A 231,383-nucleotide genomic window follows, 5' to 3' on the forward strand; every position below is an offset into this window, starting at 1 on the left:
CATTACAATGTGAAGGTTTCTACGTCTAGTAGTAATAGCTGTGATATGCATGATCACATCTTTAGTTATATTGCCTTTTATAGTGGAAACAATCATCTGTGACATGCCTATGTTATTTAGCTTTTTCCAAGAGACATAAACACATCTACAGAGACTCCACTTTTCATGTCCCACCACCAGTCTGGTCTCATTTCCAGCTGTATCTCTGGCAGTCAGAATCCATATTTCATTTGAGATATTTTTTTTAAGCTGATTGATACATATATGAAATCTTTTCCTGGATTTTGTGCTACTGTTATTGTCAAATGCTCTACCAAGTGCTTTTGCAATAGCCAGATCTCTCCCAGTTTTCCATTCAAACAGTGAATCATAATCTTCAGAGAAAATGAAATCTCTTGAGTCTTGGATAACATTCGTGAAGCTCATTCTGGTCATCATGCCTGAACGTATATACTATCACTCTCCACTGACATTGGACTCTCAGAAATAAAGTTCTGAAACCTTTTATATGTAAGGACTAAGCATCTTTGCCTATGTAAGCATACTGACTTCCAGTTTTTACTGATACTGTGTCTGTAACTCTCCAGATACGACCTGACAGAGGGTATGAGCACAGCACCAGCATGCTCTTTGGAAGCACCTGTGAATAAGACAGACTTTAGCTCAGACTGGGACCTCAATAATTATCTCAGTTTTGCAAAACACTTCTTAAGGTTTGCCTTCATGCCTCTGATATCCTTGACCAAAAAATCTTTGTTTAAAAAAAAAACAAACTGTAAGTTTTCAGTTTGTATTAGTCACCTTTGCTGCCTGTGCTTTCCTTCCCATATTCACATCACAGTTTCTAGCACTGCGGACACATGTTTCCGTCCTGTTATTACTGAATGATCCGAGATCAGCTTGACAAGGTGGGCAGCACAGCCCTGGGGCAGCTTACTGAAAGACACTGGTGAATCTCCATCCTTGCAGATTTTCAAGACTGGAGTAGACAAAGCCATGGCAGACCTGATCTGGTGCTGGTGAAAGTCCTGCTTTGAGCAGAAGGCTGGACTAGGGTGTCTCCTCCCAGCCAGCATTTCTGTACCTCTAGAATAAGTTAATGGTCCATTCATCCTGCACCATGACACTAGCGAATGCTTTGCAGAGGATTTTCTGTGAGCTAATAGTGCTGTTGTCATGCCATTGTCATTCTGTCTACGTGGAGCACTATGCAAACCCTTCGAAATATTTTTGAAGCTGTATAATCCATTGTAATGACTCCTTTTTTAAATGCTGGTCACTGTCTTGACTTGCATACTTTGCCATGGTGTATTCAGCTCAGTGCTAGTTTTTATTGATTCCAGCTTTGATCCTGGTGACTCTTTCTGGCACTTGTCTATTTTCATGCTGTTTCGGATCACCCAGCACTCACAGCGTACGTCACTCTCTGCTTTTCTCTCAGCTTCAGGTGGAAGCAGCCGACTACATTGGTCTGGCAAATTCTGACTGTCTTGCAAAAGTTATTTCTGGGGTCCTCTGTTCCCCAGAGTGTCTGGCACAAGGACCTCATCCCTAATCAGGGGTACAGTTAACCCCTCCAGCCCGACAGTGGAGGATTGCCCCCTCAGAGTGGTTGAACATTCAAAAGACTTCTGTTTCCTCCTTTTCTTCCTCTTGTCTCTATTTAAAAAACATATAAACCATATGCTGAAGACTCTTATGAAAGCAAATAAATTTATACAGAATGCAGGATTCCTTGAATTTAAGTATGACAGTTTCATAGTTAGCCCTCTCTGCATAAGTTAACTGAAAACTATTAAAAACATCTGAGAAACACTGATTACCAGAAGTAAAGCTGCTTTCTGATGATCTGCCCCCTCGTTGGTGGTTACAGCTCACAGACACAGGGGAAAGTCCTGTTTAAACCATCTCCAGTTGTCCTTGCCACATCCAGCAATTTCATGATGTAGTTTTTAACTGATGCCCTCTGACACTCAGGAATTTTTCTGAGGTTTGTTGTATAGGGAGTGGCAGGTATTGTTCAGCTACTGGCCAGACTCAAGGCATCTGCAGACTTCTGCTTCATTTGGCCCAGTGCATGATGCAGGAGCTGGTCCCACAAGTGCATTTCAGAGCCCCTTGGAGGTACTGCTTCCCATGGGGAAATACCACGGCCAGTCAGACGGTAGCTGCGCTTGCCCTTTCGGCAACCCCGCAATGGCTTTTCTTAAGTAAAGGAGGCTATGAACAAGTTGACTACTGGCAAGGTCCCCTGACAGCCATGTTCCTGAGGCAAGAAGGAAACCTCCAGGGATGAGACTTGCACATGCCCTATGCTTCAGAAGGTCCCCTTACGAAACCTGGCTTCAACTACCTCTGCCTTTGCCCTTATGCTTAGTGACTCATCTGAGTACCTTCCTTATTATGGCTGCAGAAATACAGTGTAAAGTCATGTTTTATGTTTGAGGTGATTTAAACTTACTTTTTTGCTGCTGTCAGGGTTTTCAGGTTTTTTTTCCATTTATATGTTGGATAATATTGTCAAATTAGGGTCTGAAAATAATCTCATGACCTTATTTGGCTTTTCTGGTAGAAATGCCTCTTCATAATAAAGTTTTAATTGCTTTATGTTATCCTTAGTTCAGTCAAGTATTTTTGAAATCCTTTTGCCCCTGGAATTTACTCTACAGGTCTGATCTTGGTGCATCTCAGTTTCCTAGATTTTTCCTTGTTCAAATCACCATCTTTGCTTTTTCCTGGTCAAACAACTGCAAGATATTTCTTCTGATTCATTACTCAGCTGAATGCTAGGAGTGTCCCTAGCATACAGTGCATGTTAATAAGACAGTGTACACTAATGGTGTCATACACTGTCTTGCAGCCTCTGATGACAGCTAGATTTCATGAAAACTGCATTATCACTTAGTGAAATGTGTCACCAAGAAAAGGAAATGGGCCCACAAGCAGTGAGACCACAAAGTCCATAGTTCCTTGGCTCATTTTTGTTTTACACAAGACAAAAATTTATTTTGCCTAGTGGGTATACTTACATCCAGATCAATCTGCTACAGTGTAGAGCAAGCACACTTTCATCACTCTGTCATCCATTTTTCTTCCAAAGATATTTTTTTAAAACCTTGAAAGCATAAAGTATCAAACGGTTGAGATTCTATCAAACGAAAAAACACATGGGCCTGTCACATAAGTGATCTATGGAATTACATCAGAGATCATCTTGGATCCTTATGTCATTACGGTGATTACATACTACTTTTACCAGAACTAAAATAAAATTGGAAGCCTAAACTATGTTTTTATAAAACATAACTGCTTTACCCATTTTTATTAGATGTGTCCTCTAGCTTGCAGTATACTATAGAGTAGTCATTTTACAGATAAGCAAGATGGTCTTCTGCCTACACTTGGGTACATGTGAAGTTAACATTCTTTTCTCAATATTTGCTAACATATTTGCAGCTGTATCTAAGGTTCTTCATTAGAATAGGAAAAGGTCCTATATAAATCAATGAATAAAATAACTACTTCAAGCTTTATTTTATTTTATTTTTGAAGATATATTTTAAATAGCAATGTGATAACAAGCACATATGCGAAAGCATATTGAGACAGTACTTTACCATGAATATTTTAAGGAATGCAAGAAGTACTGGAATAGCCAAAATGGCATATATGCATAATATGCATAATATGCATACATCATAGTGTCTATATATGTATAAATAACTTGAATTAATTATTTTTTAAAATTGCAGAAATCATCTCGCTTTATGATAGCATTGATTGATTGGTTATTTTACTTGATAGTCATTTAAAAATGAATAATGCCACAAAATAATTACATTTTAAAATAATATATCTGATTGTGGAAGAAGTATTCCAAAATAATTTTCTTTTTCAGTTGGTAAGGATTAAATAACAAAGTCTGTATTCTTTATTGCTGATTTCTACTATTAAACCAACTACATATAAGCAGTGCTGATTGCAATATAAAGAATTATTCTCCTGGGTCCTACTTGTATTCATTCTCATTCTACACTTTAAAAACCCATTCATCAATTACTCTGCAGTGGCACCAGAGCTTAGCATGTGCATATTATTTTTCGCTCGTATTCCAGTGCAGTCCGCTGGAGAGGAAGAGAGAGACTGCGAGTGTGCGTAGCATGTGTCACTCCCTTGCCATACACACACGCACACATAGATCTGTGTATACATTCACAGCGCATCGCAAGTAATTGCTGAGAAGCCCTTCACAGGGGGTGGATATAATAGTCTTCATTCCCCACTCCCCAGAATCTCTTGTAATGTTTGGAGTCTTAAACCAAACCGATCTTGTAAACAGCTAGGTGAGCATCAGCACCAGGAGTTTTTTGATATGCAGCATAAGTGAAATGCTGCATAATATAAAATGATGGCGCTATTAATCCTATAGCACTGGTGATTCCCAGCCCCCTCTGCTATTGATACCAACACCATTGTCTCTGGCTTTAAACTTCATCAGTATGCAAACGGAGTGTCACTATGATGGGTGGTAACTTGGTTGGATGCACTTTCTACATTTCTGGCAAATGAGTATAATTATTTTCAGAGCTGCGGGCAACTCATGCATGTTTTATCCTCCATCTGGACCTGCATGGTACACAATAGTGATAAAAGATGATTTCCCCCCTTGGATGTTCATAGGCCATCATCGACACCGTCCTGATGAAATGGTCATGTATCCCCTAGCACTTCTATATCTGCCACAGCTTGACAACAAAATTATTTCCCTATAGTACTAAAACACTTCAAATAATCAAGCCCTCTGTGCATATATTTGTGTTTTGAAGCATTCAGCGTTAACGTAATGTGGTAATTTATAAACTGACAAATTAACTATGCAGAAATCTGAGCAGGGCCTTATGAGGTCTGCAAAGCAGCAGAAAAGAAATCAAAAGCTCTTTGCACTCTATAATAATAATCTTATCAAGTGTCAGAGGCAGGTTTTAGTCTCCCATTGTTAATGCTTTTCAATCCTGGGCTTAGTTACTGTATGCTGAAGCTGAGACGCTTTGAATCAAACTATTGTCATGACTGCAGCTCACGACAAACTGTACCATCATTGCTTGAGCAAAAAGGAGAAATATGAACTTCCATCGCCAACCATTCAAAAGGGAAAAAGATGAAGGCAAAAAGGCTAAAATAGAATTTACCAAAACTAAGCATTCATGTCCATGATTGATAGAAAATAAATAAAGTCCATCCTGAGCAAGAAGAATCAGTATCTGCAAAGCTGAGATTGCTCGCAAGAAGAAAAGAAAGATCAGTTTCCTTTGTTTCTTTGCTATAAAATCATTTTAATGATTAAAATCCATCACTGTGATCGCCCTTCTTAGTAAGCATAGGCTGTCCTTACAGGCTTGCCATCGATCCCTAAACAGCCAGACATGGGGATTCACACTGCCTGCACCCACTGAGGCAAAGGACGCTCTTCTCGCTCCCACTGCGGGCGCCTGATTCCCCCCCAGATAAATTAAGGACTAATTCTGCCGGACCCTGGGAGAGGATGTAGTGTCTTCTGCTGCCCCGTCCGCCTGGCGCGGCCAGGTCCGACGGGCGTCCTCGACGGGCACTGGCGAGTCGGGGGACGCAGGCCCTGCGCCCCTTGGGGCCTCGCTGGGTCCGGCTGTGCCGCTGCCCCGTGCGGGGCTGCCGGCATCCACGCTCCTCGTCGCGGCTGTGCCAGGGTCGCCATGGCAACAGTGTAATAGATTTGCCCTTATTCAATCCCAGAGGCCACATCGAAGCGTGAGGCAAAATTTGCTGGAGCCTGAATTCCTTTCAAGTCATGGCTCATGTGTCAGGAAACAAGTCAATGCGCAGACGGCAGTAAACACAGGGACGGAAAGAAACCTTTGCTCTCCTGCGCCACGTGCTCATGGTGACATTCAAATGCCAAGACCCCTCTGGACCCCATTTCTGTCTCGTTTCCTGGTTATTAATTCACTCTTCAGATGGAGGCGGCAGTGGGACATGGGCAGCCATGGTGGGCAGAGGGCAACCTGGCAGCCTTGAGGTGACCTTGCTCCGACCCAGGCCCCCAAAACCGCTGCCTCCCTGAGGAAAGCAGCCCCGTCCCTGGCGCACAGAGCATCCCCTGAGGGGCCAGGGCTGTCTCAGCAGCACCCTCCATGACATGCAACATGGGCAAGAGCAGCTTGTAAGTGAAAGCATCCCCTCTGCAAAGTTTGTCTTAGTCGTTAGGTAAAGCACAGTGAGTTTGTTAACAGCTTGCTTGGCTGTGGAAACCACAACGAAACATCCTGTGGTCCTGACATCCGCAAGCCCTGGCGGGGCATGGGGCTTCTGCACATCACCAGTACAGCTGCACTCCCTGTCACACCAGGGATATTTTTTTTATTTCAAAGTCTCATGCTAATACAGTTGGTAACACTTCTGCAGGCTTACTGCTTATTTTTTCCCCCCACGGTGGCTCCAGAGTCAGGGAAGCCATCTCCATGTCGATGGAGGCCAGCCAGCCCTGACCTAGAGCTGCAGAGAGAAGGAGGCATACCAGGACAAGAGCAGGGCAGGTGCTGTTATTGCCAAGGCCCAAGCATATGTGTAAGAAACTTTCCAGTCCTACAACTAGAGCTCACTTACTCATCTTACCAGACAGGGGCCCCAGGTGCCTTCCGCACCAGCCCCTCCTCACTCATGGGACACACCCTGACAGAAACCTGCCCAGGAGGAAAGCTGAAGGCTAGCATGGTGGCAGAGCATCCCATGCTGGTACATTATACTGCGTCCTCTGTAAACCAACAAGTGCCCTGAACACAGTCTCACAGCCCTTCTTAGATGGTTTCTGTTGGAACTGGACTGCTTGAGGCATTCACTGGCAAATTTGCAACCAGGCTTTCTGCAGTGACACAGCAGAGCCAGCAAGGGACAACCAGCACCTTCCCTGGACTTCTTTCATAACTAATTGCTTTTTTCTCATTTTGGTCAGCTCCTGGCATGCATGGCTATTCTGGGAGCTACACCATTTGCAGGGTGAAGATGCTCTGGTGAAGGACTTGCAGTGTCCTCACTTGCTCATGGGCTGTGGCTGCTCTGCTGGCTGCCATACTTTTGCCATGCACCCCTCCAATGGGGCACGTTGGCCACCCCGCAGCAGCCCACCCTGGCCCTCCTCATTCCTCTCTGCCAAGGACCAGTGCCCCGAAGTGCAGCAGACTGGTCCTCACCAATGGCTTCCCAGAGGGGCTCGCACGGAGCATGGAGAAACAGCAAGAGCTTCTGCAATGCAGATTATTCATTTTAAATGTGTTTTTATTTCTTTGGCTGGTAAGATGGTTTCTTTTCTGTTTTATTTGTCACTTGTCTTCCCTAGCTTGTATGCTGAAATTGGCACTTCATTTTCACTTCAATCCCAGCCTAATATTAATGCAGGCAGCGATGTAAGAATGTGAAAAAAGAAATCCAATCCTTACGCTCTGTGAACCCACTGGTGATGGATTAAATACAACATTTTTCCTTATATATTATGGAAATACTTCTTGCATGTCTGAAGACACACAGTATTATCTAAAGCACCCTATTCAGACATGCAAGCTAAGTTGCCTCTGCTATACTCTGAGCAAACAGGATTGGGCTAATGGTGTTTTGTGTAAATGAGGCACATGTTAGATGATTGAGTGCATTCAGGTTCTGTTTATCTAGTTACAATTTTTCTTTGCAAGAGCATTTCAGTCTCCAGTTTCCTTGTACAAATGTCCCTTGCACCTGGTATCTGGGGGATGGGGGAAGGTCTAAAGAAGTTCAAGATTTTACAGCTGAATTGAATACTGAGGAAAATGGATACCAAGGTCAGGCTAAGAATAAAGAAATTGATTCCAAGGGCAGCAGCACAATGGAAAAGGCCTAGGCTCCAGCAAAACATTTTCCTTCTGGTTGTTCTGCTATATAAAAAAAAAGCCAGTTGTAATAGAAAGTGACGACAGAGGGAAAATGTTATGGAAACTGAACATAGCAAAATTTTGCCAGTGATTTATTGTATATGTATTTTGATTGCTCCTATCCCACTGTTCAGCTTCTCTGCACAAAATTGTGGCGTGGCAGACCCTGGTAATGGATTCCTTCCAGCAGAACCCTGCCAGTTCTGGTCATTGATCCAGACGTATATGCTGGCTCAGGAGCAAGAGGCTGCATCTACATCCTGCCATGAATATTTTCAGGAGTAAGCTATTTTACACTTTAGTGTTATTACAGTTTTGAATATGTGTATAATGCAGTACTGTATATCAAACAAACCCCTACATAATACTGCAGATGTGACCCATTCTGTTTCATCTGTGGTACCGAGGAATGGGTGGATAACAGCACAGAATTAAGAGGTTTTCTATTGTGGCTCCCCACTAATTATTACAATATTTTCAAGACACTACCACCAAGTGCCACATGGAATGTATTTATATTCAGATAGATTCTATATTGTGTTAAAAATAGGCAGCTTCACTTAAATCACAGGGATATCTACTATATGCTCAAAAAAGCCTCTCTGTGCAGCAGTGCAGAAGAAATGATGTAATTTTTTCTTTTTTTTTTTTCTTCTTTTTTTTTTGTCATAGCAAGAGGCTATGGAGTTTTTCTAATCCATAAGGAAAAACTGAAATGGTTAAGCAGTGGTTTGGGGCATCTGTAGGCCAGAAAGCGGAGTCTAAATTTGCACAAGGCATACACAGTCATTTGCAGAACAGCTGATTTCACCTAAACAAACATGGGAACACTTTCAACTAGCTAAAAAGATATTAATGAAGCAGAAGGGGTTTTTTTAGAAAGAGATAGAGCTGCCCAGGCATTAGATCAAAGGTGAATCTAAAAGCAACTTCACCAAACCGGGCAAGGATCTTCCCAGCTGCCCATGTGTATTATTTTGCCACAGCTCCTTTCAACTTGGCTTTGAGTTGGTTGGTTCAGTTGCACTAAACCACTGTGGTTTTGGTGGTTGTTTCAAGCCATGCAAAAGTTTTTTTAAAAGACACACTTGAAGAGAAAAGCAATAAGATGTGCTTAACAGGGGTGGAACCACAGAGCTTGTCTAGAAGTCACCCCCAAAAGCTAGAGGATGAGGTTTCATGGTGCAGACCTGAGGCAGCAGGAGGGAGGGCAGCCTCACACCCTGCCAGGCATGGGCTGGGCTGGAGCATCACCTCTTCTCCCACCCCAGAGTCACCCAGGGAGGCCCACATCTCTGAGGGCTGCCACCCCCTCCTGATGCCCGCAGCCATGCTCGAATGCAGTTCCCTCATGCTTCTGCAGGGAAAATGTCATCGGCAAACCCCCCAAGGCTTTAGGAGCCCTTCCTGCTATCATGTGAGAGATCTACAGCCTGGACGAGGAGCTTGCCTGCAGGACCTGTGAATGGGTTAAACCCTCTCTACAGAGTGTTTGTATCAGTCAAACCGGTTTCAGAAACTATTGATCTTTATTCTTACGTGTACAGAAAACACTTACTGTGCTAAAAATTACCCCCAAAACTTTATTATATAATTTAAAGTCTGTTTGCAGAATTCGTCAGATGGTATTGTTCTCTCAAGGGCATTCCCTAAATTGATTTAACAGTTATACATGGGTATAATATTCTCTATGAACTAGGTGTTTCCGATCATTTCCAGAATTCCACAAAGTCTAAAGGCTTTCAGGACTATATAAAAAACCAAACCTCTGTCTTAAAGATAATTGCCTTAATTTTTCTGTCCAACCCCCATTACAGAAAGGCTATACCCAAACGCAAGACCATTTACGGCTACAGAGCACTGCTGAAAACTGCTTACCACTTTACCACCAGATGTTCCTGCACTCTACCTCTGCTCCTAATTCTGCTCTGAATTCTGCTAAATCTGGTTCAGTTCTGCATAGTGGCAACAAGTTCTGTAATCTGGTTTACATGCTGTGTGAAAAAGCAATTATTTCATTTTTAACATGACACCTTTAAATTAATTAAATATGGCTTTATTAATCCTTCATGCACCTTTTCTGTACCATTTGTTATCTGACATACTTTCATTGTGTCCCTTTCTCTTTGGTGGTTTGCCTGCAGGATCAGCCTGTGCTGGGAAGCTCCAGTGACACCGTTTCCCAGGGCTGGAGCCACACACATTCTTTGCATGGGCTCACGTTCACACATACCTCAACACTGGTGCTCACTCAGGGGACAGAGCTCCGCATCCTATCGACCTTTGGATACTCCTTGCAGAGCAAAACATGTACATGCGTGCTGCTGGTCTTTTCCACACCACACAGCAAGAGAGCTTTTCCAGCCCTCTAAACATTTCTTGTCTTTGAAGTTGCCCCTGAGTTTTTACCGTTTCTGTCGCATCTGTGGGACGGAGCGGTGAGAACTGAATACAGCCCTCCAGGTGAGAGCATACGCTTGATTTATATAATTGCATTGTGGTCTCTCATGTGTTATTCTTGAAGCTACTCATGATGGATCCTTACGCCCTGGTAGGGTTGCTGACTGTTGATGTTGCTGAGCTAAGGTCTTCATCCATTTGTCCACAGTGATGACTCCCAGGTGACTTTTACATGCTTTGGAAAATTATACTCTGGGTCTATTTTCTGAATACCTGCACTTAATTACTGGTATCTCCACACAGCACTATCCGTGAGCACAATGAATGAGCTCTGTTGGGTACTGAATCACTAAATTCATTGCGGATGTGCCCTGTAGACATGCCCTTAGCATCTGAAAAATAATGTATGCGTAGGACAGACCGTTCCACCCTTACAGCTCAGATAGCAACACTGAGCCTCACCTGCCAAACTGCTGCCCTGTGTTCAGCTTGCTTGTCTCAGCCTGGGAATTTCCTCTAAATCTTTTCAGTGTCTGATTAACATTAATGTGAGGGTTATTGCAAGAGCTCTACTCAACTTCCTAGCTTTGTTTTTTTGATTTTAACAAATATGTTATGGAATGCTAATTCTAGAGTGGGATTTGGTCCATCTTTTTTATTATTAAATGAAAAAAAGCACCTTCCTAAAGAAGATGTCAGTAGTTTGAAAGCTTTCTTCCTTTTTTTTTTAAATTCTTGTCCAAAAAAATCATTTCAATTTCATGCAGAACAAAAGTTCTGGAGGAAAAAATGATTGAAGGCAATTGAGTTATTTTTTCCTCTGTAGTTATGTTTAATTTCAACTCTGCTCAAATATTTTTGCTTTAGCATTTTGACTTATAGTAAATATAAGTAAAATAGTAACCTTAAATGTTCATATCATGAAATGAAATTCTAGTTATGATGAAATGTTGCAACATAATTAAAACTGTAAAGTTCAGATGACTCATTTTGACCTTTTCCATAGCAAATTTCATTGAAATTAACACATTCCTATGAGACAATGTGATTTAAATAAATTTCCTTTTTTTTTTTTAAGCAGAAATCTGTTCTTTTAAAATGCATTCAAAAGTTCCCGCTGTTAACCTTTGCCATTTCAGCAATTTACAACCTATTCTTCTTCTTTTGTGTCCCTTAGCCAGTTTCTGAAGCAGGAGAGTTTTTCCTCTGTGTACTTGGCCACTTTGTTTCTTTTGTAGCTTCTCTTGGTGGACTGTACTAAAAGCTATTGAAAGTCCAAATAATTTTTATCCCTATTAATTTATTAGTGCATTCTAGAAGATTAGAGAGTCACCATTTTCCTTTGAAGAAAGTCTGCTAATTAGACTCCATTGTGATCTTTAGTGCTTTTTTATTGTTTTGATTGTAATTCCAACAATTAAAAAAACCCTAGCATGCCAGATTTTCCAGGTCATTCACTTTTGAAGGTAAATAGAGCATTTTCCATGCATAAATTTTCAGATAAATTTGCCAGTTTCAATGAAGTTTTATTTGCTTCAGCTCAGCCGTTTCATCTTTAAGCCTTCTGGTGCTGCTGGGTGCCTTCCACTGAACCAGGTGGCTTACTCCTTTACAATTTATCACTTTGCTTCAGTATCAAGTTTTCTGGGACACCTCTACCTCCAACAGCACCTCATTCTTAAAATAAAATATGTTTTCTCAGCAAGAAAACCATGATTTTTTTAAAAATTATTTTTGTGGAAGCTGGAATAAAGAAAATTTGGTAGAACAATTTTACCTATCCAGATTTCAGATACCATCAACTTTCATACATACAAAGACTGAGCTCTGCTGTCATCTTCTCCAGTACTGTTTTTCAGCAGGGTAGGAACACTCACAGCAAATCAGCAGCCTGAGCATTGCTGGGCTTTTATAGACACTATGGAAAAGGGGAGGTAAAAGTGAGATATGAGGATAATGATAGTGTTTTGCAGAGGTTTACAGGGAGGTTCCTCAAAGTGTCATGGGAAACCTGGCAGTAAAAAAAGAAAATATTAACCAGCAAATAGGATGAATAACACAGAATTATAATTAGTTAAGATGAGAAATCATCTAGTCCAGTAACTTCCAAAACTAGTGCAGTAACCTGACAGCGTCTTACTTTGCACCTGTGTAAGCGCCTGGGCAATGACACAGGGATCACACAGGGAGGAGGCAGAAGCAATTGCATGTACACTACAGATGTCACTCTTTACTAATTTCTTTATTTTATAGCTTGAAAAATATGTGTATTCCTACCTATTTGTTATCATTTCTTTGAGAGCAGAACTGAGCTTCATGGGAAGAAGTGTCCGTTGATGAGAAGCAGAGGCCCATCAGGTTAGCTCAAGGAGGGAGCTGACAGCAGATAGGAACACCTGGATGAAGGCAACACCTCAATGAAGAGGTAGCATCACCTCGCTACCCATTATATCCCAGGAACAAATTCAGCACTGGGCACTGGGTATAAAGACACTGCAGACCACTTGCACCTGTCCCAATATGACATGGGGTTGGGTCAGGGTCCGGGTCCATCTATGTTTGCATGTTTGGTTTGGAGTAGCAGCGTGCTTGAGAGGTGAGTAACACCCAGCCTGTCCCCAGTTCAAAGCAAAACTGCTGAAATGCCTGTTGTGCAGATTTTGGGCACCGACTGCTTTGATCTGTTGGTCTTTTTGACTTTTTGTAATGTAGGCAGAATCAAAGGTGGCTTGAATCAACTTTATTTCAAGGACTGATCCTGTTTTATAATCCCATAGTGCATGCAGCCTGGAAAACAAGAAAGCCTCACACAAAATTCAGGACTCCCTGCACACCGAGCCTTCTTCTGAATCACTCAGTGTTTAAAATAAGGGACATGCCCTCAAGTCCCAGGTTTTGCAGGGCTGCATGAGTCAACCATCTCTCCCTTCAGCAGCAACTGGGTTAAAAAGAATTTGCATAAATTGAACATTTGCAGCAAAACATGGCAGACAAAGCTGTGATGCAGTGAGAGGGAAGGACTTAAAATCTGAAAGCAGGTATCTCAGAGAAAAGTATGTAGGTAAGAAGGAAAAAGCATCCCATTGAAATGTCTAATACCCATATTACTGCAACCCTCATAAGAGCTTCAGAGATAAGATGAACCACCAGTTAAGATGCCAATGTGAGGTGGAAACCAATTACACAGCTTTTACAGTAAATAAGACAGTACATAACAAGGGCAGGCACAGACCCGTGTTACTTGCCACCCCATCCAGGTGCATATGAGGAATGTTGGATTGAGTTTTGGCGATCTCCTACCAACGAAGCCTGCCATTGGCTGATGAGGAGCAGAAGATTGGAGAGCAGTTCTGTCCTCCACGGGAGCAGAGAAATGGCATCCACTGTCACTCTGACTTATCACTCCTTTGCCTTCTTCCACAAAAGCCTTTTCACCCTTGTCCTGTTCTCCATCTATGCTGCTTTGTTGGGGGTCACAAATAATGAAACTAAGGAATTAAAGGAAAGACGTACCTGGGTCTCATTCATTTTTGTATAGGTCTTTCAGTATTTCTGGCAGGGAGGTTCTTCTGGGCACTGGCCTTGTCATGGGGTAATTGTGTTTGTGGAAGAATAGATACAATATCAAGGAGGCTGGGAGAGTTTGTGGTCTGCACACTTGAGGATTTGTTTCTGCCCACCCATCCAATCCACAGACTGAGAGGACCCTGAGAGGAGGAGAAGAGTGACTGCAGATTTTACATCCCTCATATCGTGACAATTGCTTCATAAACAAACAATATAAACAAGCTTAGCAGTGAAGGCTGTAAATGGCAACACTTGACAATATTAAAGGAATGTGTACAAATTACATATATCTGAGGTTATAGCCGCCCACTGTGCAGACCAAATCCTCTGGCTCTTACGCAGCCCCTGGTGAAACCATCCCTTTTCAGTGGGATCATCGCCAACCTTGGTAAGGCATTTGACATGCACCTGATGAGGTTTTTGAGCATATGACAAGGTGTTTTTCACCAGGCCAAGCCCCTTGCACTCTGCATACCACAAGAAAGAAACAGGCAGAAAAATGAAGAAGAAACTAAAAGGTAGTTTTCTATTTGTCAAAATCCTAATTCAGGACATCAGGCCTTTTTCTCTTGTATTCACATGGAATGTTTAGAATATATTTCAGCATAACAAGAATTACTGAAGCACCCTTTATCTAGAGAATAACTCGCCCAACTTAAAAGCATTCTGGGTGCTGATTACTGTTAGAGAAAATCTAAAATGGAAAAATTAAGGAATGTACATTCAAACCAACAACGGACAGTTTTCAGTTATATAGCTTTTATTTATGTGAGAGACCATGAGAACAATTTCCAGTCTTTTTTCCATGTTAGCAGCGAGCAATCCCTTCAGATGTGACTCAACAGCTACCCAGTCACATACATTTATATGTTCATACACATTTATCATCAGCTAATATCTGCCATTTCCTTGGTGTGCTAATCCTTATACATGAAAAAAAAATATTTTTAGAATGCTATTTTATCAGCAAGTCTTGATGTTAGGGTGATTTTTTCTTTTTAATTTATTTTCCTCGTGTTCTTACATCGTGTTGTTAGTCATAATTTACAATATAAGGTAAAAGAAAAATATCTCAAGTTCAGAAATTTGAGAGTGGGAAGAGAAACAGTAGGGAGGAAGAGAAATATTTTTTCTTTTTTTTCCCCTTTTTTTCTTTTTTCTTTTTACTTTCAGCTATGCATTTGCCTAATAAGCCCCAAGACAATTAGGATCTGATGCTCTGAGGTGTTTTTGCAGGGCCCACCACAAAGCCTGCCAAAGCTGGCAGAGTCCAATTCCCTCAGCTTCCACATAGCTACGTGCAGGGCTGGGGAGGTATCACACAGGGAAACCGTTGCTCCTCTCCTCTGTGCTCCCACCTTTCCTGTGCTTTGCCAGTCAATGCAAGCAGCTGGGAGGAAACTTTTGTTGTCCTGGGGAAAGACAAAGATGGCTACAGTCAGCCCCTCTGTACTATAGGACGAATATGGACACAGGTACGTTTTTACCACAAATTCCATGCGTTTTCTTTTTAATAAATGGAGAGCTACTGCAGTAAGATGACAGCTCTTTCTTATCTCCCTTTCTCCCCCCTCCACCTTTCCCTCCTCCCAACAAAACAAGAGACAAAAGAAAGCCTCCCTCTCTGCCCTTTCGTTACCAGCTTGCTCCTGCAACTGCCTAATAAACTGATTAGGGCAGTGTTCTTTGTGAGATGTGCTGCAACACTCCACCACAAAAGAGTGATTTTATTATATGGGGGGAAATATTAATTTTCTTGCTTTGTGTGTTTAATGGTGATAATGATTATGACCTTACACTTCCATGGTGTCTCTCCTCCCAAAGGACCTCAGCTTGCTTTATAAACCCACACCAACACACCGACTCTATGCAGGGATGGTTTTCTCTCCTATTAAAGCGCGGTCATCTTTGCGACGAATGCAGCAGTGATGCAAAGCATTACAAGCCAGCCCTCTAGGACATCACACCTGGTTCAGCTAGAAACAACAGCTGGGGAGCAGGGGATGGGGAAGGTGGGTGTGGAGGAGACTACATCTTGCTGCCAAGCGACCCCAGGTTCAGTCTCACATGAACCAGCATTACTCTGCAAATAAATATGGTGTAACTCACCTCTGGAAGGGGACAGGGCATCTGCCTCTACAACTTAACGACTTGTCCCTGTGCCTCCCACCACGGGATGCTGAGTTTGTCTGGGGTACATCGCTAGCAATGACAGGACTCCCTTTGAGTTTCTAGAGCAAAGGGAAAGAAGGGAAAGGGAAAGGGAAAGGGAAAGGGAAAGGGAAAGGGAAAGGGAAAGGGAAAGGGAAAGGGAAAGGGAAAGGGAAAGGGAAAGGGAAAGGGAAAGGGAAAGGGAAAGGGAAAGGGAAAGGGAAAGGGAGCTGCCTGACAGAGGTAATACCAGCCCAGCTGTCACTGCACTGCCTGAACATCAGTTGAGGGAGCACAAGGAAGTAATGCTGGTAACCAAATTTAGCAGAACCTGTCTCCCAGCCAGAGTACTTTTTGGGGAGGGAGTTATAGTCACAGGGATCCTTCAGTTCACAAGGAAGCCCTTGGACCCTGGGGGACAGTAAGGTGGTTAAGGGCTGGAAGGAAATGTGTACAGTAGTAACCTTATTTTGGACATGTATTTTCTTTGGTTTTGCCCTAGATTTTTCTCTAGAGGCAAGCATGGTGTGCTGTAGCTATACCAGGTGCTGGGCCTGTTGTGTGGATCAGGCACATCCAAGCTAGCTCCCAGCAAGCCCAGCCAGGTACTGGGAGAGTCAAGAGGGGACAGGACAAAGTTCAGTGCGGGATGCCAAACTGGTCCAGACAGCAAGCTAAATATCTGGGCAGTTAGCAGGCACTGTGCTTCATGCTGCTGTGATTAGACTGCTGTTATGGCCTGCGTTAACCCCAGACAGACAGCTGGGGTACAGCAATACTGGGTTGTCATGTCGGTGCCACATAGCAGCAAGTTGGTGCTGACACACTCCTGCTGACAGCAAACAGGGATGTAATAAAAGGGAAAGAGGGACTTGGAAATGAGAATTTTGCCCTTCCAACTACTTCACATCATCCCCCTTTCTCCTCTGCAGATAGTCCTGAGCTCCTGCATTGTTTCTTGCATATCCACAGTCACCCCTCTTCTCTCTGCGCAACATCCTGCTCAGGCAGCTTACTGGGAGCAGGCAAATAACAGCAAGTAAAACAATATACCTGATTTTGCTTTCACCTGCTTGCACTTTTAGTAATATTAAATAAAATTACTTCAATCTTCTTTCCCCCAGTTTTTTGCTAACTGTTTTGCGCCCTGTATGCAAGGATATGGTTTCTTTTCTGTTTGTATTAGCCCCTAAGTAAGAATTATTTCACCAAAGACCACAAGCTTGGCTGCTGCTATTTAGAGTCAATCAACAGTGGGATATAACACTCAGGGAAGTGTAATTCTAAAGTGCAGTTGAGGATAAGACTATACAGCCCTGCAAATAGCCTGTTGTCATTTCCCTTCCTACAGAGCTGTGCAGCTGGGCTGGCAAGGATTGGTGCAGCCACAGAAAGAGCCAAAAAAGCTAAATGCACAAGGTCTTGTAGTGCCCTGGAGTCTACACCCCACATAACTCCAGTGTCCTGCACCCTGTTTAACGCCAGGGTCCTTCTACACTCTCAGGATGGAACCAGCAGAGCTTACGCCTACTGTGAAGCAGCCCAGCTGCACTGCACAAGCTGTAAGGAGCAAGAAAGTAACCAGTGAAATCATTCAAACCCCACTCCGCAGCTCCCCCAGCCGATCTTGGCGACATCATCTCCCCCACGCAGTGTGGAGCCGTGCAACACCAAGTCCTGGGTCCCTGGGGTCTCTGCCACCACCCACCCTTTGCCTCCCTGGGGACCAGATGAAGACCCCACCTGGGAAGCAGGAGGAGAGATGCCCAGAGCATTTGCAGTGAAAGCACAATTTCTGTGGAAAAGGAAATACTGATCTGCTTCTGTAGTGTCAGAAATGAGGTAATCCCTCCCCCTCTCCTGGTGGGGAGGAATGAGGCGATCCCACTGAGGAGGGGAAAAATCGCTCTTTGCGCTTTGGAAGCGGTCCCCTGGAGACAACCCACAGTCACAGGCTTTGCCAGGTTTGAAATTTAGGGGTCAAGACTATTGCAAAGACCTGGCTGGAAAAAGGCAGCATCTTCAAAGATTGTTCTTCACCTGCCAGCAACTGAGCACATGAAGGTGGCATCCCACAAAGCCATTCTTCACCTCTCTGTGTTAGATCAGGAGGATAGTATTTACCTGAAGTATCACCCTCCCAGTTACATATGAAACAGCTCTCCAAAAAACAAAGACTGTGAGGGGAAAAGTTTGGACTGGAGCTCACTTAATGCTTTCAGCATGCAGCAGATCAGCCTCTGGTCTTACAATTTAACTACATCCTAGTGGTCGTCTGTGAAGACCACAAAAGACACCTGCCTAGTTGCTAGATGACTCCTTTGCCAATTTTCAGACTACTAGAGGCCATCAAAGATACAAAATAGAGAAAACCCAGGACTGTTAACGAAACTGCCTCTTGTTTACTAGCCTCATTCTCAGAGCTCACTGAATACTTTTTGCTGAAAGTTCAAAAATACTTATTTTATTGCTGGTGGAGGAAGCACAGAAATGCCAGACCAAGCCGTGAGAGGCTGAAAACTGGTACCTTTTCTAGGAAGCATTAGGCACCCTCAGCTGTGCCAGTGCTTCAGCTCTCAGGGTGATACTAGGCTGAGGCACAGCCTCTGCTGTAAACATTTTTCTAGTGTTTTTGCTCAGAAAACTCTGAAAACTGGCTGTTGTTTGTGAGATCCAGAGCTGAAAAGCAAGGCAGCAAGTTGCTTCATTGATAGGTTTATGTTTGGAGCTTCATCTACTTTCAGATAAAGCAAGCAGTGTATATGACAGCGAGTCCTGCCAAGTAGCAAAGAAATCTTAAGCCCAGAACAAAAAAAGCACATACTCTCTGTGTTATTTTTCTCCCCTTCAAAGTCCTGTATTGATTTTATTAAGCTCTCTCAAGACAGAAAATTGCAGCAAGGACAGAGGGTGCACTCATACACAGGTATTTTACAGGAATGTATCTGCCATGTTCTTTTCTTTTCTTTCTGCCCCTCGCTTCCCTGCCCTGTGTAGTCTCACATTTAACAGGTTTTGATGTTGCTGTTTTGCTTGGCACTGGCCGATGGTAGGGAAAGGTGTGCTCGGTGAGATGGGTCACTCCAAAACTGCCACAGCTGATTGAACTGTGAAACTGGGCAGACAGGAAAATAGGTGCTTCCTAATGCAAACAGAGAAGGCACTCATATTTTAAAATGAGTTGAGCACTGATATTGGGAAGAAATTTTTTATTACATGAGATTGCCACAGGTTTTGCAAATGACTAGGGACTTTGACAACTGGCTATCTTGCATCTAATACATTTTAAATTAAAAATCCAATGTGAAAATGTGCCCTGAAATTAATGACCATTGTATGCCTGGCAGTTTCTCTTACCATTTGTAATGCAATAAAAGAGGATCAGATAAACACAGACATAACCTCTGCCACAATTGATAATGTAAAACATCCCTTGTATCATTTGTCTTTCCTTTAGGCAGTATACAAAAGACATAAAAATGAACAATTCATGCCTAAACAAAGAGGAGCTTGAAAGCAGTGCATGTCAGATGTTTACTCTAGGTCATTATTAGGGGGTTGAGTGGACTTGCCTATAAACACAGGTTAGTTTGTGGGTAGGGAAATGTGAGAGATAAAGTGTTTTCAGACACAAGACATCTCTTTTAAAGGCACAATGTTGCTTTTTCTAGCATGCACAGTAAGTTACAGATAATGGTTTTTTATGGGATATGAAATGCTGTCTCATGAGCAGTGTAAAACATAATGTGCTGTAGAAACAATGCTTTTTCTCTCCACTTTGTGCAAATGCCATTTTTCATTACACAGTGAATCTGAGCTTGCCTGGGATTGAAATGAGATCAGAAGAGCACCCTATGACAGATGGATATGCAAACCTCTGATGTGCTGAAGAAAGATCTACTTGAGACCACTGGGAGGTGTTCCTTTGGTAGCTTTCACTTGAATCTAAGTTTGAAACATGGGATCTTTCAAGCATGTCACATCTTTTTATGTTATCCATTTTAACCATTCTTATTCATTGCTGAGTTTACACCCAGTCCAACCAGAGGCAGCAGAAGAAAAAGCACCTAAACAAACAGAAAGAGCCTTGGGGATTCAGTAATGGGTACAGAGCGTGCGTGCCGTAATCATTCTTTTGATTTGTGTTCAGATGTGTTTTCTACTTGCCTTGCAAAGAATGCATGCTTTCCCTCTGGATTGCAAATAATCTGAATCTGGATAAAACCATTACAAAGTGCCCTTCAAAACACTGAGCCTGCATTTGAAATGAACGTGTGACAGAAAAGCTCAACATGAGGATTAAAAAACTTTGGTTAAATGCAGAGGAGCCGGAGCATAGCAAACATCCTGCTGTGGATTTTCTTTATTCTGTCCCTTTCCTGACTTCTCAGCTCTTCCTTTAAAAAGTGAGTCACCACCGTCTATGAGCACGAAGATGTGGTATCTGTCTAATTAACCAAACAAAGCCAACACACACCAACATAACCCCTCCAGAGAGGAAACCTACTTCCTGGCAGTCCCTGCCGCCCTCTCCCCGGGGTCACAGCATGCTGTCCTTCCCACGCTGCAGCGCATCCTAGGTCTTCCCAGGAGGCTTTTACATTCTCCCCATGGCTCGTGTGACTTTCTGCATGAATACCAAGCCAGGCACATTGTGCAGTCACGTTGCTGTAAGTATACAAGCAGACTGAAATGAGGTGATTAACATGGTTGCTTGGCAAATATTCATTACTTCTTGACAGGTATTCTTGCTTAGTGTTGTTAGAGTGAATGCAAGAGTCCCAGTTAAAGGCACAGGAGGTTGAAAGCAGAAACAGCACGGGTGGATTCAACACCCCCAAGTGTTGCAGTAAATGCAGGTTAGGTACATCTCCAGATTGCATGGGCAAACCTTTAACCACAGGACTTGGCAGTGGCATATAACTAGCACTAGACAGCAAACCATTTTTTCCTTGTTAAATTTATTCATTGTGTCTATAAACCAGCATTACAACCCTGCTTGCCATGCTCATGCCTGAGGGAAGAGAGGGGCTAGGCACCATGCTTGGAAGAGTCACCTCAGTGTCACATGGGAGGGTACCTCTGGAAACCCCCTCTCTGTTCAGCTTCCCAGTGCAAGCAGCACTGCCCAAGCCACGTTAGCCATCGTGGGGGCCCAGTGGATTGGCTGCTCTGCACAGGTAGTCCCTGGGCATAGTACAATGGGCCTTCATCCCAAGAGTACCCCCAGCCTCTCCAGATGGCTGCAAAGGAGCATCTCAGGTGTCTCCTTTGCAACTGCTGTCATCAAGAAGTCCCAGGCTGAGGAAGGCTGGAAGTTCTGTCAAGCACATGGGAAGGAAAAGCAAGAAATAAATATGAAAGTGCAATGCATTGCACATGGGGTTTGGTTTGTAAAGTACCCTACTAGCAGCCATGGAAAAAGTACAAGTTTTGAGTCTGTGCCTAGCACTGGATTTTTTGTCCCAAGGGCTCCTAAGGAAACCAGGTCATACAATTTAGAGAGTTAGAAAAGGTCTTGTCCTGGCAAAACTGATCACATGTTAAAAAAAATATAATTTGTAGATCTGTTTCTATTGCTTTTGTGATTTAGATAAATATTTGGTCTAGAATAACAGCTTTCTTCCTGAGTTCATTCTCCAGCAAAGTCATTATCCTATGGCTGTAATATTCAGTCTACTGAATATTACAGTCAAGTCATAAATCCAGCTTCACTCTTTCACAACAAGATGCAGTGAGAAGGGAAGATGGGATGAAGCCAACAGAGGATGGTGACACATAAAACCTCTTAATCTTTTCTGCTAAGCCCTGTCTTATCTTTTGATTTTCATGGCTGTTGATAACACCTTCAGCCTTCCTCAGCCTGGGACTTGTCCTTGACTCCTCTCCTTGGCTCTCATGCTAAGGCTGTCCTGTTTCTCTCTCTGTCATTTGCTGAAGTTCATCTCTTGCAGTCCCTCAGAGCCCACACTTTGGAACATTCTCATGCTTGCAGTTATTCCTCTGTCACCAAGAGATATGCTTGTCTATGGATCAGATTATACCTGTATGACTGATAAAACTTGGAGAAAAGGCCTAAGCTCATCCGCTGAATGCTGTTTCTTCCTGGTCCCTTCTCACTTATAGTCACTGTCCACCCTCCCTCCTGTGGAAATCTCACTGGACGAGGTCTTACTCGTAGCTTCCAAATATGATCTTCACCTTCCCTGAAAGAAATCTATTATTGTAGCTGAAATACACATAAAATAGTCTTGCTCTGGCTTAGCAAGTCTCTGAAGCAACCTGGCAGAGGTCGGTGGGAGTGGCAGAATCTTGGCAAAGGCACAGACAGCCCAGGACACAGCTCTGGCAGAGTTGTGCCAGAGTGGGGATTTATGGTATGCCAAATAAAGACTTCAGGATTTGGTGTCTCATCCAGTTCTCATTAACACGCACTGGGAGTCCTGTCACTAGCTCAGAGAGAAACTGGGCCAAGTCTTACACCCTTTTAAAGTTATTTAAAGTCTTGTCGCCATCGACATCCATTTGCCATGCTTCTAAATGTCAGGATTTAAAGTTGTTTTCCTCAGATGTTATTCAGTAGATTTCCATGATATATTCCATTTCATATGAAATTAAATTGTACTATTCTATAAAGATGTATATTCTATAGGAACCATTGTCATATTCCCTTCTAATGGAATCGAGAACAAAATTCAACAAGCTTTTAAAATTCTATCTGCTAAAAAATGAAGTAGTAATATGAAATTCCTCCCACATACTCCTACTCTAATGTTTCTCTAAAATCTATTTATCTTAGTCACGACCTTATGAGCATGAACAGAATGTGGCAAACATTTCTCAGTGTAAGAATGTGTCTAAACTTTGGAAAAAGTTGTTATAGCTGAAAAGGTATAATTTCCACACAGCATTCAGGTTATATACTGTGATAAAAAAATACAGATGCCAGAGAAGATGTTACTTTGTGTTTTACACTTTACTTGAAATTACTCCTCTCTATTAATTTTGACGCAGTACTGCAAGTTACTGAGTGCTCTTAGCCCCTGCGGACATGAATGGAAGCTGAACATCGTCAGTCCTTGCTAGCAGACATTCAGTAACTCACAGGAGTAAGCCCTGTAAGAAATAAATAATTTCCAACTGACAAAACTGCTCACTTAGGGTAATTTTCTGCTGATATTGAAGCAAAGGGGAGTTTTTCATTATCTTCAAGGATAACAGGACAGTGCCTTCAGAAAATGGTAATAAATTAGTAAGGGACACAGAAAAAGAGTGTTCTTAAGTGTGTTTTGGCATTTCATGAAAAATCATGAATAAGGAATAGAAAGGATTAAGAAGTATCCAAAACAAATGGGTTGGTTCAACATTGGCTGATTCTACTAGAATTGATTGGATTTTTCTAGAACAGTCTTTATATTTCTTGGGGGATGAACACTAAACAATAAACAGGCTTAGATGAAGATATCATTATGGATTAATTTGCATCCAAAACAAAAGCTGGACTGCCCAAGAAAAAGAAATAGCCTGTCCACAGAAACATTGGACCATCCTTGTGTATGTTTTGGGATGGATCCAAGAACAATATGTTCTGGAAAAAAGATGATGTGCCAGAGAAGTTCACCCCTGGTCAGGCATTACCTAAACTCTGGAAATGTGTAATCTGAGATACCAAAAGTATGTCACAGGCATCTTCAGTATTTATGGATGCCATTTAGCAAGCATGAGGTCAGAGGCAATGAACTTGCTACATAATGTTGTTCCGTGTTACCGCATATGATAAAAATGAAGAGACTTTTTTCCACACTAAATGACAGTATTTATTACACCATATTCCAATGCTAAACCAGGGAATGGTGCGTACTTTGTCCACATTTCTAGTGCTAGTCTGGAAGGTGAGACATGTTACCATGCTTCAAACTGAGAAACCTATTTAAAAATGCATTTCTTTTTAATTTATAATTGTCACTTTGAAGAGCATTCCACAGTTGAGTAGCCATATAGAAAGTAAGGTAATTTGCACTCCATTTGGTGGAGCAATATACTGCAAGCACATTAAAATCCTTTCCGTTGACTTATGAGTCAGAGAAAGAAATGCAAGTCATACGCCTCTCACTTACCCAAAGTCTGCAGCAGCATGACTCTGCTGAGTTCACTCCAAGATGTCTGTCCTGAGAAAAGGTGTTGGTTATAGATGAGCTGTGAAAGAGTATCTCGACAGAGTTTAGAAAGACTCCTCCTAGAACTACAGATGTCCCTCCAGACTGAACAACTTGTACTCTGAGCTTTGTTTTTGCAGGCTAAAAACCTAGAAGTTTACTTCAAAAACAACCAAACAAGACAAATCCCTCCCCAACAATATCCCAAAGTTTAGGTTTCTTTCAGCCACCCACCATGCTGTAATCATCATCCTCATGTCAATGTCTTTCTCAGCAAAAAACCTCTTGTGTAATCAAATAAATTTTGGCCCCAGGTATTAAGTCACAGCTCAAGAAGTCCAATGAATGTTTCATCCAATAAATTTTTTACCTCTTCTCCAGCTATGGCTTTCAATCAGATCTTTCTTTTTCTTTTTTTTTTTTTTTAATTCCATTTCAGGATATTGTGTCTGATTTTTCCACAGATTTTGTAGATAGGCTAGACCTGGCTTTAGGAAAACCTGTCAAGGCTGAGATCAGTAAGGCCGGGAGAGGAAGGAGTATAATTAGGCTTAAAATGGAAATTCTGGTGGGTTTTTCTTTATGAAGTAGCTGCTGGTGCTATGTGACATCTTTCTGCACAACTCCACCAGCCAGCAGCCCATAGGGAGTGCGCAGGACACACAGGTGTGCATCCTTTTCTGGGATGACCTTCCTTATAGCTCAGTGTTTCTCTTCCAGTCCTTCATTATTTTTCCCAGTAGCAGGCTTTTCCTAGTGCCTCACCTGATTTTAAATTGCTCCAGCTTAAGCCTAAGACTTGTTTTGGTCACCACGGATGTGGAAAACAGATCATTCCCTTCTGCAATTTTCTGTTGCTATGTTTATTAGGGTTGATTCTTCCCTCTGTCCTCTGCAAAGTAGGCTAAAATAACCCTGCATGGTTTGTTCACTTCCTTTCTAGACTCCTGGTCAGCTTTCATGGTCTCCTCTGGACTTCCTACTGTTGATCCACGTGCTTCTCAAAAAACTTCACCCAACACAGGACTCAGCCCTGCTGCTGTGCAGGTGGTTCAGGCTCACTGGGGTTGAACAGAGTGGAAGGATTTTTCACACATCTTAAGCTTCTGTTTATACTACTATAACTTTTGCCAGTTTTGCAAGTATTTCCTCTTCCTCAGTTCATGAGTCACAATGGTCCTCTGATGGCTTCAGGAAGAACTTGTATTTTGCCAGCTGGTCTCTATCTTATGTTAATTTGATGAAGCCTTCCAAAGAATAGTACCTTGCATTTTACATTATTGACACTCTACTTTTTCAAAGCATCTTCCCCAGCGGTCAGAATAATTTTTAATTTTAGCTTTATCTCCCAAATTATCTGTGGTCAGTCCCAATGAGGTGCCTTTTGAAAATTTAATAAGCATACTTTATTTTCACCCATATATCTTGATATTGAAAATATTGGAGAGAACTGAACCAAGGACCGCCTCCTGCAGAACCTCATCACCTACATCTTTTTTTAGTAGTACACCCTGGCTGTTTCTTGTCACCCAGATAGTATTGCCCCCATATTAGAGGCTGCCCCATCCAGGCCATTCTTACTTACTCAGGTTAGGAAAAAGTCACATGAACTGGCATGAAAATGTCCCTAAAATCAAGATACTGGCTCACTCTCGTTTCTCTGCCTGAAAACTGTTTATCAAGTGGTGTTTGACTGACTGGCATTGTTAATTTTTCGTAAGCCTATGCTTGCTTCTTGTTTTCCCCTAGGTGTTTAAAAACGGTTTGTGTTAATTATTTCAACATTTTCCAGGAACTAAGAATAAGCTGGGAGCTCCATAATTCTGAACTACTCTTTATTTTACCCCACTTCATAGAGATAGGCACCTTGTTCTTTCCCACTCTCTGACATCTCATTTTTCCAGAGCAGGCTGCTAAGGATACTACCAATAGCACTGAGACTACATCCAATAGTCCTTGTATTACCCTCTGAATGAGGGTCACTGAGCCCAGGAAGTGTGAAAGCATCTGATATACATGCAAAAAATATCTGCTTTACCTGCAAACTCCCTGAGCAGTGCCTCATGGCAATTCTTCATAGGGTGAAACCTGGTGGAGTTATATTGGCAGAGAAAAACAGCATCCTGCAACAGACAGCATCGGTTTGCTCTGGTGATTGACAAATTGTCCTACACAGGAGCCCTCTAATACTAACCCTATCTGTAGTCTGATTATGATCAATAGATATTGTGATGAGCCTGTGAAAACTGCTGTTTGATTACTTTTACATGAAGGCAGTACAAAAATATTCAAGTACAAATTCAAAGTATCAAAATATGAGCTGAGAAGCTGGCAGATAAATTATTAGAATACAGTCTTTGCACTGATAAACTTTTGAACTTCCATTGAACTCGTATATTAAGTATAGGCAGTTTTTCCAAGAGGAAAATTCACTAGACAACCTACAATTTTTCTTTCACATATTTAAGAAGATGTTCGATCTGGTAAGGAAATAATAGTAATTTATGTCTTTGATAATTGAGAAGGATTATAGTTCTATACACAGAGGGAAGCAGCCATCACCTGCTCTCTGAGTCACTGTCCTATTAAAGAGGTAGATACCACCTTAACTGGATGAAACCTCCATATTTGGGGTTAGGAGACCAAGGAAGCTTCCATCTCCCTGTGAAATGAAAACATCACTATCAGCCTCTTGCTCCTGCTTTAAGACTTGGCACAAAATTATTAAATGCTCCTTCTTCTTCATGGCCTTTTCCTTAAAACGAGACAGTCATTTCCCCTCATGTATGCAGAAGCAGGCTCTAGGGACAGCTGTCTTAATAGTTACAAACCCACCTTCTTCAGAATGGGCAAATTTGCAGTTGTCTGTCTAACATGCTGCTCTAAACAAACTAGTACAAACTAAATGTTTATATATAATTCATGATACAGGTGAATTTTTTACTACTGAACCTGCTGTGAATGAAGACTGAATCCATTAAAAATCATCATCTACTGTCAGCGCATAGGGCACAAACTGTAAGATTTCCTAACCAGGTTTGTTTCATCCTACCTAAAGTACAAATCAAGGAAATGAGATAAGCAGGAGGACATACGTGAAGGACTGATTTGCAGCAAGCCACTTTATTCAGCCATTCGGGGCATGGAGGTCATGCCTTTTTGACACTCGTGGAGCAAGCTTAATCCCTTAAAATCCTGTAAGCCATGAGATCTGCAGTTGAGCAGTGATGTTCAGGTGAAGGTGTCACATGTAGGGTGTGTGAGCATTTCATTCCATGAAAAACAGCACAGATTCAGGAAAAATGGGCTGCCAGGAGTTCTGCTTTCCCCACTTCCCCTGGGTCCAGCTCACCTGCACAACTCAGTGAGGTTAGATGGGACTGGGGGAATCTGAAGAAAAGTGATTGCTAACCACAGCCCTCCAGACTTTCTTTGGCCTTTTTGGGGGAAGGGGGAGGTGAATGATCCCACCAGCCCCCAGGCTGGCCACAGAAAGACCTTCCCATCTCCACTGAAACACCGTGACTAAGCTCTGCTCCTGGAGCTTCCCTGCTCCATTCCTTCTGATCTGTTGCTTTCTCACGCTTTGAACGCAAGCCACCTTCCCTGGATGCTCTGGTGCTCTGGAGCAACCTCCCATGCATCTCTCTCCTCTCTCATCAGGAACATTTCCTTTTCCATCCTAATCTTTCTTTCTGGTCCAGTTATTCAGTAATTCACACCTGTGACCTCAATCCAGACTCTTTCAAAACACAAATTTCCCACTAACTTAAACAGGATTTTCATCGGTTCTATGTTCACTATTTTTAGGGTACTGAGGACTGCCCTACTCAAAGAAGTCCTCTGCAACAGCCATTGCACACACTGCTTTCTTCTGTAATTATAAATGAAAATTTCTGTAGTAATTTTCTTTCCTATTAACTTACAGAAGTGAGCATTGCACAGGTTTCTGTGAGGTCAGAGGTGAGGAGTGATATTAATCTGGCAAAACACAGATACATGCAGATGGATTAGCCACCCGAAGGACCCTTAGCAGAGAAAGGAGAGAAATCAGCACTGCCAACATGGGAGCGTGTGTATCCTAAAGCAGATGTGGGGTTGATGAACTGACAACTTCTGAGATGAAACCCATCTCAGATGAAGGTGCTCCCAAGATGACTATCTTCCAGACAAAGCGCCTTATGCTGGTCTCCCAGGAGGATCTCTATGAGTACTGATCTGCCTTTTCCAGGGTATTTTAACTTTAATTTCCAGGATATTATTGTAACTCAGTAATCTGCAAGATAGAAAACAGCATGCGGCCAGAAAACCCGTCTGTTTTGAGAAGGCAGACCCAGAAGTATCACACTGCTCCCTCCAGCACTGCAGAAAGGGTTCACAGCTCTGCCACTCCCTGGGAGTTTCTTGAAAGGGCTCGTGTCAGGGAGCAAACCTGGCATGGAGGCCAACAGGCTCGCAACAGCCCCCATCTACCTGAGCAAACACTCTGACCCACCAAAACTGGGTGGCTGCCTGCAAACCACCTGCAGGGAATGGTCCCTGAACTGTGTTTGGGGTCTGGGCCCCTGTCAGCCACCTTGGGCTAGGGCCATCAAGAGGAGTTTGCCATTTGCACATGATCCTGTCCCAGCGCCTGGGAACACTCCCGGGCACAGCTTGTTTTACCCTGTCATCTGCAGTATTTTTTTTCTTTCTCAATGCTGCATGCCCAGTTACTGCCAACTGCTCCACCCTTCGTCTCCACAAAAGCGGCAGCTTTAGTAGTTTAATGTCCTCTTTGCTGCTGGTCAGGAGACAAGTTGCAAGCTATACTGAATATTCCCCAACAAATAATTTCCCTGCTGTTAACTCCACGGGGAGTAGCCACAATGACAGTACCTTTTCCATTGCTTTTCTTGTCATTTGTTTTGCTTCTAATGCTCTCCTGGCAAGGTTAAAGGTTAAAATCACTCGTGCAAAGCGAGGCTTTCCTGCTACGGATAGAAACTGGTACAGGTAACTTCTTCCTTTAATCATGAGTTTAAACTTGGACATACCTTTCCTGTCTAGTAAAGTTTGTCCCAAACATTCCTGCAGGATTGTTTTTCATTGGAAAATGCAAAGCAGTTAGAACTCAAACCCCCAGTAAGGCTGTGAGTGCATCTGCCACCCAAAAGACAATACAAGGGAAAAGTCAAATGCAAGGAGAAAACTCTCACTTCTTCAAAATGAAACAATTTTTGTCTTATCAAAATCAAATTATAAAGAATGAAGTTGAAATAAAATGTTCTTTTGATTTTTCTCAAATTAGACTTTCAAAGCCAAGACAAACAAAAATATTTGAAATCCCAGCTTTTTCCCCTGGTTGCGGCTCTGTTATGGTGGTCCTGCCTCTTGGGCAGTGGAAAATGAAGGTCTGGTTACTCCTTGCATGGCAGCTGATGTGCAGAGATGGTCAGGAGCAGCAGGCTGGCAATATCCTGGGCACAAGTGTGATGAATTTTTTTATCATCTTATCTGTAAAGAGATTGAAGTGAGGCAGGTCTATTATGTTGATTTTCCAATATAAAAAATGTTACCGTGAGAGAGTTGTTCAGGTATGGCATCTGCCTCGTGAAACACCCCTTACCGAAGACATACTGCAGCCACTCTCTCCTACTGCCCTCATTTTAAATGAGAATCTCTTTCTCCTTTCTCCCCCTTCCACCACTGTTTGCCCTGAGGAAATCAAGATTAAGACATTTCTTTCTGCCTTCTTTGAAGTTTCCCAAAACCCCAGACCCAAAAGTCTTTTCCCTTTAGCAATATTGGGTACTGTAATTGCAGTATGTACTTTACATGCAAATTTTAGTGATTAGGTTAAAATTAGTTTTTCCTGGAAGGTGAGCAGCAGTGTGCCCTGAAACAAAACCAATCTCTTTGAAGCAGATCGATAGCACATAGGAAAGCATTGTTAAATTGAGTACCTACCTTATTGTATACCCTAGCAAACTTATGTACAGAAGTTTCAAGGGAGAATAGAGAGAATGACAATATTGAGGTAAAAGCAGCATGTGAGACTGACAGCAACTTTTTTGTTAGATTTTTTTGTTGGATTTTGTGGAAAATAAATTAAAATCCTAAAAAATATAGAACTCAAACCATTTGGTTGTCACTTGAACTGTGTAGTCATCAGCAGTTTTAGATCATAGCAGAGACTGTTGGTGGTGGTTTCATTTTGTAACAAATAGTTGGTGAATCTCTAGCTCTTAGGAGCCAGCAAAGAAGAGACATGAAAGTAAATAAGATGTTAAGATAAAAAAGAATTGCCTATTTTTCCCCAGAAGACAGTTCTAGCCCAGTTTTACAAATCCACAAGTTGAGGCCAAAAATACAGGAGTTTCTGTACTACCTTACATGAGATCAGTGCATCCTGGAGACGCAGAATGCTAAATAAGACACCAACAACTCACTTGGCTTCCTTACATAATGCCAAATGAAACCGGGTGAATCAGGCACCAAGCTGGGAGGCTCTTTTCTATTCTCAGCTCTGCTCATAAATGGCCTCACAGATTTTGGCAAGTTCTTCATGTCAGAAGTTTCATCTGAAGGGAAGGGTGGCTAGGACCAGTGTTTTTAAACACAGGGGGTAATAGGTATGTGTTTAATTTTAAGTGATATTAAATCTGCAGCATCCAAGAAACAGAATACCTCTGAAAATTAGATTGTTTATTCACAAGTTTGAGTATGGATTTATACAACAAACTTACACTCACTGTTGTGGAAGTGTGTATCTCTGTCTTCCTATCCGCAAAACAGGGAGAACTTATGAAATAACCACTGCTGTGCAGCATGCGCTGTAGAAGCAAATACCCCACCTAACCCTTCCATGGGGCTACAAACAAGCTATATAATTTTGCTGCCTGGAATAACTGGACTTGCTGGGCTGGGAGTATTTCCCATCCCTGCATTCTTTAACCAGTCTGAATAGTCTGATGATGCTCACCGGAAAAATCCCGCACTCTCGCATCCTCTGGTTTGGACAAGTCCTCATCCTCACATGGTGTAATGAATCAAGATGGGAACACATATGGAACCCAGACAAATGTGTCCTATTTCACATGCTCCACTGAAGCATATGGAGGACATGGTACTATAACCCACAAGATGTAGCAAAATTCTCCAAAATCTAGGGAAGATAAAGATCTCCTTGGGACTGATTCACACTGCAGTTGAGAAATCCAGTTACAGCAAGGGTTTCTGAAAAACCTCCCTTACCTGCCATATGACTTGCTATTACAGACATATGCAGACATACATTTAGCTTGGCTTTTGTAGAATTAGCCTGTCCAGTGCCCTTTTCCCACTGTGTTAATGCAACATGTGCAGAGGGCAGTAATTTTTCCCTGTTTTAGGCAGACTGAGAGGAAAGAAGGCATGGTGTTCTCCAGAAGCCAGTCTGTAGAAAGTGAAGTACTTAGTATGAAAGACAGATCAGGAATGCTCCAACAAAAAATATTTTCATCAGGAGAGACCCCATAATCTGCTGATTTACTCGATCTTTAGCTGTTTGGCAGGTTCTTGTTCAAAGTCCTGCTCCAGTAAACTTTTCCTTATTTATAGGAGTGAAACAGCTCCAGCATGAGAAACTGAGATGTATTTGTGATACAGCTTCAGAGATGTGGGAAAGCTTTACAAAAATAGTAGTTGTGAGCAGGAAAACAACATAAATTACACTAGCAAGAAAAGAGGCAAAATACCTGCCTTGGATAAGCTTACAAAGTACAAGGAAAAATTAAATGTCTTTGAATCATGTGGCATGATGAACTCCAGCTTAAGGTGCTCAGGGGATAGGCTGAGTCATTAGCATTATCCCTGGGAACTCCTGAGTGATGCTGAGGAACCAGAAGTCTCAAAATGATGCAACATCTGAACATGGGGAAAGGGGAGGAGAGACAGGTCTGCTATCTCAGCATCTGTGAAAAACACTGTAATGCAAGGTTTATAAAGGGGCAGGGGGGGGTGATTCAAGCTGGTTTTACCCTGCATTGAAGAAGTTTTTGAATGTTTTCATAAAGACCAGAACAGACCCTGGCAGTAAAAAGCTAAATGTGTCCCCAACTTGTGTATTGAGGAAAGCCACTAATAATTTGCTGTGACTTGGTCATGGCTGCCTGGGTTTGTTTCCATCCCCTCTGTGTTTTTCACTGGGGACATTCAGGAACGCCATTACACCGGAGGACACACTGGAGAGGAAATCCTCCAGAAAGCTCCCCGAGCACACTGTTGTCAGCATCCCCGCCACACACCTGACTTGCGGGCGTGGGATCATGCATGGGCATAACAGAGCTGCACCACATGGCATACGTGTTCAATCAAAACAACTCATATTTTGAGTATTAAATATTTATAACAAGTAACACAGGAACAAGTTGTACCTCATGAATTATTCACAGTAATTTGGTGTTTTGAAAAGTGAATATTTGATAAACTGTGACTTGTTCGTGGACAATTTGTAATCAGAAAGAGGTGAAAATCATCAACACATTATTCATTACAAATTATTTGTTCATTTCTAGTATCAGGTTATCCAAGCTGTTTACTCACGCCTAGAGTGTCTCTCTACAGCTTTCAGACAGCACTGTGCGCCCGAGGGTGCCCAGGCCCCCGTCGCTCACCCAAGGCCCTGGGTGAGCAGCAGAGCCGTGGAGCCATCCCTGCGCAGCCACCCCTTGCCCTTCCCCACTGCACCGGCGATGCTGCAGCACTGGCTGCACCCTCTGCAAACCTGCTCTGACCGGGGTTTGGGAGCAGGGGAAGCGTGGGGCAGCAGCATGGTGCAACTTGAGGAGGAAGGAACGTGAGAGTAACTCCCTCCCTCACCCTCCCCTTCTCCTCCACAGACAGAAAGCAGCCCCAGTCTGCACCCAGGCCGGGAGGTGGAACAAGTCAAGTGACTCCGTGGTTTCGGGCAGTTCGCAGGGTCAGGCTCCCCTGCAAGCCGGTGTTTGACTGGTGGCGATACAGGCTGGACCAGTGGGGCCCCAGCCCTGCTTGCAGCAGCGGAGGGGGTAATCGGGTCAGCAGGGCAGTGAAGGGTCTGTTCCTTCTCCCACTTGGTTATTATCCATGATTACTACACACAGAACCTGCTGGATTTTTTTAAAGAACCTTTGGTTGGAAACATGCCTTTTTTTCTTCATCTGTTTTCAGTGGCAAAATGAAAAAAGAGAGAACTGAGGAAGGGAGAGAGGTACTGGAAGAGTTGAAATCTGGTATTCAAGTTCCTCCTTCCACCTCTAGCCCAAGTTCTTGCAAGGATTTTTGATAGATGTACACCAAACAGTGGGACTGATGTAAAAAAAAAAAGAAAACCCTTCCAAAATAATAAAGTGAAATTAATGCAGTAATTTTTTCTGCAAAATATCTTAGCACTTCTTGATCAATACATTATCTCTGCCAAAGCAGGGTTCAAATGATTCTTACAGTACATAGAAGAAAAACAGACAAGTCATGTCATCATACCAGTCATAGTACCCTCATGTCTTGTTCCTTTCATGTTGGGAAATGACTTTATCTCCATTCATCTCTCTCTCTACTCTGCCCGTTTCTAAACCATGACAGAACATTGTGTTTTCCTCTGCAATTAGACTTCCTAGTAGGCTCTTGCAATGGATGGTAGCAAACTTTTTGGAAACCCAAACACATTTCGTTTACCAGTTCTTTATCTGATCTCATCCCTATCCAAAGTTGTGCTATTGTGACTATAATTTTATGTTGCATAAAGCTGCATTAGCTTAATTTAGCTGATATAAAGTTACACCACTCATCACTCATGAATATGTAGACACCGATTATCAGTTGAAACCTTGCTTATCTTGGACCATCTTGCGCTGGTGAATTTACAGCTACAAGTTAAATGCATGTAACACATTTGAAAACTTTCTTAACAAAATAAACATAGAGAAGTTGCATCACTTTAACTAAAAACGTCTTCTTTGTGGTGCTGTATACAAGCCCTAAGGGATGGGTGGCAACGTTTCTCTTTGCAGAAGATGTAAGGAGTACAGATCTTGCAGAAGGAGCTAGTACATATATCACATTTTAAAATGCCAGCTGCTCAAGCCATGGCTCTTCTTAGTGTTTCATTTCAGGAAGTATTTCATTGATATTCCTCCTTTCTATTCTCATTAGAGCAAGCAGAGATTGAGGAGAGAGCCCGGGAAGCTGACACTCATCAAGATCTAGAAAGTTGGTTGCCAGCAAAACCTTTCTGGAAATTTGGAGAGTGAACCCAGCTCTTTGTCTTTTGTATATACCATTGTAGGGCACTCATTTCTATAACTGTCTTTTTTTCTTCTACCAGGCAATCTGTACGGCCTGGTGCCATGTATTACCTGCTGTGTGATGAGTAGTGGTTTGTGTGAACTTCAACAGTTAATGGCCCCCAAAAGAATACACTTTAAAGCTGTTCTCCATCAGTTCTGGAGTTACTTAGGCTCAACACCTGTAAAAGCCTGTACTTCTCCATATACACACCTCTGTCTCGTGGGTTTGTGGGAGAAGAAATCTTCACTGCAGCAAAATGAGGTAACGTCACATTAGCAGGGGAGCCAGGGCATCAGCATGGCTACAGAGAGAGTAAGCAGAGGTTTTACTACAGGCCATCTAAGTAAGCTTTCCTCCTTCATCTGTTGGGCCCCACCAAGAGGGATGCAATCAGGGGTGCATTCAGGGTATCTGACCTGCAGGCATGGAAGAGTCACCAGTCAACCATCTGGGGGTTGTCTCCCACCTCCCCAGCTGACCACAGTGTGACCACCAGACATCTTTGCCCTCGTTGCCCACATTTCCCTGCACAGAAATTAAAAAAGTCTGAAAGTGGCTGACCTACAATCATACACCAGCATTACAAATAAAACAACTCGATCCTGGCTCAAGCTGAAACCCTGGGATATTATTTCATCCTCCATACCTGGAGGCTGTGGCGGTGGAAGAAGAGCTGGGAACACAGCCCAAGAGGAGGGGAGCGGGCTGCTCTCCCACCTTCACCTTCTGGAGCCTCTGACGCACTCCCAGTGCCCAGCACAACTCCAGTGCCAGGGATGCTTTTGGAGATTGCCTCAGCCATGGATTTCTTTTCAAGGAATAGGCATTATATACAGAGATGCTCTCAGCAACAACTTAGAATAGTTAGGTGGGGCATGCGGTACCTGTGACATAATGATAAGCTGATAGTTGCCAGCAAATTAATTAAAATAGCCTGATAAATGCACCCACGTTGAGAAGTTTATAAGTGCTTCAACCCCAAAGACTGATAGGAAAGAAAGGTACCCATTCAGAAATAGCGATGCAGTAGCCGTTCCCTTTCTGAATTCATATTCTGTCAGAAGCTATACAGAGGCTGCTCTACCACTCTTTGGTACCAGCATATATGCCAAAAGAATGTGGTTGGTGATGAATAGTATTTGTCCTCAATACAGGATTGAAACAGGAATAGATACAGAAATGGATATGAGACAGGATGTATTCAGAGAAGGATGACTGTGAATTTTTAGGACTGAATGTTAGAAAATACTTTATATGGAAAAAAAAGCAGTCGTCTTAGATTTGGCAGGTATGCAGGCATTTCTTTCCATAATAATACTTTCTAGAAAGATAGGAGGACATATTTAAGAGCTGTCTCTGTCTTTCTCAAGGCACTGTCTGTTTTCTATTTTCTAGATCCTATGGGGGAAAAAATAGCTTTGTCTGCTCAGCCCTTTGTCATCATTAAACAAACCATATGAGGACAGTACCGCAGAAGGAACTTCTGTCTTAATGGGATCAGAACTGAAATTATACCATTTACGTAAATAAACAAAATACCAGCTGTCTTCAAAATCAAAATCATCTCTAGCAGGTCGGCAAACTGCAAATTTTTCCAGATTTCCACGCTTTAAATGTAAGTCCTTGTCTAGCACCTGTGGGTGTTGGGGATCTGATACGGGCACTCAGCGGACAACTGCAGCAGCTAACGATGTTACGAGTTCATCAGCTGTTTGCTGTCACTCCCTACTGAGCAACACACCTTGCATAGCAGGGCTGGCAGAAAGAAACCTGTGACTTAATGCACTTTTTTCAGCAGGTTAAACAAACACATGGGTACATGCCCTGCAGCAGCCAAGGTAGGAGGACACGCCCTTTCCTACCCACTCTGCTACTGAGAAGCTAACTTCCAGCAAGGAAGCCAAGATGACAACTGCGGTAGTAGTTTCCTAGACCTCTGCAGCAATATTTTCCAGAGCTTGTCTTTCAGAGTCTTAATGCTGTAGATTAATTTCCTAGGTGCCTTTGTTAGAGGATAATGAACCATTATTTATGTCAAGATTATGTGATTTCAAAAGTCAAAGAGATCACCAGAAAACTGAAGAGGTTATATTTTATTTGCACAATTGGTACAATAAAATAGTAAAATTATCATTTATTTGCCATTTTGATGACAATATTTTTTGAATGTGGCATGGTATAATGATGACTGTATATTTCATGTAATCTGCCATGTAGCACAGAAAGGCAGTCTATTCTGGGGTGGATTGGAGCCAGCATTCTGCATGAGCATTTTAGACAGAAATATTATAACCTGCCTAATGTTATCTAATTATAACCACTTCTGGCATCTCTTTTTTTTTTATTAGTAGTGTCATTGTGTGACATTTAAGCAAGGAAAAAGACTGTAAGATTAAGCTGAGCAGGTCTTACCTTACTGAGCACCCAATGACATCTATGATGTGACATCAGGAGCAATTATTAAGCTATTTATTTATTTATTTATTTATACAGCAGCTCCCAGAAGAACCTATTGGAGACTCGGTTGGATAGCTCATCTTCTCATTTGTGAGGTAGCTGAAATTTGGCTGGACATACATGTCTGCTTTAAAAGACTTGGAATGGAAGAAAAACAGATCTCTTCTTTGGGTTTAACATACAAGGATCACAAAATCAGGTAAAAAAAAGAGATTAAAGATGTGGTAATAGGCCAAGACTCCTCAATGGATAGATAGTATGGAGAACGGAAATAATACACAAATAAGGGTGTGAACATCGGTCAGAGAGGCATTATTGTCTGTGAAAGGACTGAATTTGTCTGAACTGTTGGATGGGAACATAGAGAAACAACTGAGCAGCTTGTGAAACTTTGATTTATATCGAAGTATCAAATACCAAATTTCTCCTAGAATAGTACTTTTTGTCAGCTACAGGGTCGGACTTAGAAATGGATTAATACCTCTATAAAGTTATTATAGAGATAAACGCTATCAGGGATGTATCACTGTTGTGTCATTGACCTCCCAGATGTAGATTAAGAAGTAAATGCAGTAACTAATGGTACTTATTAAGCTTACTTATTCTTGGACATGATGGCTGACAAATGTCTTGCCAAATAACCACTGTACCTACTAGAGATAATACTGTGTCAGACATGGGTTTGGTAGGTACTCAGAAAAGTATAGTCAGTCATAAATCAGTCATAGCAGATAAATTCAGATTGAACGTGAGAAGATTTAGTTTAAATCAAATTGAGAGTTAAACAAAAATAGGTCTAGAACATTATCTATTTAAAAAGGAAAACTGCAAAATAAACTGAACAAGTTGTTGATAAAGTCTGAAGTGCTGAAGAAATTGAACATGTGGAATCCAGGAATACTCTTAAGTAAAAGATACAAAAACTATTGGAACTGAGAAAAGAGAAAAGAAATTTCTGGAAAGACTTTAGAAATGGCTGGATAAGCTGCCATTTTCAAAAAGCTATTAGGATTAAGCAAAGAACACCCAAAATAGGAGAAAAACACCTAGGAAAAGCACCTTTTGGAGCAAAAAAATCATCTTTAGCTACATCTTACAACGAAAATTAGGAGCAAACTATGAAAAGTGAATTAGTCACCTAAATAACAAGGAAAAAAGGGAGGGATAGTGGGCTTACTTTGCAGTTAGAGAAGGGAGAGACCAGGGAAGTATGACTTCAAATTTAAATAGTTTGCTGTAGTTCCAGTAGAAAAAAAATGTTGACCGGGGGGGTAAGAACAGGATGGCTGATGGAAATGAAGATATAGGAACACAGCTCACCACCACTGGGACTGAAATGAAATTTAAATCACTTAATGTATTCAAGTCAAGGAGGGGAGGGGGGCAGTCAATAACCACCCAGATCAGTAAAAGACCTGGCAAGTGAAATTGCAGGTCCAGGACCAAGGACTTTTTTATAAAACTTGCCAGTTAAAGTAGTGCTGCATGACTGCAGAATAGCATCCATAGACTCTGTATTTGAGGATAGAAGAAAAAGGACTTGAACGACAAGACTGTTAGACTCACTTCAGTATTATCAAAGGTTTTAGTCAGAAGACAGTGCAACAGAAACTTTGGAAAGGTGAATCACAACAGGGCAACTTATTATGCTGTTTTACTAAAGTAGTAGATTTTTCTAAAAAGAAGTTTGATTAAATCTAAACTGTATCTCAGTAAAACATATTAGTCGCCTATTATTTAATATTATGCCACATGAGAAAGTATTAGAATGGTGAAAAAAGGTGTAAGTCGAACTTTAAGATACACATTAAACTAGCCAAAAGAGAGCTAAAACAACATGTGTCTATGAAAGACAACTACAGGCACAGATTTACCAATGCAGCCTCTTATCAATACATTTCAGAGCAGATATTAATTCATTCTCTTACCATGGCACAGAAAGCAGGGCTGTGGAACGAATGTCAATCAGAGTATCATAGAGGAAAAAATCTGAAAGAAAATGAGATTGAGACTATAAAACAAGATTAAATTTAACCATCCAAATGCAAGACCAGGAACTTGGAAGTTGTACAGATTCCTGCTAAAAACAGGGAGCTCATCAGCTGGAAATGGTATAACAGGAGAACGATTTAGACACCTTGATCTCTCTGAGGATGACAATATGCTGCTACTAGTACCATGTTGCCCTGCAAGAAAAGCAAATACAAAGTGAGGACGTATAAGGAGCAGTGATGCCACAAGATGAGGCCTTGGGGAGACAACATCCACACACAGTTCTGGCTGCTGTGTTTCAAGGAACAGGAGTTAAAACAGAAACAGATATGAGGAAGGACAGCTGGCAGCACTAGGGGACAAGAGACCCCTTGGGGAGTGGAGGAAAATGCAACTTGTCTAGTTTAGTAAATAAAGGCTAAAATGGACTAGAGCTGCCACTTACAAGTACTGGGGAAGGAGAAGTGCTGTTTAAGGTAAAGGACTTGTTAGCAGGAGAGCAAAGGACGTCAAATGGCCATAAGTACCCATAGGCTGAAAATTGGAAGGAGATTTCTAGCCATCTGAGAAGTGACCTTCTACAACAAACTTCCAGTAGAAATACTGGGAGCAAGAAGTCTAACTGGCTCTAGGATGGATCAGGATAAAGCCATGAAAGGGTTAGTATGAGATATGTCTGGGAGGCCATGTGTCTAAATTCAGAGTCCCAAGTTATACCACACATCCTCCTGTCCTCCATCGTGAAGGAGACGGAGAAGAAGAGCGCAGAGCAAGGTCCTGCCAAATGCCTGTGCTGTTAACTCCCCATGAACTGATGCACCCACAGTCAGCAGATGACAACTTCTAACCTACAGAGGACAACATGGTAATACAAGGAATTTCTATTTTCCAGTTAGAATTAATTTCTTAGCAGAGTTACAGAGCATATTACAAAAGCAGATTAAGTGTCAGTAATGTTTTTTCTGATTTATACCTTCCCAGAGTCCCTGATGACCCTTTGTGATTGTGTTTACACATCCATGCATGCAAACACACAAAACCTATCATTTTCTGCACTGGAAGAATGAAACTGCTTCAACTAAGTTACAGTTTGGTATGAATGCAAACTTTACAGCAATTGATACGGGTCTCTTGATACTTTCCGGTTTGAAGCCTAGGGCATCCTGACCTGGCCCTCACCTCTGGTGTGTTTACTTTCTGTCAGCCAGCATGTGTCCCCTGTTGCTGTGCTGCAGCTCTGCTGTACAGCTCTGGCACGAGGCTGTGTGTTTCTTCCAGCCCAGGATGGGGAAGGTGATGGCTCAGGAGAGAGGTAATGTCTCTTTCAGAGTTGAAGCACAGCTGGGATTGGATGTGATGCCTGCATATGGTGACAACAAACATGATGGTCCGTGCACACTGACAAGAAGCATCAACTGTCCCACCTTCAGTGACACATTAGCAGAGGTGGAGGGTTAAGTGGCTGTGGAGATTGAACCACCAGTCACCAGGAGTGTCCCAGATCAGCGCTGAAGCAAGTGTGCTGGTGCTGCACTTGCAGAGGTTGCCTTGCACCTACTCTGCTGCTAGCAGAGATCTACAGCTATACGGTCAGCGCCTTTCCTCAATTCACTTAAATAATTAAACACTGTGTTAGTGCACACAGCATGCAGCGAGAACAACTGCACCACCCCCTTTCCACGTACACAAAACTTTCATTCCTCTCCTGACAGGGAAGTCTCTTGTCATCTAGTTTGATGTAGTTAAATTGACGTATCTTGTTAAATCTTACCTAGCGGCTGGCATTAAATTGGAATGTACTAAAGAGATAATGGCTAGCAATATTGTTTCCTCGATTCACACAATGACTTATTTAAAAACAGAATAAATATTAACTGATTCTGCAAACTAGCAACTTCCAATTGCTAGAGCATTTCTGTACTTTAATTCTTCAAAGAAAAATTGTCACATACATAATGCTTCTGAGTGGAGGAAAAGTACAGTTTCAATTTTAATATGTTGTAGAATTATAGGGAAGATCTCATTTCTTGTCGTGTTGTATCCGGTCCCAGAACCAATAAATATTCTAAGCATTTAATGCATTTATCAACTCTGCTGTATAAAAAGTACAGAAGAACCTATGCAGTGGTGTCAAAGACATCTCATGTATTAAGGGAGTCTGAGCAACCTCTTGGCTGCTTCTCCACCTCGAAATTTAACTTTACATCTTATCCATCAACTGAGCGAGAAGTGACAACAGTTCCCTGCTCTCCAAGGTAACCGTGCACTGGTTTTGCTGGTAGGAATGCAATTCTTTCAGCAGTTTGACGCTGTACATTTCCTTGCCCTGTGAAATTTCACAGGTTATTTTTATCAAGAAAATGTGAGGAAATTATTAAGGATGCAATACCTCATTTAATGATTCAAACTCACCTTTAGTTATATTGGTCCAGGCAAATTTGGCCCTTCCAAATAATGGCTTGCACTTATAAAAGAAATTGCTCCAGTCATTTTCTTTTCTTTAAGGTTAAGATTTTTAAGAAAAAGTAAGGAGGAAGTCAGACACCTCAGTATGAAATTCCATAGGACTAAGCTATCTAATTTATGAACCTCACTGAAAAATCCCATTCTAGATTTGTACACTGGAAATTCTTCTATTTAATAAATAAATAAATAAAAAAAAGTCTTATTATTTTTCTGTATGAACATAGACAAGCGAGCATGTATACACACTCACAGGCATGCACACATATGGACACACATGACAGAATTTAGTATTGTGTTAATTAAATCAGTAGTATCACTAAGATGGGAAGCATCATCAATACAGATGAGGAACACAACATCATCTCAGAAGCACTGGGTGATCTTAGGGACTGCAATACAATTAGGATTAACTTTATAGTCAGAATGAAGGTCATCTGCTGAGCCATAAATGACAGTAACTTTGGCCAGAAAACATAAGGTCACGTTGACTGGGAACAAAACACCAGATAAAAAGAAAGCTCCTTTGGTATCAGAAAAGCAGGGGTTGTATCTGAACCACCAGCAAGGTGCATGCCTTTGTGAAATGTGGCAGAAAGGAGCTCAATATCTTTAGCAGAGCAAATGAAGTCTAAGGGAGATTGTCGCCCATGTTTACAAACAGTGGAACAGGGAAATGCTGTTTAAGCAAAGGGACAATGCTGGGGCAAGAACATATGTATGTAAGATTGACGGGAATAGATGTGAGATGGAAATAAGATGGAGTCTTCCCCAGGGGAGCAAGGTGGTGAAACAACCTTCTCATAAGAATAATGGGGGCAAGAAACCAAATATTTCAAGATGGAGCTATTACACAGACAGATCAACCACACTGCAATTCCGCAAAGTTATGCAACCTTGACAACTGCTACCCAAGAGAGATCTGGGACTGATATAATAAAGGTATTGTACATGAGGAAAAAAGCCATAAAGATCTGTGAGTAAAATAATAAGACTTTTTATTGTTCTAACCTGAGGAAGGTTACCTATAGGTTTAATCTTGAGTTTTAATTTGAAAAAGATAGTTGGGACTTTCTAATTATTAGATCCGCTTCTATTGAGCATCCTCTGTAATGTCTATTGGTGTCTTTTAGGGGCTTGTTGTGTTATTAATAGCTGGGTTTTACTTTTCTAGCTTCCAGGCAGTCTCCTGTCCAGATGGAACAGGAGAGCTAGGAACTGGAAATCAGCATCTAAGATGTATTATTTTTAAGATCAGCCTGTAAGTAGCTTTTCATATTGTATGTATCAGATTTTAAAACCAGATCTCATTAATTTTAGTCCTCCATTTTTCCTAGTAGTATATCTAATGACATTTCCACTGGAACTGATTCCATGACTTTGTATGTCCTAACTGTCTCAGACCCATTTTGTCCTTTTTTCTCTCTTTTATTTTGGATCTAGCATAACTTCCTTGTTACTTGTAGCAATCGCTTGCCTCAGGCTGTCTAACTCAACATAAGTTCAAAAGCCTTGAACTCTTCCATAGCCATGGTTTTGGCCCTGAAGTCCACCGTTTTGAAAGGGACTCCAGATTGGAGAAGGTCCTTCAAGCTACCCTTGCTGTCATAGCAACCCACAAACTTCATAGAGGGACCAAGTGCGATGCAAAAGGTCTCTGCAGAGTCCCGACGAGCAGGATGGAGAGGTAACAGGATGGAAACCTTCCACTCTTGCATGCAGAAGGAGAAGCTGAGCCCACTGTCTGATTTGCATAGCCACCAATGTGCTCTTTGGTGCAGGCAGGGAGCTTGGCAAGCATTCATTATGGCATAACGATCCTGCAAAGCACTGCCTGATCCTTCCTCACTGCTGTGTTATTCTGTGTTTCTTTCTTCTCCGAGAAATCATGTGTTTTGGTTTATTTAATAGTAGGAATCAGGAAGACGTACTTATTTAACCTAGGCTTAGCCCAGACTCTGCAATTACCAAACTCTTAAATGAACCCAGTCAAAGGCCTTGGGGTGTTGTGTCCTGTCAAGCTTGACCTCTACCTGCACAGCAACCCGCCATCACCCATCTTCAGTTTTCACGAAATAAAAACCCAGTAGGGGATAGTAAGAAGAGGCAAGAGAAAAAGAAAGATGGGGTCCTAAATGAGAATATGGTAAAGCTGACTTACCTACAGAGACTGCTGTCATTGGCTTTTAATTTTAACCTGCCACATACTTTTGCTTTTTATGTCCTGAGGCTCTGCAGCTAGTAAGTGTCATTTTGCTGCAAATACTCATCAGAGGTTAGTGAAAAGACCATCATACTAATTAGCTTTACTGGGTCATGTTACATAGTAAAACCCTGGTCACTGGGGACGAAAAAACCTGAAAGGTGACCTTTATCTACTCGAATCGGGACTAACCTCATAGATGGTAAAATTAGTGTTTAATATCCAATCTCAAAAGCTGTTTAGGTGTGCAACCGCTCTTTGCATGCAGTCACTGGCAACTTGCAACAACGTACTTCAGATTATCAGGCCGTGGTGGTTTTTTTCTGCCCCCTGAAGTATCACCTGATTTGTTTGTCAGGCACAACAATGAACAGTGAGCATCTTCTCCACATCTCCTCAGCTCAGGAGCATATCTTTTCCTTTGTCCCAGTGTGCTCACTACCGCCTGAGACTGCTCCCATCATCTCTGCTCCCCATTGGGGGATGCACGGGAATAAAGAGAAACTGGATGCTCAGGAAGGATGGCTCTGCTTTCCCAATCATATGACTACATTCCTGTTATTTTTGTATGATTTACACATGTTGCGTGAGGCGCACATAGGTAGAATGACAGGGAGTTCCTTGTTAAGGGAAATTGGAACAAGTAATAAATACAGCATTACGAAAATAACCCAGGGGAAGAAGGAAGCTCTAGGAGCAAATGCGGCGAACTGCTGCCTGCCAGCCTGCTTCAACCCTTCCCGCCTGTGGAAATCAAACAGCAGAAGGGCTGCAGCTCAGAAACGTCCAGCTCCCACATCTCCTGGGAGCCCAGCACCCTGCATGTTGGAGGGGGTCCCACAGCTGGCGGCATCTCCTGTCCCTCGACTTCATTATGAACATCCCCATTACCCACTAAAGTGGCATTTCCATCCTCCTCACCTCCGTGGCATGGAGGCTTTCTTGTGGGGTGCAACATTACGTCTCAACTCCCCTCTCGGCGGGGACGGGAGGGAAGAGGGTGGGATTTGGGTTTCCCAGGGAGAGATGGGCCCTTGCTGGCTTGGGGGTAGTGCGGTCCCACAGTGGTACACCCCTGTCTGTTGGGCAGAGCCCAGCAGTCCCCAGCGCAGCCTCCCAGTCAGTTCCAGCATTGTCAAATTGCTTCATGAGAAGTCATCATAATCCCCAGGTAAACTCTGATTTCCTCTTTATCAGGTTTAGCTGGAAAACAAAACAATTAATTAAAAAAGCAAAACACAAGACCTAAATGTTATTTATGCCCCTAATTATCTCATTCTAGTGGGTATTTTAGTCCCTGTCTGGTCAGAGCATTAATTATCTTCATAAATACAGCAAAAGTTAAATAATAAGCACCAAGGGCTACAGAAGCACTGCAATGATCAAGCTTAAATGAACATATAAATTTTATTAATGGATGCTTTATACAACTCCATATATTATAAATCAAACAAAAACCCTATTTCCATCTTCTAAGGTTGCAATGAAAAAGCTTTAACATTATTGAGGATAATTTTTATTAAGTTTAAAACTCCCTTTTTTTGCAGTAATGAGACTGTTATGGGGATAATTTAATCTGGTTTGTCATGAGGCACCTCAGCTTGTTAAATAAGTTAATAAATGACTATGCATTAATCAAAGTGACAAAGCTATGAAGAGCTGAGGATGGGAGACAATTCTGGTGATAGTATTAATTAGTATTTAATTAGAAACTTAGGGGCCATAAATAAAAAAATCATGGGAGAGATGTTCATGCAAATTGTTTTGAAAATGTGTGGGAGTTGTATTTGCTTTAGGAGAAAACCCTTCCTTCCTTTCTCTTTTTAATTTCTTTCCACACTGTATATAGCAGAGTTGCAGTGACATCACATGGATAGAAATGAGCTTATATTGGTTTTAATTTTTTCCAATTAGGGGGCTCTGCTCTTGAATTTTGCTTTTCACTCTCTGGCTTGAATGGAAGATTTTTCTGAGATTCCAGATTTCTAGACAAGCAGAAAGAAAGAAAGAAAGAAAGAAAAACCTGAAGGGAGAAAAGGGAGGGGATTTCTTTTTCTGCTGTTTTACTCAAGACGTGCGTCACCTTTCTCTAAGGAAGAATTGATGTCACAACGATGCCGCTGCAATTCTCTGTATGCAGTAACATCTTCCGTTCACGGGCAGGAGCCTTGTTCATTATCTCACATTACAGAACAGAAACAGTGTTTATAGTTACAGCCCTTTTGTTGTTTCTCCCCACAAGGCGCCCATTTCAAAACAGACAATTCCTGCTAGCAAAAGAGAGTATACATCACTCAGTTACGTATTTCAGGCTGTTTTCCTGAGGAGCAGACTTTATTATTTGTTGCGTTTATACAAGAAGGTTACCCGCAGTAAAACTGCTTTTTCTATTCACCAGTCTCTCTCTGTCATGGCTCATTTATGTGTGAACATGACTGACTGAAGCCAACATTATCCACAACTGACAAGTCCCAGACCTACAGTTCAATCACCCCTTCCTTAAGATAATGCCAAGGGCCAGCTGTTTGAAGTGGTGGGACAATAAAGTGGAGAGACAATCAGGGTCAAATTGATACAATTCCCTGTGTATAAAAGGGATTCTGCCTAATAATACACAGCTCTTTTTGCTCTCCAAACACATTAGACCTTAAACAGGGACTTGGCCTTCAAGGAAATGTGTGACTGACATGAAAATGCTGAAGTTTTAAGGTGGTTTCTTCAGCCATTTCCTTCCAGGGCCTTTCATTACAGTGTAATGTTAACCCAACGTAAAATACACCTGGTATGGGGGCTTTTTTGATTATTCTTAGTAGGATGTTTACACTGAAGAGCCCAGTGATGACACAGAGTTCATCCTCTTTTTCTTTTTGTTTTATATTTGTTTAACAAATCATTTGCATTTGTTAATAAAATTAAACCTGAGAAATGAATGAGGCAGCTCCTTTCAGTGACACTCCCAATTCCCATTGCCAATATAGAGAACTGAGTTCCTGAATACATTTCTTTATATTAAGTCTCCACAGAACACAGCAGTTAACACAAATATTCCTTCAAAATTACCAGCTGCTTCTGCGCTACAATACATATCAGGTCTGGAATTTAATAAGATACTTTACTGAACTTCCAGAAGATAAAGAGCTGAGCAGTAGTCACTAAAGACTCAAGAGAAATTTTGGTACCTTCAAGCATTAAGATACCAAATTTTTACATATTTTTCTCCCTCCATCCCCTAATTAATAAGCCCCTGGAGTTGCATGTGAACATCTCTCTTTTTACTTTTTCGTGGATGGAGACAGATCTACATATTTCAGTAATCAGAAAGGGATTTTTTTTCCTCCATCTCTCATTTCCCAGCTACCACCTACTTAGCATATTGAATGACACACAAAACCAGATTTATTACCTTCCGTTTCCAGTACAAACCCAAAAGTAGGAGGCCAGGAGCTCTCCAGGTAGCAAGAAAACTTCTGCCTCCTGGGCTCAGTCTGGGGCTTTCCATCACACCAAACACAAGAGCATGCAGCCCTCCAGGAGGAAGCATGTAGATCATGGTCACCACTGCTGGTGGGTAGTCATGAAGCCAGTGTGACTGTGTTTGGACACAGAAAGGCTCCTGCAGGGGTTTATGCCAACAGGGAGCACAACTGCACTACTCTGAACAATGTCTGGAGAAACCCATTTCTCTCTATCAATGAAGGAAGGAAACCTCAAGAACTCAGGCCAGCCCTTACAAATAGCACCCAGTCAATAGTGTTTGGTGAAAAACTTAAATAATAATTAGGATAGAAATTATATCTATGCAGGTGAAAAGCATTAACTATTGTAAACACCATCTAATGGATTTTTTTTATGTCACATAGCAGAGACCAATCTATCAGAAAAATATAGTTGCACCATTTGCCTTGATAGTAAAGCAGCTAAGCTTTCCTATAGAGCAGCATAAGCTTTGTGGATTACACGGAACACACCACACAAAAACAATGCAGTACTTAGAACTTTCATCAAATCGCATATCCAAGGACTTGCTCTGTGCATTATGTTTTTAGTGCTCTCAGTTAGAGAGGGTCCATGATTCAGGACCTGTGCATAAGCACCACACTTTTAGGGGGTCTGTATTTCTGAGTAGTAGAACCTCAGACTGCTCTTGTCTTAAGAAGAACAATGATGGCCCAGGTAGCATTTCATTGTGTCATTAATAGGTCTTCTCAAATTAGCTGCAAGAATTAGGTGCTTAACAAATCTAGCCCTATTTCATTTTTTTTGAAGCACTCATTACCAAACTGTGAGTCCACAGCCTATGTCTTTCCAATAACACAGGGAAAAGAAGAAAAATGAAAACAGACCGCTAAGCTATCTTTAGGATACTACTCAGGCAGTTTGCAGCAGGCATTATATGATACAGTTGCCTTCAAAAGTAAAGAACTGGATGTGATGGCACAGCAAGTACCTCCCAATCCTATGTGCCTATGAATTTATGTTATCAGAACATCTCTAATTACAACACTAGAAAAATTTATACAGACAAATAAATTATACCTTTCCTGAACTTTATGTATCCGCACTGATGGCTAGTCAAAAAATTCTAATTACCTCTCTAGTTCCAGAAAACATTTCAGTGTACACTGGAATTTGGCAAGCTTCTATGGTTTTAAAATTGTATTGGGGAACAAACGCCTCATGTACAAGGCATGTAATTGCATATGAAAGTGCATGCTCTTCTTTTTCATTTGTTAGTGCCTGCTTTGATGTGTTTAAGTTTGATTTTCATGGGCATGGGAGGATGAAAGCAAAATCTGGAATGCTCCAAAAAAAGCTAAAGCAAGAACCAAGGCAGTCTCTCAAGTCCTGCACTTTTGTTCAGGCAAATGATGGAACCACATCTGGATACAAAACCAAGCCAAACCTGCTTTTCTGCAGCTGCTCTAAAGTTTAAGTTAACCAAGGCTCATTAAGTTTACCAGGCAGATCTGATACAGTCATCTCCAGGCCTTCGGAAGGGAAGTGGAAACATCACTGAACACAGCTTTCGCACCATGGCTGTGACCATGGGCTGTTTATGTCAGCAACTGACCTGAGGAGCATTTGCACACAGGCAACCCTCTGCACTGTTATGCTGGGGAAGTTGAAATACTGAGAACGGACTGTTTCAGTTCATCTCATTAACATTTTTGCATTTTCCAGGTTTTAACCAGTGAACTGTCATAGCACTTCTTAGGAATAGGCAAAAGTCTGCACAGGTGGCTCCATGGACAGAGGAGATGGAGACAGCAGGCATGGAGGCAGCAGGGCTTTGTCACACATCTGGAGGCTCTGTGTGCCCAGTTACATGCCTCCTTACTCCATTGCACATCCGTGTATGTGTACATATGTCATAGCTTAGAAAAGTCAGCACTTATGTCTCCCCTACCAATTGTGTATATAGTCACGGGCTAAAGTGACGTAACACCAGTCACTACACTAAGCTATTGTGCTTACTGATTTGGCCTGGTCTGATTATTACTTGTGCTGTGAACACAGTGAACAGTGATTGAAGGTTGGACAAGAGCACAGTGAGAAGTAGCCCAACCAGAGTCCCAAACCTCAGCTTGCTTTGACAGTTTGCTGATATTAAACATCTTCCCACTATCATGTTAGAAGGTATACTGAGCTATTTACATATACTCTTTTCCTTACATCTTTTCACTTTTATTTTTACATGATCCTTTTCTATATGTGCTCTTGAATTTGCTCTGAGCATGCACAGATAGAGGAGGCAGAGTCTGCATCAATTCACCAAGATGAATCTCAGGCTCCTGCTCCTTTCTGTATCACTGCATTCTTCAGCGTGCAGCTTGAGGTACTGCCAGATAAGACAAAACAATGAGGAAAAACTGCAAGTGAGTGGTGACACCCTGGGAGAAAATACCTTCTTTGGAATAGAACATTATCAGGGGAAAAAAATAGGGGAAAACTGGGAGGGGAAGCGGGTTCCAAAAATTACCCCAAATTGCCTTTCTGGAGGCAGGGGAGCTATTCCAGACGTCATCAGCAATCTGGAGAAGAACAAGTCTATTTTGAGGATAAGAAACAGTGGGCATGGTAAGCCTGCCTCTGGCGGCTGGCCGGAGGCTCAGGGAGCTGCAGGGAGGGAGCAAAGTTCTTCACCCAGGAGCCCAGTGAGCTCCACCAACCACATGTGCGTGGGAAGGGGGTTCTGGCACATTGCAGGCAGCACCACATGCCAACGATGAGCCAGGAGCCCTGCCTGACTCCAGTCCTTCCCCCTGCCCGCCACCCTGGCAGGGGAGTTTGATACAGCGTATATTTAAAATCACTGCAATGATGCATGGTCAGACACTATTTTAGGGTATGTCTGTGGTGGAGTCACCAGTAGCCAAACCTGTGCCTGCAGTGCCATCGATGGTTTCTGCCTCCACTGCTGCGAGCAGCTGGCTTGGGAAGAATAGAGATTTCCTAAAGTAGATTCCCAATGGAAGTATTTTACATTTCTTAAGGGTTCATTAGTGAGAAATGAGAGAGCAAAATATTAGTCCTTTGAAGACAAATAAAGCTTTTCTAAAACACATCAAATAGAGATGGGCTTGAGCAACACTGCACTTTCTAATTTTGTGTAAACTTCCAAGGTGTCTTGCTCTGGGCTCCTCCCTCCTAATAGGTGGTCTGAGGCCCAGACACTCCCCTTCTTTTGAAGAATAATCTATTAAGGAAGAGCTAGGTAGCCCTTCCTTTTCTAACTGTTATTCTCAGCTCCATTTCTTAAGTTTCTTCACCTATAAAATGGGAATATTATTTTCTTCACAACCTATTAGCGTTGATTAATGGATGACTCTACATGTATTTAGCTATACAGTGCAAGGCCTTATTACATTAAATTTAATCCTGTCCCATTTTGAGGCTGTGAAAAGTGTCTCTTTTTTTTCCACCAGTTACCCAAAGATGCACAAATAGAGCTTATCCTATAGCAAGTCAAGACCTCTGTGTTCAGTTCAGCAGGGTTATGGCAGATCTCAGCTATGGGCCTGTGAAAGGTCTAATGCCTGTCTCTGTACAGAGAAGACAGTAATAGGGCTGAGGTCAGTAGAAATCTATAGAAATAGTTCCAAAACCCAGTAGCTTTCATAACGAATAATTTCCTTTCTATGTATTTTAACAGTCCTATGAAATTCTTCAGTAACGCTGTATATTTCTAACATATTCTACATGTTGGTTAGAAAAAACTCAGGGGGGAAGTTATCATTTTCTCTGCAAATCCAGAGTGCTTTGCCAAACACGCTCCAGAACAGCACCAAAAAATAATAGTCTCAATGCTGGATGTGGGATATGAGAATTGATTGATTTCCATGAGAATTTTCTCATGGAGAATGAGAATTTGCCTATATTAAACTGGGGACACTGTCTATATGCTAATTCCATTTGATTTTGTGTGTTGACATTGGTGTGAAAACCTGATGTTAACTACGAGGCTTGCCTGCCTCCTTTCTGGTTTTATCTTCTTGTGACTGACAGTTCTGGCAAGCGGTGACACTGAATTGGCCGTGGAGGGTCATTAAGTATTGACAGTCCTTTATTCATAGAGCAACATGATGGAGCAGAGTTTGGGTTCAGGTTTAGCAGAGCTGGGCTGCCTAAGCAGCCACATCTCTAACAGGGAGTCCCTCCTCAGGGACCCTGCAAGCCCACACTGCGAGGTACTTACCTGTGGTTATAGTTCTTTATATTATGTGAGCTAAATCCCACTATATATATAATCTAAATATATCATATAAGGGCAGATAAGGGCAACTGTGATCATCTGGCCTGACCAGTTTTGTAACAAGGGTCGTAGGACTTCCCTGAATTAACTAATAAAGCTTTTTCATAGAGGAACATGTTTTCTTCCCCAAATCAGAGGCTGAGCATGCTGGAGATGGTGCCTTTCTAAGGGACCGACCTGCAGTGCTTCACCTGTGAGAGAGGGTCTTGTGGCCCCCCAAGCTCCAGCCACAGGAGAGGCAGGAGCAGCCGAAACCAGCTCTGTGTGGTGGGTGCCTGCAAGCTCAGGGGGAGGGGGGAGCTCTCTGTGTGCTCCCTGGGCAGCAGGCAGGATGGGCTTGGAAATCCCAGAGAAGCCTTGGAGGGCTTTCCTTAACAAATTGAACTTTTTCTGGAGCAATTCTGAAGCTTTTGAGGTTCACGTCAACTCTGAACTCTGTTTTATTTGCCAGCACTGCAGGACACTGAGCTTACCCCAATGCACATGATGAGAAAAATTTCTTTTTCATGTGTGATGGGAAACATCACACCACAGCTACTACCCCTCTCTTCCAGAAGAATGACTGCAATAAGACAAAGCTTATAACCATTTAGAACAGCCTAAGGGCAAACCCTTCCTAAATTCTCAGGCAAAATCACTGGTTCTTGCAGGACTGCATGTGCTGGTGTATTTTGTTTAAATACCATACATATCCATTGAGAAGGTGGCCAGACAAGTGCTACAGAATAACATTCTTTTTCAAAATTTTTCAAAATATTTTGTGCTGATGAGAGGAGTCACTTTACCATTTAAGAAAATGCAGGGGGTCTTTCAGCATATTGATGCCTTTCCTGAGACCATGACCAAGGCTTTGAATGCTCTGGCAGAATTTTATCAATACAGTCAAGATAAGTAGGTTGAAACATCAGTCCATTTCTCTTATAAGTATTCAAGAGAGCTGATGTTGCCAGGTCACCATACTAAAGGTCTGAGCCAGATTTGGACCCTGGAAAGCCGAAGTATGCAAAACGAAAACTTCTGTGCTTTGGGAAGCATGAATTGGAGGTATAAACTGTCTTGGCCGCTGAGCCTAGCTGAGTTACAGATGAGCTTTCCACAGAGGATTCCCAAATAATTCCTCTCTCTTCTGACTCATGGCTGTGTGCTTGCACACGAGCTTTACCTAACCAGGTGATGTACACCACTCTCTCCTCCGCAGGCTCAGTTTTGTCCCCTTGCCATCCTCACAGTAACCCCCTCTCTCTCCTGAATGAGCGATTCACCATGACAAGGGCTGCCACATCCAAAACAGTAACTGCCACCTCTCTAGATGTGGCTCAGATGAAATACATTACCATGAAGTTACTGGTGGTACCCAGCCCACTTCAGCCAGAGTCTGGCAGTGCCAAGGGGCAGCTGCATGTCAACTCATAGTTGCACAACACTATGAATTTTGGAGGCTTTTTTGCTGCAAATGTTGATAAAAATATACCTTTTCCTCTTTGATAAAATAGTTCTTGGTAAACCCTTAGCAAATATGATTGATGACTGACAGTCTGGCACTGAGTAAGGGATTGTCTCTCATGGTACGAGATGAACACATATTCTACTGCTTCTAGGAACAGCTCTTAAGGTTCTGGCTTACACCTTTAAAGAAGCTGTCCTGATGGCAGATCTGCTTTCAGTATTACTTAAACTAAAGTCTCCTATGAATCCAGCTCCCATGGAAAACAAGGCTGGAAGGGACATGGAGGACAGACCCTACTGCCCCAGGCAAATGCATCAAAATTTATTTTTTCATAAACAGATTAAGAAAAATGTAAAAACAGGTTTGCGTCCCTAACAGTACAAAGTGCTAAAACACCTCATTCCAATGGTCAAAAGAAATTTGCTGCTAATACCTCACTCAATTTTTTTCAGGGATGGTTATTATGCATTTGTTTTTAAGTTGGTATTTTCTCTTAGCTGTAGCTCTCTCTTTTTGTTCTTGGCATTAAACCCCTCCGCTTCCTAAGCTATTTACAGGGAGTGTCCATGTCCCTTTTTCTGCTGGCAAAGCCAAGAAGCTGGGAGCCCATCCCCTAGGACAGGCTACCATTGCTGTGGCAGTCCTAGAAGTCTCCTTCTGCCAAACTCTTACCTGAGTGCCTTCACTAAACACAGGAGACCAGACCTATATACACATTTCCAGATGGGATTTCTTCAGCATTACACCCTCTGGCATGTATAAGAGATTTCCCTGACTCTAATGGCATCACCTAGGGTTGCATTTTTTTCACAGGTCCATTATATCTATAGTTACTTTATGCTCAGCAGAGGGTCTCAGGACTTTCTTTTTTTGCCAGCCAACAATGTTACAGCAGCAATGTTTGTTCCCTGCTAAGTGAGTGACCCTGTGTATGCAGCAGCAAATCCCACACCACATCTGTTAGTTCCATCCACAATTTCATCTGGTCCTCCCTCTGAGATCCTCCCATCCCCTTCAGTGCCAGCAACACTTCCTACACCTCCAGCAGCCACCGCCCAGCCCATTGTAATTTCTCATTCCTCATTTGGACAAAGAATGTCTTCACAAAAATAGCAAGAGGAAGCCTAGATGGCTGACTGCATTTTTACACTGCTTTTCATTCCTGTTTTCAGCCTTTCCACCAGCACACAGCTCCCCTATCTCCTCCTCTGCTGCATTAACATGCATTCCATTCCTCCCCACGTCCCCCACCCAAGCAGACCTTTGTTACCAAACTGATGGCTATTACCACAGCTTGGAATTTATATTTTTACTGTGTAATCAAAGTCCATAAGCAACCTCATAGAAACCATTTAGCATATACCAGATCTAGGGAAAAGAGGTCTTTTTCCTATGCAGCAGAAAGAAAAATGCCAAAAATCTATACCTAGCCTCTCTGCCTCCTCAGATTTATATTTCAAATATGTATCAAAAAAACCCAAAGAGCTGAAGAATGTCTGCCACTGAAGACATTAAGCCACATTCAGCTGGCAAGTTAAGTTCCCAAAAAGTTATGAGCCCAATAGGAGTGAACTAGCCCTAGAAAAGGTGAGGTTAGGATCTCACTTACCCAGGTCAGCATTTCTCACCCATCCTGGGTCAGTGGATAATCCTGCCTGCTCAGAGCAGAGCGGGAAGAGGAAGGGATGGTGCTCCTCACAATGGTAAAGCAAAGCTAAAGGCAAGGAATACTGACATCTGGAAACTTTTACGGAAACTATAAAAATGAACCCAGGATCAACCTGCTTAGGGCCGCCTTCTGCACGTACCTTTTTCTTGGCAGTATCATTGTATCCTTCGAACAGCAATCCATGAGGAACAAGGCAGAGCCCTGCAGCACTGGGAGGACAGGGCACTGTCAGCAAGGAAACACAGGAAAGTCCCCACTGCACCAGCTGCACCATCTTTTATCAGCCTTACTTGCAACACCCAGGCTGTTGCTACCTGCCAGCAAACCCCAGGGGTTTGTCTTGCTGCGTGCACCCTCCGGCCAGAAGCTACATCGGGGTTTGCCATCAGCCACATCCCTAGCAGTGGCTGTACCCGAGGCAGAGTACGTGAGCTGTTGGCATCTACCCTTTCTGCGCTTGCAGGAAAGGGTGTCATGTCAACATCACACCATGACACCTGCCACAGGGGCTTTGGGCAACATGGGCATGCGGGAATCAAACCAAACACAGAGGCTACAGAGGCTTACCTTTGTTGGTCGACGAGGCCTTTGCAGGGATGGACTGATGTTCAGCCTGAGTGCCCCAGAGGCACAGTCATTCCCTGATGCCTGTTGGGAGCCATAGCCAGTCCTTCAGTGACACTGCACACACACCTTCACCATGCATGAAAGCCAGGCTGGAAAGAGCTGGAGCTCTTTGGGCACCTGTATCCACCCAGACAAGCACAGCCATACTAGCTGTACCTTGGGCTGCTGAGTCAGGGCTTCCCTCCAGCATCAGTTTCTCCCTCCCAGATGATGGTGGGTGCGTGCTATCTGCCTCTTTGCTGAACAAGCCAGCAAAGTGGGGTCCAGGCAAGAAGCCCATCTCCCCAGTGACCCACCTTCTGCATGCTTGCTGTCATGGGGTAGGTAGACACCCAAGCTGTGGGCTTCACGCTGTTAGACATAGCTGTATGACTGTATGCAGCAGCGTGCCTCCTGCCATGTACCCTGAGGTGCCAAGTGGGGCCTTCATTAGTTTACAAGGGATTGCTGTTGCAAAACATGTCAGCATCAGCGCTCTCCCCAGCACAGTTTTCATTGCTTCTTTCTTGCTTTGATGTGTCTCGAAGCCTAACATGAAAAAAATCAAAGAACAAATTGTCATTCACTGTAAGAGCAGGAGGGTTTTGGGGCTGTCTAGTCTCCTCTGAATAGCATAGACTGCTATGTTTCCTCCAGATGTTGTTTCAAGTCTGGACCGATACATCCAAGCTCACAGCGCCTGGTACCTAAAATGGGAGGTTCCCAGTGTCCACTGTGCCCTACGGCTGGGGACTGACCAGCTGAGCGGTTCCCTGTGGGAAGGCCATGCTCTCCAGCTGCTGCTGCCGATCGAGTCATTCCTCTGCACCTGAATCGCAGCTCTTGTGACCAGCGTGAACCTGAGCTTGCAAGACAAACTGATCTTCCCAGGCACTGGACGAGCTGCTCCAAGTCCCACGGCAGCACCAGCCATTCCTGAGCCATACATCTGTCATCTTGGAGCAAGCCTTTGTGTATGTGGCAAACGGTCACGATGCTGTAATTTCCTTTCTGGGCCCTTGTAGTTATTGTTGTGCATGTCCTGTTTTTCATAATTATGTGATAGCTGGGTCAGTGGGAACCCCAGTAATCAACAGCAGAGCGGAATATAGCAGGTCTGACACAGAAGGAATCCAGTAATGAGATTTGTGCATTCAGGGTTTAATTGTTTAGCATTCTTTGTCCAGTGCTCATATTATCTTCTTCTGTTATACAATGGTTATCTTCATAGAATAGATTAGATTTCTATCAGACAAAAATGACTTAGTCTATAATTAACCACTAAAATGTATATATTATCTCCGTATCCACATGTACACAGACACAACAAACAGCTTGACAAAAAAGGATGTGAAGTGCACTGTGTTTTCCATTACATATGCCACTGAAAATACTACAGGAAAATGTATTCCCATGGTACTATGAGTGAAATGAAAGACAATGGCATAGAAAAGAATAATGAACAAAAAACGCCTGCTGAGTTATGCTAAAACACAAAACGTAAGAGACTGATACCAGCCAAAACAAAATTCTGAAAGTAAAAACTTACAGAAAAATTTGGACAAAACCTTTACCCCACTGATATATTTTTAGCATGAAAACCTGAAAAAAATGCACCATAAAAAAAAGCCTGTTGTATAGCAAGGCCGACTAGAGCCCCCGTTGCTGTCATAATTGCAGAGCAGAGCAGTTGTGTACAAAAAAACAGAGAGGACACCCCTGTATCCCATAGGGTCCAATGTCCAAATATCTACCTGCTTATAATTACAGTGCTTGGGAAAAAAAAATATGTTGCAGAAGGAAAGAGGGGAAAAAAAATTGTTTCTCTGGATATTTTTCTCCTATTGTGTGTGGCTCATTTGAATGATAGTGTACTGTGGTTTGTAGCAGAAGATTTTGTGCCTGGAATAATGAATTGTCTCCTAGCATAAAATACCTATGCTCACCTTCAGCATCCACTGAGAAAAAGATGCTAAACATTGTAGTGATATACTGCAGCAGCAGAAGATTTCATATTAATTGTATCATGTGATGCCAAAGGCCCTGTTGGCATTGTCTGTGACACTGCTGTAGAGCTACTGAGTTTTTCATTGTCAGTGTTGATAACTTTTACTGAATTCAAATGTAAATACTATAAATAAATTCCAGATTAAAATATGTCAGGAAATCCTCTCTCCTTTAGAAAAAGAAAGCTGATATTTAAGTCTTAAACAAGCTGTTTTCTTCGTAAGATCTTCTCATAGGGTATACAAATAGCTTACCACAGGCTAAGTTGAGATGTGAACAAACAGGTTGCTGTTGACTGCTCTGGGTAGCCACCCATGGGGATGGTCTTACTCCAGGGCAGATGTACACCACTGCCTCTCTCCCCGCTGAGGGAAAGAGTTGCTCCACATGCACCATGGGCAAGAGCATACTCACAGTCTGTAATCAAGAAACAGCTGACGTGGTCTATCCGCATGCCCAAAATTACTTCACAAGAACTTTGTGCTGGAACCGTATTCCAGGCAGAGATTTACCCTGGCGCCACGGGGGATTTAATTTCTCCTTTTGTTCCCTGTCTATTGCCCCTTCCCCCTGCCCCCTCCCCCATCAGTGTGCTGGTGTTTCCCGTATGAGACTGTATCTTCTTTCTAATTCCCCAGTTTCAGACACACACGGAAGGTGAGCGCAGTACTGGTGACATATGAGGACCATGCTGTTGCAGGGGAGAAAGAGGTGGAAAGGGAAGGTGCTAACACTTCTTCCTGGATGAAGATGCGTGCCACCAGCCTTTCCACTCACATGATCCATCATGCAAGGGCACCCCTAGTATATCATTCAAAACAAAGTGTGCTTGCATCAACACACATGCCTTCACAATCTACACACGTGCCTTCACAATCTACACAGAGTTACGTTAAACCCAGTGTGACAATAGGTATCTAATATACTCAATATAGATTTTAAAAAGCAGAGGTGAAGATAAATCACTTAAAGCAGTCACATCCCTCCCTGACATTGCAGGGCTGCTCCTTACAGTTTAGAGCTGAAAAGCACCAAATTATGGGCTTCACACACATTCTTGGCATATTGTTATACTTTCACAGGCAGGAAATATTTTTCTAATCTTCATCTAAACTTACTCAAGCTGCTGTTCCCACACTGCTGATAACAAATCTTTGGAAACTAGTACTCGGCAATAACTGCTTTGCAGTTTTCCCCCTTCAAACTGCAGGCCTGGATTGCAGTGATGGAAAGATCCCGCCTTAGAAGTGTGCCAGCACTGCAGGGACATTACTGTTGCAATCAGTGCCGAGACCAGCTGCTTGTGCAGACATACGTGGGCAAGGCAGTTTGACAGTAGTTTGACTTGGATTTAGCCAGCAGGATGTTACAGCAACATGAAGCTCAACACAGGCAGAAAGCCTGACGGAGAGCATGGGTGAATGGTGAGGCTCACAGCTAACCTGGTTAGCGTTCCTGGTTTTTGCAGTCACTCTGCTTGTTTCATCCAATCTGATTTAAATTGGTCAAAGATGGCACAGATATATTCAAAACTAGAATGCATTGAAGGAATGCCCTTAGGAAGGAGGAGAGTCTGTTCCAAATCTGACACTGATATTTTTCTGGTGAGAAATAGGACGGTGATGAGAAAAATAGAGGAAAAAAGTTTTTATTGCTTCAGTTTAAAAAAAACCACAATGAAATGTTGCAATTTTTTGACGTTTCACTCTTGTTTTCCCTTCTTTCCAATATATCATAGCTATTTTGAACTAGAAGATAGAATACAGTTACAAATAAGAGAAAAATTTTCTTTGCAACTTTTGCCTTTTAGAAAACAGGTATTTCTCTGTTCTTTATATGCCTTGTTTTAATGTCTATTTGATTTTTAAAAAGCTTTTGAAAAGGAAAGTAGGCTTTTGGAGGGTTGATATTAAGGATTCCCTTTCTAGTCTCACACTTTCATGGTTGTTAACCCTGAGAGAATGACCTTCCAAGTTTCATTAATGGCTGTCCTTCAACAGGCTAAAGTGCGGGTAAAATTCTACTTAGCCTTAAACTCTGCCAGTCTCTCTCCATGTTGAAGGAACAAAGAAAGGATAGACCATGGCTTCATAATTTTCTCTAAATAAACTGGAATAACTTCAAAGTTTCTTTTTTTTTTTTCCCTCAAGCTTAAAATTATTGATGTCCTCCAAAGAGGAACCTAATGTGGAGATGTTGCAAAAGAACACTTTTGGTTAGGAAACAAACTTTGGGCATAGAGGGATGAGATAGTTTTCTGCACTTTTCTAGAGGACTCATGGATCCTTTCTGGTTTTCTGTGGCTTTCTTGAAGATTGCTATTGTAGTCTGTTCAGTCCCAGGCTGAGCTGCTCCAAGCAAGGACGACTGCCAGAGCTGCTCAGGATACCACATTTTCTAAGAGGACCTGCTGTCCTCAGTTTTAGTGACAAAGCAGCTGAGAATTGGCTCTCCAGAATTGGCCATGGGAGTTCTTGCTCAAATTCATGGGACAACAATGCCCTAAGAGCCCTATGATTAAAGGCAGAAGTATAGGTTTATTCCAAAACACCAGGCTGCTCCCCTCAGACCCCTTTCTCCCTCCATAATAATCCAAACTCCCTTCCCACAGCTGTAGCTCCTCAAACAAAATAGTACTGGCCAGAACTGTTTCACTAACAAACCCCAAAGATGGAGGTCACACCTACTGTATAGTGCCAAATCAGAATACAATTTACAGACACAAAATCTTCATTAAGCCACTTGGCAGCCAGTTCTTCATTTTGACATGCCTTTTACAGGCATGGACGTAAAAGATGACACGATGACTGCGTGGCACTGCAGCCTGTGACAACACATGTTCAGATAACAGCCGTGTTCTCTCGCAGCAGTAAAAAGTCAGAGGGTTGGGGGGGGGGGGGCGGAGAAAAATCATCCAGCCTTTCCCACACAGATTTGTGGTTCTAGGAAAAGCACAACCTGATCCAGATTTCTGAATTGTTTTGAGTAAAACCTAACAGCTATACAGCCACAGTACTTTGGAACTCTGTAAGGACTAAAGTTAAAGAAAGTGTCATTCATGTTCCAACCCAACATCCCAGAAGTTTGATGGTTTGCACAAAGAGAACCTGGATGCTCCAAAACACTTATGATTTCAGATCATCAAAACCTGAGAAAAACAAAACATCATCAACCTGCCTCTTGTATTTTTCCAATAAAAATAAAAGTGTGTATCAATGCTGAATACCAGCAGATTGTGCAGGCTGAAAAGGAAAGCCATTAGGACAGACCTGGACTTCAGAGCTGTTTGGAAGTAGTAACTCAGCAGGGTAGACAACAAGGGTTATAAATCCATTTACTACATCTTTTAGATCAATTTCTTTCTGACTTCTTGTACAACATTTCAAACCTGCTGAAGCCCCAAGGCATTCTTCTCCTATGGTGCCTTTAGAATAAACCACTCAATCATCAGAAAACATTGCGTATTTTCTTTCACAGCCACAACTTGTGACTGGTGTTTTAAGCACTATTAAAGCTAAGGAGCTGAATGCTGGAAATAAAACAGTAGGATCTTTCACAAGTTCCTTCCTTTCTCTTCATACTGTTGTTTTTGGCTTACTTTCAAATGAATGACTGATTCAATTTCTTGTTACTGTTCTTTCTCCCACTGTCAAATGTTAATTGCAAGGCAGCAACACATTGGCTGCATGGACAAAATTAAAATTGCAATCAAAAATCAATAAAAGCATGTACAACATTTTACTACAATTTACTTACCTGTGTTTGGCTTTATGACAAGTTATGGTTTGGCAAAACATCTTACCATGGTCTAGTTTTTCTTTAAATATAAATTCACTGTTATTCCCCACTGCCCTTCAGTAACATTCCTAAGGTTTTGTCTTGCATCAAGCAGGAACATTTAAAAAACAACAGGGAAATTTGCTACTACAGCTATGAGGTTTAGCCCCTCTCCTCTAGATCATAACATGGGAAATAAAATTCCAAGAAGGTGTTGATCATGAGCTATTTTTATCTCAGCAGTTCAGGGGTTTTTTACCCATATGATTACCTTGATGGGTACCTTAAGGGAAGAAAGAGTTATCGTTCTGCTCTATTTAAATATGTGCTACAGCTCAGAATAAAGCCACCAAATGCGTGTAAAGCTGTAACATCCCCAAGTTGATATAAATGAGTACCTATCTTGCCTGCAAGAATTGATTCAGATTATAACCTATGTGTTGCCATTAATTCAAGGCTAATCTACAGACAAAGGTCTCAACACAAAAGTAATGTGAGGTGGGGATATAGGCTAGAGCCTGAGTACCCACACCTCATCAGCCACTACTGGTGTCACCATGTGCTGCAAACTCCAGACAGGTGCCATGCTGTTGGTGCCCAGCACCACAGCTGGTTCTCAGCCAACCACGGTCAGCTCCAGAGGTGTCAACGTGGAAAATGAAAATTACTCAGAAGGTGACTTTGTAGTGAAGGTGTAGCCTCGGGTGAAGCTTACGTAGTCTGGCAACTTTTTTGTCACTTTGAATGATGCCTACCATCCACCACAGATTGCTGGAGTTGGATTACTGTTGCTAGCACATGGTAAATCCATATTGTATAGACCCACAGGTTTTCTGAACAGCTGCTGCTGTTCTTCACTAGAGCTGGGTTAGCTTCTCCTATTGAACAATGCATTTAATTTGGTCCCTTGCATTACATCTACACACAGATTTCAGTGTTTTCATTATTTAGAATTATTCACTGAATAATGCATGGTAACATCTTGCAGACTGTGTACGTACTTGTTAATGCTGTGCCACAGTTATTGCTTGCTCACTAGTTGGACTGTGTGATTGGTCACTGAAGCCAAACAGTATTTTTTCTCCCCAGACCAAGAAGCATTTTCTAGTTGCATGTTTTAAAAATAAGAACAATCAGTCATATGCACTTTTTCACCAATACCTATAACATTTCCAATTCCTTTGTACATTCCTAAGAGAATAAATTTTGTGTGTTCATGCGTGCAGTCAATAAAATGTGAAACAAAACTGCAAATGTAAATGAATAAATAAAGTCAGCTCTTAGCCTAGCGGGCAGAATACTTAGCTAGGAAATGGGAAATCTGTGTTTGGCTTCGTTCTCAGCCTGAAGGCATGCAGTCAGATACCCGCAGCTCCTGCAGGGCCATCCTTCCTCAGTTGAGTCCTCCAGGTAGGGACACACCTCACCCTTCATTTTGAAAGTTTCCCTTTCACCAGTCAAAATGTTGAATTTCCTGAAGCCAGAACACAGGGAAGAAAAGAAAAAGGAAAAAAAAAACAAACCACAAAACAAAAAACCCAAACAAACCTCAAGAAAATCTGATTTTGTAACCTCGTAGCCTGGCTGTTGGGAGAAGGTAGCCCTGACCCAAGGCCCTTTTCTGGAGAAACCCTCTGAACTGCAGCAAGGGCAATGACAGAGGGTAGCACTGGCATGGTGAAAAACATCTTCCAAGCAGCAAGGCCTGCTCACCCAGCACCAGGGTGGTCACTGTCCTCTGGGTCCTGAGGGGATGGGGACACCCCGGGGTACAGCTCTGATGCAGGCACCGGTGAGGAGCAGGAATGGAGAATGACATCTGGCTTCATGTCTCCTGCCGATTGTCTCTGGGTTGCTGCCTAGCTGGTATTGGGAATTTGGGGGTTACCCTCTGGAGCTGTGTTACCCTTCCCATCGATTGCACAGGTCCTGTTTTGACCTCTGAACCACCCTGCTCGTGTTGGGCACCTGGATTTTTAGACAGTGCAAGGTCTACAAGGGAAGTCCCAAGCAGATGCTCTGAATCTGGTCCCTTGTTCCTAATTTCAACTATTTGTGTCCCACTAACCCTGGAAATTATTCTCCTGTGTCACTCCTCACCACCAGAGAGGAGGTGCAGTACATTGCAGGGCCTCTGGAAGAGCTGACAAACTTCGCTTCCCTCCAGCTCTCTGTGTGCTATGGCCCTGAGTGCATTGAAGGCACAGAGACAGGGCAGGAGACAGGGGAGGACCTCTGAGGCCAGGCCCAAGGAAAGGCATGAGATGGTCCTTCACATTTCCAATGAAAAAGGAAGGTTAACTTTTTAACAGATACCTTTTCAAAAGGAGGGGGGAGGTCTTCCAGAGCTGCCATAGAGACAGAAGTGCCAGAGGTGAGGAAAGGCCAGGGAGAAGCTGTGAAGGTAGAAGGATTATAGGGAGGAGGGAGTATAAACAATATTTGATGGGTACATTTTTAATATAAAAGCAACCAATGAAATGGGTCAAAAAACAAGCCCTGTGCAAGACCCTGTGTTTCTAATAAATGTTATTGATTTTGTAGGTGCCAGGTTTTTAGCCTCAAAAAATGGCGGTGGTTTCTGCACTATATCCTGTGCTTTGTTACCCAAAACATCCGACTGTAAGAGACAGTAACAGAGAGAGGGAAAGAGATTGAAAAACATGCTTGCATTTTTTCACCTAGTGTGCTTGACTCCTTTGAACTATAAGGTACAACACGGTGTAAGATTTTTGTGTCTTCAGTAACTGAACTCACACACATTTGGCATTGCCTGCCTTCGCCTGCGGTGTCCATTGAACAAGAAATGCTGAACATGAGGACAACAATGTGCAGCAGAAAATGCTGTCAGAGGAGTGGAACTACACAGTGAATGGCCCTTGCAGCAAATCCACATCCCCAGAGATGTCTCAGTGTATCTCCCTCTGTCATTTTGTGGGTTTGTTTTCACAGTGACAACTTTGATTTGTGGCAGTTAGTCCTTCTTTCTGCCAGTCTGTCTTTCTCCATCCTTTTTTCCTGCTTCCTCTTGGTTTACAACCTTCCTTCTGCACTTCGGGCTTCTGTTCTCCTATTGTCTTTCAGAAGAAAGGGAAGTCTTGTGTAGGGAAAGGTTTGATTTGTCTCATTTCCTCCTCCAAGACGATGGAATGAGTCACCCCTTGAGCATGCTGCCCCCCAGCCCGCAATCCTCCCTTACATCACAAGAGCCAGGAGAATAAGTTGGGTTTCCTTAGTTAAATACACACTTACCAACATCATTCAGATACTACAAAGGTTAACTGATATTTGTACAGACCCTAAAAGCTCGGTGTAACATGAGCATGGTAATAACTGATCCCCTTCTCCAGGGGTGCCACTGAGCCAGGAGCCGGGGAAGGCAGTAGTCACCTCAGAGTGGCCGAAGTGGCCAAGGACCCAGCCCAGGCAAGCACCCCAGTAAAATCAGGGAGCGAAGGGCAAAAGAAGCATCCACAAATGTTCCTCATCCTGCCATGGGGACAGGGGAAGAAATATCTTCTCTGGGGACTGGGAACAGTAGGACAGTCACAACTTCTGATGAACCTACAGTGACCTTACAACACATTTCAAGCTCTTTTTGACAACAGACAGCCCGTATCCACCTTTAGCTGGAGGAATCCCACCCAGCTACCTCCCACCCTCCTAGGATGTTCAAATGCATTAGCTTGAATGTGTTCCTCCTGCTTTGCTGGCAGTGAAACATCTCGTGTGTCAGCATGAAGGCCAATTAGATGGCCTAGATGCTCTCCTGCTCAGTGGGGGATGTCAGCACGGAGGAGCTGCTTGAGCAGTGCAGCTTCCTGCCACGTCTACTTTGCTTCATATCACTTAGGAAAGTCCCTGAACGTAGCCCCTGTAAACAGAGGTGCAGACGCACTTAAATTGCCACCTGCACGTGGTGGCACAACACAAGCGCACGCTAACATTCTCAAGTTCAGGTCCCTCAAGGCTTGCATTTGAAGAAAGCTCCTTGTATGTGCCTGTTTTCCATCTGTAGCACAAAAACCACCAGCTATTGAGAAGCACAGCCAACAGCAATAGACACTGAAATTAATAAAACTTGGAAAGTAAAGCAGCAGGCTCCAGCCTAATAACAACGCAACACTCTGCTGAACGGTAGGCTTGGTTCACATGAGCTACCTTGGGTCATTTGCTCCGAGAATTAGTGGGGCCGGCAGCATTGCCGAGGTAATGATCATCACCTCTGAGAAAGAGCACCACACTCGCAGCTTCCCTGCACCTGGACAGAGAAAATGAAGTTTCTGTGGCAGACCTTACGGATAGCGGTGTAAAAAGGCACTCCGGTATTGTTGTCCACACCAGGTCTGTGCTTAAGGCCACCTTGTCACACTTTGTGTCCCTACCACATGTGGCTGGGCACTTGAGGACATCACCGCTCTGTAGATGACTCAAGCATCCTCCCTTTCTGAGGACTGGCAAAGTCAAATGCAACATCAAGTTAATTTTCCAGCCCCCAACTCAAAGCAGGCCTTTCCCTCAAGCTGTGTGAATAATGGATTCATTCGGTTTGTTGGTGACACCAAGAACACGTTTTTTGCTATAAGTCAACCTAAAGCAGTTTATTTGCTTTTGGCAAGGGAGAATTCACAGTGGATTAAAATGCTTAATTTGACCCCGAAACACCATATTTAATTTCATTCTTTGGATGGAGAAGGACAACTGTGTCTTTTCTCAAAATTAGGAAAAAAGGCAGAGGAGGAGTTGAGAAAGATTCGGGTGGATGTCCTAACATAAAAGAAAGTTGCTTTACGAATCATTTTGTTTCCTAATTTTAATTCAGTTCCCTATTCAGCATGAGAAGAAAATTACTCTTTCTGTGATTCATTCTCATATGAAATTCAAAGGGTTATAAAATGTGCCTGATTTTGGAAAGTTTCCTATGATGCTAAATAGCTTTATAGCTCAGGTAAGTTGTTCAGTAAGAAAGCCCAGCTCAAGCAAAGACTTCTGACCATGGGCAAGGACAGAAATCCTGGGGTGCAGGGTGGCCCAGCACAGCATGGTTTGCAACCTCAGAATAGTGTGTGCAATGCTGGTTGGGGGTGAGGAGGTGGAAAGAGAAGGAAAGAGAATGGACAAGTCTGAAGAAAAACAGGATGTGCAAGAAGCACCAGCAGAGTGAATCAGTGTGATTTCTGGTAACCATGAAGTTACAAGAGAGGCCAAGGGGCAACTCCCACACGCAAACTTCAAATTCCTGAAACCTTCAGGCAAGAGGGGTGGTGGGACTCGGGCAACAGATTTGGGGTTGAGTTGTTATCTCTAAGCAGCATGGCCATTTGAAGAACCCATGAACTCTTTTCCTGCCTTGCTGTCTCGAGCGTCCATATTTTCTCCCCTTTTAAGGAGAGACACTCAACCATATGTGTTTCTACATCTAATAAAAAGATGTGATTAGGCTAAAAAAGAAATAAATCTAAACCTGTTATAGCAAATGATTAACAATAATAAACACACTACGTTACTGCATTCCTTTTAACGGCATACACACAAGCAAGGAATGAGTACAGGATGCACCCCTGCTTGCCTCACTCCTGGATATGAGCTAAGAGCAGGAGCAGGGTTCACAGGTTTAGCGAAAACAACCAAGGTGCCTGAGACAGGCCTGAGGCTGGCTGGTCACTGAGGAACATGGACCATGGCTGTCTAGACCATAAATGGCATTGTAAACACAAGAATTACATCATTGGGGTGTTGGAAATGTGAGCACTTGGACAAAATTTCAGCTGGAAGCTGAATAGCTGCATCCATCTAGAGAAAGAGTGTTTCTATATTCCAGTTCCTCAAAAGCTGCTTTAGCAACACAACACAGTGGGAAAAGGCCGCTTGCTGACTAGGCAAGAAGTACCCTCTGAGCCTGCGGTAAGGATCTGGCCTTGTGTAGGACCTCAAGCAAATTACAGGGCAGAAACAGAGGATGGAGTCGGAGCTGGGGCTACAGATGAATAGCAACACAGTAATGCCAAACAGTGCTGCTAGTCAGCCTGGGCAATTGCAATTCAGGCTGGGGAGACTCCTTCCCTGCTAGCATGAGCCAGAAGGAGTACGGCAGGTAGGTGGCTGAAACATGTTCACTCCTGTCCCTGGGCCTGCAGCGATATGAGCTGTTCCTCCAAAACATATTCCTAAATTCTGTCCTACCTCCTTGACTAAAGTCAAAGCCAGTTTCCCAAAGTTCTGTTTGCATCACCCTTGTTAAGAGATTCTGTGCATGTCATCATGATACAGATCTATGGCCTTAAATGAAGAACAGCTGCAGAATATTTGATGTTGCAGTGTAAGTATAAGTTTTAGGTAATAAGAAATATTTCTTTATCCTAGATGTTGACAATATTTCAGTAGAGTAAATAAGAAAATAGCCTGCAAACTAAAGATTAGAACAAAACGTGCTAAAAGCAGGTTCTCAAAAAATTGCCATGTTAGTAAATTATCTTTATTTCAAAGCAGTAAGGGGGAAACCACATCATCCCTCTGCCATTGGGTACAAAGAGTCCCTGTTTGGGATCAATGAATAGGCATGTGCAGCCAACCTTCTTGGAATTGCCTGCAGGTTATGAATTTGGAAGTTGGTGGAAAATTTCAGATTGAGCCTGAACATTCACTCGCATCTGGACTTTAATGTAACAGCTTAAAGGGAGCATTGCTCTAAATTTTAAATCACACTGAACTTGATGAAGGGCTTGACATGATCTACAGGAAAAGGTCAGAAAAGCTGTAAATGTTTATTTCAATGAGATTAAACCAGTGCTTTCAATCCTGCTTTTTCACTTCCATCTATGTATTCACTTACAGTCTCTGCAGAACCCTCCTAGTGCTTTTCTGTCCTAGGAAATCTTTGGCATACATGCACTGAAAGGCAATGTATGTGGCATATAGCTCTGTAAGGGATCAGGGTAGTGGAATCTGTGGGCAACTGCATCACAATTGCTAACTCTGTTAGCTCGTCGGTAGAAAAACCAGCTGGGCCAGAAAGAGGAAGCTTGGGCTGATTCAGGAAGGCTAAGGGCTAGCCTGCTGACAGCAACACGCAATGAAAGGTACCTTCACTACTGAGAGGCTATGAGGAATATAATGGACAACATAGCTTCATGTGTATCATGTAAGAGACTGTCCAAAGGGGACGTGCAGCTGGGAAGTCATCACACTGCACTACAAATACCTATCATCTGAGGAGGAAAAAAACATCAAAGAAGAAAATGAGAATAGGCAAGACAGAACAAATCATTATACTCTTCTCACAGGAAAGAGACATCAGTAGGTGCTGAGGTACTTGTGAAGGGTGCCAGAGACTTCAGTGGCAATGGACAAAAGAGGAACATTTTTTCAACTGCTTGGGCTAGTTGGCTGCACACATTGCAAAACACAGATGTGTCTGCCCTGCAGCACGCTTAGGAAAAAAACACTAGGCATTCCTGATCTTCAGCTGTGTCTACTCCAGGCTATAAGCAGCATTGCCAAGCTGTGTTTGAACTCTGCTTAAATGGCTGACGATTTCTATGGCCAAACTGCCAGAGAACTCAGTGCTGTGTCCTGTGTGGGAATTTAGAACCGCTGTGTCTAAAGCCAGCTGAAGTGTGCATCTTCATTCTTGTAGCTGGCTGCTAAAATTATCTGGTATAGGGGAAAAAAATGATGACGGGGTGTGATGGTAAGATCTAATATTATTAATGATATGTTTTTGCACATAGGAAAATGAGATATCTAAAAAATAAAGGAACTACATGTTTAAACTTCTGGAGGATACCACTTCAACTCACAAAAGATGAGGTTAACCCTGGTCTGTTTGACACAACCATTTTATAACTGCATGGAGCTACTTGACACTGACACGTGGTTCTTGTTCTCCTGCCTTAGGATATCACTTACAGCACTATTCTATATTATTTGCTGTGTGCACTTTCTTGACGTTCGAATCACTGAACTGACTTGCACTTGCACTGGTAACTTACCAGCTTTAGATTTTTCCCGTGCTTACTGTGCACAAAGTCTGATCTGCTCCCTTTTGTGTGTGTTTTGCTGATTATTTCCAAGATAAATTCACTTTTGTGGTAATTTAGAGGAAAAGCACTGTCCAAGGACAAAACACAAAAATTTAGATGAATTTCGGAGTTGTTACATAACATACAGCTACAAACTACCTCTTCAGCACCACTTATATTTGTCTGAGCCCAACTATATACAGTGGCTTGAGTGCTATTTAAAAGACCATAGCAAGCATACTTCGAGAGCATGTGCTTTCTGGTGTTTAGACCCATGACAGGTGAATTCTTGGTTTAGTTTTCTCTATACCCTCTTCCTCTTGTTTCCATCCATGCTCTAATGTATGGAATTCCCAGTCTACAAAGCAAAGCAAGTAACCTGCAATGCAGCAAGAGGACGAACACAGTGAGTGTTCATGCCACAAATGTCAGGTTGTGTAGGATCGAGTCCAGGCATGAATGGCTGCATACATATCATTCATTAAAGCAATGCTGCCTCTCAGAAGTATTTGCTGATTTCCAGTTTAGGTAGTTACACTGCCGCTCATTTAGGCTTGCATGCAGAAATGAAGTTTATAGGTAATATTTGGAAAACAGTTACTCAAATTGGCTCACTACATTTCCATAATGACTACTGCATATATGTAATAACTATTATTTTAAGCTATCAAGTATTTTGTTCTGTCTGGCCACTCTCTATGAAATGGTTCTGTTTGTACTGGCTACTGAAAGTGAATGATGGCAATATTGTCCCAGGTCAAAAGCAAACCTCATGCTATGCCCATTGTGATCACTGTGAATTAATAGGGCTCTCCTGCTGTGACAACAGGTCCACAAAGATGAGGTGTTGTAGCTAATGCTATTCATCATTCGCGGCATCTCCAGTAAAAAGAGGTTGTGTGTAGGGTGTAAGAGAGTTTGAATGATTTTTAAATAAAGGTAGAAGTTTTTAGTATTATGATGCTGGACAAGACTAAAATCTCTTGACTTCAAAGAATGAATAGTTTCATATCTCAAGCATTTCATGCCAAATGTTTGCCAGGATTTTTATCTTAGTCCAACTATTTACAGTGGCTCTAATGCTATGTAAAAGACTGTAGCAAGACATCCCCAGGGTTTTATATTACTATTTGGCATTATACTTCTTTCACTACTTCCAATAAATCATGAACTTCTTCAGATGTGTCAGAGGGCATTCCATTTCCTCAACTGCAAATGACAAATGATGAATAATACACATTACTGACTTTTTTTCCCAGCCCAAATTCCTATCTAGCTCTCAAGTGACTCCAACTGTTGCATTTGGTCTGTTTTGTGGATGTGTCCTACACAATGACTGTGAATCTCTCAGATTTCATGTATGAAGACCATTCTTTTTCAGTGCTACACATAAGTATGCATTGTATTCAGCTCATTTACTGTAAGTGTGAATTTAGCGGTTCTTCCTTCCCACTTGAACATACAGAAATATGTAGAAATAAAGGAAATAAAGTATGGAAATAATTATTCATTGTTCTGATGAACTTAGGCACTAAAGTAATCATGTGAGTAAGCATGTAGCATGTCTACTTTGTGCAGTCTGTGCTGAAGAGCATGACTTCACTCTTGCTATCCAAGCTAAACAAAGCTAGTGCAAATATGCCTTTAAAAGCTGCAATCACACATTCCAAAAAGTTAAAACCTATGTTTGTGATAGCTATAAATGAAATATTTTTGCTCACTCTCCATAGGAAAAGATCATCAGTGGAGGAGGTGCTTGCTTTTTAGGAAGGACTGGCTGGAATAACAGGAGACATACGTCAACAGAGTCAAAGAGAAGAGTTATTAATTCTCTTGCACTCAGTAGTGACTATGATGCAAAAATGAGTTATGAAGCCAGTTAGACTACCCCAGTCCTAATACAAGTTTCAGCATCCTGTGTTGGCTTTGGTCTTTCTTGGCACAGTTTACATTAGTTGTGAAATAGTGTAAGAAAGCACACGCAGTTCTTCTAGCCACGCAGCCCTGGGTGCCTTGGGAGCTGGCTTTGTCAACTTCCTGCTGTGGGAGAAATCTCTTGGGTGAAATCAAACTCCTTTTCCTGCAAGACCCTTGGCTGTTGTGTCATGTATGGAGGGGGCATAACACCTGTGAGTGACAGAGACACCCCTTTGTCCCATCCTGGAAACTCTTATGAGCTGAATGTCATGCTGATGGTTCTCTATTTTAAAATAGGTACTCCTAAAATAACACCTGAGAACTGAACATGCTTCAGCAAAAAAGACATGAAATAACCAGCAGGCATCCTCCAATCCATCATTACCTGGTTCAGTAGGTATCACTAAAGCCAACCTCTGCTTGCTGAGCACTTGTAGCACTACCCTCGCAGTGCTCTTTGGGGAAGAATAGAGGTACCTGTGAGGATAGCTGTTGGGAACAATCTCTTCTGCACATGACCTTAACCAGAAAACTTTTGAATCAGGAATGACAATACATGTTTCAGGACAATAGACTTTAAAACATTTTAACCAATGGACAAGGTTCCTCAGATCCCCTTATGTTTCTTGTTTACAATGTCATGTTTAGTACTGAATATAACCAGCTTTACCTGTAAGAAATCTGCCAAAAGAGCCTATGGTGAAGGAAAATTTCCTTTCCAGCCAGTCTCTCTAGGAGCCATGTTGAGGTGCTTTTCTCATATGTCGCAAACTTTCTGCCACCTGGAAGGCACTTGTCAGCACTCAAGCCTGGGAAATTCCCAGAGCTTAAACCTGACCAAGTCACTGCCCTGGCTAGCTGCCTTCTGCTGTGTCCTGTAGATTACAGAGGGCTACTCTAGAAAAACAAAACAAAACACTTGATTACTTTTTGCTAATTAAGAAGTCCCTACCAAGCAAACCATAGCATTTGATTTCCATCATTTTCAGAAAAGACTGCTCAATAGTAGTTGATTCCCACAGTCAGTTCTGGTGGGAGCCAAGAGGAGCACACAGCCTGCCGTAGTTTAGGCAGAAGAGATTAAACTTTGTGGAAGAGAGATTGCTCTTTCTGGAAAGGTACACAGGAGAGGAAAGACTGGTCAAGATCATCTGAAGAAATTACCTCAGCTAAGTAAGCCATATTTGAGGCAATTGATTTTAATATGATCCCATTAGGAACTGTTTAGAAGACCAACTAGTCACTCAGTACAGCTTCATTATTAAGCATCACTTAGTTTTGCCAAGTCCAGACTGTGTTTAAACTGAATTCCCAATCTGCATTTTAACAATGGACCTCAGAGGGGCACAGTCTGGGAACGTGGTTACAGCACAGGTGGTTCCTGTCAATATTACCCAAGTCATGCTGTAAACATGATGGGATACCAATGTTTTGTAACTATATCCATCATTACAGCAGTTTCTACAAAGCAGATAAGATCAAAACAAAAGCTCATTGACCCTCTTGCATTTAAAGATTCCATTATCTTTATTATAGAAATCCCTGAATGCAGCTTACTTCCCATTACATATTTAAGTCCATGTTGTCTCTGACACTCTTTAATTCTCTCAAGATCTGAAAGCACTCTTTCTCTATGTTTATTAATTTTACATGCTACTTTGAGACAAGATAATAATAGGATCCAACCCATCCACTGTCCCACTGTTGGGGAACCAAAATGCACGGATGAGAAACCTAGTGCTAACGGCAATGCTATTCAAATAAAGCTGTTTTTATCCAGCTGTGTCAGAAAGCTAAACAGCCTGCTGCTCCTGATCCCTCCACTTTTGTTCTGCTCTATGGAAGATGGTAAACAATCCCACAAGTATTACCAACTTATAACTTAATTTTCCTTCCAACTACTGCATAAATCATGTTATTGCAATTTATATTAGATTGATTAGACAGGATATACTGCACAGCAGCAGCCATTCTCCTTTCTTGGAAAGGTACCAGGCTCAGGAAAGAAAGGAGCTGCCAGGGAAGTGCCATATAGTTTTGAATGGAAGGATTCTTTCTGTGCTGATGCCCATGCCTATGCTAGAGGCATAGGTGATGCAAGAAGACATAGGCCCATGCTGGGGTGTTTAGATATTAGCATAATACAAACATTTAACCTTGGCTGACAACTTCAATTCAGGAATTATTAATTATCACAGGAACCCACAAAGCAGCTCATAATGAGTGATTTATTCAGGTAATACAGACACTGCTGTATCTGTGATTAGTCTAATACAAACAGTAGGTTTCTCGTCATTATTTGCAGTTCTGAAGTTCACTGAAGCAAACTCCCACCATACACAAAAGTACAGCCTTGTTTAAAGACTGAATTTGTTGCACAGGTTTTCCTTTTTGTTGCCACTGGAGTTACATGCTGTGGGTCCCCTTGGGGGATTTTACTTAAGAATAGGACCCTAACCTGAGAAAGTCATCTATCTCCAGGACAAATGCAGAAGAAAGACAGGTTAGAGGGAAAACTGAGTCTTTAGAAGAAAAACCTGATAGATAAGCTCCTGGAGCTTCAGGATATTGGATTAAATGTTCTGGTGTTTTTTTACAGAAGAAACCACATTAGATCCACATGTACAAACTGCAGACTTCCAGAAAGCTGGTGCCTTTGCGGTGGCTATGTAGGTTACTTCGCAGACTAGGTGCTCTCACCTAACATTTGCAGGAAGGTATTCCTCATGCACATAGATGTGAAATTGTAACTGGAAATACTTCAGCTGAGCCCCTGCCTGGCTTGTTGAAAGGACAGAGCTGCCACCATCATGAGCGGAGGCCAGCTGCGTTCATCCCACCCTGTGCTGTACTGCACCATCCTGCAGCTCACGTCTCTGACCTGAGGTTTTGAAGAAGATTGCTTTGCTCCCCGCTCTGCCTGTCAACTGACACAGCACCTACCTCTCCTGAGCCTTCTGGTGCACACTGGAAATTAGGAAGCTTCTGAGAGGTTTGCAGGAGGAATTTGCTCAGGATACAAAAGGAATTGTGTGATACTGCACCTCCAGCAGAGGGGATAGCAGTCAGTCATCTGCTTCTATCAGACTGTTTTCTACTGCCCCAATTGCAATAATGACTGGTCGCACCACCACTCAGAAGACACAAACCGTGCAAGCCACCTCATTTTCTCCATCACAGAGATTTTTCACCATCTTCCCATCAGCACCTGGTTGAGCATTTTACCTGAAAGCAACCTGGCCCCCTTTTTACTTCCCTGTGAAAGCATGGCCCCAGAGTTTGACCGTGCAACACTCCCTGCCTTGTCTTTGAGCCTCCTCAGACATACTACACAATTTTTCACCCTATGGGCAACATAGTTTCATCCCACATGGTTCACTTGGGGCAGGAGGTTGCAGCAGGCTGCTGGCACACACCAGGAGACCCCACGCCAGGGGACATGTTATTCCATGGGGAACAACAATGAAATGCAACAACAGCAAAAAACAACCACAGAAAAAATGTGCTGTCGCTAGACCTCATGCAAAAGAAAGGAAAGATGGCAGTAGCAAGCCCTAGGAAAGGGTCCATCAATGTCCAACTCAATAGCAGCGCTCCTGTGTTTAACACCCCTGTTCCCTGCTTGTGCTGCTTTCCAGGGTGAGGATGTTATCCCCAGGACCACAGGTCAAGTCCAAACCGTGTCACTGCACTCAGATCCACTTTGCCATCTTGAGCATGGCAGGCAAGCTTCATGCCCCTGAGCAACCGCATGATGCTGCACCGCTGCCCCACTCTGGCCCCAAGCTGGCTGCCTCTTGCTAGCAACGGGGAAGGATCCCCTCCAAAAGCACTCACAAGAGCTTGGGTAAAATGGTTTAGTGACTATGCTAAATGCCGCAGCGTGCTTCTATCTACTATCGTCTATAGGAAAGTCTGAAGCCTATTAAAATATGTAAGAAAATGATTAAGAATAAAGTTAACGACGAGAAGGTAGGTTTCTCCTAGGAGGAATTTTAACAAAAGCAGGAATTTGGTGGTTGCACCCAGTACACAAAAAACTAGAAGCGTTGCTCCATATTGGGATTTATTTCAGGGAATAAAAAATAGGGAAGAAGCTACAATACCTTTATGCACTGTACCTCACGCACACAGGTAAAATTACATGTTCTGAAAAAGGCTGTGGTTCCCATATTGCAATCGGAAAAGCTTTTAGATATCAAACACATTTTTTTGCTACATACTGGCACCATCTGAAGTGTTAGATATAATCCAGGGCTTCTTAGATGCCATTGAACATTCAGATGGTTTGAAGAACGGAAATGACAAGCTTCATTTCAGGCAGAAGCCAGTATATCTTCTTCCAGAACAACAGATATATCTTTTAAAAACTCTATGGGATTTATTATGGTGGTGCCTATTAGCATTAACATATTTAAGGATGTGTCAGTGTTTCCATTGTAAACCCCTATTTTAAAGTGTTTTATAACTCAGCTGTAAACATATGGCACTTGGCAGGGACAGACACAATTCATCTGTGTCTATACCAGGACTTTAAAAAGCGTGCACGCACACACATACATACATAAAAGCAATTGTGGGGCCTTAGTCTTTAATGTGGTTTTGTAGCCCAAAATGACCTAAATCAAAAGAATAATTTGTCTTCAGCCTCGGACATAGCTCTTTCCTTTCACTGCTCTCCTGTTGTAGCCAGTCATGATTTGTTTTACAAACCTTAAAAGCAACTGCTGCTGTACCATACTCACTTCCCCTGAGGGTTATATCATTACTGCCATGGGATTTTCACCTAAGCGAGGGAGCCTCCTTCATCCTCCCTTTGCACATTTCTGCAGCAGGCCTATAACGAGCTATTTGGTAAACAAGAAGCAGTCTGCAAACCTCCTTTAGCAAGCTCTTACAAAGGCTACCTTTAAGTAGGAGACATTTTTTAAACATTAGGCTGCAAAGAGCTTTGATACATTTGCAAAATATCAGCAAGTGAAACAGAGCTGCCAAGAAGCAATTTGTTTAAAGTTTTATTTTTCACTCCTGTTCCGCTTTTTATTTTAAGCTGTTAAAAAGAAAACAGAGGAAATTAAATGGAAAGCTCCTCCATTTAAGAAAGCCTGGCTGTTCCCTCCTCAGCCTCCCTAGCGTAACCCCTCATGCCCGTTTCTGAATCTCTGAGGAGCGCTGTCTCCCCCACGGGTCTCTCCAGGCAGAGCCGGACAGGCTCCTCCTGGGACCCACTGGTGGAGCTTTGCAGCAAGGGGTGGAAGCTGGAGTCACCCCCAGCAGCTCTGGGCAGATGCCCCCAAGGATGATGTACTTTGCACAGGTGGCCCGGCTCCCACCAGCTGCTGAAGCAGCAGGCTGTGCACTCCACTGTGCTTCTAAGTCCTCTTTTTACTGAAGTACTTTAAGGAAGCAAGAAGCACCATTGACCTCACAGGGACTATTCACACACAGAAACTCAGCCATCTGCTCCTGTATCTTGCTAATCCAGAGACCTAAATCAATAAGACTGTTCCAGACTTATATCTGGTCTTCATGTTAGGGATCCCAGAGGTCTGCTGTGGGAACTGCTACTCACCCAGCATATAGCATGAGAATTTGTGGAAAAAAACAAAAGCCAGATGTATTTACTCTTTTGGAACTACAGCTTCCAGAGACCTGTGTCATGTAAGTGCTTTCTGTAGTGTTGAGAGGGCTCTGCAGTTGTGCTGCCAATCGTGAAATAAATGCAGCAAGCTGAAAACCACCACTGTTTGGAAAAGCCAGACATCAAGGACCCACCGAACAAGCCAAGGAATATTCTTTGTAGGAGAATTCCCAAACTATATGATTTCTGAATTTAAGCACAAATCCACAGTGTGGCAGTTCAATAAGCAGTTTAATTCCTCACAATTCTTACACACAGAAAATCACCAGAATTGCTGGCAAGTTGAAACATCTGCAGAAAGCCAAGAGCTGCACAAAAGAGCGTTCACTTCAAACAAAAGGCACAGAGGCAGCAGTCACTCAGGCTTATGCACAGAATGGGACGGGATGGGATGAGCCAACACAGGGAGGCTCTACGGAAGATCTGTGATCTCTCTCAGTTGCATGCCCTGCACAGGGCTCACCCTGCTGCCTTAAGCCTCACCATCGTTTGTCCAGTAGAGAAGCAATTAGTACTGGGGAAAGAGGAAACAAGCAGTTTCTCCAGGGCTACCTATGCCCATGGTTTATCAAGACATGTAGTTGTGGACAGAAACAAACATGATGCCTGGTTTTGTCCCCCTTGCTGTCCTCTGGCCTGGCCATAGCATGTCCTTGTAGGATGTATACACTGCTTCGAAAGACCGAAGCTATGGATATCAGCCAGTGAGCCAGCCTGTTCATGTATTGTTCCACAAATGTTTCACCCAGCTGCAACACCCGAAGAAAAGCTTGGGCCTGGTTAACAGCCATGTTTGGGCTTGGACACCCCCCTTGTCCCCACACCACGAGGTCAGTCTACATATGCTCCCACTGAACATGCTCACCTGTAAGCATACACTTGAATAGCAGCAAAGACAAAACCCCTGCAAAATTACTGACAAATTCAGGCCCTGAACTCAGCAGTTGCTAAAGCTCAGGCTTCTGCTCAGAGCTGTCAGTGCAGCTGCACTTCTCAAGCACCAGTCCAAATGCTAGAAATGTCTTTCATTTTATTTCCCATCAGTAGAAAACAGAGACTCAGGATTGCTGCTGGTAACAGATAACCTAGATGTATTGTAAGTAAAACAGGGTGAGCAATGAGATAGCACAGGGAAATTGCCAATATGGCAGGCGTGCCAGAAATACATGTTATTCTCCAGTTCAGCAGGACAAACAGGTGCATAAACTAGCATTTTCACACTGGGCTAAATAGAGTTGGTGTCATTTTAGTGCATCCAATTATATCTCCCCCACACACCCCCAAACTAAACAGACCATCTGGGTACTAAACAACAGGCAACTAAAAGACCAAATCCTCCTGTCTGGTTTGTCTGGACTTTTCTAGGAGTAGAGAACTTGTGCCTTGGCAATGTATATGCTTAGTGATGCACTCCAAACTCTTGTCAGTAATTACTGTTTTCCTGATTTGATTCTTTCTGATGAAAAACCAAATGTTGGAAAATCTTTGCCTTTTACAAAAAAAAATTGCTTCTTGTTAGCTTCTGGCTTTTATGGCCTGCATTTCCCATGCGAGGAAGTCAATATGTTCACAAAATGAATGATATCAAACCCTGAATACCATTGTATCGCTTCCTCATGAGCTGTGGCCACTTCTTCCTCAAATAAGAACAACATACACGGTCCCTAATTGTCTCTGAGAGGCAGGAGGAACTGACCGGTGTAAGGCTCAAGGTTTCCAGACAAAACCAAACCAAACCAAACCTGGTGTCATGGTTTAACCCCAGCCAGCAACTAAACACCACACAGCCGCTCACTCACTCCCCCCACCCAGTGGGATGGGGGAGAAAATCGGGAAAAGAAGCAAAACCCGTGGGTTGAGATAAGAACGGTTTAATAAAACAGAAGAGAAGAAACTAATCATGATAATGATAACACTAATAAAATGACAACAGCAATAATGAAAGGATTGGAATGTACAAATGATGCGCAATGCAATTGCTCACCACCCGCGAACCGACACCCAGCCAGTCCCCCGAGCAGCAATTCCCCCGCGCCCACTTCCCTGTTCCTATACTAGATGGGACGTCCCATGGTATGGAATACACCGTTGGCCAGTCTGGGTCAGGTGCCCTGGCTGTGTCCTGTGCCAACTTCTTGTGCCCCTCCAGCTTTCTCACTGGCTGGGCATGAGAAGCTGAAAAATCCTTGACTTTAGTCTAAACACTACTGAGCAACAACTGAAGACATCAGTGTTATCAACATTCTTTGCATACTGAACTCAAAACATAGCACTGTACCAGCTACTAGGAAGACAGTTAACTCTATCCCAGCTGAAACCAGGACACCTGGCCAAACTCTATTTGCTACATTAAGGTAATGCAGCCCAGCATGAAGAACATAGTACAACAATGTATACGCCTTGTGAGTGGTGAAATGGAAAAAAGGAATTGCTGAGGTATGGAAAAAGTCCGTGATCATTCCAGATGGAGAATATAGTGACAGTTGGGAAAATGCAGGCTCTGAAACCAAAGCCACTGTGCTAGTGCAACAGTTAATCTTTCTCATATGGAATAGCCTTCCTTTAAAAGACTGAGAGCTTCAGAGAAGCTTGAAAACTGTGAGTACAATCTCCCTCTACAATCACCTCTCCATAAGGCAATGCTGAAGCTTCTTTTTCAGTATTTAGGTATCATCTCACAGTAAAATTTCTCAACATGCCTATTAGGCTCCTTAGTTGCCCATTACATGATTTAGACACAGTATATGAAAGACGTCCTAAATGACGTAAGCAACACTGCTTACAACAGAGTATCAAAAGTCTTGTAGCACTTTTTAATTTAGACCCTGGATTCTTGAGAATGGTTGGAGAAGCTCAGTTTTCAGAACCAAACTCCCCAGACCTTGCAGAATGACAGTCTCCTCAAGGATGTAAAAATTGCAGTGTGCTGGAGAACAAAGTGTGAGTTGGGTCAGACATCTGTATTGACACAGAGGCATGGTGGAGCAAAGACATCCTGAGTAACCAGGCAGAGTTTTCCCATGGTTGCTGCTGCATCCACACCATACCTGGGAATCAGCCATCAGGTGGCTAGAGAAAAAGGGCTTTTAAACTCAGGAAACAAAACACCTTCCAAAAATACCTCCTTACACCCTCTCCCACCAAAACCAGCCAGAGAGGGGTGATGGTTGTCACAGAGCTGTCAGTAAGAGCTGCCTTTCACAGCTTCATCTTGATGGTGAGGCAGGCAGAGTATGACCGTAAAGAAATTCTTCAAGTACATTTGTTCCTTTCAGCAACAAGTTAGCAGGACAATCATGTCTTCCACTTTGGTGGTTATTCTGGGATATTTCTAGTTACCGTACTGATCTATGAAACATGTTTAAAGTGTCAATTAGAGACACAAAAGAAATCATGTTTTCTTCAGAAACCACGATTTCCACTCATCTAAGTGAACAACTGCTGTTAAGCATTATACAAATAGGATCTTGCTGGGAAAGCTTTTAATGTGATTTTCCTGTTGCAACCTTAGTCTCCTGAATTGGTTTGGTTGTGCTGCTGAGGCTTCCTTAACACGTAGGCAAGATGGCCCAAGCAAGGCCAACCTTTGTCCCAGACCCCTCGTTTTCAGAGGGGACAGAGAACGTCAGTGATACCATTTGTAATGCATCTAATAAGAGATGAGTTGCAGTCTGCCTGACTCGTTTCCCTGCACATTGGAAAAAGCTAGGCGATAAAGAAAGCATTACAAATAGTCATTGTGCTGTTTAATGAGATTCAGGTCATCTGGAACTGGATGCCACAAACCCAAAATGATTTTTCCTGCCCACTGACTGGGCAGAATTTGGCAGTACTTCTCTCACCACTGTTGTGCTTATAACTAACAGGCTTCCCAAAAGTGTCTGCCAAGATTAGCATTGATGTAATTCCAGCAAGTTCACCAGAGGAATATTTAGCTCTGTCCTTAATCACCCTCATCCTTTTTTTGACTTTCCAGAATCTGTCTACGAACAGTGATTTGCCTTTGCTTCCTGGGACACCAAACCAAGACTTCGCTGTGGTTGGACAAGCAATTCCAAGGTCAGAGTGGTGGAAAGGCAGACAGTCCTGGCTCTGCATGCCAGCTGTGGCTGCTGCCTTAGGTCTCGGCTTACCAGCCCCTACAGTGAGTATGACTGAACAGCTCACCCTTCTCATTCACTGCTCCACAGATACTTCCAACACCACGGACCACAATTACCAAGCAATAGCTCCATTGCTCATTTTACATCACCAGACCACAAACACATCATCTTCCAGGTAAGCATTTTTCCAAATACAAAGCTCTTGAAATTACATATACAAAAAAGACAAAGGCTAAAGAGGAAGAAAAGGAAAGTTTTAACAGTGAAATGCAGTTGGTACCAAACTTGGTAAAAGACTACTCACTGGCTGGCTCCTGGGGCAGTTCACGATGGTGGTACTTTCTAGTCATAATCGCTCTCTACAACAAAAGCTATAGAAATCTGTCAAGGTTGGTTTTAGGAGTAACTTGTGCTTTGTAACCAATACATGTTTATAGAAATCTTTGATCCTATGACCTTGCAGATGTCTGCAAACATAGCAGCTGATGTAGTTCTCTTTCTAAGGCAGGTTCTTTTTCTTGGAGCATAAAATGCTCTACTTTCTCTAACTAGAGAGATACTGATACTACCAGTAAGGACAGATCACAAACATTTCCGCTGAGAGCTATGTGCTATTTGATGCTGAAAGGCCAGGGTGTTAGCCGACGTAAGACTCTTGTCTTCCCACATGCAGTAGGGAGTGTACACTTCTATAGGGGAGGCAAATCTAGCAACCTCTTCTCTCAAGTAAAGCTATCCCTGACACTTCGTTGTCTCTCCAATTAAGAGTCTTACAAAGCTTTTCATCTCATATTCAGTGTAGGTTGTAACATGGTGTAATAGCCCTAAATCTATACTACTGGTTGCACTGTCACAAGGCAAGGGTTGGACATAACACTTCGTGGTTTGCGCTCCTTGCTTCCCCACTCATCCTTGCAAAAAGTATACTTTGAAGGGGACAAGCACTTAAAAGGATGGAAAATGTTTGTCTATGAACACTTTATCTCCAGCAAGAACTGCAGAGCAAGAGAATTCCTGAGGGTATCATACTTCCCAATTCTGTAAAGGTAACATATATTGCTATTTCTCCAAATTATATCCTGCATTAAAAGTGGATGAATTACCAGGACTTTTGCTTTTAAAGCAGAAATGGAAGGCTGGATGATTTTTCAGTAAAAATCTGTATTCTAATCAAATTGAAGGCATCTCAGTGAAATAAATTTACTTCTAGGGTAAATCCACTCTGTGGAACTACAAATCTAAATTGGCACAACTCAGAAAGCAAAATTTCCCCTCCATGTAAGCAGCATCCCAGTTTTGATGCATTTATGTTACTTATATTCACTTATATGAAAAACTTAATTGCTACTAGACAAACCTGAAAGAAAATTGTAGCTCCAACTAATTAGACAGAACATTAAAGCATTATTGAAAAGTGACTTTCACAGGCACTTCTGAAAGCTTGCAGCAGGCAACAATGGAAATACAGGTTTCCTGTAGAAGATAAATTTAATAATGCAAAGCACTCAGAATATCTTCTATCCCTAATAATACTAGGAAACCAATTTTACTTTTTGATAGTTAAAAAAAAAAAAAAAAAAAAAAGGAGTCCTCCAGAACTTCATCTCTACTGCAAGAACTGTTGCTTGGTCATCCAAAACACTGATTGCACCTATTAGGAGACGCACTGTCGTGAAAGAGCTTCATCTGTCCTACTAGACAACCACGGTGAAATACAGTCCCAGTCTTCTCGTTGCAGCTCTAGCCTCGGTGTATTACATGCAATATCTCTCAAACAATCTAACAAATTCCTTCTCATGCACATGCAATCCAGGTTTAGCTCTACTATCATAGCATTAAAAACAAAAGATTTTGAGAATAAGACATGAAGCACTCCAAGCAAAGTGGCCTTGGATTTCAGTTGCACCTTAAAGTCTGAGTCTCCCATGTGCACTTTTTTTTGTGCTGAGAAGTTGTGCAGTTTTCTCTAATGGGAAAACTGGACATGGAAATGAAGTGTTGAAACGCTAAAAAGCTAAATGAAAGTAATGTAATTTGGGTAACGAAAATATCTCTGGCTTTTGTTCTGGCAGAATCAATACAGGAAATCTGAAAACAAACTTAGGGGCAAAGTCAGTTTCTTGGGCTGTGCAACAGTCTCATAATACACAAATAATACCACATCTTTCAGGATTTCACTCAACTCACCGAAAGAACAAAGATTCAATGGTAGCCTACGTTATGGAAGAATTGTGCTCTGTTCCCTTCACTACTGAACAGCAATCCTGGATTTAAAAAAAATTGTCATTTAAAGGAGTGTTGAAAAGCACTCAAACACTTGGAGACAATGACAGTGGTGTTCAATTGTATATCTCAAATATCTGGCTCTGAAGACAAGATAAGGAATTCAACACCTATTTTGACTAGGTTTCCTTATGCTTCAGAATTAATTTCAATATGTAGTTTTAGAAATTATAGAAATATTTGATCAGTTTTCAGCAAGAGAGCCCTCAGGCTTTTTTATGGAATCCCATTCCTGGGTTCTTCCTACCTCCACAAAACATGAGCAGTACATACTTAGACATGTTTGCTAGAGAGACTGGCCAAGCCTGTTGGTCCTTAAGGGCTTTTAACATGGTGTGAACTGCAGTGCGCAGCACCACTGCCAACACAGAAGAGATTTTACTCAGTCATGAAAACAAACCAAATAAACTTCCATCAGTTCTGAAAGAAAAATAAGCCATTGTGCTCATCAAAAGCAGGTGGCAACCATCAGGATTGCATGTAATTCTAAAGCCTTGTCTTCAAATAGGCATCAGTTTTGCAATCTACATAATCCACGATATCCTTACTGCTGAATTATTTCTTAAGAGGCAACCCCCCTCCATGCAAAACCTATACAGAATGGAGTATCCCCCTTGTTCCTTACTGCCTATAAGAAAATTCAGCAGGATAATCTAGGACAAAGTAACGAAGCAAAAATGTAACGAGGATTCAATACTTGGAAGGGATAGAAGTTGGAGAAGCTGCAGAAGGTTAGTACTATTAGGTCAGGACAACTTAGCTGTTAGCAAGGCTTGGTAAAGATTTGTATTTTACATGACAAGTTGTACAAAGATTCAGACCTTTTCCTCCTTAATCTTCCAGTGATGCAAGCCTGTTAGAACTCATGATTACACTGGCATCTCTGAAAGTTGCTTGCTGCACGCTAATTCTCTTTTCAGCTGAAGATACTAAAAAAACCAAAGTGAAGGTGCTCAGATCATGTAGTCAAATATGGCATCATTTAACATTCCGAAGATGATAAAGATGCTGGTAAAGCAGAAAGGTCCTCTTCAATTTTCAACCATGCCATATCCCATTCTTCAGTGAGGGCTAGAAAACTCACACAACTCCAACACAGCAAGGGCTCCAAAAAAGCAGAAATGTTGGCTGTCAGCTGGTAAGGAAGAACTCCATGCTGGGTGGAATGAGCTGCATAGCTCAAAATACACACAATACTTTAGAAAAGCCAATCCAAGAACAGCAAGATCTGTCCTTGTATATATTGGTGTCACTCCTCCCAGTGGGACAGGGAGGGGAACTGGAAAAAAAGTAAAACTCATGAGTTGAGATAGGAAAGATTTAATAATGAAAGTAAAATAAAGTGTAATACTAACAATAATAATAAAATAATAATAGTAATGAAAAAGAATAATAATAAAAAAACAAAACCCAAGGAAAAAAACCAAGCGATGCACAATGCAACTGCTCACCACCTGCTGACCGATGCCCAAGCAGCAGTCCGCCCCTCCCAGCCAGCTCCCCCCAGTCTATATACCGAGCATGACATCCTATGGTATGGAATATCCCTTTGGCTAGTTCGAGTCAACTGTCCTGACCATGCTCCCTCCCAGTTTCTTGTGCACCTGCTCAGTCGGCAGAGCATGGGAAGCTGAAAAATCCTTAACCCAGGACAAGCACTACTTAGCAACAACTAAAACATCAGTGCATTATCAACATGATTCTCACACTAAATCCAAAACACAGCACTGTACCAGCTACTAAGAAAATTGTCCCAGCAGAAGTCAGGACAATCGGCAACACAGCTCAACTCTCATGGTCACCTAAACAATCCACTGAGTGGGAACATACTACCGCCCCACACCCCCTACCATTCTACCAGGGCAGTATGTCAAGGCTTACTGTTCGTTGTATAGACCACATCTCTTCAGTCACAGGCAGCGTTTAGTCCCTCCTCTGATACAAGGTCATCGTGCACCAGAAACTGTGAACACTGCCATTCCTCAGCAGATTTTTGAGGAACAAAACATTTCTGTTCTGGGTTTGGTGGGCATATTGCTTACCATCATAACACACCAAAGTTGCAAGCTGGGCATTTAAGATCTATGAACTCTGTACGCAATTCAACTCCAGTAACAGACACCATAAAGGAGGCAGAATCAACTTTCAAAAAACTAATTTTAATCAAAACAAAAAAATTGTTGATCATTAACAAGTTTATAAAACAGTGATTTAGTTACATAAATAAATTGATATCAGTGTATCAAATCTTAATTACTTTCAACTTCATGAGCATGTTTACATGGGTGATGAAGTACAACCTTTTTACCTATTATAATAAATAAAATGGAGAGCATGAAATAGTTTTTCTAAACAAAAATACCTACAAACATACCTCTAGCATGTTCTCTAATGAAGGGAACAAGAGACACTGGACAACTTTTGCACCAAAACATAAAAACTGCTTTAAAAAGCACAAGGATACAGAACCATCAGCTAAAGTAAAGACACTATACTGTAACCAAAGTTGGTATTTAATAATATAATGAACAGTTTGGTAGTTAGATCTCCAGTTTGGTTATTTTAAAGCATTAAGACAAGGCAAGATAGAAGGCTGCTTTTGTTTGAGTAATTCTAGAGAAAATAAAATATATTAAAAAAACAAACTGAGAAGTAGAACAGTCATACCTACACAACTTTCTGTCCTGCACAAAGTCAAAATACCTATGCAGAATATATATATATAATATATATATATGTTATTTGTGCACAAAGGTTAGCTTATTATTAGCTCACTGCAAAGGCGTAATGTATCATGTCAATCATTTTGGAAAACATTTTGCGTTTTGTGTCAAAAAGGATATTTCTTTAAGTCTTCTAGGCTAGGAGGCACAAACCCCAATTCTGGCATACTGTATTCTTAATGCTAAGGCTTGCTGCTCTGGCTGTGTATTTTTTGTTGTCCCTCTTTACTATAGTGCCTGTTACAAGCATGTGTGTATGTGTGTATACATATGTATGTATACACGGGTTGTATAAATATATATATATAAAATTTTCCCCAATAGGTATCAGTCCAACCATGCAATCCAAAAGGTGGCTCTGCATAGATGCCCAGCATATAGTTCACCACCTGAGCCAACCCTGAAGCAAGGCGCACTTTAGTCCTTCTGATAGGTTTTCTTTTTTGTTTAAAACCAAGCTACTGCAGCTTCAAGTATTTTGCATTACATAGATTTTTTTATAAATTAGTTAATGTTATATTTTTCAATATTCAGACATATACTATAATATATATACAGTACAATAAATGCTCTCATTCTTTTTTTAATTTTTTCGATAAATCCCTGAGAATGTATGTTGACAGTCGCTAAGTTTCCACATGCACAAGCATTGTGTGCCATGCTTCTGGATGAACAGCACTGCAAAGCCACGTGGTCAGCCTTTTAACTATTAGTATTTCATTTGTTGGTTTGTTTAAATATGCTGAAATGTAAGGATGAGTTACAAAGGAGTAAAGCTGAATCCATTCGAGGTACTTATCACAGGATGGAGGTGTTTTGTTTGGTTTTTAAAGCCATTGCAATATATGTTTGTTTTTGAGGCTGTGAACGTATACAGAAAGAACAGGAGAGCGATGTGGGCTTTTGCCACTTGACAACATATACTCAGTGTAAACCAAACCTTTTTTAACCTCTCTCTCATACAAAACAGAAAAAAGGAAAAAAAAAAATTAAACACACAAACTTTCACAACATGACAGTTTAGTTTGCAAACTCAATATAACTATACACATATAATACCGGTGTGGCTCTGTTTCTTTAAGTTAAAAAGGATACAAAGGCAGGCTCAAGTAAAAACAAACCACCCCCCCACCCCCCAACCCACCATTCACACATTTTCATCAACCAAACCGCTCACGAACCAGCATCATCAGTTTCTTTTTGCCTTTGTAGATTTGTTTTAGGTTATCAATAAACTGTGTAAACTGGATGTGACCATCATGAGCCATTAAGAAGGTCTCTCGGGCCTTGCTGAGGAACTCTATAAACTCACTATAGTGTCGCGGGCTGATGTGAGTGAGACGTGAATGAGTTGTGTTAATGTAGGCTCCGATCGTGGCATCTAAGAGTTGCCGTAAAGGGGCTTTGTCCAGTGACATGAGCTTACCAGAGTTCCTCCTTCCATGAAGTCCCACCATGCCAGGAGTGGTCAAAGTACACCTACGCAAAATGTCTGACAGTACTGTTGCACATTTGACACTTTTGACCACCAGAGGTATTATAGCTGCTAGCTCATTTTTCCCAAGGGAGTGGCTGAGCGCACATGCCCACAGAACGTCATTAATGGCAGGGTGTGTGTCCTGATTGTAACTCAGGTTGAGATGCGTCATGGCCAAAGTGGCCAGCTTGTAGGCCCGCATGGGGTAACCACGGTGCTCCATGTATCGTGCTATAGTAAAAAGCTGCGAGTAGCTCATGCCGGTTGTAGCAGCATCTAGAACGATTTGGTAAGCGGTCTCAAAAGCTATGTGATCTTTTTCACATAAGGTCAGTGCAGAGAGGGCACAGTTTTGAGGATCCTTCATGGCACACTGTAGAGCAAGCGTCCTAGCACTGCCAGCCAACTTCTCCTGCTGATGGCAGTCCAGATGCAGACGGACAATGGTGCTGTTGGACATCACTGTTGTAGCAACAATACTAGTGGCTTCTGTTGGAGTGAAAAGTGTAAACCAGTTTTGCATGATACTGTCCAGTGCATAAACACCTGGGGAGAAAAAGAAAGGATTAGCCACAACTGATAAAACCTAGCAGATTACAGACCTTCAGCAAGAGTTTACATTTCCAGCAAAGTCTAAGCATCCAAGGGGATGCTCTTCAGCAAGAAGGGCTAAACCAGATAGCATGGATGGAAAAGGACATTAAAACAAAGGCTACTGTGCAAACTGTAGCAATCATCGAAACGCAGAAAATAATAAAAAAAGCCTGCAAGATAAGCTTTAATCTCCTGGTGTGACAACTGAGCTGTTTTACTTGTTATTTAAGACAATTTGGATAACAAGTTCTGACTCATTTGGTCTCGTCACATCACTCAAAAGCAGCCCTCACACTGAACACTTTTAAAAGGCCATTTTAACTTGTTTTCTCACTGTGCAACTCAAGGCACAGTGCATGCACAAAAGAATATCAAGGTATGCTAAATGGCTTTCTTAATAGAACACCATGGCACACCTTAACAGAACACACTAAGCACACCTTAAAAAAAAAAAATCCTAACCCCCACCTCCTCCCAACAGGCTTTTCACATACATCTTGTGTCAAATTCATATGCACCTGAACGTCACGATCCTTATTAGGGAAATACTCTGAGCAATATGAACTACTGACTATTACCTGAAACAAGTATTTTCCTTAGTATCGCTTTATTCCTGGTGTGTGTGTGTGTTTGTGTGTGTGTTTGGCAGGGGAAAGAAGGGGGAAACAGTGACTAATGCGTTCCATAAATTGAACCTTATAGCCAACTAGAGTGCCTTATTATTGCTAGAGGCAGTTTACACACATCTGTGAGCCCACCTAAACCACACCCAGAGGTCCTAATTTTCTCTGTAGGACTCTGATGTTTCCTGTGTACCCCTTCACTCATATGCAACAATTCAGCATAGCCAGAGAACACCAGATCTTCATTTAAATGAACAGATTCCTTGCTTTACCATCTTGATTAAGTCTCAAAAGTACTTCATATGACATTATAGGTTCTTTATAGGATACTTCTATTAGTGTATGTAAACTAATTTAAAGCAGTATTAAAACCTGCATTTTATTTGCTGATATGCAGCTGCACAAAATAATACCAAGGCACTAATATCTGTAAGATAGCCTCAGCAATAATTATCTTAGCAAAGATAAAAAAGCAATAAAACAAGAGTATTGCATGAAAATTTGCAGACACAAACCACCTTCTGGCTGAGAGCATACAAAGGCAAGCTGTATTTTCCCATGCTACTGACACCATTAATTTCCCAGTTAAGCATAGAGCAAAGAATAAACTAATCCAGAGAATAAGCAGCAGCAATCCTCTGAAATTCTGAAACTCAAGAAACATGTATGCAATACAACCCAACTCAGATGTATGAAAAAGGAATACATACAGTAGGGAAACATGCCTTCTAGAAATACTTTTAGTGACAATTAAAACTGTTCCCTTATCAAAAGTACTTATATTGTCCCTATTACCACAGCTGTTGAATTTTTTTTTTTTTTTTTTTTACAGCTACACAGTTTTTAATGCACTCATTTTCACTTTCAGATTCTATATCCTCATTTTGCAGATGGTAAACTGGAATATAGAAGCTAAGGGACGTGTCCATCAAGACACACAGGAAATCTATGGCAAAGCCCAGAAATGAACAGAATGTCCTGCTGAGTGCACTATTCTCCCACTGCTGTCCTCCTCAAGTACAAGGCTGGGTCTGCTTCCACCTTACATGGTTAATGATGGATGCATTGGTATTTGGTTTGCTTTACAGTGCAGACGAGAGGCCTGCACAACATCATAGCCACACAACAAAGACGCATTACACTCTAAGCTTGGATTTACCCAGGGGCTCAAAAAACCCCCCTAACAATGAGAACCCCTTCATGAGATCCTGTCTGCCACACAGTCGAGGCATCCTCAGCATTTCATTCACCTGTTTTCTGGTTCCTTTTCCCACAGCTGACCAGGCAGCTCTCACTTGCTTTTCAGAGCCCCACCTGGCCTTTCAGAGCAAAGTTGTAGCACAATGCAGCAGCCCATGACCACAAGCCTTTTCTCTACTGCAGCCTGAAACCCAAACCCATCATGGAGGAGACAAGGGGAAATCTGGGTTATTTCCCATAGATTATGCACACCCCCACCTTCCAGGGGAAAGAAGTCACACTGCATTACTGAACTATTGTCTCACTTGGTCTGTGCCTAAAAAACCCTCTCATCATTACCATAATGTCTTCTCACCAAAGGAATTCTATAGATCAACAAAAGTGAGAGACTGGGTGTTGACAAGCAAGATCAAGCCCTCTAAGATCAGCTGACAAGCATCTCAGTACATACCTACTTCTGTTGCACACGTTACCAACCACCTCACCATTTCCCGCCGTCGCCAATTCAGTGTTGACAGCGTCATTCGCATTACCTATTAAAACAACACAAACAAAATACAAATTAATCCTATTGCAAACCAAGGCAATATACCAACAACTAGGGATTTTAAAGTTACTCAAATACACTAAGGTTCAAAACGGCAGCCTCTTGCCCTCTCCACTCTGTTACCTCTTTTTTAGCTGATGTGTCGAAAGATTTGAAAAATATGGCTCAGCTATCTTAGAATAGCATGCAGAGAGTAATTCCAACTGCAGATCCTTCAAGGCTAGAGAGAGACTGTTTTATCTGTGATGAAGAAAAAAACCCCACCCCACAAAAAAGCCCCTCCAACAACAAAAAAAGCCCAATCAATTACAAATTATTCAAATTAAATTATATCATGTCTCATCCCTCTATGCACAGTAGTCTTTAATGTGGAAACATGTCAACTCTTGTTGGGCAAACTAACCCCTTTAATTTTTCCCTCATGTGCATTTCTTTTCATTGACTTCAATAATATAGACAGGAGTTACTGTACTATGATTTGACTAGCTGCTTATTCTGCAAAGATATATATACAAATCCAGATATACCCAGGTATTATTAAGAAGTCCATAGTTACGATTTCTCTCTCTGAACAAGGAGTCCCTGCAAAGAATTTCTATCATAAAACTATCAGAATCCTAGAAAAAGGACTCTAAGCTTTGATTGTAGTGCCTATATTTTACATCACTTGCAGTTATTGCCTATGTTGTTTCTCAAAACATGGGCAAATACGTTTATTCAGTAAACCAAACACAGCACGGAAATTGCATGTAAAGTTTGCTTCAGCTACCTGGACAGACCCCACAGATCTAGACGAAGCAAGCAAGCATTTTTCCCCTTAGAGTATCAGTGATCATACTATAATACTACTATTAGTAGCAATTAAATAAAGAGCATAATATGTCAATCATAGAGCTCTCATCGATAATCTTCACATATTAAACTCAACAAATGCACTCACAAAACAGCTTGGAGTCAGCAGCATTTGTAAGAGGGTTCTCAAGTCATATCCTCTCCCAATCCTAAGGTGACTTCAAAGTGGCATGTAGCCCTCTATCATATTTGTTACTCCTGCCACCTCCTTTAGTCCTACACTGTAGACAGGATAATTAAGAAGATGGAAAGATTGCCAAGGAGCACAAATGCACAGATGATTTTTAAGAAGTCTCGTTATAAGCAACCATGAGTGGTTCCAAGCTGGCCTCCAAACATTCCCACCTTGAGACCCTGGTGAGTGGCTCTACATCACCCAAAGTAACAGGATAAGGCCAGCTTTGTTGGCTTCTGATATTGTGGTATCATTTTAACTAAACAGTAATCTAAGCGCTAGACTGGAGAATAGCAATTTGAAAGAAAGCAAACTGATCTGTAAGGAGCAACCCAAGCAATTTTACAATATGAAAATACGGCTACAGTAAATGATGGAATCAGCCTTTGCTTGAAGTCCTTCTGGAAGAAAAACATGCAGGCCCAAGACAAAATGCTTCGGAGTCCTATTATCTGTCCCATTCTGTCCATCAAAGGGAAGGTGTCTAGGTGACTTCCTGTATTGATGCACACACAAATTGAAGGCTAACACTCTTCCAATATCCATGACAAATTTTCAGCTTCCCCCAAGCAGAGGTGAATCCAAGAGAAAATACAGGGTTATGGACTGAATTCTGCTACTGGTGAGGGAGGGGATGTAAAAAAAACAGCCAGTGTGAATGACGACTTCTTTGAAAGTCTTCCCTGATGATTTCCCTCACCATGGTGGTCTGTAAAAGGATCAGCATTCACAAGAGCCTTCAGCATGTGTAGTAGGCATAATAATAGTCCCAGTGCAGACAGCCCTAACCCAAGAGCAAAAAACCAATACCATATCTAGTTTCTTGACATGGAAAAGTTTCTTGACAAACTATTCTGGAATTAGGTTCCTTTCATTTGATTAAACTGACAAGCTGAGAACAGCAAGAGAGGGGCCCTTTACTGATGATAAAAAACCCAAGGATTTCAAATAAAGCATGTATTGATGTCCTGACCAAGGCGGAGCTGAAGTTAATTCATACTGTAGCACATGTAGCCAAAGAACTATTTCACTTCTGCTCAATACATTCTTGAGCTACCTCTTCCTAAAAGGGAGTTCCACATCTGTCCAAGATCTATCCAAAATCTGTGCTATCAATTGAAGAGAGCTTCTCAACAAGTCAGGAAGTCTGAAAATGATGAGACGTCCCTGGGAATTACATAGCTCATCAGAAAGCCAAGCTCTCTTCCACACAGAATAACCTTGACTTTGTCTTGATGGATCTTTGTGAGAATTTCTTACAGCAGAACAGAAGATCTCACCACCCATAAGAGATACAAGAACTGGCCAACCATTAGCTCCTGCACCAAAGTGAAACCTCTTCATCATGCACATTGGCAGGAGGTTTATTTATGTAATTATTTATTCATTCATTCACAGGTTTTGGGGGAAAGGACACCACTTGCCAAATACACAGAGTGATCACCTGCACTAACATGTTCAGCAGCTCTGCCAGCAGTACCTGTTTACATGTGTGTGGTAATACTTACTTGCACTGATGTAGCATACAACGGGCAAACACGAGGAACAGAAGCCCCTCCTGCACCTGCAGATCTTACAGTGTCTGTGCCAGTAAGGTTCTGAAGGACAGAATACACCTGAGATGCTCCATGCCCATTTGGCCATGCTGATGACCTCTTTCCACAGCCAGTTTAAAAGCCTTCCCTCTGCTGAGTCACATAACACATGCTGCCATCGGAAATAGGGAGAAAGAACCCAGGAGTCTATACATTACTCCCAAATCTAGAACAATGTAAGAGGCTTTCTGTCAGAAATCCCAGTGACAGAGTTGTGAAATTGTTGGTGTTGTCTCCTCAGCCCAAACAGGCCAACTTGCCACTGCTGTAGCTGAGGCAGAACAGTGTACCTGTGAGGACACTGCTGTTTAGTTTACCACGTGAGGTGAGAAAGAGTTTTCTAGGGCACAAAAATGTCGCAAGTAGTCACATACTAGATAGTGAATACAGACAATCTAATTGCATTAAGTCAGGGGGCAGGGAAGGGGGAAGCATGTGTAGGCCACTAGAGACAGTGCTGACAGGTTTTTGCAGGAAAAGCGTTACTGTAGAAATCTACACAGCTGTGAGTTACTACCAGAAAACTGCTATGCATCTTTCTTCTGGAAAGGAAACTACCTTTAAGATTCTTAAAACACCCTCATAAGCTTGGGACAGGACAGTGGACAAGTTCTACACCAGTTTGTTCCAAACCCTGGGACTGAGGAGAAAGTATGGGTTCATGGTACTTCTTTCACTAGATCTCACTGAAGACATTCTGATTACACCATCAACCACAAAGTGGTATCCATGAATACGGTGATATCCAAAGTGTGCTGCTACCACTGAATGATACTGGGTGAATGCCTGAGGTGACACACAGGTCAGTCATAAGGATCTTTCTCTCTCAGGTAAACAAACATTTAAGGCAGAAACATACCAAGATGTGAAAAAAGAAGCAGATTTCCACAGCAACCTTGGGAATATGAAAGGCTAACAAAGCATACAGAATCTAAGCTTTCTGATTAAAGACTTTAGCTTCTAAACGTCTAGAATAGGCAAATAGTACCTTTCTTTGGCATGAGAAGCAACTGGAATAATATCCTTTCCCCAGAAGTCTTTGGAGCTTTGTTTACTGAAGCAAAGTAATAAATGGTTTTCTGATCTTTGCATGGTATTTTTGAAGAACTCCCTGAAGAGGGATGAAGAGATTTATTTTGGTTGAAATGAACTGTGTAAACTCCAAGATTGATCAGTGTCAGGCAATATTACTCCAGATACCTAAAACTTAGCTGTCTCCTTTCAGCTTGCAAAGTCGCTCCTAAGAGCCTGAAAACTGATCTCAGGTTCTTGTACACTTCAAGCTGAGTCCGATGCATCTGACTGTCCCAAAGCTTGTGGAGAACAGTATTTTGATGAAGGAAGTGAGAGGGGTCCTTTTAGCACAGTCTGCCTTAGAAACAGGTCGTTATGGTTAACCTTAGCTTTCTCTAGTAAGCCAACAAGCACTTACCAAATCTCATTTAAGGGAAAGGAAAGGAAGAAATGGTAAGAAACCCCTCAAGGGCATGCAGAAAATACAGTGCATTTCTGGCAAGCAGAATAATTTTGCTTTCAAGCCAGTCCTACATATACTCCTGAACCCATTGCACTGGTCTTCTCTCACCCCTGCACAGAAGAATGCCCTGCAGCCAGCGGCTCCCAGCTCTCTCTTCCACCTGAATGGCACAAAGGGGCTGCACAGACCCTTGGGTCTGTGTTTACCAGTCCATTGAACTCTGTCAGAAAACAGAATCTAAAAACTCCAGACAGAGCCCAAAAAGGGTATGGTCCTCAGTGCTTAAAAGCTATACCCAGCAACAGTGGGTCAAATTCCCTTCTTCTATTGTAACAATAGCGAACAAGGGAAATACCTGAAGGCCCAACTCCAGAGAAACTTTCAGAAGAGTGATGTCTGGCAAGCTGTCCATGAGTGTTGCTATTTTAAATGCATCCTGGGCAAGTTTGAAGATGTGTGATGAGGAGTGGATATTTTTCTGGATGGATTCTAACACTGTTTCCAGCCTCCGAACATCACCTGCAAGGTGTAAAAAGAAACACCAAAATGGAACAAGCTCCCAAAACATCCAGTTTGTTATAATTGAGCCTGAGCCATTGAGGCATTATAATTGAGCCAGCCCTTGCTATGCAATAGTACAATGTTTCAGTTACACACACTTTGTTTTCAGAAACCTTCCATAATTAAATCACATCTGAATGAAAGATACAAGACAGCACAACCTCCTTTAGTGCCTGATGGTGTTAGTACAGTACGTGGCCAAAAGTCATCCTGATGTGTGAATTTTAGAATCGATTCAACCACTCCTAGGTCTCAGAGTCTATGTTGTGTGTCAGAAGAACAAAGAGCTGTCTCAACAGCCTCAAATCAAGCTCATCTGGCTACCATCTAGCTAGCTTAACTACTTTGCTAGAAAATTGACAGGTTTAAGCCAGTTCAGTTTGTTGTACCCATTTCAAGCTCCTGACAGACTGCAATTTGGATTCCTAAACACAAGTTTTATAACCTGTTTACTCCATGCAATATTAAAAGCATACATTTAGTTGAGTACATAACTGACAGCAACGTACCTTTGGCTGCTGTTAGCATGGTCGATGCCAGCTCACACTGCTGGGATTCAATGTGACTTAGGGTGAACCAGCGGGGATACCGGTTTGGAACAACTGATGCAATGTGGTGCGGGCGGGATATGTCTCCCAAAGGAGCTGTAGATTCCAATACTAGCAACCTGAAATAAGGAAGAAACCCTCTTTCGTTAAATCATTATTACATTAGGTTACTCATAAGCAAAACTAAAGCCGCAAGAACACTTGACCTTGTTTATGAATTGTGCCTTTTTGGTTACAAAAAGAAAGACTGGAAAACCACTTCTCTTCTTGGGGAATCTTAGAAGTCCATTTGCCAAACTTCCCTACATCAGTGGGCATCTGCAGGAATTCACAGGACAATGAAGCCACCCATTAGCCAAGGCAGCAGAGAGTTTCTGCATCATGTATAAAGCTGAAGCTTTTCTCCCTGCCTTGTTTCAGTCTTTGAACCACAGCCCTCAAGCAAGGAAAGTGGAGAAGTTCTCCACTGTACTGAGAGCATGTAAATATTTTTCAATATTTGGAACATACTTTCTTCACTTACAAATGTTCAAAGTAAGGGATAGGGATATTCAACAAGTCATTCAGATTTTGACCTTGCAATAAATTCAGACATGAATTTTGTCCAAAAAGGACACTTTACTGTTCAAATATGACTACTTTTTAAAGTCATTAAACTTTAGCCTACCAACATTTTATAATGTACCATAATCTGATGTTAGGGTCCCAAACAGCAGTGACAGAGGAAGTTTCTTTTAAAGTTACTTTTCAGACTCCATTTTCTAATCCTGAAGCAAAAATTTGAGTATGTCAATCTACAACAGTCTTATTCACCTTAGAAAATCCAAATTAATGTGTTTGTTGACTCAACTGATGGCACTTATAATACACTAGATACAATCAGTACACTAGATACTACATAAATGTCAATGCAAAAAGTAGGAGTGAACAAAAATAGGCATTTTTATTAAATACAATTAAGCATAGTTTCAGGACATGAATGTTTAGTAAGACATCAAATGACAGTAATAAGACTATGTCCAGAAGAAAAGCCTTTCAGGTGCTTAGCTTCTTGATCAGGGTTAAGATCCGAGTTCTGTTTCTAGCAGCTTTCATATGCAAGTGAATTTCTAGCAGGAAGTCATCTGGGAGGACAACGGAAACTGGATCTCTTTTGTCAATAAAACTGCAACTACTGAATATTGAAAACCCAATGTGTTGTGATTTTCTGTGATAAAATATTTCTTATGGAATAAGCTCATTTAAACATAAGTTGCAATTTCTTGCACTTAAATAAATACCTAAGTTCTTTAAGTAACTGGAGTGCATGTCTTGTTTTTGCAGTAACATAGTTTTAAGTTCCATCAGTTTTCTGTACCTTCCTGAAGCATGTGAGAGTGTCTTTAAGAATTCCCTGAGAAAGGCTAATTTTGAATATATGGGAAAGTATCTGGAAGGCACATACAAATACAACACACCACGTAAATAACTATCAGCAGGTTATATTAACATTTTCAGATACATGTATGTGCGTGATATAAAAAAAAAAAAAAGACTTCCCTGTTGATTTGTATCAAGAGTGAAATCTCTTCCTTAGTACCAGTGAGACACCTCTTTATATAGCTTTATATACATAAAAATAAAACAAATATAAATTCTTCAGCTGATTTTTTCCAAGCATAGAGAGAGGGCAGGGGGGAGAGATGGATTATCAGATGGTTTCAATAAACCATAAAAATCCCAACTACCTAAAGCAAAAAGTGATTATTAGGTTATGAGTAACAGTAAATCGACAAAGAGCATGGAAGACAGACACTGTTTTGGGGAAATCTTTTGTCACTTTGAATTTCATTGCCAGCTTCTATGTTCTTTTGCTGTGAAAAGAAATGCTGTTGTGAATTGGTGGCTTTCATGCAATTTTGGCAAGATTAGGGAACATCAGAACAAGCACAAGCAGATTTAGCATTCTTCACTTCCCTGCTGTCCCCCTCCCCCGCCTTCAAACATCAATTATTTAGCTAGGTTTTAGCAAAGCTACCTTGTGATTAAACATCACCATTAAAGTCTGGCTCCCAAAGCCTGGGTAAAATTCAGGCTTAACAAGGGATGAGCCAAACATTCAAGTTCAGATTCCAAGTGAGCAGTCAACTAGGTCACTGCAGAGCCACATTCTCCAAGGCTCTGCTCCCTATGTTTCAGTACTGCAAGCAGAGAACTGTAGACAGAAGTGACCGTCAAGGATAGCACAACCCTATCCTTGCAGACCTGAGGTGTATGCATGAAAGGCTTTATGGTCTCAGCTTCCATCGATTTCATACTGAGTGTTCCACACACTAAAATAGCATTCAAAAAATGAAACGGCAACAGATGATTTTGAATACAGAGAGGTAAAATACTCCAGAGCTGCCATCATGGGTCATTGACCCGTGCAGACGCTGAACACTCTGAGAAACGTCTTTTTCCTTATTACTGAAGACAAATGGGATGCAAGTAAGACACTTTGTTGTCGTATGACATACTCCATTTAAATCCCAACATTCACCCACATGTGGGCAAGACTGCTTTGTTATGAAGCACAAGAAAAAAGTTCTGGCTCAGACCATGCCATATGGTTTCAAATCTACCATTGAGAGTTAGTTTGTAAAGCAGGCCAGTGGAACAAATAGTCCTACCAAACAGGCTAAGCAGCAGATGATGCTGAGACTGCTGGTGAGATGCCTCTTCCCTCATTTCCTTGCCAATACCATCACACACACACACAACCACATGGGTGAGAGAACTCACGTGCTAAAGCTGTTGTTGTTTAACACAAAACCACTTCTCCCAAGAGCGGGATTCTATTAGAATTTGTAATGGAAACTGCTGCTTTACAGTTGTAGATAAACACTAATTGTACATTTATAAATGATTATACTGTAGCTACTACAGACACCAATTGCTTTTACAGATGACAGAACCAAAATAATTTCTCCTCAAAGGGAAGAATGCTTCTTTTAGAAAAAAAGACTAGGTCTTGATTACCAAGCTTCCTCCCCTTTTCCCAACTGCTGCCTGTGCTCTCTCTAGACGACTCATGAATACATACCGCATGGCTCTCAGTGCAGTTTTGTATGCCAATTCAGCATCATGAGGTAGGAGAGAGGTGAAGAGATACTTGGCAAATGTGTGCATTGGAACGCTCTCTCGATGGATGACTTCGCCTAAACCACTATATGGTCCAGCTGCGGGAAAGAGAAAGAGAATGTCAGTCTTTACATACTGCTAAAACCCAACTTCTGGACCTTTAAAAACATCCACTATACCTTCAGTTAGAATTGGTATTCAGAGACAAAGTTTGCTGTACAAAAGGTAGTTATATTGCTGTTTTCTGTGAAATATATTACGCATATATCACATATATACAGTGTATTACAAGTATATTAAATACCATATATTCTTTGAGACAACAAGACAGACTGCAAATTGTATAGTAGTAAGCACACTACCAGTGCATATACAGATGACAGAATGGTTCCAGTGCTCCACGGGGCTCATTCAGCAAGCCTATGGTATGCAAAAGTAGCAAGTGATAATCCTAGCTTTGCCTCCACGAAGGCACATGAATCCCTATGCACTCTGTTAGTGCATGACTGCTTTATAACAAATCCACCAGAAAACAAAAAGAAAAGAAAAAAAAAAAAAAAGAAGAGTGGTTACAGTGGAAAAATGCATATCTTTAATTGAAGTTACATGACCAATCACCACAGCAGCACCTGATCCCTATTAATGTCTCACCTGACATTAGGCATTTAAATAACCCTTTGGTCTGCACTTGGTCTCCAGAGAAGACTAAGTCAGATCTTGCACCAAAGCTGGTTTTGTTAGTCCATTATAGCCACATGATCTTAAAAATTGTATTTGTTGTGGGAAAACTATTCCAATTGTTGGGGCAACAGATTTTGCTCACACTCAGCGCAGCCAGCATAGTATTTCAACTTCATAACAGCAGTGTCAGGATTGACAACAACAACAAAGTTAAATGCAACTATTTCCTTGCCAAGTTCTGAATGTTCACAGTGCATATGAATCCCATTTTTACATTTTCCCTGCAACCTTAAGACTGTTATTGCTGTTAATAGGAAAACGGTGTCAAACGGTTTTTTACTTCAGTGACTACAGGTTCTGGCATTAAAAGTTGCAAGATACAGAGTAAGAATCTTACATTAAGTATTATTGGACTATTATTGCACAGATAGCAGCCAGCAGTCCTAGAAGTTACTACTACTTCTTCTACTAGAGACTCCAAACCACCACACTTGGATGGATGGATGAAGCAGCACACTTCTTCACTGCAGAGTCACGTGTCATTTAAACTGCTTCCAGCAGCAATTCAAACTAACGTGGCTGACTCTACACTGAAGCAGATGAGGAGAGCAGACGAGGAGAAACAGCCAAGCTGTTTCAGCAATGTTTTCCTGACTGATGCCTTAGCACAACATGCAAAGATAAAAATCACTAGGCATGAAAAAATTCTGAGCTTCATAGGTAGGCATTTCTGAAGACTGGGGCTGATTAGAAAGGAAATGTCAATGAAGATTTGGTAGGTGACAGTGTGTCTCAATCATTTAAAATGAAGTCGAAAGCCATTCAAAACTAGCTGGTATTGCTTCAATGAAAGAAGCCATTTCATCTATGTTTGTCAGTTGGTGGTCGAGTCAGAAACTCAGTTAGGACACAAAGAATACATGACAAAGCATTTATATGAAAATATATTCTGCCATTAACTTAGCAGTCAAGCAAAAAAATTAGAACAGCTCTTGCAAAACAGCCTTACATTCTGCTTTCCCACACACTGAAAGGGAAAGCTACAGCTTTAGCTTTTTTTTTTTTTAGCTTAGTTTACAGCTTTAGCTACATACAGCACACATTAATCTGCATTAACAGCACAGAAATCAGCTTAATATTGGATTAAGCTTTCTTTATTATATCTACAGGACTTTAACTATAAAAACACAATTGATATGATTAGCATCCTAAATCACTGCAGAGTTTTTCCTCCATGTGAGCTGGCAGTTTCTGCCTATCCTGGAGTAAACTGAAGCAATTGCAGGAAAGCCAGATTTCTCAGCACACAGTAATGCAAGACCATTGTTGCACACTGCTCACCACTGCAATTTTGTAGGTAGTTATATTAGCAGATTTCCTGCTACGATCACTTGTTTACTACCCTAGGAAAACATTAAAAGAATTTCAGTGATCAAAGTAGTAAACTAGAATGATCAGAAAACACTTCAGAGAAATCCTGCCTTTTCCTCATTAAGCGTCCCTACCAGTAAACAGATGCAGGAAATTGATTTTATAATCCATAGGATCCCTGTATGGTAGTTAACAGCTGGATCCAGCGAGCAGCTGTTCTTGTCCAAAGGCCACAAAGCAGCAGTGCAGTCACAACACCATAAAGAAAACTCTCTCCATGCTATGGCTTCTCTGCAGTTTCAAATGGCACCATCAGTAGGTACCAAAGTCTTTAATGATATGGGCAAACCCAGTGACTCAAAGCTGAGAGCCCTAAACAACATAATGCACCTCTTCCATTTAAAAAGGAAGTTTTAAAAGACAAATGTCTTAAAGCAAAACCTGACTGCTGTGTAAGAGTCTTCACAACCTACCTTGAGCAGTACCACACTCTTCACCATCCCTTGAGCAAGCACTCAAAACCTGGACCATGCCTTTGCCTAATTGGTTCCTGTACAGTTTTTTCTTCCATTTAAGAAACAAATAACCAGAAAGACAACCTCAGAACCCATGAGACTACTCTCTGAACATGAGGCTTAAGTGCTACATGTTAAGCCTTTTTAAAAGCTAAGGCAAAAGTATGCACTTTTTTGTACAGATTTTATTGCAACACACTGGCTAATTCCCAAACACAAATTGTTTGTCTTGGTCAAAATTTAGTCACAAGAGCAGGCCTTAGGCTTCAATATTTGGCCACATACTTCAATTTTCACATATGATACAAACTTCAAAGGCAAGCCATTTTCCTAATTGCTACAAATAAAATGTTACATTTCTGTCACAGCAATCCTAAGTGAATTTTCTGAGCTCTTCACTTGGGAAGAGAGGTAAAAATCTTCATACATTTACAAAGCTGCCAGTCCCTCTTTCAGGATACAAGGAACACTTATGATTTTGCTACCTGAGAACTGATGATAACTGATGTCTATATTATTCAATGGTAAGCCTGGGTTGTATAATCAGGATACTGAGATTATGACAAGCAACAAATCTAAAGAACAAAATGTAATCAAAATTAAAACGAAAGGCTTATAGGTCAATAGAAGCCTTATCTCTATAGTCATGTGATATCTGAAATATGTTTGATTTTCACAACAGATTGGAAACAAAATTTTGCTGGAGTTCTACATCAAAAAACCATCTGAAGTATGTAAGGCAGTTTCCACAGGAATAGAAGTTCTGTGTGCTTGTGTAAGCGAAGACAGTTTAAAGAAGCAGTTAGCATCTGTATTGAGCTACCTTCTAATAGGAAGACTGCTTGTTTTCGAAAAATCTTCACCAGAGTATCATCCAATTCAATTTCCTGTAGCTTAGAAATGAGCTGCTCCTCATTTCGACAAACTTTCTCTTGTGCATACAAGCCATCTGGCATTATTCGTTGCTGTCCCAGCCCTATCAATGCTACTTCCACAGCCAGCGTTAAATAAGATTCCCCTTCTTCTAAGAACTTGTGTGCAGGCAGGTGCTGGTACTCCAGAGATTTGCATTGCCCCATGTTCTCTGTAAGGGATGACACAGAAAGAAAAACACATCAGCAAATCATTCTAACCCATAATCTGCCTACAATGTCACAAACAAATGCTTCCTCTCTTAGCATTACTTTATTTTTTTAAGGGTCTAAATTACTAGCACACCCTCAAAAGCCAATGATTCAATCTAAAATATCCCATCCAATTCCACATGGCAGAAATACACAGAATGATTAGGTTTTAAATTGCCCACTCAAGTAAAAACAAAAGTTTTCATTTTTAAACTGCATGATTAGGGAAAGGCAGTTTCTCCAGCTTTGTGTTAATGGGGCAAAAATTGGAAGATCCATTTCAATTTTTTTTCCCCCACCCATTTCTATATCTCCTTAAAGCACTGATGTGTAAGAGGAAGGCAAAGGTGCTTATACAACTGCATAGGTTTCAGCTGAAGCTATTAGGATCGTGCAAATACAATAGGCCTAGGAACTCCACAACGTTAAAGCATCCCATCTGGAAGTTTTGAGGCAAAGTCTCAAGAAGATTGCAGATGTGCATATAAAAAAGCTGCAGGTAGAGGGATGAATCCAGTTTCTGTCCACACAGGTGGTGGTAAGAGGCTACCGCAGAGGTGGAAAGAGACTGAGAACAAGGAATTAATCAGTCAAGCTCCTGGGAAGCAAATACTGAAATTAAAATGGGCATACACAACCTATCCTAAATTGTGTATCAATACTGCAATGCTACTTTCCAATTCATATCATTTATAGACCACGTATGTGATCAATTTTATGTGTTTTGCCATCCGTTTGAAGTATTATGTACACTTGTAGCTAAGTCGTCCAATAACGTCCTGGGTTGCACTAGGAGGAGCGCTGCCAACAGGTCAAGGGAGGTGATCTTTTCCCTCTGCTCAGCACTGGTGAGGCCACACCTGGAGTGCCATGTCCAGTTGTGGGCTCCCCAGTACAGGGGCATACTGGAGCAGATCCAGTGTGGGCCACAAAGATGATTAAAGGACTGCAGCATCTCTCATGCAATGAGAGTGAGACAGGTGGGATTATGTAGCCTGGAAAGGAGAAGGCTCAGGAGGATCTTACCAAAATGTATAAATATCTGATGGGAGAATGTAAAGAAGACAGTGCCAGACTCTTCTCAGTGGTATCCTGTGACAGGACAAGAGGCAATGGGCACAAACTGAAATACAGGAAATTCCATCTGAGCATAAGAAAACACTTTTTTTACTGTGATAGTGGTTTAACACTGCAAGAGGTTGCCCAGAGGAGTTGTACAGTGTTCATTACTGGAGTTATTCAAAACCCAGCTGGACACAAGTCCTGGACAACCTGCTCTAGGTGACCCTGCTCTGACCAGAGCAGGTGGACTAGACGATCTCCAGAGGTGCCTTTCAACTTCAGCAATTCTGTGATCCTGTGATGTCCTGCAAATTCTCAGAAAGAAGACAGAGCAATGTGTGTGGAGAGGGCTGCTGCTGTAAAGTCTTATTCAGTTTTACTTCAAGTGTGAAATACAGAATTCTATTCAAGAATGAGTAACTGGTAATTTTTTAAGTGCTTTCATATTTTACTTTAAACATTTTCTCTCCCTTATGTTTTCTTAAGGAATGCAAATGTGAGTTCTTATACTATAAGAACACTGGCTTTGAAGCTGATTAAAAAAGGCAAGATAGAAAAATGCCTCCGGTAAATGAAGATGGATAGAAGATTGCTCCCTTTGCTTAGCCTTACCCGTGAAGTCTGAGAATCCATGGAAGCTCTCATCATCCACCCTGCAGGCTTCCATCAGGCTACTGAAGAGGGTGCCAATGGGGTCCAAAGGGTGTCCCACCCAACCTTCAAGATTTGTTATTGAGGTTACTCCTCTGTGGAGAAGTTCTGTGACAGAAAAGATGGAGGGAGAAGGTTGGGAAAGAGAGCACGTTAGCCGCTCAAAAGAATTACAAAAGTAAAACTGATTAAAATGCTCTCAGTACAGAATTCAAAGTATTTCCAGTAGCTTCTGCTTGGAAGGAAAAAATAGAATCTTTCAGGATGAATTCATTGCCCTTCGTGAATATGTTAAAACAGGAAAAAAAGAACGAAGGCCAAACATTTTGAGCACTAGAAAAATGTATTATGGGCCAAAAATTCAACTGCAGTGTCTTTTGAAATTCTCTTATTCAATACCAGTAACTCTTCTGAAAATGTTTGCTGAAAAATTACAGCAAATACTTTTTTTGGTAAAATATTCACAAGTTTCCTTACTCAGAAAGGCGCAGTACCATTTTTACATTTTAAGTAATCTGATGGCACTGAAACAAATGAAAATATTCTAAAATATGTTCCAATTTCATAAATAAAATATGAGGTTATCCTGCATCTAAATATTTATTGAAGCAATAAACTCAGGATGACAGCTCCTTTAAAAAAAAAAAGTTCAAATGAGGTATACAAGAAAAAATTATCCTTTAAGTGGGTCAAGTGCATTTTTTGTCATTCTAAAACTTCAGCCAACAAACACCTTCATGGATACTTCATTTTGTAGCCCTCACCCCTCATTCGGTTAGAGCACAAAAAAATTGTTTAGCACAGTGAATTGAAGGAAGTGTGATTATGGTAACAGATGTTACAGATTCCCCAAATCCCTTTTTTTACTAAGAGTCTTATGGCAACAGCTCCCCTTTGACTCCAACTCCCAACTTTTCTCCTCCTAGACACGTACACACGACTGAACTATGAAAGATCAGACGCATTATGGGTGACCATTTAAAAACCGTATACAAGCCATTATAGATGCTCTGTTTCTCTGCCTGTTACACACTAACTTGTAGCTGCCTCTGCTCTCTGTTGTTCACGAAGTGCCATCTTTCTGAGTAACCTACGTATTATCATAGAGCTTTTAAATCCTGCTTCTTGCCTATTTAAATGTGTGGGGCTACAAAATGAAACACAGCCATACTGTCAGAAGGGTGGGGCTTTTTTAAAGAATCCACTGATATGTAGTATGAAAAACAAACTAGTAAATCACTGTCTTACTAACAAATAGCATGTACTAAAGACGACAGGCAGAAGCAAGTAATATTACCAAAAAGGATTAATCACAGTGACTTCTTACTGACTCACTTATGTTCCCTTTATTCTATTGTGCCTACTTATGAGCTTCCCTCGTGTCATGCCAAACAAAGGCTTCAGTCTTCCAGTCATATAGACATTTAATTTTAAATCACGCAAGTGGTTCCACGGACGTCAGATCAGTCACATGAATAAAAGCTAAGTAGAAGCATGTGGTGTTTGCTGAACTAAAACCTAAAGTGGGCTGTAGCTGCAGAATTCATCTGCTTATAAAGACCACCAAATTTTGCTGTACTAATGTGTTTTTAAAAAATTCCACATGTAAGAGGAAAAAAATAAAAAAGCAGCGAGTGACAACATAGAAACGACAAACTTTGTTTTAGGGTAGGATGGACTGCATTTCATACAATCCATTTTTTTATTTATAATAGCATAGTATTAGTTGACAGCTACAGAAACTGCTCACAGGGCAAGGAACTTAACAGAAGTATTGAATGTCTAATACTGCACTAGCAACTGGGAATGAAAAGGACTAGTACTACAACCAGCACACTTGCAGCAGACCCTTCACACCTGCCAGTGGTAGGTACAGACATACACACACACAGATAGGCCCCTTACTACTTATCCCCCCAGTCTGAGAAGCTAGAAAAGCTGCAAAGCTTTTAAGAGAATACTTGTTAAGGAAAGATACATTACATGATAAAAAAGACACAGCAAATTCTCCTATGTAATAATACAAAGTGCTTTTAAGTTTTGTTCAAACCTAGGATCCACAATAGTGCCCCCAAACCCCTTCTTCCTTGGGTACTGTGGAAAAAAAAAAAAAAAAAAAAATGGGAGGCACATAGGAACTACCAGCCAATTTTTTTTCAGTCAGGTGTCTACCTTGTTTTCTAAATGCTCATTTCTGGGAAAACATCTGCACACTCACTTGAAAAATTTATACATGTGACTTCACACTGGTATTTTTGCCTATAATACGTGAGGATATATAGTTAAGAGTAGCAATGAAGATCTAAAAATTTGAATTAAGGGATTCTTGTAGCAGCTGAGAAAGTAATTCCAGTTTTCCCGCGTGCATTCTTTAACCACAAAGCCATTCCCTTCTTCCACTGCCTTTCAAACTAACGACAAAGTTCAGTGCAGGATTATTTTGGGTAGCAAGGATCTCACGGCATAGAAACTGTATCTGAAGGAGAACATTCCTTCAAGAAAACCAGGGGTAGTCCTCATCAGAGGATCACACAACATTTTATAAAAACCAGTGTTTCAAAAACAAACAAAAGCAATCCACCTTTATTCAGAAACACAAAAATTTTGAGCACTGTAAGAGACTCTTTTGGAACAAACTGCCAAATTTGATGAATTTTTGTATTGCAGACTTTGCCTCATTGTTACCCTCAATGTCAACTTTAGGCTTACACCTCAGAAATATATAGTTTAGCTAAAATATACATCAGAGAAAAAAATTATTTTAAACACCTCACATGCCAAATGCAAAGCTTTGTTTAAAAGCCTGTAAATTACACAGGGTGAGTATTTTCACTGTGTAACCAAAAATCCTGATTGGGATAGAGGCCCCATCACACCATACATATTGCAGAAGTCAGAACAGAGCCCTTGCTCTGCACAGCTCACAAGCCAGCTTACAGAAAACCTCTGACATCCACAATGTGACATTACCACTGTGATCATTTGGACCAAAGAGCTAAAGTCACCTCTTTCACTTTAGTTTCAAAACTGGTTTTCTCACGCAAAGTTCCAGTCTGGTGTTATTGTCACCTCCAACGTCCTTTGCCCTTCTCTCTTCCCCACATTTACCTTTCTTCTGAGCCCGGAACATTTCCAGCTGTTTCTGCTGCTGCCTTCTTAATGTATTAACAATAGCTATTGCTAGCCTCAGTGCTTCTCGTGGGTATCCATGAGATCGTAATGCGTCCACCCTCGCACAGGCTGTAGGAACATGTTCTAAAATGGAGAAAATAATTGAGGAATAGCAATGCTTCCATGTCTGCAATGGCCTGTTTTGCTAGGTTACTCAAAAGGGCTTTTTTGTTTGGTTTTTTTGTTTTGTTTTTAAAACTATGCAAGAGAGACTTAAAGGACTACTTCTGAGCCAGCATTTCAAGGAAGCCTCTGTTCTTTTTGCCAGGCTTTTCATTCATCTCCCGCCCCCCCCCCCCCAATAATGCCATAGAAAATGAACAAAGCAGCAAGTCATGGAAACGTCTTTCCGGTTTAGCCACTTACCATGCCAGAGGGGCCACCCATGAGAGTCAAAGAGCAAGTTTTCAGTGTCGTCATGGTAACAATAGTTGGTGTATAGGTCACTGCTGATAATGTGCTGTAAGTGGCTGTCCTGCCAGTGCAGATCGCACGCCTCAATGGCTCGAGTGAACACCGTCCGATGTGGCCTATTCGATGAATCTGTCATTTTCACAAGTTCAGAAAGCTGCATCAGCTTTTACTCATTCATATGTGAATCAGTCATTCACAGTATTCTTGTCTTCTGCCTATTCACCAACCCCAACTGATGGCAGCCTGCCTTGCCCCCCTCTGCACCAAGCAGCCCACAGATGACATTTCACATCCTATTATTAACCCAATAGCTCAGATGAAGTGTGTGCCATTCACTTTGCATTCAGAGAGAGATATCTACAAACCAGCATGGCTGATGCTAACCAGGACTTTGCAGAGGGAACAGCTAGAGATGAAGGACATTCAACAGCACGTACAGAACTCCCCTGAAAACAAGCTAGAAAGTATACAGCACAGCTACTCAAGCATCCCCAGCTTCTCTCCTACTCAGACCCAGAGCTGCCAGGATGAGGGACAGATAAACATTGCATGACAAAATTTTTAGTTATTCTCTTTGAGAAGTAACATTAACTTTGAGCACTTGGGTAATTTTTCTTTGTCATAAACGTATACAAATACTGCAAAGAAAGTGAGGTACTGAGGCCATGGGACTGACATAATCCTTACTGGACACCTTCCTGTGGCAAAATTGCTCTGTTGACATGGCACTATGTCTATGAACATTGAGATGCCATGTCAGTTACAACCAGCCTGCCTAGGTTGGGCTGAGCATCATGAGATACAGAAAGCAAAACACTTCTGTACGGAGTTACACGCTGAATGAAATTCTGTCCCTGGCTAGCTGCAAGATTTAAAAATGAACCAAGTCTATTAACTTCAGAGGTAATCTTCCAAGAAAAAGAAACAAAGAAAAACCCATCTAAGTCCAAATCTGTCACCTCCCAAGCATTTAATTTATCACAACTGTATGAAATACATATCAAAATACTGAGGGTTTTGAGGATTATGAGGGTTTTTTCCCAGGTAAATATGCTGCATCTTCCCCATTTACTAGCGATTGTTACTGAGCCATCTTAGCTTGAAGAGGACTGGACAAGGCTTCTGTCACATTTGATAATCACATTTTAGAGTAGAAAACATGATATCGAGTAAGAAGAGACCCCTCCTCCAAGACAGCAGTGTTGCCTCTGCACCCCCCACACACCTGGCAATGCAGACTGTACATACAGAGCACATCCCATAGATAGCCGCTTTAGTTTCTCACACACTCAAGTTTAATGCAGTTGCAACAGATCTCTCTTTAAATAGGTATCAAAGGCTTTGTAACTGCAAACAAAATAAAAACCCCAACACCAGAAGGAATACAAGATTATAGTCAAGCAAAGAAACAACAGGCTTTTACATTACATACTTCAAGGACATCCAATTTTCATGCAACACGTATTTAGAAGCACCAAGTGAAAAGTTAGAAGACCTAACTGAACACAAATACTTCCTTTGAAAACATTGCAGCCCCAGCACAAAAAACCCCACCTATTTATCCTTTCTGCAAGGATAACATTAGTGAAAAAAATTTTGGCTGGTCAATCCTCAACAAGTTACTTGTCCCAGGAAAGAATGCTGAATTCTGCAAGGCTAGAGTATATAAGATAGAGGTTATACTATATGTTGCAGTCAGTGCATATGTTTAGGCTCACCTTGGTTAGCATTTGCACCCTGAGGCAAAGCATTGGTTAAATTGGGCAGCTCGTTTCCATGGTTTCCATCTTCCCAGGGACAAACATCCACACTGTTCCATTTTTTCAGCTGTTTTAGCCAACTGGCCTTCTGCTCCAACTTGCAGTGGGGATTTAAGACTATACACATCCACAGAGCACCTGATTTTAAAAAAATTGCTAAATTATGTTTTCTATTAAAAATGCAGCAGCCAATGACTAATTGCAAACTTCTATACTGTAACACTTTTTCTCCCCTCAAAGGCTACACTGCTTGCTTCCCAGCTATGCCTAACACCAGGCAGACTGAATTCCCAACGCAGGATCTTGGAGCTGGCGTGGCCCATCTGAAGCATTTGAAAGACGGTACCAAGCCAACCTTCTCAATTAAAAGGCATTAAGAGGTCTTTTGTATTAGAAAATCCAGTGTTCACAATTTATGGCTCAGACAGCAATATCAGTCAAAAGCAAACAAGAATTCACATAAAGTTACAGCAGGCAATTACCCAAGTTTTTCTTCTGATTTTTGTACCAGAAGCGAATGTTGTTTTCTATGAACAAGAACTATGTATCTTCCAGCTTCACATTACAGGAACCAAAGAAGTGCATTAGTAAGACATGTATTTTATAAACATATACTTCCACACTCAGAACCCAGCAGAAGTACTGCTGATTGTGTAACTCATACCCAAACATATCTGGGTCTCAGAGATCCAGTAAACACTGCTTTTGTGCAGTGTAATAGGAGTAAGATATTTTTACTACAATTACTTCAGTAATTTGGTTACACTAAAAAATTTGTTTTACATTTTCTGTTTACGGAGCTTGAAGGGAAAGCTAATTTGCGCAAACATTTCACACATACCATCACTTTGGAACCTGCTCCCTGAGACTATACAGCAGGGCAGGCATAAAATGCATCAGGGTCTCTAGCAACCATTTTCAAATGGCAAGATTTTTCTCTAAATCAGCTGTTTCTTCATCAGCGTGAACTTTGACAGAAGCATGAAGACACCTGAAAGTACTGTGTAGCAACAGTTCATTTGCTCATTAAGAGCGTGCCTTATACACTACAAGAGATTCAGAGAATACACTTAAACTATGCAATATTCATAACAGGCTGAAAAAAAAAAAAAGAATAAAAATGCAGCTGATTCTTCCAGGATAATAAAATTCAAGTATTATTTTGCTAACTGAGAATGCAAAATGGATACCCAGAGCACAGGCCATCACATTACATTCATTCCTAAAGTAACACGGCATGTCAGTATGCAACAGCACAGGAACCAGTGGAAACACAGCTTGATCCTTAAGGTTGCAAGTCCCCCGATACTCAGACCAACATGGAATGGGGAAGTAATATCAAAGAAATCCGAAAACCACAGCAGAACATGATATGGTACAGTGCAGAACACCAGAGACACGACACTGCTGCAGATTATTACTACATAGTAGTTAAATACAGTACAGCAAGTGTTTGGGGTTTGTTTTGTTGAGGTTTTTTTAAAGTGTCTGAAACTTGCCATGGGAGTAAATAAGGCCAATACTATTTTTAAAAACTTCTTTTAAAATCAAATCATATGACTTTCTGTAGACACACTTGTCAACACACTTCACTCTCCAGAGTTAAATTACAACTGGTTCTTAATATTAAGCATCAATGCATTCAGCACTGCCCAAGACAGAACTACTATATTTCTTGCAATCTGCATAACAAAACAGAAGACAGGGCATATTGGAAAGTCTTGAAGAATAGTTAGGTTGGGCTTGCTTATTTATTTTCAAAATCAAATATCACTTGAGGGCACCAAGACAACACTGTACCTCAGCATCTAACAAAAAAAAAAAAGCCAGTATTTTGTAACCAGATTCCCTGTATTCTCAGACTGAAGCAAAAGCAAAGTGGAATACCTTAACTGCATTTGGTAAGTATTTCAATCATCCATCAAGGCAGAACACACACTAGTGACTACACCATGCCCCTATAAAATGAGTGGCCTTTTCTTTTTCCACGTCTCAGAAACACCACTAGAGGTAAAGGAATTCACTTGCCTTCTTCAGAAGCTCCACTATGCATGAGGTACATCTAAGAGGCAGGAAAGGGAAGAGACATCCCAAAGTACCAAAATCCTTTAAAACTTCTTTGGTTTAAAGAGGGAAACTATGTCAAGCATAACTACATTGTTAGCAGCGATTGTCTCAGAAACCCAGGCTATTTTTATGCAAATGAAGCACAAGGACAAGTGTATTTCTAATGAACCCCACACAAACCACTTAAAATTTCAATAGAGCCCAACTGCACCCTGCTCCCAGTGACTTCAGGGCGAGCTGCATGCATGTCTGACATCTCTCCCAGCTTTCACAGCTGCCCCATTCCCTGCAGGAAGAGGAGTGTGAGACAAAACTCCACCAAGAGAAGAGAACAGAAAGAGCCTCGGGCTCAGCTCCTGTAGTCCTACAAAGGCTACCATCTGGGAGAAGGATGCATAATGCCAATGACCCCACACTCTTCAGCCTATTTGGGTTTCTAGGTTTTTTGGTTGGGGGGGGGGCTGTGTGTGATTTTTTTTTTCCTTTTTTTTTTCCCCTAGCGTGTGTACCTTTGCCTGTATTTGTACTTCTTCCTCCTCGTGCTTCCTAAGTGCCTTTCCCCTCCCTTGACATCTGCTCCATTCTGGCTTTTTCAATTCACTGGTTCCTGTCCTGCTCCTAGCGCTGAAAAGTCTGAAGAAAATGTTCACTTGTGCCCAGATTTTTACCACATACCAACTGGAAGGTGCCTGGAGGATATTCTTCCTGTTTCTCTGATACTCTCAGAGGAAACCCCCCTGAGCTGGCCCTTAAATGTCACCACCAACCTGAAGGCTTACACTGGCCTCAAACAAGAAATTGTCTATTTTCTGCCTAATGGCTCCCATACAGGGAAAACTGCTGATCACGCTTACCTCTTACTACAGACAAAGCTTCCGGAAAAAATGAAGGGCAGCTACTTGTAATTTGTGAGGAACGTATCTAAATCCATTTCCAGTGACTTCAGCCTGGAAACTGCTGTTGGTCTATACTCAAAAGAAGTTCCCAAAATTAATTCCTGGCATTCTCAAGTTTACCTGTTTGACTAGATTTAATGATGTCACCAATGCCACCTTCAATATGAACAAATGTCTCATTAAAGGAAAAAAAAAAACACAAACCAAACCAAACAAAAACCCACAGAGAATGTGTTTGTGTTTACATACTCTGTTTTTCTAACACAGCTTGCTCTCTTCTTCCTGTCTCTCTTTCCTCAGGCACCAGGTATCTTTTCATACTGGTTCTCAGCAGGCTGACACATCTTGCCCCTCTGCAAACAACATGCTACTAACCCAAAGTAAAGTTCTGATTTGGGTCCCTTGACTGTGACCTACATCTTTCCAATACAGAACTCCTCACAGCACAGTGGCAACATTATCACAACCCAATACACAGAAATTTTTCCCACAGAAGATAACTGGAAAAGAAGACCTACTGCAACTGTAATTTGGTATTAATTTCACAAGGGAGTGAATATTAGAACCATCATACTGCTGTGAGGAATTGCCTATTTTGGTTCAATACTAATCCTCTTGACCTGGAAAAAGCCAGCTTTGCTAAAACACACCTTTGGTTCAGACAGTCCTCCTTTTGAAAATGCACGGTTGTCATACATCTCTAGTGTGCCTCACACCACAAAAAACCATAGGTTACATTACTGCTTTACACAACGCACACCTTGCTCGTACATACAAGGGAACATCAGTACTTGTGTGTTTCTCAGTAGACAGGCATACCTTCGAATTCATGGGGGAGAAAAGGGTCAGCACGCCTTTACACTGATTAGGATTTAAATACGCAAATTGAAAAACATTAAGAAGTATTCAGTTCACTGTAAAAGTAGTGACTTTACAAGTAGTGACAAAAAATTACACATCCTGTATATGCATGCATTCACGAAGCCAAAGGAAGTGCAAGGAATGTACACAGACTCTCCTGAGAGATGAAGCATTGCTCAGTTTTCACAAATCCCATTATATTTTACTCTTGCCCCAGTAAACAGGAAGGTGGTGATGGCAACAATTTTAGTGGGGGGCTAGGACACTGACCATGATTGAAGATCCAGCCTACAATTCTTCTGACTGTGATTACAGTCTTCCCAAGAAATCTGCTTTTCCTAGAAATATTTATGCTATCTTGTCAGGGTTGCTGTGTAGCTAAGCTTGGTTCAGTATTTCCTCATTTACAATACCTGTGTATCAATGGCTGAGACTTGGCCTTTGCTTTGGAATTTTACATTTAATATACTTAAGATCAATCCATTTATTTGCAAAATAAAAATATGGAAGTAACGGATGCACCTCTACTGTGACATTTCTTTGCCCTTCCCATTAATGCACATCTCTCTCAAAAACTAAAACCCCATAAGCTATCAGGTTAGTAGCATTTGATCATTTCAAAGAAAATGAAGCCAGGTAGTCAAGATCATTCCCTTTGTGCAACAGACAAATCAGCTTCAGTAATTGCTGTATACTTGCCACGGTGCCCCATTTGAGCCTAACCAATTCTATTACAAAAGCATCATTTTCCAGCATTGGAAGTGCCAGAATAGAAACAATACTAGGAGACAGAACCTATGACCCCTTTAAAGTAGAAGTGTCAGTGAAGAATTTTAAAGTGGTTTACACCTGGACTTTCACTGGGACAGCCACTTGGAAACCTCAAAGGAGGTAGTGCATGGTATTTATTGCTTCTCAAGGAGAAGGACAAGTGCCTTCAGAAGGACTGGCAAAGCCACCTCCCTCCTCCAGGCACAGAGAGATCTCCATTAGAACAAAGCATAATCAGAAGTCCCACTGGAGAATGCTCCAATTAAACAGTTGCTTTTATGGAATAGTGAAGATAGGCAAAGCACTTCAGTGCTGTTCTCTCCTTGATAACAACCCCAAGGAAAAGTACCTTCAGCATTCAGCTGGATCCAAGTTGCAATTTTAGTCATAAAAAAAATTCCTTAATGCATCCTGGTTTCTCTATGCAGCCTTCAGAAAAAAAAGGCTTTCTATGGGTGCTGTGTTTCTTGGAGAACAGAATGTTTCATTTTGCTCTAATTCGCTCTATTACTGAATTAAACTTTGATGTATCGGTCTTGACAAGTGCTTCATGCTGATTGCATTGTGTATGATAGTATAATCACTCCCTATGCATTTCACACTAGCTGGCTGATTAATGCAATAGATTACCTGCAGCACTGATGGCAAGAGGGAATCATTGCCCTTCGGCACACTAAACTCTGAATGTGCATTAGAGGGAGTGGAGGTGTAACCCAGGGACAAAAAAAATTACTAATTCCTTAAGTTTCCCTTTCTCTCTTGCTGCATACTGCTGCTCCAAGGGTTAAAGGCACATGTGTATTTGGCTGAAAGGAAACGGATATTTACATATTGAGATTCTATTCTAAGCTATCATCAACTACATGCTCTGATCTCTGTGAGTCAAGCAAAGAAAAACTGCTCTTGTCTTCCTATGTTTTCAACTTTTAGCACAATGGAAAAAGGAACTAACCAAGCACTTCTGTCATTTTGCATGCACGCATTGTGCTGGGTTACGCCTTTCTGAGTTTGTTTTAAAAACTGCTGCATCTTTGCAGACACTCTGCCATTTGACCAAAGAGTTTTGTATAAGAACAGAAATTTGCTTGAAAGGTACAATTTACAGTGTCATAGCCTAAGACTACACTCTCCCTAAGAGAGCACTTAGGATCTGTCACACATATGTTAGATGCCCCTCTATGCACTTATATTACCCTATAACCTAATCACTGTAGCAAGGCACAGACTATTAGTCTACAAAGCTAGAAGAAACTATAAAGCACCTGCAAATAAGTCTCACTGATGAACTTCCCTAATATTCACAGAACTATTCATTCGTTTGTTCACAATCAATTGAAGGTAAAAGCATTAATAATACTAGCACAAATAATACAAAAATACTCCTTTATGAGTACCTTAACATGATTCTTCACAATTTTAAGTAGTTGCCAATATTTACAGCTAGGTGATGAACACAAAGTATGCTCCTGCCCAAAACAGAAATCAGGGATTTTATCAAATATCTCAACTGGTAATACACTCTCAGTATTCACAGCCTATTTTCAGAAACTTTGACAATTTTCAGAAGAAAAGTTAATGTGACTACTAACTATAAATACACTAACCTACCTCTATTTAAATTTATTGTCAAGATAATTCCTCTCAGTTAATTTTTTAGGAAGATGCAAAACTGGGAAGTTTGATATATTCAAACAAAACAAGATATTCATAAAATAAAGGGATGAAAAATACCTCTCTTTTTTTTTTAAAAAGCAGAGCAAGTACAAATACTCCCTTGCATAGTGGGAAGTTCAGAAAAAGGTACGATTGCCACAACTATGCTCACAGAATGTAAATAACCCACTGTAACTGGCCAGAAGAACACATTCTGACTGCCTAGTCTGAATTCTTTCCTACTCTAAAATATCCTGAGTTACTTTCATCTTCCAGTCCAAAAGTGATTGTTGAGTTTTTACAAAAACAGCATACTTCAATTAAGATTTCTAATACAAGAATCTAGCACAGCTCCTGGTTAGTTGATCTACTATCTACTGCCTGGCTACCACAACTCAAAATTCTAACCTAATTTCTAGTTATTAGTTAAATTTGTCCAGCTCCAATTACAATTTTCAGCCACCTTTTGTTTGCTTGGCAGAAGTGTCTTCCCCATCCATTTTTTAGTCTATGTAGATATCTTAAATTATAAAAGGACTTCCTTTGCTTTGCTTTGATGGACCCAAGCAGGCTGACATTCTTGCACCTCTCACTTTAAATTACTTTTCCAATTTTTCAGTTATTTTTCCAGTATGCATTCAAGACAGAAAACTGGAAAATATCACAAGGCTAGATTGCTGGACCATAGTAAAGCACACAGAAATCACTCAAGATTCAGTAACTCCTCTCCATAAATCTATTACTTCTCTCTAGCTCCAGTATTTACTAAAAGCGGCATTGGAAAATTAAATGGCAGCTTTATGTTACTGAAGTATTAAAAATAAAGAGTGAGAGAAAGGAAAAAAAATAATGCTAAGTACCAGCTTGAGCTCATAGTAAAACTGCCCTTAATCCCAGCAGTCACGATTCCAGTTAGGGCCACAGTAAGTTTTGTACCAGCTCCAATATAGAACAATTTTTTAGGACACTTGTAAGTGAATCAGTTCAACAGCTTAGGAATAAAAACTTCAAAAACTGTTTTAATGTGGGTATTTCAAGAAATTTGGCTCCTGCAGTAAAAGTACTTTCCATCCAACTGAACTAAATGGAAACCCAAACTTTCTGTATGGTATTAAAAATAAGCCTCTCAAGCTATGCTTATCGACTAAAGTTAATTACTTTCACCATTATTCCTCAAATCTGATAAATGCCACAGGAAAGAATACCCTCTTTGAAAATAGCTCCCACTTACTGTCATACTCTGGCCTCATATACCCTCATCTCATACACCATTATGGCACATGGCAATAATAAAGGAGGAAGGAAATAATCCTCACAGAAGATGGACAGAACCTGTCTTTGCACAACTGCAGCCTGGCTTCATTCACCAGGGAAATGAAGGTGACAGCAACAACCAAGACACTCCAGGGCCATGACAGCAATTTCTTTAAGTTGTCATCCATAACCCAGGCCTTAGAGCAGCAAAATTATCTTGTGATGCTAACTCAGAAGTACTGTTAATTTAGTGCCTCCAATAGCACAAATCATTCAAATACACTGACATATATTAACATCTTATTCTGTGAAAAGTAAGTGTAACCTTAAGTGCATGAACTGAAGGCACACGTGTTTTATAACTGTATGGCAACTACACCATGGCAGCTAATACTAAACAAAATGAAAGAAAGAGAAGGATTATCAGTTAAGCAAAGACAGCCTACTGGATGTGATACAGTTGAAGACACAAAGTCCCACAAGGAAAGACCAAGGGAAATGGTGCAAAGCATGGTGCATCCCACCTCCTTTGAAACATAGGTCTTCCTACAGCTTTCACTTCAAGGCCAGAAATGTACTATGTGCAACTGATTAATCTAAACTTAGAAATTTGAAGTTAACTTTATTTTCTACATGTGCAGGGCATTGGTACTCTCCTTAGCTTTAAGGCAGAACATGATGCAATTAGAACTTGGGATAGTCAAAGAAATCATAGAAGTATGGATATAAACTTTGCACTCAAATTTGAAACTTGAGAGCCTTGCTGTACCATTTTTTAAATACCATAAAATACAGGAAAAAGTGAATGTTTCTACTGCATGATCCTAAAAAGGGACTGCATGAAGTACGCAGCTCCAGAAAAATGGTATTAGAGCACAAAAACTGTAATGAATGCTTAACTTCAGTGATTCTTTTTCCTGGCAGCCCTGAAGTAGTCATCAAATCTGGCATCAGGAAGGAATTTCTCTAGAGGCATACTGGCAACAACCCTAGCTGCTTTTGTCCTTTTTCCGCCCTCCACTTAAGTACTAAGCAGAGATAATCTGTTTAGAACAGCTGGCATGTCCCATTCACACAAATTTGTCTCTCCAATTACAAAGGGAAGGAATGCCTGAGATAGAAATATAGATGGAGAACAGCTTCATTTAGTTAAGGTTAAAAGAATCTAAGTTGGTATTTTCTAGAGAGGAATATAAAACTTTTATCAGAAAAATTCAGAGTGATTTAAAAAAAAAAAACATTATTTAACACTCAATCATTAGTTTGCTCATGGCAAAATGGTAATTAAATCTCTCTTAATTAATCTATAATGATTCCTTGCCTAAACTCAACATTTAGAATTAAGTTTTAGATGATGAGCGAAGTGTTACTAATAAAAATTTAGGCATGATCCTTCAGGAAATGTATTGCACTATTTCTCTACATGACATGACCTTGTAAAATGGTATTTTAGTTTTAAATTTTAACACAAAAATGTTAACACTCTAATCCAGAAAGTGGCCAAAATATCAGCAAATGTGAACTCAAAGTAGACCAACAGGCTCTTCCAACATTTAAAAAGCAGTCCACAACAGGGCAATGTGCTAGTGAAAAACTACTAAGACGACTAGAACTGCTAAGGCAAAGACATGTTACTCAGGAAACACCTTTATGACAACAACCCATTCAGTATGCGCCACAGAAAGGATTCTAAGGATGTCACCCAGGAAAGCTTTATCCCATGAACAAGGCTTATGGCAATATCATTGAGAGGTTCCTATGCTTAAAAACCTTTAGATAACAACAAGTGGTTCAGGTAAACAGGTGAAGCTGATGCATTAAAATGTGGTGACTACCCAGCTGGAAGTACAGAATACCTTTTAAGTTCTCCTTAACATCATAAAATAAGACAACCAACAAAAGACCAGGATTAGCACGATGCAAACCCAGAACACATTTGCCAATTTTATGCACTGCCTTGTCTTGCAAGAGCTCTTTGGACACACCCTCTTCCCCATGACACAGCCATCATACTTTTGTTCCACAAGAAATTAATCCTCAACTTGAAAAAAATCAGCTCCCCTCCCCCTTGAAAAGTTCTTAAACATAAAAATGGAGGAAATCCACTAAAACGTTTGTTTTGAAACATGCAAATTATGTGAAGTTTCTTCACCACGAAGGCAAGAAAAAGCATATAAAGATACTGAAAATGGTAGTTCACAAAAAAAAAAATATCTGATCCTGTAATGTACGTGTTGACAAGCTGTTGGGCTCCATCACTCCACCAAGCAGTAGATACTTGTCTTAGATCCTTCTACTTGACTGCTTTCATCAGATTAAGCATCTGGGATTTAATTTAACAGTTTCAGCTTTATTAAGCTGTCACAAGAGCAGCCCCGCTTTGATAACAGTAGCTGCTCCAATTATGGCTTGGTTTAGGGTTGACAAGTATAATGATTCATTCGTGGCACATGAGAAGCAATAAAAGGTTGTTTTGCATTACAGCTTTAAAAATGTGGGCACTTTTTTCATTTAATTTGTCACTTAGCTTTTGCTAAGAGGACATTTAAATTGCAGTAAAAGGCAAATGGGGCTTTTAGTTTAAATGTAATCCCCATATTTAAATGATCTGTAATGGCGCAGTGTTCGAGTGGGAACACTATTGTTTCACAGTGGGCCCTGATGGTGACATGTGACATTTGTATTCAGGTCCTGTATTATCCATGTGGCTAAAGGGCTTCCAATTTCATTTCACAGCCAGAAGCCTGCAGAAAACACCAATTAACTTGCAGATCCCATTTGCCGACAAAACTCAGCCTCTTCCCGATGTCTGGCATCTGGCAGTGCTCAACATTTAATTCCAAAGCAGAGCCTCGCAGCCATCATGATCCCTGGGCTGGGGCACAAAGTCAAATTTTCCCCCTTTTTTAAGGAAATCTTTTTACTTTTGAAGAGAATAAGCAACTTTTACTTAATTTTTCATGGATTAATATTAATGAATACTGCTGTAGTAAGAGTGCTTGGTCCATTTCTTCTCTCTAGACTACAAAGAAGGTTAACTGACCTTTTCTTCAAAACAGAGATCTCAGCTCAACAGGCATCAGCAGATACTTACTGTGCATTTCCATATCCTCCCATTTTACCAATGCAATTTAATTTAAAAGGCAAACCAAGGTGCTTCAGATAATTAATCATTCTGATATATTGAAGTCTTCAACCATGGTCATCAAGAGTTAAACACCTAAAGATCAGCATGTGAAATTTATCTACTGAGACACCATTTAAACAGCATCAATGTGAAGAATTCCAACTCCACTCTAAACTCTGGGAAGTGCATTCATGTATTACTGTGGCAAGTTGGAAGTATTCACCAGTGCATCACTGAAGCTGCATCTAAATTCTCCTAGTATGAGAAGTATATCAACAAGCCTTACAGCTTTGACCTGTAATCTTGATCTTTCCAATACTACACCTTTAGAGTTCCACAAGCAGCATATAGCTCAACCCATTCTTTGATGTACAACAGGAGAATTTGCTGAGCCTAATTATTATATTCTTCCTCCTGAGAAGGACAACTAGCTAGTTATGTGTAAGGCTTTTTGTTAACTTGAGGCTTTTGAATCATAAATTGCTTACAGAATTAGGACTTTGTATTAGGAAACAGTCAGGTCCATACTTAGATGTGAAGTATTTGTGAGGTGGGGGGTGTCTTTTTTTTTTTTATATCAGCACCTTCAAACATTCAAATCCAATCTGACTTCTATTGAAGTCAACAATTTACCATAAACTTCAGCAGGAACTCTGATCAGAGCCCACTGAGTCTTTCCAGTACCCTTTCCAATGCTGGGCAGGCAGCATCAGTTAAGTTCTAGTGAAAGGGTCAAGTGACCCAGCCAAGGAGCAAAACTGAAGTTATTTAAGTATGCTTAAAAACCTATGCCAAGATTGAACTGACAAAGTGGCCATATGCCTAGCAGTTGGGCAACAGCATACCAGGGCAAGTAAGCAAGCCTTTATTAAGCAGAGTCTGTATTTACATACTTTTTATGTCCTAAAATTTGCCGTAACTACCATGTTAAATTGCCACCTCCCTGTGAAGTAAATGAGATCATAGATAAAACTTTGTTTTTCTGAAAGACATACATGTATGCCACTACCAAATTACTCTGAACAAATACAAAAAGTTAAGTATGTAAAGGCCTGACTCACTCTCTTCATCGATATTTTAGTTCTCTGACATCCTAGAAGATGACAAGACAGGAAGCCAACATTATTTTAGAACACAGTGATAACATCACCCCCTTAAACCCAATGTCTGAGTTATCTCTGCCACTGCTGGCACAGGGCCATCCAGCCACGGCCATCCTGCTCTTCCTTCTGCAGCTTGCTATTGTAATTCTGGTCTCCCTTAAAATCTCCTTCAACTTTTGCACATTCACTTTTTTTTTTTTTTTTTTTTTTTTTTTTTGAGATGTACATTTTACCTGGAAAAAGGTATGTGTTTAATTTGAATGAAACTCAAGGCGAAATCCTAGCAGAAACATGGTAGCAGTTTGTAACTTTCACACAAGGTAGGAGCCAGGCTGGAGAGATTCATCCAATTAACAGCCATTTTGAGGGAACTTGCTAAGCACCAGTGGAAGGAATTCTACTGGTGTGGGGAGGAAATGGGACAGTTTAGCAACATAAACATAAGCTGGAGGAGGAAGAACCAAGTTAAGTTCTACCCTTAGCCTACTGCATACCTGAAGTGATTGAAATGTATTTGCAATTGAAACCATAGTACACAATCAACATATTTTGATAATGTTAGAGGCAGCAGAGCAGTTCTGGGCTGAAACAACAGGGTCTGCCTCAGATTGCAAATACAGCAGCTGAGGTAGTGGTGAGGCTGGAGGCCGCTCTGCAGCTTTTTGGGAGTGTCACATACAATTCTGATTAAAGAGGTAAACTAATCAATTCAATTAATCTAAAATATTGCTTATTCAATGCTGCAGGCAGAGAGGTTCCACCTCCTCTACCTTCAAACAGGTGCTGTCAAGAAAATGATGTTAACATGAAACTGATGAAACAAGAAGAGGAGCCACTAAGAAAATTTAACAAAACCTTTTATGTTTATTGGCAGCATGTGGTAAGACTGCTACAGGTAACGGAGAACACATTTCTGCCTCTCCCACCACCTACCAGCTCAACCCACATAAGCAATGAAGCATGAGACCCTCCAGTTTTCAGTATGGTGGGATACAATTTTGCTGCATACATGTCCAGGCAAGCCCTGCTTGGCAAAAACTGTTATTCCCCAACAAGCTAACGCATCATAAAAATGACACACTAAAAGGGTTGTTACACTTGAAGACAAGTAGTTGTATCTACACTCTCTCTGACAGAGCTTTACCTGCTCTGATATTAAGTCCTTCCACCACAGAGGTCTATAATCTCAACTAGGTAGCTAGTGCTTTATTAGCCTAATGATTCATTTAGAGTGAACATAATTTATGCTGAACAGGTTATATCCAGTCTTAGCCCCACCAGTCAACATGCAATCAATCATGGTCATCTTTAACAGTGGAAAACTTAAGTTTTGGTTTTGATGCTTCCTTTCTAAATGAAGCATGTTATTCTTGCTTGGATTTAATTTCATTTAGCTTGGTTTTGGACCATTAAAATATATCAAGAGCATTACGGTCTTTGGTTCTCTTCTCTGCAGCGTTTACATAATGTCCCATAGGGCATCATCTGTAAAGTTTTTTGTTTGTTATTTAATATTTATTTATTTCTATGTTCCATGCCACGTAAGTCAGGCATAGCAATATTGACCAGAACTCATCTCAAGACAGACTCCTTTAAGTCTAAACTTGAACTGTCATTCCAGATTGAGTGAGAGCACAGGTAACTACTCCAAGTTCCATGAACCACAAGTTGATTCCATTTAGGCCGTGTATCTTCAGCTTGCTTTGAGAAAGCCTCCAAGACAGCATCCAAAACCCTACTACAGCTAAGATATACATATTAATCCCTCCACTTACACACTCTGTGAATTATCTTTTAGAGAAACAAATTAGATTTACCACTGTATTTTAAATAATTCAGGTTGTCTTTTATCTCTTCTATCTTCTACACACTTACACACCAACTGGCTACAAGTTTGTTCCAGTACCTTATACCTAGGAAAGGAATGCTTGTGGTTACTTAATGTTCTTTGCACTCACCTACCCACCTTCAAAATATTGGTGACATTTACATTCAAGTTGTTTTGAATTACCCCTCCTTACCACAGACCCCTACAGATTTTGAGAACTTCTGAAGCAGTAGTTCAAAACTAGATTAGCAAATTTCCGGAGCACTTCAGAGCAAGTGCCTTCAGACCCTACCAGTTTACATATACCTTTCCCATTTCAGCCTGTGATCCTCTCTCTATTGCACAACTAAGTCATATATCTGGTCGCAGCTGACCCTTCCCGTAAAGCAGTGTTAATTGTTTTAGCCCTCTGTTATTTGATCTCCTTTCCTGCTCAGTAATGGACTTCTACTTGCCTTTGTTGCTATCTTCTCATACTGCTAATGAATCTTCTATTTTGCCTTGTATTTCTCTCTAGTGGTGAATCAATTTCTTCCTTAACCTTTCCAGTTTAGCACTAGTGGCTTATATACTTATTCTCAGTTGTGTAGCTATGTTTGCACTTTTTGCTTTATTCTTTTTAGATCCTCAGGTACTTACAACCTGTTGCAATTGTACTTGTTTCACATCATGCTTCCTCTCCTCCAACTGCAATTGTCTCATACTGTAGATCAGAAATTCAACTTCACCCAACCTTAACTGAACAAGTAAAACTGCAGAAAACTCTAACCTGCTTTACCTAGTACCACAGTAAAGTTTCTCTCCACCCCAAATATGTAATTGTTTCTTCATTACACATATGAACACCTAAATGATTTTGAAGTCTGCGCATTTACCCAGTTCATCCCAGAGCTGCCTATACTTGTCAGTCATTGCAGTTCCTTGTTGTCTCCAAAGTGACAGACGAGGGTCAGCCATGAACTGTTCTGTTATCAACGTCAACATGCGAGCTCCATTTGAATCTCTCATCTTTAGCATCTCTCGCACCTAGGAAACGAGTCTTTTAATACAAACTTGAAAATACAAAGATATCGCAGTACAGACAATATGCTGCAGTGTTAAATATTCCACCGCTGTTAAATAAGAAATGCAATTTATATATGTGATGTGAAATTTTTAAGTAGAAAAAAGTCTGCCTTCCCAATTTTAACTATTTTTGGTTTCAGTATCCCATTGCAATTCTTCAAAGACACTTCTTCCACAAGTAATCCACAGATGTATTACGCCAACTGCTGCAATATTAATTTCTACAGGTTTCTCCAACATTTTGGGGGTGGGAAGGAAGAGAACAGCAAAGCTGCAGATGGTTGAAATGTTACTTCATATCCTTACACTGATCTCGAGACACATCAGATTGCAGTCCATTGCTGTACAACTCATTATTAAGCTGCCATAATGTTCCCAAGGCTTTGTCTTGTTTTAGAACAACAGGACTTTGAGTAAGATGCGAACAAGTACAGACTGGCCTTGGGAATGGGGGAGAGAAAAAAGGGAAGGTTTAGAGTACTTGACACACCTTTGCAAAAAGCAAATTGAGCTGCTTCCCTGATCCATGGTATCCGCCCTGGGAGAGGAAGAGTTTAACCTGTTCTTGGACCTGTTCCTCATCCAAATGCCAGCAGTTCTCATCATCTATGCTAGCACCCGCTGTTGGGTCAGGAGCACCTGCAAACAGCAAGAAAAGAAATCATTATGTTCTATATAAAGCAGAGAAGTTCATGGGTCCAATGGAGAGGACTACTGCAGAGGTTTTTGGATCTGTGTTTTGTTCTGTTTTGGATGTCTTGGCTTTTATCTAAACATTCTTTAAAAATAGACTTAGATTGCTCCTCAGTAGTCTTAAGCACTTAAAAGTTACAGCCTATGAAAAGGTATTTAAATAAATAATATTTTATAACAAAACATTGAAATCAAGGTGAGGTTTCTTCCTCCCATCTCAGCAGCTATACTAGAATGCTTTTACAAGGAAAATTAGACTTTGCATAGTATTTCTACAACTGTGATGTTAAAACCACTCTCCCCAAAATACCTGTGTAATTCCTGTACCTTCAGCTATCTTGCTCAGGTTTAAGTGACTGCTAGTGAGTGCTGCTATAGATGAACATGAGGAAAATCATCACCTCAGTGCCTTTGAGCTGTGATGGCTCTGCAAAGCTAAAGGAAGAGTAAAAAAAATCCCCCCCCAAATCCAAAGTCTTAAAGCACTAAAGGCACTTCCACTATAAGTAAGAGTTACAGCTGTGTATGACTGGTGCTTCCAAAGGAGCATTTTTACATAGGCAATGTCATCAGCACAGCTTCAGTTCAGAGCAACTCTACCTGAATTAGCCTAGAGTGAACTGAAGTGACTAGATTTACATCAGGCAGTGCTTTGGCCACAGGCTGCCCTAACTCAAATTTTGCAGTTGAGATCAGTGATTTTCCACCAGTGGCCTCTTCTAAAGGCTGACAAAATTAACAAAAGCAAGTTCTTGCACCATCTAGCAATCTATATTTTTCTGAATAAGCCTGCACCTCCACTGGATACTTTTAAAAAGTTATTCAAACTGAAAAGGATGAAAAACACTTATCTAAACTGTCAGGGAAACAACACAAAGTAGTGCATCACCATACCAGATGTAAGGTATTTTAAGCATGCCCAAGACTCAAGTTAACTTGACATTTTGACTTTGGGCTTGTCACAACTGCGTAATCTCTATATCCGTTAGGTTTTGAAAAGATGCTAGAAACTGAATTGCGTTACACAATCTATCACTTAAATCCGAGTCCATGTCACCTCTGCAGCCAAAAAAAAAGGATACTGGCAGGGAAGGAAAATTACATAGTCAGATTTGTAAAAACTTGCTTTTTCAAAGAAGGCCTGAGAACTTGAAAAGCAAAGATAGCTACAACTCTTCAGATGTATAGGAATTAAACATTGATTCTATTGATTCAAGCCTTCATTTCACAATTGCAGCTCTGCCGTGTAGGTGAAGCTTTTAAGTGGTCACAGAGAATGCTGGAATCTTTATTCAATGAAAATACAACCAGAAGATGTAAAAGGTCAGAGAGATGTCTTGTCTACTAGTTCCTGAGAGAGTTTAAAAAAAAAAAAAAATCTTCCAGCTCAGCAACTTCTTCAACTGCCTTCAACTTCAGAGCCTACAGCTGGGAACACTGCACTGCAGTGTGTATATATCTATATATATACATACATACACACACATATACATAGACACACAGGCATATATATTTAGATTAATAAGAAATTGTGTCTTTGACAATGTGAATGAACTCTCCTGCCTTCCACAGGAACCATAAGTGTATCAGAAGATGAGAATCAAGCTCAAGACAGTACAGAAACCAAGGAATGAAAAACCTCCTCTTCTGTGAGTGCTTCCATCTTTAGTATGTTACTTTTAAGGGGCTTTCAATTCAGTCTTCTACACGAAACACATACTGGTAAGTCTTCAGTTGCAAAGAACAAGATAAAAACAGAAGTCAAGCCACTTGAGAACAAGCAGTGCAGCTGTTGCACAGACGCAGGTTTGCAGTATCACCTTGCAAATAGGTTAAATATTTCATTGCTCTAAAACACAAAGAAAAGACCTGTGAAAAGCAACTATATAAAAGCACCAGTATACAAAACACACTTATATTTATCCCTCGCTTCAATGGAAATTTATCTTTAAATAATCTTGGTATGGCTACTTTTAAATTGAATTAAAAATAGCCCAAGATTCCTCAGCTAAGCTACCCTATTTAGGGAAAAAAACCCAAATTCCTTCCGTAACTGTTTACATTTTATCAAAAGCTCATCAGTCAGTTTGTGCTAGAAGGTTAAATTTCAACACAGCTCCTGCAAATTCTTGAACAAAAGGGTTCCCTTACAGGAACAAGGGCACCCACTGCCCTGGGACAGCAGCACTGCCCCCACCAAGGCCTCTCCTCCCAGCACGATCCCAAATATACCTTCCCAAGGGGCTCAGCATCGCTATACTTACACCAGCGTTATTTTCATGACAGTAGGCTAGAAGACTGTAAAAGCTGAAGACTCCAAGCTGAGGGTCTGAACTCTATGATGCTGTTCAGCACAGTACTACAGATACATCTGACTCAGAGCAATTTTTCCTTACGAGATCTTACACAGGCTACACTCAGTATGATAGAAGTTTTTAATTGGCATGTATAAAGAAATTTCAGTATACATGTAACTGGCACCAGCTACAGCTGTAATTCACTGATCTTTCAACACCGTTGGCAGTCTCCAGCAATAGCCACGGACTAACAAGGCATGGAGATGGCATGCGCAATCAGGCATGAGTCCAAACCACCTTCCCACCACAGCGGCAGCCAGGCATCCTAGTGATGGCGCTGGGGAAACCTCAGCTTCCACTGCCCACGTCACTCTTGTTTCAGGGTCGAGACACAACCATCTCCATGTCTCTCAACCACGCACTTTTCAAGATCACTACGTTCACTTACAGTAAGGTGAACACTGATTGGTCTAGCCTGTTTCCTCTCCCACTCAAACACAGATCACTCCTGGGCAACAGACGGGATTTCTACACTGTCACTTTCCTTCTAAAGACATGGGACTGGGTGAGTAGACAAGAAACTACCTGAACAAGCAACTGGAGGGAGCTGGCTTAGGAGCTGCAAGACAAAGCCCTAGCAATAGCCAGCAGGAAGGCTCATGCTCAACACCAGGCAGAGCTGAAGGTTCAACCCAAAGGTGGTGGCTTCGCTCGGGGTGCAGCACAGCCCCGAACAGGCACCATGAAGCTTTGGCAGATGGACGGTTTGGCTGCAGAGAGGAACATGGGCGGCCCTGAATTTAATCTCTGCAGCGCAGTTTGGTGCCAAGACCAAATCCCATTCCCCACTTGTAAACTGGGGGATAAGTATTACTTACATGCTTTAGAGGGGTGTCATGAAGATGAATTAGTTCACATTTGAACTATGAAAGTGAGAAGCACTGTATAATTATACTAACTATTAATACCTGTAATTAAAGTGTGTCAGTTTATAGACACTAACATATTAATCTCCCTCCCTCCAACCTCTGGCTCTAACTTCTATCATGACTGGTCTTTGAAATAGGTTTTACGTCATGTACTTACAGTTAAATACAATACATAATGTATTTATACTCAGTATATAGATACAGCCATACATGCTTAATCACTCACTTTTACTAAAATTACTAAATTGCAATCTTAGCAATCAAAGCAGGAACAGTGTCCACAACTGTTTGTAACACTGAACACCCAAATAAAATCTGAAAACAGAGTAACAGCCTTTTATATTTATGGTCATAGCAGGTTACATGTTACAAATAATCAACTCCAAAGTTCTAAAAAGCAGACACATTTAAAAAAATAAACAGATTGATCATTTATATAGCAAGTTTAAGAGCAACTGCTTTCAAAATGAGCAACCACATTCAAGAACTGATGGTGTATATGGAGAACTTAACCTCAAAAAGTAAGTAGAAACAAAGCAAGGAGCACTGACTAAAATAGGCTAAGAATTGCCTATATTGGAAACTACTCGGGTGCAGATCAACAGTGAAATTTGGTTAAAACAACAGCAAGTAGTCTTTAAGGCAAACTGCTTCCCCGATCCTTATTTCTGAAGTATCACAAGAGTTGTTTTAATCTTCAAATGAAACCATGCCAAATTACTCACCCATAGCCATACTAAACTTTTTTGTTTATAAAAATCTTATTAATTTAAGTATACAAATGAACTGTAGATCAGTTGAATTTTATTAGATGTCATCCCATGGCAGCATGAAGGAGAAGAAGATAAGGAAAAATGATTACAAATGATTACATGACTTACTGAGTACTATGCAAAGATTGAATGGGCCCAGCTAGAAACTAATACTGCTGTACGCTGACTCACAACAGAATAGTAATTGATTTTGTAAACTTAGTGTGCTCAGAATTATTCTAAACAATAATTATATAAAAGCAAAGATCATAAAATCAATGATTCAAAAAATATTATTATGCCTTTGATTCCCCAAACAATTCAAAGTGTAGACATAAGTCACTTCATGTTGTACTTAATTTCAGAACTCTTGGGTGGAATATAACACCTGTTCAGCAGCGCACAGCAACTGCTGTGAAGCAGCCAGCGCTAACAACAGAAAATATGAAGACAGGACACGCTAGTCTAAGTTGCTGAGGAAAGTTAATAAACCCCCAACAAGTTTTTAACTTCCAAAAAATTCTTTACCTTCCATCTGCACATACAGCAAAATGCATAAACTTATCTGCTGACAATATCTAAACTCTCTTGCTAAAATCCAGGTGTCACAAACATTATCTAGCAAGCAATGAATTTCAAAGTCTACTTGTGTGCAGCAGTTAGAAGAACTTTGTTATCAGTACAGACTAGCATGAAATTATTTTCATTTATTTTTACCTTCCATGTCTCAAAACGAAATCTCACTATTTATCTTCTATATAAGTTTTATTTTATTGTTTAATGTACCCGAAAAAACCTTTCCTAAAAGTATGAATTTCCTAAGTTATTTTTTCATGTTATTTTGGAGCTATTGATCTTTCATTTTATTTTATGTTGCGCTACTTACTTACTTCTACTTCGGTTTCTGAAATTTCTCTAGTTTTGTGTAGTCTTGTTGTTACTTCCTTCCCAAATCTGTTCACTAAACAATTCTCATACTAAGCACTGGTGGACTTCACTTTCATCCTTCTTGAAAGGAAACTCACCTGCCATTTCCTACGTTCTTCTTTTGCAACTAGTCTCTCAATCAATTTTGCCAGTTTAAGCAGGGCCATAAGGAAGATTCCATCATTGTTTTAATAATGTATCTTCTTTAACATTAAATATTCCCTCTTGTAGTAGATCAGCAATACACTGTATTCTGTTGTTCAGCCCTAGCCTACACTCCAATTTTCCACTAAATTCCCATCATTTCAGTAAAATACACTAAGTTCATATTAACACATATTCACCTGTACCTCTGGATTGCCCTTTGGAACTTACAATATATAGGAACAACATTAGATATTCTGAAATTTTCTTTTAAAGCAATTTTTTTGATAGATGCTTCCTTCTTGGCTGCCTCCACCAGCACCCCTAATCTACGTTAGGGAGTAATGTTTGAATAGGATGGTACCGAGATCTGCCTTGACAAATACAGGAACAACTACCTAGGTACCTCTGCTTCTGAGAAGACAAATGTACTTAAACTGGTTTCTCCCAGGTCCTCCCTCTTAAATTTTAGTTCATCTGCATGTGGTTTTGTACTGGCAAGTGACTCATATTGTGAGTCAAATAATCGGAGAATGGGAAAAAGTCTGGAGAAATCTGTGTACTTCTCAGAGCAGAAATTGCAACAGCAGCACTAAACACTCAGGAAATAAACAGTACAGCTTAAAAGGTAAAAATGAAATTGGTTTGCTAGGCTGTCCTTATACCAATAAAAAGGCAGACCCTGTTTCACTGTGCACATAATAGCAAACCAATGCTAATATGAGATTAATATGCAATCAGACCTCCTCCCCACCCCACCTCCCCACCTTGCAGTTACTTTCTTATGTCCACAAAAATTCTACGGAACATAGTTTGACCTTCCAACCAATTTATTTAAGTGAAATTTTCATACCTAAGAAAAGACAGATCCAAGGTGACAAGCCTGGCTGATAATCTGTCGTCCTAAATGTTCTCTTCCTAGCCTTACACACCTGCCAGCTTCTTCTGCCACAATGGTACAAAAATTAACAGGGAGGAAAAAAGCCTCAGCTAAGCAGGATCCAAATCTACATCCAGCTTCCTGAGTCAGCATCCCAAATTAAACCAAATGTGAAGCCAACAGTTATGCAGCACAGACATCAGGGTATCAGTATGAATACCTACAATTGTCTTCAGTAGAGAAGATTAGACCACACAGATCTCCAGCTCTGAAATCAGGAACATGAACAGCTGTAGCAGTGCCACATGAGAAAATCAGAACAAGTAGTCCTCTCAAATATAAGAGGTGCTTTTGTGCTCTAAAAACATGCAAAACCCTCCTGTAATATAATCACCACCAAGTGGAAATTAGCATGGCAAATACAGAAGAGGATTCCCAATAAATCACTCTCCTGACGAAGTTAGTGAATAGACACCGCATTCCTGCGCTTCTAACAGCATCCACTTATTTTTTCCTGCAGTGAGGCTCAGTCATGAAGCAAGAAAGGGTATTGCAACAGTTGTATCCACCAAGGAACTCAAAGTGATTTGTCATTTCAAAACAGCCTCAGTGTAACTCACTTCACTAGTTCCCCCAGTAACCTCCTTCACAAGGAAGGTGGCCAAAGCCACTCGTCAAATGCTAAGACAGAATTTTGAGCAAATGAACAACTATCCAATTCACCTTTTGTGAAAGACAAGTACTGCAGAGTTGTTTCATCTTCCTAGCCAGCTTATAAGCAAGTCAACAAGACCACTGTGGACAGAGCTCTTCAAGGTCCCGGATCATTCTTATGTACAAATAAATAGTATTCGATAGCTGATTTCTTCTGCCTATTGCTGGAAATATATGAAAACTAAAACTAGTACAGCCACTACGAGAGAAAAAAAAATTTTTAAAAAATTGAAGTTTTATATAAAACAACCCTGAAATCGTAACAACCACTAGGCAACATTGAAAAGAATTCCCTCATCTAACTCCAGATTCAAGACTTCCCTTCGATCAAAGCTGTTTCTGGTGTTTCTGTGCTAGGTGTCGTCTTACTTTTATAAGCAAGTTTTTATAAATTTTTCCTCTTACTTACCTGTGCCTTCAAGCAGTATTCAATGTAATTCCTCTTCAAACACTAGTTTAGTGAGGTTGAACTGTTCAAAGCAAGACAGGTCTACAAGACATTTTCGTATTACAAACTGAACATCTGCAGCACAGGAGATACAAGAGTGAATGGTGATCTTATGTTCACCAGCCTATGCTATTCGAACCAGAGATAAGATTTCTTCTGGTTATTTTTCATAGATTTATTTTGGTTAACTTTATTGTTTTAATTTAAGGAATTTGATTAAAGATCAAAATAACAGAATTACAGTATGAATCCTAGAATGCCACTTACTTGCTACATAATCAGAGGAACTTACTTTTCCTTAAAAGAATCCTGTGAATTTTTAACACTGCAAACATACCAATCAAAAAAAAAAAAAAAATCAGACCATGCTTTTATGGTAGTCTGAGAAGAAAAGCAGGAGACTATAGAACCTCTTCTGTAACCCAGCCTTCTTTGCTAACAGCAGTTTATTTTCTTATGCTGCCTGGATTTTCTACTTCAGGTTTTGATATTTTATTAAGAGCTACCAACAGTCAATGAAGACATACTGCAATCTCATTTACCAGGAAAACAGCAACACATGTAAGAAACATTTTAGTTTTGTGGATCTTTTTAAACTACCCTACTCAAATTCATTGTGAAATTTCATGATTTATCATCAACTTAGTTTTTTGTTTCCTATTCTTTTTGCTATTTGGGCTGTGATCTAAACATTGAATCTCTCTCAAAAAAAAAAAACTTAAATACTAACACATAATGAGATATTTTGACAACAAGAAAATAGCTGACAAAGCACAACATGCCTATGATTAGTATAATTAGACTTAATGGTGATCAAGTTTAAGCACACTCTGCAACTGCTTGTCACTTCTCTTACATTAAGCATAGTAGCTAATACAGCCATAAACAGCCATCACCTGTCCTTCCTATCCCACCCCTGCCTTCCCCTTTTCTAATCACCCTTGAGTGAATCTTCTGTGCTACTTTGATACTCACCATAATTCTTCCTTCCCCTTAATTCCTTATGTTCAGGGTATCACCAACTCTCATGCAATACAAGCCTTCAGCTTACAACATCTGAGCATCTTCCTCTATTGCTTGATGTCCTGCATCTGCTTTAGCTTCCCTTTCATTGTACCATCATCACCCGGCAGCTCTGCCAATCACCTTCTCATGATCCATAATAACTAGAGCAACTGCCTTGCCTCTGGCCACATCCCCCATAGCTCCCAAAGCCAAAAAAAAGCACTACTCCTGAAATACACCATCTTGCAGCACTGCCGGACTGGGCTTGCCAGGGTCACCGGACTCTAAGGAGAAGGGCTACACTGCAGATAAGTCCTGTTATGGCAAAGACTACCTTCTTTTGTTCTGCCTACTATCTAACACACACTTTTTTTTTCTTTCTCTAGTATTAAGCAGCTTGGTTGTGTTTGTATTGCAAATTCCTTGGAATAGCAGTCATCCCTCTGAAATATCTAACACAAGAACTGTTCCTGACAATGACCAAACAAACAAAGAAGATATTTTTAGATATTTAGATAACTTACTCTTCCCCCCTAAGCTGCCCTTATGCTTACAGCTCTGGTCACCTTAGAGGACATTTCTATCAGGTGACCTTACAGGAACACATGACTCTAATAAACTAGCTGGGTCACCTCAAACCCACAATTACCTACTTTCAGTTCAGCAGAGTCCATAGAAAAGCCACCTCAGAAGCCTAAAGTCACACCCAGCACTCTTTAACAAACATGAAGATGTTCAATACAAGAACCTGAGAGCCATTAAAACCATGTGCAGCAGAAGGAGCAGGAAAGATCAAGACCTTTGTTGATGCTGTAGGCTGCTGCAGCACTAACAGGAAAAAGGCATTGAAATACAGGTTCTATATTTCTCCTGACTTCATAGAGAAAAGAAATCCCAAAGGATAATAAAACTATATTTAATGAATGAAAAAAACAGTAACGCCTACTTGCTTTTATGCTTTGCCATTAAAACAAAGTTATACAATCAAAATATCAGAAGATTAGTTAAAAGAACAAAATAACAAAACGATGCCGTTGGTAAGAGAGCTCTTTTAAGCAATGTGGCTCTACAAAGCACACCACTACTCAGTTTTTCATAGCTGGAAAATACAAGTGTGAAGCAGATCAGGCCACAAGTTAACAGTGCTGGAGACATCAAGCTCATTGCTTAGGAATTCTTCTGTCTTTTCCAACATGTATGGCTTTCTAAACATCTTAAAGCAAAGGTTCAGTAACAGAATCCTCTTTAGTAAACGCCATAGAATCACAGAATAATTCAGGTTGGAAGGGACCTCAGCAGGTCACACTCCTGAACGCCACAAAAAAGCTCAAAACCAAAGCGGGAATGAAGCAAAAGGAAGAACAAGTATCAAACTCACCATGGACTTGATTGATTTCTGAATTCTGAGAAAGAATTTCATCTGCTAATTTTTGAGCAGTTGGCAAAACTTCTGTGTGGTGCACTGTGATCAAATACTGTACAAATTTTTGAAGTTGGTCTCTGTTCATTTGAAAGAGTGTCTCTGAAATGGGAAGATGCAGTTTGACCTGATCTGGCTTGCGGATCCGGTATAAAGAGAGTGCCACAACATGCGCACAGTAAAATATGTCCTTGTTTCCACAGCTACAGGTCACTGAGGTAATCTTGCAACGATCAAAGCTGATAGCTACATTGCAAACAGTTTCTGGCTCCGATTGCATTGCAGGCTCTGTCACTGTGCCGCTCAAGTGGAAACCTGTGCAGGGAGAAAAAAGAGAACTTAATAATGTAAGTAAAATACCGCATCTCATTATCAATAACCTTTTGTTAATAAAGTAAAAGTCATCATCGATTTCTGAGAAATTATATACCCTAAAGAACTTGCTTTAATTACAAATATTATTAACCCTTTCTTTTGTATATACCCTTTTCATCTCCATTAAAATCAAAAGAGGAGTAAAAAGCTAGTTTACAAGCCCTCTTTGCCATTCCATCACAATAGTTATAAAAGTTTGATAGTAAGAAAAACATTTATTTGATTAAATTATAGCTGCAGAAGCAGAGCTGCATCTGATTAAGACCAATGTGAAACTCCCAGTACCTCAGCAAGTTGGCAGCAATTTTCCAAACCCCACACCAGGGAGCCTGCAGCACCTACCAGCAAATTTAACCATCTTTCAATAAGTAAGAGGGAAGTAGTGCACTCTAGTGGCACGAAGCCAGGTCCTAGTCTCAACTCTGCCCCTGAGTCACTGCCACAAGTCACTTAACCTCTTTGCTTTCACTTCTCCCACCGAGCTCATGTTAAAGCTCGCCTCCACCCAAGCAATCCAGTCAGATTGCTATGTGTGTAGCTCTTTGGAGATGGAAACTGCTGCCGTTACCAATACACAGGATAACAGATTTATAATACAGAATGAGACACGTGCGCATGGTTTCAGAAGTCTCTGTATTATAGTCCTGTTTCCCATTCAACATAATAAAGCACAAGGCAAAAGAGCTAGGTTTGCTTGTATCGTAAGAAGGTATGGTATACCATAAGAAACACATTCGTTTCAGCAAAGATGCCACTAGTTGACACAGCACCCTGTTAAAGCAAGGTCTCAAACTCTGAAAATCAGACCTAAACCCACCTCTGTTTGCCCAACATGAAGGCCCAGGTTTGGCTCTCAATACCACTGAATAACAGAATTTGGATTTCTTTTGGATTTTACGTAAGTATGACATTGATTTTGGCTCAAGCATTAAGTCAGAGGCATAGATACAGGGCAATACAACTAAATTTCATGTGCTGTACAAGTATAAAACTTGAACGGACAGTGCATATAAAATCTGGGACAGACACTACAAGTAAGTTGTTGTATGTTAACTATTTATAATGGAAATAATATAAAACCACACTCTCTCAAAGTCCAAAACCAATTTAGTATTCTTGAAACACCAGAAAACTGTATTGTAGGAAGCTGTATCATATGAAAATTAGGTCGTGAAAAAGAAGAAACATATACCTAGCTCTAGTCCAAAATGTTGTAGCTCCAATTGTTTTAAAAAAGGGCTTCAAGTTACAGGAAACAGAGAGGAAAATATCTCATTTTTTCCATTTGTTTACACTGTACATTTCAGAGCAGGTTGTACAGTCAGCATCACTGTTTGGATTACATTCAACTGCAGTACTCTGATACTCTACCCTGAAGAAGGTCATATGCACACACTAACCTCGACTTTGCAAGAGGATGTTTGCCAGTTAAAGTAGCTAAGAGTCAAGGTTGAAGAGGCAGTAAGCTATAAAGTGCACAGAGAGGAAGTGGGGTGAACAAACAAGCCCAGGCATACACAGTACTCTTGCTCTTGTTTCCATGCAACACCTGCACCGAGAAGGGGAATGGAATTGCCCCTTGCATCATGAGCTCCTCCCTCTGCCTTTCCCTTAGGTTTTATAAGTAGTCACAGCATGCTCCTGTAAGTGCCTTCTCCCCAAAACAGAGGCTTTGTTAAAACTTAGCCAGCTCTATTTATTTCAGATTAATTCCCAGTAAGTGAAAGTTGTATTGGTGGTCCCAAAGAAACTGCACAGGAGATTTTTCTTTTCAGTATCACTTTCCTATGAAGCATACCTAAAACTTTCTCTCATCCATGAGCTGAGGAAAAGCCTAACACTTGAACACTGAAATGGCCTGTTCCCACTCCCTCCTACTCTCAAGTAAGTTCCTGAACTCCTATTAATTCCAATAGCAAAAGGCCCAAAGATTCCCTTAATTTAAAAAAAAAGCCCGACCAGCTACTCCAATACCATTATCACTTGTAATTTGTCAGTATATAATTCAAGCATCCAAAAAAGTTAAAATCTTCCTGGAAAGATGAATGTCTCCAGAAATACTTAAGAGTTAGCAGCAGGCCTGCCTTTTAGTCCTTACACAGTACAGACACACACAGAGCTCATGGTTCCCTCTCCCTCTCCACTGAGATTTTTTTGAGAATTCATGTTACAAGCAGCAACATTCAAAAACACAGATCCAGGTCTAAACAATGACAGCACTAATACAGTCAAGTTACCTAATCTCCCCTTCTTAAATTACATAGGATTTAAACAAAAACATCAGCTGCACTTGCAAGCTAAAATGTAGAAGCTCTGCATTAACTATGCCGCAGTGATGTACTATGCCTGCTAATTATGAAACACTATTTTCCTCCTCTTTTTCTGTTTGTGTTTTTAAAAGAAAGAAATTGTTGTTAGTAATTTTGACCTTTAAAAAGGTTTCAACACACCAGAGAAAACAATTCAGGCAATTTCAGCTCAGAAGCCCTGGCAGGGCTGTTATAATTTAACCTACCAGATATCAAATGCCATCTTCTCCACTGCCCACAATACTGCAGAGTACTCAATAGGGCTGTTCCCCTCCTGCAGACATAGCCTTAATCTTTAACCTAACCATCTAATATTCTCCAAATAACATATGAAAAGTTAGAAGCAGGTAAAAAATTGATGCACCATGCTTTGCCAGAAAGCTTTCAGCAGCAGTAATTTATAGGCTGCTGAGAAGACAGATGTTACATGCTCCTGGAAGAAGGCAAAAGGAATCACCTGTGCGGGGACTCAAAGATAATGACATTTCACTAGCAGATCCAAAGGAGCAGAGAAAGTCTCTCCAGCTAAAAAGCTGCAAGCCCTCACTCCAAGTAGGTATCTCCCTTCAAAAGGAAAATTCCTCTTTTACTCAAAGTTACAAACCTTTGCTAGAAATATTTATCCATTCCAAAAAAAACCCCAAGAACACTAATGTTTCACTTTTAAACTACAAAGCTCATTCATTATTATCTAAAGACAACAAAAGAGTTGCAGGCAGAAAACCATGTGTTCACTACAGAATCTATTTATAGAGCAGGCTTGTTTCACCTTTTCCCTTCAGCTGCTGCAGTTTGAAATGTTTTAGTTTTCAAACCAGCACGTGACCAGTAATTCAAGCTCTGCTGACATTTTCAATGCACAGAGGCTTTGCATTCTGCAAAAATGCGTTTAGAAAAGCAGTTGGAGCATTAAGACAATGTATCAAGTGATACACTCTTTTACAAAGTGATTTTGCTTCTGTTGTGAACGCTCCCCTCACACACACCACAAAGACTATTTAACAGCCAAAAAAATAGCATTTTCAGCTGCCATACTTTTGGTAGGGGACCGTGCCAAAGTGCCATCATGAGAAAAGCATTAAAAAGTCAGTAAATTTTACAAAGCAATTTTTGCCAAAATCTGTTTGACAGCATGCGATCCATTAACTAAAAACATTCTGGGACTGTAAAGCTGCCTGATAAATGAAAATGAACATTACTACAATGTACTATCTGCCAGCTAAGTATACATGTTTGTCATAAAAAAATAAATACTTTGGAATAAAACAAAAGAAACTTCAAACTGTAAGGCCGTAAAGAGGAGAAATGACAGTGGCATGCAGAGAAGCAGCAGCAGGTCGACTTTTAGTTACTCAAGTAAAAAATTTTGGAATAGTTAGTTCCACTAATCCAATGGGATAAGTAGTAAAGTTACTGCACTAAATAAGCATCATCAATGGCATATCACAATTTTAATTAATTTCTACTGTCACCCTGTGCTACAAAGCATCTTCCTCAATATACCCAAGTCCAAAGATACATTTTAAAAAGATACAGACCAAAATAAACAAAAACTATCAGAACAACAAGCCATGTAAAATGCAGGGGAAGTAGGGGAGGAAATTATGCTGAGATTATATGGTGTTGTGGTTCAAGGAAATAAAACAAAAGTACAACACAACTTTTAAATTAACTATAAACAGTAATTCAATCTAAAATTTTAGACCATTGATTTCTTTTCTCAGTAATTTAGAACTCAAAATTCTAAGATGTTCCTGTAGACACAGGGAAAAAAGGAAATTAAAGAAAAAACCTCTCATTCAAGGGGAGCTGCATTCATTTGTGATTCAGTCAACAATACAGCAAGCTATTATGGAGTGAACTTTACATGAAAAAAATAATTCTCTCTCAAACTTTTTAGCTGCCTATTCAAAAATACCAATAACATGACATCAAAACAAACACACTACCAGCTTAAAAAATAGCGGGCTATTCTTATGAACATAGAGTAACAGTACTTTAACAAAATGTATTAAAAATGCATACCTCCATTGTATATATTAAAAATATTACCTATGCTGTCAAGAATTCCAGGGGTTAAAAAAAAAGTCACTTTGAAGTTCACACTTGCAATTGAAAGCTTTGATTGAAATACAACTATACATCACCACTGGGTATTGCTTATCCTTTACAGAAAACATAAAAACGTCAGAACTGGATTCAGAAATACCCTAAAGCTTAAAAAACAGTGCTTTTGAATAGCTTTCTGCCACATACATTTTGAGAACACCATGCATGCCTCATCCACTATGCACAAGTTATCCTAAAATTAGGAAATATGCTACCAACTATATTTGGAAAATGGATGTGTTCCAATATTGATCCACTGACCCTTTTTCCATACATATGCTCCTAGTCAGGAAAATGCATGAGCTATTTTACATTCACAGAAGAAACAACCAGCAGATGAAGGTACCTATAGAGAAAAAAAAATTACGGAAGAGTTTGTTCTGGGAGCTGGGGAATCTTCAGCATGCAAGACCTATGCAGGTAACCTCCACCTACGTAGCTTTACCTTGGTAATCAGAATCACACCCTCCATCTTTAACAGTCATTTAAATTAATTCAGACTACTATATTACTTGGCAAACACATAATCACTGTGTAAAGTGAAAAACACCTCTGTTTCATCTTGCCTACCAAACAACAAGAAATGCTTATGGAAAGTAGTTTCCAAATATGCCCACTAGCTATTTTTTCATAACTTATATCAGTGGTTGCATTTTTTTTTTCCCAAGACAAGCAAAAGTCTAAACCATGTTTACCTCATTCAAATTTTGTCTTTTAAGAAGTGGTTTTCCTTTAAGATGACAAAGTAGTATCCTACATTCAATTCTGTCTGAACTCTGGAACACTCTAAAAACAGATCAACAACACACTTTGAAATTATTATTAAGTCAAAACCTTGCATGCCACCACTCAGCCTGAAGCTAATATTAACAGCCTATTTATAAACCAGAGAAAACATTGATTTAAAATGGAAGATACTTACCCATAGTACCTTAAACATGCTGGCAGGTATTATACAAAGGTAATGACAAGTCGGGGAAAAAAAAAAGATTAATTAACAAGAGCAGCACATAAGATGTTTACTATATGTAATGAATGCACAGGGTATAGAAGAGCTTATGTTTTGAGAGCACTGCCACTGAATAAAATTGGCATTACCACTGCACCCAAACACTAACAGAGGACCCATCACAAACAATCGCCTGGATTCCATGACTCCCTTTCATAAAGCCAACAGTCAGGATTTGGTATTTCAGAACTTTTGCAAGCAAGAGAGAAAGTAGAAGTAGCATTAAATAAATCCCTACATACACTCCACTGACAACTTGGAAGTTCACTACTACTGGCACATGTCCAAGAACATGCATGCTGTAACGGTGACAGCACTAGTGACTTGAACAGCAAGATTTATCTGTCCCAACACTGTGAATTCAACAGTCGCATTTGAAAAAAAAAAAAATCTTCCAGGACCTCCTTCAGCAGACCAAACATTCAAGTCTGAGAACTGTTCGACTCACTACATTCATTAGACAAAGGCCTCCACTAATCCCTCAAGCCAAGCTTGATCACATCTCTGCTGCTCAAGAGCAGCTGCTTGTCACTGTGGTCCAAGGAGGGCTCATGGATGACTGTACAGGATGCATCCATGCAGAATACTCTTCCCTAAAGAGAAGGAAAGCCTGTTCAAACAGCAAATAACACAGCAAAATGCCTTCTCTGCCCAACAGACATGTAAGATCCGGACTGTTTTAAGACAGATGCAGACTGCAGCAGCTCATGAAGTCTGGAGGTGGAGGCATTGAACAAAACATACACCCCATGAGAATGGCCACAAGGGTCCCTCAAGGTTTCACCACTATCCCTGCAGTAAACAACTTGCAACCCACCCCACAGGAACCCCATATGAACTACAGAATGACATTCTCACCAGCACTGCTCACAGCCTCGGATCACATCTCTGCAAGACCTGAAAGTCGTCTGCATTCCAACTCATTTAATATGGATATAATCAACCCCATTTTACGTGTTTGTAGCATTAGCTTTGTAGGCAAACCAAAGCAGCAAAACCTTAGTGTAAATAACAGATATGTTAAAAAATGTCTTCCGGACAGCAGTAACATAGAACTCTACCCCTAGCACAGTGATGCTCAAACTGTGATCTAGGATGCTACAGCAAATGATGTTAATGGCTTACAAAGCAGAAGCAGAGCAGAAGCAGACAAGTCTCTTCAACTAAAGGCTTAACATAGTGCTGAGCATTCACTGGAAGTGTGAATGCTGACTGACTCCTGTCAGGTCAAGAAGGCTAGCAATCCATGGCTGCAGGCCACCCTCTATCAGATATACAATCCAAGCCTTTTTGTTGGTTTTGGGTTTGGGGCGTGTTTTTTTGTTCGTGGTGGTTTTTGTTTGTTCATTTGGTTTTTTAAAAAGGGCATCCTTTTAAAATAAACTTTGCTCCTCTACACTGAGTTTAACAGCTCCTCTCTCAGCACAATATATCATAAGAGCACCAGTAACCAAAATAAAAAAAGAGATCTCAATGTAAGCCTGCAATCCCTGAAGCTGACAGGTAGAAAGGTACAGTTTACTGTGAGGCAGCAGCAGACAGGACATTTATTTTTATATACGACAATTTTTCTAATAACATACCCCACAGAGATCATGTGACAGCTATTAAAAAAAAAATTCAAGAATGTTGAAGAGAATGTTGAAGAAATCAGAAGCTTTGCAGAATGTGGGCAAATTAACATTTTATGATTTATGATGCATGGAATACAGTAAGCCTCAAACTTTTGAGGGAGACTTAATAGGCTACCTGAGCTGACGGAAACTGGCTGGATCCATCATACAGCAGCTCACTGCAGCAAAAGCGTGAAGTGGGAGTCATCAAAACTACACTGGTGCTGAAGAGAAACTGGAAGTAAATTCAAAATGAAGGGTAAGGAAAAAAAGGGTAATTAATACTGAAGAAAGTTGCTAGAAGTAGAGCTACTCCAAAATAATTGAGCTTTTAACTAAGCAGACTGCCCTGACCATCTAGCTAATGTACACTAAAATGTTTATAGGTGAATTGTAATAGAATATAAATGTAGGCCAGCATCAGGCTCAAGTTTACATTCAGCCATAACAAAGGCTGGAAACAAGAGGTTAAGACACATTACTAAACCACATTTAAATTCTGATAAACAAACCTTCACTCTGCTGGTGAACTTCACAGGGCCTTGTTTTTTGCAAAGAGAACAACAGATTCAGACAGCAGATGTGCAAACAGTCTACAAGGGTCTGCATCCCGGGAACAAGGGTGCCGAAGAACAAGGACTGATTACGACCAGTCTTCAGAGGTTCAGTAGAAAGACATTTGTTGCTAGCTTTTGAGGAGGAATTTGCTCTACTATGGCAAGCAGAAGCTGGCATCCCTCCTGCAGGAAGCAGGCAGCAGAGATTCACCGCATAGCACAGGGTATCTATCTCCCAAGGTGATGCCATTTCAGCTTTTACTGCTACTTATTTTTTGCATCACATTTGCAGGGAGACGTTATGCTTACTTGCTACAGCACAAGTATAAATACCACAAGTGGGAAAGTGACTGCAAATGAGGAAGAGCAACAAAACCAAACAAACTCAGATCAAACCTCCTGCTTTTATTAAAATATCCTTAAAGCAATACAACATGAAATAGGCTGCTTTTACATTGATGAAAGTGTTTAGAGACTACCAGTTGTTTTAAGCAACTTAGATGTCCTGTGGAACAGATAGAATATGGTCATTTTTTGAAGTTACAATTTACACTCTTATTGCTAAAAGAAGAATTTTTCTGTATTGCATGTCTACAGTTAAAGGCTTGCCTTCAATTAAGAATCATCTGTCTCCACCAAAAAGAAGTAACAGTAAAGTAAAAAGAAGTAACAGAAGTAAATCATCTGAAACTGAAGAAAACCTCCAGCAAGACCTGCTCATTTTTAAGGGAGGGAAAGAGAGGAAAAACCCAATCTAACCAAAATTTTTTGTTGTTGTTTCGAAATTTCCCTCTGCCAGGCCAAGCACATCTCTGCTCTTTTCACACTATTGCTGGTACCACGTCTTTTGCTTTTGTCACACAGGCTGTCACACAGCTTTACTTTATCATCTTAAGTTAGGGTTCATCTTCGACTTAATTTCTACAGTGCCTCTGTAAGGCTCCAACATTGCTTGACTTTTACAAATAAAGCATGATTAGCAGCAGTTGTCTACATGGCTTTTCAAAGACAAACTGAATTCAACTAACATAGGCCACAGAAGAGCACAGAGCTTCATCAGAAGATGGGTGAAGGCAAGAAGGAAAAACCTTTAAAAATTACATCCTGCTTGACTCATAACACTGCTTTATCATCAGGAAAAACTACTTTCTCATCCTCTTGACAAGTGTTTAATCAAACTCCCACTGTATTTTTTAATGGGAAGTGGATAAAAATCCTAAAAAGGAAGACAACAGCAATCACAGATATAAACTTGGGAAAAGATTTTTTTAAAAGATTAGAAAATGACTACTTCCTGAAAAGAGCGTGTCTGGATTTCCACAGCCATACTTAAAAGTTTGGGAAAACCCAGCACAGGATGTCTGAAACACAGGCATCCTGCAGTAAAAGGTATTTAGGTCATTCCAACAACACAAAGCTTTTAACTGATTGAGTAATTTAAGATCGTGCTCAAACAGTTTAAGTTTAAGCTATGCAAAAGCACAAGCCAATATAATTTTGAAACTAAACTGACCTTCCACCACGAAATGTTATACTTGGCCTAAAAGAGGAAACTGGCACTCCTATTTCCATTACTAGTTGTGGAAAAAATCATTCTTTTGTTTAAAAAGGGAGAAAAAGAAGAGATCAATGCTGCACTTGTGCCAAATGAAAAATGGCATTAAAGCTCCCCGAAAGTGAGACAGACCTTTTCTTTATGGCCATGATTCTATTCTTCCACTTGTATACTAAATATTCACAAAGACTTAATTCTTAGCATTTACAAAATGTTTTGATTGCCTTAATTTTTTAACAAATGTTTCTGTATTACTGCAAGAGTCAGAATGTTCACTGAACTGTTTTATTCGTAATCAAAATGGAAGTAAAAAAACATCTTTTTCTCTTTTAAGTGTAGAAACAACAGTCACTACGTAGGACTTTGGGAGGGGCTCAGTTCATGTTGGACGGTAAATTTTACAGGATAAATGTTTTCAGCAACTTCCTCTGGTCACCAGAGCATTACAAGGAATTCCAGCAAAAATAATGAAGTACGACATAGTAATTCCTGACAAAGCAGCAGAGAAAAAGCCACTAAAACCATAGTGTTGAAAGAGTTCCAGGATGAAAGTCTAAAAACCACCAACATGACAAGTGAGTCACCCTTGCATGGCTGAAGCTAACACTGGGGTAAGTGTCTTTTTTATAACTGTCCAGGGTCAACTGCAGTGGAGTCCCAAATGCAGACTGGAATCCCAAGGAACTATTCTAATAACAGTAAAAGTGTTTAAAAAACGGTCATGCAAAGTTCACTTATATTATACATCAGAATATCCTTGATAACACTGGCACATAGTCTAAACTCACACAAGTGGACATACTGTATGAAATCAGGTTGCAGTTCACAGTTTTTCCACACCCTTCGTAGATCCTAATTCACTTCTCGCTGTTCCAATTATTACTCAACAAAATCAGATCAATATACAGTACTCATGGCTAGCACACCCCATTGTCAAAACTGGCAGATAAGACTTGCCATACTAGTACTCCTCCATATAGACATGCATCACCTCTTTCCAGACATGCCGTGCAGAATGAACAGACTTCATGTAAGAAAAATGGATTTCCAGAGGCACAGACAATTTTGAGTGCAAGCTGCTCACATATCTTTTTATATTTATAAAATACAAATATCTGTTAGTTCAAACTGAAAAATTATGTATGTTCCCAGGCCCTAATTTCTTGGCATCTCTGATTTCTGGGAGCTGCATGCACAGCAAGCACTTGAAATAAGTAAGGGTAAGTGTGTGCGGGTGGGGGATCCTGATGTACACTCTTCTACTGACTAAGCCAATGCTAGCACATTCAGAGCACACAGCTGCTCTTCAAACAATGCAGGTAAGATTAATATGCCATTTTCTTAGAGGTAATTTAGGAGCCCACCCCCTCCTCTAAAGCCACACACCAATTCCCCTTGAATGAGCAAGGCATACCATTCTTCCCTGCCAGAGCCAAGAAATTCTTAGGAATATTCACCTCTAACCTGCAGTACCCAAGAGTTTAACAAGCTACAGTTATTCTAACTGTTAATCAGATTCTAGACAGTATGTTAGTATATAATGTGTTATCCAAGCCTCTATTAACATGCATAGGGTTGAACAATAAAATGCAACATGACATTTTTCTTTTTTTAAAATCATGCCTCACCCACAAAATCAAAACTTTCCAGACAACAATACAGAGATAGTGAAAAGTTTGGAAAGGCAGGGGGAAGAAAAAACAGAACTGCAGAATCAAGGAAGCAAAACTTCCAGGATAAGCTAAAGAAAACAAACAAACTAAGGAAGTAGGACAAGTTATACAGCTAAACACAATCTAATTTGTCATTTAGATTTATTAAGCAAGTTACAGGAATTCAGCATGCTGTGGTTTGGCCTCCAGACCAGGTTTTACAGTACATAAACTATCAGACTGAGGACCCCAACAAAAAACTCATCTGGTAACATACAACATTTCTAACTTTCACTGACAAGCCAAGGAACACCCTACAACTATCTTTTGACAGAGGAAAAGGAAACAATTACAAAACCACCATCATTTATTTCACTTTTACAGTGCACTGCGTGAGACACAAAAACAAGGAGACAGAGAACAAAAACCTCAAGGATAGCAAGTCTCTCCACCTACCAGTGAGCCAAGCAACAAGCTGCTTCCATGCAATGACGAAGTAACTCTCTCCCTTCCAGATCCCTGCATTCTCTTACCATTTATCTTTGGGCTTCAGCTTCTGATAATCTATCTATACTACAACTACTAGCACTTGTGATAAACTAGTAGGTGGTGTACTTGTGGAAGTGTGGTTAATGCCTCGTTTTGTTAGCTTTGGTTGCCTACTGAACATGAAACCCAGCCCACAAGACTAAGTACATTGCTGACTAATTTTGTAACTCAAGGCTGTTTGTCGATTTTACTTACCTCAAACTAGACAATGGTCTTGTAGCAGTACTAAATCTCCTTTTTGATACAGGTCTTATGCCTAGAGGTCTACTTCTTGCAACAAGAAAAGGTTCTCTGTCTATGCTCTTAACTTTTATCATAACCTGCATAAAAATAATTTGGAGGAAAACAAGGAAGACCATTCCAAGTTCTTGAAGAAAAAACAGATGTTTACACAAACTCTGAAACAGATGCAGGTAAAGATGGAGGGTGCCCTTTGCTGGCAGAAACACTGAACAGGAACCATGCCTCTAACATTAGTTGTTGATACTACTAATGGTTAAAGACTGTTTTCTGGTTTAGATTAAATTAAGATTAAATTCAGCAACATACTGGACTATTACATCATAACCTTGTCACGTACCTGAGGTTGTGTTGTCACAGTGCACTTAAATAGCAAGACAGAGACAAGATTACATATGAATTAGTTTTCAGTGTTGCCCAAGATACTCAGATCAAGAGACGGGATAGTATTTGAAGGAGTTCTCTATATCACAATAGGAAAGGCAGACACAGAACAGAGTTAAGTTCTGTATCTAGCCTCTGTTACAAAGAGCTGTGAACTGAAAACTGGGCCTTTAACACTGTCAATATCCCAGGTCTCATCAAAATAAACAGAAATACTTCAAAGTCAGTCCCCTTACATAGAAGACTAGTGATTTGTTTTCTTTATACTTTAAACAGTTCAAAAGAAATTTAAAGTACCCAGAAAGAATGCCCTCAGTCTTGTCCCCTGCAACAACATCCCCATCCCTTTCCACAAATCTCCCCTGCTCTCTCTCAGCAGAGTAATTTGAAGGAAGCAGCTGGGTACTATGCCAGAGTTGTCCACTTCTTAAAATTAAGATGACGCCTCCCCAGAATCCATCCACACCCTCTTCAGTCAAATGGGAAGGAAAAGAACTGTTTAACTAGCATCATGCTTCCAGAAGGTTAACTATGATTTAGATTATTTTTATCTATTGAGAAATGGTTTAAATAGATCATTCACTACACAGTGGTAGACTATGTAGCAAGGATTACTATTCCCCACATCTGGTTTTTCCTGTTTAGTCAAACAGGAGGCTTACTCCTCTGATAAGGAGTGAGACAGATATCAGGAGCTGCAAACATTATCAGCCATTTCCTTTGAAATCTGCCTTTCCTCTCTGCAGTCTGAATCTTGGGATGAGAGTGTGACAGATGTCGATATGATACATCCTGTCCTTCTTAAATTCTCCAAGCAAGTCTTAGAAGTTCAGATTCACAGACCTAGCTTGATCCTAACAAGCAAGTATGATGTTTTAAGATTAAATGAGGTCACTTTCCTACATAAACACTGGAACAACAGACCAACTGTTTTCAAAATACTTTAAAAACACAGAATAGTATCAATAATGAACATGGAATATCTGAACCTTGTTGGCCGCTGCTCGCTGTGCAAGAAAACCCCATTCCTCAGCGAGAGAACTCCTAGTTCTCATCTCGCAAGACAATGCCCATGAGATGTGCGCGTGCCAGATTCAGTTGCTAACGGAATATTCCAATCTGTGACATACATTAATTGGATCAACAAGTGTCCTCACATGCTCTGAAAGATGGATGAGGGAAAACACTGCTCACCTTTTCAGTGCCAATTCTCACATATGCTTTTGCTCAGTTTAGTTTCATCTGTTGGTTGCACAAAACCAAAAAAAAAGTAAAAACCAAGACATCCACCACCTCAGAAGGGGCACCAAAACCTACCACCATCTCATCCCTGCAATGTACACTTCACATGCCTGCTTGTCCACTTGCAGCAATAATTTCTCAGTTTGAATACAATGTAAAAGATGAGCACCCCTCTTTATGAATTTACCCACAAGAGCTCAGAAATGTTGCTCCATTAAAGCACATCTGAGCACATCCTGCTGGTTTTGGCTGCTGGATTGCTCTACCCCTCTCCGATCCCCTCCGGTCTCTCATGGACTATAGAGCTGAAATGAACTATTCATTACATGTGAAGGAGTCTCACACAGAGCAGCACCCTGCTGCTAAAGACTGCTACTTTACATAGCAATTTCACAACTACAGCATCTGCTACCTTACTAATATGTATATTTAATGCTGCTGCATAATGTGCAGAATTATATGCTGTTCATTGCCTGTTTGTTCAGATATTATGTACTCTTAAGTAGCATTATTCCCTTGGAAAAACACTGTACTTTTTATTAGGTCTTCTCCCTGGTGTTCTTTGTAAGAGAGCCCCAAATGAGCAGCTCATAGACTACTCCAGACCAAAAAACCCCAGGACTCAGGGTGAGATAACCAAACATGACAAGCTTCTGGCCTACAACTACTAATATAATTTAGTTTATTTCCTGGGTCTTACTGCCCAGTCTACAGTTTTACCTTGTTTTGATACAAAGGAAAGAGGAAACGGAATCATATCTTGAACAACTGGTAGGAAACCTACTCCAGGCTACTCTTGCCACTGGAAACATGAATACTTGTATTACAGCAGTGGCCTTTGACACAGGTTTTATGCTTTCTACTAGAGGACACTCGAAGCAGTAATATTAAGTTCTATTACATACAGTTATTAATCATTTTGTTCACAGCAGCAAACTACCTCAGAGGAAAAAAATCAAAGTTTTAAACTAGAGAAACTAGGGGTTTGGAATCAAGTGTTGGACCAGCATATGTAAGACGTTTCACGTCCTTCAGGAAAGTCTTCAATATGTTCCTATGCCAAATGTCTTCTTAAGTCAGTGTCATCAGTCCTTCCCACATCTAACTCAGGGAAAACTGATTATGAACATGGTTATTCCAGGTGACAGAATGATTGGCCATCTAGTCTAGAAGGCAGTGAGCACTGGCATGTAAGGTTCCCAGCTCAGATTTTGACTTATGTACTTCCAAAGCAGCCCAAGTAAAGGTAATGAATCTACTCTGCATTACTGAAGTGATGCCCTCTGAGAAACACTACTTTAAACCTGCTTTGGAGCAATCAATCTGCTCTCTGTTGGAGGGCAAATGTAATGCAAGGCAAAGGAGATTCCAATATACCTAGCTAAAAGAAGCTTTATCTCAATTAGACACTCAGGATTACGCAGGCAGCCGTTTGCTCTAGAATTAGTTTTCAGATCACTTTGATGTTAGGAAGATTTGGGGGCTATGACAACACTGAAGTACCCCAACAGGCTGCTTTAGGATGTTAGGAACAAAATCCCAACCAGTCCATTCTCCTTGTTACAAGCTACAAATAGACCTACAGAAGAGAAATAAGTTGGCAGGGACAACCCTTGTTGGCCAGACAGAGCCTCAATCTAGTCTTCTCTTATCTGCTATAAGCATGGGATAGTCAAATAGCTGTTGTTTCAATATGAAAGGATGCCCAAGGCTTTCCTATCCCTCCTTTATTTACGCAGTACACAAGCCTCATTCCTGAGGACCAAAGGACACCAGTGGACTGGGCCTTTCTGCTCACCCCAAACACACACAGACTGCTCTGATGTGCCCCCAACACTGCCCTGAGAATTTCGTAAAGCACAGCATCACCGCATTGCCAGACAGCTTACAGAAATCAGCAGGCTGAAACAGGTTGCTGCCTGCTATGCATTGCTGATCAGGGTACGGACTGCAGAAGCTGAGAAGACTGTACCAGGGAGGAACTGCAAGAAGGAAAGACCAACATCCTGCCCCTTACGCACATATGAACGCACACACAAAAGAGTTTGTATGCAATCAGAACAACAGGAAAATTGTTAGTTAATGTTCTCCAGTTTGGATCTGCATAAGATGTTCTATAAAGCAACAAGAATAATATTTTAATCTTTTTTTTGTGCTGTTATGGGAATATACAAAGTTTCTCTTTTTAAAGCAGTAAGCTATTCAAACAACACATCAACACCTCTCAAGATGAGGCAATGGTGACCCCATCAGTAAGGAAGGACTGTCACAACTATTGTGAGCGTGAGCAGACTCATTTCTCAAATGTATTATGCCAGATTCAGAACAAACAAACAATTGTTTTCACCACAGGCATATTTAACAAAGACAACCTCTTGTAGTCCACATGAAGAGAAACAATCTGAATACCAAAATCATGAAGCAGAAGCAAGACTCTTCTAAAAAAGGCTAATATATTTTTATTTTTTTTATTCATCTACACAAAATTCATGAAGTAGGAAATGGAATTTATATTCTGGTTTCTCAAATTTAATATGCTTTTAAAATATCCCTGCCAGAGATAAAACTGCTCAGAAAAAAAGAACTTATTTTCTTTTTAAGAGTAAGTATGTCACAGTCCACACATTTTGTTTTGAAAGGTGATGTTTGCTTTTTGCATGAGGGCAATGCAAACTCCAAACCTTCTAGACCATGAAAAACAAAAGACAGCTGAAGAAACCACCTTTTAAAGCAGGGTAATAAATCACTTCTGGAAAAATCTAAACCAAAAAAAAAAAAATTGTCCAGTTGTCCAGGATATTGAGAGAAGTAACCTTTGTATTTTCTCTTCAGTCTGTCTTCCAAACAAGTGAACACTGGAAAAACCACAAGCATTATTTCTATTTCAGGTAAGTTTCAGGTATTTTGTTTTTGATCTAGCTATCCCTGTAGCCTTATTGTTTACCACATTTGGACAGGGAATTTTTATACGAACTCATTTTTTATAGTCAAACAAAGTGTTTCTGATGACATTTGTAGGCTCTATTGCTGTAATGAAATGGTGGTTTAATAAGAAAAGGAATAACTACTTTAAAGATGTTCTACAATCTGACCAGCCCCAAACAAATACTACTTGTAGTTATTTTTTCAGAGTTAATACTGAAATCAGGAGTAGAACTTACTGAAAACAAACTACTTAACCATTTTTTTTTCTTGCTTAATTACCTGTTAAGCAAGAAAAAAGCCTTAATAAAAAGAGAACATTTGTTTGGATTCAGAGCTCCTGGCCTGGAGTTCTCCAGTAAGAAAACCCCTTTCTTGAAAGCACAGGAAACTTCCCTTCTTACTGTTCTTTAAGGGTAATGAAGAGGCAGAAAATGACTGTAATCTCAGCAAGTACCTGTGCCACCAAAGACCTAATGAAGTTTGTTTTGCTTTGTTTTCCCCAGGACTCCAAAGGCCCTACTGTAAGGAAGTTGCTCATTCCAACACCACTTGGATGCTGCACACCACTGACCCACTCCACCACCACTTCAAACAGCAGAGAAAAAGCTTCCAACACACCAGAAGCAGTTAGCTAATGCTTGCAGCACTAGTGTATTATTTAGATTCCTAATCCACAAAAATCATCTGCTCTGGTGGGGGGGTGGGAAGAATCCATTTCTCCCTTTATTATGGATTGCACAGGGTCATGTTGAGGAAAGGCAGTGAAGGCACAGTGTGACAGCAGAGTGGGCTAAGCCACGGCAAGGCTGACAGCTATCCTGGAGGAATGCCTGTATGACACCCAGCCTCTCCCAGCCCCAGAGGAGAGTCAGGCTGCAGTTGCCAAAAACTGCTTCCTATTTGCAGCACCATGAAAAGCAGAAGTTTGTATGTAAAAAGCTTGCACATGACAAGGATGTCCAACACCAGCAAAAGGTGAACTCCAAACAAAGAAAGCAAAAGAGCCCACACTGCTGCTCACGGAGGAGTGAGCAGCACAACCTGTGAGTAATGTCTGCTCCAAGGAAGAACAGTGCATGAGAAACAGGCAGTCTAGACAGGATGGGGCGAGGGGGGGAAGCTCTCCGGGTTGTTTGCTTCAACTGTTTCACAATGCACTTTTCCAACATCAAAACATGTGGAGAGATGGGAAGAGGCAGGCAGCCTTGCAGGAAGACCTACCCCATTTTTTAATAAAGTCTGCCATCATTTATTGATGATACTTACTTCATGTCTTAGAAAAAGTTATTTTACTGCCTAATACCTCAAGGATCATATTTTCCCATACCTGTGTCTCCAAGAGTTGGATCCAATTCATTATCTCCCACTAAATTTGACAGTGGCTAAGTTAACGCTAAGAATCTTCCAGCCTAGCCTATAGGCTACTGTTAGAAACTAGGCAAAACCACTAAGCTGACTATTTCTATGCACCATGGTAAACAATTACCCAACTGATTAAAAATGTAAAAAGAAGAACAGAGCACTCTGGGCACCCACATCCTGCAAGAAAACTATTTACCTTCTTCCCTCAACAGCAGTTCTCCAGTCATACAGCAGCTAGCCAAATGTACCAAGTTTGAACCTTTCAAGTAGGAACCTTTCAAGTAGGAGGATGGAATGGAATAAGGTTGAGGAAAGGACCTATTAAAGAAATTAAGCTTTCATGAAACCAGAAATTCTTTGAAACATAGTATTTAACAGTTGTTTAAAATATGCGTAACTACGTTTGGAATAGTTATCCTGATTAAGAGCAGGAACACAGCTGTTTGTGTAAGTAAATACAGTCTGACAGCAATTTGGATCATCTATCAGAGAAAAAAAAAATGAACTGGAAGTTTAATAAGCATTATTTGTATTCTACATAATAGCCTATTTGTTCTTTCAAGCCACTGCAGTGATAACACATTTAAAGTCTTCCACTGTGTACTACATCTAAGGTACCTAGGCAAAGCACATTGCAGTTGGATGCTTCCTAAACCATATCGCTCAAGTTTTTAAATATTACTGCCATCTGGCTACTAGGCTTTGTTTACCAAAACAGTAGCTGTGCACACATTTCTACAGCAGCTATAGCCAAAAAAATTAAGTAATGCCATTTGGTTAAGTTACAATTCATATTAAAAAATTGAAAACTCTAAAACTACTTTGCCAAACCAGTTACCATTGTACCTAGAAAAATTAAATATATAGCTTTGCGTTTTGCTTTCTTTCCCATTTCAGTGCTTTAATGTTCTTCAACTCATTTCCCATCTACACTGGCACAGGAAAGAAGCAACAGTGACTGAAGAATGTGTCGAGAGCAAAATTAAGTAGTCTTTCTTGTATTATCTGTAATTCTCTTCTGGATAAGCACTGGTGCTATAAAAGTACGATGTGGAAATGCTGTTATGCTAGTACCTCAGGTTGTTCTTAGGGTGCATATCAAATCATACAACCCTATCAAAGAGACCCCAAAACCATGCTGTTCAGAGGCTGAAAGCTCTGATAAATTCCAGGGACTCTTCCCAGTGTCTGGATCGCACTAAACAAAATAAATATTTCAATTATGACTAATCTGAAACAATGCACAATGAAAGCTGGGGAAGTCTTGGGAGCAGCGGGAATATTTAAATTGGAAAAGAGCCTGTGGGGGTTTTTCCTATTCCTAATTACACTACATTGTATTAATCAAGCCTGGAAACCACAAACCCAAGGCTCTTTGTGACCGAGTTGTCATGGCAGCACAAAACACACTCAAGGCCAAACAGTTGAAGAAGCATTTTCAGCAGCTTACTGTGTGGATATCTTATAGGTGTACAGCATATAGAGGATTCCAATCTTTAAAAAAAGGCTTTGGCCTTGCAAAGGAGATAAACATTGGCTGGATAAAAGCCAGTGATAAGTGTAATTACAGCAGAAGTTTTTTTTAAAGTTCTGCTGTGCTTAAAACCTCACCTAAAGCTCCATTCAGATACTTAGTCATTTCAGTACTCAAATAACCAAACATAAAAGAATCTAGCAGTTGCTTAAAATATGTACAACTAGAATTAAAATAGTTGTACCAATTTAAAGCAAAAGCACATGTGTTTGTGTGCAAGAAAATACAGTCTGACAGCAATTTGGATCAACTACCAGAATCAACTGCAAACTTAATAAGCTATGGGATAATTAACAAGTGTTGTTCGTACTTATGTCAGTATGTTGAGCTATGTGCTGTTGGCCCAAGTTTTCCACCAGCAACTCTGTATGAGTTTGGTACATGCATATGCATTCCTTGTGGCAGTCACAGCTCACTCCTACATCTGAATGAAGACTGCAGACTTAGAAAGCGCTTTACTGTCCAGAACAGCTCTGCAGGCTGATTTTGCAGACACTATAGTAGAAAAGAAGGGTCTCTTTGTTCTCATCCAGAGAACAGAATTGTCCCCCCTACAGTTTGTTCACGTGTTGACGTTTTAGGAAGAATTCAGTATTTCTGGAAGCAATAATTCAGCTTTTACTTTTGTTTCTCCTCTCTCCAGAGTCAGATAACCCCAGTCCCTGTAAGAAGTGGTATGTTCTGGTCTACCATGACTGACAGAGGTACAGCATCTGGCCAAGTTTTAGCCTCAGCTGACTTGAGTGCTTTATAAAAGATTTCAGGCCAGAAGAACAGCTTCCTCTTGTTGGGATCAAAGCAAAAAGAAAATTTTAAAGAACAAAATGTATATACATTTCATCCATAAGCACTCAAAAAACCCAACACCATGCAATTATGTGAGAAAATCGTGCAATACACATGGAAACCTGGGTGTTCAAAGTAAAATACCTTCATGAATGGATCCTGAAGTGTCAGAAAAGTTAGCATTAGAGGTTATATATGAACCATCTACTAGGGGAAAGAGAGAAACCAAGAAGTTAAGTATTTTCTCTTCTTCCTTTTTTATACAAAACAGCTTTGAGAAAATCATTTAAAGACAAAAGCTGAAAGAACCACATTAGGTTTCCTCAAATGTTTTCATAATACACTGCATTTTTCATCCCTAAGATAAAATAAACCCTAACACAAAAGATTCAGGTAACCAAGTATTAATGAGCAGTAATAACATGATCTTGAGATTTTATGATACTGCTCAGCTGCTGAGTATTTGAAAATGACCAGTGCTGCCTCCTCTCACCCAGGTGGGAAACTTATGGCAGGATTGTGCTTTAGATAAAGCCAATACAGATTATACAGCAGAACATGCCAGGCACATCTCTGAACAGGTAAGTAATGTTAAAAATAGTGAACAATTAAAGGATGTCTTTCTAGAGTTTGAACAAATTCAAGAATTAGATATTCCTTTTTTGGATGCAGATCAATGAGTGAGCACAGACAAAAAAAGATATCAATAAGACAAAAATAGACAAGATACAAGAACACCAACACCAGATTACTACTCGAACTCTACTTATATCCTAGAGAAAAAGTTTACTACTGTGGTGGTGGCTTCAGAAACATGTCACTCTTTCAAGAGATTTATTTCAGATGATACAAGCACAGCTGGCAGGGAAGAATGGTACTCAAGTACCAAATTTAGTTTAACTTCCTTTTGGGAAGAGGCAGAAAAAAAGAATGCGTTACCTTGTATAAAGACATATTCATTTTTTATATTGCCTTATATCTTCCACGCTGACCTTTTATGTGTTTCTTTTATCTCGTAAATCTGATAATGACAGAGAGTTGGCACTGAAGCACTAAGTGTTTTTGCCATTTGTACAGCATATACTTACACAGTTTCAGTCTCAACAAAACCACTAGTAGCTAGAAAAAGATTTATATTTAGTTTTTAAATCTGACCTCCAAGGTGTATACAGCAATCTAAACACTTAAATGAAAGGTTTCAAAAAGTGGTGGTGGTGGTTTTATTTCTCTCCTTCCCCCTTTCCCCCTACTCTTCAGTTTTTTAACAAGAAGAAATCCCCTTTTAATCCTCCCCTCAGCTTCTGACCCACACCTAACTGCTTTTCCAGTGCTAAGTAATACCAGCTGGGGTAGCTACAGATGAAAGCATTATTCACTTGCCCTGGGCTTCAGGAGCTGAAGCCTATGGTTCAGTTTGCACAGGTTGTCTAGATTCCATCACTATCTCTCCAATGATGCATACACATCTAAATTCAAATGTAGCACAGGCCAAAGTTTAATTTAATGTTGTTGAGAAGAGGGAGGCAGAATTGTTTTGAAATTCTCCCTGAAAAGCAGCCTGTTGTATTAGAACAAAGCAGCTTGTTTCTATCGTTCCTTTGTTTGACAAGTTTGGGCTGGTTAGAAAGGTCGTTTATGCCTCAAAGCATCAAATTAACATTTGAGGACATGAATTTTAAAAATGGCTATTTGCTTCTGCTCTCTGAATTGCTAATGATTTTTTCTTGAAAAAAAAAAGAAAAAAAGAAAGAGAAAAAGACATAGACAGACCCCAAAAAGAAAAAGAGCCTTTTCCTCAGGCAAACTAGGCATTGATTTTATGTCCATGTCAGCACAAGCTGACTATATCTTAATTAAACCTCACAAATTAAGCAGGTAGTTGAAGTGGTGTCAAATGAAAATACTGTTTAATTACTGAAGAAATACTTTTTGGCATGTCATATACAACTTTCTCCCTCCCCTCCACGTAGACAAGCTCCAATACTCACAACGTGAAATCCCCAGTCACAGCAACAGCTTCCAAGCGTGCTTTGCACTGACTTGCAATCATTAGCACAATACTGCTCATCTTGCTAGTCCTGATTTTAATAAACTACGTCCCCACTCACAACACAAAGAAAATTATTTATAAGTGTTGGGGTTTTTAAAAGAAATAAACAAAGCCTATGTGCTTTTAAACTACATAACAGTAAGTATTTGGGACCAGGTTCTCTAACACTAGGCCTTCCACTCTCCACCTCTGAAAGCACCTATGGTTCTCATCAAATCTTCACAACTAGCATCAGCTAAACTAAGAACTGCATTTCTGTGAAGACCTTACAAGCTTACAAAACATTCACAAACCCATAAATAATGTTCAAAAACAAATCAAGCTGAACTCAAATTATTCCAAACAGGTACAGTTTGAGCAAAAGCTCATACCTTCATTTGCTTTTTCTAGCTCTCTGAAATCTGTTCAGCTGTGTTGCATTCATTTCCCTTTCCCAGTAGATGGAAGCAGGAAGACAAACTGCAGATAATGTTCCCTGCCATATGAAGGTCTTGCTGGCTAAAGAGACTGTAACTTTAGGCAGTAATTCCCACCAGCTCAACTCCAGCAGCCTGCACAACAGCGGCTGGAAAAGCCAGTGGAGCCCAAGGTAGCACGCACGCACACACACACAGACACACGGTGTTTATATTGGCAACCTCCCTGGGAAACATCCCACTTGCCAAAAAGAATCACCCTCACCAGGGTTTGGTTTTTAATGCTTCATCCAATGAGAAATTTGTATTTCTGGAGAACAAGCCACATTCACCATAAAAAAACAACTTAAGAACTGTCCAAACCTTTCAGCCAAGAATAACCTCCTCTGCTCTTTCACAGTCAGAACCATTTCAGACTCAGCATCCCCAACAGCTCAGGTATCTAATAGATACGTAACAATTCACTACCAGCCAGGGCAAGACTCAAACTCAGACAACGTTCACCTAAAAATCAACTAGATAGCATACACTCTGGGACACAGTCATCTGTAGCAGCAAAAGTACTGCCTAGATGTTGCTAGGCACTAGTTCATAGTAAATGCAGTTGTAAATTGCTACTATAAAAACAGCTGTTGTTTTGAAGGCAACAAAAAATTTCAGACAACAGATCCTTACACAGGCAAGTGAAGTCAAAATTTTCTTCGTTTTTCCACCTGTCGATGTAAAAAAGTGTTTCATTGCTTTATGCCAAAACAGGGACAAGAGCAGTGAGCAAAGAAAAAAACAAACCTGCATAAATCTGCTTATAAAAATGCTGCTTTGTCACTTTCCTGTAATTGTTATTTGTGTTATTTGTTGAAACATCAATGCACGGAAAAGAGTTTTAGTACAGAGTTGCCCACAGAAGTTACTTCTGAACACAGAGGAATTATTCTTTTAGAGTATGCCGTTATCAGCATGAAAAGCCAGATACTGTACTTTTACATTATCGCAGCTAATAAGTTTTTAATAAACTCTTATTAAAACCACCATGTAATTCTAGACAGCCAGGAGCAACTATGTCAAAACTTGTGAATCCTTCTCCTTATTACTTTTAAATTCAGTTAGCTTTACAACAACATGTCAATTATAAGGATCTGTGCAGCAACCATCACTTCAAAGAGCATACTTTGAAATAGCCTCAGGAGACATTTTCAAAATTTCATGAAATCGGCCAAAACCAAGCCTATACTCTTCCAGTCTGCTCTTAAAGATACAACAAATCTCAAAGCACTGGAGAAATGCAGCTGACACTGTATCTCAATGTACTATTACAGTATCTCTGTGACTTAAGTACCACCCTATGTTGCAGGAATTTGTCAGCTTGTGCAAAAAAGCTCTGTAATACATTTCACGGCTATAACAGTGTTATACCATGTTTCATAGAAAATAGTCATCCGTACTTGAGCCATAAGAAGAAGTTAACAACAAAGAGGACACAAAATCTCTTCAACCAAATTCTAACTGAGCAGGATCCAGCTTTTCCTAACTCTGGGCCTCGTACTAGCACAGGCCAACCACATCCAAACCACACCAACTGGTGTCTTGCTTTTGGTATGCAGACAAAAGATACACTCAGCACAATGAGCTGTGCCATTTACATCTTAAAGTTAATAAAATGCAGTTTGTATTTGCAGAATAAGCTAAAAGAGTGGACTACAGTCAAATCAAAATCAAAATTCAAATAAAGATAGAAGATTCAAATCAAGGTTCCAATCAAAAAGTTACAAGAGTTCAAAGTTCACAAAAAAACTTTTTATGGGGACTGAAAAGACATTTTAACAGAAGTTTAAGAAAAGGCTCCATTCGCTCATTTAGCTACAGTCCCCTGTGGATACAGTTATTTTACTGTTATTAGAAGCATTAAGAGAAAAATTTAAATAGCTGTTACAACAGTCAAGCCAGCCAACCGCAGTCAAATCTACACTGTGCGGAAGAGCTCTGAGCCACGCACTGCGTTTGGTGTGGTGTTCCCAGAGACATTATAGCCAGTTCATCCTCGCTGCTGCTCAGCTGAGACTCCTGCAGCCCCAAAGGATCTCCTGGCAAAGGGCACCAATTACACTGTCACTATGGCTCACATCCTGGTGTAGGGACAATATGGGATGCTGGGCAGACTTGAAGCGAAAGCTGCCAAGTGTCTGGGGAAGGAGAGATGGAAAAGGAAGTGATATGCAGCAAATGGGATGGGACAGAAAGGTTGTTTATTTGTCCCCGCTACCATGTCCAAATCCCATCAAGCCAAGTGTCAAGCAAGAGAGATTTTCATTCTCCTGATTCACCAAACCAGAGGGGACAGAGCAAAAAATCCAACAAACCACCAACAAAAAAACTTTGACTTTTTAAAGCTAGAAGGGCATTTCCATCTCCACCCCATGAAAACTAAGAAACAGCTGCAAGGGACATGACACAGGACACTTGCTAAACTTTCACATTCACGTTCTGCAAAGTTCTGCTCAGAATCACTAGAAATGCCTTTTGCTGCACTGAAAAACAAATTATTTTTGGCTATTCATAGTACTCAGGAAACTAGTTCTGTTGAGTGTTATTGTCTTACCTAATCAAATAGCTGCCTAATTTTTTATTCCTAATTTATCCACCAGCTGTGAGAGTGCTCTGTTCTCAGCTCTCTGGCTGCAGTTCACCAGATGAGCAGTCCCCAAAGATAGACCTGGTGGGGGGAAAGGAGGGGAAGAAAAAGTGGTGTCTTAATCACAGCCCTTGCTAAAGTAGTTTGTGTAGAAGTGCTGTGTGAAATTGCCCTTTAGTTAACACCTCTAGAAAAAAAGGGAGGCAAGGACGTGTTGTGTTTCAAATTTCTGTAACTATTAAAACTCAAGATGAGGATGCAAATTTAGCCCAAGTACCCCTTTGCCCAAATAACTGATACAGGAAAAAAACCAACATGGCACTTAATACTCTGTCAAGGAAAGGAGGATCACCCAGGGAAAGCAGCTAGTACACACAATGGCATTTATCAGGAGTTTGATTTCTTTTGACTATTACTCTCTGCCCATTAGCAGAGGGACACAACACCTGTAATTGCAAAGGGGTTCCTACTACATTATTTTAGCTTTTTCAGAAGCATTTTGCTGTTTTGTTCCTGCACACTTACACTGACATTGTACTGAATTGCTAATACTGCATCAGTACAGATGGACAAGACCTGTACAAGACAGGACCATCAGCCAGTACAGCACAAAGGGAAAACAACATGTCATTTGGGTACCGGTACTGCAGCACTGCTCTACACTTCTGTCCTTTTCAGAATTACAGTAAATGCTATGCTGCACAGCATTTCTTAGTGGATACGTTATTGGATACATTTCCTTTTAGTTTACAGGCGAAGAGCCTCTCTGTCTCCAAACTGCTTCTAGGTTTCTTTCATTATGAGTCACAGTGATGAGGGACTTCGAGGTACAAGAGCAAATGCACTGCACCTTGAAAAACCAAACCCTGAAAAGGAGAAGTGAAACAGCAAATACGAGGTACACTATCTACCATAACACCCATGAAAACCAACACAACCAAGGCTGCTTGTACCATGTTAATTCATAGATTTAATAAAAAAAAAAAAAAAAACACGCACACCTACAAAGACATTTTAGCAAAATCCACAACCTTGAAGTTTAATCCATCTCCACACATCAAATTAAACCTCTGACAATGAACTTCAATGAGTCTCTCATGGCTTAAACCCAGTATACACTATTTCTATTCAATACACAGCAATATTTAAGAAGCTTGAAAGCTCCAAACTCCTGTTTTATATGGTCTATGCTGCATTTAACTAGACTTAGTCATTTTATAGCTCAAGAGGAAATCCCAGATTGTGCTCGCTGGAACAAGAGGTATAAAACTAGTCTGATTCACAGCGGCAACCCAGAGGCTTCCTCGTAGTCACACTACTGTATTACTACTGCCCGGATGCCCCACACAGAACTTGAGGCACCACTGTGGTATGCACTGTCCGGCAGCAGTCATGAAATTTAGTAATAATCTCCAACAGACAAGACAGGAAAAGGATAGTGGAGAAAGCAACACACACAGAGTGACTCACTCAGAGTCATGCAGCACCTCAGTAGTACAGAAGAAATTCACTTCTTCTGACTCCTAAAGCCCCAACCACTGACTAGGTTATGCCCCAAACAAATTTTAAAAGGTATTTTCCATACTAGTACATCTGGTCTTTTTCGGCTCCGCTTAAGACTTGGCCCCAATACCATCTGACAATTTCATGAACTAGACCTGCCTTGCACAAACAATTTTATTTTTTAACAGTTTCCAAATTTGTCATCTCCAGTCTGATGACTGTTCTCATTTGTCTTTATTATTAGGAACAGGTAACAATAATGACACCACCTACATCTGCAATACCATTCACAGGATAGGAAGTGGGAGAGCAAAGAGAAATGGGCTTCTCTTGAGGTTTTTTTCCATCTCCCCTCTCCTTCATAGAGCCATTAGTAAATTGGTTCCTTTGTGTATTTATATTTAAACTCCAAATGGAGTCCTGCAACCCGTATCTCTAGTTTTCAACAGGATCAAGCTGTTTTATACAAGACTTAGTGACAAGTACACACTGACCAGAGACTTGTGATGACAAACACTGCCCCAGAAGTTGTGCAGACTTACTAGTGAAGACGAGAAGCAACAAGACTTGTTATAGTAGGAAAGGTAGCCCCAAAAAAACTTAAAAAAGACAAGGGAGCAGCTTCAAACAGCGGCCTGGACCTGCTTAGCAGGTATCTAGGCAGCCCAGAAGCTTCTGCAACCAACAGTTCTCCCAAAAGACTTTAAAACAAAAAACATTTAAGTAGTGCTCCATTTACCTATATTGCCAGTAAGGCTGACGGTGAAACATGCTTTCTGTCTCTTGTCCTCAGCCTGCATATTTTCCAGATAGGATTTTTTTTTATTTGTTTCATAATAATGAAGAACCATAGATCCACACTGAATCTGATTATAGAGCTGAAGAGAACATCACCCGGAAAGCGATCAAATCCAAAACCAGGCTAATTTCACTTATTTTTAACTGAAAGCTTAACACCCCCAAAATACTCTTCTACACAAATTTTCCCCTAATTTAAGAAAAAGGGGGCTGTGATGGCACCGTGGTGTCCTTACAGCTACCGTGCCCTACAGGACAGGCCAGGAAGGAGCTCTGATGGTGGAAGACACACACCGCCTCCCAAACCTCACCAACCCTGAAATCGTGAAAGGTGAAGGCGATCTTTTGCGTCCTCCTCACCGGCTCAGCTGCAGCACTAAAAACGAAATACAAGAGCAGAACTTGCGCCGTCCGGGTGGGGGCTGGGGGGGACACGGCACTTACTTTTTTTCAGTTAAACGGCAACTTGGCCTCTATAGCGTAGGCCCCGGTCTGACGGCGCAAGTCAAAGAAGGGGAGGGAAGCGGCGGGGAGGCGGCAGGACGCCGGCGGGGCGAAGCGGGCATTTTGGGGCGATGAAGAGGGCACTTCAGGGAGAAGAGGGCGTTGGGAGGCGCGGCGGGCCGAGGAGGCCCGCGTCCCCGCCCCCGCCCCCCCCCCGCGCTGCCGCCGCCAGCCCGCCTGGCCCTCAGATGAACCGCCCGCCCTGACGTCAGCTGGCGGCGGCGGCAGCATTCCTCAACAGTTCAGACAAACCCACGGGTGGGAAGCTTACAAAGCCCTCAGCTGTAGTGAAGAAAGCAACGGCTTGGCCGGGAGCCAGACTACTGAGCTCAGCATTTTGTAATGCACTTCCTTTTTACTTAACAGCTTGCATAATGCCTCGGCCCCTTCCACCTTTAACCCCTTGTTCGCCCGCCCCCCGAAATCGGGTTTACGGCTGCGGGGCTTTCTCCCCGGCCGGCGACTCTCCGTCAGAAACGGCGGAAAGCAAACGGCAGCGGCTGCAGCGACCGGCGAGTTACTGTCACCCTTACCGAACACGGCGTGTCAGAAGAAGAGGAACTCGCCCCCAGTACTGCAAAGCGGGCGTGCTTCGGGCAGTACCGTTCACGGCCCGAAGATCGCCTTCATCTCCGCGGGTTCTCCCCAAGCCCGCGTGTTGACAGGCAGACACAGGGACCGCATTTACAGCGGCTCTGATTTCAAACCAGATTTTTATGGATGATCCTTCCACACGAATCCCGAAGGTGCCACTGGTCACACAGCGCGGCCCGGGCACTGACTGCTGCCAGTGCTGGGCTCGGGCCCAGGGCGAATGCAGCCGCCACGGCCCTTGCCACACCAAGCTGGCCGTCCGAGTGAAGAAAAGGCTCAAAACAAGCAGGTCGAAAACCAGAGGAGGGAGGAGGCCAAGAATAGCTGCAGTGACAGCCTGCTACATCTGCTATGCAAATGATTTCCAATAATCTCTACAAATCTGAAGAAAATGAGGGAGACTTTCTGAAGGGCACGTAACCTTAGTTTCCACATTTCATTCACATAACCCTGCCACTCTTGAGACCACACGGTTCCTATTCTAAAGCTGTGAAGACGGTGCAGTGCAGTAAATTCCTTCCCATCACACCACCCACACCGTTTTGTGACTCTGAGGATGACGGCGACCCATTTTTAGACTTCTGCACCCAGACTGTGGCTCTGTTACAGCCACGAATCTGCCGCTGCTCAAACTCTCCTCCTCCAAACACACACCAGTTGTTTTGCAACTAACATCAAGAGCAACAACAAGCACTAAAGAACACTTCGCTATCCCCAAACCTCTTTTTCAGAAGAAGTTTTTAAAAGTGATGTTAAACCCAAGAGCTCAAACTAGTTGAACAATGTCAAGTGCAAGTGTCACCAACAGCATACAACAAATTCCCAGATAAAGTATACTCACGCTCTGCCATTTTGTAACGTTCTCTCATCACAGATCCCTATTCTACACCATCAATTTAGCTCTGGTTTTCTGAGCACATGCCATACAAAAATACTTTTCTAGAACATACAGAGTTTTTACCCTTTTATAGGTGAACATCTACCCAATACATGCTGTCTCACCCAGCAAGGGGCACTCACTTTTAAGTAGTGACCGCCCTAAGAAATATTTGTTTAAAATTCTTTCATTTTGACTGTCAGCATCAATCACTTCAGTACCACAACAGTACAGGTATTGCAAACTTGAATCAAGTAGTCTGAGAAATGTCACAGTAAAATTAGGTAATTTTTAATTCAGCTAGCAAGTAGATTGCTGGCAATGTGCAACTCTGTCACAGAAAATTCTTTACAAAAAGCAGGAAAGCATTTTACAGACATCTAGTTTTGATCAGCTGTTTCCAGATCCCCACTACCATTTACAACACAAGTAATCATATTCCTGTAACCATGTCAGATACCCACGTCCAAAGAAAAAAAAATAATCCACGTAATTCCTGAAGAGGGGCAAGTACAGTGTTGGCAAGGTCCCATAAGTTTACAGTTATGTTTTTTAAATGACAAACTACATTTCCTAAAATGGATGTTCGTGTTTTTAATCAGAAAAACAAGTTCTGATTTTTGAAGTTCTCCACTTAAAAAAGAAAAAACAAAATGGGAAGATAGCCATCTCATCTAGCATTCCTCAGAACAGGACATTGCTCAGGGACAGTTAAAGCGAAACAAAAACTTTTACTTCAAACTCCAAACCAACCTATGGTTCAGGTTTTTTTGTTTGGTTTTTTTTTTTCATGCCACATTTTAATTTGAAAGAGAGATCATGGTTATCAACCTGTGCTCCTAAATTGAATGAGCAGGTAGGATGGGAGAAAAGAAAGGATGTCTCTTCCGTCACACTCCCTCAATGCCACCTATGCAGTCTAAAGCATGGTTTCAAGGAAAGTCCCTTTTCCAGTCTTCTGTAACCACCACTGTTAGGAAGCATAGTAGCTCCAGTTTGTAAAGACTCTCCAAACGTTAAGCTTTACAATGTTGTAAGACTGCCAACACATGGCACATACAATTTTTACTGATAGCATAAAGGATTTCAAATATTAACATATACCTAACATTTCTGTAACTCCTTTCACATTAAGTTTTATAAATCTCGCACAGATTACATGTGGTGGCAAGCTGGACAAATTGAGGCATTAACTACAACAAGTAAAAGCATTTTATCTGAATGCATAACTGACACCAGTATCTAAATGCATGGAATGAATCAGTTCAATGCCTTCAAAGCACCAGGGCACTTATTTGAAAGAAGTTCCCCACAGCTACTATAACCGCCACAACATATATATTTTAAGGCAAGATTTTGATTGGTATATACGGCAACACAAAAAAAAAAAAATCAAGCACACTAGGGGATGACTTAGTATTTGCTGTGGGGGCCATAACTTTTAGTTTTCTTGACATTTACAAATTTGGTCTCTGCTTTAAACATGAGCTCTGAATTTCTTTTACATGTAATAGATAATTGAGTTGGAAAGGATCTGTTGCTATATCTGATGTATTCTAACATTACAGTGTATGATTCGCAGATTTATAAAGACATTAATCTTCCTGAAATACTTCTAACAACACCAATTCCACAAACTGAACTAAAGTGTTCCACTGGGTAACAGACAACAGCGTTAAAGGGATTTTCAGTTATTGAGCTTCCACCTTCCCAGTTTTGGGTTTTCATTTGTGGTACTTGTGCGAACTATTAAAAATAGCTCCCCACAAGCCTCCCCTGTTTCTTTGTTCCAGTAATGCCCCTAAATCACCTTTGCTGACAGAACACAAGTTGAGAAATATTTAGTATATCTCCTTTTTAGACACTATAGAGTGTTACAAAATTTAACAATTACTTCCCGACGTAGAAGTGGACAGGCATTTTAAATTTAGATTTAACTTTCTGCCATGTTTATAACACTTCCTCAGGGCGATTCCAGGTAGGGCTCTCACTTGAGAACAATGTCCTTTGGGTGGTTTTTACCCTATCACCATCACAAGTATCTCAGTAGTCCTCAGAAGAAAAAGTCATCAGCACAGAAGCCAACCACATCATGTGCTGTTTCTGGCTCCTCTTAGGGATTTGAAAACAGGAAAATGTCTGATGGTCCACAGGCCATTATGATCCCAGCAGCATTTACTATCACCAGGTTTGTGTTTCACTACTAGCTTACCATTTGAAAGAGCTGAACATCTTGATGCTAGCATGGGCAGCTGCTGCTATCTTCAAAAGTCTTCCTAGAATAATCCCATTCTTAAATTTCTCAGGTTTTCTACTTGTTGGGCTTCTCATTTAAAACAGTGAAGTTTTATTTGTCTGGTTTTTGGCCTTTGGATTATTTTTAAGCTTCTCTTTTTAGCTGCAGACGACAGTTTTAAAACTGCAAACCCCTAAAGTATTAGAAGAGGCAAATAACTATGGAATTTCAAAATTATCTCCTAGTGTCTTTTATTATTATTTTTTAAGCCTTTTGATTCAGAAGTTAATCATGATTTTTGAACACTTCGGTTGACAATTATGCAACACTATAATTATGTACCTATTTAGCCTGTGAAACCACATGTTCACATCTTTGTTCTCATTCACTCTTCCCCTTCCCATTTTTTTTGCTTTTGCATCATAATTTAAGAAAAAACTTTTCAGAGCTAGGACTGACTGGTAATGTAAGTTTACACAGGATCTAGCACAAACAGGACAAAATAGACACCACGCAGCAGAGTACAGGTGGGTAAGGGCAGAGGCAACAGGGAAGTACTGGGGTGGCAGTATACACAAGCACTAAAGAAATCCTTCAGTCATCTACAGACATCTCCTCTACCAAATCAACCAAAGATGATGACTTTATAAACTCTAAACAAAGCATTCATTCTTTGTAAGGTGGATAAGTATGATTATAAAAAGCTTCTAAACATTAATAGTATGAAAGAGAAAATTCAGAGAGGAAAAACTTCTCTTAACACATGAAGAAGGAAGTGAAGGGAAGCAAAAGGACAGTTCAGCATAAAGATCATACAGTTAAAATTTCCATTTCAAGAGAAAAGGTAAGGTGGCTCCTATAACCAATAAGCATCTTTGTTATTGCAGTTAAATACAAATTACTAGCCTTGCAACTATTTTTAAAGACAAACTCCAGTGCTAAACTGCACCCTTTTTAAAGTTGGCAACTCTTCACAAGTTCTATTTAAGAACAAACTGAACTCTTACATTTCATTTATGCAGATTAAGACATGGTTTTCTCCTATGAGCACTGCACTTCAAAAGGGAGTTTCAAATGACCTTAACTTGTTCCTTACCTACCTCTACAGTTTGTACTGCAATGGATAGTTAAGTGCACAGACACTGACCAATTTCAAGCAGCTGTTACTACCTTGCATTGTGGTGTGTCAATGAAGCTTTGAGCATCAGGCTATTTCATGAACTCCACAGCAAAGACCTAAGGAACACCAGATGCTGAAGAGCGAACAACTCTCCTTCCATCTTCTCAGCCAAACGGGATATATTTCAGGAAGCAGGGCAGCATACATTCCTTTTTTTCAACCAGCAAAAGACAGAAGTAGCAAGAAGCTTGCCCACTGAGGCTGTTACATGGTCTTCTTTACATGCAAAACTAGATCACATAAACCAAATCCTTGAAAAAGCCACCTGGGGGAAAGGGACACTTTGCTGTCAGGTATTTTTCTTCCTCCTCTTAGTTTGGGGTGGCAGGGGATGGTTATTGTTTCCTCCTTCCATCTTGTTTTTTTGGAAAAACTTCTTCAACAGCCAGGCCTAATGTAATTTAAGAGCTGGCTAGGAGAGACTAGGAAGCCAGATACAAAGGGGACTCCCCACTCCTCCTCAGACAAAGATTTGCTGCCTTAGCATAAGCACAGATTAGTAGAAAGAAGGTAATGAAGTATTCCATTAATGGCTTATGATTAAGATTGGGAAATCCATAGCACCTCAGGCTAACATACCTACAGGCGTGACCTCATCTGTGTTACTTTCAGCATCAGGGAAGCAGCAGAAGCTGCAGAGGATGGCACCAGCCACTGACACTCATTTTTGCCCCCTACTCTAAGCTCTCAAGTTTCACCAAAACTCTCTGTGGTCTTATATCCTGAACTGAATCAAGGAATAGACCCAACAAGGAGAAGGGGGGGGGGGGGGGGGGGGGGGGGGGGGAACAAACCACCATCTTTCACTGGGTAAATTCCTTGACCCACATCACCACACCAGGCCACACACAAAACGAAAACCCCACTTCTGCTGGCACAAGTAAAGGAGTAAGGCAAAGACAGGAAGAAGCTGCTGACAGTGACTCCAGCTCATAGTGACATTGCAAGAAATGTATGTGAAACCACAGCCTAAATCATACTTAAGTATGCATTGAGTTCCCCCACTGGCCACAGCACATAGTAAAATGTACTTGCAAATGTTTAATCCATCTTAGGAATTATTTTAATGGGTTTTCACTAATGTAAAATGTAAATTTCAAAGTAAAACTGACTAAATAAAAAATGCAACAGCTTCCACATGAAGATAGTAGGTGGGGAAAAAAAAAAACAAAAAACGAACAACACACACACCAGTAACATTTGTTCTCTCCCCATTGCACTTTCAAATTGTAAAAAACCCAGAACCTACATGTCAGTTAAGATGCTGACCTGACAAAAACATCAGTGCCTGAACTTTTTATTATCACCACTACTTTAGCTAACAAGCCACCACAGCATAAACACTCACAAAGCAGTCTGAAACGTTCACAAGCACCCTGAATACACAAAACTGTACCCCATGCAATTTCAAGTAAAAGATACTAAGTTCCAACCTCTGTGTTTCATTATGACATGGTTCAAGGTATGTATTGCTAGTTACTCTTTCAGAACAATTTTGCAAACCACTAACAAGAATTAAACCTGTTTTCTTGAAATGTCAAGCTCCTACAAGAAGAGGCACAAACCCTGCTAATACAGCATATTGGAGTTTACTATGGTGTCTTCCAGCCCTTACAGATGTTCTAGTTAAAACTAGAAACTTCCTTGTACCTTCTGCCTACAGTATAACGTTCATAATAAAATGCAATAATCTTCAATGAAGCATCATCAGCTAATTAGAATTTCAACTGTAGCAACTGAAGGAGTGTCATCATCACAGGGTTCAAAACAAAACGTAAAAATACAATGGCAGTATCTTAGGATGCTCCAGCAGTAACAGTGCTTACAATTTTGTATCGGACAACAGAAATTATCATACAAAGAAGGAGCTTCAGATACATAAAATAAACATAGCTCATAAGCTGCTAGCCAATTATCTGTTCAAAACAGACTCTTTGGAGGAATCACCCATTCTTACTGCCGTTTTAATGGATCAGAAAAAAATTGGAAACATTCCTGCCTTGCACCAACACAGAAAAGCCAGTTAAAACTGTGGTATTGCTGAGACAAAACGTAAAATGAACAAACCGGATTGCCAGGTGCATTGAAATATTGCAGTGTAACTGCTATACGGCAAAATTAAGAGGCATTAGTGACTCAAATCTACCCCAACAAATGCCAAAAAAGTTGTTAATATGTTCACTATCCAAGAAAACCTGCCATTACAGAAAAAAAAAATTGAGACACAAGTAAAATGCCAAACTTGCAGGATGTTTAAACATCATAGCAACAACACCGCCTACAGTGGTAACGTTCACAGTTAGTAACAAAGCCTCCAGGCTCTACTTCTATTGACAGAACACTGGGGGTGTAGGCCGGGTTCATTATGATGCATTAAAAGATTTTGTCCCTAAGTTAAGGATAGGATGTAAAAAATAGGATGGACTGTCCTAGCTAACGACAACAGTACTGAGGTCCCACAGAGTCTGATCCACACTGCCTTTGTAAAGGGGCAGCCTCTCTGAGAAGATGAGGGTGAAGTTCAAAGCAGATTAGCAGCCACCTAACATCTTAGTAGCCTCCTGGAAGCTTCCCAACAGACAAAACAACAGAAACTGGCCTTGCAAAGTTGAGATCAAGCCAACCCTGTGTTAAGTCATCTTCTCCAAAGATCTTTAGGGAAGAAAATGGTCCCCAGGGAGTACCTGTTTCCTCAGAATGGCCAACTTTGTTGGAGAAAAGTCTCGTAAGTTTTAATACAAAGAATTTAGCAACAATGATATACAAACAACATTTACACAGAATTTCCTTCTCGTTGCTCCTAAGCTACTGCATTTCTCAAGGACTAACACATAATCAAAATTCTCTACTTCAAACCCTTTTATTTCATTGCTGTTCCTTCAGGGAATGCAACTTTTAAAAATTATCTTTACAAAGAGCAGCCTTTCAAGTGTTTTAATTAGGTGGTGGTGGTTACCTCTGATTTTATCTGAAAACCTAATACCATACTTAGTCACCATGCAAGGGCATAAATTATAACATGTAAGCCAAAGCTATGCCAAAACTCCTACTGAGAATTCACTCCATGTCTCATGTTCCAGGGAAGCTGGCTTTTGATGGAAGGGACAACCTTAGTAATTACTGTAGAAGGTGAAGACATGAACAGGTTTACAGGTGAAACCAAAGTATTTAACTGCTGTCACAGATTTGGTTGCAGCACCAAGCTACAAAATACTTTTCTACGTTACATTATCTTCTCCCTCCAAGATGGTTCTGGCCAGAACAAGAGCGTCACTTCCCTTTCTGTCAGATGACATGGGCTAGGTAGAATCTACTGAGGTAGTTCCAAGCCAGTCTCTCCTGTTGCTTCACTGGCCCTGCATAGAATGAGAGGACTGGGAAAAAATACGACTTCATCCTAGTTGCCTCAGAAGACATGGTCTCATCCCTGGACAAAACAGTAACTTCTTAACCTAGAGACACTGAAGAAAAGACAGGGTCTCTGGTGTGGCAAAACAGGAGCACATCAACTCAAAGCCCGAACCTCACAGAGCTCTATTTTGTGTTCCAAAAATTTTAGGAAAGACAGGGATTATCCCAACCTGCCACTCTTAATTACTGAGAAAAGGCTCTGAAGCACAAACGGCTAGAGCCAACAGACTGTGGTTTGCCTGCTTAGATCCTCTGCTGTTGAGAGCTCTTCTTGTCACTGTCATCTTGACAAAACAGATCAGAAAACTGAATAAAGTGTGCAGAACTTCTAAAGAAGATCCCAAACACTCCAATGTCATCTCAGTCATACTGCTCTCCAGTGACAGTTACAGTGAACTGTAGAGGCAGAGGACCCAAACAGAAGGAGCCAAGATGAGTTTTATTAGTTGGCAATTTCCCTGTCAGGAAAAAACAACAAAACCCAAACCAAAACAAAAACCCTACCCACATATTTGCACCAACAGTCCTGCCAAACCAAGTTCTTAGACCCAAATAACTTTGTCTTCTGGACTGAAAGACATTTGCCTCATTTGGTTAGGTATTTAAATTCAAACCCATTAACATGCTCTTCTGTATCACATTCAAGGTCAACACCATGTCTTTTCCTGTAACTTAAATGTTTTTCACTTCCTCTTAAAAGCAACAGTAGTATTTCTGCAATGCATTCTAAACAAAACACTTTGAGTCAGCCATATAATCTCTGCCATGACCTTTTCCTGCATGTTTATCTCCACCTGCTGCAAGATGTCCTCAAGAGTGTGTAGGAAGGCTACAGCTTTACAAATTCCAAGTCAGTTTAGGTCCACCTAAATGAATACACCCAACAAGAAGCTAGTATTTGACAATTAGGTTGTGGCTATGACTTCATCCTTACACATCCAGCGGTAATGGCTGAAAATGCTTGAGGTTTTCCACCAAGTGTTCAAAGACATAAGCAGATCTTCACCGTTGCAGGGGGTGGAAAGGAGTAGAAAATTTTGCCTAAACTCCCCCAAAGGAAGACCATTTTAGAACCTGAGATTTTGCCAAGGAAACAGTATATTAGAATTCTACTGAGACAGAGTCAAGCACATAAACTAAAGTTAAGTCAAAGACACATTGCTTACTTGTTTCCAGAGGATTTTATTCCTTCCTTTTTGTTTTATTTGGGAGGAATTATCTGCAAACATCTATAAAGCTGTATCATTACTGCACATCAAATTTTCCTGAGTGAGGGCAACAATTTTGACTGAAAGGTCGTATCTCTATCTGCACCTATTTTATCACCTACTTTCCAGTCTTCAATCCATACACCAAGCAGCCTTCTATCTAAACCATAGCCTACCTGTATTTCTCAAGTGTAATCAAAAAAAGAGAACTTAACGAGTTATTACAATGACAACAAAAACAACAGCAGACCCTATATGTAAGCTTTAGGAAAGAAACCTGTTTTAAAATGTGGTAATCCTTTTTTTTTTTTTTTTAAATCCTTCCTGCACTACCTCTCTTCTGCAAATACAAGTGACTTCTCAAACACCATGGAAGGGAGAGCAGAGAGGAGCATGGATCAGTTGTCTACCATGCCATTTGAAAGCTAGCTTCTGAGATGAAGTGCAAACAGAAAACCCAACTTTTCTTTAGGAAAGGGAAAAAAAGTCATCAGTACACACTTGCTACTTAATTACCCCTTCACCTGCATAAAAATGCTTATTTTGTAAGTCTTGCTGTACACAGAAAATTCACAGAGGCTGTGGAAACAGAGCCTCTTAGACCACTTTTAAAAAAGATCTGCTGTTAAAAGAACATCAAATAATTTCAATTCTCAAATGTAATTTTGCAGCTATTTTTCCTGCCTGTCACTTTAACTGTGATAAACTGAACCTATAAAAACATAATGCTTATTAAGGACAAATAATCATTGTCCTGAAAACTGCTTTGCTTTCACAGTATTCTCTGCTCTACATTAAAACATTCTTTGCCATTTGACCAGAGAGTAGCCACTCAGATGTATTTTGCAACTATAACTTTTGGTTTTAACTATCGTGTAGTTTTAAGAGATTCATCATAAGATTTATTTACATTCTTCAAGAGTCAGAAAGAGCTATCTTGACATTTGTTGGTGAAAGGGAGATCGGGAGAGAAAAGAAAGGACAAGGTACAGATCCTGACAGCCTTCTCCACCTATACTGTTTCCATTTCAGCTGAGGCTAGTAATAAGGCCAGAACATTAAGCTACTATAGAGCTCTCTGATGACCTCCTATTAAAAGCACCTATTAAACACTGCAGCAGTTTTCTACTGTATGTGGAATAGAAGATACAATAACCAAAATTTCTCCAGGAGATATCCCCAATTCCTCTTTACCCATGCTTTGCTCTATTCAAGATAATCTGGGGGAATTGGAAAAGGAGGGGAGAAGGGCAATCCAGGTAAACCTTACATTAGTACCCTTATGCCCCAAGAGACCTGTCTGAAAACCAAAGCAGCAGCAGGTCACCTGCAACCAAGTTCTATTAAGCAGAAATCCAAGCAAATCTTAGAAACTACTATAACTAACACTAGTTAGCAAACAATAAGCTAAGAGAGCAGAAAATACACAATTCATGAAGTAATTCTGCAGATCCTCCCAAATAAAAGCAGCACCAATTCCAATCTCCATCCACTAACAGATTGGTGTTAATGCTGGTGTTACAAATTCAAGATTGAAAACTATTCCCTCTTAGAGTTAAGAATTAAATTGTTCCAATTACACATGCAGGGCAAATGAGGAGTTGTGATTGCTTTTTAAGCAAGTGTTTTTATTTCACTGTTGTTTGGGGTTAACGGTAGTCTGAAACCAGAAGAAGTTAAATTGCTCTCTTTTGATAGATAGTTGAAAAATAATTAGAGCCTTCAAAATGCCTAAAATCTTCGCTTACATCAGGAAAAAATATCTATACAACAACAAAGAAAATACCAACCTCACAAACAAGTGCAAGTGCTCATTCATTAACAAGCTTGGAAGGGTACTCGTAAGTAATTTGTATTCCACTTTCAGCCAGAATCACCATTAACTACTCCGAACTTCCAGACTGAAAAAAGCAAATTGTTTCCACTGAGTCCTACTCCACCAAGAACTACAGTTTGAAGAAAGTGAGTGGAACCTGCACTTCTAAATAGAGCAGAAATTTTTTTAAACCTTCAGCACATGACCACTGTTTACAACTATCACCATGGTATCTGCACCCTGGATTAAGAGCACAGCTAGCCATTTTACATAGCTTTTCTTCCTGCTCCAACAGTTACCACCTTCCCAAGCAGAAGTTGAGTAAATTTGAGAAGTGATTGAAGATGGTTTTTTTTAACTCCACCCTACTCCCAAAGTGATGCATACTGTGCTTGAAATAAAGACCGAAAATGTTTCTTAAAGGTACAATGGGACTGAGTGCAAGACTACTCAGCCCCAGCAGTCATTTGCTGCAAACTAAACTGCACCTGCACAACATCACTGAGCTTACTGAATGAGACCCAAACTCTAATGTGCCAGTCCATCCCATGGGCAGCAGAAAGGCATCTACCACAGGCTCAGATCCACAATCCACTGTCTTAGTCACAATTTCTTTGTGTGAAGCCTCTCATCCCAAGAATAAATCAAGTTCTGATGCATTACCTGCTACGCAAGGCTCTGGTCACTGATGTTCAGCTCTGCAGTAACACAAGCTGTATCTGCACCACTGCACAGAAAATGTAACATTCTCTTCCATCAACAGCCTATAAAAGAAATTTTGTTTAGGTGGCCAGGTATTTGTACTGTGCTCTGTGCTATGTATTGTGCTGTGGCCCAACCAACTGGAAAGCAGCTTTGCAGAAAAGAACCTGGGGCTCTTCATGGACACCAAGTTCAACAGAAGCCCTTGCAGCAAAGGCAGCGATGGCATCCAGGGCTGCAGGAGGAGGAGCGCTGCCAGCAGGTCAAAGGAGGTGATCCTCCCCCTCTGCTCAGCACTGGTGAGGCCACACCTGGAGTGCTGTGACTGGCACTGGGCTCCCCAGTGCAAGACAGACATGGGCATACTGGAGAGAGTCCTGCAAAGGGCCACAAAGGTGATGCAGGGGCTGGAGCACCTCACACAAGAGAAAAGGCTGAGAGAGCTGAGACTGTTCAGTCTGGAGAAGAGAAGGCTCAGGGGGATCTCATCCATTTGTACAAGTATCTGAAGGGAGAGTGCAAAGAAGATGGAGCCACGCTCTTGCCAGTGGTGCCCTGTGACAGGACAAAGTAAAACACAGGAGGTTCCTCCTGAACATAAGGAAACACTTTTTTACTGTGAAAGTGACTTCCTTACCAGTCCTCCAGGCCATGGCTTTAAACTAGGCAGGTATCTCGGGAAGAAGTCAGATAAAACAGTTGATTCCTAAAGAGCATTTATTGCCCTATCAGTTTGACAAGCATGCCCATCAATATTCTTCAGTCTTGACTGAGAGGTCAAAATCCCAGAAACAGAACTAGTTTTCTTCCTGGATTAACTCTGCCAAAAAATCCAGACTAAAGAGTTTCAATTCTCAGCTAGGCAAACAAAAAGAAGAAAAAAACCAAACAACAACAACAAAACACCGTATCACCACACAACCCAGGGAGACAATAGGCCTAAGCTATCCTGATAACCGTCCAAAAATTCTAAAGATTTCAGCTGCCAGCAAACACAATCAAAAGTGGTTAATGCCTGCCAAAAGATTTGAAAAGCTCAAAAGGGGCAGTGTTGTTTTTGTTTAAGAACCTCTTGTTAAAGCTCATTCTTGATGGAGCAGTTATTTCTTGAAAGAAACCTGTGAGGACCTGGTTTTGTTGTGTTTTTTTTAAAAAGACATTTTAGTGCCAACAAATACAAACATGCACCAAGTGATTAGCTGCATAACTGCTTTTGAGCTACACACTTGTCCACAGACTTAGGTATAAAGTACTCTACAAATCTGACTCCGCAACCATTTCCGCCTTCAGTGAAAATTAGGTTTAAGTTCTGCAATCACTTCATTGGCTTTCAGTAGGTTCCACATTAGCAGTATATGCCTCACAGCACATGAAATTCATGTGAACTCAATTTAAGGCCTGTCAACACTGCAAGAGTACATGTTCTTCAACTGCAGATGTAGCCAAAGCTACCTTAGCACCAGGAATGTCCAATGACGTACTGCGCAGACACATGTTGTAGTATAACCCAGCCTCATCTTTCTACAGAGACAATCGAGTTCTAAAACAGCAAAGAGAAAGTAAACTATAACTTTCAATAAGCCTTATTGCATACAGCTCTTTACAATATGAACCACACTTCAAGAACTGCAGATGTCCCTTGAAAAAGGTTTAAGACTTTTTATACAAAGTTTCAAAAACACAACCCATAATAAATACAGTAAGAAAAAGAACTGATCTAAGTATCAAACCACAAAAGAACACAAGCAAGCTTTCAAATGACATGAGATAAGAAAAAACTATAGCAATGAGGGTCACGTACAAGAGACTTCATCCCACTATTGATTTGCAACAGACAAACACAATACAAAACAGAGAGGAGAGGGAGAGGGGGCCAGAAGAGCAGGAAAGGGAACATGTTGATACCAGTATCTAGCCAAGGGAAACCCAAAAGGACTTGAGCTCCAGTAATACTGCTCTACATAATTCAAAAGGTGCCTTGAGTAGGTGACAAAGAGCTTGCCACAAGCAATATTAAAAAAAGAAAGTGTCAAGTCTACAATAGAGATAGGTCATTTTGGCTTGGTGGGGCAAACAGAGTGATTGCCATTCATCATCTATGTCAGAGTCAGTTCAGCTTTATCTCCAATACAGAAGAACATTTTGAATAGCATAATTCACTGTATTGTTTAGTGTTGAGCACGCTGTGTTTTGATAACCCTATACATAAGTCAGTGAACTGTTCTAAACAGTTTTCAAATATCCACTATGCCCTTTAAGAAAAGAATCCTAAAATCTGACAAATCTCTTGCTCTTTACAGACAATATAGTCGAATAATTGCAAAACAGAGTGATTTAAAAACCAGTGTAAAGAGCTTAGAAAAAAGGTGGCTGTAACCAATTTTAAATTGTTTTCTATTGTTCAGTGAACACATTGCATCTTATCCTCTGTAAAAGCAGCCTAAGCACTCAAGTCTGCTGTAACTAAGCTCAATGGCTACTACACGAAGACATGGAACTCAAAAAATATTGTGGTTCCAAGATTTCACGACAGGCACAGAACTGAACAAGATAAAAAAATATACTTCAACTAATATAGTATAATAAATAATATAAAAATATTTGTTTTCAATATTCAGTATCAAGTAAAGCTCCTAATGAAATGTTAAACATGGAAATGTTATTTTGTCTGAGATCACGTAACTCAGCTAGGTTTAAACCTCTTTTCTCCAGGAAGCCTCTCGAAGTGTTCAATAGTGCACGTTTTAGAAGAGGCAGCATGTTGTATTAGAAAATGCTCTTCAAATGAAAGAATAAAGTAACTTCTGTTGGGTTTTTCTGACTGGCAGATTTGTAACAGTTTATAAGCCAAAGTACAAAAACATCTGTTTGCCAATTATGAAGGTTGTAATAAAACCTTTTTTTTGTTTTGCTCTTCAAGGCAAAACAACTTACTCTCAGCAAATGAACAAGCTGAGTTGTACAACACTGCCTTGCTCCATTTGTGCAAGAGCTTACTTTCTATATGTCATTTAGCCTGTGCAGTGCAGTTGGGCTGCTTTCTTGTTATCGTGCTGTCGCACTCAAGTTGCTCTTCTTTGTGCCCGGAGAATTTGATTTGATTTCTGCCAGCACAGCCCTCCCCCAACCCAGTCACACACGTTAGCAGCGGCAACCCTTCAAAGCAGAACACACATTTCTCCTTAAGAAAGTTCTCTCTGAGCATGGCTGCCGAATTACAGGGTTAAATGGCAGAATAAACAAACAACTCAAGAGCTAAAGCAGTCACAGAGCTAGATCAAGGCTCTGTGGTAATAGTTTAGATACAAACTAAAACTAAGGGGGAGATGAGTAGCATTCCTTTAAGGTTATCTAAGTAATAACACATATGCAAAGTAAGAGGTACTATGGCTGTGGAAGGAGCATTACAAAAGCAAGCACATCAAGATACTGGTTTACAAACATCAGGGGTTGCTTATTTTGAATTAGTATTTCCGTAACACTCCCACATAATGCTGAATTTAGGAAAACCTAAGAGGTCCAAGACCTGCAGGGTTTATTTATTTAATCTAGTTTAACCCCAGCAACCCTCCCATTCCTCACAAGACTAATCACACCACTTGCACAAGCACTTCCTTCCCTCTATTTTAACAGAATTACTCTCTGTGCACTACAGTGTTTTTTACAATCCAAAAAGCAGCACACAAAAGCATACAGTTTTATTTGCCAAATACTAACATCCTTAAAGACAATAAGATAAAAATAAATCCTTGCACTTCAGTAACACCACAATTGGGGGAATTAAGTTTCCAGATATGTTTCCGATTTGCACTCAGGCCACCAGCTGCCTTTACACTTGTGCTTCTGGAGAAAAAAGCCTTTCCCCCCCTACTAAAGGTCTTTGTTCTACTCAGAGGCCAGCTCACCTTACTCCTGAAAGCCTGAGCTTTTGTCAGCTGTTCACACAATAAACAGCTGTGGATGTATGGAAAACCTATTACCACTGGCAGAAAATGAAAGCTGGCAAGTCATTTCTGTGTTTACAACGGAAGAAAGTGTCCTAAACACATAAGCATTTCAGTATATTCCAAGAGATTTTTTTCCCCTCCCTATCACATCTATTTTGTATAAGCCTTCAAAATTAGTCTGTGTACACAGCATCATAAACATAATTAACATCAAGAGTGCGAAAAAAAGGCTGTCCCCCTGCTAACTGCTAATGTGAAATGCGAGAGCATTAGCAAGGGAAGCAGCAGAGTCATCATACGGTTAACGAAGGTTTTCCTACAGGACCTGTTCCTGCTTTAAGTGAAACGCTAGGTGGGCCAATATAAATCTATCAGGGTAGATGTATATCAACTTTGAATGCTGTCAACAGAATAAATATTTATTCTACCTTTCCAGGCATGCTCAAAAACTTCGTAACTTTCAGTGAACTGGTTGTAAGTCAGATTCCCTTCACCTGCTATGTTTTTCTCTCTAAAATAACTTGCTAATTATGGTACAGTTCTCGGTTTGATACTTTATTTCAGGTATAAACTTCAAATGATGACCAAGATACAGCACACATTTCATTCTGTCTACTGAGGAAATACATTTTTTCCTAAGTGACCAGGTTGAGTGAAACTATTCCGACTTTCAGCTGAGGTTTCTCCTTTGTGTTCTGTTCACTTTCTCCATATGCATCAAATTAAAGCAAGCTTAATCAGGATGTGCCAAATTGTATTCAGAATAACCAGAATGCAAAAAGTTAAGTTTGCAATCATCAGGAATGTACTTCAAGTTTTCAGCAATTAAGAGTTGAAGGATTTCAAAAGGTTAACAACCATTGCATGTAATGAGGTCAGTGTCACATTCTGCTTACAAATAGGTGGTTTAAATCTCAACTGCCTCTTCAAAACAAACAGCATGGGGTTCACCTTTGCCTTTGTCTTTCCTTCTCATCACTACTACAGGGGAGGGGGGAGGAAGAGAAGGAAATGAACTGAAACCATCATGAAGCTCAATGAGAAGTACAGTGCGGGCCTGTAATTCACCATAATTCATCATTCAGTATAGGTTTTTCCTTGTTTTAAGGATGCCAGTATTTCCAAAACTAACACACCGCTTTTCTCAATTTACTAAGCATTCACAATAGTCTAGAGTCAAGAATAGCCACTCCTATCTAAAAGCAAGTTTCTTATACGATTCGAGTGAACAATGTCCTGAGGACTCCCAATAGCCAAGGTTTCAATCATTATGCACAAAACATCTTCTATCTGCTTTATTACCTGGTACAGTGCTATTCTTGGGAAGATACCATTAAAGGGCACCTCTTAAAAGACTCAGACTAGTCAATTTTGTGCCTGTTGTTTATGCCCAAGTATTGTGAGCTAAAATAGACCCAGTACTTGTATCCTGAATCTGTAACAGATTCAACTTGATGGAAGCCTATCAAATCACTGTACTGCTCTAAGTTCTTCTGGGATGCATTTAGCAGAAATTGTGTGGTAAAAGTAATTTCATGAGTCCCAGCTCCTAGTTTGCACACAATTTTATCTTTAAAGATGGATACATTTAAAGAGACTACTAGATGAACTAAACCTGCCATCTGCACAGTGTAACTGACAGGAATTCTGGCCTGAATTCAAATAGCACCGAAGTGGATAAAACTACATGAACAATTTGTAGTAGTAGTAGTAGTAGTAGTAGTAGTAATCTGAACCCAGTATGGCCTCTTCCTCATATCTTCAAAATTTAAAATCTAAGAGTTGTCTTAGACTTGTCTACTAGGTCAAAAAACCTTGTATAACTTCACACCTACTGCAGCAACAAAAACTATGCAAAGGCACAGCTGGTGGCACATTCATCGCTCCACAGGAATTGCCCTGTGGACAGTCTCCCAACATTGACTGGAAAGTAATCCACAGGACTTTACCCTTTGGTGAAAAGCGGTCAGCTGTCTTTCAGGAAGGTGCAAGATAAAGGTCTGAAGAGAGGAAATTACAGCAAGCAGCTGACATGCAGCAGCTTCTGGCCATGCACCCACAGGCAGCATTCTCACCTCCAGCTGGTGTGAAGGTATTTACATAACGCTTCTGGAGGGCTTTGGCAAGGATGGCAAGTGCAAGTCAGGATTCCTGAACCAGTTCTGCAAAATTCTGAACTTGTGAGCAAATCTGTATGCAAAGAGCTAGGTACGTTCTTTGGGGTTTTGTTAGTAGACTGTTTTTCACTCAACCCCAGAGTTGTGATGAGAACATCCACTCTGAGCTGTCTGTTCCATTAAGAAACATCAATCCCAGAAAGTTTTAAATTTGGCAGGTGTGAGGAAGCTCACTCAACTGTACTGCACAAAAATCCCAGGTTTTTAACCCTCTTTTAAGTGCCTTTCCAATAAAAAAAGCTTTTTCACTGAGGCAAAAAAGTCTTCCCCAAATTAAAGACAAAACATACTCAGTTATGAATAAAATGGGACTTAAAATATTTTTTCTAGACTAACCTGAATCTGTGTCACAATCTTGGATTTGTGCAAATATAGTAATTAAAGTACACACATCCACATATAGCAGATGAAATAAGAATTTCATGAAGATAAAGGAAGCCTACAAGCACTGCTCCTCTCCTCTTCCCCCACTCAGGTCCCATAAGCCTTCATCCTCCCTGGGATAGTGCTTACACTGAGTGTAACCTACCCAAGCTTCAAAATTGAACACTTGTTTTATTTCACTGTGTTTAAAGAACCTCTTGCATCACTCATGGGGATTGTTCTTCTTCCTATTTGATAGCTTCATGTGAGCAACAGCACTGTGTATAGCTCAATACCCTGTTCTGAACAGCCAGTTTCCCCTGATTGTATTTGTCTTCAAACAGCAAAGAGGAAGTAGGGGTAAAGGTGGAGGAGTTAAAAGGAAAACAGCCATGAAACCACAATAATTGGCACAAAAATTGAAGGACTGATATACCTCACTGTTCTTCATTCTCCTAAGTGGACAAGAGTTCAAGCTGGTACTTCTTTAACAAACCTGGCTTGCAGAAATTATGGTCAACTTACAAAGCATCACATTAAACACCTGTGATCAGCTTAAAACACCATTTGAAAGCAGCCATGTAATTTTGTAAGACTGTTAGCAGTGCAGCAAGGGAGCAGGAAAGATACCAGACTAAGTAACTTCACCTTCCTCAAATAAGAAATACTTAGTTTAGGAGCCTGGATAAACATGTAAAATAAACACCACCTGCAGAGGTTAGGAAAGAACTAGACACTTCAATTAGGGTTGGAGATCATGCAGGCACCCTTCCAGCAGGAGACAACCAAGAGAGGTAAAGTACCCTGCTTAAGCTCTGTACAACTTAAAGACCCTCTGTACAACTTAAGGAACATTAGGACCTGGTCTAGAGAAAAAAGTCTTGTAAGTGGCAGCTGATGGAGCTGGGGTTGTTTAGCCCGGAGAAAAGGAGGCTGAGGGGAGACCTTATCGCTCTCTACAGCTACCTGAAAGGAGGTTGTAGTGAGGTGAGTGCTGGTCTCTTCTCCCAAATAACAAGTGATAGGATGAGAGGAAATGGTCTCAAGTTGTGCCAGGGGAGGTTTAGATTGGAAATTAGGAAAAAATTCTTCACTGAAAGGGTTGTCAAGCATTGGACCAGGCTACCCAAGGAAGTGGTTGAGTGACCATCCCTGGAGGTATTTGAAAGATGTGTAGATGTAGCACCTAGGGACGTGGTTTAGTGGTGGACTTGGCAGTGCTAGGTTAACAGTTGGGCTCAATGATCTTTAAGGCCTTTTCCAAACTAAACAATTCTATGATTCTATAACCTGGTCTCTTGCTCATGCATGCCTTTAAGAGTCTCACAGCCACAACTGTCTAGGCAGAGCTATAGGAGGGCTCTAGGAAGTGAGCAACCCAGATCAATCCCTCTGCACCGAAGCAAGCTACTGGTGAAAGCGAGCCGGTAGTAAGCTTTACTCTCCACCAGTGCAAGCAGTTGAGAAAGCCAAAGCATCCTCTCCCAGACAGGCCCACATAAAGCCCCATGAAATCTCTCTTTATGGTAAATGGAAGCCATTTCTGCCCTGAAAATGCACTCATCTGCACTGTGAAGCGTGCAACAGGGCTTTCAATGCACTTCTTCCCTCCATCATTTATGGGCAAGCTTAGTTCTTCATTAGTTAAGTCCATCTGGAATAGATCACACATTGGCTTTATTTGAGTCCTGAAAACAGATCATTTCAGTAAATACGCCTCACTTAGCTGAGCAGCTGTCTGTCATTTAGCTTCCACACTAAGCAAGTTATACAAAAGCACCAACATTCTGCTCAATTGCTGTTCTACTTGGGGAAGCAGTAATGATACTGGCACCCCACAAAGCTATTTTAGACTCCCAGTGAGGTCCATATCAGAAGTACTCAGTTTACAAGCAATAAGGGTTTTTTCCACCCCTACATGCCAGCCCTACAAACTCAGCTTGAGATCTGCAAGTCATGCTCATCATTTCCTTCTCAGACATTACTACCAGTAATAAAGACCATGCAAGACAACAGAAGTCTCCGCTATACCACCACGACCCTGCAGCCTCCAGTGAGACTGCTGAGTGGCAACAGATCAAAGTCCAAGAAGCAAAGAGGAGACTCCAGCTTATTCTTAGCTACGTTGGCTCAGCAGGCCTAACCAGATAAAAAGTTGTGAATACTTACTTTAGCAAATGAAGTCAACAGATACGAATGAAAATAAACATAGAACACATTATTTGGTCACCAAACAACTGCATAATAAGCAGAAAAATTGCCTCAAATGTCTGTGCTATACGTAAGTATGCTGAAGCTCAGCACCATCTCAGAAGACAAGATATGAACTTTGAAGGCAAAAAGCACCTTTCGCAACAGCTATGCAGATATAGAAAGATGTGAACATGTACAACTGGAGTAAATAGTTCAGTATTTCCTTCCCCTTTCCTGTACTTTCAAAGTAGACATTTGTCTGGCTTTCTTTTAACCACTGGTGAAGTGTGGGAGGGGTACTCATCACTTAACCAAGGTTTTGTAACACAGAAAAACACTGTGGATGAGACATGGAAGGCAGCTCACTCATACAGGCCTAACACACAACCTGGGCTCAGGAAAGGCCCGTGCTGCTGTCTCTGGAACAGGCCGCCTTTTGCCACAGGTAAATTCCCAAGCACAGCAGCCATCTCCTTTCCGCAGGCAGCAAAGTCTGACTTAGCCAGTCTAAGTGTGGCTGACACAGAAAGGAGCCCTGCCCTTCTCGGTACCCCAGCTCTTGCAATCTCCTCTCCCTTGAATCAACAGTAGCATTTTCTTGGCCAATAAACCAGGTAAAACTCACTCAGCAAGATCTGAATTCATAAGCAGGCCAGTTCTCTGGCTCACCATGCAGCTCCACAAGCCCTGGCACACTCTGCAAGTTTGAGGAGAACTGCAGCATCCCTTTGACAGCAGCCTGCATTTAAGCCAGCCTAAAGCAACCATGTAACTTCAGGGTGAATAACACAGTGGTCTTCACAGTGGGTGAAGTTTGCAAATGACAATCACAAAAAACCTTTCCAAAATACAAGTTTATAAGCACAGCAATGCGCATTTTCTGTTCTAAGAGTTACACAATGAGGCACAGAGCAGTAAATGAGTCACAGCACAGCAAATGAGTCAGTTATTTCATTTACCATATTCATGACTAGAGTATTTCACAATGGAAAACATTTATTTTTGATAGGCCTGTTTCATAGTCTGTCCTTGGAAGAGTTCACTGAGTGACAAGAGGGAGCAAGTCTGCTGGAATGGACTCTTGGAGAAGGACTCCCACTCTCACAACCACACTGTACTGCTGTATCAGCAGCTTTCCTCGGGGCAGCAGGCTTTGTCAACTAGGAATGTGCCCACTCCCTAGAAGAAGGGAGGGGCAAGAGTGATAATGCTGCTAAATTGTAACTGGAAGTATAGTTTCAACTTCTCTCAGAGTACAGGTTTACAGCCTTTGGCATTTATAATCTTTGTCAAGCAACCTAAGGTTACCAGCCTTAGAAAGAAGATAGACATCAGGCTTGTATTTTAGCTTTAAAGTTGTATTTACAAAGACCACAGACTACTGGTCTCAGCCTTTGATCAGCACACCACGTTTACAACACAGCCCAGGTTTTGTAGGCCAGTATGAAAGCCTCTGAAAAGCCAACACACACAGCTCGAGCTAATGGAGGCCCTGTATCACTGCACCAGCATGCCCATGTCAGGGCTCATGCGCTGTAACCTCCATACTGGGCACTACTGTTGGTCACCTACAGCACATATTACTAACAAACCTCACAACAGCCCACTGCTCACAAATACATTCATTCCTGTGGGAAAGCAAGCTGACCAAAGGCCCAGCAGTGCTCTTGCCTGTGGAAGAGGAGCTGCCCGGTGCCGACAGCAGGGTGTGAGGACACTGAGCTCTGCAGGGGACGAGCCCATCAAAGGTCCCTCCAGCCTGTGCTGAATGTGCTGCTGGCGACTTGCCCTACTTGCACCCAGCTACTGATGGAAGACTAAATTTCAGGCTACCTCCGCAGCAGTCCCACGTCTAGCCCACCCTGCAAACATACCCTTCCCACTCTACTTCTGGCACTTCAGACCAGCATCAGCTGCAATAGAGGCAGACCTGCTCTGACTTTGTCTTATTCACTCACACCATACTCCCCCATCCCCAGGCTCAGGACATTCATCTCCACACCAAGGCTGAATACAATGCTATCCCTCCCAGGCTGCCTGGCCCAAAACACAGCTACAGATAGCCCCCCCATGCCTACCAATCAAGCTACATGGATGCTAGGCTAACATACAAACTTTTTTTGCACTCCTATGCTGCTGACTCTCCCACCTCATTCACCCATTAACTTTTGCCTGAGGTGCCTGTGTTGTATCACACCACCACCTGTCCCACATCACCACCTTCTCACTCCCACAGCCAAGTCACTGAGTACGCCAAGGCCCTTGCCTGGAATGTGGTTCTGCCATTGGGCCTTTGCTGGTTCCAGTGCAGTGCATCACACTGGGATGGCTCTCACTAAGGGCCCCAGTGGAGATCTCTTCTGGATGTGTTTTGGGATTTGGATTCCTTTACCTTTCAGCACTTCTATAAATCAATGACTCCTCTCCCAGAACTTTAGACCTTTACTGGCTTTTGTGGTTCCCCTTTCACTTCCTAAAATCACAGCTTAGCGTCCCATTGCACAGTCATCCTCCTCTGCTTCCTCCTTTCAGTAGTCATTTCTCAACACTTTATCTTTACTTCTTAACTTCCTTTTGTTATTCAAGGAGGGAGGGGAAGATGGACTTCATAACAGGCAGGATTCACTGAAGTGCATGCCCATGATTCACGTCTCTTTCCATTCATCCAGTCTAGCATTTCACTAGCTATCATTTCACACTGAATGATCAGGAAGTAAGCCTTTGATCTTACTGCCATATTGCTCCTATCAAGCTTACTCTACATGCTGGGAATATTCAGTTTTCTGACCACATCAGCACCCTTCCTTGTCTCCCCATGCACATGCAAGTCCTGCCTTTTAAATCCAACAAAACTTTGGATCTCTTAGCTACTGAGACTACAATGCTCGCATTTGTTCTATATTTCCAATCCTTACCATTTATCTTCTACCCCTACCAGCATCAGGTTTGTCTTCCACATGGCCTCTTATCCACAGGATAAACTTCTCCGGTCCTTCTGATCACCAGTGTAGCAACTCAAGACAGCTCTCTTCCTCTTTGCCCTTCCTACTTCCTACCTTTGTCTAAAAAAGTGTCTAATAAAGCTGTGCATCACTCTTCACCAGATTCCTGTCTTTCATCACTGCACCCCCCCATCCTTATTCCCAGGTCAGCACAACATATAGGCGGGGGGGGGGGGGGGGGGGGGGAATTATCTCTGTTGTTCACAAGTCTGAGTACCACAAAAAAAGATAAGAAAACATATCTCCTCTTTTTGCAATGTACAATGCTTTAAATTAAGCCATTTATTGCCTGTCGAGGAGAATTAAACCACAATTTGACTATGGCTTATAGTAAAAGAAATTCAGTTAAATTCTATGATCTTATCAATGCATATTTAACTCTATGAATAAATCTGTTTCAAACAGTTGTATAAAATGAAGTCCATGGTTTTGTTTTACCACTATAATGCCAGAGCCTCCACCATGACTCAACAGAAATAGCTTCTGCTTCTGATGAAGCACAATATGACAAATAACCTTTAAATAAATAGGTCGGTGCTTTCTGAAAAACAAAGCCTTTCCTTTGTGCATCAGATACATCTTATTTATAAAATTTAAATTGGGATGTAAGGTTGAAAAGAGAGAGTGAGAAAACACCCACTTCAAAACTTTAAATATATTTTAAAATTTCAAAAGGTACAGCACAGCTAAGTTACAGCTTGCCAACCTGCTTTCCATTTTGAAAGTTTTGTTTCATTTTGTAGGAAAGAATCTATCAGCTTCTATGCCTTCTCTAATACCCATATAAAGTAGACCATATAGTGCGAACAGTCATTCAGACTATATCCTCCTTAAATACACCTCTTCAGGGATCTACTGAGGTCTTTGACCTCTGCCTTATCTCAGGCATCACCATTTCCCCACTTCTCTTCCTAGCCTCTCATCTCTAATGGTCAACTTAGCATTTTACTACCTCTCTTCTCTTCAAGTACATCTTATTCAGTGAGCCAAACTCTTGTTTACTCCTAAACATTTCTCCACTCCTGCCACCAAACAGCCACTTACATTTATGTTCTACCTAACTACCTAGAAATCAAACCTGTAAATTATTGCCAGGATATATGACAACGTAAAGCTTGATCACTGAAAACTGCCAGTGCAACTAAGCGGTATGCTGCTTCTAAAATTTTTAAGAAGCACTAGTCAAGTTATTCTCAGACTGCCACTGCATCTGATACATCAAGTCCCGTTCCTAGTCACCCCCTACCATTCATGTGTTAGTAGCAGGTTTAGCTGAAGTCAACTCTATTAATTCATGCATTTAGATTTGACCAGGAAAGCTGGATGATGGCACTCTCACATATGATGGCTTGCAATAACAAAAAGCTAAAAACCAGCTACATATTTTACATCATCCTCATCCCTCTGCTCTAGAAGAAGCAAAATTGAGGTTTCATGCTGCTGTGTAATACAGCTACACTAAATCCAGTCAGACACAGAATATAATGGACTTGATATTTTATCCCCAAGACACTAATTGTAGTCGGTTTGCAAGGTTTCAGTTTACAACCTAAATCAATGGAGGAACTGAGACTCATTTTGCATGTACAACAGCAGCAGCACAGCCACTTGTCCCAGTTGTCATTGGTCATAACACAGTATTTCAGAATAAAAGCACTCCAGGTTTCCTTTCTTTAGCTAATATATTAAACAATTCATTTAGACTATCGATTTTCCCGTTCTTGAACTTTTAAAATCAGTAGACTCAGCAGAATTGTCTTGAAGAAGCACAAGCCATGCTTAATGTGGTCACTGAGGCCAGCTTTGTAAGTATGCAAACGAGTGTTTTACTAAGACTACTTTTCACCCTCCCAAAGCAGTGCATTGTATTCCACAAACAGGAGAAGCAAAATAAGTGCTTCATTGAGGCAACTGCTGTGCAAGTAATCAATAGCTTACTGTAAGGTTCTCCACTCAACTTCACTGATTCGCTCATGTTTTCCAGAAGATTCCAGGAAGATTATCTGTGGATGTATTTGTTAATGAATTCTTAACACAGACATTTTATCTGCCGTCCTTTCATTGCCGAAGCTGCAGCTAAGTGACAAAAAATGACCAGCCACCAAGCATATGAAACCCTGAAGACCACACTACCTGCATTCATTTGTACTTTCCATAAACATACTATCAGTCGCATCATTAATCACTGAATATGGATTGGTGCTCTATGAACTTTAGGCCAGTCAAAATATCAAAGCTGAATGTAGAAATTAAATACTAATAATAAAGCTCACCAGCTGCCCTTGACAAGGATAAGCTAGAAGCTGATTTGTTGAAATTAGTTTGTGCTGCCACTATGCCTTGCACACATAGCTGAACACTGCTCTGCAGAGAGAAGGCAGGCCACTAGTATAAAATAAGAAAGAGTCAAACTTAAGCATAAGGAGACAAATCCAAGAGAGCCAGTGCTAGTAAAAGCCTTTAACCCAAACCCTTGCTTTTAACACAGGTTTAAAAATATGAAAAAAATTAGAATACATGCAAACTTGATCCTCTATTACAGATTGTAAATTTGTCTCACACTTTATAAAACAGTTTATCCAACTTTAAGTGCCTGAATGGTCAAATGTTCTTTATTTCATTAGTCAGTATAAATTAAACATTGTAGTCAGCTGCACAATTCCTGCACTGTATTTGCATTACTACCAGCTGTCAGTAACTAGTTAGCAGTTAAACTTGGCATGCATACAACAAAGTGTCTCATTTCTTAGAAGTCATACAGCTATGCAACATTTGATTTTCCCAGCCTTTAAAACGATCATTTGAATGCAATTAACTTTTGTCAGAAAAAAAAAGACACAATAAAGATATATATTAACGCCCACCTCTGTGAAATTTCTTCCTATTATGCCATTTTCCCCCACTTATTTTTCCAACAATGCCATAATGTATTAAAGGTCTGACACCAATTAACAATGAAAGATGACTTATGTAAACAGGCAGATTATTAAATAAAGCAGGACAAAAAGGTAAGTCACCTGAATTTTCAGCACATTAATTCAGTAAATGAGCTTCCGATTTATCTGATCAGCCAGCTCTACTACTGTGAATTTAAACTTACTGACAGGTTTTACTGCATCCTTCCAATTAACGTCAGACCTTCTCAGCCATTGCCCATGCATTTCCAAAGCAAAAATTTCCTGATATTTCAACTGTCAAATGCACTCACTTGCAACAAAGAGTAGAAGGTTAGAGTAAAAAATAATAATAATAAAAAAAGATTAAGCTCTCCTTTTTAAAGCATGTGATGGTGTGCATCACAATTACCTTAAAATATACTTTAAACGCTGTTAAAGATTCCCCTCTTTCACAATATTTTTTCATTTTTCAGAAGAGTTTAATAAAGTGTTGGTAAAAAACCCACGTTAGGAGATACTTCAGTCTATACTGAAATGTGTCAAACCAGAAAAAGTCTTTTGTATGACCGCTCAAGCTCCTACAGCAGGCCTTTTATCAGTTCTGACTTAACCACAAAGGAATTCTCTGCACTGTAGTTACTATTAGAAGGCTACATTCCTCTGGTCTGTTTGCACATTTGCAGAATTAAGTCAGAAAAAACTATTTTAAGATAGTGACTTACATCACAAGTTTTCTAGATGTCCTGGTCTTCAATAGCAGGGCCAAGGCAACAAAGCCTGGATGTGTATTGCTACTTTGTCAGAGGACAGCAGGGTAACATACCGCAAGGGCATCACATAAATCACGGTAATTGGCATGTAGCTAGAAGGAGAATGCAAACCAGCGTACAGTACCAGCCAACATCTCTAGTGATCCAGGTCACAGAAGGTTACGAAGCCATGTCAAGGGCTGCATACATATCCAGCCAAGAGAAGCATTTTACATAGGTAGTCTTAGATAGTAAACCAAGAGGAAAAACTGGAAGTTCAAGGAGACAGATCTCCCAGAACAAGTGCAGTTGTTGGACAGTACTCAAGTATTCACATGCTGTCAGGCTGACTGCATTCCAGGCAATCAGAATTCACATTAAATCTGTACCCTTGTTGCACATGAAAGCTTTTTAAAATTTCAAATTAGTTCCTGTCACAGACAGCATATTCATAAATTAGGATAGCTTTTGTCAGTTAAAATAGTGTGGTCCTTTTTCTTTTCTCTTCTTTTTTTTTTTTTTTTAAAGATGCAGTAAATTCTCCCACCTAATCCCCAAAGAAAAACAGCTAAAGAGAAAGCAACTTAAGGGATGTCAGCTGCATTCTTATACTACCATAACTTTCCACGCATATTTTGTTTACACTACTACAAAACTTCACACTTTGTCTTGACAAAACTAGATTACCTAGACACCAGGTGACAATAAAATTGAACCCGTGCAGACATATTTTATGGTGTGCCATCTAATATAGTTTATCCTTCACCAGTAAAAACTACTGTACGTGATAATATACTTTTCACTCGAATTAGGTTATATTTTTTAAACTAGACCTTTACCAGAGTCTTATGTAAGGGTTCAATTTTAACAGGTTCATTTAAAAAAAAACAAACAAACAAAAAAAAACAAGTGATACAGCAAAACACAGCAACTAGCTACTGATTTTTAAAGGAAACCGGTTTGTCCAATGCTGACTTTTAAATAGTTCTACAGCCTACCCTCACACACATATTTTGCTTTTAACTAATTGATCTTCTCTGAAAGTTAGAGTACAGGGAGAGAGAGAGCACACACAGGCATCAGTTGCTGGCATGACAACTGGCTCAAATTCAAGAATTACTACATACCAAAACATCTGATCATATACAGAGATGGAATCACTTTCTAAAACAGAAAGCAAGCTTTGAAAATGAAAATTGTTTTCTTAGAAGTGAGGAAAGCCTTGAAGTTGGGGAAAAATGGAACATGAGAAACATTAAAACTGACCTAAAACAAACAATGAAAAATTTTTTTAGGTCAACCCAATAAAAAACTTCTATAGAAAAGAAGATTCCTTGTTTTAAAAACTGTGATGGAAAGTGATTTACAATTCATTTTCTCCTTAAAAACCAAGTAAATTCTAGAGCAGTATTGACACTGTCCTATTACATTCATCCTACTAATCATAATTACATAGAAAGATAGCATAAAAGTTTTATTTTCCTATCTTGAAATCACTCTAAAATGCTTACTTTCTTTTGAAATCTAGATTAGATATTTTCAGAAAGACTGAAAAGAGGCAGGAGCCAAATTTACAAAAAGTTTTCCACATTTAGTGATCTGGTCTTGAGAGAAGGCTTTGTTTCCTTCTTTTCCCTCCCCCCTTTTTTTTTTTTCTTTTAGGGTTTCCGAAAAAATTATTCAAGGTCAAGGATAGTCCATCAGAGCACACGCACTGAAAATACCTTGCACATTCCCTAATTAATGCATTGCATTCCAAATCTAACAAGGAAACTGGAATGCATTCACATGTCTCCCTTTCAGGAAGAAATATTTTAAAATTAGTTTACTTGTTTCTGTTCTAGAACTTGGAAATTTTGCTAGCTATTTCTTAAAGCAAACTGAAATTGGAATCAATTAAGATATTTTTGCAACACTAGTAGTCTCGGAACTAAGTCAAAAAAAGTCACACATCATTTGTTTACTCCCCTACCACAATATTGTATTAACAAATTCTGGATTACTTGTTTTAGTCATACATTCCTAACCAAACCCCAACTTCAGGCTGACTGTGGAGGAAACCATGCTTGTTCCTTTGGCATGTCAGCAGATAAACTTCTCAAACAGGCAGAGCTTAACACAACCTTTTCCCGTTGGAAAAAGGTCACTACACATACTAGGACAATTTGGTATCACAGGGCACCAAGAATTTAATGCAAAACACAGTGCTTGCATCTCCACAAATGACAGCCTTCATTTTGTCATGCAAGCTAGTATTACTTGCGTTAAATAATATTTTTTACTAAATCCGTGTGTCCTACAGGTTTCATCAACAACTAGATATATATTGCATGCATCAGTGAAGATCACCATGTCTATTAAAAGGCTCATTTCAACTCACAGCAGAAAAATGTTTGCACCAGCTTTGCTAATAACATAGTTGGTGTGGTTTTATCAATGGAAAGGTGTTTCACATTACACTGTTGGCACTCAAACAACTAAACCTTGAAAGAAGAGAAATTACATTTGTTTTACTTGCTCCACAATTTCACATTAGTTTGAGTAAAGATGCCTAGAAAGAACAAAAAACTAACTAGAATCATCTTCCATTAAAAGGATCTAAAATTTGCCAACTACAATGCACATTCCACCAAAATTACATGCAGCAGTTACCAACATGGTCTTGTAAAGCTTCCTATTCTTCCTGGTGAAAAAATGGCTTCTCCTGGTTTTGAAAGCAATCACCAACTTTTAGGTCATATTTAAAAAGGAAAAAAAAAAAAAGAAAGGGGAGGAATAATCAGCTGTAATAATAGATGATAGCACCTCTGAGTCAGAAGATAAATACTTCTCATTGAAAGAAAATTGGGGGGAAAAAAAAAAATTCACAAGTCTACCTTCATTTAAGAATCAACGAAAGAAACATCCAGGGGGCTCCAACCATTATTTTACACTTCAGAAATTTTACTTTGTTTTTCTCTAAAAAGTATTTTGGTTACATCCCCCGATCACATATCACCAAGGGGCCTCAGAAAAACAAGTCTGCAGCTCCACATTGATGATGCCATTTTGCTGAACCTCTTCCACAGACAAGGCAGCTTCCTAGCTCACAATATTAACATTAAATTCTAGAGCTGTGATAAGTGCCAGTCAATTAATTCTTTACATTATTTTCCTTCCCTAGGAGCCTCTTCCCTCCAACTCACTCCCTTGCCATTCATACCTAAGAGGCATGTCTACCGTAATTACAAAGCCTCATACTGCCATGGAAAGGACTGTAACGCCTTAAACGAAGATCTGTATGAGCAATCAGGGTCTATGCAACACAGACAAACCGACCTCAAATTACAGACAGACAAGGATACTCTAGAAGTACGTATATGACATATCAAAAAACCACTTCAAGTACTTCTAATGTGGATGCAGCTACAGCAGTAAAGCCGACCTTTACAGCACTACCGTGAAGGCAGTCTCCGTCTTTCCCCAAGCAAGAAGAGTCATACCAGCAGAGGCACAGGGGTTTTTTTTCCTTCTCCTGCATTAAGGCCTCCTGCCAGGTCAACTATGTTATTGAGGGATCACACGTCTTCCTAACCTTGACAGCCACAGCTGTGACGACAATACAGTACTGTATACTAATTCAGGACAAACCTCAGAAACCAAATATACACTTTGCCATCTAAAACTGTCTGCTTGCTCCTGGCATCTTCACAAATTTGGCCAAATGAAACACAGTCAATTTCTAATTTTCCTTCCAGATTGTTGTATTTACTCACATAGTGCTTTCATGTTTAAACTGCAATTTTTACTAAAAATACTTGGTTTGAAATAAATGAAAAACTTGTATGGTAGAAAAGCTCTGTTTTATGCAGTTGGAAAGGTTTGCTTTAGGAGGCCACATTCTGTATTTTTTTTTAAATAAACTAAAAAAAAATCCTTCATGTCTAATTGAAACATATCAAAAAGCTATAAACACATCAATAAATTAGATGCAAATGGAATTTTGAAGCCAACTTCTCTGGAGAAAAATCTTTCAAAATTAAGTGATGCTAATTATTGTGCTAGGACAATATCATTCAACTTCAAAATAGGCTAACAGACAACTTTACTGCTTGATTATTAAGAACATTATTTGTGCATATTGCTAATGTGTCATCTTCCTTTTATTTAAGATTTTCTTTCCATCACACGCATGAGTTGGGGGGGACAAAGTGGAATCACATCAAGATTTTTAGCAGAGCACAGACACAAGATTTTTGAAATTCTCCCACTTGAAATGAGTTGCCATGATAAAATTGTCTGAATGTTTATTCAGGGCTAGACTAAAAAAAAAAAAAGTAACATTCAGAAGCAAAGGGTTCCATTTAACTACCACTGAACTGAAATTTATTCGTCTCCCTCAGAAATCAAATCCTGCATTCCCTGTTTATAGTAATACTTAGGGTTACAAGCAAGGCTGTTAGAATTGATATGTAATAAAATCTACTTTGTCCAATAATTGCACTTTTCCATAGTACAATAGTAAACATTTACGGAGTTTCCATTACTCATACTGCAAAGAACATAAGTTCACATTTATATGGTCACTAAACATGCACTTACATAAACTCAAAGTTTTCCTCAATGCTACATATTCAGCTGTATTATATGGAACCAATTCCATTCTCCACCCCATATAACTCACTCCAGTTGAATTGGCTTTAACAGTTGCACCTTTCTGCTTCACAAGGAGTATCTTGCCGGCAAGAGCTGGCCCTAATGACACAGCTACCTACCCAAATTACACAAGAACTTTCCTACAGCAGGACCCAGCCTACCCAAGTGCTCCACGACTCCCTCGCCAGGCAAGCCAAAGGCCTCTGTCAAAACAACTGACATGTTTCATATCACCAGTTTCCACTACTATTTTTGTGCAGCGTTCCAAAGGAGGCTCACATAAGGTTGGGGAAAAAAAAAAACCAAAGCAAATGTATTTTCAGCAGTAGGTATAGCATTTGTTTGGAATGCGTTTAAGGGCTCCAGAAGCAGCAGTCAACACTTCAGTTGTATTTATGCATATTTTCTTTCTTCACATTGACCCTTGCCAACATTACTCAATGCCCCCCCCCCTTGAAGCCATACAAAAAGTTACTTTTTTTCTTTCACAACTACTCACTGAGGCCTATTCCACTGCTGAAAGCAAGCGAAGCAAAGCCCACGCTGGGTGTCTGTCTCCTGGAGAAGATTGCATCTTTTATTTATCGCCCCTTGGCTTTATTTTCACAGTGAATTCCTGGCTTAAACGTAATCAGCCAAGAAACCCTCCCTATGTGCACTCCTGTCATTCCTCATCGCCTGCAAACAGAATCAAGTGCAAGCAAAAGGGAAAAAAAAAAATAATAATCTCAGCACTGCCAACCAAACTAAAAAAGCCCTACTTCTGGTTTTGCCAGTCCTGAGGAACCACAGATGCACCTCAGACCTTTGGAAAGAGAAAGCCAAAAGATGAAACTTATAAGAAAGTTAATTAGATTAAAAAAAAAAAAATTGAAGTCCCCCTTAGGCAGAAGGGAAGGGCACTGAGCCTAGAAGCAGGGACACGGCTTCCCTTCGGAAAAAAAAAAAAACGATGGCACGTTTGTAAGATGCCTGCCAAGTCAATCCCGCAGCGGGCAGGACCGAGTTTTTGGGGGAAGGTGGAGGAGGGGATCCCGGCGTCCCCCCACACACCCCCCGAACCACCGCCGCCAACAAAAGGCGAGCAGCAGCCTCTTTTGTCTGGCTTCCCCTTTTCGGGGAAGGAGGAGGGGAAGCCACAGAAAACTGGGGGGGGGGACGACGACGGGGGACGGGGGAGGACACAAATAAACAAGAAAATGAGAACAAAGTGGCCGGGTCGCACAAAGAGCATCACCCACCGGGAGGGGGGGGGGGGGCGACTGTCTGCCGGGGACGGCTTCCCCCCGCCATGGCGGGGGGAAGCCGTCCCCGGCAGACAGCCCCCCAAAAGGGGGGGGTACCCACCTCTGCAGCCCTTTAAACACAGGCAGGGAGGAGTTAAGCAGAGGCGCCCGCAGCGGGTGAAGAGCAGCGGCAGGCGGCGGGGCTTGGGGGGGGGGGGGGAGAGGAAGAGGAGGGGGGGGTATTGTTCCTGGAGGAGGAAGAGCAGCGCTTCCCCGCCGCCTTGTCACGAAGCGGCTCATCCCAAAGCAACCCCCCCAACGCCCCATACCCCCTCAGGCGGGGCGGATCGCGCCCCCTCCCTCCGGCTCGCCGCCGCTGCCCTAGAAATGCCTTTGTTCGCGGATCCCCCCTCCCCGCCGCACACCCGCTGCCGGGGTCTCGCACCGCATTTATGTCTTTATTTTGGACGGCGGCGCGTCCCGCCCCCCGCTCCTTCCCCCGCCGGCCGCCCTTCTGCTGATTCATTTCCACCGGCGGTCCCCCCCGGGATGGCGGGGGGGGGGGGCGGGGGGGCGGCATCTCCTCGCTATTGTGGCTCGGGGTAAAGCGATGACCCGGATTACGGGGGGTGGGCGCTGGGAGGGGGCAGAGCCAAACAGGATTACACGGACTGGATTACCGGGAGCGAGCACGGCGCGGTGCGGGGGGACTGGTTAAAGGGACAGGCGGGGGGCGGCCGGCCCGGCGGCGGGGTCCGCGGCCGTGTCACGGAGCGAGGGAGTTACTCCGTGCCCTGGGCGCTCGGGGGAGGAGAGCGGCGGAGGAAGTTGCCCGGCCCGCATTACGGCCGGGGAGCCGAGGGCTCCTACGGGCCGGGCCGTGGCGGGCGGGGGGCAGCTCCCCGCCCGCGCTGCCGGACACCCGCCCCAAGCCCCCCCCGGCCCCGCCAGGGGCTGCCGGGGGAGGCTCCGGCCGCCGGGGCCGCGGCGGGCGGGCAGGCGGCTGCCCGGATGGCAGGCGGGTGACACGGCGGGGGGGGGGGGGGGGGGGGGGGAGACCGGCGGCGCCCTGCCCGGGTGGCGGCGGCGGCCCGGCTCCGGAGCGCGGCCCTGGCCGGTGACTCACCGACTTGCAGGACGTTATCGACGCAGCCGCCGTCGAGCAGAGCGATGCCCCTGCGGAAGGGCAGGCGGTTCTCGTCGGCGGCCGCGGCGGCGTCCGCGGCCCCGCCGGGCGCGGTGGCGGCCCCCCCGGGGGCGGCGGCGGGGTCCTCGGCGCCGGTGTTGAAGGAGGAGTACATGCAGATCTCCCTCTCGCTGCGGGGGAAGGACCAGTAGACGATCCTGCGCTGCACCGGCTCCGGAATCCGCTCGAACCGCTCCTCCACCCGCTGGAAGGGCCACTTCTCCGCCACCTTGCGAGCCGCGATGTCCAGCAGGGACTCGGGGCTCTGGGTCTTGCCGAGCGGCAGCAGCCCCAGGGCGGCGGCGGCGGCGGCTGCGGAGGAGGGTCCGGCGCAGAGCGCTCCGCTGCCGGGTCCGGCGCCGCCCGCCCGCTGGCCCGGCCTGCACCCTGAGCCATAGCCGGGTCTGCAGCAGAGGCGCTTGGCGGGGGGAGGGAGCTGACCGCGCTCCGCCATGATCGCGCCGCTTCTAAGCAGACAGCGGAAGTGGCTGTACCCTATAAACGGCTCCAGGAAGGCAGCGAACGGCCGCGAGCCCCCGCCGGACACACCCCCTTTGCCCTTATTTGGTGGCGGGGGCGGTGCCGGGCGCTTAGCCGACTGCGGGGGGCGGGGTAGTGCCTTATGCAAATCAGCGTCACAAACGTAAATAGAACGGCCCGAGGAAGGCTCGTTCCGCGGGCTGGCGGGGGGTGGGCGGTGGAGGGGGTGGTGCGCGCTCCTGCCGCCATCCCCCCCCCACACACACACCCCCTCCCGCTGATGTCACGCGCGCAAGCCTGGGCGCGCCCCGCGCGCGTGGTGGGAAAGGGGGCGTGGCCGGCGGCGCCCCTCTCTGCCACCATATAGGGAATGGAATGCGGGGGCGGGGCCGCCGCGGCCTCAACCCGGTCACCTCTGCTGGGAAAGCCGGCAGGGCGGGGGGAACCGCGCCTCGCGGCCGGAAAATACGGTAACGGCTGAGGCGGACGCCCTCGGTGGCGGAAAGGCGGGGGCCGGCACGCCTCCGGCGCCTCGCCCGCTGGAGGGGGCGCAGGGCGAGCGCCCGCCTTTCGCCGGGGCTCCGCGGGAGTTGAGAGCTGCGGTGGGGGAGTCTCGGAGGGCAGGATAGGGGTGGGGTGGGGGGGCCCACACAGGAGAAGAGGCCTGGGCTCCTGCCTCAGAGGCGGGCTGAAACGGGTCCGCTTCGCCCGTTTCAGCCCGCCTGTGGGACAGGAGCCGGGGTGGGGTGCCACCACCCCCCCCCGCCCTCCCCGCCACGCGTGCCCGCCACAAGCCCGTGAGGTACCTGAGTGAGGCGCGCCCCAGCGGCTTCCCCTCTGTTAGAGGGAATACGGTAGCCGGGGCCGCTGGGCCGCGGGGTGCCCGGCGCGCGCGGGCCGGCAGCCTGGTGGCAGCTCCCGGTTCGTTTCGCAGATGGTCGGGCTTGGAACCGCTCCGGTGGCCCAAGGTGAAGGGCTGGGCGCCACAGACCCGCGGTGAGTCAACTGAACGCAATTAGCGCGTTGTGTTTGCCTGGGTGTCGGGAAGGTTCTGTGGAAAGGCTGGTGCTGGCCATCTGTCCCGGTTAATTTTTAGCAAGCGGTGCGGCTGCAGCAGAGCGTAAAGCCGAAAGGATTTATTCTGTTTTTCTGTGCTCGTTAAAAAGCATACCATTCGGGGTCGTACCGACTCCTCAAATTAAATGGCCTTCCTGGGGGGGGGGGGGGGGGGGGGAGGGAGAGAGAGAGAAAATGAACCAGAGTGGCAGGCTGAGATGGGTATCGGGCTCCTGCGTAGCACTGGGTGAACACCAAATGCGACCTTTGCTTGTATCAGGGAGTTCTGGCCCTAATTACAGCCACGCTGCTGATGTAAAACATTACGAAAATACTATACAATAAGGATCAGGGCTAGCAAATAAAGCCGTTACCGTCTTTCCTATGGAGAAAGACTTTGACGTATCATTTTAGAACATTCTTTATTAATTAAATATTTTGGAACCTTAGCTTGAAAGTGGCATTTTTGGCGACTCGCTGTTGAAAACAATACTTATTCATCTGGCTTGGATTTAACACCGAACAGCACTTGCTAGCACGTAATGCAGAAGCCGTAATTTTTGTGCCTAGTGGCTTCATTCACGTAGGCTGGTTTACCCAGCTAGACTACATTTTCCATGATGCAATGCAAGTCTTCAGCTGGGAGGTGCGCAGGCGGGAGGTGGCTCCATCAGGGAACGCAGCGAAAAAATGTCGAGTGTGCCGGGCGTTAAGATCTAAGAAGTACAAATCACGGCGAGTTGACTTGTAACTTGACATCTACTTTTTGTTGCCACCAAAACCCCTGACTGGAACAATAGCTTATTTTCTGAACAGGGGATTGAAGCGCTTTGCAGAAACTGCATTTTCCATTAAAAATGGATGGGAAATTGAATGAACCGTATTAGACTTGCTGACTTTGATTTTTAAAGAAAGATCAGCAGAGGCCTGAAGTTGATTTAGAATATGCAAGTATTGGCTTTTTTATACGCTTGTAAGCTCTTAGATGGTAGCACTGATTTGAAATTTCACAGAGAATTTTTTTAATGTCTAGATATAGAACTTTTTTTTGCCTTTTCTGCTGTCAATTGCTCATACTAAGAAAATGACTGATGTTTTTTAACCAAGGAGTTTGAACTGCAGACTACAGACAGGGCCTGAACTATGTTCTGCATAGTTTATTTTTTGTTTATACTACAAGTTGTTTTTTCTTTGGGATCATGAGAGCTACCTTCTGGGTAAGAAATGAGTTTAATCTGATGCTTGTGCTTCTGAGTATAGACTGCACAGAAGAGTTACTCTTGAGGCAACAGTTTCATAAGTCCACTGATACCTTGCTGGGATATTAGCTGGCTTCTTCCTCATTTTAGGCATGCATTTTACGAGCGATCTATTGGATTTATAAACTTAGCTCCAACTCAGTTTTGGAGGTGTTAGGGAGCCTGAATGCTACAGGCCAGAGATGAGGAGGTAGTACGTTCTTTTACTATTAATATGGTATTGATTTCGGTATTTCTGAAAGCAGAGAAACAGAATAAGTAGAAGGTAAAAAAACTTGCATGTGTATGAGAGCAGAGGAAAATTATATTTAATTTTTGCCCTACAACTTACTCTTTGTTAATAACTGTTCACATCTCGAAGCAATTTTTCTTCTCTGTTGTTCTAGTGCTATTTCTGTTTTAAACAAGTGTCTAGCAAGTCAGTAAAAATGCTCTTCTAAATTGAGTAATGGCTGTTCTTTACCAGGTCTTAGCCACCTGCTGCAATAAAAATAACACACTAATGCCACTGGAAGAATTATTCCCTTCATAGTAAAGAAGCTTTAAAGTAAAAATTGAGAAATAAGAAGAGTGAGAGGAATACCAATGAACAACAAAACATCCATAATAAGCAGAAGTAGCCCATGTGTAAGTCATTTCAACTTGGTCGTTCTTCTGTCTTTTCAGATCTGGGCAGAAATTACTACATTCACCTAAGAAATCCCAGAGAAAAGCAAGTGGAAAAGCCCATAGATGTACCTCTTTCATCCGTCTACCACTCAGCAGGAATAGCTACTTCCCATTAAGTCCATGAATATTAATAGCTACACAGGATGCCGGTGAAGCTTTTTTATTTCTGGGCTGGGGAGCACATGAAGAGGTAATGGCATCTGTGCTCTTGACATTCTGCCATAAGCACCAGGTGTGCTTCTCCTTGGGCTCCCTCTGCACTGGTGTAGCACCGTAATGGCTTGAAAATTATCATCTGAGGCTGAAGTTCCTTTGTCCTGCCAGTTTTGCCCCTTGAGTTCCTTTCACTTTCTGAAAGCAAGTGGGAAGATGTGTTAACTCCAGGGAAGAAATTAATATGGTGTTAAAGCCATACCTGAACTGTGGTTTAACTTCTAGTTAGCTTTTCTTTCAGTGGTTGTTCTTCTTGTGGAAAGACCTTGCTGAGCTGGGCAGTCATTTCCTCTCTTTCTGCCTCACGGTTTTGGGCGGTCTGTATTCCAGAGCTACGCAGAAAGAAAGGAATGGCTGGAAAACAGCAACCTTAACTTGGTTAACTTCCTGCATGTAATCAAAGGCTATTCTATGAGCTGCTTGGAAAAATACTGCTGCCCACCACTCAGTGAAATTCCTTCTTAATCGTCTTTCACAGCATTAAGCCGCTTGCAGTCATTTTTGTTCATTCCAGTAAAACATACAGGGCTTGTAGCATTCTACCAGTTGTGCTAATTTAAAAGAAAGATCGTATACAGCTGCACAGTTGTCTTTCTGTGAAGGAAAGAATGGTCTAAATGTAGAAAAATGGGTGGCAGGCAACCTAATGCTGGCCAACACAAGTCACCCTCGTGGTTAAAACTTATCTGGAAAGATGAGACTCAGCATTCCTGCATTGAAGCTGAACAAGAATCTGGATTCATGTGCTGCATAAAATATTTCTAAATGCTGGGAGGGTAGCAGGTCAGAGATAAAGAGGAGGAAACTCAGAAAGGGAGGCTAGGGCACTCTCAGAGCCAGAGCTTTAAGAAAAAAAAAAAATGCAAGAAAAATTACTTGGGGTGACAGCACTAAAATAATCAAATACAAGAAAGATGGATGGGCCTGCTGAAACAGCTGAATTTACAATGCTAAACCACATCTTTTTTATCATGTTTCTTTAAGCGTTCTTAGATAGCTAGGTACTTCATTTCTTATAAAAAAGCTATAGGTTTTACAGATAACAAATGTACTCTAACATTTATCATTTGAAAGCTTGAAAAACACTGCTGTAGGTAAAGGTAGTGAATATCCCTGCACTTTGCAGTGTAGTGACTCTGGAAATTCAAATACAGTAAAAACAGACGTTAAGTCATGAGTGTCAATGAAGTTACCATCTTAAGATTGGTCAGTGAAGAAAACAGTGTAGCTGGTCAGTATCTTCGGTTTTACAATGTTTTCTTAATGTAGTTTCCTTCATTATATTCAGAAACTATTTTTAATTTAAGGAGTTAAAAAAAGAACATTTGCCTTTTACTAGCCTTTTAAATGAAATACTCTAGGATAAATATTCCCAGCTCTTTAGAGTCTGTCTATTAAAGTGAAAATAAACGAGCAGCACTGAATGAGCCCTTTCAAAGTGCAGCTTTTTATTCTAATTGAATTCCATGATGATTCCAAAACTAGAGTCAGAGGCTAGAATCTAAAAGCATTTAGGAAAATGTACTTAAAGTGCTAAGCATGCTTTACCAGTATTCTAGAATAATGAAAAGATACAAACATCTCAATTTGAGCTAAATCCTCTTGACATTCATTTCTGTGTCCTCTCCCTTTTTGTGGCTTGATACTTGAAGTATGAAGTCATTCTGAGATGGACTGAAGGGAAAGGCATTGTGTGTGCCATACTCCCAAAGCTGCGTGAATTAATGCTGCTCTGTATTTCCTCAAGGAATGAGCACATTCAGTTTATGTTTATTGAGAATAGACCCTGGGAATGAATTATTTCTTCCTTATAAGGAGCCTTGTGTTGAGGTATCTGTGGGGAGAGTTTAGCTCACTACTAAGTTACCAGGGATAAAAGCATTGCTGTTACAAGTAAAATGATAATGTGCAAGTGACTTCTTAAAATTAAACATGTTGAACTGATTTAGAGGGTTCAGAATTTCCAAGCCTTGGAATAGAGGAATAAGAGTGTCTCACCTTTCTTCAGAGTTTTAACTTATTCACTTAACCATTTGCAAAAAGTCAAAAGCAGAAAATCCTGTCACTGAGAGGACTCTAGATTTAACATCCCTCTGGGTTTGTTGTGACCTTCTGTAGATCCGAGCTGCAGAATTCATGAACACTCAAAGCAAAAAGAATGTTATTCCTCTCACAGGCTTTTGTAAACTTTCTTTTTAAATGATTATATTTTCTAATACTGAAATAAAAGCAAATTTGATTAAAACTTCAGGTTTTAAAATAACTTTCTTATAGGTATTCTCTCTCTTTACTGCAAATAGATACACTTAATTGTGGTAAAGTGGTTTAAAAAGAAAAAAAAAAGATTCCTCAAAGCTTTATCTTCTTCTGGTCAGACATCCTCCACCAAAAATGTGATAGGCCAGTTCAGAAGTTAATCAGGTGCAAAATGCCACCGATCGGTTTACCGGCATGTGTAGGAACACCTCAGCACATATAATGTAAAGTGAAGTGGACTGGTGGTCTAAAAGGAAATATTATTGGATTGCCTTCTTGTGGATAAGCATCCTCCACTAACAAACCTCCTTTTTATCTTCTCGGGCTTCCTGCCTTTAAACTGTGCTTTACTTTAGACTTCCTTGCATTAGACCAAATTATTACATTGCTGTGGCAGGCAACATAATAATTCTTGGGCAGAAACTCTGCATGAAGAAGGGCATGCAAACCCCAATCCACTAATGTCAGGAACAAAAGCCATTGCTTACCTAGATTTTCACCAGTGACAAAGAAAGAAGCAACATATACTACAATTCTCAGAAGTGCATTTTCCAGGATGCTAAGTGCTGGTAGAATGGCTTTAAAAATGGCTTTAAAGAAAAACAAAACAAAACAAAACCACCCCTCTTTCCCCCATTTCAAGAAGGCTGAGTCCAGATTCATTCGTGATTGCAAGAGATCTGTACTTACAAGGGAACAGCTTAAATATACCAAAAAGTGAAGCTCCTGCCCATGCGCTATAGAGATGCGGTGCATATCAGTGTGCACACCCTTGCTGTGCTGGTGCCTCCTTGTCTCCACCAGCACAGCCAAAACAGCAGTGCAAGGAGGAGGAAAGTATAGCTAACTGGCCAGCAATTACTCAGGATATTTGCCAGTCTTCTGCAAACTTCTCTGCCTTTATAAATTGTAACTGAGGACCCACAGAAAGTATAGAGGTAGGTAAAAGGCAGAGATAGCTGAGCAACACTTAAATGGTTCGTTTTCAAACAACTGGAATTCTTTTAAAAAGCTTGGATATAATCTCTGCTTCCCCTAATTTGGTCACCAGTGATTGCATTTAGCAAGCTGGGGAAACTGAACTGGACTTTAAGATTTTTTTACTTAACAGCCTATTTAAAATTTAATTCCTACCGGTACTTAAAGTCTTAGTTTACAAGTATTTGAACAATATTGCAAACTGGCCTCTAGCTTTACTGGGACTGAAACACCCTGTCAGGATTTACAGGCAACTCTTTTCTTGGGTTGTATCAGAGACAAACTTACAAGGTAGTGCTCTAAATACGGGGGTGTCTGTATAACTCAGAGGAGAGACAGAGATTTTTGTGTATGTTGCGCTATCTGGTTAAGCTTCATTTGGTCCAAGAGGACTATGCACTGAGGAATAATTAATAAAGACCTAGTGCGAGGGTATAACATTTTGAGGAGTTGGTTTCACTTCTTCCCGCCCCGAGTTTTCATCTTCTATTTGTATCTGTATAGCAGTATTTGGTGTCAACTCCATCCTTAAGCAAAGTGCCACTTAAGTACTTTTGCGGGTTGGGTTTAACTAAGTAAAACTCGGGCATTTGTCCCAGGGCTTTAGAAGGCATTTGAAATTTTGTAGCCTACATACTAATTAGACTGATACGTACTTGTTTTACCAAGTTATCCCTGCAACACCAAGTGACTGAGCCATGGAATACTGCATCTGTTTGGAGCAGTCAGCTTCCAAAGCTAAACACAGTTTACTGACGTATATCTTGGGTGATGTTGATATACTTTCACCTTTATTTTATACCCCAACTGTTAACTAATTTCATTGTCTATTTGTCTGTTTCTATCCCTTCTTTCTCTTTCCCATCTTCCTTTGGTGCTGCCAGTTCATTGTACACTGTACTGCTCTGTCCCGACTAATGCCCCATAAACTTTCCATCCACTTACCTTCCTTCTTCCTATTCTTCCTGTCCTGCAGTCTTGGAAATTGTACCAAAGCTAATATCTCAAGCTAAGCCTTGTAATCAAATTCAGAAGATAGAGATAAGCTATGGTTAGAGCTCTGCAGTAAAGTGTTGTCAGAGAAACCAGTACTTCCTTGTATTTCGGTAGCCTCCCAAGTTTCACTGGAATCCCTTTCTTGGAACAGGGATTTAGGATTTTTTTTTCTACTGGTCTGTCACTAAACAACATCTAATTTTCAAGGTGCTCTGAATAACAGCATCTAACTTTTGAAGTTCTAAATAGAAAGGGGTAGCATTCTTCTTTTTCCTCTTTTGTGCTCCAGGGATTAAGATATTCTGAGAGATATTCCTCTGCTGCACTTAACCAGTTGGAATAATAGTGGCACAAAATACTCTTATATTTCCGGAAAGTTAGTGCTTTGAGCCTCTTCCAGGAGGGTATTAGGAGTTGCAAGAATTTGGCAGCTTTACTACTGAAAAGGAAGGGACCCCTTGATACTTAATACGTATCCATGCTTCTTTGCTTCAATAAATTAGGCAGGACCTATGGGACAGCTGTCTTACTGCTAGACACTGTCCTCTGCTGGGCTGTATTGGGGTCCTTCAGAGCGAATAGATACAGGCGCTGTGTGTGGTGTGATTCAAACGGTCCAGGAGATACTGTGTCAGATACTGTGACTGTGAACTTAGGCAGATGTCACCATCAGTCATCCTACGGATGTTGTGATCCACAAGCAGGAGGGGTAGAAATCTATTCTGGTATGTTCATGTAAAATACATCTTTCAGTGATTCCAAAAAATGGAGCCTCTGGGCAGGGACAGGTCTCTGTGGAGCCTCTGAATTAATCTGGTTGTAGTGAAGGTCCGATGCTATGTTATTGCTCCCCCAGTCTGAGAAGATGGAAGAAACTCTCCAGTACCCTAACTCAGAACTGCTTCCCAGTTAGTAATTTTAATATGTGCTTCTCAGAGCTTTGTTACAGACAGCACAAAAATCACCTTGTTCTTCTGTGGTTTCAGTGGTTCTGAGCAGCAGCAGCAGCAAAGCCTGAGCACAGTTTTCACTGTGCTCAGGGCAGCAGCGCAGGCACCAAAGCTCTCCATACGCACACTTGGACAACCAGTACTGAGTTGGTTTGCACCCTACTCTGACCTTTCAATTTATCTCTGCAAACATAAAGGCTTTGATTTTTGTTTCTTAAAACAAAATTTGCTGGCTGCTGTTGAATGGCTGCTTTTGAAGTTCACTAGGAAAACTAGAGATCTTTTCTTTAAAAAGAAAATAAGAAATCACTAGGCTATGAGTTAGGAGTGGAAGAACTGAGGAAGAGAAGGGCAGAACTAATGCGAGTAAGATTTGAAGGATGAATGTATAAACCCAGTCCCTTGCCAACTCCACCCTCTAAATGGCATTTACTGCCAGGGAAATTGGATCCACCCTGGACTGATTCTAGCGTCGGGAAAATCCTCCTAAAATAGCTCTGGGCCTTGCAAAAGTTGCAGTTTCCTCTCCCAATAATTGATGCTGTGGTGACAACCTCCATCTGGTACTCATGAGTCGCAGCCACCACATCTGCTAAGGGGAAGAAGGCAACTTTTTCCCTTTGCTCAGAATCTCTTGCCTTGTCTGCAATGATGGTCCTAGGAGTGAAAAATTGCTTGCTAAGTTTGAGCACTTCTTGACAGGGATGGTGTCCCCTATACCAGCAACTTGGAAATGAAACTGCAATCTCTGCTTACTCAGATTTTAAGTGTAAATGAAGAGGAACCACTTTAAGAGTACCTGGGGATTGGTCTAAGTTGCATTATTGCCATTGACTGTGGGTTTATTTCATACTGTTTACTAAATGGAGAGTATAACCATGGCAACATTCATGACATGCTCTGTATGGATCTGCCAACACGAGACTGAAATTAGCATTCAGAACACAGCCGTTTGAAAGTAGCTTGAGAACTGAAAAATAATGTTGCAGACTACAGTCCGGATGAGAATACACTTCAGCATCTGCAGAGTGAAAATTATGCAAAATTTACTACTTTGACTCATGCCGATCTCAGCAAGAGTATATGTGGTATTATTTGTATAGATCTTACCTTGATGAGTGACAGCATAATGGTATAGATACTAATAGCTGGTGGTGATTCTGACTACCCCATAACAACCATAATTTTGTGTGAAGTATACAAATACTACAAGCCTTTTATGCTCAACTGTAGTGCAAAGATAGTTAAAATCTTTTTTCCAAGTTTACTTGGAAAAAAAAAGAATGACAATTCCTAGACAAGATGAAGGTTCTACTGTCTGCATATAAAGAAAAAAGGTACAGGGTGAATGGGAGTAAGGAGGGGAGTATAAAAGGATATTCTAGATCTGAGTTAGTCCTCCACTGTCCCAGCTATAAATTGTTGACAAACATAGTCTAATAAATATTTTTTGTTGCTGCATGTTGTGATGTTTTTGCAGAAGTCTTTTATAAGAGAAGTCATGGTCTGGCAGAATGAAGGTGGATTGAATTATAGCTTGCTTCTTCATGTCTTTCCACAGGTCACTTCTTTCTGAAAGGAGCAGAGTCAGCATAACTACACCTTTCTCATTGAGTCATATCAGCTGTTGCAAGTAATGCTGAACAAAAATAATTCCCTGGTTACACTGCCTGCACTTTTATCTGTGGTTAACTTCACTGTTTTTGTTTTAAGTCAGTCTCTTCTTTTGTGTGCATCTGCCACATACCAGGAAAGACATGTTTCTGTAAATAAGCTTCACAAGTCGTTTAGGAGATGTGTAGGAAAATACAGAACTGCTTTTAACTAACTTCTGAAAGTTGGCTAGATTTTAAGCTGACTCTGCCCTTTCAACAGATGCTCAGAACAGTGACTGCTCTTCATTGCCTCAACACACCATCTTGGGATAACACATCAGCCAGTCTGATGGAATATTTTATGTAGAGTTACTACTTCCCGTGAGTCAGTGCTGTAAATGGCAATTACGTCTGCAAAGAACACAGCATCATTCATGTCCCTTGCTGCCCTCATGGCTAGAGGTGGTACATTTTAGGGAGGGTTAGGTTAGTCCTAAGAATCATATGGATCTATAGAAATGATGGAAAAGTTGCTAGTAAAACACAAAAGACTGAATAATTAAGTATTTTTTCTATGTTTGAAGCATACAGGCAAACCCCAAACTTCTATCACTTTGCAAGGTGAGAAAATACATCCTATTCCAGCAGCAACTCAGGAGTGTGTTGGCCATCAAAGCTAGGTTTAAAGTAACACATTCAGGTAACTTTAATTCAGTGTTTATATTCAAATTGACCAAGCACCTATATGTATTGCTACTGTTTGTTTTCAATAAATTTGAAACTGGGAAAGACAATCCAGAGCATCTGATGAAGTTAAAAGTACTGGCAGTAAAGAGGGTAAAGAGGCCAATCCAGATTATTATTGGCTAGTATCCATGTAGGCAAAAAATGTATAACTGATATGTAAGCTATTAAAGGAAATCAGTAGAACTAATGTTGGTTAATATGAGTATATGAAAACCAGATCTGACCACAGTTTTATTAAACAACACACTTGATAAAAAAAATGTGGTGTTTACATAACAATACTGTTTATGTAACACTTAGACTTCTTCCAAACATTTTGACTTACCACTGCATGACAGTTTTTATATGTCATGCTAATTTGATCAATATGATGTGTTAATTAACAGAATATTGGTTAACTGACTGTCAAAACCAAAATAGTAAATGGAGGATTCTCACTGAGCAAGTATATTCATATTAGGGTTATTTTAGGAATTACTTTTGGCCATGTGTTATTTAATGTTTGTTTTAAATTGCATCAAACATTGTACAAAATTATTAATGATACTCATAGATGATCCAAAAGATTGGGGATGTAATAAGCAACAAAGGTAAGTCATTAATGCAGTCCTGATGACTTTTTAGTAACTTGGGGGCAAGCAGATATAAGTTTTGTGGGTAACTGTGAACAGTGAAAGTAGACTGTCCTTTTTACCTGTACATTTGGTCTGCCCACCAAATACGAGAGCTCAAGAACAGAGAAGACACCCAAATTTGGATCCATTGAAGGTCAGCTGAGCAAGGTGTTCTCAAAATAAAATTCCCTAGCAAACACAGTGTTTTGTTTTAGGGGAGTCTAACCCTCCAATTTGTTTTCCTTGGTTTCCTTGTATATCATGGCTCTGATCATCAATAAAGCATTCTGTTATGGTACATGCTTATACAACTTTTATTTTGGCATTTCAGGGTAATGCTAAAATATCCCCATGTTATTGATTGACTCTACTTTTGAACCTTGAGACAGTCTTTTTTAAATATGTCTTATACCATAGATGTGTCACTACTTCTGTTACCCTTTCTCTGCCTAGCATAGCCTTCTCAGATGTATTGGTACAACTCTAGCAAATAACAGAATAAAACTGTGTCTGCAGATAATTCTCATAGTCTAATCATCAGTCACATTATGGCAAAGCTAATGCTGCTGTTGCCTTTTTTATCTTTAGAAATTTGTGTTTTGCTGGATGGACCTAAGAAAAACTGAAAATGCTAGTTGGAATTTTTCTTCTGTTAACGAGTTTTTATTTGGGGATTTGGAGGAGGAATGAAGAGGTGCAGAGAGATTTGTCAAGGAAGGTAACAGTGAATGAACTCTTAAATATGGTGCTTTGGTCAAAACGCCTCATGTAATTCTTGGCTATACAAAGAGAAATCTCTAGGGACTGCAAAGACAATACTAGTTATACATTTGGCACAGAAACAATATTTGTTGGAATTTGCTTTGTCCAGTTTAGGATTCAGGAAGGCTGTTGGTAGACAGAAAAGGTTGAGAGAAGAGCCAGAAAAATCATTGATTCATGTGATATAATACAAGGAAGTTTTTCTGTTTGGTTTATCAAACAGAAAATTGTATTGACTGCAGTCCAAAAGTATCTGCAATGAAATAGAAACTTAATACCTGGCTTTTCCATCTAGCTGACAAAGACATAACAGGATCTGAATGCTGCATGTTGAAGCTGAACAAAATCAGACTAGAACTGACGGAGTGGTACAATTTTCCCTAAATAATGAGCAGTTAACCATTGGAAGATTTTAATGAAAATTATAATGGGCTTTCCATCTCTAGTAGTTTTAACCTCAGGAGATGTCCTTCTTAAAAGAAGTATTCTAGCTGAACTCAGCAGTAGTTCAGGAAATCTCAGGGACTTCTGAGAACAGATCAGCCCAGATGGTCACAGTGGATGTTCTGGCCTTATCTTTGATAGGAACCAAGGTGGTTTTGGTTCTTCCTTGAACTCTGCTATGAGCTTATGTCATGATCCAGTTTTTTTGCCTATGGATGCTAACATTTGTACTGGAACTTCAGTGCAGCTGCAGCAGTTTAAGAAAGGTCATAATCACCTGTAAATGGTGTAGTATGGCAAAGGATCCAGACTGCATAAAAGCCTGTTCTAAAGATGTACACAGAGGACAGCCAGCCACACATGGAATTTTAGCACTTCTTTTTCATGTGTGTTCCAGTTTCTGCGCAACAGTCTTGTGAATTAACAGGGTATCTGGTGATTCTGTGCCACTATATAAGCTTGTGTTCATGTACAGAAGGTGGAATACTGTTTTGGATTAAGTCTTAGCTTACTCTTGTATGCATGCGTGATTTTAAACGCACCAAGGGTATGTCCATATCGACCCTTGGTTTTTTAGCTTGTCCAAAACTTGCAACTTGTGTTTGGGCTCTTGTTTGTGAAGTGATATTTAGTCCTTCAAATAAAAAGTGCAGAAGTAATTAGTAACATTAGCTTATCATTATTTACAGCAAACCAGTTCCCTCTTTGTGCATAGAAAACTCAAATTATAACTTTGCTTGGCTGAAAACTTCCTTTCTGCAAGTAATAAAAGTGCAAATAGCCCTTACAAGGGCTACTTCAGCCTTCTTGCAGCTTGGGGCAAAAGCACGTTGGCAGAAGGACAATGTCTTGTCTCTGGTGGCTATGAAGCCTCTCTGAACTCGACCTGAATGTGAACTTATACAAAAGGCACCACTGTGCAGTGACAAGAACTTGAAAACAGAGTATAATTACATAAGAAATTTAAAATAAGTTAGGAAGCATGTTTCAATGAGATCAACATTCCAAGTAGTCCCTAACAAGAATTGGATATTTGTATCTCTGTTGCCACTCATTTTTCTGGTAAGTTTCCTCCAAGCTGAAACCTTATACCTGATAGCAATCCTTAACAGGCTTTTGGTGCAAAGTTGGCCTCAGTATCTGTATTGGGTTTGCGTGGCAAGGTTTTGGTAGCAGGGGGGGCAACAGGGGTGGCTTCTGTGAGAAGCTGCTAGAAGCTTCCCCCATGTCTGACAGAGCAAATGCCAGACGGCTCCAAGACGGACCCACCACCAGCCAAGGCCGAGCCCATCAGGAACGGTGGTAGCACCTCTGGGATAAAATATTTAAGAAGGGGAAAAAAGTTGTGGCAGGCACAGAAACTGCAGCTGGAGACAGGAGTGAGAACATACAAGAGGAACAACCCTGCAGACCGCCACGTCAGTGTAGAAGGACGGAGAGGAGATGCTCCAGGCACTGGAGCAGAGATTCCCCTGCAGCCCGTGGAGAAGACCATGGTGAGGCAGGCTGTCCCCCTGCAGCCAGTGGAGGTCCACGGTGGAGCAGATATCCACCTGCAGCCCATGGAGGACCCCACGTCGGAGCAGGTGGATGCCCAAAGGAGGCTGTGACCGTGGGAAGCCCGCGCTGGAGCAGGCTCCTGGGAGGACCTGTGGCCCCGTGGAGACAGGAGCCCACACTGGAGCAGGTTTTCTGGCAGGACCTGTGACCCCGCAGGGGACCCACGCTGGAGCAGTCTGTGCCTGAAGGACTGCAGCCCATGGAAGGGACCCACGCTGGAGCAGTTTGTGAAGAACTGCAGCCTGTGGGAAGGACCCCAAGCTGGAGCAGGGGAAGAGTGAGGAGTCCTCCCCCTGAGGAGGAAGGAGCAGCAGACACAAGGTGTGATGAACTGACCCCAACCCCCATTCCCTGTCCCCCTGCAGCACTGAGAGGAGGAGGTAGAGGATTCAGGAGTGAAGCTGTGCTCAGGAAGAAGGGAGGGGTGGGGGGGAAGGTGTTTTAAGATTTGGTTTTATTTCTCATTACCCTACTTTGGTTTAATTGGCAATAAATTAAGTTAATTTTCCCCAAGTCGAGTCTGTTTTGCCCATGACGGTAATTGGTTGAGTGATCTCCCTGTCCTTATCTCGACCCACAAGCCTTTTGTTATATTTTCTCTCCCCTGTCTAGCCAAGGCAGGGGTCGTGATAGAGTGGCTGTGTGGTGCTTAGTTGCTGGCTGGGGTTAAACCACGGCAGTATCCTATACAAGTCTCCCAACTTCTTTAATTACTTTGATACTTATAAGGAAGAGATGTGTTTAAAAAAAAAAAAAAGCATCACAAAGGACCCTGTGTTTTCCTGTCCCATGCTGAAGAAGCTAATAAATTGCATGATCCCAAGAAATCAAGAGAAGAGCGAGCCACAGTAGTGTCGTGGAAGTAGTAGGTAGCGCTGATCACCTCACCATTGCAGCACTGGCCAGGACGGAGCTGCGCTAATTGCTGCCCTTGATATCAGTAGCTCCAGGGCTTAGCCTCTATTCAGATGAAGCCAGTTTCTAACAAAGCTCCCAAACAGTATTTTACTACTGAGGAGATTTGTTACTCTCTTTTAGGGGTAGTTTTTCTCTTTTACGTTCTCATCAGACTGCCTTGCGTGTTCTTTGTAGTTTCACTGGTTGCCAGTCATTGAGAAGTACATGTGATGTGTCACTACTTCCTCATCCATCTTTGCATCAGATAGCTGTCCAATTATACTTAGACTACTCAGAAATCTACAGGTAAGCAAAGCATCAAATTTCTGGATAGGCCTTATGTCATATGCCTGAACCTCTTGGGTGGGTGGTCCTATGTTTTTAACTTTAACTTTTCAGTCTTTAACTTTTCATCTTTGTGTGTCCCCTCCATGGTAAAGACTCTGCCTGGCAATTCTCACTGAGACAGGAGGCTCCAAACTACAGCTGTCATGAGACAATGGCTTAGTACCTCACACCTCCACAGCTGATTTTTGCCTTCTCCTAATGGGAGTCTTGTGTCTCAGATGCTATTGATTGTGTTGCAGCAAAGTCACAAGGAGAGACCTTGCAAAGCAGCACAGCATTTGCTAGTCTACGCACAGCTACACTTGACTGTCATTTCCCCCTTTCTCATGGGCATCTGAAGAAACAAATTTTGATCTGTGGCTGTGGGGAAAGGACGATGGAGAAGGTTTTATCTCCTTTCCCCAGTTTTGCTTTCTGTCTTTGCATTGAAGGAGGTTTCTTTTCTGAAAAAGCCCAAGTCTTTAGAATTCTGATGAGATTTTCCTGGGATACACACCAGGCTTATGTCAAAGTGCTGTGGTAACTGTCAGTTGTTTGGAGCAGCAATCTAATTTCTCTTCCATGCTGAAAGTATTCCTGGCTGTGGTACTCTTGAAGGCTGTTTCAGCTCCACAGATACAATCTTGTTTCTGCTACAAAATGGTGAGTGTAATCTGCACTTTAAATTACAGTGAAATCATATCCACAAACTGGAAGGCATTCCCCAGACTATCACACCTTGCTTTTAACATATGGGCTGACTGACACAATCAGATCAAATGATTTTCCAGACTTTTTGTTATATCTACTACGCAGCATTTCTCATTTAAGATTCCTGCAGTGAGGCTGTATCTCCAATGATAGCTTAGATTCTCATCTGGTGTAAATTATCGTAGTTCCAGTCAGCTTCAATGGATTTGATAATTTATGCCATCTGAGGTTCTGCATCGAAAACTCAGTAATAAAAAGCAGCTGCTACTTTAACTAATCTGAAAAATGATAAGTGCCTAGTATGTGCCTGAGTCTAGTTATCTTAATACCTGTTACCCAGCTGCCAGCACACCACTGCATACTGGAGAATTAAAGTCCTTTGTCCTGCATCTGAGTAACTGGGATTGTGTCCTGTATTTTACCAAAAATGAAAGTTGAACAGAGACTGCCATAGTCCTTGATGGCAACTTTGCTGTGAGACTCAAAAGCCAACACTCCCTTGACAAAGCCTCTGAGTTTGGCTCTGCTAGAAGCTAGTCATATCTTTATACTGACCATGAACATTACATGTATTATACATATGCAATATTTTAGAGCAGTTACTTAGGTTTGCCACTTTAATGTGCTTTAGTTTTGATTTCTATGTTCATCTTCAAGCCATATGAACATTACTTGATGTTTGGTTGATTTGAACTTGTAAATAGTATAAGATTGCATGGATATCAACAATTTCTATCAAGAATATTTATATCAAGAATTTGTAAAGTGTTTCATAGAAAACATGGTCTCTGAACTATTCCATAATGTGATACTGTAAATAAAGTGCCTATCACTATATGTTTGAAGAAAATGTCTTCTTTATTTACAGTTCTTGATTTAACTCTCCACACAGTATAAATCATCATTTTTATATGACTAGAGTACATTATGCAATTTTGCCTGTAAAGAACTATTTATGCCATAAAGTATCAAATTTCCCCTATCACTTTAAAATTTATGTACAATTGTGCTCTTTCTTTTAGTAACAACAGGGTGTAGCTATAAACACCACCTTTTCTATAAATCACGTTCAGTCCTGGCTCAGGCATACTCCATGACTGCTACCCAGTGGTGACACTTTTAGTGAATGACAGAAGTTTCTGTCCATGCTCAAAAATCATCCTTAATAGGTCAGCAAGAAAAAGAATAATCTTTTATTCCAGCTTGTTCCTTGGAAATAACTGGTCTGGCTGTCTTTACGTCTAGCAAAGACTCTACATTCATCTAGACCTGAAAGTAACTTTTCCTGGTATGCATGAGTAGAAGCGTTGATAAATGACAGACTGGTGGATTTTAGGAGATGAACTGTTTTTCCTGGTAGACGAAGGTCATCTTTTACATCTCTAGGGCTGGTTGTTTTGTGTTTCCTCTGCATCATCCCCTTTGTTTACTACCCTACTACACACTTTAGCTAGTACTAAGATCTAAACCCTCCGATTATGGTGGTGGTGCTGGGGGGGAGAGCAGGGGAAGTATTTTTGCTTTTTCCTCCATTGTCAAATTTTCTTCAGAATGTTTGAACAAGAATGAGTTATGAACCATCAATCTAAAGAAACTAGGTGTTTCCAGTCCCAGCGTGGGAGAGATATTTTGGCAATATGCGTCGAGTTCTACTACAGTCGTGGGACTTGTTGTTAAGGGGATCGTGGGTTCGTTGCCTTGGACGATAGCTGTAGCTGCATCACCCAGCAAAGCCTAGTACACGTGAAAGGAAGACATTCACCCTTCAGAAGGCTTTTGGAGGTGCAAACAGAATCATGACAAAAATTATACAGCTGACCCTGGGTAAATAAAATACCATCAAGTGCTGCCAAAATGTCCTTCTCTATAGGTTGGTGGCAAAACTTAAGCAAAGACCTCTCCAAACTTCTCTTTTCCTTCCTTTTCTTGCCCTCCCAGTGTCTTTACTTTCACTGCTGTCTGACCACTGTCCACATATTTGGGTGGCTCCATCTTACTACAGAGGGACAACGTCCTCTGCCCATCCCAAACTCCAGATGCTTTCCAGCTCTTACATTCTTCATCTTCCTGCCACCTTGTTCCCATGTAGTGGCCATGTGTAGTAAGTAATCACCAAGGGTGAGAGAAAGGGCAACAAAGACAAATAAATGTATGGGGATCATCATCTTAGTGAGCCTGCAGGAAGCCTGAGGTGTGGTTGAACTAGTCGAGTAACGTTCTGCCCTTTGGTGCTATTTTATGTGTACTCGGGGGGAAATATCAGTAGTACAGTCATTTTTACACTTAGGCTATACAGAAAATTTGTGAGTACAATAAACACTTTGTTTATACAGCACATATGTTTGAGTACAGCTTTACCTGCTTATGAGAAATGATTCTTTATTCTGCATGTGCTTTAAAATTTGCTGCTTACTTTTTGCAATGCTAATATGGATAGATATGTTATGTGTTGGACACAAATTCAGCAACACTTTGTATTGTTTTACGTGCTGACAAATTGATTTGAATTTATTTGCAGCTAACTAAAGCACCATATCAAAAACCTGATCTTAATTATGGATATTCAATTTTGCATTTGCTAGAACAAATAGACATCATCTTGTGTCAGAGATAAGTTTGGATGATAAAATATAAAATGAGATGCAGTACCTGCAACTTCTCCTGGGGTCTAGCCAAAGGATGACCCAGCCACTGACTTATCAGTTGGCTCCAGACCCCACACAGCAAGGATAAACACCTTGGCAGCTGGGGAGGAAAGTACTTGAGCTCCGGGGGAATCTTCAGAGGCAGGGAAGGGAGTCAGCCTGAGCTCTTCCCACAAAGCTAGTTTTGCAGCCTCTCCTGCCTTTTTCTAAACTGTATAAACCGGGATGTAATCAATTACTTCTTGTTTTGCTATTCCCAGCAACAGTCTTTTGAAAACTTAACCCAAAACGTTTTACTAAGCTGAACTGGTAGGATTTCCCCTTCAGCTGTGAGAGGTTTTATTCTTGTTCAAGGCCTCATTCATGCCAGCAATGGAAATACAGAAACTTGGAAAGGGTTACAGGCCAAAGCCAAGCTGCCAGTGAGGGTCTTTGGTCAAATGCAGCCTAGGAGGAGCGGACAGATCCCTTGCTCATTTTTCTACCTTTCTTCTTTTCAGATCACTTCCATGTCATGTGTCGCTACACATCACCTGATTTACTAGATTTTGTTGTTCTTCCTAGGAAAATGATATTCTGAATAAAAAGGATTTGCCTTTTGGAAGGTTTTCACGCCCATTTAGTAATAACACAGGATGTAGTGTACTCTAGGCCCACAGTACATCCATCTACCTACCCAGAATCAGACCCAGTACAGGCAAATGCAGACAACCTCCTCATAGGGAAATGCATCTGTCAGACAGTGGCAGCTTTGGTACAGTAGCATGGACCTTCATACACCATAAGAACATTCACAGCTTCCTTTCTATATGGGTGTGAACGCACTCATCGCTCATAAAAGTTCAAACTTTGTAGAAATCCTACTCACGCAAAAGAGCTTTTTGCTCCCACTCACCTTGTGGGAGTGAAGTCCAACTGCGAAATCCTTTCTTTTATGTAGAAGGATTTTCCCTTGATAAGTTTTCTATTTGATATCCTTTTGATTTCACAATATGTCTTCTCCTTCTCGTATTCTGAAATAGTAAATAAAAGCAGTTCATTTCCTCTCTTTATATTTTTTGTACTGTACAAAAATTTCTATTGTATCTCAGATTTGTCTCCCTCCAAACATTGAACTGTTTTCTGCCTCTTCCTACCAAAGCAATGGATACTAATAATTTCCGGAACCTCCATATTTCTACTAGGCTTTTTTAATCTTGGTAGATGTTGGTTTTTCACGTTTTTTATCTTAAGTGAGGGCACTCCTGCTCAGAAAAAAGCATGAAAATCCTCCACACAATATCTGATCAGTACTTACTGCTAGCCCTTATCTAGATGGCTTTTTAATTAAGATCCATCTGACTTCAAACAGACACAATTAAAGGCTATAGCAGAAGAAATCAAGCTGAATCAACCGCTACACTATTTTAAAGTATATTTGCAATTATTAAAAGAATTTGTGTGAGAATAGCAGGATAAATAACAAATATATTAAGAACATTAAAATAATTTTAATTGTTAAATGTTTTCTGTTAAAAGTCTGAATTGGCTAACAGGTTCTCTCACATAAGAATATAAGGTCTGACTGATATTGGTAACACCTCTTTTCTTCCTCATAATACAACATATTTGCGTGCACATATAAATTTGTGTAGTTGTAGTCTTCCTTGCTAATGTTTAGCAATGCATATTTATACATCTGAATCAGTATAACAACTGAACACATTTTGAAGAGGTAACAGTATTCATTTGAATTTAAATGTGTTGTTTTGAATAAGCAGTTATGTTATGGAGCTAAATCAGTCGGCTTAACAACAAAGGGCAGTATGCTGATGAATTATGTATGTTATCTGCATTTTCTGCCTGCTGATAATTGACAGGTATCATGGCACTTTCTACAAACTTCCTGTAATTATATGCCACATATCAAACATCAACTTATGTGTAATGGTCCTCCCCACACACATACACACAAAATGTTTTTATGTGTTATTTAAAGCTTACAGCATTTTTAAATTTCCTGTTTCTCTCGCTGTGGTTTACAAGTTGCTTTGCTACTCAACCCATTCAACAATGTTAAATTAGTAGGATTTCTTCAGTGTTAGTTTGTCAGAGTCACTCATTCAAGTGTTTGTTCCATCCTTTTGTTTGTTTTGTTTTTTAAAGAAAGAGTTAGGATAAACCAATACCAAAGAAAATTTACCTTGTATTGTTTAAAAGAAATTACCTGCTGTTTGGATACTTGTAGTAAAACAGATGTCTCAGTCTTTGATATCAAGTTCCTGTCTTACTGACAGATATATTTTCATCATTATGTAGCACCTTTACATAGTAATAGGTTAAAAAAACTGGTGTCTTAACAGAGCTGATTAAATAGCTAGTTCCTTCTTGGTAGCATGCATTTAATTCAGACTAACTCCACCATAACAAGGATATATTAATTGGGTAGCTCTGCAACTGGACTCATTAGATGCAATGCTTACTGATTAAATTTAACCACTACTGGCTATCTTAGCACATGATTCAGAATTACTTTTCTTTTAATTCAGTGTTCTGTTCCTTGGAACAAAATTAATTTTGCTGAGAATTATTTTAATAAACCTGTGATAATAAACTATAATTAAAAAGGAGTATTTTAGTTATCTTGAAGGGCTTTTTACTTATATTGCCTTAAATACACAATTTATATTTTAATCTAAAAACCTACATTCAGTAAACGATATGCCTGGTATACCTAAAAAAGCACCACTAGTACATGCTGTGGAAGAGTCCCTCACTCCCTACCATCACATCTTTGACAGTATACACTACCAGAGAAAGTGCATGAAACAAAGACCCAGCAATTACAGAAAGTTTTGGGGCAGAAAGAAAATTAAATAAATACTTCTTTTGTTCCCATTAATTTAGACTTGATTTGTCAGCTGCTTTAGAAACCAAAGCTTATATTCTTACCCTGTATCATTGACTAAGTTGGTTCTGAGGCTCATACCTTAGTGAAACAAGTGATCTGATTTGCTCTTTCTCACTGAATTAGAATAAATTATTAAATGTATTTATAAAGCCCCTTTCATCAAAAAACACTTCAGCTTTCAAAATATGATAGCCTGGGACTCTGGTAGAAGGTGACAGCCTGCGAGCAGTCAGTGATGGCAAAGGAAAGGTAATGTACTACCATCCCTGCTCTTTACTGAACTGAAAGACAAAATTTCAGGAAGGGGAAGGAAATGACACTATTTTTTCCCTAAGGCATGATTTTTGGCAAAGATATCTGGATGTAGGACCTGTCTGGCTTGAGAGCTCTAAACACCTGAGTGCAGATAAACAAGGTAAAAAGCAGAGTGCAGATCTTTTAGCAGGTGTTGTTAAGTGCTTATATGAACAATCATCAGTGAACCATACATAAATGCAGTTTTCAAAGACTTAGCATTCAGCTGAAGTAAACGCCAAATTCATAGGGACATGCGGAGGCACTCTGCTATCAGGCTGAGTGCTAACTTCTCTGTTTCTACCCCAGCATTGAGGCCCTATAGCTGATTCTGCAGCAGAAAATATTGCCTGAACTTTTTTTAAGTGTGCCTTTAGGCAGAAAGTTATGAGGAACTGCAACCATGATTTAAATAGAAGTTATCATGCTCCCTCTCCGATTTTTATTTTACATTGTCACCAATGCACCTAGCGCTTCTGAAGGAGGTTTTCTTTTCTAGCCATCGCTTACCCAGCTTAGCCTGAAGCAGCATGGATATCTCCCAGAAGACTATCAAGTTCAGTGGGAGAAGCTTTCCAGATGATCTTGGATGTGTCTGCACTGCAGGAGGAACTTGGGAAAGCAAGCAGGCTGGGGTGCTTGGGGGACACAAGCCTTCCAGAGGCAGAGTGTCCCGGGGACGTACAGCAGCTGCTCTCAGAGAGGAAGTGGCAAATCCAAGACATTTCCATCAGTTGGCTTATTTAGCCTCCTAAAATGAAGGTTAGGAGAGGGTTGGATTACTTTTGATAAAAACAAAATGCGAATGTCTTCCACTCTGTACCCTTGTAAAGAATAATCAAACGTTCAAAAGAAAGCAGACTCTGTGATCCCTTTTCATCTTTTAATGGTCTCCTCACCTGTCAATCTGCTTAGCATAGCCTAATTTGTTTAGGGCTAAATAATATAACACTTTCTTCACAGGAGTGGTATGTATTTAGGCAAGTAATCTTATGAAATTAACAGGACTACTCCTTTAATTAAGGGGTTCAGGACGGGACCTTGACAAAGACCTTTTCTTGTCTGTGAACACTCACATCAAAAGGGCTTATTATTATGTTAGAGCAGCGTTATCTGATTTTTTTTTTTAGTGGTGGTGGGCCCCGTTGCCTCCTATTGGGGCACTCACAGGCTGCAGCTCCCCAACTTTCCACTATAATGCGGTCAGAAGAGAGAGTATTACGTACCTGCCTACCACAGGAACAGACCTGTCACATCACGGGCGCGGACGGGTGCATTCCCCAGCACGTAGTGGAGGAAGAAGCACAGAGCCCTTAGGAGGGGGGTGAAACGGCTGCCAGGGCGATTCCCTGGCCCCGGCGCAGGGGAGGGGAGCAGCGTGCAGCAGTCGGGGGTCTTCCATGGGGGTGGGCAGCACCCCTGAGCCCTAAGGAAGCATCCCCGCGCTGGGTGTACTTCAGTTTTGGCTGCAGATCGCAGGCTGTGGCGTTGTGGGGATTCAGGCTTGTTGGTCAGCCTCTGAAAAGGCGGTAAATGAAGGAGCCACATTGCCAACCTACCGATGCTGTGTCTAAACTGAGCTTTCCCATGCAGGTGAGCTGCGGCTGCCTGCTCCACGGACCCATCCGTGGAGAGTTCCCATGCTGTCCTCTCAGCTGCAAGGAGCTTCTGACAGGGCTTACACCTATATCATTTGGTGGGTAGGCCTTCAAAGGGTGAATTGAAAACACACTGGTCTGTACTTGCCCTTAGAGAATAAGCACATCATTTCTGCTTATTTTGGCACTTGATTCTACCAACAAAAAAGTCCCACTGTGGCAAAATAGGCTGTTATTCTCATAGCAGGCTGACTTGATTAATATAGTTGCAAAGCTTGTTTTGCAATTCAAACCTTGTCAAACCAAATCCAAAATTATTTTCCTGGATAAATCTAATTACAATGTAAATACTGAACCAGAATGCATTTTCTGTAATTATGAAGGAATTCTGTAAAAAGGCTCTTGGAGTAGGCTAAAGTGCCTCCCTTACCCAGCCAGCCATCCTTGCCCCCCACCAGGAGCACCTTTCTGGAGCAGTGCTGTACTTGGCAGAGGAGGCGGGAGGTCAGCTTGCATGGACAAAGCCCCCAGCTTCAGGCTGGCTTGCAAGCAGCAGTGCTCCACTCAGCCTTCGTGCTGCTGCGGTGGGAGAAAGGATTCCTGACAAGTTGGTGTCTAATGGAAATGGACACTTCTCCTATCCTTTTTTTTTCATTTGAAGTCCTCTCCTAGCTGGATATGCTTCTGTCAGATCAGTCAAGGTGTCAGCAGGCTTCGCTCTGTGTTGTCACAAAGACAGTGATATTTTTAATTATGTTAGTCGTTTGTTGTATGCTTCTATTTCATTTTAAAAAAAAGAAACCAAATAAACACTTTTTATCTCTATAAAAACATCCATAGGCAAGTGTTGGAAGTTTCCTCTTCCTGTAAAGCTGGCAGACGTGTTGTCAGCATTACTAATTCTGAGAGGTTTGAAGACAAAATGCCAAATTTTTTTAAAAACTGCTTTTTTGATTAGTTAGCAACCTTGATATCTATAGTAGCTTTGGGTTTGTAGGGTCTGATTTTTAAGTGAGCGGCAGCTTGAAGGACTCAAATAATTAATAACAGCCCCTTCAGTTTTGTGTTGCTATTTTTGCCAGTTAAAGTAATGGGATAGCAAGCCGGGGCGAGGGTCTCACAAATAACGACTACTGCGAACGGTCCTTCCAAAACGACTGGGTTGTGCACAGGAGTGAGTACGTGTTCAGCACAGCAGGTGGAAACGTTTTGTGAGGAAAGCTCTTTTCCATCTAAAAGTAACAGTTGTTTAAACTGAATGTTTCCCAGGAATGCCACGGTTTTGACAACAGCAACAGCAACACAGAAATGCAAACGGCGTCCCTGGGCCAGGGCGGATTTTGCAGGGTGAGAAGGAAGAGGATGCCCCCACAACAGTCGGATGCATCAGGAACAGAAGGGTTTTCCCACCTCCCCAGCCAGCGTCCTGACCGAAAAGCCACGCTTTGTCCTTCTTGCTTTCCTGCTAGAGATATTCCACTGTAGAGAAATAATGAATAGCTGTCTGGGCTGGGCTGCAGGAGAGATGCTCCGGCTGCCCGCGCTGGCCTCGCAGGTGGGTGCCAGGGCCAAAGCCCCTGTGGGCCAGCGAGGCCGATGCACTTTCCCCTCTCCGTGCCTGGAAATACCAGCACTTCTGCAGAAGCCATCATTGTGGGATCATCTTGCTTCTCTTTTCTACTTTTATTGGAAAGTGCAATTTTACACTTTCTGTTTAAAATGCAAAAGGAATTATCTGGTGCCAACATAGAAATAAAAGACATTTTGGATTTTTCCACAGACAAAGTTGTTTTCCAGCCAGACAGAAACATTGACAGGCCATTGACAAGGCTGAGGACTTCCTGGAATTCTCCAAGCTGAGGCCGGATTCCCATTGCATTTTTGGCGCTATATTTCGCCTTAACAAAACAAGGAGGAAAAGAAACAAGCTCCCTATCTCCAGAATGTTTCTACCCATGCCAATAAATGTCCTTGTGCTGATGATGCTTAGACTAGGAATTTATGTATCATTATATTTCAAAGATGCACTTTAAGTATTTACATGTTAGAACTTCCTGAGTAATACAGACTGTACTTGTCTAGAGCTGTTTCTACAGTACATTTTTTCAACACCCAATTACTCCATACTTGCCTCAAGATAATTTGTGGAAAATTTCATGAGAACTACATTAGCCCTGATTTTTACAAGATGTTATCAGAATCAAAACAAAAATTCATTACATAAATATACAATATCTCTATGCTAGTTTTGTGTACCACTTCTGCTTCTATACCATGCAGAAGTTCTACATTTCTATTTCATCGGTATCTGTCATATTAATAAAACATCAGTCTCAAGACCCAGTAAATATGTAAAAGTGTGGAAAATGATGCTAAAATACCTGTGACTTAGAAAAGGAAAATGGAAAAAACCATTTAATAAAACCGGGAGATCATTAAACGCATCAAATCAATTACTTCTTTGAGATCATGGAATAAACAGTGTCCCAGTTCTCTGACAAGAGAATGGAGGAACAGACTGTGCTTCATTGACACATGTCAGGTTTATTGTTATTTTTAATGGTAGAAAGGGTGAAAGAAGGACAATGAGGTGAATCTAACAACCATAATGATGAAAAAAATACTGCTGTTCTGGGAAGAAGAATAATGATGGGCTCATCAGTGAGAATGTGCAAGTGAAACTGGTCTCCTCTCGCTATTCAAGCCAGACAAACAGTGATGGGACAGAGCAGTACATTCAGGAACAGCAGCAAGGCAAGTTTAACATCATCTTAGTAGCCCTTTTAGAGCTTAGAAAACCCAAAGCACAGCATTAGCATTTAAAAATCTGTTCAGTTTTAGCTGAAAGAAGTGGGGAGACCCCAAGCACTAGTCAAGGGCTTTGCCCGACAAGTGTAAAAAGGCCAAACGTAGTTTCGAGGGAAAAGTGTCCACTGCAATGTAGCCCTCCCCTGGTCCTGCAGTAGGGTAGGCACTGTGGAAAAACAAGCATGCCGGAAAAGAGGAGCACGAGCAGAAACTCTCAGTGTAGTGTGACCTTGCATGAGCCATCCAGTGAAGGCAAAGACAGTCTGGATCTCACACCCCAGCTGATTGAGATGGAACCAACGCTGCTCCCTTCCCGTCATCTGTTACGCGCTCCCCGCAGCACGGACGCTTGCCCAGCACACCTCCCGGCACGCTGGGTGCTGTGCAACCAAACAAACAACTGTCCGTGCACCTGGAGCACTTCCAGTGTGAGTCCCGGAGCCATGCTGGTATCAAGGCATTAATCAAATGAACGAGCAAGTCTGATGCGTATCATAGCCATCCTAAGGATTTTTTAAAAGGAGAGTGCAGAACAGTTTAATTTCAGCCTTACTTCATTCAAACTTTGTTAGAAGCTCAAAAAAACGTTGCACGTATATACTGAACATGTTGCAAAAAATATTCATCTTCTGGCAGGGCCAGCTGAGGACTTGGAACGTTGTGAGCAATGCAGACAACTCGTAGCTGAACCTATAACTACAGTGACTGAAGTTGTAACAGATACTACGTAACTGTGCCAGCTGATAGCAACTAAGCAGGTGAGAAGGCTCCTGACTGCTGTGCAAACCCTGTTCATGTTGTTTTCCCTTTAGTTTCCCCCCTCACTCTCACTAAAAGCTGTTACACCATGTCATAAATGTAGAACACCTACAGCATAGGATAGGAGCTGGCATTTTGGTATTTATTTGTGCAGTCTGTGATGTTCAAATTTGATTTTGACCCACAGGTCTTGTTATACTACAAAACATTATAGTGACATCGTATATTGGAGTCTGGCTTGAGTAAGGGCTGCAGAATGTAGCCAGTGCCCCAGCTTGGCCTTCTCACCTTTGCTTTGGTCTCTAGGTATGAAAAGATCTGCAAACTGGTGCAAGATAATTATCCCTATGCAATAAAAGTATCTTCCTTCTCCTTTTGGTTAAAGATTTTTAGAAGAACACTCCTCACAGAAAAAACATATATATAGTATAAACCTAGTGCTGTAGATAAGGAAAGTGTTTCTTTAGTAGTTAAAAACAACAAAAACAAGTTAAATCATCACAGAATTTAAATGCTTCCCAATTCCAGTACTCCCTGTTTTGCCTGCACTGCAGGCACTGATGCTACTAAGCAGTAGCACCCATTTAGGATCAGGTATGCTTGTCTTATGTGTCATAAGCCTCATCTTCTAACAACATTGCAAATTAATTAGAAAAGCCAATATACTCTGTTTTAAGAGGGAAAAAGTTGTTTGCCTATCTCTGCGTCACTGACATATGAGACCCAGCCTGAATACTCTTTAATAAACACATTGTTTAAATATAGGTGTTCTGGTCTGAATCATATTAACATACAGAGAATCAGTTTTAGTGTATCAGCTTACCAACATTTCAGCAGCAAGATCTGGTCTAAATCAGCATATAATTTCCATTTGTGAACCATCAATCAGTTTCATGATACCTCATGCACAGAAAAGCTTCTTGAGGCTTTTTTTTTTCATAGAGAGAAAAGTTCTTGACTTGGGATGGGTCATGGGGAGTCCTGAGAGAAGATGCAAAGGACAATAGACATAATTATTCTACTAAGGTTTGGCTTTTGACTTTTCTTTTTTCTTCTGACAGGAACAAAGAAGGGAGGCCTGAATAATTTCCCTTTTTTACCTCCTAAACACCAGATTTGTTGGTAAAGAAACAGGAATTTTATAAATAAAATAAGGTAAAATAAATAAAAAAGATGTAAAAGCTGACTGTGCATAAACCTAGTGTTGAACTGCTGCAGAAGCTAGTGTTAGAAGAAGTTTGGCATCCTTCCTATGACCCATTGTCATTAAAATGTTTCCTATTTAATAAACAGGTGGTGGTTGGTTTGCGCTAGATTCCAGGTCCACTTCACCTTTGGATGTTGAAACAACGTGGATATCAAGCCACATAGGTTGCTCCATACCTTACAGTGCTAGAGTGTCTCAGTGTCTTCTCAGTGTCTTCTGTCTTTCTTGCCCACATATATTCATTTAAGAAACAGTTATATGCTCTTTCTTTCAAGTTTGAAGATCACTGACATCCACCTAGCTGTGCAATCACAGTAGTAAAATTAATGAATGACATTGACCTGTTTAGTGTATGTGAGAAACAAGTACGTACTCTATTGCCCCACACAGAAATATTTTTATACTACATTTCTCACTCCATCACTTGATGTTACCTTTCTGGAGTCCTGCTTTGCCAGAAACACGGTGGAATGTCCATGGGACCATGGATTTCTCCTGAAGACCAAGTACACAAAGGGTTCATTCTGGAGGAACAGAAAGCACCTATTTGCAGTGGCAAAATAAGGGTCTGAGTTCACCCACTCTGCTGGTCTGCCAGGGCTTGCAGGGTGCATGGCATCTGGTTGCACTCCAGCACACACTATTATCAGTCAGGGAAGAACAAGATTGGGCATCTTTGTCCTGTTTCTTACAGGGAATTTAAACCCTACTGTTGCACTTTTCAGGCTCTTGCAAGCTGCATAACATGCTATTAGAATAGGCAGTTATATTTTTTCCTAGTGTCATGTGTCTTTGCACAAATACAAGTATCATGTGCCATACATGTTGCAGCACTGGTTTATATTTGCACAATAATTGCCTAAGCAAATTACAGTGCATGAGTAAGCAGAAGGGGAATGGAGAGAGGACTCCTCACCTGGATTAAAGTTTTCCATTACCTGTGTGACATGTTTATCCCTGTGCTTGCCTTAGAATGGTTCCTCCTGACCCAAGAGCATGACACTGAATTATTTGGTGCTATCAGTTTGCTGAGGTCCCCACATTGCTGGAAGTCAAGAAGCAGCTGACTACATCTGTGGCTGAAAGCACCAGCTCTCTCTATTTCCACCCTACGTATTCATCTCAATCTGCCCAGGTTGAATTCACAGGTTTCACCTCCCAGCACTTATAATTGTGAGAACAGAGGTAAAGAAACCACAAGGATTACTAATTTCTTGAGCACAGATGGGAAGATGTCCTCGTTAAAAAAGAGATGGTCTTCAAATTCACCTCTGTAATTGGGCAAGGAGCAGAAGAGTTGGGAAGAGAGGTTTGGGGAAGAGAGACTGGAGCTATGCAGAATGCTTCAGTTCTTCCACTGCCGCTTGGTCATTGCTGAGTTTTGCAGCGATAATGACAGGTTTGGGGCTACAGCTGAAGGTGGCTAACACTCCCAGAAGATAACTGCAGTTGGTATGGCATCTCTAAAAAGACTTCCAGCTAATTTTAACCCCAAGGTTTACGCCACTGTAAGTCATGTTGGCCAATACTAACTTTGTGTCACCAATAATGGCAGCAATGTTCGTATCACAGAAAAGAGCCTTGAATTATGATTCAATATTTGCCCTTACGATGTTTTCAAAATTATTTTCAGCAGCATTTTACCTGTTTAAGTGCACTGTTTTACATCTCTCTAGAGCTGCATCAATAAAGACCTAATGTTCTACCTCTCCAAATGCCTCTCAGATATTGAAAAAAACATAATATATATCACAAATAGTGAACTTTTAATGTTCTCTCTTGTCACTGGATCACTCTCACTCCAGCCAACATTAATCTCTGTTACTGTCCTTGACACTATTCTGTTATGAGGCTTAAAGTGCACCTGCTACTTCACTGTGTAGGGATAGATAAAAAAGAGACTAAGGGGAGGAATAATAACTCTGTAGTGAAAATAAACACAGCCTTGGATGCAGGCAGAGTCAGGATTAGCAGATGCACACACTCCCAGTCACACTGCAGAAGGCTGCTTATGGAGTTGGGCTCACACTGAGATCCTTTGCACGATCAGCATCAAAGCTCTCCCCCAAGTTTCGCATTTTATTTCATTTCTCAATTCTCACTATTTTTTTGTTGTTGTTGGATTCAGCAACGAAACTTAAAGGTGGGAATAGGGCAGCCCACAGGAGCTGTGAGGTTGTCACAGAAACTGCGGAAGTGACTAGAGCAGGTACGCAGGCAAGGGAGGGAGGCCGAAGAGCTGTGGGAGCTGGTGGAGTGGCCAGGAAAGGAGCAATGAGAAAAACTCCAGCAGGAAAGCCATAGCCAGGGAGATGGGTGGGGAGCAATGAAGTGGAGAAAGAGACGTAACATCAAGCAGGCAGATCTAGAAAGCATTTGGTTTCAAATGTGCTCTGACACTCTTGCTAAGATAAGCAGAATGGTTCAGATGGCAGACTGTATGCCTAGGAACGCCCAAGGTATTCTCACCATATGGTACACGCAGTCCTAATGAAAGCCTAGGGCAGTTCGCTATTATCTTGCTCATGTAAAACATACAAGATGTGTGCTGACAAATTAATATTGCACCCTGAAGTCGGACAATTTTCTAACTTTTAGTATTTGGTCTCTCAATCCCAACATTATTTTTACTTCCTGCACTATACATTCAAATACATCTAAGGAAAGTTAAGAAAAACTGCTACAACTTACTGAAAAGTCATATTCTCAGGTTGTCATCAGAGTGCAATGTTAAATCTTTGACTTGCTTAGAAAACTAGAAATGTGTTAAAAATGCATTCAGACTTAATTAGGTATAGTATTCCTGTTATGCAGGACAAACCTCAGATCGATGTGCTCACATTAAAATACCAAACATGATATCTTTTTAAATTTTTCTTTTTTAATAATATCCTCTTAAGTGTGTTTCTTTTATCCCAACACTTGGCATAGTTAGCAATCACTGGTAGGCAGTATGCTCTGCTGGAGCTTATTTCCCTTAAAAAAAAAAAAAAATTATCAGGGCCACCCATGTCTAACAGGGTTTTTTACAAAAGCAGTTTTGAGGACCGAGGCTGCTCTCTCATCCCATGCTCTCCTACACTCCCCCTGCTTTTCCTGCTGTGAATGTTCTTCCAAATGGTTAGGCTGGCTCTGCTCAGCACGTCATTTGTTATCCCGTGTCTCTCCATGAATAATAGGCAACAGAGTGTAAAGTGCATAGGTTGCAAAGTGACTCCTCTTCCTTTATTAGTTACAGACGCAGGCAAGGAAACCCCGAGTCTTCCATATTAAAGCCTATACCTTCAGCAGAGCTGTTCACATAAAACCTCCTCTGAGTCTCAGGCAAGAAGGTCAACTATTGACCAGGAAGTATCAAAGCAACGTCCACACATGAAAGAAATTCAGTTTTCTGGTCCAGCCAGCTCAGCAGAACTCTTTAGAAAGCATATCCACAAGCTCAGACCTTCTTTGTTAGCAATCCTGAGCAGATCCCATTCTTGGAAGCCACTTTCTGCATATCTTCCCAAGTAAGAGGGTAAATACGTTCTCCTCCTCATGAGTTTGGCAGAAAGACTCTCTGATTAGCCACTAAAGCAAGACCTCTTGACCAGGAACAGTCTATTCTCTTTTTTCATCCGTACCTGGCTAATTAGCGATATAAATTTGTGTGCGGAGTGGATACCTCACACATGGTGATAACAATACTTCTACCCAGCCACCATCCTGCTGGATCCCTTCAGCCCCTTCACCGTGTAAGCCCAAAGTTATGGCTACCAGCACAAACCCAACAGGAAAAAACCAGTACCTGACAGTTCATTAAATTATGTGGTGAAACAGCAATAGGATTTTACATGCAAATAAACTTTAACCAAGTATATAATTGCTGAAGTATGACCTCTGATATCTAAATTACACCTCCTGAAAACAATCTGTGAAGGTCATGAAACCAAAAATAAAATCGACAGAACTTGTACTGGCTTGCCTTTGGGACCATCTGACACCCTCAGCCACAGTCCCCTACCCACAGAAACTCTTGTTCTAGCCCCAGCTGAGTTCCTCTCTGTGAGAAGTCATAGGACAGATGCATTGGATCTGCCTTTTGGATCTTACTTGCTTTCAAGCTAGCTCAGCTGGAGTTGCACCAACGGAGTGTCTAAGCCTTCATGTGCCTTCATGGACCTTCTTCAGGTGCAGGTGCTCTCTCTGGGGATTATGCAGTCAATGACATAGCTGTTCCAGTTCCCAGTTTAACTCTCTGAGGACTACGTGATAGGTAGAGCATTTACAGACTTCACAAACAAACTTCTTACCATGCAGTCAGCCATTTCACTTGTAGGTGAAAAAACAAGAGAGCTAAGAGCTAGACAAAAAGTAATAAATGTCTCTGGGGGGATCTTCAGTCCATCTGGGCAGTACAACTCTTTCTGCTCCCCTGTATTTGTGCTCACTCTTCTAGTCTGGTCATGGTAAGAACTTCTTCCCCTTTACTGGGTGTTGCCATTCTCCTTCCTTTTTTAAACTTGCTCACCAAGAGTTGTTAGTAGTCTGCAGCTTGTACCCTTCATTGCCCAGGCAAGACAGCTCTATTGGTTATTACTCTTAAAGGAACATCTGAGTTTCTCAGTCTCCCTTTCCTGACATAAAATGGACAATTCAGGTTGCACTGAAAGTCATGGGGAGTTTGTAGAATGGAATAAATGCACATTGCAGGGCGCCCTTTGCAGCCTGGGTTAGAGCCATGTGTGTTGCCTTGCCCAATATGCAGTAAAGAAAAACTGCTCAGAGAACAATCATCTGGTGGCTAGTGTGTATTCTTTGTACCACCTCTGAGGAACATGAAACTGTGTCCACATAATTAAGGAAACCATTCAGTCTTATTCTGGCCCTTCATCTCATGTTTGCGTATTTTATCTCTTAAAAAATAATTATGACTATACATTCTATTCACTGGCATATTTGTTTTGTTTTATCAAACCTGTTTTTCTTGTTACAATAGCATGTGATCCATCAACTATTTAATACAATTAAGAAAAAACCCAGTAACTCTGCAAGTAAGGCTGTACACACCTTCCAAGGCTGTGATAATATCACAAGTCATGTGACCTTTGCTTTTTTGAGAGTATAACTTTGTCGGAATGACTGTGTGTGGATACCTTTGGGTTAAAAATTAGTTTTGTAGGGTTTTTTGGACACAGCTTTTGATTTCCTTGCCTGCATTTTTAAGATAGGAAGGAAGCTTCCTAGTGCCAAGTGCTGCATCTAAACATGTAACTAATTACACCAGAGACAAGCAGTGCTACTGCTGATAGGAAGAACAAGTTCTGAGAATTAACATTTCCAGGATCACCCCAGCATGTGCATTTTGACAGCCTGATGGTATTTAAACTGCTTATTCTAGAAACTTTCTTCCCAAAGTTCCCTTTTTAGGCAACTTGAAGTGACTGTGTTTCACTTGATTAAAGAAAGATCTCCCATTTGCTTTCCAATGCAGTTTGGAGCAAGGAAATTTGGCCCACTCATGCTGATCTCCAAGGTGCAGCTCTCCTGACTTGCAGTACTGATGGATTTCCAAAATAACTCTACGTCCCATCTCATCCTAAGGTCTCTTGCATACCTGATGGATCAAGAGATATATTTCAGTAGTTTTATCTCTGCTGAATGCATTCAGCATAGTACCTGCATAATAATTTCAAGGTCTAGCATTTGTTGTTTAAATTGATGAGGCCTTATTTAAGCTTGTGTTTCAAAAGTACATAATGCTTCAGTGTTTTTGTCTCCTTTCCTTCCTGGCCTTTGTATGCCAGGTATTTTTGTCTGCTTTTCCTGCTGGCTATTTCATGCCTACCAACTTATTGCTATGGCACAGAATATACTCCATCTGTCACAAGCATTTTTTAACAGAGTCTAAGCTGAATGTTGAATGAAGCCATGCCTTATGTAGAGGAGTTTTAATTATTCTTCGGTCTGTGGAAAAGGGGAGTAAGGCCAGGGTGAGGAGGACTGGGTTGTCAGGAAGATAGCTGGAGGGAATCAGAATATATCATTACCTAAGGGAGTGGTATCCTCAGTCTTCATCTACTTTAATTCTCTCACCAGACACATCAAATGACAGTGCTGTAGGGCTTAAAAAAATTGGGGCAAAGCTGGGGCAGCAGGTGGCTGGTAATGACAGCCTGTCTAAATGTCTGAGTGGCAGACAAGTGGAGAGAAAGAAGTTTGCGGTCCAGGCTACCTAAGGTGGAGTGATAATATATTCGGGTTTTATCTGCTTGCTTTCCTGAGCAGGGTTTGGCAG

At 41.2% G+C, this 231,383-nt stretch overlaps 1 protein-coding gene and 3 long non-coding RNA genes across 7 annotated transcripts; 3 read left to right on the forward strand and 1 right to left on the reverse strand.

The window, feature by feature from the left end:
• Window positions 1-84,972: 84,972 nt before the first annotated feature.
• Window positions 84,973-196,858, reverse strand: ZSWIM6 (zinc finger SWIM-type containing 6). 3 transcript variants are annotated; one of them, XM_052775654.1, is made up of 14 exons: window positions 196,332-196,858; window positions 133,850-134,206; window positions 124,173-124,321; window positions 123,493-123,643; window positions 109,016-109,195; window positions 107,250-107,426; window positions 106,821-106,967; window positions 103,674-103,820; window positions 101,699-101,959; window positions 98,271-98,406; window positions 95,168-95,325; window positions 94,453-94,616; window positions 89,903-89,984; window positions 84,973-87,580 (listed from the first exon to the last, which is right to left on the reverse strand). In XM_052775654.1, exons 1-14 carry the CDS (start codon window positions 196,843-196,845, stop codon window positions 86,718-86,720), a joined length of 3,486 nt encoding a protein of 1,161 aa, XP_052631614.1. In that variant the 5' UTR covers window positions 196,846-196,858; the 3' UTR covers window positions 84,973-86,717. The 3 variants fall into 3 exon arrangements, with proteins under 3 accessions (XP_052631614.1, XP_052631617.1, XP_052631616.1); XM_052775657.1 differs by lacking the exon at window positions 196,332-196,858 and adding an exon at window positions 160,658-160,720; XM_052775656.1 differs by lacking the exon at window positions 109,016-109,195.
• An 881-nt stretch (window positions 196,859-197,739) lies between these two features.
• LOC128137194 (uncharacterized) lies at window positions 197,740-210,465 on the forward strand. 2 transcript variants are annotated; one of them, XR_008233602.1, is made up of 3 exons: window positions 197,740-197,867; window positions 199,853-207,543; window positions 208,793-210,465. It is a non-coding gene; the product is annotated as an uncharacterized LOC128137194 (long non-coding RNA). The 2 variants fall into 2 exon arrangements; XR_008233601.1 differs by lacking the exon at window positions 208,793-210,465 and having other exon boundaries at window positions 199,853-207,637.
• Window positions 210,466-210,469: 4 nt separating this feature from the next.
• On the forward strand, window positions 210,470-216,983 carry LOC128137195 (uncharacterized). Its single transcript, XR_008233603.1, has 3 exons — window positions 210,470-212,173; window positions 214,844-215,006; window positions 216,051-216,983. It is a non-coding gene; the product is annotated as an uncharacterized LOC128137195 (long non-coding RNA).
• LOC128137196 (uncharacterized) lies at window positions 212,273-213,742 on the forward strand. The gene is made up of 2 exons (XR_008233604.1): window positions 212,273-212,857; window positions 213,246-213,742. It is a non-coding gene; the product is annotated as an uncharacterized LOC128137196 (long non-coding RNA).
• Window positions 216,984-231,383: the final 14,400 nt, after the last annotated feature.

Source organism: Harpia harpyja, chromosome Z, assembly GCF_026419915.1.
Source record: "Harpia harpyja isolate bHarHar1 chromosome Z, bHarHar1 primary haplotype, whole genome shotgun sequence".
NCBI classification, from domain to species: Eukaryota; Metazoa; Chordata; class Aves; order Accipitriformes; family Accipitridae; genus Harpia; species Harpia harpyja.

What these genes read in the sequence shown, in the direction of transcription:
- ZSWIM6 (XM_052775654.1), bottom strand. Translation starts at nt 196,845, where the DNA reads ATGGCGGAGCGCGGTCAGCTCCCTCCCCCCGCCAAGCGCCTCTGCTGC. An exon ending in AGCAGTCTTCCTATTAGAAG is followed by an intron (nt 98,407 to 101,698) that starts GTAGCTCAATAC and finishes TCTTTCCCGCAG; the next exon opens with CTGGACCATATAGTGGTTTA. An exon ending in ACTGCACTGAGAGCCATGCG is followed by an intron (nt 95,326 to 98,270) that starts GTATGTATTCAT and finishes TCCTTATTTCAG; the next exon opens with GTTGCTAGTATTGGAATCTA.